This window comes from Schistocerca serialis, chromosome 1 (assembly GCF_023864345.2).
Source record: "Schistocerca serialis cubense isolate TAMUIC-IGC-003099 chromosome 1, iqSchSeri2.2, whole genome shotgun sequence".
In the NCBI taxonomy this organism is placed as follows: Eukaryota; Metazoa; Arthropoda; class Insecta; order Orthoptera; family Acrididae; genus Schistocerca; species Schistocerca serialis.
In genome coordinates, this window is record NC_064638.1 from 918,776,701 (window position 1) to 919,024,862 (window position 248,162).

The following is a 248,162-nucleotide window of genomic DNA, read 5'->3' on the forward strand; positions in this document are numbered from 1 at the left end:
TATGAATCTGAACCATTCAAGTGCCCCAGAAGTCAATAGAACAATTTTAAGATTAGTAGTTTTAAGGAATGTGTAGTGTTTATATGTGTTTTCAGATGATGTTTTTCTTGTACAGGACTGCAGGAGATTACCTGGAGAAAAATTGTATATATATGAATAATTTTGTGTTTTGTAAGGTTATGTGGTGCACCGGATTTGGAGAGCCATAAGCATTGGCTGAAATTTGAAGTGTATTTGTGTACTATTTGTTAGAAATAATTTGTATGTATTTATATGTAACAGTAACTTGTTTGATTCATTGCCATGGAAAAAAATTGAAGAAAAATTAATAGTAAATGTGCCACTTTGGTACTGTTTGTAGGAAAGTTAGTTCAGTTTTAACTAAAAAAAAGTATTTGTAAATAGAAATATTGGAAAGAAAATTTTGCATGATGACTTGGAAAAGTAGAGTTATTCAGTAAGAGTCATGAAAACTACTATTAAAATAATTTTGAGAGGGTTATTGTGTTAGGTTAAGACGTAGTATTTAAGGATGGAAACTGAGGCCAGCTGAATTTTTCAGGTGCGCTGGCGTAAGGTTGTAGTAGCACGAGACTCATATGGACCTCCAAAGCAGGGCCGAGTCGGACAATGAGAGCTAGCAGAAGTGAAAAGTGTAAGTGTTCAGAGGTGATGCTCACCAAAGCAATTATGTTGTTAGTGTGCATGTGATGTAAAAAGATTGTATTGTAGGTTTGTTTCTTTTTCAGCAACTTGAAAAAAAAACATATGAAGATTGTAACTTATTTATTTTAGTATTGATGATTTTCCATATATGTCTACAATTAACTGATTGCAGGTCATCAGCCCTAGATATTGATGAATGAAATATATACAGAACCAGAAATTACAAATAATAACGGTTAAAGTAAATCTTTAATAGAAAAACATTAAGAAACAAAAATTTGTTAAGAAATTAAAAATTTTAGTTCCTCAGGAGGTGTGTGGCATCGCAACTAGTGCGCGATCGCCCATTTGTCTATTAAAAGTTTTATTTCAGAATGTATGTGGGCTGCAATGTAAGCCGGTAGAGTATTATACGGTCAGTAACGGACGAGTTGTGTCCTGCAGACTGACGTCACGACCACCTGTTGCAGCTGTGCATGTGAAAGCAGTGGAGTAGCGCTGGCAGGCCACTTACATTATACAAAACCAAAAATATTAATAACTAATAAAGGAATAACCTGAGGAACGACATATTTGATGTACATCCTTCTGTTGTGAAAACAAACAATATGTCAAAGTCTGAGATCAAAAATAGTTGTATTTTGGAAGTTAGTAAAATTCCAAAAAAACGTAATTTTCCGAGAGTCAAGAATTTAAATAAATACAGTGATGTTATAGTTCACCTTCAGTGACTATGTACGATGATTGATAACACTTTCAGTGTTCGTATATAAATTTGGAAAGTTTTTAGTTTCAGAAAACCTCTGTAACTTTTCTATAATAATAATTTCAAGAATTCTAAATAAATATGTGTATTGTGTATTAGGGTGCGTGTGAATGAAGATGCGTGCATGAGAGTATGTGGGACGTTCGGCATTATTAAAAAATCATTCATGTAATTCTCTACAGGATCTGGCAAGTGTTCCAACTCTGTAACATGGGAACGAATCCACTAGTGGTTCCCCTACTAGTGAATGTCGGATGTCCAAGTATGTACGTTTATGTATAAGACAGCCAGAACATTTGCAACTACATAATAAATTTCCAGATGTAGAGCAAAGCTTATAGTTCATTTTGTTTTGTTTATTTAGTTAGAGAGTTTTGTGTTACTTAATTTGATGACGTCAATGTGCCTAGAGAAGTGGTTGGTGCTTGCTAGATTTTGGCGCGAGCCGCGCCCTAGAAGAGAGTTCTCATTGGTCGTAAGTGCTGACAGCCAATGAGAAGCGAGACGGTTGGCCGCCTAGCGAGGAGATATAGTTTGAGAGTGGGAGAGAGAGAGGGGAGTCGCGAACTAGCTTTGATTGGAGGCGGTTATGCTGGAGGTGACTTTTCGCATTATGTGTAAGATAAAGTCTTGGGATGACTTCCGCATTATGGTCCAGTGTTAATGGTATCTGGTAGTGACCAGAAACTGTTTATGAAAACTTTAGAGTGTTCTGATAATTCGTTCCGACGAAAATCGCGAGTGAACTTTGAATTAGATAGTGTGGCGGTAATTAGTATATTCTTACTGAGTATTTTATGGCGAGCATAAACTTTAACGAAAGACAACCACTGAATATCGCATGCAGAAGTAATTGGCCGATCATTGACTGTGTTACAAGTAATTGGTTTCGGAATTTCGGAAGGTAAAAGTTCTGGCTGTTTTAGGTATGGTGATAACTGTGAGCAGAAACGTTAGTAATTTTAGTAAATGTGGGCTGATGATCTTGCTTTACGGCAATAAAGATCTATTGAAGTTTTAAATTTGAACTTCATGTTTAAAGTACGAGTGACATCCCCTTTCCGAATCATTTCTTTAAACTACATAGACAATTTTCAGCAAATTTTACTTATAGCGGCCTCCGGCGTGTAGCTATGAGGTTACAGTTTCCTCAACACTGCGTTTCTGTGATCTCGTAAGTAGCTGCAGTCAGGAGTTTATGTGCGAAGATCTACCGCTGTAAAGAGGTAGGTGAACAAAAATTATAAAAGAAATTGCCTTGCAGCAGCAACGAATAATCTGTCGCAGTTGGTGCATCGCACGCATGCACGTAAAAATCCGTCGCTCCACCTATTTTCATCAACATCAAGCCACGGACTTCAGCCTGCTTCTGCTGGTGCAACATCTAAACCCATTCTTAATTTTTGTTTTCGATACATAATTCCTCTAACTGCAGTTGCAGCAATTTGTCTGCTAATGAATCATCACTTGCACACATTCTTTCTTTGGGAGCTAATTGAAATTCTTTATCAGATTGATGCCTGGATTCTAAAGCTTTATGATCACATTAGGTAAACCATTTTTTTACAAACTTCATCTAATTTATTTTCTCCTGGATCACCACATGCTAATCTTTCTTGTAGTTCAGTGAAAGGTCTGCAGAACGATTATCCTGATAGAAGCGTCTCTGGCAATTGTAAATTATTTAAAGCCCAATTTACTATTCCTTTACCATATTTTTCATTTTTCCAAAAGGAAACACTCCGTCTTCAGGCCACAAGTGGCCCGTCGGGACCATCTGACCGCCGTGACCTCCTGAGCTAAAGATTCGGATGGGAGGAGCATGTGGTGAGCATACGTCTCCCACAAGTAATAATGGGTTTCATTGACCAGAGCCACCACTATTCAGTCGAGTATCTCCTCAATTGGCATCACGAGACTGAGTATACCCCAAAACATGGCAACAGTGCATGGCACCCTGGATAGTCACCCATTCAAGTGGCAGCCACTCCCGACAGTGCTTAATTCCGTGATCTGACAGTAACCAGTGTATCCACTGCAGTAAGGCCATTGTTAATTTTCCAAAACGAAGGTGGTAAATTATTCTAAAATCCAATCAAACATGGAATTTCTTTGGAATTGTTAATAATAAAGCGCTAAATTTGTTTGTTAACTTCTGCATCATTCCAACTTTTTCATTAAGGTAATTTTCATTTCTAGCTAATACTTCACCATGAATTACTGTTAAACTATCAATTAAATCTCTCACATCTTCCATTCAAATATATTCAACTGGTTCTTCTGAAAATATTTTTCCTAAAACTTCACCTGTTTTTGCATCTGAATAATCTGAAGAATGTAATGATAATTGATATACACTTGGAAAACTGACATTAACATTTTCTTTTACCAGTTTAATGTAATTTTTACCTGTACTCGACTTTGTTTTATTTGCATTAGTTTAAGAATATAATGCTTCTGAATGGTACAATATATCCGCATAACTTGATAAATCAACAGAATCAAATTTTTCTCGCATATGATCCACAGTAATTTGCGTTTTAGTTGAGATTCATTAGACCATCTGTGCCTTTGTGTTCTTTTCCACCAATTTTTTTAATTTATCGCCATCTACAACAACTGTGAAACAGCCAACAAATTTAAATCTAACAACATGTTTTAACTCAAAAGTTGGATCTTCACTATTATTAATGTATTTTAACATTCTTTCACTAACATTTATTTTTGTAACATCTTCCTTTTAATTTTTTTTAACAACATCCTGGCAACTGCCAAAGAAACTTATAGACTGTGTCTACTTTATTTTTTTAACAGCACCTTTTTTTCTCTTCTTCATATTTTGCAATGCAGTTTGAATTTCTGATTCACTTATGTGTATAGTCATATTTAATAGGAATATCATGAGACTAATTTCGTACTTTTCTGATTGGTGAAAAATTTTCAAATCCTTCTAGATGAGGTTGTTGCTGATAATTAATCAATCGTTTTTCAACTTCTCCTTTTAATAGCTTTCAAAACATAATATCCTAATCCTTGTTTAAGTTTTTCAGTTTAATCGATAACTGGTTGACCTTTTTTATATTTTCATATTCTGTTCATGGTTGTCCATTCCAAAGTTTGAATTTTTCTTTCAATTCTTCAGCTTCCTTTCTACTTTGTTTAGCTTTTTTAACAACTTCTGCATTGTAAATTGCGAACGTTTATTGGAGATGAAAAGAATTAAATAAACGTTTTAAATGTTTATTATTAATGTGTATGTTTAACACTTTAAAGTAATTCTATATTTTATTTTTAAACTTACTTTATTCGGATTTCTAGTAGTATCTATCATAAAAAATCCAAACTGACCAGTCCAAAATTTACTATACACTTCTTTAAAATTGTCAAACTTTAAATCACTACCAACAAACACATGATAAATATGATTTAAATTTGTGTCATCTTGTCTGAAAATACTTAACAATTAAGATTATCTCTGACTAATTGTTTTGATATTTTTTAATAAATTTGGGCAAAATAAAAACAATCTATACCATTATGTCTTCCTCTAGTAAAATATTGTCTAACTGAATCTTGATTTTCAAGAATGAAGTCATCAAATATAACTGAATTATTTTGATATTGATCTGATGGAATAATTTCTTCATTTCTTCATTATTTTCAATAAAGGTAGCCTTAATTTTTTCACATCTTTGCATAAATTCTAGATATTTTGTTTGATCTAATCTTAATTTTAATCCAATTCAGCCATCCTGTGGCTAGAATATAATAGCCAATCAATGACATTGGCTTTCCACAACCACTTTGTCCTGTCGAATAGAATTTGGTAAAACTTTACCATGGAATTTTTTGATACCTATTCTGGAATTCTTATTTTTGGTTCCCAAACTATCATTTACTTAAAAAAATTTTTAATATCACATACATAGATTATTTCAGTTAAATGATAAATCATCTATTCTTAAAAGAAGATTAATCATTCGAATTAGAGAAACCTATAAAAATGTTTCACTAGTTGGTTTATATTCAACTTTCTTAACTCCAAATGTTATATTGAAAAATAATAAAGTTTACATCAGCAGAGAAACAATTGAAACTCCTATAGGTAATATACACTCCTGGAAATTGAAATAAGAACACCGTGAATTCGTTGTCCCAGGAAGGGGAAACTTTATTGACACATTCCTGGGGTCAGATACATCACATGATCACACTGACAGAACCACAGGCACATAGACACAGGCAACAGAGCATGCACAATGTCGGCACTAGTACAGTGTATATCCACCTTTCGCAGCAATGCAGGCTGCTATTCTCCCATGGAGACGATCGTAGAGATGCTGGATGTAGTCCTGTGGAACGGCTTGCCATGCCATTTCAACCTGGCGCCTCAGTTGGACCAGCGTTCGTGCTGGACGTGCAGACCGCGTGAGACGACGCTTCATCCAGTCCCAAACATGCTCAATGGGGGACAGATCCGGAGATCTTGCTGGCCAGGGTAGTTGACTTACACCTTCTAGAGCACGTTGGGTGGCACGGGATACATGCGGACGTGCATTGTCCTGTTGGAACAGCAAGTTCCCTTGCCGGTCTAGGAATGGTAGAACGATGGGTTCGATGACGGTTTGGATGTACCGTGCACTATTCAGTGTCCCCTCGACGATCACCAGTGGTGTACGGCCAGTGTAGGAGATCGCTCCCCACACCATGATGCCGGGTGTTGGCCCTGTGTGCCTCGGTCGTATGCAGTCCTGATTGTGGCGCTCACCTGCACGGCGCCAAACACGCATACGACCATCATTGGCACCAAGGCAGAAGCGACTCTCATCGCTGAAGACGACACGTCTCCATTCGTCCCTCCATTCACGCCTGTCGCGACACCACTGGAGGCGGGCTGCACGATGTTGGGGCGTCAGCGGAAGACGGCCTAACGGTGTGCGGGACCGTAGCCCAGTTTGATGGAGACGGTTGCGAATGGTCCTCGCCGATACCCCAGGAGCAACAGTGTCCCTAATTTGCTGGGAAGTGGCGGTGCGGTCCCCTACGGCACTGCGTAAGATCCTACGGTCTTGGCGTGTATCCGTGCGTCGCTGCGGTCCGGTCCCAGGTCGACAGGCACGTGCACCTTCCGCCGACCACTGGCGACAACATCGATGTACTGTGGAGACCTCACGCCCCACGTGTTGAGCAATTCGGCGGTACGTCCACCCGGCCTCCCGCATGCCTACTATACGCCCTCGCTCAAAGTCCGTCAACTGCACATACGGTTCACGTCCACGCTGTCGCGGCATGCTACCAGTGTTAAAGACTGCGATGGAGCTCCGCATGCCACGGCAAACTGGCTGACACTGACGGCGGCGGTGCACAAATGCTGCGCAGCTAGCGCCATTCGACGGCCAACACCGCGGTTCCTGGTGTGTCCGCTGTGCCGTGTGTGTGATCATTGCTTGTACAGCCCTGTCGCAGTGTCCGGAGCAAGTATGGTGGGTCTGACACACCGGTGTAAATGTGTTCTGTTTTCCATTTCCAGGAGTGTAGTTTGAAAAATTTAGAAAAATGTATTCAATCGAAAAAGCCAAATATTCATATTTAAACAGATAAAATTTTAAGTAGAGTTGTCATTGAAAGTGATTAAAATTATTTATGGATAAAGAAAATTGTGGTGGTCAAGTTTTAGGATTTAATAATCAAATTATTGAACCTAGTAAACAAACTGTTACTGAAAATGTTCCTAAAATTATTCCATAGGAATAAATTACTATAAATTTTAAATTAGGTGATGGAATATTTGTTAAATATACTGATCATTTTCATAGAGAAATTAATATTATTGCTTCATTTGAACCAAATGCTGAACTTTGGAGACCAATTATTTATGAACCACATTATTCTGTAGATATTACTATTTTTGATGCTATTCAAGATTTAAAAATTACTATATTTTCTGAAAATGAAAATCTCTTTGACTTTAATGGTGCTTGTGTAGCAGTTTTTTAAAAATTTCTTAATAAATTTTATCCTTAATAAATCATAACAAAATCTAGAGCTAACAGGTTTACTCATTTCATGAGACTGAGAAAACAAGAAGCAATTAAAATGCACCCAACAAGGATACAGAAATTGAAATACATATTGGAGATACACTCCCGGAAATGGAAAAAAGAACACATTGACACCGGTGTGTCAGACCCACCATACTTGCTCCGGACACTGCGAGAGGGCTGTACAAGCAATGATCACACGCACGGCACAGCGGACACACCAGGAACCGCGGTGTTGGCCGTCGAATGGCGCTAGCTGCGCAGCATTTGTGCACCGCCGCCGTCAGTGTCAGCCAGTTTGCCGTGGCATACGGAGCTCCATCGCAGTCTTTAACACTGGTAGCATGCCGCGACAGCGTGGACGTGAACCGTATGTGCAGTTGACAGACTTTGAGCGAGGGCGTATAGTAGGCATGCGGGAGGCCGGGTGGACGTACCGCCGAATTGCTCAACACGTGGGGCGTGAGGTCTCCACAGTACATCGATGTTGTCGCCAGTGGTCGGCGGAAGGTGCACGTGCCCGTCGACCTGGGACCGGACCGCAGCGACGCACGGATGCACGCCAAGACCGTAGGATCCTACGCAGTGCCGTAGGGGACCGCACCGCCACTTCCCAGCAAATTAGGGACACTGTTGCTCCCGGGGTATCGGCGAAGACCATTCGCAACCGTCTCCATGAAGATGGGCTACAGTCCCGCACACCGTTAGGCTGTCTTCCGCTCACGCCCCAACATCGTGCAGCCCGCCTCCAGTGGTGTCGCGACAGGCGTGAATGGAGGGACGAATGGAGACGTGTCGTCTTCAGCGATGAGAGTCGCTTCTGCCTTGGTGCCAATGATGGTCGTATGCGTGTTTGGCGCCGTGCAGGTGAGCGCCACAATCAGGACTGCATACGACTGAGGCACACAGGGCCAACACCCGGCATCATGGTGTGGGGAGCGATCTCCTACACTGGCCGTACACCACTGGTGATCGTCGAGGGGACACTAAATAGTGCACGGTACATCCAAACCGTCATCGAACCCATCGTTCTACCATTCCTAGACCGGCAAGGGAACTTGCTGTTCCAACAGGACAATGCACGTCCGCATGTATCCCGTGCCACCCAACGTGCTCTAGAAGGTGTAAGTCAACTACCCTGGCCAGCAAGATCTCCGGATCTGTCCCCCATTGAGCATGTTTGGGACTGGATGAAGCGTCGTCTCACGCGGTCTGCACGTCCAGCACGAACGCTGGTCCAACTGAGGCGCCAGGTGGAAATGGCATGGCAAGCCGTTCCACAGGACTACATCCAGCATCTCTACGATCGTCTCCATGGGAGAATAGCAGCCTGCATTGCTGCGAAAGGTGGATATACACTGTACTAGTGCTGACATTGTGCATGCTCTGTTGCCTGTGTCTATGTGCCTGTGGCTCTGTCAGTGTGATCATGTGATGTATCTGACCCCAGGAATGTGTCAATAAAGTTTCTCCTTCCTGGGACAATGAATTCACGGTGTTCTTATTTCAATTTCCAGGAGTATATGAATGTTGAGCTAAGGGAATGTACAAGACCATGTGTAATATTTACATAAAATATATTAACCTACTACATACAGATATGCACAGGTGTATACAGGAAGTGAACTACAGGACGTGTAAGATACCTTTAAGAATATGAACGATGGCCGCTAAGGTGAAAGCAGGATACAGAGATGAAAAGCATAAATATCTCACGCTCTAGAGAATTTTGTAGATACTTCTCTTTACAGGATAAAGGTAAGTGAAGCTGGTGATGTACTGGACGCAACAGGCGAATAACGGCTGCATACTGACGTAAAAGAACGACTGAATCAGGGGGCACTGAGCTACTACAAATTTAGTTTTAAGTTAGTTTTAAGCTTTTTCTTTTCAGCGATCAGTGCATCGACACAGCGTGAAAGAAGAAATGATAAATTTCGAGAGTGGCATGGTACTATACAAGTTTAATGAGCCCCACGCAATAGCAGTCCGGTAAGTGACATCGTAATGATATAGGTTTGATGCTACTGAACAGGGGGGGGATCATGTGATGTATCTGACCCCAGGAATGTGTCAATAAAGTTTCCCCTTCCTGGGACAATGAATTCACGGTGTTCTTATTTCAATTTCCAGGAGTGTAGATGGTTTCATCCGAATCATGCTCAATTGTACATGAACATTATAACTGTTATAGCTGATCCAGATGGGTCAGAATCAGATTATAAAACATATGAAGGAAAATACAATAAAAATTAATCGATAATTACATGGCATTACTATTTGATTTTGTGACCATAAAGAAAATAAATAATATTTTATCTTGAACGATACATCCTTTTAGCTCATAAACAGCTATGTTATACTTGATTTCATCTGTTAATGATAAAATAAGCTTGGTGAATTTTTAAAGATTATGAAGAAATTATGTGGGAAGGAGATTTAACAGTAATTTTTACTGGATCTACTAGTTCTGGAGATGCAATTCTTAGATAGCCTGGTTATGACGATGCTGGAATTGAAATTAATGATACACTTCACAAGGAAGGAAAAATTGTAACAGAATCGATTGAGATTCGTGTATAAATTGTTAAATATGAACCAAGTTAAGAGTTAGAACAACGAGAAAATATTCTGAAAAATCCGATAATTCCAATACTTATTATTATGAACTACAAACTGTAGAAGTTGCAGGATTGAGTGGGAAGATAAATTCCGAACTAGCTATCGCAAATTACTATAACTTAGTGGAATTTGATAGGCCTTATTTCGTATTTTTTACATTTCAAACAAATTGCAAATATAATCAATTACTTGACTCTTCATTATTCGACCAAGTTAATCTAGAGAATTTGTACTTGTAAGATGGAAGAAACGAAAATTTCCAGCAATAAATATGGAATAATAATCCTCCAAATAATTTTCTCAAAATATTCGATGCATTTCTCGATTTTAAACGAGTTACACTACTCAAATCAGACACTGACGTAACCTCACATAATTTCATAACGAACATCCAATCTATGTGATTAACATGACTCACAGACAGAATATTGTATCTTCATAGAAAACAAGTATGAAACTTTATATAACTTTTAATGAAAATATTCCTACAGATACTATAGCATATGTGATAATTTATGGTAAGAAAACTACAGAGTACAGAATACTTACAGAAAATTTTTACCAAAAATGAATAGAAAATTAGAAAAAATTAAAAAATCTTTAGAGATGCAAAATATTCACGGATGTACTGCTGGTCTACAATGTCCAATGGGCACAATTTTTTGGCGATCATACATGTCGCCATCATCAGGTGAACTGACGGACTGAGCTACTGTGAACGAGCCGGCACGGAGATCCGTACGCTCAGAGGGAGCTGAGTTCGGTCGCGGTTGCGGCCGATTTAATTACCCTCGGCCCGCGGCGTGCTCCCTCCGCTGTCCGCGCCCCGCGCCACGGTCGCGCGGTGGAACAGATTGCGATGGCGTCTGAGATGACGTCGGTGTGTTGGCTTTGTCCGCCGTGGTCGTCACAACTATACGTTTCCTCGATTTACTCTTGATTAACCCAATCGCTGGTTCCCAAGCCTTGCTAAGATTATAGCCACAGTCACGGTTTATGAGGTCGTCATTGGTGGGAATTTCGATTGCCTCTCTAACAACGCTGTCCCAGTATCTCGACGTCTGTACCAGAATCCTCGTGCGTTCATACTCCATAGCGTGATTTTCCGACAAACAATGTTCAGCGACCACCGACTTGCTCGGATACATCAATCGAGTGTGCCTCTGGTGTTCACGGCATCGTCTGACCAATATACGACTTGCCACATTGACAAGGAATCTGATACACGCCGGCCTTTCTCAAACCGAGGTCATCTTTGGCGCTCCCCACCAGTGCACGAGTTTTATTCGGAGGACAAAACACAGTTCCGACCCGGTGTTTCTTCAAAATGCGAGCGATTTTCCCTGAGAGTGCGCCTGTATATGGAATAAACGCAGTGTCCTACCTCCTCCCTCGTGGTTTCATCCATCTCCACAGGCTGTGCTGTAGAGGTTGGGCGGAGAGCACGTTGAATCTGCCACTCTGAGTACCCATTTTTTCGAAATACAATTCTCAGATGTTCCAATTCCTGGGGTAGACTCCCTGCGTCAGAGATAGTGCGCACTCTATGTACTAGAGTTTTAAGTACCCCATTCCTCTGTGAAGGGTGATGGCAGCTGTCTGCGTGCAAATACAGATCAGTGTGCATTGTCACCCGATACACCACATGACCTAGGGTGCCGTCAGCCCCTCTCTTGATCAAGACGTCAAGGAAAGGTAATTTACCCTCCGTTTCAGTCTCCATAGTGAATTTGATGTTGGGGTGTATGGAGTTTAGATGTGTAAGGAAGTCAAGGAGTTTATCCATACCATGTGGCCAGATGACGAACGTGTCGTCCATGTAACAGAAAAAGCAATTAGGTTTCCATTCGGATGACGACAGGGCTTCCTCCTCGAAGTTCTCCATGTACAAATTCGTTACCACCGGTGAGAGTGGGCTACCCATGGCGACTCCCTCCGTTTGTTCGTAGTATTCTCCAGTACAAAGAAAATACGTGGAAGTCAAGACATGCCTAAAAAGTTCAGTAGTCTTCACGTCAAACTATAATTATATTTTGATTAGCAAATACGCCAGGAGAAACTCAAGAATCTCTTTGGAGATTGTTTGCATTTCATTTTGAAGTACTTTCATAAGAAAATAAAAACATAAAAATTTGCTTTTTTGAGAATGAATTTTTATTTTTCCTATTATATTTTGTAATCTTGGAATGGACAATACCAAACAGCTATAGCGGCGTGGTGACTACTTAGAGAAAAAGAATATTAATGAATTTCATAATAATTAATTTCGAAAAGATGGATTTTGTTAGATTTGTAAAGAATGTGTATCAATACATCAGAAAATAAAAGTTACATGTAATTGTGGTAACACTGTAAATAAGTCTTACCTCTAAAAACATATCAGATACAACAGATCAAAAAAATCTTATTGCTGATAAAGAATAAAGAATTAGAATGGAATAGATTTCTTGTATTCACAATAATGCATTTTATTTATTTTCTTATGTTCACCTTTTATAAAATAATATTAAATTCTATTTGCTTATGTTCACCTTTTGTAAAACAATATTAAATTCTTTTTTCCTACATTCTCCTTTTATAAAAAATATTAAATTTTATTTTCTTAGTTTCACATTTTGTGTGAAAACTGATTATTTTTGAAAACTCTTGAACATGGTACAAAAATATTCATTTCTAAAGTTTTTCTATGTTATTTAATTCAAATTAATTGAGTTAGAAGTGATATTGATTTCACAAAGTGGAAGTTTTCATAGTGAATTTATTATTGCAGGGCAGATGAGTACACTTGCTGGAAATTCAAAGAATAATATAAAAAATTTTCATTAATAATGCACCTATTTAGAGACACTTCTTTAATCATACCTAAGATTTTCTTATTAAATTAAAAATGAGTTGATTATTAATTTTATTTTATATCTTCTTATTACAGAATTCAAAGAATAACAGACACTTTTTTACATTAACCATAATGCATTTAATTTATATTATTATGTTCACCTTCTATAAAACAATATTACATTTTAGTTTCTTATGTTCACCTTTTATAAAGAATTTATAAAATTCATTTTCTTATGTTCACCTTTTGTATGAAAAAACTAATTATTTGTAAAAATTGGTGAATGTGATGTTAAAAAAATATTCTTTGTATTAATTTTTTTTCGTGAGCTGGGCCTGAAGAGTTAATTATAGAATACCCATTTAGCAGAAAATGAAAAGTGAGCGAGAACCTACTACATGGGTCTACTGTCCAACATTGTAACCACATAACCATGACTTCTTAGTTATACAAATATGCTTGATGCTGCACATCGCAAGCTTGGACTGTTCATTGTTTCTATTTGGCTTCTTTCTTCATATTTCATGGCATCTTCCTGTTTTAATGCTTGATCTACAGCATGAGTTACTAACTATTGCCACCAAGAATAACTGATAGTATGATAGGAGATGAAAAGTTTGTGGGACAAACGTTTCATGGGACAATGGGGCCCCAAATATGACGTTGATTTTTCGTCGCTAGGTGGGGTCGCTTCAGAGATATGAAGGTCAACTTTTGATTCTTTAAATGGGGTGCTATAGTTTGATACTTATTTTCTGATAGTGGTTACCGAGATGAAACCAATGATGTGTAGCAGTAAGGTCTTTGAAGGTCAATGAACATCACAAAGATAGCACGAACGTCCATTTACAGAAGGTGTTCAAAGTGATAACAACTGGTATCAGTGCAGTGCTGCAATCTCCTTATCATGGATTGAGTGGTATTCCTTATCACTTCGGCACTTATCAAAGCACATGCTCTGACAGTTCTCTGTCGCAAATCTTCATCCAATCCAACGATTTGGGAATTGTCTCTGCAACTCATTACTAGCCATCAGAGAAAAATGTGCCGGACACCCATCGTGTTGATACAACATTCTGTTCCTTGTTTCTAAAGGTATTTCTTCCAATAACAGACCTAATGTTTCTTGCAGGAATGTGGTGTGCTTCCTACCATTAAGATTTCCTTCGATGAGATAGGGGCCTCTAATTCTGTCCTCCAGAATCCCACACCATACATTCACTGGCCATGGTTTTTGGTGTGCAACTTCCCACAGCCAACATGGATTTTCAGTTGCCCTATAATTCATGTTATACACATTAACAGTTCCATAGTTCGTGAATGTAGCCTCGTCAGTAAGTAATTCAATTTAGTAAGTGTGTCATACCTCTGAATCTAAAGTTGTGCCCATCAGCAGAATTCAATGTGACACATACAATCAGTGCCATTTAATTCTTGGTGGAGACTGATATGGTAAGGATGACATTTATGGTGATGCAGAACACGAATATATGGTATAAAATGCCATCAGCATTGAACATATTGAAAAGGAAGAAAGGGTAGACCAGAGAGTCTGTTAAGGACTTTGCCAGACTGATTGGGCAAATCTGGAACAGAGTGCAGAGGGGAAATAAATGAGCACTGGGCCGTGCACCAAGAATGCCACAGTGTGAGATCGGTCAGTGGGTGATGCTGTCAACTCCGTAAATTCAAATGTACTTTATCTACTGTCATATTTTCTGTAAGGCACAATTTTCTGAAAATTATGTGAATGAAATCGAGTATAAGCATAACAAGGTAATGCATAAAAATGATATATTTTCCATAGCAAAGTAAATAAATAAATTAAAAATAAATGTGCTTTTAATATTTTTATTTTCTAGCATTGTCCAGGTATGCATTTATTCCAATTCTATTCATCCATATTCTTCTCCCTTCACTCTGTCCTTTTGCTCCACATTCCTCTGTGTCCATGTGCTACTCTCCCCTGTCTCAGTCTATCTGCTCCTCCCCACTCTTTCTGTCCATCTGCTCCTCCTCCTTCTGTCCACCTGTTCCTTCTTCCTCTGTTAATCTCTTCCTCCCCCTCTGAGTCCCCTTTTCCAATCCCTCTGTCTTCTTCTCACCCCCTCTATCCACATCCTCCTCTGTCCATCTCCTCCACCTCCTCTCTCTGTCCCTCTCCTACTCTAGCTTTCCTCTGTCCATTTCCCCCTTCCCTCTCTCTATCCATCTCCTCCTCCCCCATATCTGTTTCCATTTACACCTTCCCATTTCCTGTCTGTCCGTGCCTGCAACACCCTCCCTATTCTCTCCATATTATTACCCCCAACCTCAACATGAGGTTGCTGATTCTCACCACCACAGTATTTCTTTCCAAATAGTAAGTGATATGTAAGCCAAGTTTGACTGAAACCGATCCATCTGTTTCAGAGGAGGTTTTTACCCAGTGTTTTGCCTGTATATGCGCATGTCACAAATATTCCACATATATTGAGCATATTTCACACAAATTTGTACACATCTTTCACGTATATCACTAGCAAATTTCGTCTTGCATTTTCGTTTTCATGCTGCTCAATGTGTATGACGTCACATCTCGTAAAATATGGGTAGTACAATGATATAATTTTGGAGGTACATTCAGTGAAACAGGTGGATACTGCCTGCGAAGTGTATCGCTAATACAGTTAGTAGCAAAGAGATAATAAATTTAAAACTCATGCATGATGCGGCAGTGTTCACATATATCAGTGTTTATGTTTCCTGAACTGTGTGTTGTACAATGATATAGCTTTGGAAGTTCATTCATTGGTATACGTGCATACTGTCTGCAAAATGTGTCACAAATGATGTTAATAAAAAAGAAGTAATAAAACTTCATGTCTGATGTGAGAGTTTTACTGCACAAACATTGAAGACATATTAAGCAATAAACTTTTTTCTTTTCCCCATTCTTTGGAGGTTGTCAGCGAGAAAAAGTTTTGTAAAGGGCTGCAATTGTGTGCAAAGTCAGCTGCAAGTCACTAAGTGCTCTCATTCTCAAGTAATTGATGAATAAATTCTGAGTTTTCACACGTTGTGAGATACATTGCTTTTTCACCCCATCTGTTTGATAGGTAGGTGGTTATTACCCCCATAGCTATTCTTTCTACACAGTAAGTGATACGTTTGGTTGAAATTGGTCCAGTAGCTTAGGAAGAGATGTGATGCAGCTTGCACACATACATTTTTACAAATGTGTGGGTTATATATCGCTCTGTAATGTGATATTCTAATTAAATACTCAACAAAATGTACCTAACTGTAGTGTACTTTTGTAATACACACCTACATGGTTTTACTCGTGTCTGTAACTCCTTTTCTAATGCCTATTTTTGATTTAAAGTGTTTAACTCAGAAAAATGAGTACTTACCTCTTTTACATTAGTCATAAACTGACAAGAATGCTGACAGGTCAGTTAAACTACTGATGCCGTCGAACCACTAAACATCCAAACAGAATCACTGACACAGCCCACACTATGCTGTGACAGCAATCGCTCGCCCCCCCCCCCTTCCATCCCCCTAGCCACTCAAGCTTGCCACTGTGCACCAGGAATATGGCCCTGCACAATCCGCCTAAAAAGTCCTTAATGACCTGAAACTAATAAAAATTCGCAATTTTATGTCTTTTACAGGCCATATCTCATGCGGATCACTGGTGGGAACCAATGGTCTAACAGGTCTCCCACCCTCAGACATTATCCGCTGTGAATCTTCCGCCTAACTAAAAAGAAGTAAAGAAAAAAGCAGAAATGTGTGGGTACTCACCACAAACTGTCTGACTCAAATCAAGGCGAAGCTGCATTAAACAGTCTTCAGCATCCAGACTAAATGACTGGTGTAACCAAGACCACAATATCAACCTGAAGAAATGAGAATTTTCATGTGACGCCATCCTGTGAAACATTCGGAGAAGAGCAAACCATGTATCATCTCCTCACCTGAAAGCTGTGGCCAGCTACATGCTCACTAAAAGAAATGGTGGCAACTACTCAAGAAGCCTGGAAGGTGGCTAAGTATTGGCCACAAAGCATTTAAAATGTGTGTACTTAAATACCACATGTTTGTAGAAAACTGATAATGCTTATAGTACCAGAATGAAATTATGTATGTATTATTTTAAATATGTGATGTATGTATTCTGACATTATAAAATAAATAAATATTATTTATTTACAACATCAGTTCACAGTTTGTTACGAGGCTAAGTGAAGTGGCATAGTGTTGCCATCACGTTTTTTTTAAAGAAAAACATCAACATTTGACTGTGTTGTCCAGTGTAAATAGATCTTGCGTTCTAAATTGAAAGATTCTGTGCTCAGGCAGATCCACCACGTTTATATGGGACAAATCTTCTGGAGGACGAAAACCGAATTTCGGAAACCGATTTTCACTCTCGCGTTTAAATGTTAAGGGCTGAAACGGATTTGCTAGCCCACTTAAATATGGCGCATGGAAAACAGCTATTAAGCCAGGGTCACACACGCATCTTATGTGGTGACACAGCTTGTGGCTTGTGGGACATCCTCCTCTTACACTACTTTTCCTCAAAAGTAGTTGTCGATACCAGTATTATTTTTCGAATTTTGGATGGGTCAGTATTATCTCAGCTGCTATTCTGAAAACTTTCGTATAATTTTATACACAGTATGTTATATTTCAAGCTAAAATTTATGAAAAGGAATTACTTTATAAAATATTTTAATATCGATGTCATAATCGATAAGTACGAGTTTTGAATGTACAGTTAACATTTTTTTTAGAAACATTTGAAATTAGAATTATTTGAACACGTAAAATTTCTATTACACAATCCTGCACCATTTACTATGTTTATTTCTAGATTGATTTATGAAATGATAATCGAAATTAATAATGTAATTTCTTAGACTTTCCTGGCAATTTTGTGACATCTCGTCGAATCGGGTGTACTGCCGGTGGTCTGCGTTTTCCTAACGCAATTTCTAGTCACAGGAAGCACCTAATGAAGACGTCGATGTAGGACGTCGATATATTGTGTTAGAAAAACGCAGACCACCAGCAGTACATCCGATTCAACGAGATGAAATTAATAATGTAAGGAAAAGTAGTAGGAATTGATTTTGTAAGAAAAATTGTATACCCTTTGGAATATTGTTGTTTTCACAGAGTGCGAGAGTCTTAAACTTGTCTCTGATGTGATCAGACGTATTTTTGTATAATTGGTGTGAACAATGTAATTTCGGCTTCGTTAATGTGAAAAATCCAAATCCTGTATGATATACTAAAACGTGAGAAAATCAGTGGCAAATATATTTCCGTAAAAAAAAAAATATTCTGCACCAACGATCTTCTAATTTATTCAGTTAAAACCAACCATGAGGACTTGATGTTAGATTTTCAGCATTAAGAATCAGGCCCCTAGGCAAGAAGAACTGGAGCCATCTCAATATGACAAGCTAAGTAAACGTGAAGGTTCATTGCAATCTTCGCTCCTCTCGAATCTTCGTAGAAGACTTTGCTTATTAATTACTTGGACTAAGCATTGTCTAATGTGGACAATCGATGGAAGAGGGAAGTAGGAGGGAGATTACAAATGGCAAACAAGCCAACAGTTGGCATGTAAAAAACATCGGCAGACGCGCAATTCTTCCAAGATTTTGGAATATGATTATATTCGTCGATAAAGGCATGTATGGCTACATGGTGAGAGACCCCCAGGATATCGTAAAATTAAGATTTATTAGGAAACAAAAAACTGAAACACCGATCGGTCATAAGCATTGGCAAAGACGTTAATTATGAATGTGCAGTAAGGCCCACTCAAATGAAAAAATATTCGTTCAATTTTATTGCTCAGTTTTTTGTTTTTACACACACACTCTAGTATGTAGAAGGACGATCAATATGTGCGATTTTAAATATGAATGTTACGAGTTTTATGTATCATATGTGTGCATGAATAATGGTATATTGAACAACAGTATCAAGTATTCTTTCTTTGTTGAAGTGAAGTGAAAATCATACAAGGAGGATTTTATAGATTATGACAAGCGCCGGTGTTCCCAGATTTCACTGCCTGGAATTACAATTCAAATGTAAGCGAAGTCCGATAGCCAAGAAAAATTCAAGTAAGCACATAACATTTCTAATAATGCAGTCATATTATATCCGGCAAAAACGTGTCTTCATATGAATATTCAATAATATTTAGTGATATTTATTTATTTTTCCTATTTTTATTATTACAACACAGGCTTTTCAAATAACAATTATTAGTTTAACAGCTGCCATATTACACTGTGGAACTATTTCCTGCGTATAATCCACAATTTATACGATGCTTGGTCTCACAAATTACGAGTTTATACGACTCGCTTTTTCGGTTAAATACATTAAGTTTCTTTATTCGTTCAAAAAGACTGTACGAAAGTGTACGTGCCGGCCATCGTTCACTGGAATCCAATGGTGTACAGCAGCAAATACACCACGATAACTGCGACAGAATGCTCGTGTTTCGAAACATTAATCTACTGCCACCAGGGAGCAGTGGTGGTAGGAAAGTGCGCAACGAAGTACTACCACAGGTTAGACTGTGGTACTACCAAGCTGAGCTTTTTCCCTACTAAAAGCTCTGAGTTTACACATGCAACTGCAATGCAATTGGAGTATTCCACTAGCTGTCGCGATACTTTTGTTGCTTGTGTGAACCCGGTTTTACAGTTTATGATTTAGTCAGCACAGTCGCTATTTCTCTTCAATCAGACGAGGTGTAAACAGCTTGAATCTAATATTTATATTTATCCTTCACTACACAAAAAGCCACTCCCTCCATATTACCCGAAACTTGAAGCGCATTTCCATAACCAATTTTGAAGTGTTAACATGACCGCTCAGAAACGGTAATGGAAAATCGGTTTACGAAATCCGCAGTTTGCAGCCGCACGTGATCGTTGCATGTTCACAAACAGCAGCCAATTAGGGAAGCAGCCGCTCCGTTATGATCCGCACTTTTTCACGCACAGTATTTGCGGGAGTCTCTGCGAAGCTAGAATGCTTTGATGAGCAGCGTTAAAAAAAATGGCTGTTCGTGTATACATCGCTAAAATTTGTATAGTTCAGTAGAATTTTATTGAACTAATGTCCGAAATGAGGCCATATTTGCAGGAATTCCACGTATCATTGAAAGAAAATTGAAAATGAGTCATTTATTTGAATATATGTTTGCATTTTTACAGCTGACTGTTACTTCCAACGGTTGAAGTTCGTTCGATAACTGACCTTATAGGATTAAAATCTTAGCAAACTTAATTTGCTCTTTACTTGAATTGTCCAGCAACTGATGTCGGAAATGCGTCTCCTTAATTCTCACAACACTGATCGTCCGTAGCGTGATACAGGGTTAGCTGTCATCTGTTGTATTACACAATAAAGTATTTGAGTCTTGCCTTACTAAGGTTTACAACAGATACAGTTGTTGTTTTATTTTGCAGTTTTTGCTCATATGGAACATAATCACAAGATATATTAAGGCAATGTGAAACATTAACTTAATGAGAAAAGTAGGTTTTACATACTCGCCGATTACACGATGGCCACAGTTCAACAGCCAACCACACAATTGGAATTCCACCAAGCCATGGCAGACTTCAGAACAATGTTTCCAGATATGGACGATGAAGTTATAGAGGTAAAAAGTTTAATTTGAATTTGTATATCATAAGAACTCTGTTAAAAATGCAGAAGCAGTTAGTACTATCAGTGGGGTACTAGTACTGATGTGTAACAAAAAAAGTATGTTATCGTCCCAGACTATGCTTCCTTCCCATTTATTTCACCGAAAACATTGTGAGTAAGACATAGTACATGCTGAATGAAAATTACAAGTTGGTGAATTGGAACAGAACCAAGAGAGGTAGAAATCGAAGATATATTTCTGATCTGATGATGGTTTTTATTGTATAACATAATATTGTCATTGACCTCCTGTCCAGTTAATGGCAGGGACAAGAATAAGAGCCAGGGGGAGACTGTAGATTAATACAGTACTGTGCAATAGAAGCAAAATAAGAATGAGGGGTGTGGTATCTTGATTTTTCATGAATTTCAGTCAACAAGCAGGTTTTTTAGGATCTTGTGTCGAAATGAAATTTAATTTTTAACTATGAGAGGCGTTCATAATATTTGTAAATATCACTAGCTTTTCTCATTTTACAAGAGCCTGCGACTTGCAGTTTACTCTTTAGGCATCTCGCTTTGGACCATAATAAATGCTGTTGTTGGTTTTTTTATTTTATTTAGGAAAGGAGTTACTGCAAAGATAGGTAGACTTTCTGAAACTTCATTAATTAGACCTTATGTTTTGAGATTAAAGAAAAAAAATCATTGCTGCTTTGTCAATGAAAGTCTTTTGAAGATGTTGGCTATTTTTAATGTGTGTTGAATCATGCAGGAAGTTAATGCTGTCACTCGTACAGAATAAAAGTAATTTTAATTTTTGTAGTTTGCCTGTAGAGAGCCAAGAGAACAGCAGATTATTTATTTGTGGTTAGTCTGGTACCAGATGCTTTGTTGTGTTGTTCAGTGGCTTTTTTCCCAATGATTGAGGTTAATGGCATAAAGGTTTTATTTGTTCTCCTTTTAATAAACAGTTGTGCTAAAAGCTGTTTCAATAGTGGTCAGCTTTGCATGAACTTAAATATGTTCTTATCCTTCTGCACACAGGCAGTCCTAAGGGCAAATCAAGGTGCTGTAGATGCAACCATTGACCAGCTTTTGGCAATGACAACTGACAATGAGAATGAGAAGTTGCGCAATGAAATTGAACAAAAGGAAACATTGGAAACTTCAAAAGGTGTTGGCACGACTGCTGAGGTTGCCATTATAACAAGTTCATCTCCTGCAAAGTAATGAAGTCAATCTTTTATGCTTTTTCAGTATAGAGTAGAAAATTTTGATATATTTTGAATTTGACCTAACTTTCTGGGGTCTAGTGTAGCAGGGGATACAACCCATCGGCTTTGAACAATGACGTCCCAAGTCGCCAGAGAGCAGTTTACCATTTTCGCTTTTGCTGTTATGTTTCAGTTTCGTTTTTTTACTGATTGCTTAATAAAGTAGATCTGTTTATTCTATCTCGTGAGATTTTTTTTTTAAAAAAGCCAAAAAACACTTATCAGCTACTGAAGGGAGCTACAACACTAAGAAGAATCGCTTCTCGTTGGGCGACTTGTGACGTCATTGTCCAAAGCCGACGGGTTGTATCCCCTGCTACACTAGTCCCACTTTCTGAGGTGTAAATACATAAACAGAAGAGTGAGTTGTATGTAATAGATATTAAGACACGAGTTGGTGCAATGTAACTAAAGGGGATGTGCTTCTTTTGGCCACACCTGGTCACGAAGCTAACAGGGCATTATCAAATTAATTTGATATGCAAATGGAAAGCATAGGTGGCGAAATAAAAGTGAATGGAAGAGGAACACTGTTGCCTTCTACATAACATCAAAATGATCTCGTTTCTACACACACTAGATTGTGTACAATGATGTGTTTATTGAAGCTTTAATAAATTTGGAAAGAAGTTACAAAAAGTTGAGATACCACCCATTGGCTTTGATCTGTGACAGTATCAACTTTGATCTGTGATGGCATTGAGAGGGTGGTCACCTCTATTTCAAGTGTATTCAACGAAGAAAGTGATACCAAGAACCCACAACTATTAGAACTAACTCTTATCAGAACCTAATGAGACCAAAATAATAACAACAACAACAACAGCACACTCCCTGATACTCACCACTGTAAACTACTAAATACAAACTTCACCTACCAACACAAACCACAAAATCATAAAAAACTAATTCAGCATGAATTTAGATACCCACATCTCAAAGAAAATTAGATACATAAAGAATCACACTACATTCCTTACTATGGAGACCAAAAATACAAAAAATGTACTTTCCCACAGCTGACAAATCTACTAAATTTCATTGTAAGATCTATACCTAGTACCATACAAAATACACACAAAAAAGGAAACAACTTGTAACCATTAACAACACAACAGCCCAACAATTTCAAAACTGAAAACAAATCAGAAGCCAATAATGAACAACATTCAAATAACTCACTGATAAGACAACAAAAACAAGTGCTCAAAACACTGAGTAACAGCACTAAATCCAGTGCTGCACTAACATCTCTCGTAAACAATTTAGAAACATGAGCATCGCACACTAGAGTGCACCACTGTTTACTCTGACATGCTCTCTGCAAAAACGATCCACTTTAAACAAGCCAAGCCTCAATGATGTCACACAGCACAACACAGTTACATCACAAACCAAAGCCGATGGACTGTATTCTAGCTTTTGGTTGACCTCTGAATCCTGTAAAATATATGTCTGCGTTGCATTATTTGAATTCTATATCTAATGATTTGTTCCATCGGCAAGTACCTTTCTCTGCGATCTCTCACAAACTTTTGGGTGGGGGGGGGGGGTGGGGGGGAGTGCTTGCCTAACCAATATTGGTTTCCTTCATTATTTTTATGGACATTGCCCATAAAAGGGACATACAGACACCAGTATCTCCTTAATAACTTAGTTACATGAACTTCTTTTCCAAAACATTGTGGGCATTGATGTGTTTGTGGAAGAAAAGGAGACATACTGTAGCAGAATGATTATTAACTCTCTCTCTCTCTCTCTCTTGTCTGATGATGGTAATCTGCTAAAAACAGTGTGATAGATAATTTTTGTGTAACTTGTATGGCTATCATAGCAGAATCTTATTGAAAGACTTCTCACACTCCAAAGAAATTCAGATCATATGTCTAAGCTGTCGGTATTACAAAAGTGTCCAGGCACTAATGGATGACACGGGAACTGAAACTGAGGGTAGCAAAACAAAAGCAGAAATGCTGAACTCATGTTTTCAAATTTTTCATTGTGAAGGAAGACCAAGGAATAGTGTTGCAGGTAAACTCCTACACTGCTGCAAAAATGAATCGTGTGTGATATTTCTGTCGATGGTATTGTCAAACAGCTGAAATTGCTAAAATTGTACAAGGCCCAATCTAATCTGTGACACATACTATATTACATTTGCTGTAGAGATAGCCCTTCTCTTAACCGTAGTATACAATATATCCCATGAACAGAAAAACTGTGCCTGGTAGTTGGAAGAAGAACAGATCACTCACTTTTACAAGCAGGACAGTAAATATCCACAAAACTACTGTCCAGTATCACTGACATACATCTGTTTTAGGATCTTCCATCAAAACGTACGCTGAGCTCAAACATAATGAGGTATCTAAACAGAATGACCTCCTCTATGTCCACCAGCGTGGATTTCAAAAATGTCAGTCCTGTTAAACCCGCTATGTGCTTTTATTCCTTTTTCTTCTTCTTTTTCCCCTTCCTATTAAATTCTCCTGTACTTTCAGATATCAGCATTCAGGGCATTTTTCTCACATGCATTTAAAACCATGGGTCAAAGCAGTGAGGTAGGTGCAATATTTCTTGACGTACAAAAAGTATTCGACTCGGTAAGACTACACCTATGCTTAATAATAAGAGTATGAACATGTTGGGTATCGAACAAAATTTGTGACTGGAGTGAGGATTTATTGTTGGGAAGGACACAGCATGATGTCTTGGATGGTGAAATATTGAAAGATTTGGAAGAAATTTTAAGTGTGCCCTAAGGATGTGTGTTGGGACCATTGTCGTTCATACCATAAATTAATGACGTGGTGGACAGCATTAAGTAAACTCTTTTTGCAGTCATTTCAAAGTGGTACAAAGGTTGGCAACTTGCTTTAAATGTTTAGAAACGTAAAATTATGCACTTCACAAAATGAAAAAAACATGATGTCCTATGCCTGTAGTGTGAATATATCACAATTGGAGTTGATCAACTCTTATAGATACTTGGGTGTGACAGTTTGTTGGGAAAAAATGGTCACATAGGCCCCATTGCGAGTAAAACAGGTGGTGAACTCGAAACACTGGCAGGACTGGAAAAATAAAATCAGGTGAGATTGTTGCTGTGTATCATTCAACCTGTTGTAGGCTGTTGCTCAAGTGTGTGGGATCCATACCAAATAGGACTTCACTAATGTATACAAAGAATGATAGCACTTATTGGTACAGGCTTATTTGGAGTGTGGGAGTTTGTAACCGAGATGCTGAAAAATGGTAGTCGCTTGTAGATTTAAAAGTATGCTACAACCATTTACATATTACTACTATAGAAAGTGCAAAGATGAGATTCAATTAATTACAGCATGTACAGAGACACTAAATCAATCATTCTTCCTGGGCTCCACACACAAATGGGATGGAAAGAGCCCTAATAAGTGGGACAATGGGAAGTACATTCTACCGTGCACTTCACTTATAAATTTAGATGCATATATAAATGTAGAGGCAAAACTGCTCCACACAGTTTTCAGGTTGGTTAGTTTGTTAAGTGCTCAATAGGTCATTGGAATCCTTCTTTCATCTAATTGATATGGAACGAGTCTGTTTACAGAATATGTATGCGTGATTAGTGTTAATCTACTATGCCTTAGTCCTACTGATGTGACTATACTTAAAAACACAATATTTTTGTTCTTACAGGCTACCAGTTTTTAAATATAAATTCGCCCATGGACCTGAAGACTTTGTCCAGGAGAATGATTTTATGTTAGATTTAAAAGTTGGTTTGCTACCTGTCAGACTTTTATGCTATTTGGTGAATGATCAAAAATTTTTGTTGCTGTGTATTGAACTCCTTTCTGAGCCAAACAGCTTTATTAAATGGTAATAAAGGGCATTGTGTTCTCTACTGTTGTAAGTATGGACATCACTATTCTTCTCAAATTGTCACGGATTATTTATGATGAATTTCACTAGGGAATATATGTATTCTAATGGTGCACTTAAAATGGTTAACTCTTTTAAGAGGTACCTACATGACGAGTGGATAAACACCACATATTATTGTTACTGCTGACATTTGTGTGGTCAGTATTTTCGAAGTGATAAGTTACCCCAAAAAATTATTCTGTAAGACATTATTGAGTAGAAATGAGCAAAATATCACGATGCTGATTCATTGGTTTTGGAGACTAGCAATTATACAAATAGCAAAAGTTGATGAACTCAGTTTTTTGAGAAGCACAGTAATGTGCAACTTCCATTTCAGTTTTTCGTCAGTATTTACGCCCAGAAATTTGGCACATTATACCACATTAACTTGTTGATGTGTGATATCATTGTTGGTATGACCATTTGTTGTACAGTACTGAAAATGGTGTGCTTTTTCAAAATCTAGGGCGTGAATCACTTAATAATTCTTTGAAAAACTCATTAACAATCTCTTCTGCTGCTTTTTCTCCAGTAGGATTTATTATAACATGCATATTGTCTGCAGAAAGTGCCAGTTTTGCCAATGTTATGTTGAAGGTCATTCACATATATAAAGAATGAGAGTGGACCTGGAATTGAACCCAGTGGGACTCCCTTTGTGATTTCTCCCCAGTCACTAAAATTTTCTATCATCTCAATGTAGTTTGAATTATTCATAACAACTTTTTGCATTCTATTTTTTAAGTATGATTCAAATCAGTTATGTGTAAAGTCATCGGTACAATAAACTTTAAGTTTTTCTAAGAAGGTAATGTGACCTATGCAGTTAATTGCCTTGGAAAGAATGCAGAAAAATACAGTGTGTGTGAATAGTATTCTCAGTTGAGCATCACTTCTGGAATCCAAACTGTGGTAAACTACATTAGTTGTTTCTACTAAAATGTGGGATAACTATTGAGTACATTATTCCAAAAATATTTTGGAAAAAGATGCCTGTAACAAAATTGGATGATAATTATGTAAGTCTTTCTCATCACCTTTCTTATAAAGAAGTTTGTGTTGTTGTTCTCTTCAGTCCAAAGACTGGTTTTTAATGAAGGTCTCCACAGTACTCAATCCTGTGCAAACCTCTTCATCTCCTAGTGACTACTGCACCCCAGAACTATTTGAACCTGCGTACTGTACTCATCTCTTGGTCTCCCTCTGCAGTTTTTATCCTCCCTCACCTCTCTCCAGTACTAAAATGACAATTTCTTGGTGTCTCAGACTGTGTCCTACCAAACAATCCCTTCTTTTAGTCAAGTTGTGCCACAGATTTATTTTTTCTCCACATGTATTCAGTACCCCTTCATTAGTTGCACAATATACTAATCTAAATTTTAGTATTCTTCTTTAGCACTGCATTTCAATCGCCTTATACTCTTCTTGTGAGAACTACTTACTGCCCACATTTTACTTCCTTATAAGGCTGCACTTGAGACAAATGCCTTCAGAAGAGAGTCGTGCACCGTTAATGACTGCATCACACAGCCGTAGCCTGGCATGGGCCTGTCGACACCAACATTGGACTGTTGATGACTGGAAACGTGTCACCTGGTTGGATGAGTCACGTTTCAAATTATATCGAACAGAGGGCCATGTATGGGTATGGAGACAACCTCATGAATCCATGGACCCTGCATGTCAGCAGGGGACTGTTCAAGCTGGTGAAGGCTCTGTAATGGTGTGGAGTGTTTGGAACTGAAATGATATGGGACCTGACACTGACAGGTGACATGTATGTAGGCATCCTGTCTGATCACCTGCATCCATTCATGTCCTTTGTGCATTCTGATGGACTTGGGCAATTCCAGCAGGACAAAGCGATACCCACACACCCAGAATTGCTTCAGAGTGACTCCAGGAACACTCTTCTGAGTTTAAACACTTCCACTAACCACCAAACTCCCCAGACATGAACACTATTGATCATATCTGGGATCACTTGCAACATGCTGTTGAGAAGAGATCTCCACCCTGTCGTACTGTTACGGATTTATGGACAGCCATGCAGAATTCGTGGTGTCAGTTCCCTCCAGCACTACTTCAGATATTAGTGGCGTTCATGCCACGTCGTGTTGTAGCTCTTCTGCATGCTCGTGGGGGCCCTGCACGATGTTAGGCAGATGTACCAGTTTCTTTGACTCTTCAGTGTATTACAAAGATTTAGTGTGAAGGATCTACATTAATAAATTTGTTCACTTCATAATTATTCCACTGACATATGGGTCATACATGACAAACAAAACTCATATTTGTATACTTGACAGTTGAGTCGGAACTTTTCAGAGACCTTTGTATAGTGTTGCAGCTTAGTATTTGCAAAGCAGACATCTGTGACTGTTAATACAACTTGCTGAAGTGGGTTTGTGTAAAGGTTTTATTCAGATTTTGTTAAAGAATTTCTTCGAGCAGTTTGCTGCTTCATTAAATAAAACGAAAAATAAGAACTTTGAGTGCTCTTGTCTGTAGCGAGTTTATGACTAACAGCTTGCACAGCCCTTCCTTGGCAAGACTTGCAGAAACACTGAGCTAGCAAGACACTGCTGGCAGCAGGTCTCTTTCATCCCAATAGTGGTTGATGAGCCTCATGACACAATGTTAAAGATAAGAACAGATGTTACTTATATGAAGTACAGCTACTTGCATGAAGTACAATATTCCGTTAGTCTAAAAATAAATATTTTGTCTCAGTATCGCAGCTTACATGTGAATTATGCAGCTAAGTCATAGAAATGAAAAGGGAAGGTGAAGTGAATTTAGCTAAACAATTTAAGATTACAGCTGTAAAAATGAATTCTGCTTGTCACTAGATACTCAAGACTTTGGAATATTGTAGCCATTGCTTGACAACACTGTTGTCATAACTGTGATTTGTGTCATAACAGTTATTTTTGGGCATGGGACTCATTTATCATGCTAAATTCACTTGACTGTGTTTGTCGCCTTTCAGGTTGTGAGATATCTACCTCAGCTATGATTGTGGCAGTGAGAGCGTGTTTTATTGTAGTAATGCCTTGTCTGCATAGTTGTAAAGTCTTCATTTTCTACAATGGTAGCTGATTTAGAAATTGGTTCCAGTTTTGCTGCGAAAACTGTACCTTACCACTTGCTTTCGCTGCTACTTTAATTGAGCTGACTGTTACAAGTTAAGTGATGAACCTTAGCATCCCGTGTTTCACGTCTCCTAGCAACCTTGCAGGGATAGCCATAGTCCTCTGCTTTGTAAATACTAAGTTGCATAACCAACAAAACAGAAAAAGTCTCTGAACAGATGTGAATCTACTATCAGTGACATGAAGCTAAATTTGGTTCATCACCTCAGTATCAAATTAGATGGGAAGAATTTTGGAAACAATAAACAAGCTTGTTAATAAGCATTACATATACATTTGGAGCTGAAAATGAATGAAAGTGCACAACTGCACATTTGCCAGGTTTTTTCTGTTTTGCTTCTACTTCAGCAGCCATATATTCATTTTTCATGTGAATCTACAGTTTGATTTGTTGCTGCATGGCATTGATGTGTTAAGTATATTATGTTTAATATGTACACATTTTTGTGGTATTACTGATACTTTAGTCATGTATGACTCAAGACTGAATGTAGATACAGTCTGTTTGAGGTCAACTGTGCATAGTATCTTACTCTTTCTTGGTGCTTTGGACAAAGCAGTTCATACATATTTTTAGTTTTGTTAAAATAAGCTTTAGCTACAAACTGAAAAGGGTATGTGTGCAGCTAATTAGTGTTTTTCAATGGTGTAATCATCTGTCAGTTTGAAGCATTTCCTTAGATCGATGTCTGGTACCGCAGCTCCACAGAGTGCTAGTTTGGAGCAGGCTGTGGATGGCAGTGAGGATGCTGTAAGCTGTGCGTGAAGTTCTTCGTATTACTAGTGCAGAAGAGACTTGGCAATATTGTTGATGATGTTTGGCACCTCATGATCGTTCACTCACTTACCGGATTGGTGCTGAGTGATCCTGCCAAATTCTGTACTAGGCTATTCTGTTTTCGTATCTAAATAGTCATGGCATTTATATGGCACCGAGATCATAAATTTAAATTTTCGATCCTAAAAAGGTCAGTTCCTTACTTAAGTTTCAACTGGTTTTGTATGTCATGAAACGTGTGCATTAACTGCCACCAGAGCAATGACAGAGAGGTAATGTTTGCTATGTGGTGCCATGTTCATCTTGTAAGTCAAGGGCAGTTGTTGGTTCAGACGTGTATCACTTCAGTTTTTTCTTTTTTACTCTGCAAATAGCCAGAACCGAATTCAGTAACAAAATACCAAGAAAACCTTTGAATTGCACCAATTAAATGATCAGCCTATTTTTACTTATTTTTCTTTTTAATTGTCAACCTTCTTCTGTACTGCAATAAACTTCATTCCGTATTAGTTTGTTATTGTTTGAGAATGGTATGTTAGATGTTTTGCCATGCAGAATACGCACATTTACTTCAGCATCTTGTTTTCAGGACAGTACAAGAAGACAAATAAGAAAAGATAACAACAGGAGGCTGGTGACGTAGGCAGAACTCTGCAACAATTACTGGTGATTTAACACCATGACAACACATAAATTCCCCTTGCAGTACATTACTCAACAATAGAATATATAGTGTGGAACGTTCCACAACTACAGATAACTGTAAATTTGTGAGCATAGCCGTGGTTTACCATTGACTCATCTGCTGGTTACAGTGTTACAGTTGCAATAGGAAGACTATGTTTCATAATTTTGTGCTACTGTTGTTAGAGTGAGTTCTGCTGATGTATAAATTATTGTTTCTTCTTGCTTTTATTCATGAGCTACATAGCTAAGTAAACTAACGTGAAAATTCTGGATAATCAAGAGCGTGTTTCACTTCTGACTTTCCAGTTCGAATATAGTACAATTTGTTAGCCTTTTGGCAACCTTGAGCATATACCTTGTGGGAGCAGGAATAGTAGTCTGCTTTTTGAATACCATGCAACAACACACAAGAAGTTGCTGGAAGATTCGGAGGAACCATCAGTGACATGGATTTGGGTTCTTTTCATCACCCAGGGACTAGACAAAAGGGAAACATTACGAAAGCAATGAACAGGCTAGTTGCTATGCATTATATGTATAAAAGTTGCTATTTGCGGGAATGGAACCCTTGTCTGCAAGTTACCAGTCCATGCTTTAGGCATCTCACCCATGGTAGTCACACAACAGAGGAGCAGGACTGCAATAAACACACAAATATTTTGCTATGGAACATTGATGGCTAAAAAACTTGATACCATTGATACCAACAGAGACACTAGCAAAGTATGACACCATATTTTTCACAGAAACCTTTTTTTTTTTTTTTTTTTACCAGAAGAATATACTAAAAAGGGTATTATGGATTTCATTCTTTATCACACCACACTCCAGACTGACCAGCAGGATTAATTTCAACCATCCTAAACTAGGATTAATAAAGGAAATAACAAGAGGTGAAAATACAATTATTGTTAAAACAAATCATGTCATATGATAGTCATATATGCTCAACCATAAATGATGGTAGAAAATGAAATCAAAAGAATAATAGATGGAGAAAAGAGGATAGAGTAACCAAACAGCAAAACAGAACTGGTCCTGGAAACACTAGGAGGAGAGGATGTAGTCTTCAATAACAAATCCAACCTGAAAATCTACATAGCACCCAATGGAACCAGTGCAGTAGACCTAATATTATTTGTAGGTGAAATCATAAAGGCAGTTAACCAGAAAGTAATCTAGACATCATCAGTAGTGCCAATAAGAAAACATATACCAGTCACAACAACTTTTGAATTTAATTGGCCATTACGAACAACGAAACCCAAGCCAAGCAGGATATTGGACAAATTAGACAGAGAGAAGTTAAAAGAAAGTCTAGCAAAAATAGAAAAGCAAGACATCTGATACACTTACACCAGGCAATGGAAGCCGTGGAACTATATGCAATGCCTGCAATCCTATCAAATAGAAATAAAAGATAGGAAATCACAACCGTGGTTCAACAACAAGTGTTGTGATAGATGGCAGAAACAGCTTTCAACACTACATTGACCCAAAACCACAACGCAGCAATATGACCTGTCACTGTAGCCCGCATCTCGTGGTCGTGCGGTAGCATTCTCGCTTCCCACGCCCGGGTTCCCGGGTTCGATTCCCAGCGGGGTCAGGGATTTTCTCTGCCTCGTGATGGCTGGGTGTTGTGTGCTGTCCTTAGGTTAGTTAGGTTTAAGTAGTTCTAATTCTAGGTGACTGATGACCATAGATGTTAAGTCCCATAGTGCTCAGAGCCATTTGAACCATTTTTTGTCACTGTATCTCAGGCAGAAACACTAATAAAGAAGAAGAAGCAGGAGGAGGAGGAGGTAGACCACATAGAAGAAGAGGCTAGGTGACGAGCAGAATACTGTCAGAGAGACCCATTCATAGCACTCAAAAAACGAAGACCACCAGCAAGAAAAGGGATCTCAGTGGCCACATGGCAAAATCTCTTTAAATCCATCCTAAACCTTCAACATAAGGAAGCAGCCTGTGGATAAAGTACAACGGAAAAAATAGAAAGTTACACCCCTACAACAAGACAAGAAATATACCAAGTGATAATAAAGGCAAAAAGACTTCAGATGGCACATAAACAGAACATCTCAAGAAATCCTATCACATGTGGAAGACTACTATGTGGAACTATGCAACAACTGCATGAGCACAGGAAAAATACCAGAATGATGCCCAAATACCAGAAAACCATAAAGGGAAGAAGCACCCTACATGCAGTGAACTGCTTAGGCCGGTATTACACTATCAAATTTCTTTGTCCAATATCTTTGTCAAAGATATTTGATGGTGTAATAGGGAACTTTGTCAAATGTCGTCCAATATTTGATCAAATCTAGGGCCTCACTGTAGATTTGATCAAAGAAGTTGCTTGTCTTCTGTTCACTGCAGTGTGACATGTTACCACATGGAGCGCTAGCATCGCTGCGTTCTGTCATCTGTAGTGTTTTTATAAACATTGCCGGTAAATACAATTGTTGTGTGCCGACAACTACAAAATTAATAGAGATGTATGAAGCTGATGAGGCGCTTTACAACGTGAGGCACCCTGAATACAAAACTAGATTACGAAGATTGGAGACCTGACCTAACCTAACCCTCTCCTGTAATGTGTTACAATGAGCCTGTCTTCTGCAGATGTAGCAGTTGTTAAGTGAATATTGTTCTTTGTGATATGAGGATACACTTCATTGATCATATACAGAAATGTATGCTCATCCATTCTTAAGTAATTGATGTACGACTTGACGTCCGCCACTATAAGCTCACGTAACAAGTTTTGTTGAATGCTTTTATTGTGTCGTCGTAAAACCCACGGCTTCACCCAGGTATGTTTCCTTTTTTCCCCCCGCTTCTCTTCCGCATGTGCACACAGTGCAATTGTGGTACATGCAACTGCTGTGGTTAATAACAAGTTGTTGTCAGCCATCTTGAACTTTGACAAAAAATATGATGACAGTGTAATACCCCTTCTAGCACTATGTCAAAGATCTTTGTCAAATATATTTGACGGAATATTTTATCACATCTTTGATCAAATCCTTGACAAAGAAATTTGATAGTGTAATACCGGCCTTAATAGAGCAAGTGCAAGACACACTAAAACATTCAGGGAAAAAATATAGCAAAGCCTTCATCAGAAAAACATTCATCCAAAAATTCAACCTGTTAATTGGTGCCACACACCAAATAATGAAAGTACTTTCAGATATTCTAATATACAATGATATCCAAATATCTGACGAAATCACCATATCCAAGAATTTAACACAAACAGAGTACTACTAGGAGACCCAATCAGTCTGTCACTGTTCAACATCACGGCAGCAGACACTTTGAAGCCCATCAGGGACCCCTTCAGGGAGCTCTCCGCTCTTTGGTGAGTTTGTGCTAGGCTACCACAGGGCCACAGCCGTTGTAGCATTTTTTCCCTTCCGTGTTGCATGTCTATCCTCTTGCTATTGTTTTTCCGCTCCCTTGGGGAACATGTCTAAGGTGTTCTTGGGAATGCCCTGCATTGTCTTTTGCTGACATAAGAACAGTCCCACCACTGTTTATCATTCCCTTTTCCTTTCTTCATTCACCTTCTCCTCTCCTTCCTCCGCTTTGGCATTTGGGGCTCCTCTTTTTCTTCTTCCTCCTTGTGCACTCCTGAAAGCCAGTCCACATGTCTGACACATAACAGGTGACTGGGTAATGCGTAGTTCCTAGCCTCGGGCCAACCGGTAGACTTCACACACACCCACTGGTACAGGTCAGGCCCAAGGTGGGGTGATTGCCTGAGCTGCTACCATACCAAATTGCTAATTGGTCCCTCTGTCAGGTGTTTGTGAGGTGTGGCCTGAGGTGCGAACAATCACCTAAGGTGGGTACGCCCCCTTATGAAGGGGGCTGCCAGTTGAAAGGAGTGCGCCATCGGAGACGCTGGCAATCATGGGGGATTCTCTCACAATGAGCCAATAATCTTCACAATCAACATCTACGAAATGTAAAATGAATTAGGCTAACGATTCAAAGATGCTTCCAGCTGCACCGTGGTGCCTCATGGTCTCATATACTGAAGATGATCAGTCCTTGACAACAGTAAATCCATTTATTCTTCAGGAAGGTGTTGTTGCACTTGCTGGCCCTGTGAAATCCCACTCTCATTTATGGAATGTCATTTTGCTTTTGAAGACTACTTCTGATTCTCAAGCACAACACTTGCTTGCTACTTCGCATCTCCATGGTTGTCCGGTTCATGTCAAGGCCCACTGAACCTTCCCATGGTGTTATTTACACTAGGCTCTTTGACGGTCTGACTGAGGTTGAAATCCAAACATACCTCTCTGTTCAGGGTGTCATTGCTATCCATCAGGTGATGAAAAAGATAGATGCCTCCTTAATGCCCATATGCACTCTGTCTCTAACCATTGATAGGATGGTGCTTCTGTCCAAGATCAACACAGGCAATGAAGTTATCACAGACCGACTGCATATTCTGAAACTGGGGGCGCTGCTACCAGTGTCATCGTTTCAACCACACTCAAATGTCTTGTCGACGTCTGGCCAAATGTGTAACATGTGGTAGGGATGCGCATGAGGGTGATTGTCTGCCTTCCCCGGGTCAGCTGCAATGGCGACCATGCCGCCGCCTCTCAAGATTGTCCCCTGTATCTTGATGAGTTGGCTGTCCACGAGATTTGGGTAAAGGAAAAAGTTCCTTACCCGGTCGCTCACAAGTTATTGGCTAGTCGCAAACCATGCATTCTACTGTCTGGCACTTATAGTAATGTTATTGCTACATCTCACTCTGTGAAGGATATATTCATCCAGATGTGTGACCTCAAATTCAGCTCTGAGGTTGTGAAATCACCCAGCATCATGATAGCATCGCCGTCACCTCGTCCAGCTGTACAACAAGCCATCAAACTCTTGGCTCATGGAGCAAAGGCACCAGCTACACAACTGGCACACCGGAAAGGACAGAAGGAATACTCCAGTGAAGACTCCCTGTGCCCCTCCAGCCAACCAACACCCAAGTCTTCCCCTGCTAACCAGAAAGGCTTGAAGGAGTCCACCAAAGACAAATGGTCTTCTCCTTCGCAGACTCGAAGAGCCTCTTCGACGGTGTCACCATGTGATACCTTCGGCCACCGAGCCTCCATGTCGCCAGTGCACGCCACCAACCGTTTTTCTGTGTTAGACTCTGCAGGCTGACAGCACAAGAAAGCCGATGCTTCTGTGGATCTCATGGAGCAGGATCCTCGTACCTCAGTACCCTGTAGCAGCGAGTCTTTGCAGACTGGCTCTCGGCAGCCACCGAGGTGACACCCCTTCATTTTTTCCTCAAATGTTTGTGGCCTTTGATCCAACAAAGGGGATTTATGGCTGCTTTTAACATTGGAGCATCCACTTGTACTCTGCCTTCAGGAAATGTCTTCACAACCGCTTTGAGCTTTTCCATTTCTTCCCATTCCATTTAGGCCTCCCCCCAAGATCAGCATTCCATCTCATGGGAGATTCATGCTGCTCATATGGGGTGATGTTCATAATCAACCTATTTCCATTTGGACCTATCCTGCACTGCCCAGCTTACCCTTCATCTTGAGGGGTCCGTTCTTTCTGACACCTACTCAAGTGACCATTTCCTGTATGCTATCCATTTGCTGACTCCTACCCCACCTGCATTCACACCCAAGTGGCAGCTTACTACAGCCCACTGGTGGGTTTACTCCTCCCTGGCGACCTGTGACAAACAAGATTTCTCCAGTTGGGATGACCAGGTGGAATATCTTACAAACATTATTCTTACCGCTGCAGAACATGCCATTCCTTACACTTCCTCTTTACCACGCCATGTCCCAGTCCCTTGCTGGACTGAGGCATTCCGCATTGCAATTCACGTGCGGAGACATACTCTCTGCATTTTTAACTGTCTTCTTACAATGGCAAACTGCATTCATTGTAAGCGGATGCATGCACTATGTTGTCGCATTCTTCGGGTCAGCAAAAAAGCTAGCTGTATCTCATTCACTAGCACTTTTAATAGTTCCACCCCCTCCTCCAACGGCTCTCTGAGACCAAGATCCATTGCCCAATTTTCGGCCTGACAGTAGCAGATGGTGTCATTGTGGACCCATTGCTATGTCCAACACCTTAGGCTACCATTTTGTGGAAATTTCCAGCTCTTCCCACTGTCACCCTGCCTTCCTCCATCGGAAATGAGCAGGGGAGGGTAGAGCGATACCGTTCTCGTCTCAGAATCGTGAGTGCTACAATGCTGCCTTTACTATGAGGGGGCTAGATCATGCTCTCTCTTCATACTGATCTTCTGCTCCAGGGCCAGACAATGTTCACATTCAGATGTTGCAGCACATTTCACTTGTGGGCAAGCACTTTCTGTTTAACACGTACAACCGCATCTGGACATATGCTGGCATGAAGACACTGTCGTACCCATACCTGTAAGGACAAACACCTTCCTTCTAACTACCACTCCATCTCTCACCAGCTGTGTTTGCAAGGTGCTGGAACGTATGATTCATGCCCGGCTGGTATGGTGCCATAAGTCTCGCAATTTACTAACCACTGCACAGTGTGGATTTCGAGCACGCCATTCTGCAGTTGACCATATCGTCATTTTGTCCACCTATGTCGTGAATGGTTTTCTTTGAAAATCACAACTGGTATCTTTCATACTCTCTACACATGGCACTTTTATGGCCGCCTGCCTCATTTCCTTGAGGAATTTTTAAAAGACTGAGTTTTCAAGGTCCATGTGGGTTTAGCCTTATTGGACACCTTTATCCAGGAAAACAGTGTGCCTGAGGGTTCTGTCCTGAGTGTTATCTTCTTTGCTATCACCATTAACCCTATAATGGCCTGTCTCCTGCTGGGCACCTCTGGCTCTTTTTTTTTTTGTTGATAATTTTGCCATCTATTGCAGTTCTTCATGGATCTGTCTCATTGGGTGTCTTTACTCATGGAGCATTGACAGTGGCCTTCATTTTTCCACTGAAAAAACAGTTTGTATGAATTTATGGTGGCGCAATTGGTTTCTCCCACCATTTTTACATTTTGAGCCTGTTGCTCTTCCGCTCTTTGAAACTGCGAAATTCCTGGGGCTCATGCTAGATAGGAAACACTCTTTGTCCTCCCACGTCTTATCTGGCAGCCCGCTGTACATTGTCCCTCAATGTCCTACGTGTCCTCAATGGTACTTCCTTGGGTGCAGATCGAACCACCCTCCTCCATTTGTACCAGTCTCTTTTCCATTCAAAACTGGACTACAGGTGCTTTGTTTATGCATCTGCACGTCCATCCCTCTTACACTGTCTCAATACTATCCACCATCATGGCATCCATTTGGCCACTGACGCCTTTTAGGCTAGCCCGTTTGAGAGTCTGTATGCAGAAGCTGCTGAACTACCACTCTCTTACTGCCATGACTTTCTGCTCAGCAGGTATGCTTGCCTTTTGTCTGCCATGCGTGTCCACACATCCTATGCCTCCTCTTCCGATGACTTCTTTGATTGTCAGTATGGTGTGCATCCCTCTTCTCTATTACCTCCTGGAGTTGGCTTTCGGCTTTTGCTCCAGCAGCTTAACTTCACACTACCTGCAACTTTCCTGGTTGATATGGACCCTTCAGCATCCTGGCTTTGTGCAGTGGCCCATGTTCACTGTGGCCTTCATTTGCTTCCTAGGTACACTGCCTCACTCTATCGCCTTCAGTTTCACGACCTTCACATGGAACTTTGTGATAGTACCTAGGTGTACACTGATGGTTCTTGGACTGCCTGTGGTGTTGGGCGTGCCTTTGTTATTGGCGCCGATGTGTTTTGGTATCGGCTTCAGGCACACTTCTCAGTATTTACAGCAGAGCTATTTGCCCTGTATCAGACCATGGAGTACATCTGGCGACACAGGCTTTTCAATTGTGTCCTTTGCTAAGACTCTCTCTGTCCCCTTCAAAGCCACTGTGTGCTGTACACTGCACATCCCTTAGTGCAATGGGTCCTGTCACTTGCTCACTCTTGATGGAGCCACTGTGATGTTTATGTGGGTTCCTGGTCATGTCGGTCTGCCTGGAAATGAGGCTGCTGACACTGCTGCCAAGGCTGCAGTCCTTGTACCTCAGCGCACTAGTTCTTATCTTCCCTCTGATGATCTCTGTGTAGCTGCCTGTCGGGAGGTATTGCCACTGGTCCCCTCCCTTCAGGGGAATAAACTCCAGATTATTAAGCCTTTCCCAGCGACTTGGACGACCTCCTGTCACCCCTCCCACCGCGAAGAGGTCATTTTAACTACGTTGGGTGTTGGGCACTGCCTTTTTAGCCATCACCATTTGTTAAGCGATGCTCCCCACCACTTTGTGCAAATTGTGCCCTGTCATTTCCTGATGGAAAGCCCATTTTTTAACCGTTTATTCTCCCGCTGGGGTTTGCCATGTGAGTTATCAGTGGTTTTAGTGAACTCTGTGCGGGCTGTTGACCACGTTTCACTTTTTATCCATCATAGCAATATGGCAAAGGCCATTTAATTTCTAGTTGTAGTCCTCTGTTTCTCAATGATGTATTTTTATAGATCTTTCTCCACGTCCCTGTTTTTAGCTGTCTTCTCTTACGTCAATTGTGATTGATGTTTAGTCATTTTTTAACTCCTCTCTTTCTTCGTGTTTGATAGTTTTGACATGACCCCTCACTGCTTTTGCTTCTTAAAACAAAACAAAACAAAGCCAAACCCCTAGGGAAAGCTCAATAGCATTCATACTTTATTCAAGGACATGGTAATAGGTTCAGGAAACAAAGAAGTGCTACTAAACAGACTTATGTCATGGGCTGTAGAAAATGAGCTACAGGTGATTTTCAGAAGAGGTGGTAAACTCTCATCAAAAGACAGGCTTGTCCATCAGTACAAACTAGTAGTAGTAGCAGTAGTAGTGGTGATGGTGGTGGTGGTCGTAGTAGTAGTAGTAGTAGTAGTAGTAGTACCACCAAAATATAAATATCTTGGAGTCACTCTGCAAACAGCAGCCTCATAAACTCTCAAAATGGCAATGACACTGTTTAAAATGGCTATAGCACCACAAATCATGGGCATTAGGAAGACAGTGTGTTCAAGATTGACTTATATCTTAATGCAAGAATCCTTCTTCATAGAAAACCTCAGAATGCAGATTCTCCTGCCCAATACCAAGGCCTGTGAAAGCACATGTAAAATACTCATAGAAAAACAGAATTCTGTCTGGGACAACTTCGACTTGACTGACACCGTAACAACAGAAGAGTGGAAACAGGAAAACTACAAACTCCAACACATGGTAACATGATATGCAATACAATGATTCCACCACAAGTTCTGCCCAAACAAGAGATTCCACCAGCTGAGTAAAGACTGCATTTGTGATCTGCGCAAGGAACGCTGTGAAAGATATCGTGCAAAAAACTACAGAAAAAGAACAACGTCAATAATATAACTAGGACTATAGCAATATAAGTCAGCCTTGTATTTGTATGTATTTGCACATTGGTTGCAGTTTCATTAATAACTGTTATATGTATAAATCTCAAGGTGAGACACATTGGTGCAGAATTGAACATTGCCCACATCTACAGTTTAATTTCTGTGTAATGAACATAATTTTCAGTTTGTTCTCTTCTGAATCCTCAAACAAAATGATTAATGTGTGGCATCAAATAATTAGTTAACTGTGTTTCTTTCTACTTCGGTCCCCACCACCATACTTTGCAATCTCATGGTAGTCGCGAAATTCTGTTAGTACGTGGCGCAAAACTGCTCGTAGACACAGTTGATTTTGGAGTGCAAAGTGTCTGACATTGTACTGTTTTGTGATTTGTGGTGCAGTGTTGATTTCCAATTACTTTTTATTCCATTGAAATAAACTGTCATTGCAAACTGTCAGTGTGAGTGTTTTATTTGTTTGTATTTTGGGGAAAACGTTATGATGATAGAAAATTGTATACCTCAATATTCTACATGCCATATGCTGCATGAGCAGAAACTGATATCACTAACTTTCCTGTCCCTGTGCTGAAATTATACCACACAGGCATGAACAGCCTCCTTCCACTCTGAAAGCTTCAAAAATGAGGAAGTCTTGATTAAATCTAATTGAATGCTGTAAATCCATAACACTTGACAGGTTTCATTAGAACACGTGAGGAGACAATGCTGCATAGAAATCACACACACTTGTCCCCCCTCAGAATCCTTATGATATAAGCACAACAAGCATTTCAATTCATAGCTGCCCCTAACGCAGCTAAGAAGTGACAAAATTGTTGAAAACATTTGGGAGTCCCATGAATAGTGCATTTCTTTCTGCATGTGGTCCTGAATTGTTCCACTAAATTTACTTGACATTCCCTTTCCACGCTTGGAACTTACACTACATAATACTCAAGTAAGATAAGACACCAAGACAGAATATTTAATATTTGGACTCCCAGGATGCCACACTTCATATAAGTAACACCTGTTCTTATCTTTAACATTGCGTCATGAGGCAGAGTAACCATTATTGCGATGAGAGACACCTGCTGCCTGCAGCATCTTACCTCAGTGATTCCACACGTGTTGTGCCAAACAAGGGCGGTGTGAGTTTCCAGTTCTAATTGCACTACAGACAAGTGATAAGTGCACTCATAGCTCTTAGTTTCAGTTCTATTTAATGAAGCAGCACATTTCTAGAAGAAATTCTTTGACAATATCTGAAGAAAACCTTTACATATGAAGTCTTCTCACAGGTTCGCCTCTGTAAGCTGTGTTTATGGTCATAGGTATCTGCTTTATGAATATCAAGCAGCAGCACTATACGGACATCTCTGAAAAGCTCCATCTCTACCATCTATGATAAAAATTTGAGCTTTGTTTGGCGCATAGAATCCATAAGTCAGGTAAATAGTTATGAAGTGAACTTACTGGCTAATGTAGTTCCACCATGCTAAATCTCTGTAACAGTAATTAGGCACCTCTCTAGATGTTTGCCGACACAGGCATTAGCAACTTCCTTCTACTCTGTGTAGCTTCAGAAATGGGCAGTTTTGTTGGTTTAAAAGTAACTGAATACCTTACATATCACTTTCAACCATTGTCAAGTTCTCCATGCGTCCATACAGAGACCTCAAAATGTGCAGTGTGCGTGCATTGCAGTGGAGCATGCAGTGCTGTGTATTCACATGGTTTATTGCATACATTTGCTTTAAGGGATCAAACAATGACAGAAAACTCATTGTACCACAGGTACTCACTGTGACTCGACAAAAAAACAAGAATTCTTGGGGAAAAAATAAGGAAAGAAATTTTAAAAAAATTGCATGAAGAATCTCTTCTTAAAGGAAAAGAAATGTGATACACAGCATTAATAACAACATTATTCTGATTGGGTCATAAACTGTATAATTAATTTTGAGCCTTACTCATGTCTTGCATATTAATATAGTACAATACATTTCACATGGAGTATTTGCGTCTGTGGTTATTGAGCATGACATGAAAATTGTAAATATTTCTTGCGGAACATCGCTGAATGACTTTAAAGCATTTTATACCATCCAGAGTGATGACCAAGCAACTGGCACTTTTGACAAAGGGCAAGGAAGTGCCTCGGCACTTTTGACAAAGGGTGAGGGACTGCAGCGCTGGAGCTACAGCTGCTACCAGTTTCCAGGTAATGGGTCCTGGAGAGCACAAGCAGACAATCTGCCTAGAAATCTGTCATAAAAATGTTCTCGGATGGAACTGTTATTACCAGTGTGTTGGAAAATGAAATTTGTTGAAACTGTGATACCATCACATCCATGACTTTAGTATGTGGATGAAAGTGTTATAAAATTTTTGGAGAAGATCACCAGACGTTGCATTCAGGTGACACATGGTTTACTGCGAGACCATGGGTGCAGACATCATGGAGTGACACAAATTGGAGACAAGACTTCCTCCAGAAAGTGCCACATTGTGCAGTGTTGCCAGATTATACAGGTAGCAGGGCTTTGAGTATTATCAGTGTGGCCATGTTACTTGTCCCATGTAGTGATAGTCACAGATTTAGACTCTGCAGCGGCCAGCCACCGGCCAGGTTTTATGTTGAAGAGTGTATGTAAGTGCCATCCCTGAAAACAAAGTAGTTGTAGTGAGATAAAAAATAAAGTAATAGCAGAAAGGGACATTCAAATAATTTTGATTAAGTGCTTGTGAAGTACATTTAGATTTTTATAAGCAATAACCTACATATAACTAAGGGTATAATCCACAAGAAGAATAACTACACTCTTCATTATGGAATCAATAATTTATGCCTATCATGACCCATAATTTAATGTAATTGGATAGATAAAAGAATATACTCACCAAGCAGTGACGGGAAAACACACACATAAGAAAGATTTTACTTATGCAAGCTTTCTGAACCAGTGGCTCCTTCCGGATGAGGGGTGAAGGAAAAGTACTTGAGGTTTAGGAAAAGGGCTAGGGCTTGGAAAAGTCATCCAGAACCCAAGGTCAGGGGAGACTTCCTAGACTGGATGAAAAGGTTCCTATCACAGAATATTTCAAGTGACTACTAAACTGATCTAGCACAAGAAGAGAACCCTTCTCCAATAAAGCACCTTATTTCTCTCCCACACTCTGTTAATCCATAATTTCAAACCTTTCTTGTCCATCTGACCCTTGTCCTTTACATGAACACCACTCCCTTGCAGTATTTTAGAAGACTTTGGCATTTTTTACACATGAACATGACCATTGGATTAAGTTTAGTACTGTCAGCATGACGTGAAAAGACAACAGTGTAGTGCATTGTTTCAGGTCTACTTTTTATAGCTACAGTTTTAGCACCTTTTGTGGCAACAGTTCTGTTACTCAGCACATCAGATGTCAGACGAGTTGCATCCATGTTTCCTATTTGCCTTAGTTTCACACTGGTTTTCTTTTGTTGTTGAACAGTAAAGTGGTGGAAAAATAATATTTTCTCTTCATAGTCTTGTGGCATTTTCTGAGATTTTTTGTTTTTGGTTCACATGCTAACTCCATGGTGCTTCATAAACCTGTAGCACCAACTAGTGCCACCCTTAAAGGCTGTTAAGTTCCACTTAGTGTTAGCTTAAAGTGTGTATTTGAATCATTTTTGTGTTAATTCCAGTGTCATTTTGACGATGTCCATGAATCCATTTCAGTACGTCATCTTTTAGTTTTGGCCATTTTGCATTCAGTCCTGTATTTGTACATGTAGTCTCCCTAATTTTTTTCAGTTCTTCTCTACCAGCACGCCAATTGTGAATGTTCTTTCCATTGGTGGACGGTTGAAATGTTGCTCAGCTGCTCTGTTTCTATGTTCTTCTGCATATGCTAATACTTTAGTTTATGGCCCACATCAAATGAATACCTTTTATTTTTTCCATTACAAAATTAGCTACAAACAAAGATTACTGTTACTGAAAACACAAATTGCTTTCAGTTCGAGTTCACTGGCACCATAAGACTGCAGTGACACATAGTAGACTAGATTGTGTTCTGGGTTTGTGATGGTGGGGCAAGAAGGAGACAGTGTTAGCAAGCTTGTGAATCCCTGCAATTCATGTTCGTCGCATCGGAGCACTATTGCTGCCATATGAATCGAGAGTTGCCAGATAGAGAGAAGTTACCAGCAGTATAGAACATGTGGCTATTCTTAATACTGGCAGGAAATTTAAATGAAACACTGGACATTTTTATATTAATTTCAAGCATAAGATGTACCTGAATTTTTGGGGCATTTTTTCGAAGAAAAAAGTTGTGTTTATAGTCTATTAAAAATGTGGTATGGTCCATGTTTTGCCCCTGTACAAGGTTGCACTTCAGACAGACTTTTAGAAAAGATTACCTAACACTTAAATTTATATTAGACTAGCTTACCCGACAGTGCTTCTCAATTGCTAAATATGAAAATTAGATATAGGTTCTTATCTCCTTCTCCCCCTCTCTCTGTCCATCTCTTTCTTGCCCTTCTCTTTGATCACCTACTCCTCCTTCCCCCTCTGTCCATCTCCTTCTTCCCTGCCTTCTCTGACCTTGAGCTATGGTTGTTATTATTGCATATGAAAGCTTGATTAGGATCCGAAGCCACTTAAAATGATTCAGTAAATAGGTTGGGATCTTTGGTATATGGGGCATGAGAGAGACTTCTCCAGCTGCGGGATCTATGGGGATAGTAACTTGAGTGACAATATTTCACATACATTTAATCTGTGTGAATGTGTAGATTATAAAGATTCGGACAATTCGGATTCAGTAGTAATATTTTAATCATAAAGCCATAAATAAAATTTTCCTATACTCTGTTAAAACCGACAGCAGGGAAGAAAACAAAACAGCACATCGTTGTGTTTACAATTTTTGTGTAACTTAAGTAAAAGAATACACACTACTTGACAGTTGCTAAGGAACAGAGACAGTGTTGGATAGGAACAATCACAGGCAATGATGGACGACATGGAACATAGTACATATGTAATAGAGGTGAAGTGGTATATTTGTTATGAAAAATTATATTCCCACATGGGAAAGGATAACATACATAAATAACATTTGCGTTTGGCACAGGTGAGATTCTCAACATAAAGATCGATAGTGAACTTTCAGTAAGTAAAGCACACTGGTACTAATACACATTTGGCACCTGTTTTTCATGTTGGCTACCAAACTGCAGAGGAGTGTTTTGGGGATATTATCCCACTCCTCTCTCAAGGCGTTTTTCAATTCTAGCACAGTTTGGGGATGGGTGTTCATTGAGAAATGCATCCTCCAAGAGCATCCCAGACATGATCTATAGGACGGGTGTCCTGCCCACGAGCTGTATGCGGCTCAAAAAGTGAGCATCTATCACGTGCTCAGTTAAAAAATCTGTTTATATAAAGTTATGATAAACTGAATATTTTCAATTTGAAACCTCCTTCATACAATACTGTTCTGTCATTGGTCCATGCCATTCTTAACATTGCTGCTCACACTATACTTGAACCACCAGAATCTCATTCTTATAACGGGCCAATCCACCTGTTATTATTTTGCAGCTAATTCAGCTGCAACCATGGAACAAGAGATTTAGGGATGAATAATGAAATTAATTTATGAGAAGACAAGGAAAGTCTGTGTTACTTCGGTACAGTTGTGTTTTGATCACTACACATTAGTAGAACTCTTATATTCTGACATGATTGTTGTAAGGAGTGTGACTAAAATATAACAAATAAAAAAATTAACGTTCTTGCCCCCCCCCCCCCTCACACACACACACACACACACACACACACACACACACACACACACACACACACACACACCGCCCTTCCACCAATTCAAATACACAACGCATCCAGCCCTCTACACTTTTGATAAATAGCATTTTAATTTGTTTTTGTACTTGTCTGTGTGAAAGACTGTAACAAATGACATCTTAATGGGAAGCTTGGGACTGGCATATTGTAACATATGTACAACAATATTTCGGTTGTTGTAATGCTGTATTGAGATGAAATTTCATTTCTTTGTTATCATGTCCTATCGACTGTGATGTGCTAGCTAATTTTCAAGCAGTAAACAATGTATACCAATGTTTTGGACTGTGTACGTGTTCAGTATGTGTTTATATTTCAACTAGAGACTAGTTTCGTTAAGACTTGACAGTGGTGCCATCTAGCACCTGTTATTGTACATTATGTAGGTCCTTTTTTGTTTTTTGTGTTTCTATACTACATTCATACACTCTAGTGACAGAATGGGCTGCCAAGCAAATGGAGGTGTGTTATGTTAGCAAGTTAGTAGTGTGTCAGTCATACGTGAAAGTACATTGTGTTTTGAGATTCTTTTTTCGGAACATAGTAAATTATGTTCTGCATTCCATATGGAAACTTGCTATGCTTGATACACTTACAGTGAGATTATTGTATGTATTTATCTCAGAGGAGGTTGTGCCATAACCATGATTAAATATACATACAGGGTGCACATAAAGTCCGGGAACACTTTCAATTATTTGTTGCACAAGAACTAAACATTGGACAGATGTAATACATAAAGCATTTTGAAGAGAAACTCTGAAAGTTTTTTTTTTTACAAACATTCAATATGCACACGGCAGACGCCAATAAGGTAATCGAATTCTTGCCATACTCGTCCCAGCGTGGCATCGTTGACTGTGGCAGTCGCTTCCCGTATTTCCTTCCGGAGCTCTGCTACATCATATGGTAGAGGCGGTACATACACCAGATCTTTAATGAGTCCTCACAGAAAAAAAGTCACACGGAGTGAGATCTGGTGATCGGGGAGGCAATTTCGTGAAACAGTTGTCCCCTTATGTAGCACGGCTGATCCATCAATGCAGCAGCTTCGTGTTCAGCCACCCACGAACTTCACGATGAAAATGGGGTGGAGCCCCATCACGCTAGAAGATGAATGGAGAGTCCAATTGCATTTGAGGCATCAGCCACTGCTGCAACATGTCCAAGTAGGAATATCCAATGACAATGCTCTCGGTGAAGAAGAATGACCCGTACAGTTCGTGATGTGGCAAGGCACAAAAAATGTTTACCTTTGGGGAAGCATGCTCAAATTCAGATCATTCGTGTGGATGCTTTGTACCCCTGATTTGACAGTTATGCTTGTTCACTTCCCCATAAGTGTCAAAAGTGGCTTCGTTGCTAAAAATTAAGTGATCAACAATGTCATCCCCATCCTCATTCAATTGTTGCAACTGCGAACAAAACTCAAAATGCTTGTCTTTGTTGTCGTCATTGAGCTTCTGCACTAGCTCCAATTTGAATGGTTTCATAGACAGCTTCTGCTGCAGGACTTTCCACACTGTCATTGTAGCCATTTTGAGTTCACAGGATGCATGATAAACTGATTTCTTTGGACTCATTAAGGATGTCTCTTGTATGTGCTCCACATTCACTTCACTCACACTGGGACGTCCGCTTCTCTTTGCCGAGCACAAGCAACCCGTCGTAATGAATTTTTTGTGCCAGTGGTACATGGCCTTCCTTGTTGGTGGCTTCCTACCATACTTGGTTCTAAACATCCGTTGAACAGCTGTAGCACACTTCTTTTGTCGAACTCCAACACACAGAAAGCTTGCTCCGCACCTGAACTCGCCATGTTTGCGACTAGTGCTGACTATCGGCAAATCACCAAACTACGCTGTGGTGGTATACATGAAACAAAAACTTTCAGGGTTTCTCTTCAAAATAACATATGTATATCTGTACAATGTTTGGTTCTTCTGCAATAAATAATTGAAAATGTTCCCGGACTTAACGTACACCCTGCATCTGCGTTTAATTTTCAGAATTGTGAATTTATATCATGATAAAAATTTGAGCTTTGTTTGGCGCATAGAATCCATAAGTCAGGGAAATAGTTATGAAGTGAACTTGCTGGCTAATGTAGTTCCACCATGCTAAATCTCTGTAACAGTAATTAGGCACCTCTCTAGATGTGCTACATCTGTTCAACGCATGTTTAGAACCAAGTATGGTAAGAAGCCACCAACAAGGAAGGCCATGTACCACTGGCACAAAAAATTCATTACGACGGGTTGTGTCACAGCAGGACACATTGTAAGAATTCTTGACAAATTTCACCATGGTGTAGTTTTTATCTGTTATACATTAGGACAAGGAATGAACATTTGGGCAAGCAGAGGCATAACTTGTATTGACTTGGTTGTGCCCGCATTGCCTCAGTTGCCTGGTCTCATTATTTCACGTAATTTTTGTGAGATGTATGGTTATTATTCCTATTATATAGTCTCCAACTGATGTTTTACATTTGAAAATGATGACGTAGTTCGTTGAAACCAGTAATGTAACCCTTTCTCTTTAAAGAAAAATTTTTATATGCTATGACTATGGCTTTACTATTATAGTCGCAAATAAACATTAGTAGAAGTTAAAAATCTTCATGTGAATTGCAGTTACTGCCAATGTTTGCTAACTAATAGGACCATAATTCTGTTACAACAGTTTTGGTATGATATCCTTTGCCACAAATCCATTGCTAAGATGATGATCATCTATATAATCGGCTTTCATGATGGCTCTTTACTTTTGTATGCAAATTCTACCATAGTAAATGATTAGTACTAGGAGATGAGCTTTAATTGAATTCATTTTTTTCATTTGACAGCCTACAGACTAGCTTCCTATAAGATTTAATCCTCATCAATTCAAGGAATTCCTCAGATATTTAGATGCTGAGTATGGAAATATCGTATACTGGCTCAGTCAATGCCAGGTGTTAAAAGTATTTTATAACATAATTAATGAAATCAAATTGTTCATGATATGAAAAGCAAAATCTGTGCAAGAACTTGACTGTGCCAGATGGGTGGCAGATTTAGTATTTTTGGTGGATTTAACTGCTCATTTAGGTGATGTAGACAGGCGTCTTCAAGATAGAAACCTTCTTATCAGTACAATAAATATGTTCCAAATGAAACTGAAATTATGGCATGTGCAAGTAAATAAAAGCATTTTTTTTTTCATTGCAACATGTTGGCCTAACATAAGCCTAAAAGCAGGATGAAATACACAGCTATACTTTTCAATTTGATGCAAAAATTTGAAAATCAATTTTAGGATTTTCGAAAAAGTAATTGAGATTCATGTATTAATGTGACATCTTTCACAAACCACATTAATATATTGACGCAGCTAAGACAGGTCAATCCAAAACATCCAGAATCAATTAATATATTGAGGTGTAGTTTTCACCAAGTTATAGCGGATAATATGGTGAATTTTCCTTACTTCACAAGTAATTTTTATTGTTTATAGTTGCTGAATTAAGACACTGGCTTCAAGTTTTTTAATGGGACTGTGTACTTTTTTCTGTGGCATTTGAAAGGAACTTCTAAGAGAACTCCAACCACATAATATATATGGGACTTGATCCTTGGTATCAAGATAAATGTTGCAAATCATTGTCCTGCTGTCAGGAGAACAAATTCCACAGATGTCTATTGTACCAAAAGTAAGCAAACATGTAACTCACTTACGGTTACAATATTTACCTGTGTGCTTGAAGTCCATCAGTTTGTCCTCAGCTGTTATAGCAATCAGATAACTTGCACATAAAGCTGTTGAGACATTCACAATGTATATGACAGTTGACTGTTCATGGTGAATGTCACCAGACTTACAGCAGCAGTGCAGTTGTATGCTGAAGAGCATTCAGAGCATGCCAAGCACTCATGATCTGTCTTTGCAAACATTATAAATAAAATGTTCTAGAAACAGTAATTGTGGGGAATAGAATACACCAAGGAAAATGAAGAGCAACCGAAGAAAGAAATGAAACTTAACAGTTTAACAGCAGTAATACACAATGCAAATGTCACTTAGAGGCATCTCGGAAGTATGAGAGGATCAACCAAACAAATGTTCTGCTATCAGTACAGTCAGTTGCATTTCATCATCTTCACATTTCGTTGCATCTATAGCTTCGTGGCAACAGCTTCCTAAATTGTTTACAGTTATCTGAATGTTCTCTGTGAAAGATGCAAAATAAGTTAGTGATGTGACATATTTATGCAGAATTTTGTTTGAGGAAGAAGAACTGATTACAAACCATGGGATGTCACCAGACTGAAATTTTCACTCTGCAGTAGTGTGCATTGATCTGAAACTTCTTAGCAGATTGAAACTGTGTGCTGGAACCTTCCCGCAAAAGGCAAAGGTTATGACTTCGAGTCTCGGTCTGGCTCATAGTTTCAATCTGCCAGGAAGTTTAATGGGATGTCAGTCTTTGCAATATGCATTAAATTTCAGTTGAAAATCCACACTGACTCGAAGAAGTGGATAATAACAACACTCTTGGTCTCTCAGTGTTGGGTGTGTGTTTTTCAAAACCTACATCATTCATCATTAGTCCATATTGTACAGATGGGAATCTAAATACACTGAAATATCTTCAGATATGCTGTTGCCACAGTTTTTCAAAGACTTCCCATTGGACAGAAAGCAGTCATTGTGGTACCAGCATGGTAAATGTCCCTCCTCTGCCACACATGTGATGACAGACCCTTGTAAGAGAACATTTGGAGAGCATCGGAACAGTTGTTCAGGAAGCACAAAATTGTCTCCACACTCATCAATTAATTCTCCACAGAAGTCTGTTTCACAATGTGCACGTGAAGTGGGGGTTAGCAGTACAAGTGTAAAAAGAATTCTGAAAGCTGCAACATGGAAAGTTTACATTCCATGATTACTGCATGTGATTAATGATGATGATCCTGATTGCTGAATGCAATTTTGCGAATTGTATCAGCGAATGGTAACTGATGTTGAACAATTTATGACTAAGGTAGTGTGGGGTGACGAGGCACAATTTAAACTTAATGGAACCGTGAATCAGCGTCACATTGTGAACTGGGCACCGGAAAACCCGCATGTTTATGTGGATAAAGTGCTCAATCTACTGGGGGTTCATGTGTGGTGTGGACTATCATCTATGGTCTTAGTAGGACTCTTTTTTTTCTTTGATGCTACTCTCACTGGAGAAGTGTATCTGGAAATGTTACGCACATCAATTTTGCCAGGTATACGTGTGCTTTATGCAGCTGATGAAGTGGTCTTCTAAGATCTAATACCTAAGGACTTTTACTTGTGGGGAACTGTGAAAGATAATGTCTATCAACATAAGCCATGCAGGCTGGAGGAACTTTGCCAGGAGATTACTGTGACATGTGCAGTGATCTCCACTGTAACATTGACTGACGTAGTTGCGGTGACCACTCGTTGTTCTATTATGTGTGTTACCGTCAACAGTGAAGAGTTTGAACATTTAAAGTAACCATATGCTAAACTGGAGGTTGTACATGTGTGACCAATTATTAAATGTAACATAAACACATAAGTAATAATTTTCATTCCTTAAAGTGTGTATACATTTTTCTGGCAGACTCTGTATTTATTCCTTTCAGATATTTTTGGGCTAGCCTGTCTTAGCTGCTTTATCCTGTATATTATATATACCAAAAGTCAGTGTTCAGCACTAAGAAATTTTGAGAAGTGGCATCCAACAGCAACTGCAAGTATGTGTTGCTTGAGTCGATGTGTGATAAATACTGACCCCCTTACAATAATGACGAAAACCTGGCTGGCCATGGAATTGTATGTCATGCGCAGCACGTGGTTTTGTATCCAACAATCATTTGGATTTACCACTTAGCACAGACATTGACATGTCAGAGGTATTAAGGCTATGAGCGGTAACTCCAGACTACCACCATAAGGGTAGCAACCACTGAGGTATGTGCATCACGGGGTGCCACCCTGTGGTGACTGCATGCTTGGAGCCTGTGGCCTGGGCTCCTGGTGCAGCTCATTCCTTGCTGTACTTTGCAGCTATTTGTATTGTCCCACCTGGCTTCTGAATCACCACCATAGGGCTGGCCCTGGGATTCAACAAAATAGGAGAAATGACTCTGAGGTCCTTGTCCTTGTCGCGTAAAAAAAGGGGATGGGGCAGGGGTACAAATTTCAGGTATTGTAGACTGCTTAAGGGAGATGTGTACCTCGAAATTTTCTGCCCCAACTAAAGTATTTTCAAACAGCTGGTCCATACAACTGCAGTAAACAGCCCAAATCTTGAAAAGGAAATGATTGAGTCACCAAATATGCTTTGTCAACCATCTGGAAGCCAAAAACAGAAAAGGCATCTAAGCATCTAACCTAAAAATATTTTGTGCCAACAGTGAACTAACCACAAATGTTGTTTGACACTCATATAGAACTCAGAGATGGAGACTTGCTCCCTCGAAGGAATACACTGTTTACTATAAGACAAAACTTGGTGTAGTGGCTGTTGCAAAACAAGGCTGCCAAAGATCCTGTTTGTATCTCAGTTAACTATGTTGACTGCTGCTCCACCTACCTGAAAAATGGCCGTCTATCCACAACCAACACTTCCAGCTAGTGTGTGAGGTATGAAAAGCTCAGGTATCCTCATCCACTAACAGGACTTTCATATACCCACCATCCTGTGGATAAATCTATGAGATTTAGGAATAGGCAAACTGAAATCTGCAGCTGAATCTCTAGTTCACGTTGAGGTCCTAAGTGAGTATTTTGCCTCACTGATATCTTTACTTCACCAAATCACAAGGACTCAAACCATCAATTGTTGATATAAATGAAAAATTTTCCTTCAGTCGGAAAACCCTAATGCAGTCAAGATGTCAGATGTATGAATTTGGTACAGTGCAAATTTTCATTTTTTTTTTGTCAATCCATTATTGTCCAAAATAACTGACTTTTTAACCATTCTCTAACCTTTATCCTTTTCCCAACAGCCTGCTAGCAGGGACACACAAATCCATTACCCAATAAGGAATCTGTGAAACAAAGTTCCAATTACAGGCTCATTTGTGTTCCGCCAACGTTATCCGAGGCTTTAGAGTCTACAATTCATGAACAGCTCACTAAAAAATAACATAATAAATAGTACAAAATTGACTGACAAATTGAAACAAGCTATGGAAAAACAACATAAATGGACTAAGAACTGAAACAAGCTATGGACAAACAACAGGTGACTATTGTGTGCGTTTTGGATTTCAGCAAAGTTTTTTACTCTTTCTACTTTGACATTTTTCTTGCAGAACTTAAAGTCAAAATTTTTCTTAAGATGCGATGCAATGGTTCCACTCACACCTGACATTTTGCCAATGGTGTGTAATGATTGAAACAAAAATATCACAGGGGAAGGATGTTGAATCAGGAATCCCAAAAGGACCAACATTGGACTCATTACTCTTCTCATTACATGCTAATGATATGTCAATTATTCTCTCCCACTGCAAATATCACCTACGCACTGATGATTTTCAATTAAATTTATTAGGTTGGTGTATTGGTTCACAGCTTCTTTTGTGTTGTGTGTTGGTATTGCAGTTGCTATGGGTTTAACTATCAATTATTTTTTATTTGTAATTCACTGTTGCTGTTTGAGTTTACATATTGTCATTTTGTCATTTGGAGATAGTGAGTGGAGCTGTGGATGCTAGGAAATGGAGTGTGAAGTGGAGAAATCAGAATATTTTCGACATGTTCTTGTGTCTGAGTTCAGTAGAGGGGTAACAATAGTGGAGGCAGGCATAAACATTTGCACCGTGCATGGGGATAATGCCATTGGACAGAGCATGGCAAAAAAAAGGTTTTCTTCTTTTAAGGATGATCATTTTGACATTAGTGAGTCTTCACATTCAGGAAGACCCTCGGGATTTGATGAGAATTATTTAAACACACTAATCCACAATTATCCACATCATTGAACTCGAGAACTAGTAAATGTGATGAACTGTGGTCATTTCACCATTGTGGGAATGATTCAAAAATCAGTTGTATGGGTACTGCAGGCTCTAAGCCAAAATCACAAAAATCAGTGGGTGGCCATAGGCACATCTCTGCTTATTTGTCATCAATTGGCTCATGAACAACACTGACCTTTCATTTACTCTTTTGTTACTGGCGACAAGAAATAGGGCCTTTATGCCAACATAAGGCAAATAAATAAATGATTGCACAAAAGATCATGTCATGCATCTGGTGGAACAGTGATAGTGTGCTGTATGACAAATTGCTTGTCTGAGGTGTAACCATCACTGCTAACATTTATTGTCAACAAGTGAGATATCTTGCAGATGCAGTTCGAGAATAATGACCAGGTACTCTGCGTAAAGTGATGTTATTCCAGAGTAATGCCTGTTCGCATTCTGCTAGACTGACAAAATGTACTGTATGAGAACTGGGATGGGAAGTCGTGCTGCATCCATTTTATTCATGTAATCTTGTACACTCAAGTTTTCACCTTTTCTCGTCTCTGTTGAACAATCTTCATCAACTTCCTTTCCAGATGAAAATGGGCTTTAAATGTGGCTCAATGAGTTTTTCACCTCAAAACCATGTTATTTCTACAGTTGTGGAATCGAAGATTTACTGCAGCATTGGCAAACAGCAATAAATAGCAAAAGAGAATGCATTAGTGGTGATTGAAGTCTTAGTTATGTGTATCTGCTGTGTCTATAAACTTACAGAAAAACACTGTACACTTGTGCACCAACCCATCAAGTGCAAGTCCAACAAATCTGTGCGCAGATGTTCAGCATCCAAAATGCAAGCAACTTAGTCACTCACAAAAAACTTATTTCCTCTTGGTTCAGAGACTGTTCCACCAATAATACTGAATGGCACAGAAATAACCTTTTCCTCTTCTGCAAAGAACTTAGGGATCATTCTGAACCATCAGTTAGACTGGACTGAATACAGAACTACAGTCTGTAGAAAGGAACTCTCATCACTTCATATGCTGTAGAAATATAAAAAAAGTATTTTCTTTCGAGCTTAAAAAGAAGCTTGTAGAGGCAATAATACTACATATACTTGACTATGATGATACTATTCTCGAAGGACTTTTGTAAAGAAACTCACTTGGACTGGAACTGGTGATGAATGCTTGTGTAAGATACATTGCAATGTATGCTTTTTGGACCATATCGCTCCTGCGATATGAACAGTTATCATGGCTACGTGCATGCTCATAAGGGTAGAGATTATCATATTGTTTGTTCTACGGTCTTCTCAATTAATACACTCCCTCTTATTTGTCTTCAACTAGCACACTACCGTCTGAACAGCATAGCAGAAATACTTGTTCTCAACAAAGTAAAATCCTCTCTGTATCATCACGTAATGCTGTGATGTTTTCCAAATCATTTTATGTATCAGAGCCTAGCCTTGGAACAACCTTCCTTAAAACATCAGAGAAATTAAATTCCTTCCAAACTTCAAAAGGCAGTTAATGGTCCACCTTCTATCACAGTATCCATCTCTTCTATATTCCATGCACCTCACTCTCGTTAGTTGCCCTCCACCACTATTTTTCTCTACCTCTTGGCAGTGAAGTTCTACATTTATATTGTGTTCTGTCATAATAGCAACTGCCACTGTCATTGTCATTTCAATCTTCTCTTTCTGTATTCTTTCTGACTTTAATAATACTAAACATGCCTTCTAATGTACTAATCTAATTATATAATTCTAAATGCCCATTATTATTATTATTATTATTATTATTATTATTATTATTATTATTATTACTACTACAAGGTGTACAACTTTGCTTCCGCCATTTTTTCCCCAACATTTGAGGCTTTAATGAAACAAATTGCTTACACATGTATCATTCAAAGTATTTTCCATCACTGGCCATTACAACTCTCATCTTTCGGGCAGTGTATGAATTGTTCATCTTTTGAAGCAATCCACAAATCAATCCAATTTGTGACTTCTTCATGAGATCAGAAGTGTTGGTCAGCCAGGCCATGTGCCATTAATCTAAACCGGTGATAGTCAGAGGGAGCAGTGTTTGAAGAATACAGCAGGTGGGATAGGACTTCTTATTTTAATGTTTCCAAGTACGTTTTGACCTCTTTTGCAATGTGGGGTCGAGTGTTGTCTTGCTGTAAACTCACTTTATCGTGCCTCTCACTGTATTGTGGCCATTTGTCTTTTAATGCTCTGCTCAAATGCATTAATTGCATTCGATAATGTGCACCTGTGATTGTTTCACTTGGTTTTAACACCTCATAGTACATGACGTCGAGCTGGTCCCTTCAAATGCAGAGCATGACCTTGGAACCATGAATATTTGGTTTGGTAATTGACGTGGAAGCATGGGTGGGATATCCGCACGATTTTTTGCATTTAGGGTTATTATAATGAACCCATTTTTCGTCCGCGGTCACAATGCGATGCAGAAATCCCTTCCGTTTTCGCCTCTGAAACAACTGGTCACAAACACACAAACGCGTTCAACATCTCTTGGTTTCAGCTCACATGGGACCCAAGTTGCTTCTTTCTGAATCATGCCCATAGCCTTGAGACATTTTGAAATGGCTTGCTGTGTCACTCTCACTAATCATGCCAATTCTTCTTGAGTTTGACGCGAGTCTTCACTCAGCAATATCTGCAATTCTGCATCTTTGAAAAAATTCTCTCTTCCATCAGTACGCCAGTCTACGACATTAAAATCACCACTCTTGGAGCATTGAAACCACTCACGACACATTCTTTCACTAATAGCCTCCTTACCATATGTACTTGAGAGCATACGATGAGACTCAGCTGCTGTTTTCTTCATATTGAAACAAAACAGTAACACCTCCCGCAAATGACGAGAATTAGGATCGTAAACTGACATTTTCAATCAAGAACAACTTTATGATGCAGACACAAATTGATTAATGTTTGAATTAGGTTATTTTGACCGAGGTCCAAACTAACTGCCTGACATCTGCAATCTGTTTCTTTCGACCTCTACTCACCATTGTCGCCACCTATCGGCAAATGGCAGAAGCAAAGTTGTACACCTTATATTATTATTATTATTATTATTATTATTATTATTATTATTATTATTATTATTTCTTTCTTTTCTCAGACGTTATGTCTGGTCAAAAATGAAAAGTGACGCGGACCTTGATCAAGCGTGACTTCCTTTTAACTGTACGGTATATGTTATATTGCATTTAGGAACTTTCGGGTAATTGAACATGTATCAATAATTACGGATTTCTGTAGTTGTATATATAAGTTTGGATGTAGCTGTATCGCGTTGATGTACTGGTGAATATTGTGCGGTATGACTCCTGTAGTTGATAGTATAATTGGTATAATGTCAACTTTATCCTGATGCCACATGCCCTTGACTTCCTCAGCCAGTTGGTTGTATTTTTCAATTTTTTCTCCTGTTTTCTTTTGTATATTTGTTGTATTGGGTATGGATATTTCAATTAGTTGTGTTAATTTCTTCTTTTTATTGGTGAGTATGATGTCAGGTTTGTTATGTGGTGTTGTTTTATCTGTTATAATGGTTCTGTTCCAGTATAATTTGTATTCATCGTTCTCCAGTACATTTTGTGGTGCATACTTGTATGTGGGAACATGTTGTTTTATAAGTTTATGTTGTAAGGCAAGCTGTTGATGTATTATTTTTGCTACATTGTCGTGTCTTCTGGGGTATTCTGTATTTGCTAGTATTGTACATCCGCTTGTGATGTGATCTACTGTTTCTATTTGTTGTTTTCAAAGTCTGCATTTATCTGTTGTGGTATTGGGATCTTTAATAATATGCTTGCTGTAATATCTGGTGTTTATTGTTTGATCCTGTATTGCAATCATAAATCCTTCCGTCTCACTGTATACATTGCCTTTTCTTAGCCATGTGTTGGATGCATCTTGATCGATGTGTGGCTGTGTTAGATGATACGGGTGCTTGCCATGTAGTGTTTTCTTTTTCCAATTTACTTTTTTCGTATCTGTTGATGTTATGTGATCTAAAGGGTTGTAGAAGTGGTTATGAAATTGCAATGGTGTAGCCGATGTATTTATATGAGTGATTGCGTTGTGTATTTTGCTAGTTTCTGCTCATTCTAGAAAGAATTTTCTTAAATTGTCTACCTGTCCATAATGTAGGTTTTTTATGTCGATAAATCCCCTTCCTCCTTCCTTTCTGCTTAATGTGAATCTTTCTGTTGCTGAATGTATGTGATGTATTCTATATTTGTGGCATTGTGATCGTGTAAGTGTATTGAGTGCTTCTAGTTCTGTGTTACTCCATTTCACTACTCCAAATGAATAGGTCAATATTGGTATAGCATAAGAATTTATAGCTTTTGTCTTGTTTCTTGCTGTCAATTCTGTTTTCAGTATTTTTGTTAGTCTTTGTCTATATTTTTCTTTTAGTTCTTCTTTAATATTTGTATTATCTATTCCTATTTTTTGTCTGTATCCTAGATATTTATAGGCATCTGTTTTTTCCATCGCTTCTATGCAGTCGCTGTGGTTATCCAATATGTAATCTTCTTGTTTTGTGTGTTTTCCCTTGACTATGCTATTTTTCTTACATTTATCTGTTCCAAAAGCCATATTTATATCATTGCTGAATACTTCTGTTATCTTTAGTAATTGGTTGAGTTGTTGATTTGTTGCTGCCAGTAGTTTTAGATCATCCATGTATAGCAAATGTGTGATGTTGTGTGGGTATGTTCCAGTAATATTGTATCCATAATTTGTATTATTTAGCATGTTGGATAGTGGGTTTAGAGCAAGGCAGAACCAGAAAGGACTTAATGAGTCTCCTTGGTATATTCCACGCTTAATCTGTATTGGCTGTGATGTGATATTATTTGAATTTGTTTGGATATTAAGTGTGGTTTTCCAATTTTTCATTACTATGTTTAGGAACTGTATCAGTTTAGGATCTACTTTGTATATTTCCAATATTTGTAGTAACCATGAGTGGGGTACACTATCAAAAGCTTTTTGGTAATCAATGTATGCGTAGTGTAGCGACCTTTTGTTTAGTTTTAGCTTGATATGTCACCTCTGCATCTATTATCAGTTGCTCTTTACATCCTCGTGCTCCTTTGCAACAGCCTTTTATTAGTGTCATTTCTTATTGTAAATGTTTTGTAAAGATCCTAATCTGGTCAGGCTAAAAAATCAGTAACGAAATAAACAATAAATAAATAAATTATTAAAAACCTAGCAGTATACAGTGGGCGATGCTTGTGAGCAGTTGGGGACAGTCTTTGAGTCCAGGGAAAACACTGGCATCTCCAGCGTCTGTCCTGCAGCTTCCCAACCATCTCAAACTGTTGCCAAAATTGCCTACTTTACACCGTACACCCCACAAGGCATCAGTGTGCGGGCAGTCCTGTCAAATATGTGCCAAATGACAATCAGGGTAGAACTGCTGGTATGCCCGTTGAGTAGAAACAGGTGTGGAAAGTGAATGGTGCCGAGAATTAGAAAAATGATGCAAGAGGAGATTATGACACTTTGAGTAGTACCCGCTGAGGCCAACATGACTGAAAGCAGGCAGAGCCATGACATCACTGTACACAAATCATGAGTGACATTTACATATGGTGGCTCATTGGAACGTGAGGCTGCCTGGCTCACCCCACGCGGCATCAGGGCTGTTTATTCAACATATGTAACTTTGTCATCTGCCAGTTTTCAGATAGAACATCCTCTGGTTGAAACTGGTGAACAGCATCGGGGGAAGTGGAGGGTTGGTGGGGAAACTTAACGGCAGGTGCTTTGGCCAGCAAGTAGTGTGTTGTGAGCACAGAACAATTTCACATTCTGTTTAAGCTGTTCCTACATCTGCTCTTGCTGCAACTTTTGTTGCTGCTCCTGGAGACACACTCCTGCCAGTGCAAAATGTTGTGCCCATGTTGGTTACAATTTAATTCTGAAAAATGAAAAGTGATGTACATGTAAGAATGTTCTACGTTGCCACTGTATCTCCACAGACATGACAACACTGTACAGCCATCACTGTCAGCACATATATAACTATACTAGCTGACAGTGACCCATCTACAAAGTCTGGAAGCAGAACCTTGGAAGAGGGAAATGAAACTCGATATGCCAGTCAATCTTTGTGGGAGTTAGAATCCAAGCACCGCATAGAGACGAGTGCAGAGAAAAACACAGTAGGATCAGCGCAAGTGACTTACAAACCAAATACATAGAAAACAGAGCACAGCACAAGGCCTAGGTGTGTTCTAAGGTAGTTGATGTCTGTGTAAGAACTGCCGAGCCAGGTCTATTGCCACAGGCAGGTAAATTCCTGGTTCAGGAGTCTGTCCATAGTACACTTCTTGCAGGGTCTCAGTGACAGCATTCTGCACTATTCTGCTATGCTACCCACACGACCTGATCCACATCCATATCAATGTCTGTCGACGGGTGTAAAAAAATAATTTTTTTTTTAACCTATCAATTTCTTGTCCTGGATTCTTGAGTGAATTTTGATTGCCAAGTCATGCAAGACTTTCAGGGGCTGCAGTAAGTGTGACATCTTGTCATGCATTTTCTTGCAATCACTTATCTACTTCAACAAACCTAATGTCTTTGTATTCCTTTACTCTTTCACTATTTACTGATATAAGTCTAGTATCAGTGTCTTCTTTCACTATTTTAAATCTAATATCCAGATCCTTTTTGATTTCTTAAAATGTAAATCTTCATGTTAGTTTTTCTGTTCAACAAAGAAAATCCTTTCTTTTGGCTATGTGTCTGCTCAATTTGACTAGTTTGCCCTCTGTATCCTCTTGCCCTTAAATCATTTTTATTTACTGGGCTTATTAAAATGTTTCATCCTTTAAAGGAGATATGATCCTCTTAACACTCTTTTCTCAATGCTAATGTTTTTCTGTCTTGTTATTTGTTGCTTGTCCCTCAAAACTTGGTTTCCATCCACCCACTGCGGATTTTTTCCTCTGGCAAATCTTTTTATGTCACTGCTGGGTCATTACACACCAATGGTTCCCATCTCATCATCTCCAACCAAATTAAATTTTGTACAGATATTCCCCACAGATTAAAAGTAAGCTGTGCAAAATTTCAGATGAAGATAAAAGAGAATTCTAGGTTTTAGGATTTCACTGGAGTGCTCCAATATCTGAGGCGAGCTCTGCAACTGTTTAGGCAAAATTTAACACAGAAAAAAATTGAAACTAGTAGTAATATAAATGAAACAATGGAAAATCCAATCTGCCCAAAGTGGGCGGTGAAAGTGGTCGCATGAGTGTGAGATGTGCCTGCTTGCGTGAATATGTGTGTGTGTGCATGTTTTCTTTCTTTTCTGAAGCAGAGCTCAGTGTGTAACAGTTTTTCCGTTATGACTGACTGCAACTCAGTGTATCATTTTTATGGTCAGTGGCAATGTATCCCTGTCATAAATGTTAGTAATGTAAGTAAGATATTTCTGTTAGGTCAGTCAACTATATTAATACCTGGGTGTTATAATTTGTAGGAATATGAAATGGAATGAACTCAGTTCTTGTTCATTATTATATTCTGCAGATCTCTTGATCAGGGATCTGTTCCCTGTAATTGGAAGAAATGTCACAATATAACAGATTCATATAATTACCTTTCTCTATTGTGCGTATTGTTGTTTATTGCGGACATTCACTATGTTGGTTTAAAACATGAAAATATCAACAACCAAGTCAAATGGAAGAGACCAGGTTGGAATTATGTGGCTAGAACAGCCAGAGATAGTGGTCGCATGTACGTGAGATATGCTATCTTGTGTAAATGTGTGTATGTGTTTTGTTTTCTTTTCTGAAGAAGACGTAGGCCGAAAACTCGATATACAACAGCTTTTTTTGTTGTGTCTGTCTGCAACTCAGCATATCTTTACAGTGAGTAACAATCCATACTGTTCGTAATACTGTCAAATGAAGAGACATAGTAAAATAGTGGACTCCTTATTGCAGCAAATGGTAAGAAAGAAAGAGAGAGAGAGAGAGAGAGAGAGAGAGAGAGAGAGAGAGGGGGGGGGGGGGGGGGGGCTCTATCTGTTGCAGAATTCTGCCATCCATGTTCAGACACAATGATCTAGTTTTAACATAGTGGGGTTCTTGATTTTCAGCAGGGATTCCAAAAACAACAATAGTGTCAAACACAGTCCATTCTATCTGCATGATATGCTAGAACCCATGGATAAAGGTTACTTGGCCAGTTCAGTGTCTTCACTTTTCAAATGTTTTTGATCATTGCTGCAGTGACATGTAAACATAGCACATTCTTGCGAGATATGTAAGAGGGTTGGAACTTTAATAGTGGCAACTATTTATTTACAGCTCTTACAAAATAGATACGTGTTTCAAAGTTTTACTCACCTTCAAAGTAGTCACCAACACTATGTATAACACGTTGCCAGTGGTGTGGAAGTCATAGTATACTCTTAGCAGTGCCAGTTGTGTTGACAGTCTGAGCAGCTCAGTCTATTGCCCGATGAATTTGTAGCAGTTATGAAGCATATGCCTTGAAGTGTTTCCTTCAGTTTAGAAATCGAGTTGAACTTACGAGGGCTTAAGTCAGGGGAGTGCAGTAGGTGGTATAGCACTTAGCAGCCCCATCAGTCAAACAAATCAGTAACAGCTTGCACTGTACATGCTTGAGCATTGTCCTGCAAAATGATGGCCAGGTCCTGCAGAAAGTGTTATCACTTCTGTCTCTATGCTGGTCGTAGGTTGTGTTCCAAAAATGAACAGCATAGAGACAGAAGTGATGACACTTTCTGCAGGACCTGACCATCATTTTGCAGGACAATCCTCAAGCACGTACAGTGTAAGCTTTTACTGATTTGTTTGACTGATGGGGCTGCTAAGTGCTATACCACCTACTGCACTCCCCTGCCTTAAGCCCTTGTAAGATCAACTCAGTTTCTAAACTGAAGGAAACACCTAACATTTGCTTCAGAACTGCTACAAATATGTTGGGCAAACTGTCAACACAACTGGCACTGTTAAGAGTATACTATGACTTCCACATCACTGTCAATGGGTTATACACAGTGCTGGCGACTACTTTGAAGGTCAGTAAAACTTTGAAACACGTATCTATTTTGTACAAGCTGTAAATAAATAGTTGCCACTATTGAAGTTCCAACCCTTGTAGTTACACCACAGTTGGACAGAACACATACATACTATTATTCTGGTGAGTCATACACAGACATAGCAGTAATTCTGGATACAATCCCGGAAATTGCTTACTGTGTTATATGTTACTGACCTCATGCGCAGTGTTTGTTGAAATCTCAGACTTTTTTCATAGATGATAGTTACTTAGGTGCCGAAATGTATCCAGTAAAAAATATAATAAAATTAAATCTTATCTAAATAAGAAGCTGATGCTAAGGCTTTCAGCTACATAAGCATATCGAGATGTAAATTTGTGCATTTCATGCCACGCAAAAATTAAAAAAAGAACTAGCAGATTTGAAGAAAATGCCTGGTATTTTGTCAAAATCTTAGAATATCAAAGAAAAATATTTTTAGTGCTGAACGTGTGACTCTCCTTAAAGCTCCTTCAAACATGCATGCTCACTTACAGAATATGGTGATAAAAATATCTTTCATGGAGGTTTAAAATTCACTAAGTCATCCTAGATTTCATGTGTGGGTGGAAAAGTGTGGAATTTTAATATTTGGGACAGTGATAAGTACTGATGTGAACAGTTCCATTGTTTGCTGGGTACACATCTATATGTAGAAAGAGTATTGAAATGGAGATATCGGGATCTTAATACAGATACCAACTTACAGCCTTAATTTACTGACTTTTGATAGTGAAAGTACTGCTGGTGGGCTATCATGGGCAATTTTAAGCTAATATCAGTACATATGTTTTTTTTAAATTATTTACATGTAGTCAGTAGTTTTCAGATAAGAGTTTGAAGAATGCTTAAATTGTAATTTTGTGTGATTGCATTCTATCTCCTTATTCATTGTCATTCCTTTTGGGAGTCAGTTAATTACTAAACAAAAGTTACATAACTAACTAGTATGATCCGGTGGCAGAAATGAGTTATGTACAAGAATTCCAGAAAATATGGAAACTTTGTGACAAATGCATACTTGAACATCAGTACAGAGGATAACCAAGCCCGCAGGTTGCGCCATTGTATTTGACCACATATGCCACTTGTGCCATTATACATTATAAGTGTCATTCATGGTTAAAACAGTGTTCTGTGTAGTTGTGAATGCATTATGTCAGAGCTCATTGAATTCAAACGTGGGCAAATTGTTCATGTTTGTATGGTGGATGCTTCTCTAAACAAGGCAGCCAGAGTGTTTTGATGTTCCAAGAAGCACAATATCGAATATTTATACCGCATGCAGGGAAAGTGGAAAAACATTGTCTGCGAAGTCACATTACAGTTGAAAGTGGCCATTGAGTGAGGTGACAGATGACCATTGAAGAGAATTGTGATGAAAAATAAAAGGACTACGCCTGCAAAAGTCACTGCAGAACTGAATGCCACCCTTGCGAGCTGTCAGAACCAAAACAACAAGCAGGGAGCTTTATAAGCTGGGAATTGCAGACTGAGTTGGAATTCCAAAACAACATATTAATGATCCAAATGGCTGTAACATGAAAATGTGCTGCCAAGGCCATAAAACCTGGAATGTGGAGCAATGGAAGAAAGCCATTTGGTAGGATGCTTCTTGTTTCACAGTTTCCAGCTTCTTGTAGAATTTGTGTCCCAAGCGTGAAACATGGTGTAGGTTCAGTGATGATTTGGGCAGCCATATCATGTTATTCTATCTGCACTGTGGTTACTCTGCAAGCTTACAGTACTGCGAAGGATTATGTCACCATTTTGGCTGATGAGATCCATCTGATGGTACTGTATTTGTTCCTCAGTGGCGATGCCTTATTCCAAGACAACAGGCCCCCTTTTCACACAGCTTGCATCGTCCATGACTGGTGTTGTGAGCAGGAAGATGAGTTGCTGCATCTCCTCAGGACACTAGTCACCAGATCTCAATATTATTGAGCCTTTGTGGTCTACTTTGGAGAGAAGGGTGCATGATCGCTATCCACCTCCATCATTTATACCTGAAATTGCCACAGTTTCACAGGGAGAATTGTTTAAGAGTCCCTTGAAAACCATACTGTGTCTGTACTTTGTATTTGTTCATCTTGAGACAACTGTAACCTGTTTTGAATGCCAATGGGTTTCCTACATTGTATTAGGCATGGTAATGTGTTGTGTTTTTGTTTTTCCATGCTTATATATTGCCCCTTTCATATAAACTGTTTTTTATGAGAAACTTCTCATTAAGGTTATGGTAGACCCAGTGATAAAGAGTTGTGGGAAATTGTTGCTGTTTGCTTCATAAATAAGTAAATACTGAACTGTCCTTCCAATTGCAGTTTTCTATTTTCATTGCTTCATTTTATTCACAGAGGCATACTGTTTTTTCTTGGAAATATTTTATGAAATGCATTATTTCATCAGTAGACATTTAGTACTTACAGTTGATATAAAAGAATTGTTGTCTGTTATCAGAAGCCCTCAGAGGCCAGCTTCTGGAGATGAAGTGCCATTGACATTGTCTACAACACCTCCACTACATTCACTCCGTGGTTGGGTACCACCACTTGTAGGACCATTGCCTGATGACTTTCTAAGGATAACACCAGCCACGACATGGGATAGTCACCATAAGAAACAGGTAATTAGCATTGTGTGCACTAGGATGTGCCTAAAATACACATATTTTTTTCTGATATACCAACAGTCTATCATCCACATCTTGTGTAAGTAATGATGCCCATTTGCTGTCAATCTCTAGAGAAGAGTGGAAGAAAGTCTGATGTTCAGGCACTTTCTTGTCTTTGGTGGAGGTAACTGCATCTATAAATGTGTGACATAATAATTAGTTGTTGCAGCTCTTCCTGTCAATGTGTATTTGCTATCTACATAATACTTATGGTTAAGTTGCACGACATATCTTCCAGTGGTAAACTTGACTATATAATATTTAGTAAATATCGGAGATGCTGAGTTGCACACACATCTGCAGACTCAGAGAGCTGTGAGTGTAGTTTCAGCTCTCTGAGACTGCAGACGTGTATGCAAGTTGCGTTTGCGTGAGTGTGTGTGTGTGTGTGTGTGTGTGTGTGTGTGTGTGTGTGTGTGTGTGTGTCTCCACGGCTGACAAAGGCCTTAATGGCCAAAAGCTATGAGTGTGTGAATCTTTCTATTGTGCCTATCGCGACTCAGCATATCCTCTATATGGTGAGTAGCAACTTTCCTTCTCTGTATTGTTATATTCCAACCTGGATTTTCCATTGTTTAATATTCAGTAAAAATTTTTGTTAAGCCAAGATCGCCAATTGTTATAAAATGTCCATGTTACCAGTTTTTGCTCGTTAAGTGCAATTGACAGTATAAGCAAATAACAGGCAGAGAAGGAAGTGAAGGACAGTATGATCACAGTTGCTGAGGAAACAGTTCAGGTTATGAGACCCAAGTAGCATGGATGGTGGAACCAAGAATGTGAAGAAACATTGTCATACTAGAAGGAAGTGTGGCAAGAATGCTATCCACAAAAAAGGAAAGATGGTTTTTAAAATTTAAAGAAGTGTGATTACAAGCAGCAGAATTGATGATAAACATTAAAGATGCATATGATAATGATCAGCTTGGTTAAATTCAAAATGATTGTCAGGGAAAAAATCAGAGATTTCTACCAAGTTTTGGGTATAACCTCTCAAAGTTTAATCCCCCCAATATCTGTTGTTGAAAAAATAATGGAAACCTAACATTATCCAACAAAGAAATCTGTGAAGTATTAGCTCAATATTTTGAGATTTTGTTCACTTGTTTATTTTGTTTTGTGGTGATGCCTCAGAACATGTCCTACCAACCGATCCCTTCTTCTAGTCAAGTTGTGCCACAAACTCCTCTTCTCCCCAATTCTATTCAATACCTCCTCATTAGTTATGTGATCTACCCATCTAATCTTCAGCATTCTTCTGTAGCACCACATTTCGAAAGCTTCTGTTCTCTTCTTGTCTAAACTATTTATTGTCCACGTTTCACTTCCATACATGGCTACACTCCATACAAATACTTCCAGAAAAGACTTCCTGACACTTAAATCTATACTCGATGTTAACAAATTTCTCTTCTTCAGAAATGCTTTCCTTGCCATTGCCAGTCTACCGGAAGGCGTAGGCAACAAAATGAGAGGACTTGCCCATTGACAAGCTTGAATGGGAGCAACTAGACAATTATCTTGCAATTCTTTAAATTCACTTTCTGCTTTGTCTCTTAAAGCAATAGTAAGAGCCTCTTTTTCAATTTGAGAATAATTGCACCAAGTTTGTGTTAACAACTTTGAGGCAAAAGTGATAGATCTGTCTTGTTCACCAACTCTGTGTGAATGTACAGCACTGATTCTGTAAGAAGCAGCATCGACTTGCAAAACTACCAGCTTGGCAGGGTCAAAATGCACTAGACATCTGTCTCTGAGCAAAGCATTTTTGAGTTTCTGAAATGCATACAACCTGTAGTTCAGACAAAATGGACATTTATGTGATGCAAGTAATGCACTGGAGCTGTAATCTGAGTGGCATTCAGTGTGAACTGAATGTAGTATGTCATCTTGCCTAATACTGACTGCTGTTTAGATGCATTACAAGGAACAGGCAGTCACTGATTGCAAGCAAAAGAGATTGGAAGGGGTGCACACCCCGACTGTTTATCACATGACTTAAGCACAATAGTACAGTTTGAAAAAAGTCACGCTTTTCGAGATGACACTTTAGTCTTGCTTCTGAAGACACTCAAAAAAAGAGTATGCAAATTGGCAATGTGTTCCTCTGGTGTACGATGCGAGACAACAATATCAGCAAGTTAGTTTGAACAAAATGGCACTTTTGCACTCAGCTGTCCCAAGTAATGTTGAAAAATAGCAGGTGTAGAAGCACGGCCAAAGGGCAAACACAAATACTTGAACAGTCCAGATTGTGTATTTACAACAAACACTTTCTGTGATTCTTCATCTAATGGAATCTGCAAGTAGGCATCATGCAAATCTAACTTAGGAAAGTAATGTCCTGAACCAAGCCTATCCATGAGTTCCTCAGCGTGAGGTAACGAATAAGTGTCAACTACTGTCTGTGGGTTGACTGTAGACTTGAAGTCAATAAAAATGCGAAAGTGACCAGAAGGCGTAGGCAACAAAATGAGAGGACTTGCCCATTGACTAGCTTTAATGGTAGCAATTAGACAATTATCTTGCAATTATTTCAATTCACTGTCTACTTTGTCTCTTAAAGCAATTGGAATGGGGTGTGCCCGGAAAAATGTAGGCTGTGAATTTCTCTCAATGTAATATGCGCTACAAAGCTGTTAGCTCTTCCCATTGCTTCTGAAAATAGTTCAGGAAATTCTCTAAGCAAGCTAACAACACTGTGTTTAGGGTCAAAAGCTGATACTGAAAGTACATTGTCTTGGATGGTAAGGCCAAACAAATCAAAGGCATCAAAACTGAATATTTTCTCACTGTCTCTTGATCTCAACACAATAAAATTCACCTTCCTAGTGTAAGATTTGTAAGTTGCAGGCAAACTACACTGTCCAAGCACTGGAAATTCCTGCCTGTTGTAAGCAGTGAGGAGCTTGCTAGATTTAGAAAGGCATGGTGAGCCTAACTGCTTGTACAGGGCATGATTAAGCAAGGTTACTGAGGCACCTTTGTTTAACTGAAAGTTCATACAATGGCCAGCAATTCATAAAGAGACAAATAGTTTGTTAGAACGTCATTGCACAGCACTAGGGCAAAAAGGAGGCACAACCTTAATCTTACTTTTGTCAGAACCTGTTGTAGGTTTGGAAAATACAACATTCACTGCATGTGCATGAGTCTGTTTTTTTTCTAGGGGTCGGCAAAACTGACGTTTTCGTGCCATTGCAAACAAACTGCTTGGATATGGCCTTTTTTTCTACATGTACAACATGTTGCATTACACGATGGACTATCCTCTCTTTTATGGTGAGCAAAGCATCTAGGGCAAGACTTGACAAAATGCACAGGTCTGTTTACCTGTCTACCTGGCTGTCCATGCGGTTGTGTATGTGCTAGGTGTTGTGGCTGCTTGGTGCGGTTGCGAGCAAGGGCTGACTCAACCCTACAAACTGGGGCCTGATCAAACCAATCGGCTGCTATAGCACCCAAATCATATTGCTCTATTATTTGCAGTACTTGAGGAAGTGATGGATCAGATTACTTTAGGTTCTGTTCCTGTATTCTACTATTGGGGACATTGAATGTTATTGCATCTCTAATCAATAAATCACTGGAAAAGTTGCCACAGCTACACTTAAATTTACACTTCCTAGTCATGCCTGTTAATGCTGTGTACAACTGATGGTACGTCTGTTCCGGATTTTTCTACAAGCGAAAAAACTGATATCTGGCTGCAGCTACTTGGAGTTGCTGGTATTGAGTTAATGCAGCGATTACTTCATCATAACTGAGTTCATCAGGAGATGCAGTAGGGACCCCATAGTTGAAAGAAAGTATTGTAGCTTTACCGTACCTTGAACTCAATGAAGTTCACAAAGTGTTTGGAAGTGTGTCAGGTATTCAAACCATTCTCTCTGGTGTCATTAAATTGCCAGAACAGCGGTATGCTGTCAGCCGCATTTATTGGGCTGGTTGGGTTGTCTGTCACGTGGCCTACACAGCTTCTGTAGCCAGGAGTTGTTGTACCGTTGTTAGTAGGGCAGCAATTTGTTGTAGCCCAAGTAATATGCCTATGACTTTCAGATTTCTGGAAATCTGCCCTTTAAACTTGTCATAGTTCAAATTTAATTACAATTGTTTCATGTTATCATATGTTTCTTTCATGCAAGGTGCATATCCAATTGGAAATGGAAAAAATTGCCATTATGCAGTAGCAGACACTTCAAACTTACTTTGGAGGAGTCGATAAATAACCTCCACTGATCACTTTTATAATTAATGCCCATAGCTATCAATAGTCCTGTGCATCACTACAAAAAACAAGTCCTTTTTCACTTTTGAAAAATGGAAGGAATGGCAAATTTACAGTCACATTTACTGCCTGATCATGATGATTCCACTGTTGTAATCTTGACACCAGCAGTTCAGCTTTACCTTTTGGCAATTCCGGATCCCACACTAGGACATTAAGTTCACACTTTGTTATTTTGTGAATCTCTGTACATTCACCATTACACACAAAATCAAGATCTTTCGAAGAACTGGTTTTTGAAGGTGATGGTGTAGTACTAGTTTCACTACTGTCCTCGTCACTGTCAAATCAAGTGGCCTCCATGAGGCATTGGTCACATGGCAGACGGTATGTTAGAATATGTCAGGGAAGACTTCTTAGAAACACCATTAACGTAGTTGTCATACAAAACTATGTCATTCATTGTCAACCATTGATGGTTCTTGACAGATCGTGGGTATAGCAAAGCCCATGGAAGATCTTTTATGTTCCAACCATGAATGGAGACTTGAGACACAAGATATGCGACATACATGAGGAGCCCAGGACCTGTCTCGGTCCCTTATTACAAGCCTAAGTACTGTCTTTTTGCCTTCCTAGTATGTGGGGTTATTGGCCTCCTTTGTGATTTCAGTGTAGCCTGTCTGCAGATGTAGCAAAAATTGTCAGCACTGTTGATGCATTTGCAAGGCATATTGAATCACAGGAATTACGATGACCACACACACTAACTACACTCTAGAATCCCCTTCCCCTTCCCCTCTGCCACCCCTTCCCCCTTCCCCTTCCCCTTCCCCTTCCCCTACAACTTCCTGCTACGAGCTCAGGCTAAAAATAGCTCCCAAATACAGCTATTGCTGCATGGAACTTCATTATTCTGTCTGTCATCAGTGGGATTTTGAAGCCTATATGGGAAGGGATTGACAGTGAATGCTCATAAGATATATTATAGTTAAATCCACCCTACTTTAACTTGGATGTGAGAGCTAATTCGAGTTTTTGATTGTCATTTTCGTTGCCAGTGTGGTTGATATAGTTAACGAACATTTATTTTATCTTAGTTATATTTTCGTTGTTGGCTAGTGTTATTAAATTATGCTCTGTGAAAGTTCTACAAGGTTGTTTCCAGAATGAATTTTCCACTCTGTAGTGGAGTGTGTGTGCTTATCTGAAACTTCCTGGAAGATTAAAACTATGTGCCAGTCCAGGACTCAATCACAGGACCTTTGCCGTTAATGGGCAAGTGCTCTTTCAGTTGAGTTACATGAGCAGGACTCATGACCTGTACTCATGACTTTACTTCCAACAGTAACTGATTTCCTACTTCCAAACCTCACAGAAGTTCTCCTGCGAAACTTGCAGGAAACTTAAAAGAAAGGATATTGTGGAGTTGTGGCTTATCCACAGCCTGGAGGATGCTCCTACAATGAATTTTTATCTGTGAGTGGAATGTGCGCTGATATGAAACTTGCTGGAAGATAATAACAGTGTGCCGAACTGGGACCCTGAATCCTGGACCTTTGCCTTTTGCAGGCAAGTACTCTACCATATGACCTACCCAAACATGACTCGCAACTCATTCTCTCAGCTTTACTTCTACCAGTATGTCATTTCCTACCTTCCAAACTTCATGGCAATTCTTCTGCTACTCCTTTAACTTTCATGCGAGAACTTCTCTGAAGTTTGGAAGGTAGGAGATGAGGTACTTGTGGAAGTAAAACTATGAGGAGGATGGGTTGAGAGTCACGCTCTGGTAGCTCAGTTGGTAGAGAGCACTTGCCCACAAAAGACAAAGGTCCTGGCCTCAAGTCCTGATCTGGCACACAGTTTTAATAAGCCACAAAGTTTCTGCTAGGTTGCTTTCCCTTCCGTTCCTTTTCCCCAGTCCATGTCCTCCTCCTACTACTTCTCCGTCTCTCTTCATTTTCTTACTGCTAAATTCCAGTCCACCATCAATTTTAGCCTCCTGTAACTGTCAGGATAATTTCCTTTACACCCTCATACATCCATTCAGTGTCTTTATCTTCAGAGATAGTAGGCATATACTCGTATACTAATATGGTGGACATAATGTTCATATGTAGCTTTGCTGCGATAATGTGTTTACTGTGTTTATAGGAGCTTACCCACCTTCATATTTTCTTATTCATTAATAGGCCTGCTTGTGCATTATCCCTGTTTCATATTGTATTTATAACCCTGTACTCACCTGACTACTAGTCTTATTCTTTCTGCCTCCACTTCACTAATTCCCTGTGTATCTAACATCAACCTACCTGTAATATGATTAACCTGATTTTTTGCGGTATTTCCTTCTCTCTCTGTCTCCTTGGTAGTACATGTGTACACAACACCTCAGTTTTGGTTTTACTTTTCCATACATTTATTATTCTATTTTTGAGATGATGAACAGTTTCTCAACTTCATAAGATTAATTGTGCTCAAATCAGGTTAGCACTCACTAACAAACAAGAGTCCAGTGGCAGAATTCATCAGATAAATTGTGATGTTATTGAAGCACAGTTTTTAGAAGCACTGTCCAAGAATCAGTAGTACCTCTAACAAGTCATTAAGCTGAAATGATAAACTGTGGCACGTAATTCAGTTCCTGTTTGCATTATAGCTGTCTGACAGTAACCCATCAGATAAAAGTGCTCTGTAACACTTCACTTAATTCAGCCCTCAGTGAAAGCCGCCATGCTCAACAATCTCGTGTTCCAGTGACATCTGTATTTTGGCAGCCAGGTTGCACATAGCTGTTACATGAGGGATTACTGGAAGCAGACTTGAAATAGGTATTGCTCATGTAGTTGCTCAATTGAGATTGATTTTTTGGGTGCTGTCCCACTATTTAAATACTGGCGTATGAACAGATTGTCGTTTTGGGAACTACACAATCATTTGAGAAACTGTTATGTTAGATTTTGCTATTCATGACGGTCTAAAAATATTGATAAAAATTTTGTTTGTGAAATATAAGCAAGCAGTAACTGCTTCCGAACTTTACTGTTGATTATCTCGTAAGTTAGTTAGTTCTGTGAACTATGTTACTGAAATGTTGGAATGTTAGTCTTTATAAGGAGTGGTATCATTAAGCCCATACATATGCATTAAGTCACATGATATTTGCTAAGTCGTACTATGGTAAAAGGTTCAGCTATCTGTATGTTTTGATTATGAACACTTCCATGAAAACTACATACATTAGCAGTATCAGCACATTAAATATAATAACCCGATCAGTGTATCTCAATGAAATTCAGTCTGCATAATGTTTTGAAATATATATGTATGTACCTCATGTAAATTATGTAAATATCTGTATCCAGATGGGATAAATATCAGGGAAAAGGGTTATCAAAAGTTGAAGCAATAACATACGGAGTAATTACAACTTGCTGTGTCTCATATCCATTTTCCTAAATACTGAATGAAGAGCTCTAATATTCCACACTCCAGCATACAGAACATCAGTTTGTTTTTCTTCATGAACCGTGGCTCAAGTTATAAAGAATAGTTGGCCATGCACTGGATATGTACCCAGGAGAATAGTTCATAATGGGAGGGACCATCCAGGGTATAAAGTCACTGTAAAGAAACTTCTAAAGAAACAGAGAGTAGTGCATAAAGGTGTAATACAAAGCTTAGGACTATAGATGGAGAGATGTTGAATGAAACATGTTTGGCTGTCAAGAGAGCAATGCATGAAGCCTTCAATGAATATCATATTGTCAAATGATCTTTTACAAAACCCAAAGAAATTCTGGGTGTATATAAAGGCTGTTAGTTGTACCAAAGTTAGTGTCCAGTCCCTAACAAAAGAGTCAGGAACTGAAATTGAGGGTAGTAAAGAAAAAGCTGAAATGCTTAACTCTGTTTTCAAATGTTCTTTTGCAAAGGTAGGGCTAGGAGTATTGCCCCAATTTAACCCTTGAACCACTGAAAAGATGAGTGAAATCAGTACTAGTGTTGATGGTGTTGAGGAACAGCTGAAATTGTTAAAACTGAACAAAGCTCCAGGGCCCGAAGGAATCCAAGTCAGATTCTATACTGAATTTGTGGCTTAGTTAGCGCTACATCTAACTATAATCTGTCGTAGATCCTTCAAACAAAAAAACCATGCCCAGTAGTTGGAAGAAAGCACAGATCGCACCTGTCCGCAAGAAGGGTGATAGAAGTGATCCACAAAACTACTGCCCAATATCCCTGATATTGATTAGTTGTAGAATCTTATAACATATTCTGAGCTGAAACCTAATGAGGTATCTTGAACACAATGACTTCATCCTTGTCGACCACCATGGTTTCTGAAAATATCAATCATGTGAAACCCAACTCTCACTTTTCTTACATGACGTACTGAAAGCTTTGGATCAGGGCAGGCAGGTAGATGCAGTATTTATTGATTTCCAAAAAGCATTTGATTCATTTCCACACCTACCCTTATTGTCGAAAGTTTGGTCACATGGGGCATCAAGTGAAATTTGTGACAGGATGGAGGACTGTTTGGTAGGGAGATTGCAGCATATTATCTTCTTGGGTGGAGAGTCATTGTCAGATGTAGAAGTAACTTCGAGTGTACCCCAGGGAAGAGTGCTGGGATCCTTGCTGTTTGTGTTGTATATTAATGAGCTTGTGGTCTATGATACAGTTATCTATGATGAAAATATGGTACTGTCTGAAAGAAGCTGCATAAATATAATGCCAGATCTTGATAAGATTTCAAAGTAGTGCAAAGATTGACAACTTGTTTTTAATGTTCAGAAATATAAAATTGTGCACTTCACAAAATGAAAAAAAGAAAAAAAAAAAAAGAAATAGTATCCTATGACTGTAATATCAATTAATCTCAATTGAAATTAACCAATTCATTCAAGTACCTGAGTGTTAACACTTTGTAGGGATATGGAATGGAATGATCACATAGGCTCAGTTGTGGTTAAAGCAAGTGGTAGACTTTGGTTTATTGGTAAAATACTGGGGAAGAGTGATCAGTTTACAAAGGAAACTGCTTAAAAATCACTCGTGTAACCCATTTTAGAATGTTGTTCAAGTGTGTGGCATCCATACCAGATGGGACTGATGGGGGATATTGAACATATACAGAGAAGGGCAGCACTAATAGTCACAGATCTGTTTGATTCATGGGAGAACATTACCGAGACGCTGAGGAAACTGAACTGGCAGACTCTTGAAGATAACTAATTAATATAAACATGGCAGTCAAAACAACTTAAAATTATAATTTGTATACAGAGATGTTACCTTAAAGCTACTTCCTGCATTAAATTGTATAAGCATTACAGAAGATGCTAAATTGTTACTTATTAAACAATTTCTAAGTTGCTAAAAGTTTACGTTGCAGAAATCAGTTTTTTCATTCAGCAAATTTGCTGCCTATTTAAATGTGTAAATAAATTTATGACTCCTCTTCTAATGTTTTGACGACTTAAAGTATGAGTGTGGGTCTGGGTTATACTGATTTATTTCCCCAAACCACATTCCAATTCTTTACGAGATGACTTACTAGGGGTCTGCAGCCACTCTTCTCTATTGGATAGCTGGCTGCTGGAAACTTTCTTGACTTCTTCTCCATCAGATAACACTAGGTACAGGAACGTTCAAGCCACTTTCTACTGGTGAAATAAGTAGTCGTACAAACTTTACGTTTCGTCGATCAATGATGTACTTGACTTTCAAGCGCAATATAAAGTCTCACTTTCAACATAATATGTAACTTCAGTAAGTCTCTTGTACAGTTCTATGTTAGAAACAAATTGTTTTATATTCGAAAGAAAGTCTGCTTAGACACCATGACTTTCAGAAAAAGAGACTGAAAAAACATCTTGCCTCTCACAAGGCTGAGTCAAGAGTCTACAAGAGTACTTTTTCAACTGTTCTTGTTTCACATAAAAATACTCAGTGACACAATAAGCACAGAGCTGCAGATTCCATGGTTCTTCCTTACACACTCACTAACACATCTATGGATTGTCTGACAGGTACTTGTCGGTGCTGTTCAACCGCTGCGTTTACTTTCTTCCTGCGACTGATTTTAAACCTGCACACACAAACATGTGACGTGCAGTAGGTAGGATTCTACCATCCCACACTCATGAACAGATTATCGTGTGTTCAAGATGGTAGAAGGCTGAGTGGTTCTAGAATTTACACAGAAATTCTCAAATCACTACACTCTGTAATGTAGTTTGTATGATACTGAGGGATTTATATATTTTTGACCTGTGTCCCACAAGTTTTTAGTCATGGATGATTTCTATTGAAGTGGTTAAAACTAAATGTATCACAGTGTTCCTGGAACTGTTTTTTGATTTTTTACAGTTATTTTTAAAATCTAGAGTATATAATATGCAAGTCACTTTTAACAGCAAATTTTGCGCCCTCCGCTCTCACCTTTGTTGTGTATTAGTTGTAATAGGTTATCATCAGTGTCTCATCCTGTGTGTGTGAATATTTGGTTCTCTGAATACATTTGCAGCTTCTTGGAAATGTTCCTATTCTAGGGTAAAACTGGTATATTTCATAATGTAGTTGCTGTCCATCATTTTATTGCTTTGCATGGAAGACTGAATTCGTAGTAATATTGTGCTGATGTATTCCAGCATCCACTGGTTTTTTCTGCTATTTTCATGTCCTTCAATTCTTGCTGGCGATGATGATCTGTTAATGGAATTATACATTAACTGTGCAGCATACTTGTAAATGATGTTGATTTTTGTATCTGATGATAATGTGATGTGCTGTGAAAGTCAATGTTGCTGTATGTTGCCTTTTTGTATAGGCCTATCTGACATTTGTGTGTCAGGTGTTTTCTTGTAATCCAGAGATGTAGAAGATCGATAAATTACTCTTCTTTATGTTTTGCTATAACTGAGATGTTTCTATGTAAATAGTTAAATGCCATAAAGGTTTAATTAATTTTATACTCATTTCCATAAAAAAGGATTAACATGCCACCCACACATTTTTTATAATATAACATTTCCTGAGCAACTATACTCTTTCTACTAAGAATTTATTTTCTAAGTAGTTAATAAAATCACCAATTTAGTATTGGAGGGCAGCGTGGAGGGTAAAAATCGTAGAGGGAGACCAAGAGATGAATAGACTAAGCAGATTCAGAAGGATGTATGTTGCAGTAGGTACTGGGAGATGAAGAAGCTTGCACAGGATAGACTAGCATGGAGAGCTGCATCAAACCAGTCTCAGGACTGAAGACAACAACAACAACAACAGCAACAACAACAATAAAATCATCTGCTAAAAAGCAAGAGATGTTGGAGCTCATGGTAAGGCAAGGCTAGCCATGCCTCCTTCCTCCTGGTGGACTGGAGATGTGTGTGCATGCGCAGGAATCGGGTGCTAAAGCTCTGTATAGGGAAAGTACAGCCAACTTGCCAGTGGCCACCATTTTGGGCCCACTGTGCCGCTGGTGATACATTGACTTCTGCAGCAAATTTAGTTGTGTATATTAAAGAAGTGCACTTGATTGTCTAATGCACTGCTAAAACTGATCAGTGGCTGCAAACGGAACTTGTCGAATATTTAACAACTAAAAATCTCATCAAATTTATGCTAAATGAGTCGAAAAGCATTTGTTGTGGCGAGTATGAAACACAGTTTTTCCCCTGTTATCCTTTATTAATAGCAAAAGCAGATTTTGCAGTTCTTGTTGGGGTATCAAGTATGAATACCTGTTTTCATAGTTAGCGTTAAATTGGTCCTATCCAATAGTCAGCAGGACAAAACGGAACCAATATTAGTTTGCAAGTGCAAGGAAAAGTCCATCGCTAATTTAAAGCTCTATATCAACTTACTAGCTTTTGACAATGTTGATTGGAATACTCTCTTTCAAATTCTGGAGGTGGCAGGGTAAAATACAGGGAGCGAAAGGCTATTTACAATTTGTACAGAAAGCGGATGGCAGTTATAAGAGTCGAGGGACATGAAAGGGAAGCAGTGGTTTGGAAGGGAGTGAAACAGGGTTGTAGCCTATCCCCGATGTTATTCAATCTGTATATTGAGCAAGCAGTAAAGGAAACAAAAGAAAAGTTCGGAGTAGGTATTAAAATCCATGGAGAAGAAATAAAAACTTTGAGGTTCGCCGATGACAATGTAATTCTGTCAGAGACAGCAAAGGACTTGGAGGAGCAGTTGAACGGAATGGACAGTGTCTTGTAAGGAGGGTATAAGATGAACATCAACAAAAGCAAAACAAGGATAATGGAATGTAGTCAAATTAAGTCAGGTGATGCTGAGGGAATTAGATTAGGAAATGAGACACTTAAAGTAGTAAAGGAGTTTTGCTATTTGGGGAGCAAAATAACTGATGATGGTCGAAGTAGAGAGTATATAAAATGTAGACTGGCAATGACAAGGAAAGCGTTTCTGAAGAAGAAAAATTTGTTATCATCGAGTATAGATTTAAATCTCAGGAAGTCATTTCTGAAAGTATTTGTATGGAGTGTAGCCATGTATAACATGGACGATAAATAGTTTGGACAAGAAGAGAATAGAAGCTTTTGAAATGTGGTACTACAGAAGAATGCTGAAGATTAGATGGGTAGATCACATAACCAATGACGAGGTATTGAATAGAATTGGGGAGAAGAGGAGCTTGTGGCACAACTTGACTAGAAGAAGGGATCGGTTGGTAGGACATGTTCTGAGGCATCGAGGGATCACCAATTTAGTATTGGAGGGCAGCGTGGATGGTAAAAATCGAAGAGGGAGACCAAGAGATGAATACACTAAGCAGATTCAGAAGGATGTAGGCTGCAGTAGGTACTGGGAGATGAAGAAGCTTGCACAGGATAGAGTAGCATGGAGAGCTGCATCAAACCAGTCTCAAGACTGAAGACCACAACAACAACAACAACAACAACAACTTACTTCTTATTCCTGCTACTTGGCACTACAAAAATTTGCTCAGTGCCTCTTTTATTATACGAAATAAAGCATTGGAATCAAATATATGTGCGCGATACCTTAGTAAATAGAATTGATAAACTTGTGTACATGATTACGCATGCATTATATTTTTGTCAGATTTATCCCATAAGATTTTGCCTGCAAATTGTTCTATGACATTAGGAGAATGATTACAAAAATACAAGAGAATACAATATTTTAAAAATGTGTATGAATAAAACTAGTCCTACAATCAAAAGTAGGCTGTAGGAAACAGTAACAACTGTATTCATATTAATGCAATGTAGATTAGTGGGCAGGTTGCAACAGTAATGATAGACTCCCGGTATCGTTAATGGTTAGTGAATGAAAGATCATAAGTTTGGTACTTGCCCAGTGCAACTTTTTTTTCTTTTTGCACATTAAATTTTGTAGAACAAAGTACAATTTATTATTGTGAGATCCTAAATATAAGTTTGAACCATATTGTACAGTTAATCAGGTCAAATTTTTACTAGTCATAGCAACTTTGTATGGTACCACTCACTACTTATCATTTTATGACAGTTCCACTAAAGCAGAGTTATTAAACACGGTTTTCCAAAACTCCTTCACCAAAGAAGATGAAGTAAATATTCCTGAATTACAATCAAGAACAACTGCCAAGATGAGAAACATAGAAGTAGATATCCTCAGAGTAATGAAGCAACTTAAACCACTTAATAAAGGCAAGGCCTATGGTCCAAATTGTATACCAGTCAGGTTCCTCTCAGAGTATGCTGGTAAAATAGCTCCATATTTAGCAATTATATAGAACCACTCACTCACAGAAAGATCCGTTCCTAAATACTGGAAAATTGCCTAAGTCACACCAATACTCAAAAAGGGAAGTAGGAGTAATCTGCTCTTTGCAGTAGGGTTTTGGGATTCAGAAAATATCATTCTTGTGAAACACAAATAGCTCTTTATACTCCTGAAGTAATAAGTACTATTGACAGGGGATGTCAAATTGATTCTATATTTTTATATTTCCAGAAGGCTTTCGACACCGTTCCTCACAAGCGTCTTCTAACCAAACTGCGTGCCTATGGAGTATTGCCTCAGTTGTGAAACTGGATTTGTGATTTGCTGTCAGAAAGGTCACAGTTCGTAGTAATAGATGGAAAGTCATCGAGTAAAACAGAAGTTAAATCCGGCATTCCCCAAGGAAGTGTTATAGGCTCTCTGTTGTTCCTGATCTGTATTAATAACATAGGAGACAATCTGAGTAGCTGTCGTAGATTGTTTGCATATGATGCTGTCATTTACCGTCTTGTAAAGTCATCAGATGATCAAAATGGCTTGGAAAATGATTTAGATAAGATATCTGTATGGTGCGAAAAGTGGTAATTGACCCTTAATAAGGAAAAGTGTGAAGTTATTCACATGAGTACTAAAAGAAATCAGCTAAATTTCGATTATACAATAAGTCATTCAAATCGGAAGACTGTAAATTCAAATAAATACTTAAGGACTACATTTACAAATAACCTAAATTGGAACAATCACATAGATAATATTGTGGGTAGAGCAAACCAAAGACTGTGATTCATTGGCAGAACACTTAGAAGGTGCAGCAGGTCTACTAAAGAGATTGCTTACACCACACTGGAGTGTTGCTGTGCGGTGTGGGAACCGCATCAGGTGGGACTGACGGATTACGTAGAAAAAGTACAAAGAAGGGCAACTTGTATTGTATTATCACGAAATAGGGGAGATAGTGCCACAGACATAATACGTGAATTGGAGTGGCAATCATTAAAACAAAGGCATTTTTCGTTGTGTGGGATCTTCTCATGAAATTTCAATCACCAGTTTTCTCCTCTGATTGCGAAAACATTCTGTTAGCACCCACCTACATAGGGAGAAATGATCATCATGATAAAATAAGAGAAATTGGGGCTCGCACAGAAAAATTTAAGTGCTCATTTTTCCCGCGTGCTGTTTGAGAGTGGAATGGAAGAGAGACAGCTTGAAGGTGGTTCATTGAACCCTCTGCCAGGCACTTTACTGTAAATAGCAGAGTAATCACGTAGATGTAGATGTAGATATGTGCTAACAGTGGCAGTTTTATCTCTAAGATCTCTATTTTGTAATTAAATTACCATTAAACCATCCTATTAGCTCTTCTGATTTTTTTTCCCTCCTGTTCGAATGGATCGGAAACTAAGTAACAGAATAACTCGTTTGTTTGTGGGGCCATCCTCCACAGCAAGCATATAAATACTTGTTTTGTAAATAAAACTGCCTTTCCCTGCTGCTAGTTACTTTATTTATCCCATATGCGTTTCGTCTTCTCCTGTTCTAAGGCATCATCAGTGGGATCTATAATGATACAGTTTTGTTAGTTTTAGGTTATTAAACAGTTCCCTTCACGATTTTTTTGTAAAAAAAAGTAATTACTTATGATTTGCTGATCTGCGTTTCCTCACATCTTGTCGGGAGGTCGTACTACTACTTTTATCACTGCCATATAATCACATCCTTGTGTTCTCACCTTCTCACTCTTTTTCTGTGGTGGGCTATTGTTCCTTTGTCACTTGATACAACTATTTTGTCGTACACTGTTTTTCACAATATAAATATTGCAACTCCATTACGTGTTTCATCTTCTTTGGTTTATTTACCTATTTGTTGCCAACCTAACGAAGTATGTATTCGAGACATACTGTGTGTGTGTTTTTGTGTGTGTGTGTGTGTGTGTGTGTGTGTGTGTGTGTGAGAGAGAGAGAGAGAGAGAGAGAGAGAGAGAGGGGGGGGGGGGGGAGGGGGGGGCAGGTGGGTGTACTAGCTGTTAGCGAGTGGTTGAAAACTGTGGTGACTGTTGATTTGACTTTTTGTTTCAATATTCGGTGGAGGGGTTCATGGATGAGTGAGTGTAAAGCTGCTGTGTTCTATTATTATTATATTGGACAGTATTATTGTAGTAATACTTTTTGCGAACATTATTCTATTATTTTATCTGTTAGTGTAAACAATGAATTGCTTGGCATGTGTACTTGGTCATTCAACAGGATTTTCCCCTCTGCTTTGGTTTTCTGTATGTGGTAATTTTCTTGTATGGTTAGGAGGTGTATTTTATTGTTGATTCTAATTATTTTCATGTCATCTTCTCTAGTGGTTGGTTTGTGGTCATTTTCTCTTAGGTGTTCTGCAAATGTGGAGTGGTTTGTCCCATATTTCCAGGCTCTCATGTGTTCTTTGTATCTGACATCAAATGTTCTCTTTTTTTTGCCCTATGTATATACTTTCACAAGTGTTACACTGTAGCTGATATATACCTGCTTTCTGGTATATATCTCTGTTTTTTGTCAGTTTTGGGGTGTATTTTTGTATAGAATTATCTGTTGTGTATGCTATGTTTATTCCCTGTCTTTTGAAAATGTTGGTGATTTTATGGGTGAGTTTGTGTTTGTATGTCATTGTGTACCATCTTGTGTTTTCTTTCATCTTTTTCTGACTATCCTGTGTTGTTGTTATGGGACTGTGTGTTTGGTTCTGTTGTGTTGTTGTCTGTGGTTTGGAGCTTTCTGCTTTTATTTTACTTATAATTTTGTAGTTTGGCTTTGTGACTGTGTTATTATTGTAACCATTATTTTGTGCTACCTGCATTATTATGTCCAGTTCTTTTTGGTAGCTTTCTTTGGTGAGTGGTACTGTGTTGAGTCTATGGAGAGTGTGTTGAAGTGCTGCTTGCTTTTGTGCTTGTGGGTGGTTCGAGGATTGGGGAATGATAATGTCTGTTGCTGTGGGTTTACGGTAAATTTCAAACATATGCTTATTGTTTTGTTTTTTGATTGTTATATCCATAAAGTTAATTTGGTTGTTCTGTTCTCTTTCAATTGTGAATTTTATGTTTTTATGTATCTTGTTGTTGTCAGTATGTAATTTTTCAATTTTTGTTTGTGGTTCATCTATTAAGCAAAGGATGTCATCCATATTCCTGAACCAATATAGCATGTTGTATTCTTTTGCTACTATTTTTGTGAAAATGATCTGTTCAATGTGGTTTACAAAAATATTTGCTAAGGCATCTGAAACTGGGGACCTCATTGGTAATCCATCTTCTTGTAAATAAAATTCATTATTGAATTGGAAGTAATTTTGTTCTGTTATGAGCTTTATTAGTGTGCATATTTCCTTTATCTGTTCTTCAGTGAGTTGACTATATGTTTTCAGGTTCTTATCTATAATTTCTATAGTTTTTGGTACTAGTATGTTGGAATCCATGTTTTCTATATCTAATGAGTGGAGTGTTGCTGAGTCTGGGATTTTTATATCTTTTATTTGTTGTATTAGCTGTGTAGTGTTTTTAATGGTTCTGTCTCCTTGTACTTTGAAATTTTCAGAAAGTAATTTTAAAATGTATCCTGCAAGCTTGTAAGTAGGGGATTTTCTGAAATGCAGTATTGGCCTCACAGGAAGATTCGGTTTGTGGATTTTTGGTTGGCTTCGGAGGACCCGTGCAGTGGGACTGATCTGTGTCAACTTTCTTTTGTCTGTGTTATCCAGTGTGATGTCAATGTATTTCAGAGCGTTTTTTACTTTTGTCTGGAATCTGTTTGTTTGGTCTGATTTTAATTTTGTAATACTATTTTGTGAGATGAATTCTTGTGTTTTTTCAGTGTATTGTTCTTTGTCTATCAGTACTAATGTGTTCCCTTTGTCTGCTTTTGAAATGATAACTTTTTCATTTTGAAGTTTTATCCTAAGTTTTCTGACTGCTGCAGATTCTGTGTTTTTGTTGTTTTTGTGTTGTTGTGTTTTTATACTGGTTATTATATTCTGGATTTCTTTTCTTACTAGTTCCCTAGTTAATCCAATGTTGAAACAGTTGTTTTCATTCCTATCTTCCTTTGTCAAAACACATTTGCAAAAAGTATTAATATAATAATACTGTCCAGTATAATAATAATAATGGTAATAATAATAATAGAACCCAACATCTTTACACTCACTCATCCATGAACCCCTCCACCGAATATTGAAACGAAAAGTCAGTTCAGCTGTCACCACAGTTTTCAACCACTCGCTAACAGCTAGTACACCCGGCTCCCCCCCCTCCCCCCCCCCCCCAAAAAAAGATTCGTCAGCTCTAACCCCCCCCCCCTCTCTCTGTCTCTCTCTCTCTCTCTCTCTCTCTCTCTCTCTCTCTCTCTCACACACACACACACACACACACACACACACACACACACACACACACACACACACACACACACGGTATAAACATCATAAATAGAAGTTATCTCGAACACATACTTCGTTAGGTTGGCAACAAATAGGTAAACATACCAAAGAAGATGAAACACATAATGGAGTCGCAATATTTACATTGTGAAAAACAGTGTATAACAAAATAGTTGTATTGAGTGACAAAAGAACAGTAGCCCACCACAAAAAAAAAAAAAAAAAAAAAAAAAAAAAAAAAAAAAAAAAAAAAAAAAAAAAAAAGAGTGAGAAGGTGAGAACACAAGGATGTGATTATATGGCAGTGATAAAAGTGGTAGTGCGACCTCCAGACCAGATGTGAGGAAAGGCAGATCAGCAAATCATAAGTAATTACTTTTTTTTTATAAAAAAATCGTGAAGGGAACTGTTTAATAATCTAAAACTAACAAAACTGTATGAATTTTCTGCTAATGTAATAACTCAATATTGGTAAGTTCTTAGTGGAATTAAAAAAATGGAAAGACTAAAGAAAACAATTGACATTTTATTTCAGATGTCGAGTAGTACAGAGGCTCATAAACGAGATTGAACTAATAATTAAGTTTTTGGAAAACATCATTCCTCTGTTTATCATCTCATGCCTTTGTATGAGGTCAAGCACATGGTCCAATTCCACCCACGTGCTGTTCCCATAACGTTTTATGTGACGTCATTAGTTTACATTGCAAATGATGTAAGTGGCCTGTTGCTAAATGTTTAATGTGGTTGTCTTAGTTACTAGGGTAATCTTTGATGTTTGTAAGGTTTGCTGTTTATTTCAAATATGTTGTTACGTACATGGGTGTGGTTTGGGTGGAACCTGGGATCATAGCTTAAACAACTGATAGATATACTAGTAGTGATTTTTCTATTTTTTATTTATACTGAGAGTGAAATATGTTGTTTATTTGACTGTTTTTGTAAGGAGACAAGTTTGTTGAGTGTGAAGGTTAGTAGGAATCTAAGTGCATAACTACATGGTAATAAGGGAAATGAGTAGTAATGTTACTGATAATTTTTGTTTATACAAATATTTTTGAACATAATGTCGTTGAGGCACTGGGTGTATGATATTGATTGCTCTTTTAGGGGTCGTGTTGTTGTTACTGGTGTCACTCTTGTGGTGGATGTTTGTTTTTCTGAAGTGGTTTGTAGTAATGATCTAGTTGAATTGGATTGAATCTTTGGTATTTATTGGTTATTTATTTGTTAGTGGTTCTGAAATATTAATTTTCATTTGTACTGCGACTCAGATTTTTTAAAAGTTTTTTTAAAGTTCTCTCCCATCTTCTTCTTCTTCTTTTCTTTGATCCTGGCTGAATTACATGATCGTTATCGACCTATGATTATGGCATATGAAAATAGTGGCACACACATCACTGGCAATTCTAGTAAATTATAACTACTGCAAGATGTCAAATTTGAAGGGACAAAAGGAAATTAAGAATCAGAATTATATTTAAACAAACAAGACTCATACAAAAAGCATTAATGCTACAAGTGCAACAGACTCAGTCGTATTGCTAAGTACTGTTGTAACAAAAGCAATAAAGGAAATGTAACCAGAAACCAACCAGAACACAAGAAAGCCTTTCTTGCAGCAGATTCTAAACAGTCTCACAAAAGCATGTGGTATTCAAATTCTTGGGCATCAATTTGCATCAATAATGATAGATGGAAGCTTCATAATACTCAGCCGTGTAATAGCTCAGTGATCAGTGTGAGAGGTGACGGCTCAGTAGCAAAGGCTTTGTAAGTAATATCTGACCATCTATAGTGGCGATAAAATAGTGGATGTAGATGCATGTGATGTCATCCACATACATGACTCTGGCATGAATTTGATCTTGGGTATTAAAATTGTACACAAAGGGTATAAAGTAACATTTAAAATGAGAAGTGGTTTCATGTATGATGCAGAATGTGACTAATTGCTGTAGCATAACTTAATAATGGCATTTGTTGCTTGAATGTGATTGATATGGAACAATGCTACTACACATGAGGCAGTGGATTTGTATGGCATCACAGTTTAAGACATACAAATCAAAAAAGTATGCCGAAGTTGGCAAAGGTTTCATTGAGATTAAATGACAACATGGTGGTAAAGGATCCCCTTAAGTTGTGCATCAAGAGAAAACAATCATGTCTTCCATTGAAAACTAGCAAACAGTTTTCTTAAAATATCTTGCACTTTGTTCATTCTGATTTATGTGGACCAATGGAGACATCGTCTATTGATGGATTGCGTTATTTTCTCACATTTATTGATGATTTATCAAGATACAAGTTCCTCTTTTTTGAAGAAAAAGTCTGGGGTCATGTAGATATTTAAAAACTTCGAAGTCATGGTGGATAAGCAGATAGCCGGAAGTATCAAGAAGCTGCAGTCTAACAGTGGAAATGAATATGCCAATGATGACCTACAAAGATTTCTGAATTCTGAAGATACCATCCACCAGCTTACAATAGTATACAGTCTGCAGCTGTTGTTGAGAGAGCTAATCAAACTTGGGTTGAAAAAGCTCATACCCTGATGTTTGATGCCAACTTACCAAAGGAGCACTGGACTGAAACTTTTTCTACAGCTGCATACCTATCAAATCATTCTGACTGAAGCTGTGTCTACAGCTGTATACCTATCAAATCATCCTCCTTCCTCCAAACATGGAGATAAAACACCACAGGAGAAAGCCTTCTTTATCACACTTGAGAGTTTTTTGCTGCAATGCAATGGTTAACATTCTGAAACCTAATCAAGAAGTGACAGAACTTGACATTCATGGGATACTGCTGGGCAACAAAAGGTTATTGATTCATCAGTAGCAAGACTTGTTTGATAACTGCCAGAAGGTATGTAAATTTTCCAGAGAGTGAGACTTTTCCAAGTTAAAAGATGGGAGAACCTAAGATAGCCAATATCTTAGGATTGGAACAAGAAGCATTTCTTCATGACATCAATACTTTACATACTGAAGAAGAAATTAAATCAGAAGACAGTGATAATGAAGCCTTTTATGGTTTTGACAATGATGCAATGGAGATGAGTAACTTGAGAATTAAAATATGGGTCCTATAGTTCTACAAGGGGTTGCACTTCGAAGGTCAAGCAGGGAACCAAAACCCAAGGAATGGTCTGACTTCCAAATGAAGACATTGATGCCAATGAGGTCTTGGAAGGGATAAATAAGAAAGAATGGAAAAAGGCAATGCAGAAAGAATTCTCATTTCTAGTTTGTAGTAATACATTTGAAAAGGTTTTGCTAACCAAATGACAAAAACCTCTCCAGATTAAGTAACAACTAAAGATAAAGCCTAGGACTAGCAGTACATCAGAAACATTTATTGTATGCCAAGTGGTAAAAGGGTGCTCTTAAGTGATAGGTGTCAGTTCTCAGGAAACCTTCACAGTGGTGGTCAAACATTGGTTAGCAATTAGATATCTCTTGTCTGTGGCAGATCGGCTTTGTTGATATCACCATTCCTTATCTCGATGGAGACAAATGAAAAAGTTTGTGTCATTCCACCAGAAAATTTTGGAGCTCCTGGAAAGGTATGGAGGTTGAAGAAAGCTGTTTATGGACTTAAACAAGTTGACGGGAACTGGAATCAAAAAATTGATGATATGTTAAAAAAACATAAATTGACCAGCTAAACCTCTGATCCCTGTATCTATTTTCATAGGATGGAGGACACCAAGCTAGTCATCCTAGCTTTATATGTGAATGCTATGTTGTTATTCTCAAGTGATAGAAGTGCTCTGAATTACATAAACATTCTTTGAAGGAGATTTTTTGAGATATAAGATTTAGGACAAGGGAGCCGGTGTTTAGATGTGAAAATTACACGAAATTGTGAAAAAGGAAAGATTTGGATCTGACAGGAATCCTATGGAAGAAAAGTTCTGGAGAAATTTGGAATGAGTGAAGCCAAGCCAATGTCATTATCACTTGAATTTGGGTTGGAATTTGAGGCAGTGGAATCAGCTGCCATCAGTGTACCTTATCAGGAGGCAATAGGAAGTCTTCTATATTTATCCCAAATCTACAGGCCTGACATGTGTTTTGCTCAGAATGTCCTTATCAGATGTAATCACTGTTTTAAAAAAAGGTCCATTGGTTGTCAGTTAAAAGATATTTAAAGGGAACCATGGGAAATAAGCCAGAACTTTTTGGAGGTGGCAGTAGAGAAGCAATGGCCTTCAGTGATGCAGATGGGGAAATAAAGTCAATTACAGATACTCTGCTACTGTTTTGTGCATAAAAATGCAAAATTCTTACTGTGGTCTTGTATAAAACAAAAAATTATTGCATCGCTTGTGAAGCTGGATATATTTCTTTGGCATCAACTGTGAAATTTACTGTGGTTTAGACAACATGTCTGAGGTAGATCCAAGTAGTGTCACAGAGTCACTTAAAGTATATTGTGACGATAAAGGAGCCCTTGAGTTGGGCAAGAATCTAGTGATAAATTCTAGATCCAAGCATATAGATATAAAATATCATCTTGTAAGGTAGGCATTACTAATATTGAACATCTGCCTTCTGGAGAAATGCTAGCTGATGCTTTTATGAAACCCCTAACCCCAAAGACATGAAACATGTGTAAGAAACTTGTGTTATGATGTAAGTGAACAAGTAACTGTACATTTGAACTTCATATTGTCAACTTAAGGGATCGTTTTAGGATATGCAAATAGATTTTGATAACTTTCTATTTACTACTTGTTACTGTTACACAGTGTCTTTCAAGAATTCATGTATGTGTAGTCATAGTAATGCACATACTGATTTTCATTTAATAAAATGTTATTTCACAAAGTTTTCATAATTAATTATATTAAAAATGCACAACAGATTGTGTAGTTCCCATTTGTCCTCACATCTTGTGACCTGAGGATTTAGTGAAATATATGAATTACGTTATATGGTTGCTGAATTACTAAAACAGTCAAAATCATTACGAGCTATACACAACCATAGTAAGAGTAAAACGACAATGACCACTGACTTGTCATTAACAGTGAAGATCTTACTTAAACAATTTGCTTAAATCATTCTAATTTCATATAATGATGTGGTAATATGATCAGCTACAAACATTACAGGCAACTACGTACATGCATTTTGTTATTATCACAAGTAATTATTTTTTATACAAATGAATGTCACTCACCATGTTACAAATATTAACAGTCTAGTTTTGCTGACTAATTTTGTGAAATTTCTTAGTTATTAGAGTTATGTTGTCCTGATGACTTTACACAGCCTTACTTGCCACCTTGCTTGTTTTGAGACACACAACATTTGATTACAGATGGAGCGGTAAGAATAAGTAAAAGAAACAAAGGCAAGAAGGAATCAAGTAACAAAACTGTACATGTTTGCTGTATAAAAATAGTAATCCTATATGTTTACATTTTAAACAGATGTTAGTGATTTATAAAAACAACTCACAGTAGGGCAATACCCTAACCCCTCCCCATTTTTCCACACACACACACACACACACACACACACACACACACAAATGAAGCATATGCCACAGCCTGTAATATCAACATTACAACTTATAACTTTGTTTCATTATAAAAAAGTCTTTTTAATATCAACAGGACACGTTCTTTTCACTGTTTCCTTTGCTACCCCATCCGTATTTGTGCTTGTAAAGAAATGTTTTATAGCTATTACATGAAACACAATTTCTTATCAGTAACATGATATTATTTAATTTTAACAAGAGGCACACAATTCTGTAATCATGGGCTATTACACAGAATCAAGAATGATTTGTTCAGTTATATATAAAATGAATTTATCAGTGTCCCCGTATGAGTGGTCCTCTGTTTGTGTGTCATGAGTCACTGTTGTTACCTAATTGAGCCAATCAACTCAGTGGGCTTTTGTGTGGGCTGCAGCCGTTAGGCAGTTCAGTACACTCCAAGAAGGCCACATGCACTGGACAGTTGCTTTTATTTGTGTTGTTCCTCTTCCATTCATATTTGGATGTTTTCTTGTATATGAATGATTTACATAAATAGAAAGAATTCACTTCACTTGTTCCACATTAAAAGAAAGTAGGATATTGGAACCAGTGTTTGTGCTAATACTTTATTTTTAGGTCACTGATACTGAGATAAGTTGTAGATAATGGAAACAATGCTGGTAAACTATAAAATTAACTTTTCTGATGTTAACTATCTTGCTTTTCTGGGTTGGAGTGTGACAGTTATGAAAAGTTACTTTCTGTAGCAGAAACGGAAGTTTTTTTATACTTTTTTCAGTTGATATTACACTTGCAGTATTTTATCATTGGGTAAAATATTAACTTATGGACATGGTTGCATTTAAACATTTTTCATGAACCTAACATTGTTGACTAGTTTTCTTAGTGACACCACTGGATATGTGCTCCATAACTTTACCAGTATCTGAAATTAATTTGCTCAACTGAACAGTGTCTGTAATAAAATAATTGAGGGCCAAATTATTTCCAAGACTTTCCACTCAAACACTCTACAGTCTTGGTTAGATCCAACAAAAGAAATTTCTAATGTGGCGTCAAATGATTTTGCGCCTGCAAGCTAAGTCACGCCGTTTATCAACTCGATGGAATGAATACAGAGCTCGCAGGAGGTACTTACTTCGTGAAAAACGGAGACGGAAAGCAGAAGAGGTATAACCATGTGAATGTAGATTTAATGACTGGTAACAATGTGGATTTGGTTTGTTGTCCATAAACTGATAGTACTAATCTACTATAACCTGTAATTAGAATTTTTAATCATGTATAGTTAAAAATTGACTTAAGAATGAAATCCTTTCCAGATATGTTTTTTTTTTTTTGTATATATTTTTCTTAGCTATACTTGTATCTTATGAGAGGCAATAATATGAATTTTGTACATTGAATTGAAGTAGTTCATTTTTTTTATATTAGCTGGTGGCTGTTTAGGGAAATATTTTTTGTTCTGCACAGGCAATGATGCTTAATCAGCAGATGTTACAGAAGAAATTTGCAGAAAACCAAAAAGTCCGTGGTGTTTTATGTGATGGTGCTGACCCTGAGTTAGATCGCTATCTTGAAGATGAGAGAATTGCTCTTTTCTTGCAAAATGAAGAGTTTATGGCAGAATTACGTTGGAACAAAGACTTTCTTTCTACATTAGAGAAGGGTAAGCCTCAAGTGTAACTTTTTAATGAGTCTTCTATTTGCTCAGAAACTGAAGCTGTAAATGCAAAATTGATGTTTGTGGCATAAGTGCTATGTGTGTTTCTTTAAAGTAACTTTTGTTAAGGCTTTTGATTGCAATGTCTTGGAGAACAATAATGTGTGGCCAGTATGTTGTTACATAATAGTAAATGAAACATAATTGAATACTGAAATTGTCCCAAGTTATATATGCCTTATGTTGTTTACATAACATCTTTTTGTATACACTCATTTAACATTCACTAGTTAGAAACTGTAGTTGGCATACTAAGCTCACAATCTATCCCACATAAACATATGACGTCTGAAGATAGATCCATCAGAATGGTGTAGAATAGGTAGGAGGATTGCTATTTATTTAAACACGAGAAAAGTTGAAGAATAATGTGACTAGACTTCTGATCTGGAGTATAATGCAGATCGGTGGAGTATGTGATTCTGAAAGTTACGTGTGCAGTATGGATTTATAGTGTAAATGATGTACACAGGTGGAGCTCAAGGGTTACCAATTATGGTAAACCCCGGGTATGATTTTGTCATGACCTGTAAGTATGACAGTGAAACATAATGGTTTTCAGAGGACAGGGTTCTTGGCTTAACGGTATAGATCACAAGGATTCCAAAACACACATTAGCAAGTGACTTTAGAAAAATTGCTGCACCTTTGCTGTGTTAGGTTTACTCATGGAGGTGGGACATACAGAGGGTCTTGAGGGGTTACTGGAACATTGAAATCAGTGAAGACAATATAATTTAGGATTCATCACTATTCATCAAATACAGAAGCAGCTGAACAATGAACAGGTGTGTAAAAAGAGGTTGAAAGTATAACAGTGAATAGAAACAAGCTAGACCCCTCATGGCACACATGAAATGAGTATAACATTGGTAAACATGATTATCTTTTTCAGAAAATTATTTGACAACATTCCTACCCTGAAGCTATGACTTTGTTCCCATTTTTTTGTTTATAAACAGAATATTTACAAAGTAAGTCCACAACTTTAAAAAATATTTATTGAATTCTTCTATCAGATTTTATAATTGTTTTTAATTTTTCAGTTAAACTTAATAAAAAAATTAAGTCTAATTGAGGTTTCACAATGAACATCTTATTCAGTATAATAGTATTAAAAGATATTTTCAGTCTCTGGATCTTATTTGCACATCATGTTGTTAATGAAAGACGACAACAATTGATGAAATTTTTTGTGGTTCTCCTTCGTACATTGGCAGTATGTGCTATTAAAAATGCATTGGTGTTACTATATCTCAATTAAAATTACTTTGTGATTGACATTTCAGTGATTCAAGTGATAGGGAGTGGGCATCAGCCAATCATAGCTGTTTCTTGGGCTCCACATGATCGGTGTGTTGCCTGTTTTGTGGGCACAAGCCTTGCCAGGTGAAATGGCCTGTAGGAGTTGGGAGAGAGTCAGGCGGGGAGGAAGGACCTTAAATGAGCACTAATTTTTGCATGTTTAGTTGCGCTAGTGTGAAAATGTTTTTACGCAAATAAGGCAAAACTGGATCTACTGCTGAAGTTAGTACTATTGTAAACATTTAGTTTCTGCACAAAACTATTAAAAATAACAATGTCAGATTCACAATCTTTATCAACCAATTATAAAAAGATTCAATTCTTTCACAACTTAGAGTCTCACATCATAGCTTGCCTTTAGTGGTCATAGTTATTATGATGTTTTGGAACCTACAGGAGTTAATTTGGAGAACTTACTGTGAAAAATTTGGCCCCATGATTTTTTACCTTCACTGGAATCTCAGTCATACATTACTGTAAGCCAAATGCAGCTACCATACTGAAATGGTTTTTAAGGGTGGAACGAAAGCTGTCTCTCACTATAAAGTGGAGTAAATCTAATTTACATATTCTTAGTATGCCACTGTGTGCCACAATCAAAGTTGTTTCCATACACTAAGCTGAATTCATTTGTGTTTTTTGTGTTTCTGTTTCATAAGTGGTTTACCAGATCATTCACAGCTGCAGTCTAAGTTGGCCGAACAGTTGCATTGTACTGTACACAGATAATTTATTACTTTGTGACTGAACTGTAAGTCTTTTACTGTTATTCACCAATAACTAGTGATTATGGTATTTTACACATTGCTGACCATACAGCAGCAGGGGCACTCATCACTGCCCTCCCTACTACCTACAAAGACATGGCAACAGACAGTAAGCAGATAACCCGTTTCTACTTGATGCATGTCCAACTATCGCATCACGTGAGCACGTGACATGTTGTGAACGAGTGTGCAATCCCGCTCCCCTCCACTGCCATCTGTTAATCACAAAGTAATTTTAAACAGAGAAATAGTGTTAATGTTAATAGTTACTTGGCATATCATATTTTGTTGTGCAGGTCTTAAATAGGTAAGCAACCATTATGTTGAGGGTGATTATTGTTACTGTGGAAGGCTTTGGTCAAACCTGTAATAATAAAGATAATCATCCTCAAATATTTTTAAAAAGCTGCCCTAATTATCACAGCTAATTCCAAATGTTAAAAAAAAAAATTATATTGTAGGCAATCTGCATTTAGTGGATTTTTTCATCTCTCATAAAGCAATTTGTAAAGTTTAATTTATGTACGTTTCTTGTCTCTCTTTGTGTTATGTCATCATGATGTTAAATCACAGCCTTCATTACAGAGTCAATTTCCCTCCACCCTATATTTTTGGCAGCTTTTCTATTAATCTCAGAGTAGTCCCAGTTTTTTTCTTTTTTATTTTATTTTATTTCTTTTTTAAAGAAGCAGCCTTGTCTCTGGTTCTGAAGGCTTCAGTTTGTTAAATTCTGGCCTCATTGTCTGCTCTGTCTGGAAGGAATTTCTTCTTTTTTTTTACATTCATTTAGTTGCATTATGCATAGGAGTGCATTTTATTTATAGACATGTGTTTATTTTTTATGGAATTAACAGTTCCATATGAGACCTACCATATAATAGTGCCAGTTAACGAAGTGAGTGGTTATTGTTCATTTTTATTACCCCTGTAGATTTTTCCCACGAAAGATGTCATGGTGATTTAAGGGCAGAGGAGGTAGGGGTATACTTTTATCAAATTGAGACAGTTTGCATTGGGAGGGGAGGATGGTGAGATCTTAAGGATCATCCATGAAATTGAAAACTATACACATCAGGGTTTGAAACAACTTGCACTAACCCCTGCAGTCTTTCCTATGTGAATGTGCACCACTCATACCATCAAAGTTACTACTTGCCACACTCAAGTAGTGGAAGCATTGTCAGACTGTTTTTTGTACCTGTCCCATGTTCGACTGCTTCTGTAGATGGTGAGCAATGATCTGTCCTCTTATATGTAATTGTCTCCATCTTGGATTTACCATTAATGCATGAAGAGAACATCAGGATATAATTGGAATGCACATTTAATATAGCATGATTGCCTAATATAAATTGACAGATTTAACTATCTTCTAATCGTTGGGCCCACAATTTGGCATAGCTAGCAGCATACGGCACATTATGCACAGTGTTTGCTTAAGTCAGTTTATAAAAAGTGTAGGGTGTAATGTAAATACAACTCAATAAAGTTGATAATGAGAACTGCAGGACAGTGTAATTAGAAACTATATTACGTTAATTAAAAAAAATTTACATCATAATTGAAGTATAATTCCCAAAACATGTAGTGGAAAGACAATTAAAAGTGACTTGTTACAGTTATTTGTGTATTTCAACTGATAGCCATAAAAACCTCATTTAGGCTTAACTTAAAATGCTTGCATTTCAGATAAATCCTTTCAGCTGGACAATAGTAAGAATTACTGCAAGAGCCACTGTACAGCCACTAGCCTTCAGTTGGTGACTATACTTTTGTGTTCATGTCCATAGATACTGAAGAGTGTGCTCCACATTAATGGTTTTCTCAAGGATGTCCATGTATCTGAGTTGATGTTTGTGTTTATAATAATATATTTCTTAGCTGTAAATACCTGCTTTGGTAGTAGTATTCACCCCTTCACTTCTAGTAAACATCTACTGCGTCCCATAACTGCATACCAAAGATAACAGAACTACTTTACTTAAGTAAATGTAGTGTCCTCATTCTTTATCTCCATTTTCCTTTAATGAATCTGTAACCAAGTGAGATCTAATGTTGGGTACCTCTTCACTAATGACTTTATTTATTTATTTCTCTTTCTTGGTTTATATGGTTTATTCGATGTGAACTAAGTCTCTCCCCCAAAAATTCATTAGACGCATTTTCTTAGGTACCTCAGCAGTTGCTTGTTACTTCATTTATGCAATGTGTACGTGGAGTCAACCCAAACAAATAGTGCTCCATGTTTCACCCGAAACACAGTGTTTACAGAAAGCATCAGGTTTTTTCCTGTTATAAAATGTTATTGTTTGTTTATAGCAGTTTTATGTACACATTTGATAGAACAATCTAATTAGACTAGTCTAGTATTTGATGTAAGAATATGTATTAACAGGTACAGGAATCTGAGCTTCTGGTCTGTCCCTTAAGACCTGGCCAACAACATGATATGGATCTCTAATTTCCATCCTTTTCTGTACCTTCCACTCATCTTCACAAAGCTATAAAACACTCTGAGCTCATTCTGTGTGTTACCCCTCGATTTTGTCTGACGTAGTTCAAATGGCTCTAGGCACTACGGGACTTAACATCTGAGGTCATCAGTTCCCTAGACTTAGAACTACTTAAACCTAACTAACCTAAGGACGTCACACACATCTGTGCCCGAGGCAGGATTCAAACCTGCAACCATAGCAGCAGTGCGGTTTTGGACTGAAGCGTCTAGAACCGCTCTGCTATAGCGGCTGGATCTGATGTAGTCCTTCAAGATTTATGTTGTTGTATCTTGTCTCATATTTTATTTCTTCCAACTTCCCCCATTTCCATTACGTATTTACAAAAAATTGGTCCACTGTAGGCAAAATAACAGAAAATTTAACCATTTTGCAATAGCAGGAGAGAAACTGGACCAGTGAGATACATCAGACAGAGAAAGTGAGTAATTGATATAGAAAATGCAGAATATTATCTCTTGCTTTCTATGTCCCATGTGTAAAGTTTATAAATTCAGTAGTTTCTGCTGAACCCAACCATGAAATTTAGGGAAATGCGTACTAACATTGTGTAATCGACTGTGAGAGTAACAAAATGACTGGCCTTACTGCATATAGAGTGCACAGTAATCAAAATAGTTTTAATATTCAGAAAATAGTGAAAGATATGGAGTCTTATATCAGAAAAAATGCCCAATAAATTTATGGAGTGTGAGTCTTGAATGAAAGAATTGAACTTTAATATTGAATATCTCTCTTCCCCCCCCTTCCCCCCTCCCCCCATCCACCCCACCCACCCCCCCTCTCTGTGTGTGTGTGTGTGTGTGTGTGTGTGTGTGTGTGTGTGTGTGTGAGTAGGAGGGGGGGGGGGGGGCGCACATGCAAACATGCATATTTGTCTCTCAAGAAACATTTGTGATTCCTTGACATTGGACATTTACGATTAAGTACAGTCAGAGTATCAGACTATAAAAGCCCTAAAGCTATGTTCCTGTGCATGAGTGTAGAGGTTCAACAGCAGTTTCCAACAATGGAAGGTGAGTGATGTTATTTAGTGCAGAGGTGCGGCACTTCGACACTTCGCAGAGGCAACCTCTGGCAGTGACGGCTGATTGGTAATTTCATAGTTCGAAATTGCATGTGTGGAGACATCAGTCTAGTGTAATTACGTTAATAGGAGGCAACCTTATCATGTAAATAACTAGGGGTCGGAAGCTTCTTACAAGGAAAATGCACGATATCGTTTCCATAAGAATTGAACAATGGAAAATCCTGGATGGAATGTAACAGTACCAAGAAAAGGATAGTTGCTTCTCACCATTTAGTGAGATGCTGAGTTGCAGATAGGCACAACAAAAAGACTGTCAGGAAGTAACTTTCAGCCAATAAGGCCTTTGTTGGAAGTAAACAACACACACACGCACATGCGCGCGCGCGCGCGCGCGCGCTCGCACACACACACACACACACACACACACACACACACACACAGCCTCTTACCCACAACCTACAACCTACCTTCCTATATAAAAGATACCAACCATTTCCTACACTGTCTCTCCACAGTTTTACCACATGGTGCTCTGCTCGTCACTGTTGATGCCACCTCCCTTTACACTAACAATCCTAATACCCATGGCTTTACCACTGTTGAACACTACCTTCCCCCACACCTAATGGATTCCAAACCAACTACCTCATTCCTAGTTACCATGACCAACTACATCCTCACCCACAATTACTTCTCCTTTGAAGACTTTCAGTACAAACAAATCCGGGGTACAACTATGGGTATCCATATGGCACCATCCTATATTCATGAGTGATCTAGAGAAATCTACATCTACATCTACATCCGTACTCCGCGAGCCACCTGACGGTGTGTGGCAGAGGGTACCTTGAGTAACTCTATCGGTTCTCCCTTCTATTCCAGTCTCGTATTGTTCGTGGAAAGAAAGATTGTTGCTATGCCTCTGTGTGGGCTCTAATCTCTCTGATTTTATCCTCATGGTCTCTTCATGAGATATACGTCGGAGGGAGCAATATATTGCTTGACTCCTCGGTGAAGACATGTTCTCGAAACTTCAAAAAAAGTCTGTACTGAGCTACTGAGTGTCTCTCCTGCAGAGTCTTCTGCTGGAGTTTATCTATCATCTCTGTAATGCTTTCGCAATTACTAAATGATCCTGTAATGAAGCGCACTGCTCTCCGTTGGATTTTCTCTATCACTTCTATCAACCCTATCTGGTACGGATCCTACATCGGTGAGCAGTATTCAAGCAGTGGGCGAACAAGTGTACTGTAACCTACTTCCTTTGTTTTTGGACTGCATTTCCTTAGGATTCTTCCAATGAATCTCAGTCTGGCATCTGCTTTACCTACAATTAATTTTATATGGTCATTCCATTTTAAATCATTCCTAATGCCTGTTGTTGTTGTTGTTGTGGTCTTCAGTCCTGAGACTGGTTTGATGCAGCTCTCCATGCTACTCTATCCTGTGCAAGCCTCTTCATCTCCAAGTATCTACTGCAACCTACATCCTTCTGAATCTGCTTAGTGTATTCATCTCTTGGTCTCCCCCTACAATTTTTACCCTCCACACTGCCCTCCAACACTAAACTGGTGATCCCTTGATGCCTCAGAACATGTCCTACCAACCGATCCCTTCTTCTAGTCAAGCTGTGCCACAAACTTCTCTTCTCCCCAATCCTATTCAACACTTCCTCATTAGTTATGTGATCTACCCATCTAATCTTCAGCATTCTTCTGTAGCACCACATTTCGAAAGATTCTATTCTCTTCTTGTCCAAAATACTTATCGTCCGTGTTTCACTTCCATACATGGCTACACTCCATACAACTACTTTCAGAATAGACTTCCTGATATTTAAATCTATACTCGATGTTAACAAATTTCTCTTCTTCAGAAATGCTTTCCTTGCCATTGCTAGTCTACATTTTATATCCTCTCTACTTCGACCATCATCAGTTATTTTGCTCCCCAAATAGCAAAACTCCTTTACTACTTTAAGTGACTCATTTCCTAATCTAATTCCCTCAGCATCACCTGACTTAATTCGACTACATTCCATTATCCTCGTTTTGCTTTTGTTGATGTTCATCTTATATCCTCCTTTCAAGACACTATCCATACCGTTCAGCTGCACTTCCAAGTCCTTTGCTGTCTCTGACAGAATTACAATGTCATCGGCGAACCTCAAAGTTTTTATTTTTTCTCCATGGATTTCAATACCTACTCCGAATTTTTCTTTTGTTTCCTTCACTGCTTGCTCAATATACAGATTGAATAACATCGGGGAGAGGCTAAAACCCTGTCTCACTCCATTCCCAACCACTGCTTCCCTTTCATGTCCCTCGACTCTTATAACTGCCATCTGGTTTCTGTACAAATTGTAAATAGCTTTTCGCTCCCTGTATTTTACCCCTGCCACCTTTAGAATTTGAAAGAGAGTATTCCAGTCAACATTGTCAAAAGCTTTCTCTAAGTCTACAAATGCTAGAAACGTAGGTTTGCCTTTCCTTAATCTAGCTTCTAAGATAAGTCATAGGGTCAGTATTGCCTCACGTGTTCCGATATTTCTACGGAATCCAAACTGATCTTCCCCGAGGTTGGCTTCTACTAGTTTTTCCATTTGTCTGTATAGAATTCACGTTAGTATTTTGCAGCCGTGACTTATTAAAGTGACAGTTCGGTAATTTTCACATCTGTCAACACCTGCTTTCTTTGGGATTGGAATTATTATATTCTTCTTGAAGTCTGAGGGTATTTCACCTGTCTCATACATCTTGCTCACCAGATGGTAGAGTTTTGTCAGGACTGGCTCTCCCAAGGCTGTCAGTAGTGCTAATGGAATGTTGTCTACTCCCGGGGCTTTGTTTCGACTCAGGTCTTTCAGTGCTCTGTCGAACTCTTCACGCAGTATCATATCTCCCATTTCATCTTCATCTACATCCTCTTCCATTTCCAAAAAATTGTCCTCAGGTACATTGCGCTTGTATAGACCCTCTATGTACTCCTTCCACCTTTCTGCTTTCCCTTCTTTGCTTAGAACTGGGTTTCCATCAGAGCTCTTGATATTCATACAAGTGGTTCTCTTTTCTCCAAAGGTCTCTTTAATTTCCCTGTAGGCAGTATCTATCTGACCCCTAGTGAGATAGGCCTCTACATCCTTACGTTTGTCCTCTAGCCATCCCTGCTTAGCCATTTTGTACTTCCTGTCGATCTCATTTTTGAGACGTTTGTATTCCTTTTTGCCTGCTTCATTTACTGCATTTTTATATGTTCTCCTTTCATCAATTAAATTCAATATTTCTTCTGTTACCCAAGGATTTCTACTAGCCCTCGTCTTTTTTCCTAATTGATCCTCTGCTGCCTTCACTACTTCATCTCTCAAAGCTACCCATTCTTCTTCTACTGTATGTCTTTCCCCCATTCTTGTCAATTGTTCTCTCAGCCCTCCCTGAAACTCTCTACAACCTCTGGTTCTATCAGTTTATCCAGGTTCCATCTCCTTAAATTCCCACCTTTTTGCAGTTTCTTCAGTTTTAATCTACAGTTCATAACCAATAGATTGTGGTCAGAGTCCACATCTGCCCCTGGAAATGTCTTACAATTTAAAACCTGATTCCTAAATCTCTGTCCTACTATTATATAATGTATCTGATACCTTTTAGTATCTCCGGGATTCTTCCATGTATACAACCGTCTTTTATGATTCTTGAAACAAGTGTTAGTTATGATTAAGTTGTGCTCTGCGCAAAATTCTATCAGGCGGCTTCCTCTTTTGTTTCTTAGCCCCAATCCATATTCACCTACTACGTTTCCTTCTCTCCCTTTTCCTACTGACAAATTCCAGTCACCCATGACTATTAAATTTTCGTCTCCCTCCACTATCTGAATAATTTCTTTTATTTCATCATACATTTCTTCAATTTCTTCGTCATCTGCAGAGCTAGTTGGCATATAAACTTGTACTACTGTGATAGGCGTGGGCTTCGTATCTATCTTGGCCACAATAATGCGTTCACTATGCTGTTTGTAGTAGCTTACCTGCATTCCTATTTTCCTATTCATTATTAAACCTTCTCCTGCATTACCCCTATTTGATTTTGTGTTTATAACCCTGTAGTCACCTGACCAGAAGTCTTGTTCCTCCTGCCACCAAACTTCACTAATTCCCAATATATCTAAATTTAACTTATCCATTTCCCTTTTTAAATTTCCTAACCTACCTGCCTGATTAAGGGATCTGACATTCCACGCTCCGATCCATAGAACGCCAGTTTTCTTTCTCCTGATAACGACATCCTCTTGAGTAGTCCCCACCCAGAGATCTGAATAGGGGACTATTTTACCTCCGGAATATTTTACCCAAGAGGACGCCATCATCATTTAACCATACAATACAGCTGCATGCCCTTGAGAAGAATTACGGTTGTAGTTTCTCCTTGCTTTCAGCCGTTCGCAGTATCAGCACAGCAAGGCCGTTTTGGTTAGTGTTGCAAGGCCAGATCAGTCAATCATCCAGACTGTTGCCCCTGCAACTACTGAAAAGGCTGCTGCCCCTCTTCAGGAACCACACGTTTGTCTGGCCTCTCAACAGATACCCCTCCGTTGTGGTAGCACCTACGGTACGGCTATCTGTATCGCTGAGGCACGCAAGCCTCCCCACGAACGGCAAGGTCCATGGTTCATGGGTGGGGGGGTTCTTCTAATGCCTACTCCCAGAAAATTTATGGAATTAACTGCTTCCGGTTGCTCAGGTGCTATATTGTAGCTAAATGATAAAGGATCTTTCTTTGTATGTATTCGCAGCACATTACACTTGTCTACATTGAGATTCAATTGCCATTCCGTGCACCATGTGTCAATTCGTTGCAGATCCTCCTGCATTTCAGTACAATTTTCCACTGTTACAAACTCTGGATGTACTACAGAATCATCCGCAAAAAGCCTCAGTGAACTTCCGATGTTATCCACAAGGTCATTTATATATATTGTGAATAGCTACAGTCCTACGACACTCTCTTGCGGCACACCTGAAATCACTCTTACTTCGGAAGACTTCTCTCCATTGCAAATGACATGCTGCGTTCTGTTATCTAGGAACTCTTCAATCCAATCACACAATTGGTCTGGTAGTCCACATCCTCTTACTGTGTTCATTTAAACGACTGTGGGGAACTGTGTCAAACACCTTGGGGAAGTCAAGAAACACGGCCTCTACCTGGGAACCCGTGTCTGTGGCCTTCTGAGTCTCGTGGACGAATAGTGCAAGCTGGGTTTTACACAATCATCTTTTCCGAAACCCTTGCTGATTCCTACAGAGTAGATTTCTAGTTTCCAGAAAAGTCATTATACTTAAACATAATACATGTTCCAAAATTCCACAACTGATCGACGTTAGAGATATAGGTCTATAGTTCTGCACATCTGTTTGTCATCCTTTCTTGAAAATGGGGATGACCTGTGCCCTTCTCCAATCTTTTGGAACACTACGCTCTTCTGGAGACCTACGGTACACCGCTGCAAGAAGGGGGCAAGTTCCTTCACATACTCTGTGTACAATCGATCTGGTATCCCATCAGGTCCAGCAGCCTTCCTCTTTTGAGCGATTTTAATGGTTTTTCTATCCCTCTGTCATCTATTTCGATATCTACCATTTTGTCATCTGTGCAACAATTTACAGAAGGCACTACAGTGCAGTCTTCCTTTGTGAAACAGCTTTAGTAAAAGACATTTAGTATTTCGGCACTTAGTCTGTCATCCTCTGTTTCAGTACCATTTTGGTCACAGAGTGTCTGGACATTTTGTTTTGATCCACCTACCACTTTGACATAAGACCAAAATTTCTTACGATTTTCTCCCAAGTCAGTACATAGAACTTTACTTTCAAATTCGTTGAACGCCTCTCACATAGCCCTCCTCGCACTACATTTCGCTTCATGTAATTTTTGTTTGTCTGCAAGGCTTTGGGTATGTTTATGTTTGCTGTGAAGTTCCCTTTGCTTCCGTAGTAGTTTTCTAACTCGGTTGTTGTACCAAGGTGGCTCTTTTACATATCTTACGATCTTGCTTGGCATGTACTCATCTAATGCATATCGTACAATGGTTTTGAACTTTGTCCACTGAACCTCAACACTATCTGTACTTGAGACAAAACCTTTGTGTTGAGCCGTCAAGTACTCTGAAATCCGCTTTTTGTCACTTTTGCTAAACAGAAAAATCTTCATACTTTTTTTACTATTTCTATTTATGGCTGAAATCACCGATGCTGTGTCACCAGAAGATCTAATATGTTATCACCACGAGTTATTTCTCTGTTTAACTGCCCAAGGTAGTTTTCAGATAACGCACATAAAAAAAATTTGTTGGAATCTTTGTCCCTGCCACTTGTTTGAGTCTCCTAGTCTATATACGGTAAATTAAAATCTCCACCCAAAACTGTAACATATTCGGGAAATCTAATCGAAATATTTTCCAAATTTTCCTTCAGGTGTTCTGCCGCAACAGCTGCTGAGCCAGAGGGCCTATAGAGATATCCAGTTACCATGTTTTAAACGTGATCTTCACCCAAATTATTTCACACTTCGGATCTCTGTCAATTTCCTTTGATAGTATTGCACTTTTTATCGCTGTAAAAAGCCCCCCTCTTCAATGACCAGCGTGTCTCTGCGGTATACATTCAAATCTGAGTTTAAAATTTCATTACTGTTTACATCTGGTTTCAGCCAACTTTTCGTTCCTAGTAGTATGTGGGCATTGTGACCGTTTATTAATGAGAGCAGTTCTGCGACCTTTCTATAGGGGCTTCTGCAGTTTACTACTACCATATTATTATTGTCATTCCCTGTTGCATTTTGCCTACTGCTACCTTGTCGTGTCTCAGGAGGCATCTTGTTGGGCCTAGAGAGGGAATTCTCTAACCTAAAAAACCCACATGTGCATGCCACATGTACTCCACTACCCTTGTAGCCGCTTCCTGCGTGTAGTGCATACCTGACCTATTCAGGGGGACCCTACATTTCTCCACCTGATAGCGAAGGTCAAGAAATTTGCACCCCGGATCTCCGCAGAATCGTCTGATCCTCTGATTTAAGCCTTCCATTCAGCTCCATACCAGAGGACCATGATCAGTTCTGGGAATGACACTACAAATAGCTCAGATTCCACCCCACAAGCGAGGCTTTATGCCTTCACCAACTCCGCCAACCGCCTGTATGAACTGAGGATGACCTCTGAACCCAGACGGCAGGAGTCTTTGGTGCCGACATGAGCAACAATTTGCAGTCGGGTGCACCCAGTGCTCTCTGTTGCTGCTGGCAGGGCCTCCTCCATATCTTGGATGAGAGCCCTGGCAAGCAGACATAGTGAACACTGGCCTTCTTCCCCAACCTTTCCGCTATTTCCCTAAGGGGCTCCATCACCCATCTAACATTGGAGCTCCCAATCACTAATAAACCCCTCCCCCCGTGTGCCTTGCTGAAGGAGCGGCCACATTTCCACTCGCAGGCAGAGCGGGTAATGCCACAATGCCAGCCTCCACATTGACCCTCCATCTCGTGCGATGTGCACGCCATTGAACATGCCACTCCCCTTGGGGAGAGGGTGGCCCAACCACACCTGGTACCTGAAAAGATGTCTCGACAGCAGCCACTACACTCTGAGGCAGCAGCTTGAAGATGGCTGACCGTGGCCATCAGCACACTCAGCTGTTCGCGAACAGTGGCCAGCTCCTCCTGCATCCATACACAGCAGTCACACATCCTATCCATCCTAAGAAATCAACAATTTACTGTAGAGAGTTAAGTAATCAACTTTTAAGTAGACTGCTAATTCACTAAAGGCAGCTGATAGCTGACTAAACTGTGGTTACTAGACACTTCTTGTTGGAAACAATGAAAATAAGCACTATCTGTCACTGGACTGTATTTGAAACAAACACGAAATCTATGGAACACTATTACTAGTACTCGAAAAGTAAAGCTTCCTAAAAGCAAAAACACATGGAAAAAGAAGTGACAAGTAAGAAAAAGACAGTTAGTTCTTAAATTTACGTAGCTTGCTGCACAGGAGATGTGAAGCAGATGGCAGTTATGACGACACTGGCAGTACTGGCACTACAGCTGACTAAACACCCAGAATTCCATGCCCCACCTGGTTAAGATTTGTTGATGACATCTTCATGATCTGGATTGAGGGTAAGAACGTCCTATCCATATTCCTTCAGAACCTCAACAACTTCTCCCCCCTTTGCTTTACCTGGTCTTACTCAGTCCAACAAGCCACCTTCCTCAATGTTGACCTCCACCTCAAAGATGGCTACATCAGTAACTCTGTCCATATCTAACCTATCAAACACCAGCAATACCTCCACTTAAACAGCTGCCACCCATTCCCTACCAAGAATTCCGTTCCATACAGCCCAGCCAACCGTGGCCGTCCATCTGTTGTAACAAGCAGTACCTCCTGAAATATATTAAGCGTCTCACTGAGGCCTTCACAGACCATGATTATCCTCCCAACCTTGTACAAAAACAGATCTACCATGCCTTATATCGCTAGTTACCCATCAACTCCCAAAGTCCCATTGTTAGGCCACAGAGGAGCAATCCCCTCATGAATCAGTACCACCCAGAATTTGAGCAACAGAATCGCATTCTCCGTTAGGGTTTTGATTACCTCTTGTCATGCCCTGATATGATAAATACCCTACCAACTTTCCTTCCCACCCATCCCACAGTGGTATTCCACTGCCCACCAAACCTTCACAGTATCCTTGTCCATCCCTACACAACCTCTGCTCCCAACCCCTTACCTCATGGCTCACATTCCTGTAATAGACCTTGATGAAAGACCAATCCCATACATCCTACCACAACAACCACCACCTACTCCAATCCATCCACAAGCATTACCTATCCTACCAAAGGCAGGGCAACCTGTCAGACCAGTCATGTGATATACAAGCTAAGCTGCAACCCCTGTGCTGCATTCTGCATGTGCATGGCAACAAACAAGCTCTCTGTCCGCATGAATGGCCATCAACAAACTGTGGCCAAGAAACAACTTTACCATCCCCTTGCTGAGCATGCTACCCGACACAACTTTCTTCATTTCAGTCACTGCTTCACAACCTGTGCCATCTGGATCCTTCCCACCAATATTAGGTTTTCTGAATTGCACAGGTGGGAATTCTCTCTGCAATATATCCTACATTCCTGTAATCTTACTGCCCTCAACCTTTGTAAGTCATTGTCCTTACCCATCTAGCCCCTCTCTGTTTCCATTCCAGCACTACACGACCCTTTATTCCACCAACACAACCTCAGTTTTTTTACTTCTCTTCCTTTCCACTACCCCCACCTCCTCCCGCCTTCCGTCTAACCAACCTTCCTAGTTGTCGTACCCTTCCTGCATCTCATCCCTGTGCACTCCCACCATAATCAGCTCTTTACTGTCCCTCACCCCCAACCTGCTATCCTTCCCCTTCCCTGCCCCAGCTTCCTCTTTACCTCTACCACCCGGATGCCTCTCTCATGGTGTGCTTCTACTAGCAGTCTGGCTTCAGCCGCTAGAAGTTGTGTGTCCTTAAAACTTGAAAGTTCTTACACCAAACTTACACTTAACTAACTTAAGAATCATTCCTCTCTGCCTGAGCTTATTAGCTACCTCTTTGATTGCACTGACATGCTCGTTTCAGGTGTTGCTTGTTATGAGTATGTCGTCAGCAGTGCTACACAATACTGGTAGCCTTTACTAGAGAATGAGAAAGCAGTATATTTCCTAGGTTTTGATTCTAATGGTATCTGGTGGAAACCTGAGGTCAAATCTAGGCATGAAAAAAATGTTGGCACCAGAAAACTTATTGAATAATTCTTCTGTTGACTTGTGATCAGCTTCTCTTTCCAAAAATTTGTTTAGATGATGGGAATCAAGCATGAGCCTGACCCCACAAACTCTTTTTCATTACGACAACCAAAGGGTTGTTGCATTGGGTAGTACTCCTTTCAGTAATCCTCTACTTTTGCAAAATCTTCAACTTTCTCTCCACAACCTGTCTTTTACAAAAATAGAAACTGAATATGGTTTTATAAATAAAGGCTGGTGCCCTTTAAGCTTTAACTTGCATGCATAGTCCTTAACTCTACCTGGTTTCTCACTAAATGTATCTTGATGGGATCACAGTACTTCTTCCAGTTCTGACTTCTCGTCTCCAGTAAGCTTGTCTGCTTCTTTTACCTTATCAGCAACAAGTTGATCAAAATCCTTATCAGTTGTATTATTACTTGACAAATCATCATCTATATAGCACCTTCTATCTCAGTGTCAAAACCATATATTTTATTAGTAGATGTGTCACCAGCTTTTAACCCTTTAACTGCTCTGGACATGTTAACGTGTGCACTTTTGTACCTGTCCCTGTGTGCTCTGAACGTGTTTATGCATGCCACCAGTCCTCCTACCTAGTACTCTGAAAGTGTCCATGCATAGAGTAGCAGGTAGAAGGACTGGTGGCATGCGTAAACATGTTCAGAGCACACAGGGGCAGGTACAAAGGCATGTGCGTTAACATGTCCAGAGCAGTTAAAGGGTTAAGTGTAACCTAGTATAACTAGAAAAATGTGTATTGGCATCAGAAAAATTTATGTGAACTTCGCCCGTTCAAATGTTACATTATTTTTCAATATCCAGTCCATGCCTAGTAGTAACTCCTCATTCAGGTCACTGACTACCAAGCATCCTTCCTCAAAAACTGCATTGTCAACATGAAATGTGATTAAAGCTTGCTTTTTACAACTTTGCTAAACTTACCTGTAGCACCTTTAATCCTAACTCCCGTTATACAGGAAATTCAATGTATTCAGAGCTCTGCTTAGGTCTATCATTGAACTTTTCAGAAATGATAGAAATTGCACTACCTGTGCCAATCAAACAATAATCTTTCCAATTGCCAACTGTGATTTCGATGTATGGACTACCACATAAATCGTGCTGTCTGTTCACATTAGTTTTTCCAAGCAAATCATCCTTTATGTCTTCGAAATATAAATCTTATTGCAAATGGTTCTCATTATCATTAGGCAGATGTATAGGGCAAAGTGGTATCAGTGTGCTTCTGTTATAAATAACTTCCAATGCTTGATTGAACATAACAATTGGACTTGAATAGCTGTACTCATTAGTGTTGCAAGTAAAATCTGGCTGAGAATGATCAATAAACTGAAATCTGACTCATCCTTACCAACATTTCTGAAATGTTTGATAATCCTCTTATTTACCTCACAATGCTGTGTTCTAATGTCCTGGCACTCACACAAAATATCACTAATGTCGATTGGCACAAGTTGACTCTTCTGAGCCTCAGCACTGGCCAAGTCATAATCAATTACTTCAACGTAAACCATACTGTCCAGCTCTCCTAAATTAAGTGTATCAGCTTGAACCACTAAATCATTAGTGCTGACGCCACCGACCTGAGTGTCGCACACTTCCACCACTACTGACTCAGGATACCCCCCCCCCCCCCCCCCCCCTCCTCATCACAGTTAGCCACATAAGTCGCCTGCTCAGGGTACATCAAAACACCAATACCAGAGTAATCACTATCAACATCTACATCTTCCACAGAACATTCCATTAAACAATTTTTCTAAAACACCTTCTTCAAGTTCATAACGATCAACAGCACATTTCTTACCACTATACACCTGTTTAATTATAACATCCCAAAACTTCCTTTCAAAATTAGTTACTTTAACAGGATAGTCACATACATTTTCATCATCACATTCCTCCTGATTTGAATTTGTTATTGGCTGGTCATGAAAATTATTTACCTCCCCCACCTGACAGGTACCAGGTAAGGGCATAAAAAGTTTTCCTGGTTCCTGTTACTAAGGTTTCTGTTTTGACTATTATAATTTCTATTCCTGTTATTATTGTTACTATTATCATAAGTATTATGGTTCCTCTTGTTACCATTCTGTTTTGCTGGTTGTGTTGAGATGACCCCTCATTGTAATTTTTGTTTCTGTTGTAATGTGAGTTATTAACCTTGTCCTATTCCTCAAAAGCTTTGTCAGGCTCATCAACGGGTTTAAAAAAATTCTCTAATGAATCATCAGAACTGCAAACGAGGCCCCTAATGACCACTCATTGGTAGATGTCTTTTTCAAGATGTCAATGAGAATAAGATCTCAAAAGATTTGTCCAGCTGATCAAGCTTACATAACTGTTTCTCATGAAATTCCCACATCAAGAGATTACCTGGTCTGTACCCACTACCATTCAAAACTGCTGTATTCGTGCACACCTGTTTACTTTCAGACCAGAAGTTATTCAAGACCATCTATTAGAATTCATTAAATGTTATTTTTGGCTTTGATTAGCCCATAAAAATGCTTCACCATCTAGGAAACATTTGGCTATTTTAATAATGAGGCAAGTTTGGGAGAAAACTATCTTTACATTGCCATAGGAAGACCACTGGGTGTATTTTAAAATACCCAGCAAAGTATTTAAGAGAGAAGTTATTACAAAATGGTCGAAACTTCCGCCAATTTGCGTATATGACATATTTGTTTCAACATCACTTAGTTGGATGTTAACCTGTTGTAAATTTTCAGATGAAGTCTCAGTTATATTGTTAACACTGATAGGATGTTACAAATTTGATCATTGTTTAATTTTAATTTCTGTTCGATGAATTCATTTTCCTGCTCTATATATTTGTGCACGATTTTGAATTCAGAGTTCCTTCTACCTAACTCTGTATGAATAACATCTTCAACGGTCTCTACATGCAACTGTACGTGATCAACCTTATCGTTTACTGTTTGAATTTCAAGGGCAATTGAGTCACCTAATTGACTAAGTTTAGGAAGGGAGTTTGCTACTTGTTCCTGTGTTGCCTGAATTTTTGTCCCCATTGTTTTAACAGTGTCATTTGGATGAATAAAACTCATTTTTAGGTCATTACTTTTTACTTGTAAGTTCATTCTTTAGACCATTGTTCTGACTTGTAAGCTCGTTGTGTTCCAGGAGTTGAGACTGACTTGTAAGTTGAGATAATCTTTATATTAAACCTGAGGCCTGTTCACTTGGAGAAAATTCTAAGGAATGTGACGCCTCAGATGGCTGTTGCAGGTTTAGCATTGACGATTGAGGATTTATATGAAATTTCTCCAGTTGCATCAAGATTTTCCATGCTTGCCATATTTGAAGATAATGTTAGGTACAAAACAAAAAAATAAATTTAGCTAACCAGATTATTGTCACATGCAAATTCACAATAATCCTGCCTATCAACAGTCACAGGCCAAAAGAAAATTGGAAAAATGATAGTCTGAGGAAAAGTAATTTAAAATTCAAAAATTATACTCACCTAAAATGTGGTCGAACGACGAGTTGCCACACCACACTCTCTGTCTCGTTCCAACTGTTGTCCAATAATTGATTGTCACATGTCACAATTAGACTCTGAAATGGAGTGCAAAAATTAGTACACAGTCTTACGTGTAAGGGGAGAAAATCATTTTAATTACCACTGACACTCAGTGAGAATAAAATATGCACTTTTTGTAGTTCTGTCTATAATTGGACAGTGGTAATAGTGAATTCTCAGTCATACCATTGGAGCAACTTAATTGTCTGGGTCTCCACCATTCGCAAGTATGAAGACGAGTGAAAACTCACAGTTAATAAAAAGTTCACATAATAACTTAGCTGCTCCATATGATGTGAGACTCAACTTTGATATCGCCGGGTGTGGTTGTTGCCTCAGGAAATCCCTGCATTTGACGTTGCTGATATACTAATTTTTAAATAAAACACGGAGTATATCACTTGTCTTGTGTTGTGACAGATTTGGATATACATTGATGATATTTACATATCTTGTCTGACAGCTTCCAAAAGTCTCACACATACAGCTTCCGAAAGGTAAGAATGCAGACTCACTGCCTCAAACTGTCTCTCATTTGCAAGCCTCTTCCATACTCTTACTACTACTCACGTGCCTCATGCCTTTTATACAGAGTGTCCCAGTTATCTTGACCACCATAAATAGCTGTCTGTCCAGATGCAAGTTACAAAATGTTTCAAGCATGTTTAGATGTCAGGGGAACATCATTCAGCATGATTGCCTTTGTTGCAGGTGCTTCTTCTTCTCTTTTTTTGCAAAGATATGAACAGCGGTATAACTTTTTTAAATGGCATCCTGTATTTTTTATTTGGTAATTCATTTCCTCTCCTAAAGACATATTCAAAAATGTATCACAGTGTACCATTCACTGAACCACAACATTATTAATTACATAACACAAGATTGATGTTGATGCTCCCAGTGGTTAGTGCAGGTACTGGTGGTAAAGGACCACATCCACGTGCTGATGTTGGCAGAGGACAAATGTAAACATAAGTAGACTGCACCCCCATTATTCCATCAACCATCGTCAGTTGAAGAGTTGTGTATGTACACCAACAAATGCTACTCATTTATGGGGAATGTAAGTTAGCAGAACAGTAATCGCAATACTGTTTTCTTATGTGCGAGTACATTTAGTAAAGTAGTTTAGTCCTTTTAAATACTGTTGTGTAGAGTAGGCATACAGTAAAGGCTGTCCTTCCTACAAACTGCATCGACATAACGTTTCTTTTATTGCAGTTGTTGAAGGTAGGCAGACTGCTACGCAGTCTGCGGAACTGTACAGAGAGCAATATCCTGACAAGAACCCACCTTCCCAATGGATGTTTTCTTGTCTTGTAGCGATGCTTCAGGAAACGGGAAGTTTCAACCCACGACAATTCAATCGTCATAGCATTTGCACAGACGAAGCTGCCGAAGTTACTATTCTTGGTTCTGTTGCTACGAACCCACATGTGAGCCCACGACAGATTGAACACAAGATTGGCATTCCTAAAACCAATGTACATAGTATTCTTACATGTCACTAGTTCCATCCTTACCGTGTACACCTACATCAAGAATTGCATTAGAATGATTTCCAGAATTGTGTACAGTTCTGTCAGTGAGCACAGCAGCAAATCCTCACCAACATGAACTTCCTTTTATATAAAACTGAACTTTTATATAAAACCGGAATACATTATTAAATGTAAGATTTACTAAATAACAAAAGTCATTAGATAGTTTTTTTTACTTACACCAAAAAATGGGCCATATAATGCCATGCATGTTCTGATAGGCAATTTGGAAGAGTTTACTTAATTTCATGTTCAATTTCAATGAATTTTACAGTACAATAATTTGAACTACATTTAGTAATTTATAAACAAATTGCTTTGAATAAGATATTTTTGTTGGTGTTTTGGATTTGCACTCACATAGAGCAATCATTTTAAACAATCATAATGAATAAATGACGTAGTTTTTCAGAAATAGGGAAGAAGCACATTTTCAAGAATATATGGTGCAACATGGCTCCATGGTTCATATCACAAAATTTCACAGCTGGATTAATAACAAACGGCTTACTCCCCTTAGTTGCTGATATAAATCTGGTAACATATTAATGTGAAATTTAATCTGAGATAGTAAACTCATTTGTACTAATTTTTAAATAGGAAGATTTCTACTGGAACATAGACATAACAATATAAAGTCCAGAAAGTTAAAAATTACGGCTCAATTGACCTCTTCAGAGAATGTTGACATGGGGAAGAAATTTCAGATTGGGATGTGAAGGTAGTCTCATTTCAAATCACCTCACATATTATGTGACATGCTTCCTGAATCACCCTGTATATAGGTGTCCAGTTATGGTCATTGCTTTTTGAATGTTCAGTCAGGTCCATAATCAGTTAAGAAGCCAGCAGGTATTTTATAGTGCCTTTAAAATTAGTTTCGACTTTTGACGTTTGGCTGACCGGAGGGGGATGTGGTGCCATTGCCCAGGTAACACGAATGGCAAGCTGGCTTTCCCTACCATGCTGCCTGCAGTTTTGCTGGTAAAGTGCCCCTGTTGCCATACCATGAACAAACAGTACCATGTCGTGTCACACATTAGATACATCAACATTTTTCAGCTCGGTAGTAAAGTCATATTTTCTGACTTTGAAGTGTTCTGTAGTCGTCGGGTATTATGAAAAAGTGTTTTGCATGCGCAGTACATTTGAATATATGATTTTCAATAAAAGTGTCGTCCAAGAACACATTCATTGGCTGGGAAGATAACATTTTGCTGCAAAACATCCCTTGGAATTCGACAACAGTAATGGGCGAAATGCCATACCACTCTGTTGTGATGCAAAAAGCTCCAACACTGCAGTGAAGGAATGTGGAAATTTTGCAAAGAAATGTTCCACAAGAGTAAGTTGAACCTAGCATGTATAGAGTGAAGTTAGTGGAACTTGTACTGCTATACAAGCCAAAACTTCACGCTACCTGGTCGACGAACAGGCCGACAATAAAGGGCATAATTAAATTACGCTTCCTCCACATTATGGTCCATTAAATCTGAGTGAGAATATATGGGCCTAGGTGAAAAGTAATGAGACAAAAAACAGCAAGAAGTTTATGCTTACTGCAGTTGAGATGTTCACAAAAGAAGCCACTGAAAATTTTGCATGAGAGGACCGATTTTGAGGCGTTAGCCATACCAGGAAGGTAGTTGAGGAGACACTGATTCATGAAGGACTGTAATGAGTTTTGAGGAATATGTAGCTTCTGTTTTTGCCATGTTAAAAACTGCAGCTTTTGTCAAAACACATTAGAGCTTAGAAAAATTCATCTCTGTAACATTCTAATGCAGTTAAAATGGCCACAGAATCGAGAGATAGTGTATTATTGAGTGTGATTCAGGTCAATAGTTGATGAAATAGCCCATTCTCAATACAAAAATAAACATGTAACGTCTTTATTTACATTGTTACAAAACCCACAGCAGTTCTCATTTCACTAGCTGTGATGGCACGCAATAATTACAGTATTTCATTGAAAAAAAATCTGTAATTACTTGAATACCATAGATATGGAACTTTCACGTATTTATCATATGGCAAAACACTCTCGTGTTGTGCGCTATCATTTGCCAAAATCTTGTTTCAATATCTCAGACCCTTTATGAAATACAAGGAATTCATGAATATTTTATTCCAGTTTTTTTCACTGACACACAGTTTTGTGATGGAGTGCTTTACATACATTCCATTTTCTCAAGATTGGAAACGGACAGTGATATCGCTCCAAGTTTACAGAATGATTCAATATATTATCTTAATTCAGTATGCAACAATATGTAACCTAACACACACCAAACACAAATTGATAGTGTCACCTATTTTTCACTGCAGACTAAGAATTTCTAGCGGTAGTAGCAGTAGTTACCTACTACTGAAATATCACAATAAATATGGCCATTAAGGAAATGATAGGTGTGATAGGTAAGCAGATTCAAAAGGATGTAGGTTGCAGTAGGTACTGGGAGATGAAAAAGCTTGCACAGGATAGAGTGGCATGGAGAGCTGCATCTAACCAGTCTCAGGACTGAAGACCACAACAACAACAACAGGTGTTTCATCATGAAGCTGACTAATTAAACTTTAAGATGTGCAAGAATGAGAGTGTATTACCGATTGGCTTCTTTAAAAAGCGTTTGAGGAAGATTGCAGCACGCTGTCAAGTGAGCTGCTGACGCACCTAGCACATGCTTCCCTCCACTCGCTCCATACAGAACTGTCAAAAATCACAACTTATTTTAAACACACTATAGAGCTCCCTCTTCTAGCCAGTCAAGTAAGCAATCTTTACACATGGGGCATTGGCAGGTACAGAGTGAGAGTGGGTATCTCTTATTTTCTAAATCAGGGACTCAGTTTCAAACTTCCCTCTCATAATTTAAAACTTTACGCTCAAACGCCATTGTACATGGGATTAAAAATTTACAGTAGATTAAATAACACAAATCTGTTAAATATGGAGTTTGACCCACTTAAAAGATTGTTATTTAATACACTAGTCAGAAAATGTTATTATTCAGTGCTGGCCGGTTTCGTATTTTGAAAAGGAAAGAAACAATAAAGTTTATATATTGTATAATAAATTGTTAACATATTGTATAAATTGTATTGCATGCTCCAAACTGACTGTAAGTGTTAAATATGTTCATGTATAAAAATTCAGAAATGCCTGCTGAAATAGGTTAATTATTATAACCTTATTTTCTAAAATAATTTGATGTGTCTCCAGTACAAAAATCTTTGTTTTGTGGCTGTACGTTATGAGGTGAATAAACTACATTCTACATTTCCTCTGTCTGATGTCTCATACTGGACAGTTTTTTTTTTTTTTTTTTTTTCGTCTGAAAATATCCTGCCATTTTATCTGCATTGGCTCAATTTTTTACTGTCTTGTGTACGTTTTGTTTTTGACTTGTTAGGAATTTGGGTTGATGATGACTTGACAGGCCCTCCTGTGCCAGATGTAGGATTTTTAAGCCAGTTTCAGTATTTCATTGTTGTTTTTAAATCTTTTTCCCTGCTTTCACACTGCTTGGATTATTCCTCAGAATCTTCTATGAAGTGGTTTCATTCTGTTGGATTTTCAATTTTATGCCATTAAAAAGATATACAATTTTCTTCTCGTTTATCAACAGTTTCTATCCTCAAGGACTAAAGGGGGCCATCCCACTGTTCAGTCATGCTGCGTCTAAGCACAGTTTATACTGGTCATTAATCAGTTACATTTTAGTTGACAGCCCTTGCCTACTTGTGCTGTTTTGATGCTACCAGTGCTGTGATAACAGTCAGCAAGGAGAGTCATTCACCTCATCCAACATTAAGATAGAGTATGAATAACAGATGTTAGAGCCATTGGCCCTGTAAACCATCCAGACAGGTGACCTTATGGTGTGTTGTCATTCAGATCCAGGTGAATCCTGATTTGTAATGAGAGATTACTCCTGCTACTCGTCCTCCTCCTCTTTCATTTTCATCCATACTTAGTAGATCAAATAAGGCAGTCAGGCCAAACATGACGATTTTATCCAGGAGCTGTAAGAACAGGATGCTTCAGAGAAAATTTAAAAGATTTAGTAAATAAATTTCCTTTTTAGTGTAGTAATAGGCGGAGACTTCAGTTTGTCAGCTATAGAGAAGGAGAGTCGAGCAGCTGAAACTGGTGCCGAGGACAAAGATTTATGTGTGATTGTTCTTAGCGTCTTTTCTGAAAATTATCTTGAGCAATTATAGTACTACAACCAAGAGAAACATTTTAGATTACCTTCAAACTAGTAGATTAAAAATTTTTGGAATCTGTTGAAATAGGATAGGGATATTGTTGATATTTGTGTTATGGGCATTAGGCTGCTGTTCAAGGCATATGTCAGTAATATTGCAAATCCCGGTCACGAGAGCCTGCATTCTATGATACAAATGGGATTGATGATCATACAATTGTTACAGCATTAACGGCAACAGGAGCTAGAATAATTTTAAAAAATAGTAGAAAAATATTTTTGCTCAGCAAATATAGCAAGAAATAGATTACATGTTCAAATAACTTACGGGTTTGCTGCCGGGTGACATCGTCGAACACCGCCGATATTTCGACAGGAGCACACCCTGCCATTCTCAAGGCACAAATGCAAGGAAGAAAAAATGTGCAAGCAAATTTAATACCTCGGTTCACAGAGGAGAAACAAGGAAGACACCACACACAGAACAAGTGTCAACACAACCAAAGATAACCATCAGAAATATCGATGGTTACTATTAATCAACAGGTGAGGTAGCACTAATTCTGTCCCTCTTATTTTTGATGAGAGACAGAGCTGGATTCCAAGCAGCATTTAAACAAAATCCACCATCTCTGTTAATAAGGTTGCTTGATAGTCTGATTTCAACAGCTTCCTTAATAACACTATCCCAATAGCTGGACGTGCAAGCCAGAATCTCCGTGTTGTTGTATTCCATAGGATGACCGGTGTCAAGGCAATGTTCTGCAATAGCGGATTTGCTCGGCGGTTATAAGTGTGTGTGACACTTATGTTCAATACACCGGTCTTCCACAGTCCTGATTGTCTGACCAATATATGACATACCACAACTGCAAGACCCCAGCCTTACGCAAACCAAGATCATCTTTTACAGACACCAACAGGGCCTTAATCGTAGAAGGTGGTCGGAAAACATATTTCACGTCACATTTCTGCAAAATGCGGCCAATCCTGGTGGAAATGCTTCCTGCGTAAGGCACAAAGACCGTAGACTTAGGTGCCACTTCGTTGCTATCATCACTCACCCATTGCACAGAAGGCTGATGGCGCAACGCATGTTTGACCTACCTCTCACTATAACCATTCTGATGAAAGGTGACTTCGAGATGTGCTAGCTCAGCTGCCAAACTTTCAGGGTCTGAGATAACATGGGACCTGTGAACCAAGGTGCGAAGTACTCCTTCACGCTGAGCTGTATGGTGACAACTATCAGCTCGCAGATACAAGTCAGTGTGGGTGGGCTTCCTATAAACAGAATGTCCCAACGTACCATCAGTCTTCCTTTTGACCAACACATCAAGGAAGGGAAGGCATCCATTCTTTTCCACCTCCATAGTGAACTGAATATTCGGGTGGATTGAATTAAGATGTTCCAAAACCGGTTTAAATTCTCACTACCATGAGGCCAAACAACAAAAGTATCATCTACATATCTGAAAAAACACGTAGGTTTCAAGGTCGCTGACTCCAATGCACATTCCTCAAAGTGCTCCATAAACAAATTGGCCACAATAGGTGACAACAGGCTTCACATTGCAACTCCATCAGTCTGTTCGTAGTACTGACCATTGAATAAAAAGTAAGTGGAAGTCAGCACATGTCGAAACAAATTTGTTAACTCGACACCAAACTTAACCTTAATTAGCTGCAACGAATCAGAGAGATGAACGCGAGTGAAAAGAGAAACCACATCATTTTTTCAGATATGTAGATCACACACACACACACACACACACACACACACACACACACACACACACACACACACACAAATGACTAAACTGTCTTGGCCAACTTGACTGAAGTGTTACTGCAGCTGCTCACCTACGCAGTTGACTAACCTTTACTCCTGTCATTATTTCTATCCCAGTAAGGATTTTCCTTTGTTATATTTAAATTATACTTTAGACAGCTGTGTGTCAAAGAGGACTGTCAGGGACAAGAAAGACTCACCATGTGTCAGTAACTGTGTTGAAATGATGTTATCAAAGTGAAGAGGGCTTTACATTGGTTTAACTGAAGTGGAAACATATCTGACTAACAAGAGCCAGAGAAAACTGAAATGAGTGTACAGAGAGCCATAGAAGAAGCATTTAATGAATTCAAGATTAAAATTCTGCTGATCAGGGTGACAAAAAAATCCCTAGAAATTTTAGCCTTAGATAAATTCAGTAAAAAGATTAATAATAACCCTTTCAGTCACTTTTTGATCATATTATTGCCAAAACGCAAGACAACCAACAGAAGGTTGAAATACTTTATTCAGTCTTCCAAAATTATTTCTCTGCAATAGATTGCAATACAGTTTCTCCTGTCAGTTAAACCATGACTGCAGAAGTAATAAATTAAGAGATAAATAATTGTTAAAACTGTTCAACAATAGGAAGGCAACAGCTCAGTGGAGAAATGAAGGTTCCAGGTAATTATGAAAAGACATAGGTCATTTCCATTTCCAAGATGGGTTATCAGATACATGAATATTAATAATTAGAGGCCTATATTCCTGATGATAATACATTGTAAAAGTATATAGCATCTTCTATGCTTACTTACTGTGACCTTTTTGGAGGATAAAATCGACATGGATTCCACCTAATGCTCAGCTCACTTTGTTCATCCATGGAATTCAGAGTGCTATCGACAATGACAATCAGGTTGATGCCATATTCAATGACTTCCAGAACACATTTGATTTAATTCTTCATCATTTAGTGAAAAAAAAAAAAAAAATGAGCTTACAGAGCTCTGAACCAAGTTTGTGAGTGGGTACAGGGCTTCTCAGCCAAGTGAATTCAACATGTCATTCTTAATTAGGCTAAAACATCAGTTGTAAAAGTTACTGTGAGTTTAGCACCAAGGGAGTCCTATAGGATGTTTACTTTTTGTGATTTATATAATTGCCTGGTGGATAGTGTTGAAAGTTGAATAAGATTGTCAATGTTGATATTCTTGTATATGGCAAAGTGAAGATAGGTGAAAACTGTATTGAAATTCAGGAAGGATTGACACTTGGGGGGCATGGATGGCAGATACAATATACTACTCATAAATAGGCAGAAAGATGCATTACAGTTACAGTACATTATTGGCAGTAATTCACTGAAGGCAGTAACAACAATAAAAGAGTTGCGAGTGATTGTCCTGAGTGATGTAAAATAGAATGACAAAATAAAATCATTTGTAAGAAAAGCAGATGTCAGCCTGAGAACTATTGGAAGAACATTAAGGAAATGGAATTAATCCACAAAAGAAATGGCTTACAAAACACTTGTTCCGCTGATTCTTAAGTATTGATAATCATTGGGAAATCTTACAAGCAAGGATTAATAGGGGAGATAGAGAAGATACAGTGGAGAGTAGTGTGTTTTGTCATTTAGTTAGTATAAAACCACTTTCTTTACAGAGACGCTTATTAAACCCCAAGGCAGGCACTACAAGAGAGGTGCTGTACATAATACTGTTTACTGTCAAAATTCGAAGAGTGTACATTCCAAGTAGAATCAGGCAGTATATTGCTTCCTCCTTCCTTTAAATTGCATTATGACCGCAAAAGGGAAACTGGTGAGTTCAGCACTCATATGGAACCTTAACAACTATCATTCCCCTATATATTTTCAGAAAGGAATAGGAAATATGTTACTAAAATTGCCCTCTGCCACAACCTGTTTGGTGACTTGCTGTGTGTGTGTGTGTGTGTGTGTGTGTGTGTGTGTGTGTGTGTGTGTGTGTGTGTGTGTTTTTAATTGCTACTGTTCTCCATCTATTCACTGGTTTAAAATCTACTGTAATCAGTGCCGACCCCCATCTTCAATGTTCAACATAATCCCAATTGCAATTTACCCAGAGTTGAGATTCTCATGATAAACCATTGAAACAGTGGCAAATTTAGCCAGATTTCTTTTGCATTCTTGTCCTATCAGATCTTGTGTTACAACTATGAGGGAATTTGTAATTGAGGAGGCTTTAAAAAAATTTCTTTTTTTTCTGCCTTTTGGTCCTTTCTCATGTTAGCTCTCAGTTTCATTTAATCTCTCATTAAGTAAACTTTGAGCAAATTGTTAAGTGATTATGTGCCTACCTATAATTTCACACTATTTCTAGTGGTTATCCAAGTTTTTTCTTTTAGAGATAACCAGAGCCTGGAAATTTAGGCATTATAAATCTTTAAAATATATATAGGCAAATGGACATTATTTTTGTAAATAGCTAAAATAGGCAAAAAAGTCAATATAAAAAATCTTACATTATGCCTATTTATTTACTAGATTTCACTATTCAGACAATCTTGCAATCAGTATATTTATATCAGCATATTCCTATATTTTTAAACTTACTTAAATCTTTAAAAAACAATGCTGATGGTACCTGAGAGAAAAAGCCTGTGCATAAAAATGTCTTTTTTAATGTGTTTTTAAAAATTTCCTGGAGTCATATTGAGTTTCAGGTAATATATTTTTCATCTGAGAAAATTGTCTCTCAATATCTACAGGGAAGCAAATCTAAAATGTTGAACTATTGTAGGGTCCATTTCTATTACAATAGAATTATCACCTTGTAGAATTTTTGAAATACTTCTCAGTTTGTCGAGAGCAGTATTTTTTGAAAATGCCATTTTATACTGTACCCTAATTAATGAACCCCATTTCCCTAATATATCCTACAGTCTTTGCACTGCATCTTGCTGAAATCCATGTTCACCATCTGGTTATGGTAGGCTGAGGGATGACATACCTGGTGCAATGTCTTTGAATGTGTGAATCCTTGAGAGCGCTTTCACAAATATCTTCTTAATATTGGAAATCAGTTTATTGTCATCTAGAAACAAGCTTCGTATCTCTTCAGACACCCTGTGAAAATCATGCAACACGGGTCACGTGAAGCATGTTTGGAAATAGTGCCTTCAAACTTGTCCCAGTCTTTTTCATTTAAGGGTAATCCACATCTACATCTATTTGATTACTTGCCAATCCACAGTAAAGTGCCTGACAGAGGGTTCAATGAACCATCATCAAGCTGTATCTCTACCATTCCACTCTCGAACAGCGTGTGGGAAAAATGAGCACTTAAATTTTTCTGTGCAAGCCCTGATTTCTCTTATTTTATCATGATGATCATTTCTCCCAATGTAGATGGGTGCCAACACAATGTTTTCGCAATCAGAGGAGAAAACCGGTGATGAAATTTTGTGAGAAGATCCCATTGCAACAAAAAACACCTTTGTTTTAATGATTGCCACTCCAGTTCACATACGAGGTGTGGCTAGAAAAAAACTGGACTAGTACTGGTGAAACAATAAAACGAATGCAATACGGCTGAAAGTCGCGTGGCCTGTCATGTGACTCTCGCTCCGCCTACTGCTCGAGTTTCATCTGCCTCCTGCACTCAGTCTGCCCGTGGCGTCTGTTTTAAGTAGTTGACGTTTTGCCTGTGCGTCGGAAAATGTTGAGTGTACAGAAAGAACAGCGTGTTAACATCAAATTTTGTTTCAAACTAGGAAAATCTGCAAGTGCAACGTTTGTAATGTTACAACAAGTGTACGGCGATGATTGTTTATCACGAACACAAGTGTTTGAGTGGTTTAAACAATTTAAAGATGGCCGCGAAGACACCAGTGATGACACTCGCTCTGGCAGACCATTGTCAGCAAAAACTGATGCAAACATTGAAAAAATCAGTAAACTTGTTCGACAAGATCGCCGTTTAACAATCAGAGCAGTGCCTGAGTTAACAGGAGTTGACAAGGAAAGTGTTAGGCAGATTCTTCATGAAAGTTTCAACATGAACAAAGTGTGTTCAAAAATGGTTCCAAAGTGTCTCACAATTGAACAGAAGGAACGTCGAAGAATGATTTGTTCTGGCATCCTGGAAAACATTGAAAGTGATCCCACCTTCTTACAAAATGTTATTACTTGCGATGAATCGTGGTTTTTTACTTACGATCCCAAAACTAAACGCCAATCGATGCATTGGAAAACTCCTGGTTCTCCACGACAAAAAAAAGCACGAATGTCAAAATCGAAATTCAAGGCAATGATGATTGTTTTTTTTGACATCAAAGGGATTGAGCACATTGATTGGGTACCAGAGGGACAAACAGTGAATCAGCATTACTACATTAGCGCCCTGGCTACCCTACGTGAGTGAGTACGGAGAAAACGGAACGATTTGTGGAGAAAAAAGTCATGGATCCTTCACCAAGACAATGCCCCAGCTCACAGTGCGTTGTCAGTGAAGACGTTTTTGGCAAAACACAACATTCCCATCTTAGATCATCCACCCTATTCACCTGATTTGGCCCCCTGTGACTTTTTTCTTTTCCCTAAAGTCAAGTCAGCTTTGAAAGGAACTAGATTTGAGACTGTTGAAGCAGTAAAAGAAAAAGCGACGGAAGTAATGTATGGACTTACCGAAAATGATCTGCAGCATTGCTATGAACAGTGGAAAATTCGTATGGAGCGGTGTAGAGACCGAGGAGGAGAGTACATTGAAGGAGATAACATGAAATTGTAAATAATTGTAAATAAATGTTTTTTCCAGCATCAGTCCAGTTTTTTTCTAGCCACACCTCGTATGATGTCTGTGGCACTATCTCCCCTATTTGCTATAATACAAAATGAGCTGCCCTTCTTTGTGCTATGGTTTTGTATTGAATTTCTTCGAGCCAGAGTAACTGCAATGAAATGGTAGATATCAGTGCGGTAGTTGAGTTATTAACTTTTTCCAGACACACTGTTGTATGCTGGAGTGCTTTTATTGATTCACCTTCTGATGGATCTAATGGTCAGACTATTACATTGGTAGTAAAACAATCCATAGGGTCAGTTGACTTATCAATTGAAATCTAGATCTTTTAATTTTTTACTTCATTCCTAATGATTTTCATTACTTCAGCATAACATTCATTGTAACATATTTGCAAACTTGACTGGCTGGATGTAAATTTGCCCACATACTTCTCCAGAAACTCTGTTAATATAGATTTCTGTAGTTTCCACAGAGGATTCCAACATCTGTAAAAGCTTTATATAACTCAAATGCAAATTGGGATTTTCAACTCGATGTTACAATTGTCATTGGAAGCAAAAAAAATCTTTTTCTCAGCACTCTTGGAAAGTGAATTGAGTAAATTTTTGTGTTAGGTTGTACTGATGTGTTAAGAAATATTTTTATTCATAGTCCACTGACTGCTCACGTATTTTGCATGAAAGTATTTTACTATTAGCAGAAAATATGTTAGCTCTGAAAGCATTAATGTAGTTTTGCAATTTACTGCATAAAGGAGCACTGAATTTTGTCTTGTTCATAACTGTTTTGCATGACAGTGTCACAGTGGAAACTGAAAGAAATATAAATTTAGAACAATAGTGAAACTCAAGCACTCACTGTTGTTTTTGGAGGTACAATCTGATAGGAAGCCAAGTAAACACAGGTGATAATTAAAGCCTTTACCTACTGTTGTTTCACCTCAACACTCATTGTTGTTTGTAATATTAAAGAAATAAATAACAATCAAAATGGTAAGAAAAGGCAGTTATTGTGACAGTTGGGCATTTATATTAAAAAACAAAGGGCTGGAATAGGCAAAATAAAACTGTGGCATTTCAATCACGAGGATGTAAATTGTACAGACTCACATCAAAACCAAAGGTAGATTTAACACATTTAAAAAGGCATTCTGACAAAAACATGATCTCTGTAGATAACACAAAAAACTGGATGTAATTTTACACCCCATGATTTTATGAAATACCTCTGAAATTCGTATGGAGCATAGATGCTTTAAATGTGCTAGTACTGTTCAAGACATGAAAAACTCAAACTTGTAAAACTTTAAATGCTTGTATTAAGAAATCTGCACCTCCACCTAACCTCTCGGACAACACAAGATAATCAGATTGTTATGTATAGTGTTATTTTAAATGTATGCACTCTCTCAGTTGTGAATGATTAGTGAAGTGTTTCAATCATACCACATTAATGAAAGCAGCAGCCATATTAAATACTTGCAGTCTTTGTCACTATTACACTTCTTCTTCACAAAGAACCATGTACAAGATGTCTTGAATAGAGAACATTTGTAATTTATTTTATTTTTGCAGTGACATTTCATCAAGGACTTGATCCCTTCCTCTAAGAATTATTCCGGACTGTGAAGTACTTTTCTATTCTAAGACATATTTTTGTGTTATATTGAAATGATTTGAATTATGGTCAGCTGTCTTGCACTGTTCTGCACTCAGTCAGATATACATTCAAACCAAACTTTGTTGAGAGCTGCTGAATTGATGTCTTGTAGCTGATGAGATCTTATAAAGACATTGGTGTAAAAATGATGGGTAGAGTGATTTCAGAGGAGTGGAATGTCTAGTTTGTAAACTGTGATTTATTCATTTCATAATGTACATTTTCAATTCACTAGGTTTGCATGCAGTAGACATGTCAGAAATGTAAGTACAGTTACAATAATTTTTACACTTGTAAATAATAATATAATACTAAAATTCCAGAAAAAGACAATGTCCTATTTATGGGAGGACTTCACTGTCTGGCTAGGAAAGGAGAAGAAATACAGAAAGAAATTTTGGATACTGATGGAATAATGCTAAGCACACAATATGATCCTGAAATCCACAGCCTTTAAAAAGCTACCTCAAAAACAGAGAATGCGGGTTTCACCAAACCAATACCTTGGTAAATTCCAACTCGATCACATGACAATCAAATTGAAGTTCCATACAGAAACACAAAAGGCAAAGTCCTCAGAGGAGCCAACTTAGATTCTGACCACTACTTTTCTAAAACAAAACTCAAAGTCATCCCCAAAAGGAAAAACAGAACCAACAACGCCAAAAAAAGAAAATATGATCCAAATAAGATAATAACTCCAAGTAGTTTCCCCTGAGAACTGAAGATATTCAAAACCAAAACTAGCAAGTAAAGCAGAACAATTAACTCCCATAACCAAAGCTGAAAAACTTGCCTGGTGAACAGAAGAATGTGACCAACTCCTTGAACTGAGAAGAAGAGTCTGGAAACAGCGAAAATCACAGAAAAATGGACATAACAGACAAAACTTCTTAAAAATAAGAAAATTAGTGAGCAAAAATATCAAAAGAATAGAAAAAGCCAAGAAGACCAACTCCTCTTTCAGATCAATTAAAACTTTATCAAAATCAACACAAGGAATTTTTGTAAGACCTTTAAATGAATAATAGCCAAATACAGCACACTGACCCTACAGCTCCAAGACAAAAACAGGAATATTCTGTCAACAACAGGTATAATTCCAAAATATTGATAGAGTATTTCAGAAACCTTCTCAACTGTGAAGAGCCCACAGAAAAATTGACTTTAAGGCCTCAGCAATAACCAGCCCTAACTCTGAGCCACTTTCCACCAAGGAACTACAGTCAGTCATTTCAAATCTCAAAAACTGTAAAGCCTTGGGAGAAAACCAAATCACAACTGAACCTTGGAAAAAATCAATAAAATGCCATAGACTCTCTCCAAAACATCTTTGAAGAAATCTGGATAAATGAAAGAATTCCAGATGAGTGGAAGATGGCTCTCATCCACCCACTTCATGAGAAAGGGTCCAATACAGATACCAACAACTACAGAGCAATCTTGCCCCTAGACATAACATTCAAGATACAGTATTCTTTAAAGTCCTACTAAACAGAGCAGAGCCCCAATTAGACCATCAACTTGGAGAATACCAAGTAGGTTTCAGAAAAGAAGATCCTTCCCAGAACAAATCCCTAACCCCAAAAACCTCATGACCTATCAAAAATGAAGAGCAAAATCATGTGTTATCCACTTTCATTGGCTTTAAGAAAGCGTACAACTCAATAGACTGGGAATCCCTCATATCCATACTAAAAGTATTAAATCTAGACAACAAAACCACGAACCTAATCAGAGAAACCCTTACTAACACATACTCCAATGTCAAATTCATGGGAGAACTCTCCAACCCATTTGAATTAGAAACTGGTGTACACCAAGGAGGTGGACTCTCTTCACTGCTATTTAACTGTGACCTAGAAAAATTAGTCAGAGAGTGGAATATGAAGATCCATAGTTGAATCTGACTAGGCACAAGAAACAAAGGCATCAAAGTCAATTGTCTAGAATTTGCAGATGATATAGCCCTTATAGCCAAGACCTAAAAGAAGCCAAAGAACAAACCCTTGAACTTTAAAAAAAAGGCCGAAAAAATAGGTTTCGAGATCTCCTTTGAAAAGACCAAGATAATTACAAACATAAAAAACCCACCAGAATGTTTTAAGGTGGGAGAAAGAGAGAGAGAGAGAGAGAGAGAGAGATCATCAAAGAATTCAAATATCTTGGAGACTGGATCAGTTGGGAGAGACACCAAATGATGCAGGACGCCTACAATGATGAATGCTTAAGCCATACTCGATACAAATGGTTCACACAGTTTAAAAATAGCAACCCTCATTCTGGATGCCTTTCGAAGTCTGCCAACGATGCTCATGTCAGGAATGTCAATGAAATTGTGTGTGCCAATCGAAGACTGAATGTCCAGGAGATTGTAGAAGAGTGTAACATTTCAGTTGGCTCATGTAATGAAATCCTGTGAGAAGGAAATGACCTGAAATGTGGCGAGACAATTCATGCCCTTGCATCAAGATAATGAACACACACATTCATCCCTCTTGATGCATGAGGATTTCACAAAAAACAAAATCACTGTGCTGTCTCATCCGCCAAATTTTTTAGACCTGACCCCTGCAAACGTTTTTTATTTCCAAAGTTGAAAACCATGTTGAAAGGATGAAGATTTGCAATGATAGATATGGTAAAAGATGCCCTAGCAAGGGGCATACCAAGAATGCTTCCAGAAGAGGAAACGGGAGTTGTGCATCAGTTGTGGAGAAGAGTATTTTAAGGAAACCATGCACAATAAGTAAAAGGTAAGCACAGAAAAATTTTGTGTCCAAAGTTCTGGAATTTTTTGAACAAATCTCACATACCAAAAAGTTCCTCTCAGGGAATGCAAAAATAAGACATTACAATAAAGTAACCAAACTGGAAGCCCTGTATGCAGCTGAAACATTGTCCATCACCAAGCATGGCTTAGTTGAAGGGCTGGAGCTCAAAGAAAGGAAGATACCAAGAAAAACCCTTGGCCCCATATTCAACAATAACAAAGTAGTTCACATAAAAAATGAAACCGTTTACTAAACTACTGAAAAATTCTCTTACACAATGAGGAAAAGTGTGTATATGTTGTATCCAGCTCACATTACCAGTTCATCCTCATGAATTCATCCATTGAGTAATAGCATTTTAGTATCAGTGCCTCATACATCATACATCTTTCGTTTCAGTGGGCCAAAGTTCATTGGCATTAACTTGTTCTCTGTTAATTTATTATAAATTTTCATTCCTGTGTATTGAAGTGTTGGGGAATACAAGTTGAGACTGTGGGTACGAAGCTCAATGTATTCTTTCTTTCTTGTGTCACGTGTTTGAACAAAATGGTTTCCCTCAAATAATTCCTGTTTGTATGCAAGTAGATGCTAGTCTTATGAATATGCGGAGATGGGAGAGCTAATGTTTGAGTTTTCTAACTAATAGAGTACAAGGTTCTTTATGAAATGCAGCGCACATATTCTGAACAATTGTTTTCTGTGCCTTTTAGAACCTGCACTATGTTAGCCTAGTTTCTCCTCCAGAAAATACCATATCTGATAATAGTTTCAAAGGAACTTGAATATTACACTACTTTTCGTGTGTCCATGTCAGTTGCAGTTGATAATATTTACAATGCAAATGCAGAGCGGCTCAGTATGTTAGCTAATTTATTGATGTGTGCTCCCACCCCAACTGCAGTTCTTATCAAATTTAATCTTAAAACTTTGACTGAAATGATTTCTTCTATATCTTGTTTGTTTGGAATAATCTTGCTCTACTCACATTTTGACAGTTTGAATTTCATCAGTTCGGTCTTAGATATGTTTGGATTCAACCCATTTAGCGGAAACCAAGTTTCTAAGGTGCTGAGGATATCGATCAGTGGTTCACACATATTGTTTCCTCATCCTCAGTTTCAACTAATGCAGAACAAACAGAACTGATGGGGACCTGATCTTTAATCATAAATCATTAACATACTCATGGAACAGAATATTTGAAGGATTTAAAGTTCAGGTACAAGGAATAAAGGCTTTGAAAGTTTGCTGATTACTTTGTAATTCTATCAGGGACAGCAAAGAATTTAGTAGAGTAGACAAATGGAATGGACAGTGTCTTGGAAAGAGAATATAAGATGAAGATGTTGCCAAGGTTGTTTTGACTACTGGAGAAGTTTCTCTGGGAAGCCCTTACACAGCCTTCATATGGTCCCGATCTCTCTCCATGCATTTGTCATACTTCTGTAGCTCCGAAGAAAGACATTTGTGGCCGGGAATTTGTTTCAGACAAAGAGGTGTTCGCCTGGGTACAATTATGGTTCTGTAGACAACTGCAAGCATTTTTCCATGAAAGTGTTGGCCGTTTTGTCTCACAATGGGACAAATGTATTAACATTGGTGATTATATTTGAAATAAGGAGCAATACTTACTTTTTCCCATCTGTCTTGTTTTCATTTGGCTGCCCTTTATACATTTACAATGAAATCATTGAAACACCTGGGTATTTGAGTTGGACTTGATAGTATTATTTCCTTGAGGGTTAATTTCCAAAATTTTTTGGTTACAGACTTTAACAGCTAATTCATATTTAATGAAAAACCAGACAACCTTACATTAATAGTTGAAAATTATCATGTTGTTTGCCTTGGTGCCTTGACAACTCTTTTTGAATGTAATTGTGTAAAGTATAACATGTTCAGTTAAATCAGTATTCGTATTACATTTCAGTTATCTTTGCAGCTGATTTTTCCTTACAGTGGAAATTTTTATGTCCTAGGTGATCCACTTTAATTTATTTGTCACTTAATTGCTTCAACTCTTGGTGGAAATCTTTCATTCAAGACATAGGTCACACCAATATTCAAGAAAGGTAGTAGGAGTAATCCATTAAATTACAGGACCATATCATAAACAGGATTTTGGAACATATGTTGTGGTCAAACATTATGAGTTACCTCGAAGAGAATAGTCTATTGATACACTGTCAATATGGATTTAGAAAACATCATTCTCGAGAAACACATCTAGCTCTTTACTCACACGAAATGTTGATTGCTATTGACAAAGGATTTCAGATTGATTCTGTATTTCTAGATTTTTTGGAAGGCTTTTGACACTGTAGCACACAAGCGGATTTTAGTGAAATTGTGTGCTATGGAATATTGTCTCAGTTATGTGACTGGATTCATGATATCCTGTCGGAGAGGTCACAGTTTGTATTAAGTGATGGAAAGTCATTGAGTAAAACAGAAGTGACATTCCCCAAGGTAGTTTTGTAGGCCTTCTGCTGTTCCTTGTCTATATAAACGGTTTAGGAAACAGTCTTAGCTGCCATCTTAGGTTGTTTGCAGATGATGCTGTTGTTTATTGTCTAGTACAGGCATCAGAAGAGCAAAACTAATTACAAAACAATTTAGAGAAGATATCTGTATTGTGCAATAATTGGCAATTGACCGTAAATAATGAAAAGTTTGAGGTCATCCACATAAGTGCTAAAAGGTTACATGATAAGTCAGTCAAATTAAAAGGCTGTAAATTCAACTAAATACCTAGGAATTACAATTACAAACAACTTAAATTGGAAAGAACACACAGAAAATGTTGTGGGAAGGAAAAGCGAAGACTCATTTTTATTGACAAAACACTTAGAAAATGTAACAGATCTACTGAAGAGACTGTCTACACTATGTTAGACCGTCCTCTTTTGGAGTACTGCTGCACAGACTGGAATCCTTATCAGATAGGATTAATGGAGTAAATCGAGAAAATTCAAAGGAGAGAATCATGTTTTGTGTTATCAGGAAATAGTGTAGAGTGTGTCACTGACATGATATAGGATTTGGGGTGGAAATAATTAAAACAAAGGAGTTTTTCGTTGTTGTGGAATCTTATCATGAAATTTTAATCACCAACTTTCCCCTCCAAATGCAAAAATATTTTATTGATGCTGACCTACGTAAGGAGAGATCATCATCTCCATAAAATAAGGGAAATCGGAGTTTGCAAGGAAAGATATAGGTGTTTGTTTTTTCCACACACTGTTCAAGATTGGAAAAATGGAGAACTATTGTGGAAGTGGTTCAGTGGATCCTCTGTCAGGCACTTAAGTGTGATTTGAAGAATATCCTTGTAGATATAGATGTAGATGTAGGCACAGATGATTAGATTAGATTAGATTAGATTAGATTAGATTAATACTAGTTCCATGGATCATGAATACGATATTTCGTAATGATGTGGAACGAGTCAAATTTTCCAATACATGACATAATTAGGTTAATTTAACAACATACTTAAGTTAATATAACAACTTTATTTTTTTTTTAATTTTTTTATTTTTTTAAATATTTTTTTCTTTTTTTTCCTTAATTTATATCTAGAAATTCCTCTATGGAGTAGAAGGAGTTGTCATTCAGAAATTCTTTTAATTTCTTCTTAAATACTTGTTGGTTATCTGTCAGACTTTTGATACTATTTGGTAAGTGATCAAAGACTTTAGTGCCAGTATAATTCACCCCTTTCTGTGCCAAAGTTAGATTTAATCTTGAATAGTGAAGATCATCCTTTCTCCTAGTATTGTAGTTATGCACACTGCTATTACTTTTGAATTGGGTTTGGTTGTTAATAACAAATTTCATAAGAGAATATATATACTGAGAAGCTACTGTGAATATCCCTAGATCCTTGAATAAATGTCTGCAGGATGATCTTGGGTGGACTCCAGCTATTATTCTGATTACACGCTTTTGTGCAATAAATACTTTATTCCTCAGTGATGAATTACCCCAAAATATGATGCCATATGAAAGCAATGAGTGAAAATAGGCGTAGTAAGCTAATTTACTAAGATGTTTATCACCAAAATTTGCAATGACCCTTATTGCATAAGTAGCTGAACTCAAACGTTTCAGCAGATCATCAATGTGTTTCTTCCAATTTAATCTCTCATCAATGGACACACCTAAAAATTTGGAATATTCTACCTTAGCTATATGCTTCTGATTAAGGTCTATATTTATTAATGGCGTCATACCATTCACTGTACGGAACTGTATGTACTGTGTCTTATCAAAATTCAGTGAGAGTCCGTTTACAAGGAACCACTTAGTAATTTTCTGAAAGACAGTATTGACAATTTCATCAGTTAATTCTTGTTTGTCAGGCGTGATTACTATACTTGTATCATCAGCAAAGAGAACTAACTTTGCCTCTTCATGAATATAGAATGGCAAGTCATTAATATATAATAAGAACAACAAAGGACCCAAGACTGACCCTTGTGGAACCCCATTCTTGATAGTTCCCCAGTTTGAGGAATGTGCTGATCTTTGCATGTTACGAGAACTACTTATTTCAACTTTCTGCACTCTTCCAGTTAGGTACGAATTAAACCATTTGTGCACTGTCCCACTCATGCCGCAATACTTGAGCTTGTCTAGCAGAATTTCATGATTTACACAATCAAAAGCCTTTGAGAGATCACAAAAAATCCCAATGGGTGGTGTTCGGTTATTCAGATCATTCAAAATTTGACTGGTGAAAGCATATATGGCATTTTCTGTTGAAAAACCTTTCTGGAAACCAAACTGACATTTTGTTAGTACTTCATTTTTACAGATATGTGAAGCTACTCTTGAATACATTACTTTCTCAAAAATTTTGGATAAAGCTGTTAGAAGGGAGATTGGACGGTAATTGTTGACATCAGATCTATCCCCCTTTTTATGCAAAGGTATAACAATAGCATATTTCAGTCTATCAGGGAAAATGCCCTGTTCCAGAGAGCTATTACACAGGTGGCTGAGAATCTTACTTATCTGTTGAGAACAAGCTTTTAGTATTTTGCTGGAAATGCCATCAATTCCATGTGAGTTTTTGCTTTTAAGCAAGTTTATTATTTTCCTAATTCCAGAGGGAGAAGTGGGTGAGATTTCAATTGTATCAAATTGCATAGGTATGTCCTCTTCCATTAACAGCCTAGCATCTTCTAATGAACACCTGGATCCTACTATATCCACAACATTTAGAAAATGATTATTAAAAATATTTTCAACTTCTGACTTTTTGTTCGTAAAGTTTTCATTCAATTTGATGGTAATACTGTCTTCCTCTGCTCTTGGTTGACCTGTTTCTCTTTTAATAATATTCCAAATTGTTTTAATTTTATTATCAGAGTTGCTGATTTCAGACATGATACACATACTCCTGGATTTTTTAATAACTTTTCTTAATATAACACAGTAGTTTTTATAATTTTTGATAGTTTCCGGGTCACTACTCTTTCTTGCTGTCAGATACATTTCCCTTTTCCGGTTACAAGATATTTTTATACCCTTAGTAAGCCATGGTTTGTTACAAGGTTTCTTACGAATATATTTAACTATTTTCTTGGGGAAGCAGTTTTCAAATGCATTTACAAAAATGTCATGAAATAAATTATATTTTAAATTGGCATCAGGTTCATGGTACACCTCATCCCAGTCTATCTGCTGTAGGCTTTCCCTGAAATTTGCAATTGTTAAATCGTTGACTGAACGTACTACTTTGGAGGACTGTTTAGTATTGATGAATGGAGCTATGTCATATATTGTAACTAGCTGTGCACCATGATCAGAAAGACCATTCTCAACAGGCTGAGCATATATCTGGTTAAACTTATCTTGGTCTATAAAGAAGTTATCTATCAGTGAGCTGCTATCCTTTACCACCCGAGTAGGAAAATCAATAACGGGTGTCAAATTGAAAGAACCGAGTAATACTTCAAGGTCATTTTTCCTATTACCCTCTTTCAGAGAATCTACATTGAAGTCCCCACAAATAATAATTCACTTCCCCCTGTCTGACAGATAGCACAACAAGGAGTCCAAATTTTTCAGAAATAGATGAAAATTTCCTGATGGGGACCTATATACAGTTACAATTATAAATGTGCCTTTATTTAATTTAAGCTCACAGGCACATGCTTCTATATGTTTCTCTACACAAAACTTTTTTGTTTCTATACTTTTTGCGCAATGATAACTTTTGACATATATGGCAACTCCTCCTTTCTCCATATTTTCTCTCATTACATGTGCAGAGAGCTTATATCCACTTACATTTACCTTATCCATATCAGTAACAATGTGATGCTCAGACAGGCATAGTGCATCTATTTCATTCTCAGCTTCTAAATCTTCTAAACAAACCAGAAGCTCATCTACTTTATTCTTTAAACTCCCAATATTTTGATGAAATATACTTACATTATTTTTAATTATACTTTTCTGAGAACCTTTCCTTATTCTAACATTTGCAGTACTCTCCTGTCTGAGTTTCTCATTGTGCTTAGGCCTAGTTCCTATACCAGTGGTCACACGGTGTTCAGAGAGGCAGATTATGTCAACTGGGTTGGGTGACTTTAATTCATCAATGCAGTTACCTAGGACTGAGATACAACTTGGTGGAGATAAAATTTCTGGTGATTGGTGAAAATTTATAATTGATAGCTGTGATTGGTGATCCAATGTACTAGAATTGTGCTGTTTAATTTCTTTCCTAAACTGAAGATTTGTTTCAATCCTGACCTCTCGTAGAACTTGACATCTTTCTGTCTTACCTATCCTAAAAAAGGTGCTGCTCCAACACCTGTAACCACTGGTATTTTACCATTCATGGCAGTGCCTCCCCCCCTTAAATTTCCTGCTATTACCCCAGCCAGTTTCCCCTTCCCTTTCCTGTTGAGATGTAGGCCGTGCCTGGTATAGTCCCACCTACTGAGATCATCCACAGGAACCACACCAATATGAGCCCCCGCACCTGACCCAAGCAGCCGTTCCAACTCCAAATTAACTCTCCTAACAGAAGAGTTCAAATGAGGCCGGTCATGGCGTCTCAGGACAGATACAAATTCAACATTGGTGTGTCTCGATGCCGACGCAATCTTTACCAGGTCACACTCTATACTGTACCCAGGATCTCTGTCGATGCTGTTCCCTGGCCCTCCCACAATAACCACGGTGTCTTCCCTGGTAAATCCTTTACAGAGTGAACCTAAATCCTCTGTCACCTGATCCAGACTAGCACTTGGTTTGAAAAAATTTGTGACCTGGTATTCTGGTCCTAATTCCTCCTGCAGAAGTTGGCCTACACCTCTGGCATGAGAACTGCCTAACAACAAAACTTTCTTCCTTTTCAATGACTTTCCTACATTCTTTTTCAATTTCCTATTGAAAGTTTGTTGTGTCCTGTCTACACCTACCTCTGCTTGAGGCTCATCAGTTTCTAACTGAAGCAACAGGTCAAACTTATTTTTGACATTCACCACAAAACTGTCAGACTTAGTTCTAGGCCTGTTCCTTCTGCTACCTGTTGCCACTTCCCACCTCTCTTTGCCCTTCTCCCTCCTTAACCTGTCCAGATCTTCCCTAGCCTGATCTAGCTCAGCCTGAAGGGCAGCAATTTTCCCCTCCTGTTCCACTATCTTCCTATCTCTGCTGCAAATCCTACATAACCACTGATGAGCCTGATCCACTTTCCCAACACCCACGCCACTGCAGTCCCCCCAGTGAAAAAAACTACTGCATCCATCACACCAAACCCCGGAACTAACAATTCTACGGCATGTCAGGCACTTCTCACTCATGGCAAAAATAATACTTTAGCTAGAATAAATCAGTTAAATTACCGAAAATCAAAAAACACGTTACAAGAATTAAGCCTATTCACGAATGTATATAAGCAAGTTTCTGATTTAAAATTCCGCTGTTTTTCTGAGATCTGTATTAAAACAATGAAGGTATACGCTATTTATTATATATTTCACTTGATGGAATGAAAAAAAGGACAATTAAACGAGATACTTTAACTTTGATTCTCCAAAAACGTTACGAGAATTAGGCCTATAAAACAAATGTATATAGGCAAGTTTCTGATATAAAGTTACGCTGTTTTTCTGAAATCTGTATAAAAACAATGAAGTTATACGCTATTTACGGTAGTTTACTTATTTGTTACCGAGAAACTAGTTAAATTACCGTGAAACAAGAAACAAACACGTTTACAAAATTTAAGCATAAGCGCGACTTCGCGAAGTTACGATCTTTTCGTGTTTTCTAAAAAAAATACGCAAAGAAAAGTCAAACCTTTAATGGCAAGACTAAACGATACACTAATGCACGTATTTAATTTGTTGTCGGCGTTAAACTAAATTATATTCCTGTCTAAATCACTTAACTTTCTGGAAATGGTTTCTGGCGTCACTTACTCGGCGGCCATCTTGGACTGTTCTGTAGAAAACTATTTAGATCTTTTCAGAATTGTGTTACTTGAGGGAAAGTGATCACAAGACCATTTTCTCTCCTTTTGCATATTACTAAACATGAAGAATTTCTTTGCCAAAATTCCTTCTCATAAGGACTTTCATACACCTCAAGTGTTTCTATCTGTGGCGGCTCAATGAGCAATAATCAATGATCCAAGGTGCCTAAATCTACTCAAAATTTACTCTCATCTTCTTATACATATTTAGTTAAAATATTGGAACTTCCTGGCAGATTAAAACTGTGTGTTGAACTCTGACTTTAACTTGGTACCTTTGTCTTCGCATGCAAGTGTTCTATGACTGAGCTGTCTAAGCATGACTCAGGACTCACCCACAAAGTTTTATTTCCACCAGTACTATATCTGAGGTAAAGGTTTCAGGGTGGATTGTGAGTTGTGCATGGATAGCTAAGTCAATAGAGCATTTGCCTGTGGAGTGCAAAGGTCCGAAGTTCAATTGCAGGTCTGGCTCACAGTTTTATCCACCAGCAAGTTTCAGTTCAGTGCACATTGTGCTGCTGAGTGAAAATTCATTCTGAAGTTAAAACATTGTTGGTACATGTTAATGACTGGCTGTTTTTTCATAGATTCAAAGAAATTCAATTTGAAACCACATGTCTTTACTAGTGAATCTTCAAGCATGATAGCTTCCACTTGTGATATCAGTGTTAAATGAAATAATGGTACAGCATTACTGACCGGGAGATCTCCCCTGGTGTTGTTTGGTAACTTGTGGATTGAGTAATGCACACACACACACACACACACACACACACACACACACACACACACACATTGTGTCGCCAAGCGAAGAAAATCTCGGACTTGGCCAGGAGTTGAGCCAAGGCCCCCATGATCAATAGGCAGCAACGCTAACTACTAGACCATTAGCAGCAAATGTATCAATGTTACAATTAGCAGCTATTACAATTTCTTTATTTTATTTCTACAAAGATCTTTTAGCATATTTTACAGCTTAGATAGGAAGAGTTCTGTTATTGATCTTCCTGGGTTTCTATATATTTTAATAATTCTAACATATGATGGCAAGTGCCTTATTTCTACATATCATTTGAAATTTCCAATTGTGTTTAAAATTTTAATTGTGTACACAGTAAACCAGTGCTCATTTGGACATCTAACTAATATTTGCACACTTTGACAGAATAATTACCAGTTTGTTTGTTTTAAAGCTTATGTTATTCGAAGCATCAGTATTTAACCCATTTTACAATGCTCTACTCTGACACACTAATTATAAACTTTGGCATATGTCTTTTTGGGTAATGGCATGCTTTGTCTTTCTTATTTCCACACATATTTTATCACTCCTATCACTACTTACCAGTTTCCCTTACTTTTTATAAACTGGGAAGTACTGTGAACATCATACTAAATATTTTTGCGTGTAACCTATTTAGATGTAAACCAACTTTTATGACACACATTGTATGTAGAAATTACTTGGGCTCAATAAATAGCAGTCCTTACTTATTGCATTGTTCTTTAATTTTGCCTTTTATTTATCTGTATATGTCTGTCACTGATTATTAGCCTTGAATTGTGTAGAGGGTTATTGCTGTTCGAATTACGTTCCTTGGATGGTTAATGATTTCCTCTTTGCTGCTGCCTCTAAGGGAACTTGTACCCTTGTGGGTATAAATACCTTTGGGATTCCTCTTATGCTTATCTTTTGCTCTTTCTCTTGAATTTAAAATACTGTTGAAATGTTTATTAATTGGTGCTTCCTATTTCCTGATTGAATGTCAATTTCGGATTTAGGAACAACTAAGTTTTAACAAGCAGTCACCTATAATGAATTATTTGCTTTGTCTTACTATGATGCTTCTTTTTCTGTAGCATGTGTTACTCTGGTCCACTTACATTTGTTTTGTGCCTTCGTATCTTCAGTTTCTTTTTCTTCCATAATGGTACCTGAATAGTTTCTGAATCAGACATTTGTATCACTCCATATTTGCTGGTTTACATTCAACTATCACTGAAGATTTTCTCAGGCACAATGATTTTCATGCTTCAATTCAATGTTTTCCTTCTTTAGCAACTACAGACCTGTACTCACAACATTAGTATCACTTTGAAGGACACGAATGATTTTGGCTTTAGAACTCAGACCGAGCGAGGTGGCGCAGTAGTTAGCACACTGGACTCGCATTCGGGAGGACGACGGTTCAATCCCGTCTCTGGCCATCCTGATTTAGGTTTTCCGTGATTTCCCTAAATCACTTCAGGCAAATGCCGGGATGGCTCCTTTGAAAGGGCACAGCCGATTTCCTTCCCCATCCTTCCCTCACCCGAGCTTGCGCTCCGTCTCTAATGACCTCGTTGTCGATGGGACGTTAAACACTAATCTCCTCCTCCTCCTCCTTTAGAACTCAATGTGGACTGTAGTTGCACATTTTCGTCACTTGTACAGCTGTGGCATGACTGTTGAATAACGTCATTTATACATTGTGAATTGTGGTTTGTGTGTCTTGTAACATACATAATCTAAATTATTTGCTTCAGGTACAGGAGACACATCAAATTGTGGTAAAATTTCACCACATATAAAGAACAGCTGATGTTAACAGACAGCATCATAATAATAATAATTCAGTTCTCTTATACATACATATAATAAAATGTAACACTTAATTACCTCTTGCTCAAGTGATCATTTCATCCTCTATGAATTCTTCTATTGAATAGTAGCATTTCTCCCACAAAATCTGCTGTAGCCTCATTTTTAAAATTTCTGGCTTCATATTAAATATGTTTTTGCACAGAAACATTTCAGATAAACTTTTGTGCAGTTTTTGTCGAACCCAAAATTGTACTTAACACACTGCATTCCTTTCACTACATGTTTTTTACACTTCCAACATGAAGAAACATTTAAATTCAACCATTTTTGGAGTGTCATGTCAGTACACAGTCCTACATGCACCATCCTGAAACTGGTCACTGTAGTGAGTTGGGATTAGCAGACAAATATAGAAAACGCAATGAAGAAGAGTTCCACATATTATCAACAGGTTTGTGAGTCTATTTGTGAGACAAACTATAGCCACAACTTACAAAATAAGCTGATAATATAATGTTATTGGATATAAAATAAACTGTTAGTTTATCATGATAAAGGTTGCTTCTAAAATTCCAAGAACCCTATTTCTGAGAGACATGATTATACATACGTTTCATATCATTAAAATGGTGGTAAAGTTGGAGATACTTGGTTTTATGTAAAATTGTTCTGACATTGCTGTAATGTATTCACATTCATTAGAGTATATGCATCATATGACAAGTTGTGTAGCCCAAATGTAAAATGTACAAAATATTAATGGAGAAGATGGTAGAATATTTTTGAAGTATTATTCCTCACCGTCATTGATGTTGCAATAGAAACCTTAATGTAAGCATAAGAATTACAAATTTTCTTTGTGCATTCATTTACCAAAGCTGTGTAAAGATAGGACTCTATTTCCCCTGTAATCATTTGTGTATATTTTTCTCTAAGTCTTAATTAAAGATGATGTTTGTGTTTTGGCTTGCGTATATCTATTTAATGTGCATGCTTTGCTTTTGTTCCAGACCAAGCAGATGAGAGCCCTCCTGAAGAAACACTTGCACCATATCCCTTAAAGCCATTGTCTGCTGCACATGATGAGGATGACATATTCAGAGAACGTCTGCGTAACATGGGAAAAAGTATGAAATGCAATTTATCATCATATATTGTAATGTTTGAGAAAACTTGTAGTCACTTCAGACAGGAAGAAAATCTTTGCAAAATAACTTTTTCAGTGTTATTTTATATCTCATAGTGAAATTCTTCAGACCATTTGTGATTGCCAACAATATTTTGGGAGTGTATCAACAGAGGAGGATTTAGCTATTACTCTCATCAGTTCTGTATTAGGGAATATTATGCTTTAAAGTAAGGAAAGGATGTATTTTGTCTCTGAATATCTTACTTAACTTGGACAAAAATCTCATGAGACTGCCAAAACTTTAGTTCTGGGAACCAATATCTTCTGATAGTTTTAAATTTTTCCCTTATATTTGTGAAATTGGAGGTTAGTATTGTGTAAAGGGAATATTTTTTCCTTTACAACTTTTATTTTATAGAAAAGCATGTGTTGGAAAGTCATGCTTCTGTATGATATTTCGATCTGACTGCTCAGATCACAAGCATGATACAGTTTTAGAAATGTGGTGAATGGTTTTCATGTTCCAAATATTTGTGTGTTGTTTAAATATTTATTTTTGATGTTGAAAGTTCTAGCAGAATGTAAATAATTTAGGAGTAAAGTAACAACTCGCAGAATAGAAGATAGTCCAGTCAGTGAAGGAAGATTGGAAGGGGGGATCATGTGGTTGCAAGTTTTTATATGGTAGTAGGAGGAAATGTCATGAATAACATACTAAAAATCCCCACTGCTGGGCTGTGAAGTGTGGGGCCTTGCAAAGGTTACTTTATTATATTTTTCTCGAATAGCTCAAAAACCACAGCTGCGTACTGTTAATTATGTGAGTTAAGAACACACACTAAATATATGTATCAGCTCTTAGTGCAATATAACCGTATTAAGATGTAAATTGTGTTCTGGTGGTGTAATAGGGTGGAGCAGGAGAGGGGGGGGGGGGGGGGGGGGGCTTGAAGTGTAAAGCATAAGGGGAGTTAGGTCACCAGATATTGTGATCATGCACTTCTCTCCTTCATAGATCTGCAAACTGAAGAGTGTGCAAGTGATTGCCCACTACCTCACGAAAAGCAACAACAGGGTATTTAACGAAGTTATACCGTCCTTCTGCTGTGTGCCTTATGAATAACAGGTGTGCATTACCCCGCCATGCTCAAGGGGTGTTTACTTTCCACAAAGTGCATTAACACTACATGTAACATAGATATGAACTACTGATAATACTAATTCAAGTAACGCATATGGACTGAAAGTACGTAAATCTCTACACAGTGTTCAATATGGTTGGAGGACAAATGAATTCTTAGTCATCGTGTATGGCAACTCACTTCTGGGGAAGGTAACTTCACTCACCACAAGTGCTGCTCACATTTCAGTAAGTTTTTGCACTTCTCTCACCGTAAATTGCATTACTGGTGGCCTGCAGATATCTCTTCCATTCTGGAATTTCTGGCACTTGTAGAGTAGACTACACAGAGTGGATCCAGTTACAAGATGTTCACAGTATATCTTTGAAGGTGGGTGTGAATACTTCTACTGGAATGTAACTGATCACATTCAAGTCTAGAACAGTAATCTGCTGTAAAATATCGTTTGTCTTATGTTGAAATGTCAGCAGTTCCAGAACATCTAGGCTATCTCCTTCTGCTGCAGAGAGAGATGATTTAAGCCTTAGGAGGCCTTTAGATGTTGGTAGAGCTGAAACTGGAATGATGCTCTTGATATGCCACATGCTGCCAAAAGTATTCTAGCCAGTGATGGTGGAGACAATGAAACCAACATTATCGAATACTTATTGACAACTTGTTACACTCTGGCTAGGCTGTTCTTTGGAAGATGATACTACCAGCTATTGAACTTTTTTAGTAATGGACATCTAACAACTACAAATAAGTTCTCATGTTGTTGTTGTGGACTTCAGTCCAAAGACTGGTTTAATGCAACTCTCCATGCTACTCTATCCTGTGCAAGCTTCTTCATCTCCCAGTACCTACTATAACCTACATCCTTCTGAATCTGCTTAGTGTATTTATCTCATGATCTCCCTCTACGATTTTTACCCTCCACGCTGCCATCCAATACTAAATTGGTTATCCCTTGATGCCTCAGAACATGTCCTACCAACCAATCCCTTCTTCTAGTCAAGTTGTGCCACAAATTTCTCTACTCCCCAATTCTTTTCAATACCAACTCATTAGTTATATGGTCTACCCATCTAATCTTCAGCATTTTTCTGTAGCACCACATTTCAAAAGCTTCTATTCTGTTCTTGTATAAACTATTTATTGTCCATGTTTCACTTCCATACATGGCTACACTCCACACAGATACTTTCAGAAATGACTTCCTGACATTTAAATATATACTCTCTTCTTCAGAAACTCTTTCCTTGCCATTGCCAGTCTACATTTTATATCCTCTCTACTTCGGCCATCATCAGTTATTTTGCTCCTCAAATAGCAAAACTCATTTACTACTGTAAGAGTCTCATTTCCTAATCCAATTCCCTCAGCATCACCCAATTTAATTTGGCTACATTCCATTATCCTCGTTTTGCTTTTGTTGGTGTTCATCTTATGTCCTCCTTTCAAGACACTGTCCATTCCATTCAACTGCTCGTCCAGATCCTCTGCTGTCTCTGACAGAATTAGTGTCATCGGCGAACCTCAAAGTTTTTATTTCTTCTCCATGGATTTTAATTCCTAAAGCTGTTTTTTATAATTGAGATTTTTCCCGTCTCGTGCAGTGTGGAAGCTATTAGTCCCACCCCAAGAAATCTTCCCATACAGCCTGGTCACCTGGGCTCAGCATATCAGCAGTGACAGGAGCTCCCTTCCTAGCATGCTGAGGGTCTCACAAAGCCCATCACAGACAGTCACCAGCCTCCAGACCCAGCCTGCAGACAGATTTCCTGTGCCATATCTCCACACAACGCCAATCCTCCCACCCCCCCCTCCCCCCCTCCAAGAACCAGCTATAAAGGAGCACCCTCTTTGTTCGACTAGAACAACTGAGCCACGTCCTTCATCAGGGCTTTGATCATCTGCTCCTGCCCTGAAATGACGGACATCCTGCCTCAAGATCCTTCCCACCACGTGTAAAGTGGTGTTCCATTGCCCATTCCACCTCCACAGTATCCAAGTCCATCCCTATGCAAGTCCCAATCCCAACCCCTTGCCAAAGGGATCATATTCCTGTGGAAGATCCAGGTGCTAGTCCTGCTCAATCCACCCACCCAGCAATTTCTGCTCCAGTCCTGTCACACGCTTATGCTACTCCATCAGAAGCCAGGCCCCTATGAAAGCAGCCGTGTCATATGCCAACTCTGCTGCAATCGGCATTGTCCATGTATTTATTTATAGCTGTGCTCCCACACTGATACCACACTGCACCTAGCCTTATGCTTAATGTATATGAAACTATCTCCTGCACTGTGTGTATTACAATGATATAGTTTTGTAGGTACATTCAGTGGCATATGTGGATATTGTTGGTGAATATTTTTCCTTTCATCATTTTGTAGGGGTTGTCAGAAAGAAAAAATTTCATAAATGTTTGAAATTATTTATAAAGTTCGTTGCAAATCACTGCTCCCATTCTCAAATAATACTCTTCTTTTATACCCCACCACCCTCCCTTCAATAGGTGAGTGTTTCTTACCTGCACAGTGACTGTCATCTGTCGATAAGATATGTGGGTACCAAACAATAAGGTATGCGTGTACCAAGTTTGGTTGAAATTGGTGTACTGGTTTAGGAGGAGGCGTGGAATTTACATACATACATTTTTAATAATATGTGTGGATGACAGCAAACCAGCTGTCCACCAGTATGAATGGCCACCACCAAATTGTGGTCAAGAGCAAAATAGACCACCCTATGGCACAACATGCAGCTGAACATAACATGCTTGATTTCAGTGGCTGCTTAACAACCAGGGCCACCTGGATCCTCCATTCCACCACCAGCTTTCTGGAACTGCACAGATGGGGATTACTCCTCATAACACATTTCCTGCTCCCAAAATTGTCCTGGCCTCAACCTACGGTAACGTACTGTTCCTGCAGACTCCATCCAACAGTTTCCACCCCTTCTGTCCTACCATCTCCTCCCAATTCCCATCCTCACCTTCATTGTGCACTACCCTCTGCTAATTCACTTACCAGACTTTTCCACTTCTCTGCTCCTCTCATTTCGACTCCCTCTCCTATCCCCTGCCCCTCTCCCATCTCCACAGCCTCCTGACACTGCAACCGGCAGTGTTGTCCCGCTAGCTCTAGCTGCTGCCTGCTCCACCCGGCAGTGCTGATTCCTCTTCCCCCACCCTGTACCCTGCTGTCACTTCCCCTTCCCCTTCCCCTTCCCCTTCCCCACCCCATACCCTGCTGACCCTTCCCCTTCCCCCTCCCCTTCTCCTTCCCCCTCCCCTTCCCCCTCCGGATTCTTGCTCCCATTTAGTGTTTTAGTTGCATTATGGCTGGAGATGCTGGAGATAGTGGTCATGTGTGTATGAGGTATGCATGCTTTTTGTGTGTGTGTGTGTGTGTGTGTGTGTGTGTGTGTGTGTGTGTTTATTTTCTGCAGATGGCTGTGGTCAACAGATTATGTAACAGTCTTTTTGTCGTGCCTGTCTGTGACTCAGAGTCATTTGTAATGTGAGTAGCAATTTACCCTTTTATAGTATTGCTGATAGTTCTAGAGAAAACATGAATAGAACTTTTTGTATAGGAAATTCATGTAGTTTAATTTTGTACTGGAAGACATTTTTGATAGAAACTCCCCTTTTTGAGTTATTCAAGAAAATCATAAAAAATGACTTGCACGGCCCCCTACTACCACGTTCACACCCAAATGTTGGGGATTTTTAGCGTATTATTTATGACAATCCATCCTACCAATGTAACATTATTTGTGACCATTTGATTTTTTTTCTCCTGTTTGTTCTTTTTTGGTCTTTGTTGACTGGGCTGTGAGATGTTGTTGAGTCATCGGCAGGCACATAAACAAGACTGAAAACTTAAATACACACACACACACACACACACACACACACACACACACACAACACACGCACACACACACACGCACACACATACACCTCTACAAGTACATTCTGCTTGCTGAATGCATGTTGCCAGGACTGCTGTTCTGCAAGTAGTCTGCAGGACTGTCTCCATTTATATATTCATCCATACTCTGTAAAACAACTGCAATGTGCATGCCAGAAGGCACTTTCCTCTGTACAAGTTACTAGGCACAGTTTGAGGCAGGTTGTAGTGTACTCTTATTCCATTTAAAATCTGTTCTTCAAACCTTCTTGGGATATTTTATGTCCGTATTAAAGTGTCTGCCAGTTCAGTATCTTCAGCATCTCTGTGACACACTCCCACAGATTGGACAAACCTGTGACAATTAGTGCCCTTCTCTGGATATGTTCATTATCCCCTTTCACTCCTAGTCAATATGGGTCCTACATACTAGAGCAGTATTCTAGGATGAGTCATGCAAGTGATTTGTAAGAAGTAGACAGCATTTCCCTAGTATTCTACCAACAAACCAATGTCTCCCACTTGCTTCATCTACAACTGGGCGTATTTGATAGTTCCGCTTCAAAGTGCTGCACACAGGTATTGGTATCAATTGACTGAATCCAGCAGTGACTTGTTGATATTGTCTACAAGGTTTTGCTGTTCCATGAGGTGCACAGTTTTACATTTTTGAACGTTTAAAGCCATTTACGAATCTTTGCATCACTTTGAAATCATATGACCTGACTGCATATTTGTGCAATTTTCTCAGACAGTACCTCAATATAAATAATTGCGTCATCTGTTAAACATTTAGGTTATTATTAATAATAGTCAACAAGGTCATTAATGTACAACATAGAAATCAAGGGTCCCAACATACTTTCCTGGAGTGCACCCAAAAGTACTTCATCTGTCGATGACTCCCCATCCAAAATAACGTGCTGTGTGCTTCCTATCAAAAATCCTCAATGCAGTCACAAATGTTGTTTGATATCCCATATGATCATACTTTACTAGCATAGATTTGGTACTGAGTCAAACGCTTTACAGAAATTGAGTTAGGCTATGGCTGTGTGGATGTCACATAGGAAGAGTGTGAGTTGGGTTCCACATGATCGATGTTTTCAGAATCCATGCTGATGCCAAGGATATTAGATGGTGGTTTTGTAGATCCCTTCTACTCTTCCTGTAGATGGGTGTGACCAGTGCTTTCTCTCATCTACTGGTCATTTTTTTCCCCAAAAGCTGGTGAAGTTTTTGATACCTTCATGTGTCTCTGCCATTGTTTCAATGCCTGTTCCATTTGGTGAGCTGTTACAGCTGTTACCTTTGCACTTATATTATTTAAGTGTTTGTTTGTTACTCATGCTACAAGATTCTTAAGATTGAAGCATCATAGGCAAGTGCTACATTATGTTGAGCCCCACCTTTCACAGCTTTGTTAGATTTTTATTCAAATGCTTAATTCCCCTGTTCCACATTGGATTGTACTCCTCATGCTATTTTATATTATTTTTGTCAATAAAAACATCGGTTGTAAAAAAATGGTGGCTCTAGAAGGCACCCTCAGAACTCAGAGAATTATCAGTCATGGAGAAGTGTGATGTGAAACTAATTACCCCAGGTGGTCAATCTGCTGAACATAAGTGTGCAAGCAGACATTTGGATTCTGGGGAATCTGCAAGATCACACAAAGATGAATTGGCACGTCTTGGAACCCCAGACGAAAGCAAACTACTTAGCAAACGTTAATGCAAATTCAATTTTGAAAGTGAGGGAACTTAAGACTCTAATGGTCACATTAAATGAACATACAATCATCATTATGGCTGTGCAAGAGACCAGGTGCTTGAATGAGGACAGCTTTGAATCAGGAGGATTCAGGATACTTAAAGGGGAAGACAGGGACACATTATGAAAAATGTTCCCCACCTTGGGACAGATTTCGTAATTGACAAGAAAGTATTAGGCTCCATTATAAGCTTTGAGCGTACCTCTGAAAAGCTATCCACACTCACGTTATGTCGACCAACAAAGTATGTACCATAATAAGTGTTCACACCCCTATAAACATTGAGAACAAAAAGAATAAGGAGAAGGTTGAATAATTCTGGGACAAACTAGATGGCACAATCCAAAAGATCCCTGAAAAACATAACGTCATCCTTCTAGGAGATTTTAATGCCCAAGTGGGGGGAGAGGCAAGGTTCAGAACACCCATCTGTAAGTGAGATCCAGGCAATACTAAATTATATGGAAAATTTCAAGGCACCAGGGGAAAATAAGATAACAGCCGAATTATGGAAGTAAACTAGCAAAAATGCAGTTGTCTTACTCCAGAAACTTTTTAAGGAGATATGGAAGAAAGGAATCATTCCAGAGGAATGGAAAATGGCCCTGATACACCCTCTTCACAAAAAGGTCCTAAATCTGATCCTAACAACTATAGAGGGATTTCCCTGGTGGTTGTGACCTACAAGATATTGTCCAGAGCTTTACTTGAAAGAGCAGAATCCTAGGTGGATTGCCAAATTGGGGAGTATCAGGCAGGGTTTAGGAAAGGGAGATCGTGCCCTGAACAGATCTTAAACCTGAGAAACATTTTAGCATATCAGAAGCAGAGGGCGAAGCTGTATATAGTGGCTTTTGAAGACTTCCAAAAAGCTTACAATTCTATAGACAGAGAGTTGTTGTTCAGTATTTTGGAGGAGTTTAGCTTGGACAGGAAAACTCTAAACATCATCAAAGAGATGCTCACAAATATGTACTCTATAGTCAGATTCATGGGTGAACTATAGAAACCTTTTGAGATTAGAACAGGGGTCCGACAATGCGATGGTCTCTTACCCCTGCTGTTTAACTGTGCACTCAAAAAAATTGTGAGGGAATGGAATGCAAGAATGAGAGGGAGAATAAGATTTGGAACAAAAAACAAAGTGTTTGGCATTTTATGATGACATGGCACTTCACGCAGAAACATGAGAGGAAGCTAATGAACACATTGTTGAGTTATAAGAGCGGGCAGGGAAGATAAGACTTATGATTTCTTATGAAAAAATGAAGATTATGATGAATATACTAGATACTCCTAAGAGAATTAAAGTAGGAGCTCAAAAAGTAGGGGTGGTTAGGAGTTTCAGGTACCTAGAGGAATGGATTGAATGGAACAGCCTTGAAGGGAAAGCAATGGAAGCAAGAAGGACCAAAATTAAACTAGCTTTCCAGAAAATCAGAAACACATAAAATAAGAAATCCCTCTCTTGGAACACCAAAGTAAGTCATTATAACACAGGAAAGAAAGAAGAGATCAGACAGAATGAAGAACTATTGGGAGGAAAAGAGAGCACAAGCATGTAAGTGATTGATCTGATGTATCCTAAAGATGATTGATCTGATGTATCCTAAAGATGGGTGATTTGAACTGAACAAAAAGAAAAAAAGAAAAAAGAAAAAAAAAAGTTCTTCCCGTATACATTCTTGTAATCCCATGTTTATCATTAACATGATCTGTCACCTATCTGTGCCCATGCGTGATAGATGTAGGCCTACTCCAAGATCCAGTTTGGTTAAAAGTGTTTTATACCCAGTGTACTTTCCATATCTTAAATATCTCCGCACGTTTATCAACTGATTTCCCAGTATTTTCAATTCATCCTTGTTAGGAACACAAATGTAATTACTATATTTTTTGTTGGAATTCAAGAGGGATTATTAAGTTTTGAAATGAATAGAGCGTTTATTTATTTATTTGTTTATTTACATATTTTACACCCACATTGGAGCACTTTATTCAATCCATATATATTTAAGTCTTAATACTAGTTGTAGATTTGGCTTTCCTCTTCTGCTCTCAAAACTTCTTCGTCCTTTCCAACCTGGCTACCCTTTTCACCGTCAGTTATGGTGTGTTTTTTGCATGTAAATGTCTGTAGTTCAAAATATCGTGACACTGTGTTCCAGGATCTTCTCTTCTCTGCCTTCAGTTTGTTGCATTGTCAAGCCTAACTCATCTAAATCTTCTTGAACTTCTTTAAACCAGTTGTTTTTGGTCTTACTTTTCCAAAAGTAGGTGAACAGTTGTTTCTGTAGCCTGGTTTCTGGTAGTTGGGAAATGTGGCAGAAAAAAGCAACCCTCCTTTTCCGCATTGTGTCAATTATTGATTCAGTTTCTTGGTATACAACTTCGTTAGGTAGTAGTCACCACTGTCCCTGTACTTGGTATTTTTGTTTATAATTGTTCTAAGGATTCTTCTGTCTGCCTTCTGTAGTTTGTCTGTGGTTGATTTGGTGTTCATCTTGAATTGTGTTTCACTAGCATAGGTTGTTTCAGGTTTAATGGCAGAGTGGTAGTGTCTGAGTTTTGCATTTATCGTGAGAGATTTCTTCTTGTATGTTGGCCGGGTGATGCATTGTGCTTGTTTCAGTTTAGTTGTTCTGCTTTCTATTGATATTTCCTTGTTTGAATTCCAACTTATAACCTCCCCAAGATATTTGAATGTATTTAAAATTTTAATTTGTTTGTTATCATTCAGTGTAATGGTTGGTGTTTCAGCCTTGAAGGATGGCAGCATTTCTATCTTTTCACATGAGATCCATAGTCCGACTTTTGCTGCTATTTTTTCGAGTTCTTCAATTTCATGTTTAGCCTCTTCCACAATATTTGTGAGCAGCGTTAGATCTTCAGCAAAGGCCAAGCTATTGAGTTTGATATTTCTGCCAATCTTGATGTTTGGTTGACATTTCTTATTCCATTCTCGCATGACTTTCTTCAGTGCGCAGTTAAATAGGAGTGGTGAGAGAACATCCTCCTATTGAAGTCCTGTCTGGATTTCAAATGATTCTGATAGTTCCTCTCTGAATCTAACTTTTGATTTAGTATTCTTAATGGTGAGTCCAATAAGATTAATGAGTTTCAGGTGCAATCCAAATTCCACGAGGATTTTAAGTAATGACTTATGATGAATACTGTCATATGCTTCCTTGAAGTCAACAAAAGTGGTGACCAACTTCTTGTTTCTCAATCTTTGATGTTTCATGACCCACTTAAGGCTGATAATTTGATCTGGACAGCTTCTTCCAGGACAAAATCCTCCTTGATATTCTCCAAGTTCTTGGTCAGTTGTTCCTGAATTCTTGTAAAGATAGTTCTAGACATGATCTTATGTGTGACATCAAGCAGCGAAATCCCCCGATAGTTGTTTGGATCCGATCTATCACCCTTTTTGTGGATTATAGCTGTACTCCACTCTTCTGACATTTTTTCAGAATTCCGCATGTCTACTATTTGCTTATGGAGATTCTAAAGTGTTTGTTTATTTGTGTTCTTCCACAGCTCTGCGACCTTTTATTTGTGTTCTTCCACAGCTCTGCTATCTGTAGCTTCTCACCTGTTGCTTTGTAGTTCTTGAGCCACCTAGTTACTTTGATCACTTCACTGAGATCTGGTGGTGTAATCTTCTCTGGATGTGTTTTGTTTCTTGGATGTGGTTTGAAAATAGGTATTCTTTTGGTTCCTCAGTATTTAGTAATTCTTTGAAGTGATCAGCTAGAATGTTGGCATTGTCTTGATTATTGTGCACTAGTTTCCCATTTTTATTCTTCATTATTAGTGTGGGTGGAGTATACTTCTGGCAATGGTTAGCTCTTCTCGAGATTTTTCAGTTTTCTTTCGCTGGTCATTCAGCCATGTTTTGTGCCTTTTCCGTATTGCTTTATCACATTCTTCATTCCATCAGGCATGTTTCTTTCTTCTTCTGACAGGAGCAATCTCTTCAGCAGTGTTTTTAAGTTTATCAATAATTGTTCCCAGTTCATCGCTTGGAACTGTTTTGGATCTCTCTGAATACAACACATTATTTATTAAATAGCTGGGGTCATATTATCTCCTCCTAGTGAATTTTGATGATGTACTTTTCTTTCCTGGGGTTAACTTAATTTTTATCTTTGAAATGTAATCATCTGAATCGATGTCCACCCCTTGAAGGACTTTGATGTTATAGATTTCCTTGTGGTACTTTTTATCCATTGCGACATCGTCTATTGGACACTTCCCCATTTTAACATTAGAGCATTTCCAGGTCATTAACTTGTGTGGTCTTCTATTAAATCTTGCAGTTTCGATAATAAGTCCTTGATCTATGCAGAGTACAATTATTCTTTGATCTCTCTTGTTTGTTGTTTATGAACTGGCCATTTACTGATAACAGTGTGATATTTTCTTTCTTTCCCTGTTTTTCCATTGAAATCTCCAAGCAAGATTGTAATATGGGTGTCAGGGATGTTTGATATCTGTTGGTCCAGTTCTTCCTAAAATATTTCCATTTCTTCCTTATCTTTCAAGTTTTTGTCATTTGTTGTGGCATGGACATTAATCAGTGTGTATACAGGGTGTACATAAAGTCTGGGAAAACTTTCAATTATTTATTGCACAAGAACCAAATGTTGTACAGATATCATACATAAGTCACTTTGAAGAGAAGCCCTGAAAGTTTTTTTCATGTATACCACCACAGTGTAGTTTGGTAATTTGCTGATAGTGAGCGCTAGTAGCGAACATGGGGAGTTCAGGTGCAGAGCCACAGAAGGGGACAGCTGTTTCATGAAATGGCCTCCCTGATCATCAGATCTCACTCCATGTGACTTTTCTATGGGGACACATTAAAGATCTGGTGTATGTACCACCTCTACCACGTGATGTAGCAGAGTTCTGGGAGAGAATATGAGAAGCAACTTGCACAGTTGACGATGCTGTGCTGGGACAGGTATAGCAAGAATTCGATTACCATATTGATGTCTGCCGGATAACTCATGGTTTGCATATTGAACGTTTGTAAAACAAACTTTCAGAGCTTCTCTTCAAAATGCAATATGTATGATATCTGTACAATGTTTAGTTCTTGTGCAATAAATAATTGAAAGTGTTCCCGGACTTTATGTACACCCTGTATTGTGTTTTGTACTTTGATTGTTAAGGTTCTTGGGAAGTTCGACAACGAGAAGTCTTCCACTGAGTCTAATATGCTATTATGAACCAGAAATCCCATTCCAAACTGCGGGACACTTTTTATTACTCTTTGCCTCGGAGGTCCTTTGTAGAGACGGTATCCCCCAGATTCAAATGGGTCCTGATCTACATTTTGAAGTTATTAGATTTTTGTGTTGATTCATTACATCTGTTAAGTGTTTCAGTTTACCAGTTTTCATTTTTGAATTGATACTTAATGTTGCAAAGAAAGAGAATTTTCCGGGTTTGTTGAATTTAAGTCACTGCCTGCCTTTTGTCTGTTGGGCTGGCAGGTGCTCCAACTCACCATAATCTTCTAAGTGACACTCCACCATATCCGAGTGGTATCTTTTCTTGGACCCACAATGCTGTGTATCCAAGACAGTGTCTTCTTTCGTTAGAAGACTCTCCTTGTTGGGTTGATTGTCTGATCAATAATCAGTGTTCTGACAATCGTCAGGATTTACGATTCCAGATGTGAAAAGTGATAAATGAAATATGATGGGATGATGAATGATATTGTGGAGTGTGTTTGGTCTACGAGAGCTATGTTATTTCACTCAAATCCGCCAGCAAGGCTGGTTAGGGTCCACCTATCCACAACCTGGGCCACACCAAGCAGAGTACCACCTCTACACCTCTCTGCCTGCTATGACAATGTAGTAGGTTTGTGGATGAATAGCGTGTATTAGAAATAATTTAATTTCTTTTTGTGTGTAAAAACAAAGAAACAAACTGCTATATTGAAAATTGCTCTCTCTCTCTCTCTTTCTTTCTCTTTCTGTGTGTGTGTGTGTGTGTGTGTGTGTGTGTGTGTGTGTGTGTGTGTGTGAGAGAGAGGGGGGGGGGGGGGTTGCGCATGCGTGTGTGGATGTGTGTCCATATGGTCTGCCTCACACAACAGTTTATTTTCAAATGAAGTTGTACTTTTTCTTATGCCAGAAGTGAAGTATCACATTCTTCATGACTTTCAAAAATTATGAAAAAGAAAATGAAGGTAATAACAATGGGTTCAAAAGGGTTATTGATCACTGTACTACCAATAAAAAAAAAAAACAAAAAAACCAAAAACACTATTGCACTGTGCCAAGGAGAATGATGCCAGCAGTGTATAAAAAACACCTTACTTACAATAAGCAGCAAGTAAGCAGTTTGTTTTGGAAAGTTTGGTAGAATGTAAATAATTCAAAAGCAAAGGTAACTAGCCACTGAATAGTAGCGGCATTGATCAGTCGGAGGGCACATTATAGAGACTAAAAACTTTGCTAGCTTTTGGATTAATTTTTTTTTAGCTGGATCTACAAAGAGAATTCTCTACACACAGGAAAGCAAAAACCGTAAACATGATACACCATCCTAGAAGTAATGACTTCCACTTCACAGGACAAATTGTTAACATTGTTTACATTTGAAATCACAGAAATACTTGCTAAAAAAACAGTAACACCACTACCACATACTTGTGGGTTATTCCGTGCCAAGTGATCTAGAGGTTCCTGCATGACCATCACGGATTTTGCTGATATATTGTGTGAACATTCGTACATGTTCCCAATGAAAATTTTGCTTTTGCCAATACAATACCTCCAGAGATAGTCATTTGTTTGAACCTATAGTGCAACTGTTGGGAATGCTACACATGCGCTCATATTTGGCTGGTATTCAGATCAAATTTAACACCTTATGTTATGTCCGACAGTTGTTTAGTACTTTGTGGGGAAGGTAATATCAAAAGTGTGAAGACTAGGAAGTGAAGTCGAGTCTAAACAACTCAAAAAAAAAAAAAAAAAATTAAAAAAAAAAGGGGATGTATTTTTGTCACGACTCATCATGACATATTTCAGCTTGAATCAAACTGGTTATAAACTTCAGAATTTAACTGTGCATTGTCAAGGCCCTGGAAATCATGGTAGTAAAACTGTTGCACAACAGTTGCAATTTACATTGTATAAAGTGCCTTCAAGTTTTACACCATTGTCACATTGTGTATGTTTTGGGAAAGTTCAATGTTATTGCTATGCTAGTTTAATTCCTGTTTAAAGTATAGCATTATTTGCAGCAAATAGTTTTCTTTTCATATTACTTTCCACAGAGAGTACTAAACAAGTGTAGAATGTAATAAAAGAAGTCAGATTTAATTTGAGTATTGGCACTCCACCTTGTTATGGTTTCTTTGCATGTACATCTATGTGATTACTCCACTATTCACAATAAAGTGCCTGGCAGAGGGTTCAATGAACCACCTTCAAGCTGTCTCTCTACCGTTCCACTCTCGAACGGCACGCAGGAAAAACAAGCACTTAAATTTTTCTGTGCGAGCTCTGATTTCTCTTATTTTATCGTGATGATCATTTCTCCTTATGTAGGTGGGTGCCAACAGAATGTTTTTGCAATCAGAGGAGAAAACTTGTGATTGAAATTTCATGATAAGATCCCGCCGAAATGAAAAATGCCTTTGTTTTAATGATTGCCACTCCAATTCACGTATCATGTCTGTGGCACTATATGCCCTACTTTGCGATAATACAAAACGAGCTGCCCTTCTTTGTACTTTTTCAATGTTATCTGTCAGTCCCATGTGTTGCGGATCCCATACCACACAGCAATACTCCAGAATAGGGTGGACAGGTGTGGTATATACAGTCTCTTTAGTAGACCTGTGCACCTTCTAAGTGTTCTGCCAGTGAATCGCAGTCTTTGGTTGCCTCTATTCACAACATTAGCTATGTGATCGTTCCCATTTATGGTAATTGTAATTGTAATCCCTAAGTATTTAGTTGAATTTACAGCCTTCAGATTTGTGTGACTTATCACGTACTCGAAATTTAGCGGATTTCTTTTAGTACTCATGTGAATAACTTCACACTTTTCTTTATTCACTTTCTTATCTAAATCATTTTTGCAATTCGTTTTGATCATCTGATGACTTTACAAGACTGTAAATGACAGCGTTATCTGCAAACAATCTGTGATAGCTACTGGGATTATCTCCTATGTCGTTAATATAGATCAGGAACAATAGAGGGCCTATAACACTTCCTTCAGGAGGGCCTTATATGCCAAGATTTCAAATCCAAATCTAGTTTTGTGGTGGTTTAGAACATGATCTTTCTAATGAAAATGTTTTAAAGGAGTTTGCAGGGTGCCCAGTTTCAGGTTTATCCTTCAGTTACTTCCAGAAATAAAAAGAACTTAAGTTAACTTCCTTTCTTCACTTTCTTCCTTTTTTTTCTTCAAGTTATCCATAGGGAAATTGCTCGAGAGAGGGTGCAAAAAGTAGTACAAAATGATGTAGTTTTGTTTCTTTCAAGAAAATATTGTCAGAGATATTATGTCTCATATTTGCTGAAAACACAGGGTTGCACATTCGATAGTTGGGCTAGGGGTCAAACAAATGACTGCATCTCTGGAAGTATTATATTGGTGGAAATAAAACTTTACCAATGTCGGTAGGGAACGTATGTGCGTTCACACAAAATTTCAGCAGAATTCGCCATAGTCATGCGAGAAATTTTTCTGAAATTATACCACTTGGCATGGAGTGCCCTTATTGCTTTATTCAGGATTGTAGTATTACTTTATTTATGATATTTCACTGATATATCACTCTTAAAAAATACTGAACCAGTATCATAAGAAAATTCTTGTACTTGTGGTAGTTAACAAACACAGCTATCAAACTGAAAGAACTTTCATGTCTGTAATCTGTTCACAAGTGGCTTATAATGGTGTATGAATATGATACTGAACAGTCCTCTGTGGAATGCAAAACTGTAAGGCGTAATTGTAAGCACTCATAATATAATTCAGGTAGAGTGAGCAGTCAACATGTTCATAAAGTAGTATAAAAATTTTGCTGAAGTTGTGAACAGTGCCCTTCTTCAGAGCTACCTAATAGAAAGCACACAAACACAGGTGTACAAACATGTGAATGGCTACACTGTCCAAGCCATGAAGCTTATTTGGTTGGGTGGTGTCAGTTATTTATTTTATTTATTTAAATCTTTTTGCCCGAAGCCAGCATAGTACTGACTTTTGCAAAATTTAAGAAATAATATTAGGACAATAATTACATTTACGAAATGTGTTGCATGCTACAGTTGTTGCATATTATATTTATTTTATACATTTATTACTTGGCTACTGGTTTACATCAGAAGCCAAGTCTTGGAATTCATTGAATGAGTATAAATATTTCTTAGTAACAAAAGATTTTAATTTTATGTTAAAATCAATCCTCTTATATGTTGTTAAATAGTTTGGGTATTTGTTAAGCAAAATGAAACCACTGCTGTATGGGCTTCTGTCTGTTGTTTTTAATTTTGTTGTTTCCTGAAAGTCGTCGTATTTTGTTTAAATGATATTAGATGATTGTAGAGATATTTTGCTCTGGTGTTGTGCTCCTGTACATCGTTGTATATGACAACTTCAGTCAGTTGACTCATACAAAATATGAGTAATTTAAATATGTATAAAGAACATGTTGTTAATTATTTGTGCCATGTAGACACCTCACAATATGACTCTCTGTTGTCTGTTCTGTGTACAAGTTTTACTGCTCATTTATGCAATAACAATATTCTTTTTAATTGGACGTCAGCTGCACAACCCCAGAATGCAACCCATAGTTCAGAAATGGAAAAATCATTTCATAGTGAACTATAATTAATGTTTGATTAGGAATTATCTTTGTGTGCTGTCTAGGGAGATATAAATTAGTAATTGTTTTTTTAATGTGATTTGCCCATGGCAGGCCTTCATCAACATATGAACTTAGAAATTTACAGCTGCCAAGAGGAGGAAGTAAGTAGGGAGGAAAAGGAAAGGGTTAAGAGAAGGGTGGCTGAGACTGGGGACTGGGAGGCAGGCAACAAGGGAAGCCTACCCTGGTGAAGGTGGGAGGAGGAGGAGGCGGTGATCAGTGAAATGGAAGAGTGATACAGATTGGGAGAGGAACATGAAGCAGAGGAAAGTAAGTGTAAATTGTAAATTGACAAGGCACAAAGTTTGACCCATGGGAACTGGGACAAGGATAGGAACAAATTTCAAACTGAGGCGAGTTGAATTGTGGGATCATAAATGTGTTGTAATTAGAGTCCCAATCATTGCAATAAAGAGAAACTGATGTTGGGGGGGAGGTGTTCTTGAAGGACGCAGGTTCTGACGTGGCCATTGATGCTGAGTGGGTTGTTCTCAGAAGCATGTTATACCACTGAGTAGTCAAATCTGCTCTTGTCCATGGGTTAGTGGTGTCCATCATTTGGATGGACATCTGGTTGTAGAGTATGCCCACGTGAAAGGCAATGCAGAAGTTTCAGCCTGTCTGGTACATAAAATCCCTGTTTTCACAAGTTTCCCTGCCTCTGTTAAGGTAGCACATACCTGTTACAGGAATGGAATAGGGTAGTTCTGGGTAGAGGCATGGGACAATAGTGGTCATGTCAACTTGTGTTTGAAAAGTTGTATGTTCGATCTGGGTGATACTAAATGGTGAGCAGGGAGAGACTGGGTTTTGCGACTGACCCTGAAAGTGAAAACTAAACAGTAGAAAATCTAGGATGGAGTGTAAGAATATTATGAAAGGACAGTCTTTTTGTTGTGGCTATCTGCAAATCAGCATGTCACTATGTGATGTGTAGCAACTATCCTTTCATAAAATGAAAACTAATTATTATAACACTCCTGCTACACCAAGAATATTTTTTTGTGTACATATGGGGTCTACTGAAAAAATAGTCCCCTTTGTTTTTTTACAAAAAGGCCTTCAAGAACTATCTGGTAGTTTGAGTAAAGAGTTTCAGCAGGCTTGTTGTAGAGACCAGTGTATCTCATAAAAAAACATTCCAGCTGTAATCTAAAGAGCTTGAAATTCTGCCATCGAAGTTCTGTTGCATAATTCCCTTAATTATAGTAAAGGTGTTGTAACTAGTAAGGGTCTTACAGATGTTGTGAGTAAGAGGCTGACGAAAAAATGGTAATGGAAGTGAGGAGTTTATTAATATTTATAAAAACTGACCTAGAAATAAGAATTATGTAAGATTCATAATTTAAAACCTGAGAAACGAGCAGGTAGGTATGCCAACCAAAGAGGTCTTTTAAGGACATTTTGGTACTATGTTGTGGTCCTCTCTGAGCCATTAAAACCGTGTGTTTAATCAGGTCATGAAGTTATGGAATTAAGAGTTGTTGGAAATGATGATCAGCAAGGTTCAGTTGGTGAAACTAAGTGTTAAGCTATGATTTGTGTGCTTATTATCTCTCTGGCTTGAAATTGATAAAATAACTTAATACATATCATTGTCTTTTGATATGTGGCCTTTTCTTATTTGGAAGGAACAACCATTTTTTTCCCTATGTGTTATACCTTTTCTGCACATCAGATTTTATCAGCATGTTTTATATTCTGTTAAGAGCACACCCGTAAATTGAAATGGGATAATGGATGCTGTTTTAGGTGCAAATGAGAAAAATATAATTAAAATTTAAAATGATAGTGTGAAAAGGGGCAGGAGGTGAAAACTGTGCATTTTGCGTCCGTATTCTCTTATTACATCATTGGAATTTAATTTGAATATCTTATCACTTCTAACTGCACTTGCCTCATTATTTTACTATGGGTGCCGAAGACAACAGTATTGAGTACACAAAATACTTTCATCAGTCACTTTTATTCCTTATTTCATTAAAGTGATGCCCTCTCGCATTCCGAGCACATTTTTGCAACTTTATTGTTAAGCTTTGTTCCAAGAGTGTCTAGTTACTTTGCTGAGTCACTGTGCCTTTTTTATTTATGTTCATAGTCCTTGACATCAACTGTTAAACATTAAGCAGGGCAATTAAATGAAGTCATTCTTTGAGTACTTTAATACAAAAGCCTAAAGTTATAAAAAACAGGATAAGGAGGAAATTGCCACTAAATTATCATTCAAATTGGTGTTGCAAAAGCAATCATTAGTAACTGGAAAAAAATTGCATTAGAATTGAGCTGTTTTGTTCTGCTCCAAATAAAATAACTCTGTGTCTTCGTATGAAAAACTGAACAAGGCTTTCTTCTTGTGGTTCACTCAAGAAAGACAGAAAGGAATTCCCATTTCTGGTCGTTTGGTAAAAGAAAAGGTGCTTCAACTGAACAAGCTTATGCAGGGTATATATGACCTGGAACAACCGGGAGATCCGGGAAAAACCCAGAAATTTTTTCATCTGGGAGAAAACCGGGATAAACCTGGGAATTTGTGGGTGGGCACCACTATCTAATATAGACCCGGTTCGGAAATATCGGATATCCAAGGCTGATCCACAGAGTAGTCTGAGTTGTAGTGGGGAGTCTCCACGTGACCTGTGTTTAGGTTTATTGATTTTGCTGTTTCCTCTGCATTTTTTCTCTCACTTTAAATGAAAACAAAACAGATTTCTGTGGCCGGGAGCTATCAAATGAATTAAAATATGTTCGCATAATTACAGAAGGCTAAAATATGTTATTAGTTTCAGGTTTTATTTCCACCTTTCTGACAGTCAAGCGTTAATCGTCTTGCAGAACAGTGAAGTTATTTTTGTTGGTTTGCTAAAGAAATTTGGCTTTTATTAATCGTTTCCGCTGGGGCAGTCAATTTATTTGAAATGAAGTGTTTAATTCCATACTATTGGCTAGTTTCAAATGTTTCCTGCATTTCAAAAGTGCATGTTTTCATCTTCTAGCATGTATGGCATTATCCATAATAAAGAACCAAACATGAGAGAATACAGTACCGGTACTCAAGAAAATTTGCATCCGAATCTGGACATACGAATGTGCACTTTAAGCCGAATTATGCATTTTAGTATGGTTCACGAAATTCCAATGCTCTTGGAGTAACCAGGTGGGGGTAAGGAGGAGGCTGGGACGGGGAGGGGGAGGGATAGCAGGGTAGGAATGGGGGACAGTACTGGAGCGTGCAGGGACAAGGTGGAGAGTAGGGCATGTAGGTGCAGTCAAGAGGTTAGATGGAGGACAGGGGGAGTTGGGGGTACCAGAAAGGAAGAGAAGCAAAAAGAATGAGGGTGTGTTGGTGGAATAGTGGGCTGTGTAGTGGTGGCATGGGAACAGAGAGGGGTTAGATGGGTAAGGACAATGACTTACAAAGGTTGAGGCCAGTAAGGTTACAGAAACATAGGATATATTGCAGGGAGAGTTCCCAACTGTGCAATTCAGAGAGCTTATGTTGGTGGGAAGGATCCAGATGGCACAGGCTGTGAAGCAGTGACTGAAATGAAGAAAGTTGTGTTGGGTGACGTGCTCAGCAAAGGGGTGGTCCAGCTGTTTCTTGGCCACAGTTTATCGATGGCCATTCGTGCAGACAGAAAGCTTATTGGTTGTCATGCACACTCAAAATGCAGCACAGGGGTTGCAGTTTAGCTTGTATATCACATGACAGGTTTGACAGGTAGCACTGCCTTTGATAGGATAGGTGATGCTTGTGAGTGGACTGGAGTAGGTGGTGGTGGTGGTGGTGGTGGTGGTGGTGGTGGTGGTGGTGGGAGGGACAGGTCTTGCATCTAGGTGTATTACTGGGATATGAGGCAAAGGGTTAGGAGCAGGGGTTGTGTAGGGGTGGACAAGGATATTGTGTAGGTTTGGTGGGCAGCAGAATGCCACTGTTTGTGTGTGCAGGTAGGGGGGGAGGGGGGAGGAGGATAGTGGGTAGGACATTTCTCATATCAGGACACGGCAAGAGGTAGTCAAAATTCTGGCAGAGAATGTATTTCAGTTGTTCCAGTCCTGTGAGAAACTGGTGTCTAAGGGAAGAATCCAGATCGTGCAAGTGGTGAAACTGATACCAAGGTCACGAGTGTCATGTTTGTAAAGCATGCTCTGTGACAGGATGTCTTAGGTTAGCGGTATATACCCACTGCATGCTCCCATTCATCCTAATTGATAACTGGGTGGTAGTCACGATTATATAAAAGGCCAAACAGTGTCCAAATAACAGCTGGTGTATGACGTGTCGTTTCACAGGTGGCTCTCCTTTTGATAGTATATATTTTGCCATTTACATGGCTGATAAAGGTGGTGGTAGGAGGGTGTGTTGGGAGAGTCCTGCAGTGGGGAAAGTCTCAGGGGTAGGAGCCATAGAGTAGGGAAATGGTGTAGCTGTTCTATGAGGTTCATTCAAATGAAACCTGGTCAATGCATTTACCTTTGCCTTTCATGTAAGGTGGCATCACGTAACTGTGGGAATGGTGGCACTATCTGTTGGTAGAGAGATTGACGCGAGCACACCGTTTGATCTTGCATAGTGTGCCAGTGTGGTTTCACGCCAAAGAGAAGGTGGCCGCCCAAGTTATCATCCACTACCAAACATGCAGGCGAGTAAGCTGGGACAACAAGGAGAGATTCAGTTTTTGGCGGCAGAGGGAGTTGGAGGCCATGAAATGAAATGTATCGACAGATGAAGGCTGTGTATGGTGAGTACAGTATTCGTCATTCATGTGTTGTGGAATGGCGCAAACAATTCCTTGAGAGGTGCGAGTCACTGGAAGACAAAGCTTGTCCTGGACGGGCTCATTGTGTCATCACACCAGAAGTGGTTGCGGAAGTGAATGCTTTAGGCCTGGACAATCGCAGATTCACTGTGGACGAGATCCATCACTTACTGGGTATTAGCATGGGCACCGCCCACACCATAATGCATCAACACTTGAACTTACGAAAAATTGTTTGCTGTGGTTTCCCCTCCAACTGACTGCCAAACAGCACAATACTTGAATGTTGCTGTCTTTGAGTCATCTATCATGAGGAGGAATACAGTTTACTGTTGCTTATTGTCATAGTTGACGAAACATGGTGTCACCACCTTAAACCAGAAAGTAAGTGTCAGAGCAAGCAGTGGACACATGCAACTTCACCACCTCCAAATAAATCAGAGGCTGTGCACACCAGTTCTGGTAAGGTCACTGCTTGTTGAGTTCCTGGAATAGGAAACCACCATCAATGCCCAGCATTATCAAGCCACTTTACAGAACTTAGATGAGCCATCAAGTCAAAATGCCGAGGCATTTTGTCCAGTGGTGTTCACCTCCTGCATGATAATGCCTGCCCACACATGGGCAATGCGGTAAAGTCGATATTGCAGCAGTTTCAGTGGGAAATGCTGGAACATCCACCGTATGGTCCTGACCTTTCACTGCGTGACTTTCGCGCACATCAATTCGCAAAGGATGACAAAGTGTGTATCTGGGTGGGAAATGCTGGAACATCCACCGTACGGTCCTGACCTTTCACTGTGTGACTTTCGCGCACATCAATTCGCAAAGGATGACAAAGTGTGCATCTGGGTCCAGGTCTGGATCCGACAGCATCCTACTAGCTTCTTCAAGAGTGGAATCAACCAGCTAGTGTTGACTGGCTAGTGTCGCAATGGGATAAATGTACCTACAGCTTTGATGACTATTTTTGAGTATGTGTGCTGTGTATATCTACATTTTTGAGTTAACAAAGTCGTTATCATCACTTTACACTAGTGGATGGGTTCCATTTGAAGCAAAATCTCAGATAGAATGGATCTCACTGAGCAATCCAGCTTATTGTAACCATAGATGAGTTGAAACTTCCTGGCAGATTAAAACTGTGTGCCAGATCGAGAGGTCCCAAGTTCTAGTCTCGATCTGGCACGCAGTTTTAATCTGCCAGGAAGTTTCATATCAGCACACACTCCGCTGTAGAGTAAAAATTTCATTCATAGAGGAGTTGTTTATGAACACTGAGCACAACATTAATGGAGACAGCTAGAGGCTGATTCCCCCCTCCCCTCCATTCTTAACCGAGTAATATTTCAAATCTAGATTTTTGGTGCCTTTTTTAGACTGATGTTACCAGGACAAACAAAAAAATTAAGCCATAAGTGTTATAATTTTATTCATAGCTATTAATAATGTAGTACCCTCAATAGCTCAGTAGACTTCCCCTGCGATATGCTCTATTTCTGATAATCTTTAGATTTTCTATTCATCTAATTTGGTGAATGCTGCTCATGAGCTGCAATTATGTTCAGAAGACTGTAGGAATCAACAGGAACACTGATTGTAATCCTCTCCTGAGGTGTGTGTGTGTGTGTGTGTGTGTGTGTGTGTGTGTGTGTGTGTGTGTGTGTTATGGGAGAGAGAGAGAGAGAGAGAGAGAGAGAGAGAGAGAGAGAGAGAGAGGTGGGGGGGGGGGGGGGGGGGAGAAAATTTTTATGTGTATCTTGTTTTTAATAATCAAGAATTGTTACTGGAGGACACTTTTCCTAAGATTCTGAGCTCCAAGTGTCTCAACTGTGCGTCCTGAATGCTGATAACTGCTGCTTCTTTAGTTGATCTTTTCTACATGATCTGTCCTCCATGAAGATATTGGAAAGACCTTAGTGCCAAAGCTTTGGAACCTTCGTGTATGAGTTCCTTAATGTATGACATGATTTTGAGTTTTGGTTGGTCTCACCAATTGATGTCTAACAAGCAACTCCCTGATCTCGGTGTAACAAACTTGAATGTATTAACAATAAGGCCTTGGAGAAAATATTCAACTCAATCACTAGAGAGGCCAAGGCTATATTCAAGTTTGAGGGAATGAACTAAATGTGTTAATTAATTAATTAATTTATTTATTTATTTACTTATTACATAATTGTTGCTCTATATTATGATTAGTCGTGGTTTGCTCATACAATATCATTTACCTAACAGATGGTGAATTACAGCACTATCTTATCACCATTTCATTATTTCTGCCATTTCTGTGTAGACAGACATATAAAATTTAATGCAAGATAGTATCACTTATACCCAGATTAATTACATTTAGGCTTCTCTCATTACTGCTCACACCATGACATTAGTTGAACATTTTGGGTAAATCAAATGCCACAGTATTGTAGCATGTACCAATTTTAATCTTAAATAAACATACTAATTAAATGAGTTTGTGTAATTAGCCATGGGTAAGTTCTGGACTGTTACATAGACAAGTGAATGCTGAGTAATTACTGTTTATAACTTTATTTCAGAAACATATTAAGTTTTCACTCTTCCTACACCATCTCATAATCACTGTATCTATTCCAGTAAACCATATAATAACAGCATTTTGAAACTCCACTATGTGACGCTACAGACAGTGCAGTAATAAGCTTTAACCATGATAGCTTCCCATGAACAGGCCACTAGGTGAACCATCTCTCAGGACATTCTCAGCAACATTTCGCCAAACCTTCTTGGAAGCCACAGTGTTAATTGCTGCACTACTATCTCCCCTAACAGCCAGTCAATCCCATGAATACCATTTTGGCCTCATCAGCTTGTTTCACTACTTGTGACATCATAATAAATGCAAACAGTTATTTAATTTCATCACAATAATGATGATGTTGATAGTTGTTAGATGTCCCTCCTTGGAATGTCTGCACATGTTTATGATGACTTTTGGTATGCTCTGGACTTTGCTTCAGGCTAGCTGTTCAGTTCATAAATTCTACCTCATTGACCCCAGGAACCACCTGTTTGTTCCACCAGTCACTGCATCATCACCAGTGTGAGTAATCAGAAACTATGTTCTACCTATGCTGAGTAGGATAGAAGGCTGTTGAGTTTCTCACTGTGCAACTATTTACAGTGAAGCATGGATTCTGAAGTTTCTACAGTTGTGTCAGCATCAGCTGCAGGTGCAACAGCAAGAACAACTGCAGTAACAGTAACAGCAAAACAATCTGTGGGATTCCAACAGCAACAGCAGGGATTGCTGGTACAGCTACTGCAAAACCAACAACAGTCTGCAGTTGCATCTTTGCCTCCCTCTTATCCCTTTGCTTGCTTCATTGAGGGAAACTAGAGTTGGAAAGCCTATACACATCATTTTGCTTTTCACTACAAGGCAAATAAAATAACTAAACCTGTATGTCATAATGCACTGTTACTGTCTTCTAGTAATAAGCTGTATGAAGTGGTTAAAAAACTGTCCCCTCTTTCAGACACCCAGTAGTTCAAGCTATTTTGATGCTTGTTGTTTGTTGACTATTATGGTCACTAAACCAATGTATTTGTAATTAGGCTGAAATAAAAAAACATTGTGCAACAAAAGCTAAACTGCACAAAGCATGCAAGCTTGCTTATTCGTGTAAACGGTCTAGCAAATTGTGATGATGTTATACAGTATTGATTTATATGCATCTGATTCAACCATGAGTTATCTGCTAAACACTGCCAAAGCTCATGCACTAACAGCATCAGTGCAAGCTGTATTTCACAATAATCAATACTTCTGGTGTCAACTTCCTGTGTTGTAGTAGTAGTAGTAGTAGTAATAGTAGTAGTAGCAGCAGCAGCAGCAGCAGCAGTAGTAGTAATCATCTTCATGTTCTGTGATCAACTGATAGCAACCAATAATCATCATCATCATCATCATCATCATCATCATCATCATCCAGTGTACTGAGTACCTGATTACCTGCTATTCTGTGAAGCAGGATTCAATAGTTAGAGCAGTTGTTAGTGGTCCACTGCGTTCATTGTTGGTAGATGCTCACGAACAGAAGCAGTTCGTTCACCATAGGTGTGTCCCAAAGTGAACAGAAGCTCGTACAATAGTTTTCTCCTTGTAGGTGTCGAAGAGTCGCAGAAAAGTTACTGCAAATAATTTGTATCCACATTGTTGCCCAAGGCATCAACATCATCACTGCCAATTCTGTGACACCACTTGTTTTACATGCACAAACCAGGGCATCTAGTAGGTGTCTACTTTTGTTGGTGAGTGATGACAGCAACAACCACCAGCATGCTGCACGCTATCTTACTGGTGTCAGTAGCAGAATGTGGTGAATTTGCAGAAGCTCATGCTGCAGCTGAAAATCAATAGAGCAATGGCAAACACCATCTGGACACAGGTGCAACCGTGTCTCTGATTAATGTGGACCTTTATTGGTGCATCAGTGCCCCACATCTGAGGTGACCTCTGTGCAGATTGGTGACATACAGTGGACAGTTGACCCTGTTGTGGGGTCAAATCATAATCCATGCTAACAAGGGAAATGTATGACATGGAATACTCAAAACCATATGAAAATGTGCTCAGCAAGAAAATCACTCATCCCATTCAGATGCATAACACAGCTGTTGGCTGCAAGTGCCACCTGACAGTGATTTCGAGTGAGGCTGTAAGGGCTGTACCCTATTGGATAAAGTTTTCTGATCAAAGATATTGTGTTCAAGATATCAGCAACAAAGACAAAAAAATATTGCCAAGCTCTTGATGTGTACTTCTTCATGCAATATAAGCTTTACCTGATGAGGAGTTTTGATTTTGTAAGACTACAACGTGAAAAATCACAAGCAAAGTTATACAATCATCACTCCATCATCAGATTTCACTCTGTGCCATATCATCAACTTTCTGCAATGTAATACAAGTGTGTGTTAAAGTATGCTTGGCACTAGGAAGATTCCAACATTGACATACCAATATCATCATTTGAAAACTTAATTAGTGGGGTGTTTGTATTGAACTTTTTGAATGCAGAAGTGGTATGGAATGTGAAAAAGTGGCTTTGGTCTGATGTGCATACTGTCCTGTTCCACTTTGCTATGACCATTTCATTTAAATCCCACACCTCTGCTTCAAAGGCTGAATGGCTGTGCAACACTAGCAGATCAGTAGAAAAAAATTGTTGTTTTTTTTTTTCAAATTTTGTGATTATTTTAAGCAGTGGGATATACAACAATGAGTCATGCCATTGAGATGGGTATGTTTTTGGATCTGTTATATTGGTATTTTGTTTCTTCATGTTACTAAAGTTCTTCTCTTAGATCTTGAGTAGGCAGTCATTCAAATGGCTTTCCTGGTAAGACACGCAGTTTTGCATGTGAATGGCTGATAGCACTGTTTTTAGGAATATGATTTATATACTAAGCACATTTTTGTGGGGTTCTTAGCATTTGAGGCCATGCACTTCCAATGTAAGTACAAAAATGTAGCTCAGCAACTAACTCTGTCAGTAGTAAGCTCTAAGGCGACAACTACCTTTTTGGCTTAGACGCTTAGGCAATTTTTAGTTTCGAAATTTAAGACTAAGTACACCTAGATTCAACTGAAGTTCTATTGCAATGTAAGCAGCCGTATGAACCTACATTAAGTTATGCAACAGAGTTCCAAGGCCACATGTCCTTAAAGCAGTCAGTAACACTTAAGTCTTGTAGAGCATGTCCAGTGCCTTTTGCCATGTGTGATCAGGTTAAAGCAGAACTAGACAGGCTGCAATATACAAGAGTAATATCTCCACTATTGTCTTGCTAGTAGGCTGTGGTGTTGTTAATAAGACAAATGGATCACCTGGAATTCGTGGTAATTTTAAGTCTACCATTAATACTCAAGCTAATGTAGATCAGTATCTCATTCCTAAATCACAGGAAGTGTTGGCTAACTTGGCTGAAGGTCATCATTTTCGTAAGATAGATCTCGCAGATGCTTATTTTCGATGAACAGACAAGACAGTTTTTAGTGATTAATACACAATTCGGCATGTGTCATTATAACATATTGCCATGGCATTGTGAGTCCTCCCCTAATATTTTGGAGATGCCTTGAGCAACTTGTCCAAAGTATGCCCACTTGTGTTGGTTATTTATGACTTGCCATTTACCAGGGCCATGCGGAAGCAGCACTTTCAAAATCTACAGATGTTGTTTGAATTGCTCCAAGCCGATGGTTTGTGTTGTCACCTTGACAAATGGAGTTTCTTTGAGACATGTGTAAGGCAGAGTTAATTATTATTCAAAATGCATTCCCAATGTAACATAGTTATCCTCCGTATTGAATCAACTTGGGGGGGCGGGATAATAATAATAATTCGTGTCGTCAGAGACATCTCACAGAAAGTGCCTTACCTCAGCCCCTTGTTTAGCAACCTTCATCTACATCTACATCTACATTTATACTCCGCAAGCCACCCAACGGTGTGTGGCGGAGGGCACTTTACATATCACTGTCATTACCTCCCTTTCCTGTTCCAGTCGCGTATGGTTCGCAGGAAGAATGACTGTCTGAAAGCCTCCGTGCGCGCTCTAATCTCTCTAATTTTGCATTCGTGATCTCCTCGGGAGGTATAAGTAGGGGGAAGCAATATATTTTATACCTCATCCAGAAACGCACCCTCTCGAAACCTGGCGAGCAAGCTACACTGTGATGCAGAGCGCCTCTCTTGCAGAGTCTGCCACTTGAGTTTGTTAAACATCTCCGTAACGCTATCACGGTTACCAAATAACCCTGTGACGAAACGCGTCGCTCTTCTTTGGATCTTCTCTATCTCCTCCGTCAACCCGATCTGGATCCCACACTGATGAGCAATACTCATGTATAGGTCGAACGAGTGTTTTGTAAGCCACCTCCTTTGTTGACGGGCTACATTTTCTAAGGACTCTCCCAATGAATCTCAACCTGGTACCCGCCTTACCAACAATTAATTTTATATGATCGTTCCACTTCAAATCGTTCCGCACGCATACTCCCAGATATTTTACAGAAGTAACTGCTACCAGTGTTTGTTCCGCTATCATATAATCATACAATAAAGGATCCTTCTTTCTATGTATTCGCAATACATTACATTTGTCTATGTTAAGGGTCAGTTGCCACTCCCTGCACCAAGTGCCTATCCGCTGCAGATCTTCCTGCATTTCGCTACAATTTTCTAATGTTGCAACTTCCCTGTATACTACAGCATCATCTGCGAAAAGCCGCATGGGACTTCCGACACTATCTACTAGGTCATTTATATATATTGTGAAAAGCAATGGTCCCATAACACTCCCCTGTGGCACGCCAGAGGTTACTTTAACGTCTGTAGACGTCTCTCCATTGATAACAACATGCTGTGTTCTGTTTGCTAAAAACTCTTCAATCCAGCCACACAGCTGGTCTGATATTCCGTAGGCTCTTACTTTGTTTATCAGGCGACAGTGCAGAACTGTATCAAACGCCTTCCGGAAGTCAAGAAAAATAGCATCTACCTGGGAGCCTGTATCTAATATTTTCTGGGTCTCATGAACAAATAAAGTGAGTTGGGTCTCACACGATCGCTGTTTCCGGTATCCATGTTGATTCCTACATAGTAGATTCTGGGTTTCCAAAAATGACATGATACTCGAGCAAAAAACATGTTCTAAAATTCTACAACAGATCGACGTCAGAGATATAGGTCTATAGTTTTGCGCATCTGCTCGACGACCCTTCTTGAAGACTGGGACTACCTGTGCTCTTTTCCAACCTTCAACTTGAGGAACTACTTAACACTTGGCACTATTGCATCAGCTTGTGGCATTGGTGCAGTGCTGACAGCACAGAACAGTGCATTGCATTTTCATCTTAAACATTAAATAGGTCACAACAAAATCACCCACAAATAGAGAACTTGCCCATATGTCTCTATGGTACTAAGTTTCACCTGATCACTTTTCACAAATCCCTCATTTCGCTATAGACACCAATTAGTGACACACTTGATGAATTCCCAATTATGACATGCAAAGTAGCAAGAGAAACATGCTGTGATCAGCTATTCCACAGGGTGCTGTCTGCTGTACAGTAGGGCTGGGCAGAGAATCTGCCTAATGGTGCAGACCCTGCTTGGTACGCAAATTTTTCAATATGACACTAGTTTGATGCAGTTGATGGAGTCTTATTGTCTGCCATGGACAAATCTGAATGCTAGGAACTTCTAGGCTGTGTTGACAGTCAATAAGGATTAGTGCAGTGTTTCAGCACTTTGCCATGCCTTGGCCACACCTAACAAAGTGTACTTATTGATTTTGCCAGACTATTCCGAAGAGAAATATAGTTCCTAGTGACTAAATCGCAAACTTTCCCTTGTGATTGGCCACAGCATGTATTAGTTTGAAGAAAGACATATTACACAAATTATTCAAAGTTTTTGCTGCTTTTGTATTGACATATTAATCCGTTGTATGTCCATCACAACAAGCTCATTTCAGCATTTTTGCCATTGTCAAGTGATCTGCAATGATGGTGCAGTTTTTTATAAAAATGTATGACAAAAGTTTGCTGGTTACATGCATAGCATACCATCGAATTATATGGCTTATGTATATGTTTAATAGTTACTTGTTTTACATCTCAGATGTTATGATGTATATTACATATTTCATCTTGGAGTGTCTTTATGATACTCTCTCATTGATATTGGTCATGTTTATAATAGTATTTATATAGTACTTATATATGTTAGACAGTGTTCTCCAATAATGCTTGCACACTAGGGCAAGAAAAGTCATAGGATAGTGATATTCACAGTCACACATGGTCTTAATATCGCATACACAAGGTATGAAAGGGCAGTGCAGTGGCGGAGCTGTCATTTGTACTCAGGTGATTCATGTGACAAGATTTCTGATGTGATTATGGGCACAGAACTGACAGACTTTGAATGTGGTATGGTAGTTGGAGCTAGTGTACGGGACATTCCATTTCAGAAATAATTAGCTGAATTCAGTATTCTGAGATCCACAGTGTGAATAGTGTGCAGAGAATGCCACATTTTAGGCATTACCTCTTACCACAGGTAATGCAGTGGCTGATGGCCTTCACTTAATAACTGAGAGCAGTGCATAGAGTTTGGGATGTACGACAAATGTATCCATTAGGACAGTGCGCTGAGTCTGTGGCAACAGGTGACTGATGTGAATGCCTTTGCTAATAGCACGATATAGCCTACGGTGCCTGTCCTAGGCTTGTGACAACATTGGTTGGACCCTAGATGATTGGAAAACTGTGGCCTAGTCAGATGAATCCTGGTTTCAATTGCTAAGAACTGATGGTAGTGTTCGAGTGTGGTGCAGAACCCATGACACCATATTTTCATGGAATAGGCTGGGTCCCCTGGTCCAACTGAACCAATCATTGACTGGAATTCGTAATTGGTTTGAAGAACGTTCTGGACAGTTTAAGCAAATGATTTGGCTACCCATATTGCCCGACAAGAATCCTATTGATCATTTACGGGACATAATTGAGAGATCATGAAGTTTTCTAGACTTTTTGTGCTTTAGTTATTTTTGTTCATTTAGAATTTCATTTGAATATGCAACTGTATGCATATAAATTTCCAGTTCCTCTAGAATGTTCATTGTATGTTCTTTGGATAACCTGTCTAGAATTTTTACTGCATTTTCTATTTTTCTGCTTTGTGTTTTTGGGTTGTAGTTGCATGTAAAATGTAAACTGATTGCTCTCACAGTCCCGGATGTGTTCTGTAAAACTTGTTCTGACAGTTCTCCCTGTTTGTTTCATGTGAAATGTGCTAATAGGCTAATGGGAGTACAACAACCATGTAGCAGATATGCACCACTACGTGAAATCACATCACTGTTCAAATTTTTGAATGTGTAAAAGACCTCACGTATATAGAGTTCACAGATGTCATAATAGAGCTGCTCAGCGAAGGCCTCAAATGTAATGTAGAGCCTCAACAGTATAATGTGGCTGTGTAACGCCTAATGGCTAGAACTAAGGTTGCAAAAGACATGGCTATATTGTCAGTACGAGGACAAAATGACCTCACAGTAAAAATAGCAAAACTTAAAGCAACAGAAATACAAAATAGAAAGGCCTCAATAGAAGTACATACAATGAATGTAACACTCAAAAATATAGATAATAAACTGATAATATGTAATGCAATAATAGTGAAAGCAGACAAGAATAATAATGCAATCATTATGAAAAATGAAAATTATCTAGAAAAGATACTAGATATCTTTAAATATAACAACATCACAACCATACAGGAGAACCCTAGTAGTGGATTTAATGAAAAACTTAAACAGTTTAAAAATATGCAGTCTTCGCAGGTCGAGAAAAGGAAACTGCTTTGATATAAATGCCAGAACCCTATCTGTATGTGCAAAGATAAAGAATCAATTCCAATCCATCCAGTAATAAACTGCATTGATAGCCCAACGTATTTTCTCAGCACCAAACTGAATACACTGATAACCAAATTACATACACAATAAAAAAATTACAATAAAAACTAAAGTGATAGAAATGTCAGAATAAGGTTCAAAGAAGGCACATGGGACTGTTAGAGCAATCAGTCTGCATTTTATTTACAGCTGTGAAATCAAAAATACAAAGCAGTAAAAATAGAAAATGCAGTAAAAATTCTTTATAGGGTACTGAAAGGACATATAATGAATATCCTGGAAGAAATGGAAATTTCCACCCACACAAATGTGTACACAAATGAAATTCTAAATGACCAAAAAGACCTAAAGTGTAAAAAAAATAAAGATAAATGATAAATTTTCAACATTTCACAACACTTAAAAGACAATAGGATATTAAACACGAATACCTTTGTACAAGGAACAAAAAAATTATAGTTATACTATATTTGTAATGTACTTATCACTGATTTCCTGTGAATAAAATTCATTATAAACATGTAAGTGTCACTAGAGAAAACCGTCAAACATATTTAAATACCATTATAAACATGACCAATAGCACTGAGAGATAATCAAAAAGATGCTCCGGGATGCACTATGTATTATACATCATAACATCTGAGATGTAAAACAAGTAACTATTAAACATAAACATAAGCCATATAATTCTGTGTTATGTTATAGATATAAGCAGTGCACTTTTATGGAGGAAAGTTCACAGATACTCGAGCTTCGTACCTAGGCCGTAGCTTGCTCCAGTGGAAGGTGCAGCCGCAGGCATGTCAAGTGGATCTGTCCAGTGATGCAGCACTGTCAGTAACAACATAGCCCTGCACTGGTATGGCAATTCTTTCTATTCTATGAAGCCTTCGATACACACCATTGATAGTAGAATGGTTGACCTCACCTTTGTTTACATTTTTTATTGGGATCATTTCCTGGATGGCATACACATGCTTCCGGCTAGCCATTCATCTTTTGAATTCAACCGCCATCGACCACAGGAATTGATGTTTGTTCCACGGGTCTCTGCATCACCAGCAGAGTGGGTAATCATGAACTGTGTTCTACCTATATTAGTTAGGTTATTAAAAAGTTATGATTTGTTAATAAATATGGAATACAAATAAGAGAAAAAAATATGTTGCTACCAACAAAATTCAAACCAACAACTTTGTGTGTTAGGTATGAGGACTAATGGTAGGAAGTGAATATTTAGTTTTTATTGACATCAACATCTTACAACAACAGTTAAGCTCATAGTGACTACCCAGTGTGACCCATCAGCCTCAATGTGTGATTCACAACAGTTCTTGATTTAAGTTGTTTGATGAGAAGGGTTCTTCAGTTTCTACTGAATTTTTGAACTGCGAGTTCGTGTCAATTATGTTGTTCTGTTACATTACCCTCTGGGAGTGTTTTTGAAGTTTGACCTAATGGGCAGAAGGTATTGAACAGTATTTTCGTTTCTATGGCAGGTAATAGAAAGACTAACAGACTGAGTTTTGGAGATAATGAAAGTAATAAAATGCATAAAAATGAAATAATTGACAGTCACCAGCCTAATTAGGGATAATACTTTGAAACATTAAGTTTGAAGAAAAATAAACATGGATTGCTGAAGTGACTTTCATTAATACTCCTTTTAAATAGTGCAATGGATACACACAACTAACAAACTATGCAGTGGTTAGCAGTAGATAGCTTTTAAACAAACCAGCAAACGTACAGAAGTAAATAATACTTCACTCATAGTAATAAAACTTACTATTGCAATCATTAATTGATTCAGTACTAATTCAGCATTAGGAACTCCTTAAAACACACTGGACTCAAATTGGGCATGGAAAGAGTTCTGATTTCAGCTAATATATACATACCACAAATGAAATTATTTAATCCTACACCTATCGTTATTATGCCTTTGTTATTAGCAATGTCGCAGATTTCTTTTAATAGCTACGAAAAATGCAATTATCTTTCAATTTGAGAATAGATTACTGTGGGAACCCGTAAACTGTTAATTTCTGTACATACAAACTCTGTAATTATTTCAGACACCAACTGCAATTTAATAACATTAAATTTTTAGCTCCACTTGCAATAGTTTATGTTTTAATGCTTTAACACAAGGTAGTCAAATAGTAAGGTCAACCAATTTCAGAAAATAGTTCATAATACTAATCAATGCAAGTTACTTTTCACCATAGTCCAATATATGTGCCTTTCTCACCACCTGTGAAGCAGGTAGTTTTGATAACAACATTCAAATATTTTAGCACTGAACTTTAGCATCTTTAGTGCAAAAACAAACCATTATATTTTCAGAACTAGGATGCTTGGTTATCTGTACGTTAAGGAAAGGACCCTGCATTGGTTTGTGATTAGGACAAAATTTAAGGTGCAAACACAGTTTTATGTCACTGGAATTATTATTTAAAAAAAAACACTCACGTCAATATTCTGGTCCATACTGTGATACATATCTGAATTCCTACAGTTGGTAGAGCAGTGGCGCAATAGTGGTGGCAAGCACGTGGCGGCTAAGTGGTCCCATACTCTTGGAGTTAATGCTCTTTATAAATTCTTCTTGGCGACGTATTTCCTTCATTTCAGACCGATTCCATGATAACAAGAGCACCCATACACCAGCCAAAATGACATCTGAGGCAATTTCAACATAAATTGTCTTCCAAATGCCTCACTTGGCACCTGTGTTGTTAACAGTACAGCATCTAGCCACTGACTGTGTAATGTGCTCTCTCTCTTGCTGCCCAGATTGACCGCCAGATCCATCTTTTCCCACGTGCCATGCCCCTTCTGTAGCAGAGCGGGTTCCCTACATCTTTTAAGTTACATAATACAATTTTCCTAAGTATGAACCAGTATTCAAATTACAAATTCTCTTTTATAAACAGACATAATTTACATAATTTCATTATTTTTAAACATCTTTTAAGTTTTTATATTACATATATTACACACATCAACTTTCCTTCCACAACTCAATGAACTTAATCAGTAAAGAACAACTACTTCATAGTTATGTACACATAATTGCATTGTATAAACTACTTACAATTGATACTGGTGTTACAAAGTGACTTCATGTAACTTCAGGGCTAACATGCCATTGTAGTGAGATCCTGTGATCACATGAGCTATGAGACAGGACCTCTCTTCCTATACAATAAAGGGGTATTGATGGTTCAGGTGTCCAGACATTGGTATTAAAAAGGAATGGTATGTTGTTGTGTTGAAACCACATCCTTTCACAGGCGACAGTTACAGTCTTCAAAAACTATAGTAGTGCATATGGAATGAACACCAGTTAAAATACATACTGTAAATGACCAGACAGTCCTATTCTTGTAGAATTCCAGCCCACAAGTTAGTAGAGAACCGTTATTGGCAGTCTGAGATGAGTGTGTTGATATTTTCACTGTTCCAGGAATGACTAATGTGACAGATGGAAACACCATCACAGTTGAAAAAAGCCTCAGCTGTGAACAATGTAAAAAAATAAGACATTTGGCCCACTGCACTGAACAGGATAATCCGTTGACAGAACTTTGTTCAAAATCATTTGGTCTCATTGATTGCACACATTGTTTATGATAGCACTGGAATTGCTGCATCTAAGTGTGCATTTTACACGCAAGCTAAATGCTTATTGAAGAAGATGAAGACGCTTCTCACACATGATCTGATACCATCTCCTGATTTTCTGTTGTGTGAAAATTTTTTTGGCCAGCCATGCATGGCTTAAACAACTTTGTTTCTTTTAAGTTTCCTTCAACACTGATACATTTCTTACAATTGGGATGATGTGTATTGCAAAAATCTTCAATCTCCGTTTGTTGAATTTTCTGGTCTCAACATCCAGCTGCACCGTACATTAAATGTCTCTACAGGTTCCTTTAACAATTAATGCACATTCTCTGATACCAAGTCAAGAACTATAAACAGTGATAAACTGCATCACTTACATCACAAATAACTGTGTTTTGTTTTTCAATTTAGTGACACCAATTTAGATTTGGCAGGTAGATTTTTGCTCATTCAAGACCTTATACTGCCTGAAATATTCATTGCTGACTATTGGTTCCTGTTTTCAAAATACTCAGGTTAGGATCCTATACCATCTGCATAATTTTAAGTGGATAATAAGGTGTGGAACACACACAAATTGTAAGAATTCAAAGGATGATTGTAGTATATATGACATCTGGATTGTGTTTGGTAGATAATGGGTAGGAAAAGGGAAAAGAAATCACATTATTGTTTGGCCAACTCTGGCATTACTCTGACCAATTTTGGCATTACTTTTTACCAATTTTGTGTTGCTATCTTGCCAATTTTTGTGTTATTGTATGATAGCTTCTTTTTCAAGTATGTTTCTTATTTTTTTCTTATTTATTTGTCAGTGTTATGTGGAAAATATACCTATCAATTATATTAAATTTACAAATGTTACACATCTCATTTATTTCAATTATTGAAAACAAAAACATTTGTTTTAAATATAGTAAATCTAATCAATTAAAGAACAGTTAACTCTCAGCAAAACACAGTTGAAAGTTTTTCAAAAATAGCATTTCCGTAACTTCCAATTGCTTCTGAGACATGCTTCCTATCCCTTCAAAATATCTACATTCCAGAGCCATACCATTCCAGGCTCTTTACCATGTCATTATTAATAGAGTGTATTGGTATGTGGTCTGACAATATGGGCACAAAATGTAATTACAGAACAACTTCCTTCGTTACTCTCAGCACAGAGAGTGACACAGAACTACTGAGAATTGACTTGATAATGTGCGCATAGCAACGTATATAGACACCAAAGGTAATTACACAGTGATTAAATTTGAATCTCACAGAGTCCATCATCTAGGGTTGAAACAAAGACCTAGAAGTGTGAACACAGATGTTCATGAATCTGTGACCTTAAGATTTGATAGTCTAGTTTGAAACAGCGACCCAGCAAATTAGTGTTTTCTTCACTTCTCCTAGCTACAGGGTGATTGTAATCAAACTTTTGCTACTTGAGCCAGTGTAGATGGAAAGCTGTTTACTGTTTCAGTATCCAACTTTATAAGAATGTTGTTCAGACTGTGCACTGCAGGATTTGCATTGTTAGTAGTGTTAGTGTCATAGCTAGCCATTAAGTGCTGGTAGTGGTGAGGAACTCTGACCTCAAGGACCAAGGACATGCAGCCTCAACAGCACAAGTTACTGTGATATGCCTTGCACACATGTGATCTCTTCTCTATGGGAGAGAGGTGCTTTGGACTCACCTGTTTTGATGCATGGCAGAGGTCCAATCTCATTGTTCGTGAGGTCACTCGGTTACTCCATAACACATTCAGAGAAACTGAATTACTGGCCAATCGTTCCGAACTGTGTGGCCACCAAGATCACCAGATTTGAATCTGCGTGATTTCTGGCTGAGGGGTTCTCAAGGATTGGGTTTATCAACAGATACTAGCACACATTTGAGGTTGAAGATGAACATAGAGATGGAGGTAGCCAACATAACATGGGCAGCAGTAGGGCAATCTCTGGTGCAGTTCCAAGCTGTCATCAGTGCAGCTGGTCTTTACATTGAGCAACATTTGTGATGTGGGACATAAATGTGGTATGCAATTAACAGATGTTACCCTTTCAAGTGGAAATTAAAATTTGTTTCTTTCAGTGCTTTTTTCATTATTTCTTTTCTGCATGTCCTTACAAAGTTTCATTGTCCTACCATCACTTGTTTTTCATGGGAGCCCTTTCAAGTAGCAAAATTTTAGGTTTAACCATCCAGTATTTCTCTCTTGATGTTTTTCTGGTTTCATCACCAAAAATTCTCTTTCTGACACTAGTGAATCCATCTTCAAACTTTTTAAACTTTCAATAGGGGAAAAGTTGTATCCTCATCACATTTCTCATCACTTTTGCACAACAAATCTTAATACCAAATGTAGCAGGTTTTGGTGAGCTCTTCAGTGCAATGCCTGAATCACAGGACATTAGTATAAATGTGTGAACAACCAGACATGACACTTAAGCTTTGCAAAACTGTAGAGCAAAATATCACCTCCTGGTTTCACTTCTATCAGCCATTCATCGTAATGGGCACAAAATACAACATAAACATATTTTAATGATACAAGAGTTGTTCAGGAAACTAAGGTATGATTCTTATAAAACGCAATTAACAAATGTTACCCTCTCGGGTGGAAATTAAATTTTTCAAAAAGCTATTTTTATTTAATTCTTTACAAGTATTTTCTATTTTTATATTATTTTTCATATTTGTTTAAACATATGTCATAATGTTCTAAAAACTTTCATATCCGTCAGTCATAGATGTGTACCACCAGTGAGGATAACCAGTCTTTCACTGCTTCTTTCACCTAGTCTTCTGTTGTGAAGTACTTACGAACGAGAAACTTCGTTAGGTAATGGAGCAAGTAAAAATCGCATGGCGCCAAATCTGAAGTCTGAACTGTACAATGGGTGGTCATTCTGTTTCTTCCCAAAAGATCTGATAAGATTTTTGATCCAGACGCCAGAAAGCCACGTCACTTATTCTGTATTGCGTGTCGAAGTTTAGTCCGAGTAGCACGTTAAGTGGCAGCATTTGTTGTTGTTCCTTGTTGCATAAACTTGATGAACAAGACTCCCAAAACACAGTTGCTGTAACCTTGTGTGTTGAAGTTGTGTGCTTGACTTGATTTTGACTTTTGATGTCGTGTGGCACTATCCCAGTGACTGATGTTTAGATTCTAGGGTTATATGGGAAACCCAAATCTCATCCCTGTGACAATTTTCTATAAAAATTGATCACTGTGCTTATGATATCAGTCCAAGAAATCAAGAGCACAAACCATTCTTTCCATTATGTGTATCTCAGTAAGCATCCTGCGGACCCAGTGTACATACAGTTTGTGAAATTGCTGCTTTTCAATATTGTGCTGAGTTTTTCTCCCACAGTCAGAAATCCCCAATGTAAAGTTGAAATTGTGAATCACTGCTCTTCACAAATCTTTTCGCCCATGGCTTTGACCAGCTCTTCTGAGATCACTGATAGTCAGCCTAATCGTGGTTCATCGTGCACTTTTTACTGTCCATCCTGAAAACTCTCATTCACTCATGCACTTTGCTGTCACTCATTGCATTAGGGCTATACTGCTCACTTACCTGTTGATAAATTTCTGTTGCTGCAACAATCCTTGCTGTTAAAAACTGAATCACCGACCATACATCAGAGTCAGTGGGCTATTTCATTGATTAAAAAATTTTGAACTGACACTGTCAGTGGCATGCTGTGACGGTACCAATGCAAATGATGTCATATGGCAAGCAAGGCATCCCAGGAGTTGGTGTGCTTGTGTGTTTCAGTGTCCGCATGACATTCAATTATCAATGCTGATTCAGACCTTATTTTTGAACAACCCTTGTTCTACAGGACACTGAGAATGTTTGTTCCAATATTTATCCAATATTATTTGTATTGTTTTTCGTGATGGAGTCTGTGGTGACAGTTTGAGCTTAAGTGTAGCTCCAGATCTGATTGAATGATACAAACAAACCTACATGCATCTTGTTGATTTACCAGCAAATGAAACAAGAAGCATTTGATGGTTTTTACAGTCCTGCTCATGCAGTAGAAAAATGTGAAGTTTATTAATCCAAGGCACTGAAAATCTTTAGAAAATGTGTGATTTTTGTTACAGTATGTTTTGCAAATGTATTGGCAAATGTGATGTAGGAAAATAATACTGTTAAAGGCTGATGTTGTATGTAGGCCATCAGTCCATTACACAAGAAATGAATAGTCATTTCAATGTTGTATGTGAACATCTACCTGGAGAAAGTAGTCAGGATCCCATTTCAACATTAAATAACAGCCAGTTATCATATGCAAACTTATCATTTCCCAAGCAATAGGTCCTGCAAAAACTGGTTGGAATGTAACAGAATAGGACTTAAACTGTCATGTGAACTGGTTGTATAGCTCAAATTCAACCTTATTTTCTGAAAAAAACAAGCTTGCTCATGAAGCATACTTACACATGTTTTCTGTGGGACTGTTTCTAAATCATTAATTGCTTCTATGATAATGTAATAAATTAGATTTAATGTAAACATGATTAGTCTTAAACTGTGAACATCATAGTAAATGCTTTTCTTTTGGTAATCTGTAAGAATAAAAATTATTAACACGCTTACAGAGTATCTAATAGCTGCAATTCAGTAGTTCACATGGATACGTAACTGATGATAAATCACACATCTTGCATCTCATGCATGCCCATTGCCTGCAATAGTTTCAGGGATGCCTAATGCTGCTTTGGTAATTGTACAGCAGCTCCGCAGTTTGAAGGGTGTGGACTGTGACCTTGTGGAGCGTTCTCAGATTGTGCCTCGCTTATAGTGTCTGCAAGTGAAGTTTGTTGAGCATCTCCATAAAACTCTTGTACACTATAAACAATGTCTTCATTGGATCATCTATCCCCCCCCCCCCCCCCCCCCTTCTCTCTCTCTCTCTCTCTCTCTCTCTCTCTCTCTCTCTCTCTCTCTCGTATTAATTCAACTTGGCAAGGGTCACAGACGATGAACAGTATTCAAGAATCAGTATTACAAGCCACTTCTTTCATGGATGAATTAGATTTTTTTAAGATTCTTCCCATGAATATCAGCCTTGCAGCTGCTTTTCCTACAATTTGTGTACTGTGTTCATTCCACTTTAGGTCACTTTGGGAACATTTGCTCACTGTGTTTTTGAGTTTTCTTTACACTGAAGTCATCTAGTAAATTTTGTGCAGTAGTTTTCAATTGATGTTTCTTATTGTTTCTAGTGAAATATTTCAGTAAAATTTTCATTCACTGTTTTAACTTCATAGAGTGTTCCAGTGCCTCTTGAATTTTTGGTTTTAGCTAATAAATTGTGTGAAGTTTTGTTGCTATTGGTATTAGTTGTTGTTTAGTAGTATTAATAAAAGTTGTTGCTTTCTTAGAAGGGAGAAAATTTCAAGACCACTATTGTTAGTTCTATAAATAGTTCTACTGGTGTAATGGAACTTAGGTAACATAGACGTTCAGTTTTTTTCAGAAACTGTAAAATTGTACTATGAGTGGGCTTTCTCATAGGTTTGTGAGCAGTGGGTTATGGTGTGGGATTTGTTCAAAGTATTTTCATTAAGGGGGGGGGGGGGGGGAGGGATGCAGTGGGGAAGTCAGTGGGCATTCTTGTGAGATCCTCTCTTGGGAATATAGAATATGTAATAGAAATAAGTTGATGGAGGAACAGGAGCATAAGATCTGTGCCCTTCAGGTGCAGTTACAATATGCAAAGGAGGAGCTAGATAGATTGAGGAGGGTGATGTGTGCTGGGAAACGGGAACTGGAAGTTTTCAGGAAGGCAGTTAGGAGTAGGAGGTATTCAGACAGTTTTGGCTTGTGTATGTGAAATAGATTTGATCAATTGTCAGAGTTGAGAGGAGAGGAGCCTCTTGTAGCTGTAGGTGCAGGAAACATGCAGCAGTCTTCAGCAGTTAGGAAGTTGCGAAGTCAGTTGCGAAGTCTAACAGAAAGGAGGAGGTTCTGCTGCTATGTATTTCGCACGGTAGAGGTGTGTGCCACCAGTTCCAGGAAGTGTTGGGGAGTGAGTACCAGGTCGCCAGCATTGTGAAGCCTAGTGCAGGGTTGACTCAGGTGACTGACAGAATAGGGGAGTTATGCAGGAATTTTATGAAAGAGGATCAGATAGTGATTGTGAGTGGAGGAGGGAGTAGTCTTCATAGGGATGGCAAATATGACGTAGGTCATGACACGGTAAAGATCGCTACTCAAACTGGTGACACTAACGTGCATTTTGTGCAACTGATTCAGCATCATGATGGCTTCATCTTCATGTGACTATTAGGCATGTTAACAAGTGGCTGGAAAGTCACAGATGGCTGAGGGCATGGGTCACATTGCAGTGGTGCCAGTTGAGTCTTTCAATAGATTGGGTTTCACTAGGCATGGCATGCACCTCAATAGGCATGGGAAGGGAAGGCTGGCAGAGCTTATAGGTGACATTGTAATGAGTGGTCGTGGGATCAGTCATGGAAAAATTCTCGTAGTAGTTGATGTTAGAGCTGCACCTTTTTTAGATTGAAGTCAGCTGATAGATACACCTGCTTAAAGGAAGTCCCTGTAACTAATGAATCACCTTCAGAGGAGATCAGGTATCCAAGTAGAGAAGGAATTAGCATATTTTATCAAAATATAAGAGGAATTAGAGATAAAGTTAGTGAACTGCTTATAGATGTTGACTTCGACATTATTGGTATTCGGAGCACCAGTTAAATAATTTGACAATTCAGAGGCTTGCTTTACCAGGATACAGATTATCTGGCTTTTTTTTTCAAGGCATTCCTTGCAGAGTGGGGGAGTGGCCATGTATGTAAAAAACAGTATTCCGTTTGAGTCCGTAGACGTATCACAGCGCTGCACTGAACAGATATTTGAATGTTGTTCAGCAGCAGTTCAATTTAGTGAAACTAAACTTCTAATTGTTGTTGTTTATAGGTCCCCTAACTCTGACTTCAGAGCATTTCTGCTCAAGCTGGAGAGGGTTCTTGGTTCACTTAATGAGGAGTACCATAAATTAGTCATATGTGGTGACTTCAGTATCAATGTTTTATATGATTGTGCAAGAAAAAGGATGTTGGTAGTGCTCCTAAACTCATATGATGTGATGCAGACTGTTTTTTTCAGCTAGGGCGTAGGGGAATAGCACAGCCATAGACACTATTTTTATTCATTCTCCATTAGTAGATGGACATTCTGTTAGTAAAAGGGTGAATGGCCTTTCTTACCATGATGCACAATTTTTAACACTAAAGACTTTTGGACTGAAATAAATGTCACATATAATTACAAACTATTTAGGAAAGCTAATCCAGTGGCAATAGGGAGTTGTTTTAAACATCTTCAAGGAACAAGAGTGGCAGGATGTTTATAGTGCTGACAACATAGATGACAAATATAATGATTTCCTTAACACATTCCTCATGCTCTTTGAGAGTTGCTTTCCATTAGAAAGTTCCAAGTAGGGTACTAGCAGTAAAAGGCAGCCTGGGTGACTGACCAGTGGGATAAGGATATCATGTAGAACAAAGTGGGAATTATATCACAATGTTAGAAGTTGTCACAATCAACTTACAGTAGCTCATTACAGAGATTATTGAAAGGTGCTTAAAATGTTATTAGGGAGGCAAAGAGTGTGTGGTATGTAAAAAGAATAGCTAATTCACAGGATAAAATTAAAATAATATGGTCAGTTGTGAAGGAAGCGTTGGTCAGCAGCACAAGGTCGATGGTATAAAGTCAGTTCGTAGTAAAAATATTTCTGTTACTGATAGGTTAGATACATGTACAGTATTTAACAATCATTGCTGGTGAGTTAAATAAAAACTTAATAACTACAGGAAATGATATAACTCTGTTGGAAAATGCCTTTCTGAGACTGATGTCAGAAATACTCCTTGTGATACTGGTAAGGGGGGGGGGGGGGATGGAGTCAATAATTAAATCACTGAAGACTAAGGACTCTCATGGATATGATGGAGTGCCTAGTAGAATATTAAAGTACTGTGCTACACATGTTAGCCCTGTACTTAGCTATATTTGTAATTTTTCCTTTAGGAGTGATCAGTTTCCTGAATGATTAAAGTACTCAGTAGTAAAGCTACTTTATAAAAAGGGAGAAAGAGGTAATGTAGACAATTTTAGACCTATTTTTACCCCATCACTGTTTGCTTAAGTTATTGAAAAGGCTGTGTATGCAAGGATAATTGATCATTTTATATCACATAATTTGCTATCAAATGTATGCTTCGGCTTTAGAAGTCGTTCAGCAACTGGAAATGCTATATTCTCTTTTCTCTGTGAGGCATTATATGGATTAAACAAAAGGTTTCGAACACTAGGCGTATTTTTTGATTTAACTAAGGCATTTGATTGTGTTGATCACAAAATATTGCTCCAGAAGTTGGACCATTACAGAATACAGGGAGTAGCTCACAACTGGTTCACCTCTTACTTTAACAACAGACAGCAAAAGGTCATTATTCACAATGTTGATAATGGCTGTGATGTGAAGTCTCAGTGGGGTACGGTCAAATGGTGCCCCCAGGGATCAGTGTTGGGGCTATTATTGTTCCTTTTTTATATAAAAGAGATACCATCTAGTATTACAGTAATTCTAAAATATTTCTGTTTGCTGATGGTAATAAAGGATGTTGTGTGCAACATTGGCTCTGTTTAAAATAGTACAGTTCATGACGTAAGGTCATGGCTTGTAGAAAATAAACTAATGCTAAATCACAGTAAGACTCAGTTTTTACAGTTTCTAACACACAATTCAACAAAACCCGACATTTTAATTTCATAGGATGGGTATATGGCTAGTAAAACTGAACAGTTAATATTTGTAGATGTTCGGATAGATAGTTAACTGTCGTGGAAAGCCCATGTTCAGAATTTTGTTTATAGACTTAATGCTGCCATTTTTACTATTTGTACGGTTTCTGAACTAGTCTTCTTTGTTTATTTTGATTCACTTATGTTGTATGGTATTATATTTTGTGGTAACTCTTCCCATTCTAAAAGGATATTTTTGACTCAGAAACGGGCAGTTCGGGCAATAAGTAGTGTAAGTTCGCAAACCTCTTGTCTAGCCCTGTTCACTAGTCTGGGTATTTTGGCATTGCCTTCTCAATATATATATATTCTTTACTTTCATTTCTTGTTTACAATACCAACTTATTCCCAAGAGAAGCAGGTTTCACTCAGTTAATACTATGCAGAAATCGAATCTGCATTTGGATTGCACTTCTTTTACTCTAGTGCAGAAAGGTGTGCAATATACTGCTGCATTCATTTTCAGTAATCTACCACAAGAATACAAAAATACTAGCAGTAATCCACACACTTTCAAATCAAAACTGGGGTGTTTCCTCATGGGTCACTCCTTCTATTCTGTTGAGAACTTCCTTGAAAAATTAAACTGTTTCTTATGTTGTATTGTTGATTGCGTTTACCTAAATGTATGGCTTGACTTTTTTTGGGTTCATAAATATTTTAGTTTATCTTTTATTACTTTTATGTCGTAATTTCATGTACTGAGACATTCCATGACCTTGGCAATTTGCTCCTCAATTTAGTCGTATGGAACTAGAAGTGTAAATAAAAATAAATAAACGAACTGCTACACACAGATATTTATGGTTGTTACTGATGACAGTGACCTTTTCTAATGGTGTAATTGAACAGTAATTGGGGCTCTTCACCTCTTTATGCCCAATGTGTTAAATTTATTTATGTGCAAGGTCACCTGTTAGTCCCTGCACCAGTTATTGATCTTTCACAGGTCTTCTATGATTTTGTTACTGTCTTCTGGCATTGCAACCTTTCTGTAGACAACAGCATCATCTGGGAGCAGATTCAAGTGATTTCCAACATTAACAACTTAATCACTCATGCATATTGTAAACAGTAATGACCTTATAACATTCAATTTCTGTACTATCAAAATAACCTTTATGTACGTCAGTTTCTTTCCAATAAGCATAACGTTTTGCGTTCTGTCTGATCATATGTCTTGAATCTAGCCACAAATTGTGTCAAATATCATCCTGTATTTTGTTCACAAAATGACAGTGTGGAACTGTTATGAATGCCTTCTGGTATTGTGAAATGTTACCAGGAAAAAGAGTGGTATATTTATTCTCAGGTAATGGTCCAGCCATCTTCAATTCTTTTAATGATTTCTCACTATTCTCAAATTATCCTATATTTGCGGGATAACGGTTTGAAATGAACTTGAAATCATCATCTTAATGACCTGCCAACAATACGTCAAGTGTATTTTGGTGTATGCTGGATTGTTTCTGCAGCAAAGAATAATGCCATTCTTTCATGATTTATATTCTCATGTTCTGTCATAGTTTCCCTTTCTCGTGATTTTATACAACACCACTTCAAGTTCTACAAAACCTGGATTGTTGTTCTATATTTTGGTTTGTGTGCTGTAGTTTCTTCTTCACAGCTATTAGTGTACAATAAGAATTTTTTTTAAACTGCACCAATATAGCCCACCCACATATGGTGGCTTATCTACAGTTACGAGTATTCCATTGTCCAATGTGCTGAAGGTCTCACAAAGGCCTTCACAGAATGGCAGTACCCACCCTTCCCTCCCTCCCCAAACTTAGTCCACTACCACATTTCCAGTGCCATATCCACAGACATCCCTAATCCTCCCACCACTCTCAAGAATCAATGACATAGGAGCATCCATTTCGTCACCCAGTATCACCCTGGACTGGAGTAACTGAATCATATCCATCACTCCTTCACCAGGTCATTAATTATCTATCATCTTGCCTGGAAGTGAGGGACATCCTACCGATGATCCTTCTCACCCCACCAAAAGTTGCATTCCATTGCCCACACAGCTCACACAGCATCCCTATGCTCTGCCAGCTCCTTGCTACAGGGCTTGTATCCTTCTGGAAGATCCTCGTTCAAGTCCTGCCCAATTCACCCATCTAGTACATCCTTCTCCAGTCCTGTCACAGACATATCCTGTACCACCAGAGGCAGGACCATCTGTGAAAGTAGCCATGTCATATACCAGCTTTCCTGCAATTTCCATACAACATTTGATGTGGGCATGACCATAAACCAGCTGACCACCAGACTGAATGGATACCGCCAAACTGTGGCCAAGAACAGAGTTGACGCCTAGTGCCACAACATGCTGCTGAACACAACATGCATGTGCATGAAATCAGTGCCTGCTTCACGACCCGGGCCATCTGTATCCTTCCCTCCAACACCATTTTTTTGTAAAATATTTAGATGAAAGTTGTCCTAGCAACACATCCTTCTGTCTCATAATCCTCTAGTCCATAATCTCTGCTAATTCACTGTTACCACACCCTCTACCCAATCCCTCCCCCCCTCCTCATGCATCATACCTCTTTTTCTCTCCATCCACCCCAGGCAACACAACCCCACCCTAGTCCATCTGCCAGACTGCAATCCTGTCACTTTGTATCCGTACATCGTGCCCCACCCCCACCCACACACACACACGGAGAGAGAGAGAGAGAGAGAGAGAGAGAAAGAGTACTCTAGCTCATCAAAGGATGTCTTCTAAAAGCTAATAAAGTTTTCACTCTTTTTTTGTGTGCCTGTTTATAACTCAATGCTTCTGCTACTTAGTGAGTTGTTGCATTTACTACTAAACGAATCACATGCAGAGACATTTATATACTACTGTTGCAGTGCCAAATTAAGTTTCTGATTGATCCTTTACTTCTTGTTAAATTGCAAGCTGAAAAAAGTAAGAGTTCAGATCAAATAATCTGACATTCCCATAAGGATTTGTGAGGGGTAAAGACAAGTTCTAGTAATGCCGTTCAGAGCTTGGTAATGGAGACCTCATATCTCCAGAAGTGGAATTCTTCTTAGTAAAAATTTTTGGTGAATTCTGGTTGCAATGTGAGGTAATGTTTATGTGTAAGTGACGATGCATTTGTTTTCTTGTTAATTCCTTTGGTAAAAGGTGGTTAAGGTTTGAAACTAAAGAAAAGGGTTCATTTTCACACAGGACAAGTGTAATTTGATCTACCACACAATATAAAATCACAGAACAAATACAAAATGTGTCTTTAGCAATAGTGCCGAAGACTATGAAAGTAAAGAAAGAACTGAGAACCAAGCTCTGACAATCCACACCCGACAACAATTTCTCATAAACCTTTACCATCCTAGAGATCACAGAAGCACTGAAAGAAATAAAATGGGTAAAGTGGCTGGTTTAGATGTTCTTATGGCACCTAGGACCTCGAGCTCTACTGTGGCTAACTCAGTTTTACAATGACATCCAACGATCGGAAACACTACCACCACTATTTAAACAAACCAAGATCGTCGCCATTCATAAGCCTGGCAAAGATGGAAAGCTCCCAGAGGACTATAGACCTATAGCTCTTCTAAGTGTATGCTACAAACTATTGGAGAGACTTATTCTCAACAGAATAAAACCCATTGCTGAGAATTTCATTCCTATTGAACAAGCCGGATTTAGACCCGGTCGGAGCTGCTGTGATCAAGTATTATCTCTTACCAAAGGACTTCAAAGGAAGAAAAAGACAGTCGCCGTGTTCATAGATCTATCGTCAGCATATGACACAGTGTGGAGGGAGGCAATGATTCTTAAATTCCAACGCATTATTCCTTGCAAGAAAATGGCTACCCTAATCAACAATATGCTTTCAAATAGATTTTTTGAAGTACACCTAGATGGAGAGATAAGCAAGAAATATAGGTTAAATGATGGCCTGCCCCAAGGATCCGTGCTAGCTCCATTACTTTTTAATATATATACATCAGACCTACCAGAGACATCTTCTAAGAAGTTTATCTATGCAGACCATATTGCTCTCACATATCAACATCAAGACTTCCACAATTCCGAAAGAATCATTGTGGAAGACCTTATTGAAATGGATGAATATTTCGAAACATGGAGGCTCAGACCTAATACTTATAAAATCCAAGTCTCCTGTTTCCACCTCATCAACAGACAGCCAAACTATGCACCGCACGTAGAGTTCAGAGGCCAGCTGCTTAACTACAATCCCCTCCCAAAGTATCTGGGAATTACATTGGTCCGATCTCTGACGTACAAGGAGCACTTATACAAATGCGCAGCAAAAATCGAAACCAGAAATAATGTCCTACACAAACTCACTGGAAGTAGCTGGGGAGCAAGCACCACAGTTCTCATAACATCTGCTCTTGCACTAGTATATTCGGTGGCTGAATACTGCGCTCCGGTCTGGCTAAAGAGCACTCATACAGCAACGGTGGACACCCAGCTAAACGACACCATGAGGCTCATCTCAGGCACTATTAAACCGACGCCCCACCAATGGCTCCCGGTACTGGCTAACATAGCCCCACCTCATCTAAGGCGAAGATCTGCACTGAAAAGGGAATGGCAAAAGTGCGCCAACAACCGTGACCTACCCTTACACGAAGACTGCAAGAATCCCAGCCACAGGCTCAAGTCCCGTAAGCCATCATGGAGATTAGGGCAACAGCTGATCGAGGACAATTATGATATCGACGAAGCCTGGCGTTGGGAATGGGATATGTCTAACCCTGATCACCTTAACTTAGTCTCGGACCCAACCGTACGGCCCAAGGGCTTCGGTCTTCCCAGAAAATCTTGGACAACTTTAAATCGTATCTGAACAGGCTATGGTAGATGTAATTACTGGAAGCACAAATGGGGACAGACTGACTCACCCAACTGCGACTGTGGGAATCCACAAACTCTACATCATATCGCAATGGACTGCCCTACGAGGAGATTCCCTGGCACAATGCAGGAGCTGCACCTCCTGGAGGGAGATGCTTCTGGCTGGCTGAAGGACTTGGACATACAACCATGAGTCTGGTCTACTCTTCTTCTTCTGAAAAACCTATTACTAGATATTATTACTATAATTTCTATGTATTTTTGTGTATTTTGTGTTTTACTTCCTTTTTTAGATCTAATAATTGTTTGTTGCCTGTAACATTGACCATTCATTGTTTTTATACGTTGTTTGTGTTAGTACTTACTTACTGCTGTATTCTATTAGCCATACAAAATATACACTAGAGATATCAATTCTGATTAATGTTTTCCAGTTTGAGTATATATAAAATTTTAAACTAAGTCTGCAACATAAATTCCAGTGCCTCCAGAAAAGATATGCGTATTCCAACAAAGTAACTGCTAAAATATTTTGCTCCCCAACTCTGAAATTTCTGCTAAATCTTATTTAGTACTTCACTGTTAGTGAGACCAATAGATTTAGTTTGCACTCCTCCTTGAATACTTACACTCCTACCACAAAAGTCAGTACTCATGACTGCAACATTTGTGTCCTTACATGTAGTTATACTTGACATTTCAGCATTCTTCATTCCTTCCATGTCCCCGCGCCCCTCCCCCCCCCCCCCCCCCCCCCCCCCGCCCCTTTTTGTTTACCCACAGACTAGTAACTCTATTCCTCTCACACTGCTACTATATAAAGCTGAGTTTCTTTGATTTATCATCTAGCATTTGACAAAAATTACAATGAGTCCTTCTTTAACATTTATTTCATTTTTTATATGTTTTAATTGTGCTGTAGTGTGTCATTCTACTCACTGTAATTATTACATGTTATTGACTCACTGTTTACTTTCTGACATGCGTTTTTGCTTTGGTGAGCAACTTTGACTTCCTTGATATTAATTAGCATTTACTGCCATTTCTTTTTAGATATAATTACTCTTGTCATATATATTGTTACAACATTTTTAGTAATTTTATAACTACTTTTATGTCTTTCAGACTATAAGTTAAGGTCACATTATTATTATCCACCTTCTTCATGACAGTGTAACTTGATGTTACATTATTTGGATACTTAAACACATTCATTTATAATTTTGACAAACAAGATAATTCATTTTAGACAAACTGTATCAAACTACTAATACATTGGAGAACTTAACTGGAGAAAGTCTTGGTATATATTGTTCTTGTAATTATAAATTTGTGTGGTTTGAGGACAGGTACGCATCAAGCTGCAAGTCTGGTAGATTATTGATATTCCCTAACCACTGATTTAATATTAGATTTTGACAGTATTGTGTGTGTGAAAAAAAATGCTGTATAGTTCTGATCTGATCTTAAACTGTAAGTCTGACAACTGACTTGAAGAGAGATAGTTGCCATGTCTGAGATATGCAATGACACATTACCTTCCATTGAAGAACTTTCAGAGCATTGTGAAGGTGTGATGGTAGGTGCAGAAATACATGTTACCATGTTTTCTTCAGTCATTGTGAAAAGGAGTGAGTGTTATTATTTTAATCTTCCTTATAAGTGAACTGCTGGCATTTTATTACCCTTCTTAAAGTTACCATTAACATTAGTGCTTTTGTTTTCAGTATAGGAGACATTATATATGATTAATACTGAAACATGACACTTATGTTGGTTCTAATGGCCTTACATAGTTCTCTTTACAGTATTTTTGTTTTACAGTGTCACGAAAGAAGTTTGCACAGTTGGCCAGAGTTTTTACTCGTCGTAAGAAACGAAGCTCTGCAAAGGCAATTCTTAGCCAAGGTCCTGCACCATCCAGAGATAATTTGCTTTTGAATGCTGAACCCCTCTTAGATGATGATGATGATGACATGGATGAGCATGTTGATAAAGAAGCACAGAGTGGTCATGTTTCACCACAAGTGCGAATAGAGCACCGAGAATAAGGTAACTAGAATACCTAAAATATTTGAGAAATTTATTAAAATTTTACAGAAGAACTTACAGTGTGTTTGTTTCTCAGGAAGAGTAACATTTATAGTTTGGGCTGTAATGTAACTTTTACACACTTCGCTACCTTCACAGATTAATTATAGGCAACTGCTGCTGGCATATACACACAGTTGTTATTATTATTGGTGTCTCTCAGTTCTTCAGTCGTTCATTTTTAGTTTGTGTTGCACCTTCTGTGCTCACTTATTTCTTATCAAGTTTTTTTTCTAATATTATTACCCATTCTTATGCCCATCCCAGCATCTATTAACTTGTAGGTCAGCATGAGGTTATTTCCCCACACTTCAGTGATAGTTTGCTTCCTGTTACTATTACCCATCCTTCCCACATAAGGATATTGGCTAGAATGACTGGAGCAACCTTCTAATGTGAGACTAATAGTGAAAAAATCCTCTCTACATCTAGCTGTTATTAATGAATCGGGATAAAGCTAATGTTAAGTGGAAGGTCATTCACATATATAAGGAACAGGAGTGGCCCAAAAAATTGAACCCTGTGGGACTCCCTTTGCGATTTCCCCCAAGTCACTAAAATTTTCTACCTTCCCAACATTGTCTGAATTGTTCAGTGTGACCTTTTGCATTCTGTTTTGCAAGTATGATTCAAACAAGCTGTGCGTAAAACCATCAGTTCCATAAGACTTGAGTTCTTCTAAGAGAGTATCATGATTTACACAATCAAACACTATGGAAATACCACAAAAAATATCAACTGGTAATATATTATCAATTAAGGCTTGTACTATTTGATGAGTGAATGTATAAATAGCATTTTCAATTGAGCAACCTGGAATGCAAACTGTGATATGCTAAGTAAATTGTTTTCACTTAATTGTGTGACTGCTCTTGAGAATATTACCTTTTCGAATGTTTTGGAAAACGGTGTCAGTAAGGAATTTGGATGATAATTATTTAAGTCTGTCCAGTCACCTTTCTTATGCAGTTTATTAATAACTGCATGTTTTAACCTGGATGAAAAAATTCCCTGTGTCAGTGACATACTGCATATGTCACCAAGGACATTACTTATTAAGTTGGAATAACTTTTAAGAATTCTGTTTGAAATTCCATCAACCCTACAAGAGCTCTTCTTTTTATATACTGACTGGCTGTCCTGCCTCCCGTTTGACAATGTCCTCCTTAAAATACTACAGTATTTTTTGTAGTATGCAAGTAATGCCTGATCTTCAGTCACTCTGGCCTTTACATAAATTTCACTCTTCTCTGAAGTGAGATTTTAATTCCCTTAATTATCCACAGCGTACTTGTTTTTTAATGGATTTTCTAGATAACCTTTTTATGTGAGCAGCTTTCAGATACTGACACAAATGATTATGGAATAAACTAAATTTGATATTAGCATCTCTTTCTACATATACCTCATCCCATACCACCCCTTTTAGCTTTGCATGAACCTGCCTCAGAGTTTTAAGATGTCGTATTGTTTATTTCCATTAAATGTGCTTCAGATAGTTCATTAGCAAGATGCACATAAATTGTTTCAGCCTGAGCACTGTCTATAAAAATTTATGAGTAAGTGTCCTACTAGTTTGCTGCACATGAGTTAGAAAGCTGACTACTGAAATTAGATTGAAACACCCAAATAATAATTCTATTTCATTTTTTCTGTCCACATCTTTTAAGAAATCTACATTGAAATCTCTACAAACTATTAACTGTTTCTTCTTGTCTGACAGGTAGCTCAATAATGCATCTAGGTTTCTCATAAATAGCTGAATGTTTTGTAGAGGGGATCTGTAGGCTGTTATAATTGTCAAAGATGTATTCTGCAGTAACAACTCACAAGCATATTTTTCTTGGTTTTGATCAACATAAAAACTACTTGTTTCAACATTTTTTTCTCTGTGTCCAACTGTTACATACATATGTTGCAACTCCTTCTTTTCCCATGTTGCGCTCCTCTGAAAATCTGGAAATTAGATTATTCAGCATTTAAAAACATTCTTGAACGTTTAAAACTACTTTTTTTAAGTGTACATTCTTACAAGTTATGGATTTAGGAGTGTTATCCACAATATTACACATTTTAGCGCATAGTATGATCTAATAAAAAGGAATTGTCACTCTTTACGATATCATTTTACTGATCTGTATTTTCTGCACATACTTCACATCACATCACAGAATGGGACAGAGACAGCCACTTTTCATAACTGTAACAATTTTGCTTTGTTGTCTTTGCATTTATAACAATGAGCGTATTTGCATTCTGGAACCCACTTACTTCTCAGTGGTGATCCCAGATAGCCATGCTACCAACTGATGAATGTTCCTCACAAGGAAACCTCCCCATCGCACCCCCGTGAGATTTAGTTAGAAGTTGGCACAGGGATAGACCTTGAAAAACTGAACACGGATCAATCGAGAAAACAGGAAGAAGTTGTGTGGAACTACGAAAAAAATAAGCAAAATATACAAACTGAGTAGGCCATGTGCAAGGTTGGCAACATCTAGGAGACTGTCAGCTTGCGAGCGCCATGGTCCCGTGGTTAGCGTGAGGCAACTGCGGAATGAGAGGTCTTTGGTTCAAATCTTCTCTCAAGTGAAAACTTTAATTTTTTATTTTCAGACAATTATTAAAGTTCAGGCACTCACACATAATCAACTTCGCTCTCCAAAATTCCAGGACATGTTTAGATTTGCTTGGACATATGCAGGATTTGACGGTCTACACACGGAAACATTTGAAAACGTAAAAAACATATGTTCTGACAGAACACAGGGAAAACTGTGCGACTGCGAAACTCATTTGTTCAGTTTATGTGACAACTCTTATGTTTTCATCACTTTTTTGGGAGTGATTATCACATCCACAAGAAAACCTAAATCGGGCAAGGTAGAAGAATCTTTTTACCCATTCGCCAAGTGTGCAAGTTCAGTGGGTCGACAACATATTCCTGTCATGTGACGCACATGCCGTCACCAGTGTTGTATAGAATATATCAGACGTGTTTTCCTGTGGAGGAATCGGTTGACCTATGACCTTGTGATCAAATGTTTTCGGTTCCTACTGGAGAGGCACGTCCTTTCGTCTACTAATTGCACGGTTTTGCGGTGCGGTCGCAAAACACAGACACTAAACTTTTTACAGTGAACAGAGACGTCAATGAATGAACGGACAGATAATAACTTTGCGAAAATAAAGAAAATAAAATTTTCACTAGAGGGCGGACGCGAACCAGGGACCTCTCGTTCCGCAGCCGTTTACTCTAACCACGGGACCACGGCGCTCCTGAGCTCAGATTGTCCTTGATGTTGCCAATCATGCACATGGACTACTCAGTTTGTATATTTTGCTTATTTTTTCATAGTTTCACACAACTTCTTCCTGTTTTCTCGATTGATCTGTGTTCAGTTTTTCAAGGACTATCCACTGCGTCAATTTATAACTAAATCTGAGGGGGGTGCGATGAGGAGGTTCCCTTGTCAGAAGAGTCTCCTTTTGAACCATGTGTACCATGTGTGCTTTTACCAATTCCAATCTCAGTTGCTTGAGTAATAGCCGCTTGAAATATCCAGTCCTTTGTTTGCTTTGTGTATTACAAATGCACTTATGCCAGCAAAGTTCAACATGGCATAAAATTTGTATAATGAAAAGCACCTTTGTTGCCTTCCAACATTATATTCTGAATACATGGCATCAACCACATCTGCTCCACTCTTTGTTGAATTACATAGCATAATAATCTTTGGCTTCTCATTAATCTAATTGTTTGTATGCAATGATGACACCAAGGTTACACACTTATCTCTTTGATATGTAGGACATCAATGTGAAATTGTCCCTAAATCTGAATATTTCTCTGTTTTTTGTGAGGCAAGAATTCCAAAGGAATTTGTCTTTTTTTGTGTGTGATGTTCCCCTGAGTGTAAGCTTATAATCTGTATAAAGTTTTCTAGCAAGATTTTAGCTTGTGAGATAATTATCAAGGGTAATTCCTTCCTGTTCACTTCACTGGCTCTGAAAATCTGAGCACAGCGTCCTTGGAAAAAACCTGCAGGTTATTGTCCCACATATACCTCTAAACTTTTTACATAGTATTTTTTTGAATTTGCAAAGTTAAATATTGTGATTTCATACTGTCCATGGAAGGAATGTGCACTTGGAAAGAACAGTGCCCCCAACAAAACAGGAAGATTTCATCCACTGTAAGGTATTCAGTTGTTGTTTAGCGCCTTCTGCAATTTTTTTTTTTTTTTTTCCAAATCTCTCTGTAAAATCCTTTTTATGTTCCCCTCTTGTGTGAATATTATCCAACGTATCACATCTCAAAAGAAAATGAAATCTTTGCAGTGACATACTTTGAGGAAAGATTTTTGTCTCTGTGCCACAAGTGACCCAGAATTCTTCCATATTCGTTTTGCCCCTACAAAGAATGTCATGAATGTACAAAAGACCTCAAAATGCTGTAAACTCCCTTTTTCCCAATTTTCTTGCAGATTTCAGCTTATTTTTCTAAAGAGGTATTACATGATCTGTGTAAGTATTTGTGCTCTGTAATATCAATTCAAGTAAGACAACCAAGTGACGTGGCGCAGCGGTTAGGACACTGGACTTGCATCCGGGAGGACAACGGTTCAATCCTACATCCGGCCATCCTAATTTAGGTTTTCTGTGATTTCCCTAAATCACTTCAGGCAAATGCTGGTATGGTTCCTTTGAAAGGGCGTGGCTCACTTCCTTCCCATCCTTCCATAATCAGATGAGACCAATGACCTCACTGGTTAGTCTCTTCCACTAAATCAACCGAGCTAAACCAAATTGAGCAAGTCATCATCAATGAATAGTTTCCAGGCCTTGACAATGGCATTATAATTTCTGGCTTTGCCACTGGCACCGTGCAAATGCTAAATTATATTGTGATATCTGGTATGGACGTTTTTGTTGGGAACTTTTTCAGCCATTTAGTTTGTCTGTGTCTCAACAAATAGTAAGGTGATGATTCACTGCAAGAGGGATCCCAACCAAATGCGCTAGTTGCTAGAGAATCTCGATTAGTGTTGGTGAGTGTACCCACATTTCTGACACTAATGACAGCATTGTTTTCACTGCCCAGTTGTTGGTCACTCACATCACTTTCTTTGTAATGATCACATCATCAGTATCACTTTCTAATAACGGTTTTTCAATTTCCTTCATACTTAGTGGACATTGACAAACCATTTTTGAACAGTTTCATAGCACACAGTCAGTATAACAAGAAAAGTGCAAAAGCAGAAAAAGCTTGTAACGGAAGCAGGATGTATAGGACCCGGGACAACCGGGAGAAACCTGGGAATTTTTTCATCCTGGAGAAAACCGGGGAATTTTTTAGAATTCCGGGAATTTTTCATTGTTTTAGTTTTCTGTTAAATTTTTGTAATTTTGGCTGGTAAGAACCGATACTCTAACAAAGGATGTTACTGTATCCTGCTACTGCAGAATAATACTTAATCAATAAAACATAAATGAGAGAAAAAAAATGAAAATAATTTAAATTGCAAAGGAAATGCGCCATACAAGACGATGACGACACACAGTGCTCATGCCAGCGTGTGCGAACAGCAATATGTGTCAAAGGCTTTAGGAAGACTGTGCAATGGTTCATAACAACAAGAAGGAGAGCTTCTGTAAAGTTTGGAAGGTAGGAGACGAGATACTGACAGAAGTAAAGCTGTGAGGACTAGGCGTGAGTCGTGCTTCGGTAGCTCAGATGGTAGAGCACTTGCCCGCGAAAGGCAAAGGTCCCGAGTTCGAGTCTCGGTCGGGTGCACAGTTTTAATCTGCCAGGAAGTTTCAAAAATGGAATGGATGACAAATTTTTCAGTAGTGACTTTTTAGTCCTGTTGTATGGTGGTAGCAAACAGTGTGGCTTGGATCATTGCATGAGACTGGGCAAGTCAGACACAAAAGGTGTGTGAACAAATATTAACTGATCTTTCAGCACCTTTTGTTGTTGTCAGATACATTAGAGACTGATCATAAAACAGTCTTGTAATGTGCTACTTTCAATACCTTTCAACAAAAACAATTATTGATAAATTTATTTAATTGGACAGATAAAAAAATCTGCTAACCAATTGGCGGCTGAACACACACATAAAAGACTGCTGTGATAGGCAAGCTTTCAGAGCCAGTGGCTCCTTCTTCAGGCAGAATGGTTGAAGAGGAAGGAAGCAGGGTGAAGGAAGAGGACTGGAGAGGTCTAGGAAAAGGTGTAGATACAGTCTTTCCTTCTCATCCTGCAGGGTGAGACTCCCCTGACTCTGTGTTCTGGGTGACTTTCCCAAAATCTGTTCTTTTTCCTAGACCTCTCCAGTCCTTTTCCTTCACCCTGCTTCCTTCTCCTTCAACCCTTCTGCCTGAAGAAAGAGCCACTGGCTCTGAAAGCTTGCCTATCACAACAGTCTTTTACGTGTGTGTTCTGTCACCGCTTGGTGAGTAGATTTTTCATCTATCCATTTCAATATATTTCTTATTACAGCCTGGTGGAGTTTCAGTTTCATTATGCTCACTTGTCCCACCTCATGTGCTGGCTTGTACACTATGGACTGTCTGTTACTGCCATGCAGCAACACTAGATTACTCTTAATTCTTCATGTTTTCATATACCTATTAATATATATTGTTAAACTGAAAGTCTCACTAGGCATATTTAGAATTGGTGTATTAATGTGCACATAAAATTTGAATGCTGTGTTGCTCTCCATGATTTTTATCATGCATCACTGAGAGGACTGTGGCCCAGAAAACCTCCACTGTTATACACAGACCTGAACAGCAATTCGCCGTGGTGGACAGTTTGGAACACCAATAATGTGACAATTCACTGATCCTCTTCTGACCTTATAGAATGACAATAAAAAGCTCTTGAAAGGATTGGGACATATATGGATTATGCCATTATGCCAGGACCTTCTGTACTAGTTGTGCAAATCCTCAGTGTGACCATGGTGCTCTGTGCCATGTAGTGGATCTACTGTGAGTGACTGCAATATTAGTGTGTACCCAGGACCAAAAACAATTCTATATGAACTGATGAAAGATGCTGCAATTTCCTGGCTAGATGGCAAAGACATTAATTTTTAAGGATTATGTGTTTACTGTCCATCTTCCTTAAAACTGTCAACTCTTTTAATGTAAATTTATTGTTTCACTTAATTGCCCTTTTTATTACTTACATTATTGTTAATTTAATGTTATTTTTATTGCTAGTCTTGAAGTCTACAATTACATGGCTACCCTGGAATTCACGCATAAGAGCCTGGCAGAGGGTTCTTTGAATCAACTTCAGACTATTTCTCTGCCATTCGACTCTCTTAACAGCACATACGAAAAATGAACACTTAAATTTTTCCTTATGAGCTCTGATATCTCTTATTTCATTGTGATCATCATTTCTCCATATGTAGGTTGGCATCAATAAAATATTTTCGCATTCAGAGAAGAAAGTTAGTCATTGAAATTTCATGACAAGATCTTGCCACAACAAAAAACATGCCTTATTTTAATAATTGCCACCCCAACTTGTGTATCATATCCATGAAACACACTGCTTATTTCGTGATAATACAAAATGAGCTGCCATTCTTTCGATTTTTTTGATATCCTCTGTCAATCCTACCTGCTACAGATCCAATACTGCACAACAATACTCTGGAAGAGGGCACCTAATCATAGCACAGGAAATCTATTTAGTAGACCTGTTGCATCTCCTGAGTGTTCTGCAAATAAAACAACAGTCTTTGGTTTGCCTTCCTCACAAAATAGTCTATGTGATTGTTCCAATCTGAGTTAATCGTAATTGTAATTCCTAGATATTTAATTGAATTGACAGCATGTGGATTTGTGTGATGGGTCATTCACTTTATTGTTCCTTTCTACTGGTTCGTACAGATTAGTTTTACTGGCCACTTTAAATTCCATTACGTTGCACATTGTTCTGCCCATTTTATTGCCTATTTTATATTTATTTTATAGCTTATACACACAAAACTTAAGATGATACTTTTCTCAGCTCCTCAGCTGGAGTAATGTAAAAGTTTAATGTACTGTGTACCATATATTACCATGTACCATATTTATGCCAAACAATAAATAAAACAGGTAAAACAATGGTACAGTGTCCATCCTTGGCACTCTAATGTACAGAAGGTGTCACACAATCAGTTATGTTTAAAATCGTTGTTGTTGTTGTTGTGGTCTTCAGTCCTGAGACTGGTTTGATGCAGCTCTCCATGCTACTCTATCCTGTGCAGGCTTCTTCATCTCCCAGTACCTACTGCAACCTACATCCTTCTGAATCTGCCTAGTGTATTCATCTCTTGGTCTCCCTCTACGATTTTTACCCTCCACGCTGCCCTCCAATGCTAAATTTGTGATCCCTTGATGCCTCAAAACATGTCCTACCAACCGATCCCTTCTTCTAGTCAAGTTGTGCCACAAACTTCTCTTCTTCCCAATCCTATTCAATACCTCCTCATTAGTTACGTGATCTACCCATCTAATCTTCGGCATTCTTCTGTAGCACCACATTTCGAAAGCTTCTATTCTCTTCTTGTCCAAACTAGTTATCGTCCATGTTTCACTTTCGTACATGGCTGTATCTCACACATTTATTTTTATATAAGAAGTGGTGCCTGGTATTTACTTTATATGCAGTTGAAATCACATGTTAGGTAAATTCACAATTTTTAAATGTAGATCTTGACATTTTATGTCAAATTTAAATGTGTTGTTCACCCATTATCTTTCACTGATTGTTTCAAAACTCCTGCATGTATCATGGAAATTGTGTTATTTTGAATTCTGAGTTCTACAAAAATGTATTTTGTATGACAATAGACCCTTTCATCAGTTGTAAACTACATATGTGCTTTCTGTAAATTTTGGCAGTAGTATCCTTATTGGACAGTCATCCCTTATATATTCAATGTACATCTACATGATAACAAGGTAATCAATGTGAGAATGCCAAGTAATTTAAGTGGGTCACTGGAAAATCCATTTGCTGTTAAGCAGGGTCTATTGTTATTCTGCATATCAAATTACATAAGGCATTAGCAGAAGACTACCTGTATAATGTTCAGAAATGATTTTTTTATATGAGATTTAACACAGCTTGTTGTCTCTGATAATTATACTATCCTGGTGAATGGTGTCAAATGGTTATGAAGAGTACTATACACTGCAGTACTGCTTAGTTTTAAATATATATCTTCTGATTTTTGGTGTCCAAACTTTAAATAAATACACATTTTAATTTAACCTTTAATCAATACATTTATTTTAGGTATATTGTCTGAATTGTTAATTTGAAGCAGGCTAATTGACATCCTTTTCTTTTTTTTTTTTTTTTTTTCCAGACTGATTCTGGAGCGAGAATTCACCTGTAAATGGAAAAGCCTTAGTTTTGTCTTGGCTTATGTCTACAATGCTTGCATCTTACTTAAATTATGTGATTTTCACTTCTGTATAGTATAAAGTGAATTTGTAAGTATGTGCCATTTTGTGTGTGTGCGTGTGTGCGTGTGTGTGTGTGTGTGTGTGTGTGTGTGTGTTTCCGAGAGAGAGAAAGCAGTTGTCAAGCTACAGTGAATTGCTGCCATTTCACTATGTCTTATATACATTTATCAGGGGCTCATATTAAGTAATCATTTCCACCATTTCTGTTATAAATTATCTCTTTATGAATATTTAATTGGTTTAGGTTGCTTTGAAGAGTACTGGGTTTATTGTATTAACAGAATTAGATCACCTGCTTAGAAATTGGACTTAAAATTTATCTTTGTTTATATGACACACATCTTTCTTGTTTAAATTAAATTTTTGTTTTGAGGAAAGAATTTGGAACAGCACCAAGAGACATGAAAGATACATGAAATATGCCACTTGCAGACTTGATTCTTGCAGCACAATTTTTCCTTCTTTGATACAGGCTAGTACAGGCAAGAAACTTTACCACTGGTAGAGTTATTAGGCATTTCTTCCATACTACCTATACTGACATGTTGCAGTTTATTGTCCACAGTGGTTACTTCATAATATTTTTGTTTGATATGCTTGCTGAAAAAGTTAACATTTAATGAGAATGGTAGAACTTTATAGCTTTGAGCACTGGAGCTAATGACAGGCTTGTACTCCTTTCAAACATTATTTGTAGGTTGTAAAAACTTCTGAGTACTTTGATAATGAAGTAAATGAAAAAGATTATGATTGTCTGTGAAAGTAATATATGTTTCTCAAGTTGTAAGTTAAAGACATTGTTAAGTGAAGTGACAGTACTGCAAAGTTTTGCAATCACTAAAAAGAGTTCATCATTGTTAATCACATACTAAAACAATTATTAGTAGTCCACTCAAGGTCAGACATATCATTAGGTTGCAAATTGAAGACCAGAAGGAGCAAAGGGGATGGGAGAGCCGGTGATACTTCATTGCATTTACTAAGATACTTGTAGATCAGCAGTTTCTTAACTATTTTTGTAGGCAAGAATTTATCCAATGGGGGGAGGGCAGCTGACACCCGCCCCCCCCCAAAAAAAGTCCTCACAAACCTAACTCTCATTCTGCCATCTCAGATAGACAGATGCAGCAATTCCCTACCACTTTGAAGAAAACTAAAACAGGTAGTGGATACTGACCAGTAGCAGATATACGCTTTGTCACTTGTCATTAAATCTGAAATCTGTTTCATAGTTCATCATGAAAATAACATGAATTAACAGCCCCTCCCCATCCACCTCCCTCCATCAACTCAGATCCTGGGTACACTCTTGTTTGTAGATACACAAAATGAATGGAGATATCATACAAAAAACCATATTACAAAGAAATTTCATTCCCTTAGCTGATTGCCTATCAACAACTGTGTTCTATACATCCACCTTGCCTTAATTTTCTCTGTTGTTGGCTCTGACAAGGGGAACATACCTACTCATTATCACTGATTTCGTCCAGTTGTGTGGTATACGCAGGGCATGGCCACAAATGAAAGTGGTGGAAATGCGAGTTCCAGCTGGCCAAGTTTTGGAAAAAATACCATTTGTGATGTGGGTGAGGAAAGGCATGAGCCATTTATGTTAGCCTAATTTCCAGGCAATGATCGGCACAGTGAAAAGAGTACAGAATGTTAATCGGAGGGTCGTGGGGATGAGTTCCAGTGCAGAAACTTTGTTATTTACAACATTTTCATTATATACACAACAAATAAACCAAATAATGCTCAGTATATTGTATTTATTAATAAATTGTCCATAAAAGGCTTGAGGAGACAAGGCAAAGGAAAATTTGAGATTACAAGCAAATTTCCTAGACAGGATTCCCCTGCATTCCACTAGTGCATCTCTGCAATGTTTGTCTTTTGTGTCAGGTAAGGAATTTGACCAGAAACCCTCAAACCTGCTCTTATCTCATTGAGAGAGAGAAAAATAAATTGCTTTCTGAGAAAACTGCATAAAAATTTATTCTGCTGTAAATCATGAGCTATCCTCACCAATATTTGGCTAAATGATGCACAACACATGGATTGGTGTGAATCTGTTCAATGAGAGAGAACTTTTTATGAATGCAAAAAAATTGTTTTTCTGTAGAAACTTTAAAACAACTATGTAGCATTTATAATATGTGCAGGGTGCTGAGAAAATAACTGCTTCCCCTGTTTTTATGATGAGTATCACCCCAACACAAGTAAATTATCAACTGTAAAATAATAAAAGTGTCTAATTTTATATGTGAAGTTCTTGTGTATGTCTAACAATCCCTCCCTGGAAATTGATTTGCAATCCCAAATTTTCCTTTAATTTTCGTGTATTTTGTGAAAAATATTAATAAGTACAATATATTGGGAATTATTTTTGTTTATGTTCTATGCACATAACAAAATTTTGGAAATAAAAATAAATGAAAAATTCCTGAATAGAGACTCAGCCCTGCAACTCTTAGATTCCCGTTCTGTACTCTTTGTGCTGGCTGAGAACTACGCTAATGTAAATGGCTCATGCATTGCCCGAACCATGACAAAAATACTTTTTTTTTGCTAAACACATGCCCATGTAGAGCTACCACTTCTGTCACTTTCATTTGAGCCCAAGCCCTCCGTATGTCCTAAACCTGGATGAAATCAGTGATAATGAGTAGGCACAGTCTCCTGCTTGAACTCATTAACTTCATGCAATGTTTATTACTTTCTTTGGTTAAAAATTGATTTTTGATCTAAATAAATGTGTATCACTATTTTTAGTCAGTTGGGGTATAATACTCATACAGTAAGTTGCTAGGAGCATACTTTTTATCTGTCACAACCTTTAAAAAAAAAATTTCTGAATCTGAGGGTGTAGTGTATTATTTTATTACATTCAGCCTATCCTAAGTCACATTATTAGTAATTATTTTGACAATTTTTATTCGTTTTTTTGTAGTTCATCCTTTGTAAGATATCTTAGAATCTCATTCAGTTGATAAAATGATCTGATAATGGTGTAGCTTGTTTTAAGGCAAGTGATATTTGAAAGCTGTGATGGACTTCAGTTTCACTTTTAAATTGAATTTGCTGTTTTCTGTATAAAAAAAGCAGACTCAAGATTCATATTTTGTTTTGCTCATCTTTGATTGTTACAAATTTGTGTCCTGATTTCAGTAGTGAAAATGTCATCTAGTGGTGTGCTGTTATATGATTCCAAGTTTGTTAAGTTCATGTGTGATAGATTTCTCTTGTCAGAAATAGATTTAATATTTTTTGAAGTATCACAAGTGCTTGAATAATCTAATCTAAACCAAACTATCATGTAATTATTAGTATTTCCCATCCTCAATACCGTAGTCTGTTCATGAGACCAAAAAGTTTTTGTGTTGCTCGGTGTTAAGATTTCTTGTATAGCTTCCTACTACTTCTGTATATTACACTTCCTTCATTCCAACAACTTATTATTTTATCTATGGTATAGTATTTTCATTTATTCTCTTTTTGATATACATCACATGGTATGTTTGTTATTTTTGTTTCTTTTGCTTGTACACTCTTAGTACATCTTAAGTTTGCCTAAGGAACACAATAATAACTGTTGTCTGTTGACTCTTATTTTCTCAGTATGTTTTTTCTCCTACAACAGGAACTCTTTTTAAATTGTTTTTTGTGTTTGTCTCTCATGACTAGTCTCTTGGCTGCAAGTAAGGTTCCTGATGATTTACTTGTTAAGTCATGCATATGAGTTTGAATAGTGCATTTTTTATTTTCTTTGCGGTCATATATTGTGGCATATTTGGAGTAGTATGATCTTTAAGAGAAGCAAATTCAAAGCTGCATGTGATGATAGGACATACAGATCTCTTCCATTAGTTTATTAATTAGGTTTAATGTTAAGAAAATACTCGGTTGTAGATGAATTAATTGTCTGTGATTCTAGGATAATTGATTTATTAAAATGGAAAAAAATAATGAAAATATTCCAGGCTGCTTGTTTGGTTGTGCACAGAGGGGCTGGGGCAAGGAGACAAAACGCAAAGCACATCAACCACATGCCAAAAGAGAAACACAGAATCTGAAGCCAGTAATACTTCTTCATCTTCATCTTCTTCTTCTTCTTCTTTTCCCCAGTGAAATACGTTTGGAACCTTTTCAGAATACCATTACAGTAACCAGATCTCTGTGTTTTACACTCTTTCATAATTTTTGTTGCTTCAATTAAATAATTGCTAGATGTTATATTCTCTATTAGTGTTTATTTCACCTAAAAATTAAATTTAAGCTCATCACAGATCTTGACATACATGATGCATTAATATTCATTTTTTACTGATTTCTCTCCTACTTCTTTGCCTATTACTTCTATATATGCATGAATGGTTGAGCTATCTCTATGAGAAATAATTAGTCCAAACTCTTCCTGCATTGAGTGAGCGGCGCAGTGGTTAGCACACTGGACTCACATTTGGGAGGACAACGGTTCAAACCAATGTCTGGCCATCCTGCTTTAGGCTTTCTGTTATTTCCCCAAATCACTCCAGGCAAATACCGGGATGGTCCCTTTGAAAGGGCGTGACCCATCCTTCCCTAATCCAATAGGACTGATGACCTCACTGTTTGGTCGCTTCCCCCAAATCAACTGGTCAACTCTTCCTGCTGCTGTTTTTCCATGCTGATTTACACTAACACCTATTTTCTTGAATAAGACAGAAACTATTTCATTGTATCTGATGTTGATTGCATTCATTCTGTATCATTAAAATTATTTCACTGAAATAACATTAATCAGTCACATTTGGAAACAATGTTCTGTTGGAAACATTTAGTTCAACAACCAAAGTGCGTTACTGTTTTATATTGGATGGTGATCCAAAAGCAACTTTAAAAGGGTGCTAGTTGAGATTATTGTAATTGTTATTTATAATTTTTATTGTTGTTACTTTTATTTGTATTTTCAACCTTTAAGAAGTTTGATTAGAATATTTTCCGTATTGTGTGTCTTACTGAAATTATTAAGACACATGTTGTGAAGTGGTTATCTAACAGTATTCGATTTTATTGGAGTTCATACAACTTGTACTGCAATCTGAAAGACACAAAATTCTTTGATAGATCTGATTACTTTAATTTTCTCAGAAGCATTAAGCAAAAGGTAGAAGCCTACTACTCAATGGCCTACTTGACGTCAGCTTGCTGTCAGTTTTTAATGAGTTTATGTGTAATTGTTTTCTAAGCATGTAATAGAAATGATAACTACACAACTCTTCAGCTTCATTTGTATATTGCTCTTACACTGGTACACTGTTTATTATGATTCTTACTTTGTGAGGGGAAGGTATAATGGCAACGAAGCATTTTTCTTGTTGCCAAAGAATCATAATATGTAGGAGTAACACTTCTTCACAAGTTGTGTAATGTGTTAGTCTTTGTTTAACTTCCAGAATTTTGATCTATTTTCTTTTATGTGATACAGTGAAAAAAGATGAAAAGTTATATCAATGTACAAAAGAAACTGTATTACAATACTTTGTTAATCATGGTTATGGTTTATGTAGTGCTGTTAAAGTGCTAGTAACTGCAGCTGTTTATTCATAATGATCCATTGTTGCTTGTTTGTTTTGTTATGAATTTCATAAATTATTTGGAATGTTAATTTCTTGCTAAAAGGATTTGTGAAATGATGTGGTTCATTCATTATTATGTGTAGTTATTTTAGATCAGAATACCACATATGATTCTTTTGAAGGTACTGTGATAGTGAAGCAAAAAAGTATAGTACAGAAATTGGTGACTAGGTATCAGAATAGATAATTAAGAGGCCTTCACTAATATATATGTATATAAATAGATTTAAACTGATCTTACGTGAATTTGAAATATTTTGTAAACATTTGATTTTTATAACAGTTATTTCATGTTGTGAGTTAAGACAGTGGTTGCTTGTGAGTGTTTTTGCTTTGCAAGGATCAAAAGAGAAGAAATTGAAAGCTGAGCTTTGTGCTTAATGTAAATGAATCTTATATGCTAGTCACTTCTGAGCTAGTCGCATCTCCTTTTTTATTGCTGCTTTTTATAAAAAGAACTTATAATGCATAGTGCTTACAGTTTCTTTATTCAGTATAAACAAACAATTGAAAATCTGTTTGTTGTTTCACTTTATTCAATACTGTAAAAAGTTAGAATAGCAGTTCATGTTGTACCAAAGATCTTAGCTGTTGTAGAGTACCTAATGTACTGTTTTATAAAATGTGACTGACAAATAATCTGTATTATACTGTACTAATTATCAGTTGCAGTCAGTCTGATATGAAAAGTACTCTGTTGTGATATTTTGAGCCATCCATTGTTTTGTATTGTTGATGGGTTGACAGTAACATAATATGTCCTAAATAGTTCTTTTTGAATACTTGTTGATATTAATTTACTTGCATTGAAATATTTCAGATTTGCAAGTGGATTATACAAGTTAGTTTTATTACAGAAAAATATACTTAAATTATGTTACTATTATTACAGACAATGTGAACTCTGTGCTAATGCCCCTATAAACAGGGAAGTAATATTGTATAATGGTTGTTTTTATTGCAGTTCCCTTAAACAAAATATCAGTCTTCTTCTTTCTTGTTTTATTTATTTATTTATTTTTGTGGGAATTAAGTGAATTCCAGCTCCATTCATTGTCATCCTTGCCCAAACAGATTACACTGGTTCAGTATTTGTAGTTCAGACACAAGAGAACAAGTGTGAGGTATAAAATATCTCACTGATACATTTACCATACAGCAGAGATGCTGAGTCACAGATAGGCACAACAAAAAGACTGTCACACTATAAGCTTTTGGACAGCACGGCCTTTGTCAAAAATAAATGACAGACAGACACACCCACCCACACATGACTACAACCTCTGGCAGCTGAAGGGTGTGAGTTCAGTTCAGTTTGTGTTTGTTTGTGTGTGTGTGTGTGTGTGTGTGTGTGTGTGTGTGTGTGTGTGTGTGTGTGTGTCTCTGTCGTCTATTTTCGAAAGTGGCCTTGTTGCCCGAAAGCTTATATTGTGACAGTCCTTTTGTTGTGCCTATCTGCAACCCAGCATCTCAGCTATATGGTGAGTAGCAACTTTCCTTTTCATAATATTGTTACATTCCATCCTGGATTTTCCATTGTTTGATTCATTGAGCTATTTGTTTACTAAGCCAAAATAACTGACTGATTTTGATGTAAATGCATTAGAGTGGTGCCAGAATGTTCTTTCTGTAAATTGCACAAAAATCCTTCAAAGTTTTGTACAGCAATTTGCATATTTTATGTTAATAACTGACTCAAGTATAAGTCTTTTTACAAAAGTTTTAATCATCAACGTTGATCAACCTCTTTACAGTGATAATTGTAGATTATGCTGATGCTGTTGTGGTAAACTAACTCCTCTGCACACACTTCATAATTACTCAGTTGCAAGGAACACTTATCTTCTGGAATGTAAGTTTCTTTCTGAATATACTAATTGCCAGTCCATTAAAATTTTCATATTTCAAACTACTTTCTTTTTTGTTTGTTCTGAAAACTTAGTTTCAGCCCTCTGTTTTTCCAGTTTATTAGTGGTGTTCACTATTGGTTTACTGATTAGAAAGTCCAATTTTTACTCATGCTGAAAAATACAGTAAATTCAGGTTAATTACAAATGTCTTTGCATATGAAAACATAATGACTCAGTACAATGTGACACATTCTGCAGTTTATAATATATTTGCTATTCTACTGAACTTATCAGTGTAACTCAGTTGCCCTCAGAATGGAATTCCCTCAGAATGGATTTCCTGATTACTCTATGATATTGCAGTTAAAAATTTTACTCTACTGTCACTACAACAGAAAAAACAGTAACCAGCAAATGTGCTTGTAGTATGTAGATGCTAGATTTAAATTCCAGTACAGCCATTTGTTGGTCTGTGTTGTTAGCATTGACAATTGCCTAGTAAATGCAGGGAAAGATTCCCCACCATGCCCATACTGATTTCATACCAAGGCTTTTCAGGTAAAATGATAAGTTTTAAAGAGAACTTAATGGAAATTTTGCTTGTCATTCCAGGGACCAGTACTTTTTGAACATTTGCAGCAAAGCTTCACTTTTTTATAATTGATTTGGAATAAACCCACAATAAAATTATATAAGTCCAAGGAAAGGTTTCAACAGCTTTATAGATCTGGGGATCAGAAAATTATTGACTGAACTTAATTTTTCATTGTCAGGTTCAGTTCCTTCTAGAGTAATAATATGTTCAAGAAATGTTATCATGTACGAACTTAGATTTTTGTAGATTTGCTGTGACTCCAGCCTCTTTAAATTTTTGTAGAACTTTGTCCAGTAATACAAGATGTTCTGATCAGATAGGTATACCATAACTGTCAGCAAGTCATCAAGAAACAAAGTTACTCTACATAATAACTCGGGTCCTAGTACTATGCAAAGAGTGGATGTGAATATGTGAGAGCTTACATTCAAGCTAAATGGCAATACAGTAAACTCGTAGCTTCTAGCAACAAAAACGAAAGCAGCAGTTAGCACAACTTTTTGGTAAGAGTTATCTGCCAGTATGAAGTTTTTAAAGTAAATACTAGACAGATACTTTACGCCGTAGAAGCTCTGAATTATTTCTTCCAAGTTTTCCTCTTGGGTTCTGACTGGAACTGATATTTTGTTTATGGGCCTTGCATCAGTCACTTGACATAAGCCACCACCTGGCTTGCAGACAGCAAGCGATGGACTGCAATGCGAAATTTTTTAGGGTACAAATATGCCCCATCATTTTTCTATTCTCTTTAATTCCTGCATATCATTTTGCCCAAGGAACAGAGTAGAAGCATGACAGTTGGTCTTGTGAGGGTTCCTACCTATTTTACATTCATATCCATGGATAATGAGGGAACAGTCTTCAAAGACTGTATCACAAAATGTTGGTACTGGTTGTAGTTCCATTCTTTGCATAGCATGGAGACAATCCAATTCATTAAATTTCTAGTTTATAGCACCCAATACATCCATGCTGTTACTGTTACCATCAACTGGATAGCATCAGTGAACTCTCCTACAACCTTATTTTAACTCCCTGGCAAAATTCCCTATGACCCACTATTGCACTAATGAAATCAATAGTAGCATCATGACAACCAATACTAACACACAATTTGCCAGCAGAAAGGTTGAAAATTGTGTTACTCTTGTTAAGAAAATTGATTCTTACAATACAGTTATTTCTTGTATGAGGAATGCAGGAGAAAACATAATTTCCCTAATTTGGTTTGTAACTGGACCTGGACTTATATGGGCTTAGATTTGAGGCTAACTGCTCCCACGATCTTACATCCATTCATAGGAGTGCAAGTTCTTCCTGTCATTGACAAATCCTCTCCAGTAGTCCAGACAAGAGAGCATTTAATTGTGCATCAGTGTCTAAGATTACCAAAACTGGTAACCTGTTAACTGTTGTCTTAATTGTAAACTGATCTTCAGGTTCCACGTCTTTAGTGCAATCAGTGTCCTCATGACAAAACTTGTCTCACGTGCCTACTCTGTCATCATAACTAATTACATTAATCACCTGTTGCATGCCCTTGTCATTCACAAATGCCGAGCCTGTGGGTCACTTGCTGGCCGCATCCAATTTTTTGAACTATGGTGGCTCAAGTTGGGGACAACTTTATTTACAGTCACTCCAGTTTCAGCCTTCTTGATCTGTGTTCACTGTTGTTGTTGTTGTTTCCTGAATTGTACCTATTTTCATGCTGGTACTGCCACACAATTTGCAAGATGATAGGAATGGTTGTTGTCACTCATGTTCTCTTGGTTTCAGTTGTTTTTGTTGCCTGTTGCCTTGTGGGTTGTAGCTATGCAAATGAGAAAATCCATTTGATCGGTGCTGTTCTTTGGGCCATCGACGATTTTCCCCTCACTCTGAGACTTCGTTGCAGTGGTTGTGTGACCAATTATAATTATGTAGTTACTGGAACAGTGTATTTTATCCTGCCCACGCATCATCATGTATCATGTAAATATTAACTAGTACAGGCATAAAAGTATAAAGATCTTTGTCTGGTATAGTTATTAGCTTTTGCCCTTACGTTGACAGGTAACTTTCCCTTCAGAATAGAAAGTGTATCCTGGTTTGTTATTGCCTTACCACAGTATTTAGTTTTATTAATATATTTTTTAAATTGCACTGAAGGCGCCCCCTGGCACTTATTTGCAGTGTTCTGGATTAAATGCAATCTAAGATAAGGGGGGGGGGGGGGGGGGGAGAGGAAAACACATGGACCACGAAATATTTATGCAAATTGTTCACAAATTATTACTATTCATATGGTTTCGACGCAAAATGCAACTGTAAACTTTAGGAGCCCGTGGACAAATGTGTGATGCTGCAGTGCAATTTCACCATGCAGCTGGCAAGAATAATAAACCGGGGACATGTCAGTACCAGGGTATAAAATATCTGTGAGTTTCATTCTCTGTGCTCAGCTGGATGGCAACTCTGCCTTGCAGACAGGCACCTGAACAGTGTAAGCAGATGTCAGCATTTTATAGAGGATGTGTAGTTAGGCTCAAAGAAGCCAGTTAGAGTAATGAATACAAGTGTGCCACTATTCAATGATATTGGTAGGAGTGGATAACCACAACCGAACACAGTCTCAAGAAGGAATTGATCAACCCAGAGAGATGACAGAATGTGGAGACTGAGCAGTCATCAGAGAGACACTCGGAGCTCCAGATCGTCATTGATGTGACATGCAGCTTTTGCTTCAGTAACTACAAGGACTATTAATAAATGGCTCACAGTAAGGGGGTTGAGTTCACATCACCCCTTGTGCCGACTGTGATGGACCTCTGTACGCCAACAAGCCTGTTTGTAGTTTTGTCATGGAATCTCATTGACTGGAGTAGAATTGTCTTCAGTGAAGAGACCTATTTCAAACTGAGCCCCCATGACGAGGGAAGACGTGTCTGGAGGTGTGCTAGACAGCGGTGGGATACAATCTGAATGTCACCCGCCATAAAGCCTGACAACCAGGAGTGGTGGTCTGGTGTGCCATTTGATTTCATAGCAGGATCCCTTTGGTTGTCATCTGCGGCACTGTTATAGCACAGCAATACATCAGTTATATTCTTTGTTGTATTTTGTTGCTGTTCATGGCAAGCCATTCTTGGTATACATTTTGGAAAGATAATGCCCATTCACACATGGCAAGGGTTTCTACTGCTTGTCTTCTTGCTTGCCAAATCCTACCATGGTCAGCAAGGTCCTTGGGTCTCTCCCAAATTGAGATCATTTGGAGCATTATGAGCCCAACCAGTTCAGGATTTTGATGATCTAGTGTGCCAATTGGACAAAATTTGGCAAGATATACCTCAGGACACCCAACAACCCTATTAATAAATCCCAAGCTGAATAACTGCATGCGTAAGGGCCAGGAGTGGACCAATATGTTGTTGACTTGCTCAATTTGTGAAGTGCTTTCACTTGAATAAATCATCCAGTTCTTTTGGAATTGAAATCACTTATTTGTCCATATATGTACATCAAATATACTGATTTCCACCCCATTCCAATAATTCCTTTGTGGTGCAGTATTATTACTATTTCCTTAAAGGATAGTTCTGTATGAAGGCTATATTGCACTCCTTGGAACTAGTATCTTGTGAGATACAATCTGTCAAAATCCTTGTATGTTTTGCCATTGTCCACAGTTTCTGTTAACCAGAGCACTGTGCCAGCATGCATGTAATCACTCACAACAAATTTTTTGTACTGTGCTCGATGAATGGGTGAATGAGGTAAAATTCCTTTGAATGACCAGTTATATACAACCAGGTACACATTATTTTTATCTGGTGTAATACACTGACGTCATATGATTTTTTTTCCATGGTTGTATTCACAATCAAGGGTGTTGCAACTTCTCTTAATAGTACTTTGGTGCTAGGGCTTAGTTGCATGCTGTTTCAAGCTTGTGGTACAAACATACCATTCAGTTTGGATACATTGTTAACATCACTATTTGCAGATGTGCTCTTAACAATATTTTCCATGTGACTTTCTAGGTCAGTTTGTCCTTTGGCATCAGTGTTAGGTAATTCAGTTTGTGCGTTACAGATTTATTCAATCAGAATTTTTGTTTTAGCTTGGTTTTAGGATATTTGTTTCATTTTAGTGAAATTAAATTTATACGGGTCAAAATAGTTGTCATAGCAACAGTTCAGGTTTCCCAAATTTACATTGATTGGATCTACAGGATTTATGTAGGGCTGATCTTGTTTGTCCATTTTCTTTATCAATGATATTACAAAAAATTCACAAAACAGAGGTATAAATTATTCTGTATTACAAGGTTAATCAATTAATATAATTGGATGGATAAAAAATCTACTAACCAAGCAATGGCAAAACACATATTAAAGGAGGTTATAATTAGGCAAGCTTTTGGAGCCTGTGGCAGACTTTCCTTCTCATCCTGTCTGGTGAGTCTCCCCTGACCTGCAGTTCTGGGTGAATTTCCTGAAATCTACCCCTTTTGCTAGACCTCTCCAGTCCTTTTCCTTCACCCCTCTTCCTTCCTCTTCAATCCTTCTGCCTGTAGAGGGAGCCACTGGTTCCGAAATCTTGCCTAATTACAACCATCTTTTATGTGTGTTTTTTGCCACTGCATGGAGAGTCAATTTTTTTATCTATCCAATTACACAATTTTGTTGATAATTGATTTATTTCAAGGTTAATAAATTGAAATTACCAAAGATAAATGTTTCCTAATATGATGATTCATGTTGAATGTTAAGTTTCTTCTGCCTGGTCCATTGAGGAATGAATGCAAAATTTTCATGCTTAACAAAATTTATTCACATTAATTGACATTGGAACTGCACACTCGTCACGTAAACAAAACACGGACGGACTTCACTGATCTCTTTGACTTCCAAAAGTAACTTCAAAACTGACTGACAAAACAACAACTCAACCACTAACTTGCAGCCTCACTGCATCGATTTACATAGAATTTTAACAATACCTTCCAAAATAAAGCATTATTAATTTTCTACAATTTTGATGTTACAATTAAAATTTACAAAATGTAAAGAAACTGATAAGAAAGTCATTCTGAACTTCAATAACAGTAATGTCTTTCATATTGTTTATGTAATGAATTACAGTTTGGATTTGGTTACTAACATGTAATGGTAGTACAGAGCTCGTGCTTTATCCGATTAAATACATAGAATGTACAAATGCTGCTTGGTAATTCCTCAATTAGCAATTATACAATTTATGGAATGTACCAACCCAATTATGTACAGCCTACCACAATCACTTTAACCTTTAGAATAATTTAGAACAACAATGTTGGGGATATGATTTCATCATTTCTGTATATTCCACAATACTAAGTTGAATATTCATCACAGCACCAGGTAAGTGGTCGAATTTGATTTCTTTTTCTGTCTTACTGACATAGAACTTAAGCCAAAATTTTGATCTGGGGTACCGGCTCATGGGATTGAATGCCTAGTAATTCAACTCTTACCTCTTAAATCAAATACAGATACTAAATTAGGGTTCCTAAGTGTGTTCATCATGTGATTTACTATCTTTTATGAAATTGGGAAAGACAAAATACGAACATAGTTAACCTCCCTCCACAGTTAAGACCAAACTACTTCACAATTTAAAGCATGAAATCACTACAAACGTAAATAATTTAATTTGCCTTGTTTTATACCAAATTTTGGCTTAGATGTGACCGGCAGAAACAATCCCACAGATCTGTTCCTGCATCTACATATAGATAGTATAGATGTAGATCTATTTTCTGCAAGCTCCATGAAGTGCATGACAGAGTATACGTCTCGTTGTGACAGTTATTAGGGTTTCTTCCCTTTCCATTCACCAATGGAGTGCAGGAAGAATGGTTGTTTGAATGCCTCTATTTGTGCTGTATTTATTCTAATCTTATCATCAGAACCTGTATGTGAGCCATACATAAGGGGTTGTAATATATTCCTAGAGGCATCATTTAAAGCTGTTTCTTGAAACTTCATTAGCAGACTTACTCGGGATAGTTTATGTTTGTCTTCAAGAGTCTTCCAATTCAGTTGCTTCAGTATCTCTGTGACAATCTCCCATGGATTAAACAAACCTATGGCCATTCTTGCTGCCCTTGTCTGTATATGTTAAATATCCTCCATTAGTCCTATATGGTATGGGTCCCACGCACTTGAGCAATATTATAGAACTGGTCACATGAGTGATTTGTAAGCAACCTCCTTTGTAGACTGATTGCACTTCCCCAGAATTCTACCTATTAACTGAAGTCTACCACCTGCCTTATCCACAGCTGAGCCTATGCGATCATTGCATTTCATATCCTTACAAAGTGTTGCACCCAGGTATTTGTATGAGTCTGCCAATTCCAACAGTGAATCATAGGACATTATGTTTATTTTAATTTTTTAGTTTTATAGGAAGTTGCCAGTCTCTGCACCCATCTGAAATCTTGTCTTATCAGATTGAATATTTATGCAGCTTCTTTTACACAGTACTTTATCAGACTGTAGTTTTGTGGATCATTTCTACAACCCTCCTGGTATTCGGGTGTCACCATTTCTTTTTTCCAAGAAGTGGGTACAGGTTTTTGTTCAAGGCATCTACAATAGATTATAGTTAAAAGAGGTCTATGTCAGCCACAAATTCAGTATAGAATCTGACAGATTCGATCAGGCCCTGTAGCTTTGTTCAGTTTTAATGATTTCAGCTGTTTCTCAACACCATTGACACTAATACTTATTTCATTCACCTTTTCAGTGGTTTGAGGATTAAATTGAGGCAATTTTTGTGGGTTCTCCTTTGTATAGGAACATTTGAAAACAGAGTTAATGCTTTGCTACCCTCAATTTCAGTTCCAGTCTCATTCACTAGGGACTGGACACTAACTTTGGTGCCACTAAATGCCTTTAATACAGCCAAAATTTCTTTGGGTTTTCTGAAATACCATTTGACAATATTCTGCTATGGTAGTAATTGAAGACTCCATGCATTGCTCTTTTGACAGCATCTGTCTATCTATAGCCATATGCTTTGTTTTCCATCTGTTATGCAGTAATAGATAGAAGCCAACCTCAGGGAAGATCAGGTTGGATTCCGTAGAAATGATGGAACATGTGAGGCAATACTAACCCTATGTCTTATCTTAGAAGATAGAAAAGGGAAAGGGAAAACTACATTTCTAGCATTTGTAGACTCGGAGAAAGCTTTTGACAATATTGACCGGAATACTCTCTTTCAAATTCTGAAGGTGGCAGGTGTCAAATACAGGGAGCGAAAGGCTATTTACAATTTGTACAGATACCAGATGACAGTTATAAAGAGCAAAGGGGCACGAAAGGGAAGTAGTGGTTGGGAAGGGAGTGAGGCAGGGTTTTAGCCTGTATATTGAGCAAGCAGTAAAAGAACAAAAGAAAAATGTGTAGTAGGGCTTAAAATCCATGGAGAAGAAATAAAAACTTTTAGGTTTGCTGATGACATTTTAATTCTGTCAGAGACAGCAAAGGACCTGGGAGAGCAGTTGAACAGAATGGACAGTGTCTTAGAAGGAGGATATAAGATGAACATCAACAAAAGCAAAACGAGTATAATGGAATGTAGTCGAATTAAGTCTGGTGATGCTGAGGGAATTAGGCTAGGAAATGAGACACTTAAAGTAGTAAATTAGTTTTGCTATTTGGGAAGCAAAATAACTGATGACTGTTGAAGTAGGGAAGATAAGAAAAGTAGACTGGCTATGGCAAGGAAAGTGTTTAATTATGCTTGCCATTCTCTGTTTGTTTTTCATCTCTCTCTCTCTCTCTCTCTCTCTCTCTCTCTCTCTCTCTCTCTCTCTCTCTGTGTGTGTGTGTCTGAAAACCTCACTATTTTGACTTTATTTCTAACAGAGGAGCAATCACTTCGTACAGTATGGAATCATTTAATACTACTCAGGAAAGACCACCTGCTTATACTATAAGTGTATATGATCCAAATGATTCAACAATTGTTTCTGAATGATTGCTAATATGAATCTGGTATTGCTTCCAAAGATGAAGTTGATCCTTCATATAGACCTATGATGAATCTGAAGAAAGTAGTGATGCATCAAGGGATGTAAATGATATAGGCTTACCAAAGATCGTCTGGTCTGGTAATACAGCACAGCCTGCAGATTCAAATAATGTAGCAAGTACATACCAACCAGCAAATACAAATAATATACAAAGCAGAACTTTACCTGAAAGTCCAAATAATGTAACAGGTCCAGCCCAGCTTGTAAACTTTTTGTCAGGTGCGATGGAGCTTAGTGGAGCAAAACGCCTCTTATGGAACAATTACACAAATGCCAAAAGATAGCTGGAATTACTTCATCACAAATAATATTGTAGTTGAAATAGTTCATTTCACTTATCTGGAAGGACAATGCTCACCATCTATAAAAAGCCAAACATGGCACAATGTCACAAATGAGGAAATCAATGCATTTTTTTGTAATTCTCCTATTAGCTGGCAGTTACAGAAGTTGGGGTGTTTCTACAACAGAATTATTTCAGAATGACACTATTTATGTAGCAGCTTTTTCCATAAACAGGTTTGGTGAAATAAAGACAGCCATAAGGTTCGACAACAGACACGCCCAACAAGCTAGGAGTCGAAGATGTTAAGATGACAAATTTCTGCAAAAACAAAGATTTCATCCAGGACAGAACTCCACAATAGATGGGCAGATAGTGTCTTTCATTCCATGCAAGCAGGAAATTATGGAATAAATATACTCTGGCTCTTCAATTTGGACATCATACACCATAGACGATCTAGTTACTCAGGAAAAAAAATCCCGATTGCCCTCATTAAGATAATTTTTCAGCTGATCTGTTGAAGACCCTGCCAAAGATGGGTATAGGAAGCTCATCTGATATCACAGTGAACAATTGCTTCACCAGTGCTCGCCTATTTCAAGATTTATTGAAAGATAAAATTACAACAGTCAGAATTTGGAGGTGAATTGACTATTGTGAGTTATGTACCAAAGAAGAATAAGAGTGGGGTGCTACTAAGTTCTGTGAGTCACAATGCCATAGTTAATGAGACACTCAAAAAGAAGAAACCACAAATGATTTTATTTTATGTTGTTGTTGTAGTCTTCAGTCCTGAGACTGGTTTGATGCTGCTCTGCATGCTACTCTATCCCGTGCAAGCTTCTTCATCTCCCAGTACCTACTGCAGCCTACATCCTTCTGAATCTGCTTAGTGTATTCATCTCTTGGTCTCCCTGTACGATTTTTACCCTCCACAATGCCCTCCAATGCTAAATTGGTGATCCCTTGATGCCTCAGAACATGTCCTTCCAACCAATCCCTTCTTGTAGTCAAGTTGTGCCACAAACTCCTCTTCTCCCCAATCCTACTCAATACCCCCTTATTAGTTATGTGATTTACACATCTAATCTTCAGCATTCTTCTGTAGCACCACATTTCGAAAGCTTCTATTCTCTTCTTGTCCAAACTAGTTATCGTCCATGTTTGACTTCCATACATGGCTACACTCCATACAAATACTTTCAGAAACGACTTCCTGACATTTAAATCTATACTCCATGTTAACAAATTTCTCTTCTTCAGAAACGCTTTCCTTGCCATTGCCAGTCTACATTTTATATCCTCTACTTCGACCATCATCAGTTATTTTGCTCCCCAAATAGCAAAATTCCTTTACTACTTTAAGTGTCCCATTTCCTAATCTAATACCCTCAGCATCACCCGACTTAATTTGACTACATTCCATTATACTCGTTTTGCTTTTGTTGATGTTCATCTTATATCCTCCTTTCAAGACACTGTCCATTCCGTTCAACTGCTCTTCCAGGTCCTTTGCTGTCTCTGACACAATTACAATGTCATTGGCGAACCTTAAAGTTTTTATTTCTTCTCCATGGATTTTAATACCAACTCCGAATTTTTCTTTTGTTTCCTTTACTGCTTGCTCAATATACAGATTGAATAACATCGGGGAAAGGCTACAACCCTGTCTCTCTCACTTCCCAACCACTGCTTCCCTTTCATGTCCCTCGACTTTTATAACTGCCATCTGGTTTCTGTGATTTTATTTTATAACAAAACAAAATTAGGTGTGGGATCACATTGGAAAATCACATAAAAGGGAGATTTTCTTGAAAGACTTGGCCCTAGAACTCATTCATCGACATATGGAGTCCAGAGGCAAAACTACATATTTGCAAAAAAGTGTCCTACAAGCATTGGCTGGATGTGGTGCCAAAAGGAGCCAGGAAATGGATTTCATCCACCAAAGAAAAATACCCAGAAGAAGATGCTTTTTGTGTCCATGTGAACTGAAAAGGAAAATTGCTCAGTATTGTTCAGAATGTGTGAACAGTGTATGCATTGAACACAGTGTGCTTGTTTGTGAAGATTGTTTCCAGTAATGTGTAGATAAATGTGACCAGCAGTCTAGTCTTTATTTGGATAAAACGCCATGTACATGCTACAGATGCGAAATTTAACTGACAGGAAGAAGATTCTGTGATATGCAAATGATTAGCTTTTCAAAGCATTCACACAAGGTTGGCACTGGTGGTGACATGTACAATGTGCTGACATGAGGAAAGTTTCCAACCGATTTCTCATACACAAACAGCAGTTGACCGGCATTGCCTAGTGAAACGTTGTTGTGATGCCTCATATAAAGAGGAGAAATGCATACCATCACGTTTCTGACTTTGATAAAGGTCAGATTGTAGCCTATCACGATTGCGGTTTATCGTATCGCGACATTGCTGCTTGCGTTGGTCGAGATCCAATGATTGTTAACAGAATATGGAATTGGTGGGTTCAGGAGGGTAATATGGAACTCCGTGCTGGATCCCAATGACCTCGTATCAGTAGCAGTCGAGATGACCGGCATCTTATCCGCATGGCTGTAACGGATCGTGCAGCCACGTCTTGATCCCTGAGTCAACAGTTACGGATGTTTGCCAGACAACAACCATCTGCATGAACAGTTCGACGACATTTGCAGCAGCATGGACTATCAGCTCGGAGACCATGGCTGCGGTTACCCTTGACACTGCATCACATACAGGAGCACCTGCAATGGTGTACTCAACAATGAACCTGGCTGCACGAATGGCAAAACGTCATTTTTTTGGATGAATCCAGGTTCTTTTTACAGCATCATGATGGTCGCATGCGTGTTTGGCGACATTGCGGTGAACGCACATTGGAAGCGTGTATTTGTCATCGCCATACTGGCGTATCACCCGGCGTGACGGTATGGGGTGTCATTGGTTACACGACTCGGTCACCTCTTGTTCGCATTGATGGCACTTTGAACAGTGGACATTATATTTCAGATGTGTTACAACCCATGGCTCTATCCTTCATTCGATCCCTGCAAAAGCCTGCATTTCAGTAGGATAATGCATGACCGCATGTTGCAGGTCCTGTACAGGACTTTCTGGATACAGAAAATGTTCGATTGCTGCCCTGGCCAGCACATTCTCCAGATCTCTCACCAACTGAAAACGTCTGGTCAATGGTGGCTGAGCAACTGGCTCATCACAATACGCCAATCACTACTCTTGATGAACTGTGGTATCGTGTTGAAGTTGCATGGGCATACACAAACAACAGTTGACCGGCATTGCCTAGTGAAACGTTGTTGTGATGCCTTATATAAAGAGGAGAAATGCATACCATCACCTTTCCGACTTTGATAAAGGTCGGATTGTAGCCTATCACGATTGCAGTTTATTGTATCGCGACATTGCTGCTCGCGTTGGTCGAGATCCAATGACTGTTAGCAGAATATGGAATCCGTGGGTTCAGGAGGGTACTACGGAACACCGTGCTGGATCCCAATGGCCTCGTATCAGTAGCAGTCGAGATGACAGGCATCTTATCTGCGTGGCTGTAACGGATCGTGCAGCCACGTCTTGATCCCTGAGATCTAATGGCATCAAATAGATCTGTCTTCTTTGAGGCTGTCCACATCGAAACCACTATCAGTGTTTGCCATCCAAGCTCTGTTTGACTCAATGCCCAGGTGTATCAAGGCCGTTATTACGGCCAGAGGTGGTTGTTCTGGGTACTGATTTCTCAGGATCTATGCACCCAAATTGCATGAAAATGTAATCACATGTCAGTTCTAGTATAATATATTTGTCCAATGAACACCCATTAATCATCTGCATTTCTTCTTTGTGGAGCAATTTTAATGGCCGGTAGTGTATATGAAAACTTTATGCAAATTGATTTGTATTGTACCCCATCAATGTGCAATCCCTAGGTTATACAAATGGCAATATAAGTTGTTATAAGCCAAAATAATAAAGTTAGTAAAGATTAAACTGAAACTTAATCCATTACAATTAATATCCAACCCTTTTCTTGAACATTTTCCTAATTTAAACTAACTACATATACATTTTATAAGGCTATATTGACCTGTTTATAAAAGTAAGTTTATTATCAAAACATAACATCTGCAAATTAATGATTTTTATAGAAATTTCTGAACAACCAAGGGTTAAACTCAAGCCATAGTTCCTCTACATGCTTTTGCCCTGTGTTGAAAGTTTCAAGCTCCTCACTGAGGTATGACGCTCCTGATTTTTATCAAGTTTACTGGTTTTTTTATCTAGTTGTCTGCTTGTTTTAGTTGTCATTTGTATTTTGGTAATCATTGTTGCCACAACCGCATCACAGTCACTGATAGCGGTTTCGATGTGGACAGCCTCAAAGAAGACAGGTCTATTTGATAGCATTAGATCTAGTATATTTTCATCGTGAGTGGGGTTCCTAACTGTCTGTTCTAGGTAGTTTTCAGAGAAGGCATTTAGTAATGTTTGACAGGCTGCCTTTATCACACCCAACACTAACAAAACTGTGATTTTCCCAGTTAACTTATGGGTGATTGAAGTCTTCACCAATGATTACAGTACCATTGTGGAACTTATGTACAAGTGAACTGAGGTTTTCTCTAAAGTTTTGGGTTAGATCAGGAGATGCGTCTGGTGGGCAGTTGGAGGATCCAATTATCATTTTATGCCCATCCTTGATATTGAGTCTTGCCCAAACAATCTGACATGCAGCTGAATTTCTATCTCGATGGATTCAAATTTCTTGTCTTGTGTGACAAACACAGCACCTCTATTTCCCATTTGCCTATTCTTTCAATATACACTTAAATTTTCCCCCAAAATCTCACTGCTATCAACTTCAGGTTTCAACCAGCTTTCTGTTCCTCGTATTAAGTGAGATTCACTACTTTTCAGGGATGCTTAGAACTCTGCCATTTTGTTGTGAATTCTGCAGCAGTTAACCATTAGGATTTTAATACTCTCACCTGTGACAGGCATTTCTTTTGATCTTACACTGATACTTATGGTTTTCCTACAATTGTAGTTATCTAGATTGGATAAAAGCCCTTGTTTGCACCCCACACACCATCAGCTACCAGAGTAGCAGCCTTTGATGCATAGTGCACACCTGACCCATTTATGTGAACCCTACAGTTCTCAACCCTATGGCACAAGTCGAAGAAGTCCAGCCTGTCTTGTGTCAGTTTACCATATAAATGCAAAAGAGGAGCAAGTGCAGCAGATTGCTGTTGCTTGTTGTGTATCTCTCCACAACTGAAAGCAGTTATTCAGTCAAGGCTTCAGGTGACAGAAATGGACAGCAGTTCACAACATGATCTTTTCACCAAGAGAGAGAAATCATTGTTTACTTGAAAGTAGCATATGAGAGTGGATATTTGTTTTTGAGAGTGACTGACAGGTGCCAGCAATGAATAATTGCTGATATTACGGCTTTTGCTAGTCTTCTGACATTGCAATATTCTTATAGGCAATAGCATCATCAACAAATAGCCTCATAGAGATAGTACACGAAATTAACACCTTTTATAAATATGCTTTTTAAGTTGCATTCTTGTCAGTCTGTCTAGTACAAATTTTGAAATTGATTTTAAAGTAACTTCCTGATGAGCTAGACACCTGAAAATTTAAACGTAACTCAGAACTGGATGACAGTGCAGTATTAATTCACTTTCTTGTCTGGCTGTTCCATTGTGGTGGGGGAGAGGGTGAGGATGAGTGTGGGTGTGAGTGTGAGAAAGGTTGGTAACATCCGAGATCTTGCCTATTCCACAGGACTACCGTGTTGTGCAGGTATTATCAGGATGTGTTGTAGGTGGTATGCATGCAGATGGGCATGGCTGAACAGAGGGAGAGGGGAACAAGAATTGGATAGATACAGGAGGAGGAGGAGGAGGAGGAGATGGAGATCTGAACAACACTAAGTGACATACAGCCATGAGTAAAAAGCTTTTGTGTGTGTGTGTGTGTGTGTGTGTGTGTGTGTGTGCGTGTGTGTGGGCGCGCGCGCATCTACGTATAATTCCCATTCAATTAAAATTTCTGTATCATTATATTTAGATTACTTTCATAGAATATATGCTAACTAACACATATCCAATTACCATTTTTATGGAAATTGCATCTGCAGCTCTTGGTCCCGTAGTAACGTTCTCACTTCCCAACCACAGGATCTCTTGGTTCGATTCCCGGTGGGGTCAGGGATTTTCATCTGCCCAGAGATGACTGGGTGTTGTTGTGTTGTCTTCATCATCATCATCATTCATCCCCATTATGGTTGGAGGAAGGCAATGGCAAACCACCTCCATTAGGACCTTCGTTTCCACTTCCCTGGATATTGCATGTGAGTTGAAGAGAAATACAATACCAGAATGCCTCTGTAGGGAGAAGGTTAACAACACATGTGTCTGTGTTTATTTACAAACTTTAGAGTATGAGCTTTACTATTAGTGGCTTATTATTGTCTTCTTTCATTCATTTCATTGTGTAGCGACCGATGGGAGTACATAGTGCATATTTTCTTGGTGGCTGTTAACAGTTCATTCAGCACAGCCAATTTGGTCACCAGTAGTGAGGAGATGACAATGTGTTCAGCTCATCTGCATATGTGCAAATAAAAGCTGACATAGCATTTGCAGTTAGAAATTGCAGAAATGTTATATGCATAACTGAATTTAAAAGTAGTTTACCAATATTATGGAATGGATAGTTGCTACTCACCATATAGCGGAGATGCTATACTGTCACAAAAAAAGCTAATGGCCAGTAAAGCCTTTGACAAAAATGGATGACACACACACACACACACACACACACACACACACACACACACACACACACATATATATGATCTGTGTCTCAGGCAACTGAAACCACAATACAAGCAGCAGCATGATGGGAGTGGCAACTGGGTGTGGGTAAGGAGGAGGCTGCGGTGGGGTGGGGGGGGGTGAATAATAGGGTAGGGGTGGCAGACGATGTACTGCAGCTTAGACGGATGGCTGGGGAGAAGTGGGGAGGGGAGGGGGACAGGGAGGTAGCATGCCCACATAGAATGCTCCTTAGCTTATAGACCACATGACTGGTTTCACAGGTAGCTCTGCCTTTTGGTGGGATAGGTGATGTTTGTGACTGGACTGTAGTAGTTGGTGGGGGAGAGAGTGTATGGGACAGGCCTTGCATCTAGGTCCATTACAGGGATGTAAGGATGGACAAGTATATTGTGTAGGTTCAGTGAATGGCGGAATACTACTATGGGAGGGGTGGGAAGGATAGTGGACAGGACATTTCAGGGTGTGACGAGAGGTAGTTGAAACACTGTCAGAGAATGTAATTCAGTTGCTCCAGTCCTGGGTGGTGCTGAGTTACGAGGGTAATGCTCCTCTGTTGCTGCAGGGTGGCATTTCGGGAGGTGTTAGGAGACTGAAAAGATAAGGCACGGAAGATTTGTTTTTGTACGAGGTTGGAGGATAATTACTGTCTGTGAAGGCCTCAGTGAGACCTTTGGCATATTTCAAGAGGAACCGCTCATCATTGCAGATGCATTGACCATGGGTGACTAGGCAGTATGTAAGGGACTTCTTGGTATGGAACGGATGTCAGCTGTTAACGTGGAGGTATTGCTCATGGTTAGTAGGTTTGATATGGATGGAGGTACTGATGTAGGCATATTTGAGGTGGAGGTCAACATCTAGGAAGATGGCTTGTAGTGTTGAGTAGGACCAGGTGTAGCAAATGGGGGAGAAGTTGTTGAGATTCTGGAGGAATGTGGGTATGTTGTCTCCATCCTCAATCCAGACTGCAAAGACGTCATCTGTGAATTTGAACCAGATGGGGCATGGAATTCTGGGTTTTTAGGAAGGTTTCCTCTAGATGGCACATGAATAGGTTGGCATAGGATGGTGCCATGCAGGTGCCCATAACCATACCCCAGATTTGTTTGTAGGTTATACCTTCAAAGGAGAAGTAATTGTAGGTGAGGATATAGTTGGTCAGAGCGACTAGGAAGGTGGTTGTTGGTTTGGAATCCGTCGGGTGTTGGGAAAGCTAGTGTTCAATAGCAGTAAAGTCATGGGCATTAGGGATGTTAGTGTAATGGGAGTTGGCATCAGTAGTGATGAGCAAGGCACCCTGTGGTAAAGGGACAAGAACTGTGGAGAGTCGATGGACGAAACGGTTGGTATCTGTGGTATAGGAGGGTAGGTTCCGGGTGATACGTTGATGGTGTTGGTCTACGAGAGCAGAGATTGTCTCAGTGGGGGCACAGTAACGGGACACAATAGGACGTCCTGGGGGGTTGGATTTATGGACTTTAGGAAGCACGTAGAAGGTAGGATTGCGGGGAGTGGTAGGGGTGAATAGAGAGATGGACTACAGGGAGAGGTTCTGGGATTGGCCTAAGGATTTGAGGAGTAACTGGAGATCCTGCTGAATTTCTGGAATGGGATCACTGCAGCAAGTGAGTCAAAAAATGAAACATTTCTATGGTGTTCTCAGTGTTATGAAAATTTTTGCTTTTCATGTTTTTACAATGCTATCACTGGCTTGTGTGAGAGAGATCTGTGGTATGGAATAATGAACACAGTCCAAGTAAAAGGTATTTGATGATTCATTTCTAGCTCAAAAATTTAATTTGTAATGGTTTTGTATCTCAATCAGTAAAAAAGGAACACTTAAAACATTACTTTGTTGCCTATCTGTCTGTCTGTCCATCTGACTACTCAAAATCTTTGTTTTTAGGTATGGGTAGAGGTATCAAGTTGAAATTTATGTCACATACTAAGATCAATGGTCCCTTGATGGTATAAGAAACATTAGCATCTTAGTCAATGCAGTCAAAAGGTGTGACCATTTATGTCACATATTTTGATACCTGCAAACTCACTCATTAAAATGTAGAGAGTTCTTCAGCTTGATGTAGAATCATTAAATTTGACGAGAAGTACAATTTTATAGTACAAGTAAAGGAAAAAATCAGAAAATTGTTAATTTTTAAATACATCACATGAAAAGAAATTCTATTTTTGTTTGTTATCAGACCTCAAACTTTAAATTAAAACATTCATGAAAGTCTTTGAATTCATGGAACCGATATCTTGCCAGTAACAGATTTGACAACAGGCAAAAACTGTTGAGATCCTCAGTTCCTGGAATGGATGAACTGTCCATTTTTTTAAAATTTAAACAATCTTTGTTTACAATCTTTTATAAAAGATCATAGTTAAGAATTTATATTTCCAATGAAAAGTGGAATTTTATGTGTGATATGACAGTAGAAGTAGGAAGACTTGCATATTCCATGAAAATTATAATTAGACATGTGTTAATTGGCATATATTTCTTGAATTTTATCTATAAATTATGTAGGTATTCTAATTGAACAAAATGTAATGATATAAACAAGACAACTAGCAATCCAGTATTTACCAGTACTGTGCACCACCCATTATATATTTTATAGTTCATGAGAATGTTCATAGAGCATTCACCCTTGTTTGAAAATTTTGCATTGGTTACATATCAAACCCAGGCTACCCATGCAACGATCAAGCAAGTCTATCACAGATCCATGTTGAAAAATTAGCCTGGCATTAGTAAACTAAAGTCACTTAGAAAACTTAAAAACCGATTTTCTTGAGAATTTTTGAAAGTTGCATTCTTTGGGTGATTGTATTTTAGTTCTGAACTTCACTAACCAAAATATAAAAAATTAAAAGAATCTGATTGCACTGTGATCTCCTTGTGAAACGGAGAAAATAATTTCCCCTAATCCAAAAGACTTCTAACTACATATGGATAACTCTGAAAATTTATGCTTGTGAATTTTTAATGGTTTGTGACAATACTTCTTCATTATTAAGCTTATTAGTATCGTTATAAGAATTAAAAATTAACAAATTCAGATTTTCAGGTCTAACTCTATGGTGTTAGAAGAAATTATTTTATACTTCTTTATTGGATTTAAAAAGAGGCATATTAAAATAGATTTTTATTTAAATAATTATTACCTTGTTTCAACTTCATTTTCAATATAAACAACTGAAAATTCATCATTCTTGTTGTAACAGCAGGTTTGCTGAGTCACTTGACTGAATTCCAAAGGATTAGAACACTCAGTTATTTGGGTTTGTTTCTTCAATGGCTCTATGAATAATGGACAGTGAGTTAAAGACTGGTACCTATAAATGGGTAGAAAGAAAGGAAGAAATAACTCATGGATGACCAGTATCTGAGAAGAAAAGTATACAATCCCAAAGCCCACCCTCCACTCTATGAACCTATCAGTAGCAGGGCTTGACTGACAAGGCAGAAGGTAGAGGTGTTCATGAATTCTAGAGAAATGTGACTGCTGGCCTTTCCTTCTGCAGGCCCTAAAAATGGTTCCGGGCTCCCTGACTATGGACCTTCATTTAGAACAAACAGTTCCTGTTGTCATGCAAAATAAGGGGAAGGCAACCAGTCACCTATAATGGATCAATGTGTGGAACACAGTAACATATCACAGGAAGCAGCATTCATGCTAGCTTTTGAGCACTACCTCTTTTCCTTGCAGTAGTATTCACATTTACACACACAACCATACAGACACCCAAACACACCCTCCCTTGGCCATAGCAAGACTAATTATTGATACTCAATTATTGAAAACATTAGCTTGAGCTGATGGAGGTAGGGAGGGCGTAGGGAAGGACATAGGGAGGGGAAAGTAGTAATGAGGTAGGTCTTTGGACAAAGGACTTCACAGCTGCACAACAAAGTGAAAAAATAATCTTGCTAGAGCCTTTACTGACAGACATTATACTATCCAGCTCATCCACAAACAAGTCTCCAATGCCCCTCTGACACCCGTAAACCTATTAACCAGTGACTGAGCAGCACTCCACTAATCACCCAAGCTCAACCACATTCTCCACCAGGGCTTCGTATACCTCTCATCGCACACTGAAGTGACAGATATCCTACCAAAAGTCCTACTCACATTCCTCTATCTACTGTTTTGCTATCCACTCAACCTTCCAGAATGGAGGACATTTATCACAGTGGGACAGGAGGATACTGTTTACAGGAAAATTAGAGAGACCTTTGGAGAAAAGAGAAGCAGCTGTATGAATATCAAGAGCCAGAGGGAAAACCAGTACTAAACTGAGAAAGGAAAGCTGGAACATGGATGAAATATAGAGGGGCTACACAAGGAAAATGAACTTGAAGGTAATGTTATAGGCAGGGAAGAGGAAGTAGATGGTGATGATGATATGGGAAAAATGATACTGCAAGAAAAACTTGACAGAGCATTTAAAGACATAAGCTGAAAAAAGTTCCCTGTAGAAGATAATATTTTGTCAGAAATGTTGAGATCCTTGGGAGAGCCTACTGTGACAAAGCTATTCCATGTCGTATGCAAGGTATATGAGTCATGTGAAATGCCATCAGACTTCAATAAGAATGCAATAATTCAAATTCAAAAGAAAGCATATGTTGAGAAATGTGAAGGTTACTGAAATATCATTTTATTAAGCCACACTTGCAAAATACCAACACACACAATTTACAGAAGGGTAGAAAAACTGGTAGAGACCAGCCTCTGGAAAGATCAGTTGGGTTCTTCAGAAATGAAGGAACACACAAAGAAATACTGATCCTTCAACTTATGTTAGAAAGATAGACTGAAGAAAGGCAAACTTGTGTTTACAGCTTTTGTAACATTAGAGAAAGCTTTTGTCAATGTTGAGACTGGACTACGCTCTTTGACATTCTGAAGGTAACAGGTATAAAACTGGGGAAATGAAAGGTTGTATACAAATTGTATAGAAATCAGATTACAGTTACAAGACTCAAAACAGTGGTTGAGAAGGGAGTGATACAGATACATAACCTATCCCTGACATGATTCAGTGAGTGAGCTAGGAATGGCTAGAGGTTAAATGTAAAGATTTAGAAACATATATCACATGAGGAAAGAGAGATGCCACCTACAGGAAAATTAAAGATGTCTTTGGAGAAAAAGAGAAGCAGGTATATATCAAGAGCTCAGATGGAAAATCAGTCCTAAGCAAAAAAGGGAAAGCTGAGAAGTGAAAGGAGTATAGAGATGGTTTATACAAGGGAGATGTATTTGAGGGAAATATTACAGAAATGGAAGAGGATGTAGCTGAAGATGAGAGGTGAGATATGATACTGTGAGAAGAATTTGACAGACCACTGAAAGATCTAAGCTGAAACGGGGCCCTGGGAGTCAACAACATTCTTTCAGAACTGATGGTAGCCTTGGGAGAGTCAGCCATAACAAAACTTTCCATCTGGTGTATAAGATATATGAGATAGGTGGAAGATCCTCAGACTTCGAGAAGAATATAATAATTCCAATTCCAAAGAAAGCAGGTGCTGACAGATGGAGTATTACTGAACTATTAGTTTAATAAATCATGGTTTGCAAAACTCTAACACAAATTCTGTACAGACAAATGGAAAGAAGTGGTACAAACTGACCTTAGGGAAGATTAGTTTGGATTACAGAGAAATGTAGGAACATGCAAGACAATACTGACCCTACGACTTCTCTTAGATGATAAGTTAAGGAAAGATAAACCTAGGTTTATAGCATTTGTTGACTTAGAGAAAGCTTTTGAAAATGTTGACTGGAATATTCCCTTTGAAATTTTGAAGGTGATATGAGTAAAATACAGGGAGAAAAAGGCTATTTACAACTTGTATAGAAACCAGACAGCATTGTGAGAGATGAGGAGCACAAAAGGGAAGCAATGGTTGAGAAGGGTGTGTGACATGTTTGTTGACTACTCCTGGTGTCATTCCATCTGTACATTGAGCAAAAAGTACATTGAGTAAAACGTAAAAAATTTGGAGAAGGAGTTAAAGTCAAGGAAGAAGAAATAAAAGCTTTGAGGTTTGCCAAAGGCATTATAATTCTGTCAGAGACAGCAAAGGGCTTGGGTGAGCATTTGAATGGAATGGGCAGTGTTTTGAAAAGCAGGATATAAGATGAAAATCGACAAAAGTAAAACATGGGTAATGGAACGTAGTCAAATTAAATCAAGTGATGCTGAGGGAATTAGATTAGTAAATGAGACACCAAAAGTGTCACAGATTGTGATATACAATGGGGCAGGTCATTAAGATCCACAATGAAAAAGAAGGGGGCCAAGGACAGAGCCCTGTGGAACACGTGCGCCAAATTTTACTAAGTGGAATGTCTATTTCTAATTGAGACTAACTGCCTTTCATTGTTCAGGGAGGTAGAAATTACTGCTAATGTCAATTTGTGTACACCATAGTATTCCCATTCTGTTAGTAATGTTTAAAAAGGAATGCAGCCAAATGATTGACTTTGATGAATAAAACAGGTGACACCATCTTCTTGTTTTTGAAAGCTGATATTGTCTGATCAACATTTCCAGAACAGCTGCATTGGTACTTTTACTTGATGGAAAACCATACTCATTGTTGCAAATGACGTTATGCTATTCAAGATAATTGCTTTATTGAATGTACATGACTGATTCAAAAAATTTTAGAGTATTGGTACAACAGAATCTGGTTTGTAGTTCTAGGGAGTTTTTTCCAACAATTTGAATACTGGTGTAGCTTTTGAGATTCTTAATGAATCTGGAAAATGTACTCTAAACACATGTTGAAAATGAAACTTAGCGGCTTACCTATCAAGTGAACTTTACTTGAATTTAAATTCTATGAGGATAGGATAGATGGTCAGATGTAACCTGGACCAAGGAATCACCCTGACATTTGCCTGAAATGATTTAGTAAAGTTACAGAAAACCTAAATCAGGATGGCTAGAAAGAGATACTCCATCCTCCCCAATATGAGGTCAGTGTCTGAACTGCACTGCTTTTATTGCACAATATTCTTTATTATACACAAAATTTGCTCTAGATAACTTACAGAATAAAACATAGTTTTTTCTCCATTGCTGCTCATGTTCAGGACACCTGCTGGTAACTTCTGTAGTATGTAATGAAAATGAAAAGTATTTAATATTCTTATGCACTATCTGACAACTCATAGTAATACATCAAATCAGTATACTTGTTTCAAAAAGTTACTTGAAGATGCAGGTTTGAATAATGCCAAAAGAAAATTAACAATCAACATCCCTGTTAATTGCAGTGTCAAGCAGACTCAAAAGTATAGTGCACACTATAATACTCTTACCAGTGGATCACTTTAAATCATGAAAAATGAAATCATTTTATGATTGTTTATCCCAGGTTCTGTTCTTAATAATAACATGATAGTTAGCTCACATTGTTCATGATTTATCATCATAAATATTAGACAAGTTTCTCAATAAGTTCTTCTTTACACAAGCAAGGGCAGAATAGCAACTAAATGGGTTTTCATAAATTCTCATAATTCAGTGAGCAAAAGAAGAAGCATGACAGAAATTCACATTACATGCACATATACATTTCGAATCTTATGTGACCAAGAACAGAGATTACCAGTATCGCAGATCATGAAAGTTTGTTCATGAGATATCACATTATGAAAACATGGGCAGGATTGCTATGTAAAAATGACTGCTGCCATTCTGGTTTCACACACTTCAACATTTTTTTCACAAGGGCCAAATTATTTTCATAGATTCATTTCATTTCTTTCCCTTTGCTTTAGGGTTAAAATGAGAAGGTATAGTTAGGAATACACCATGATTGTCATTACATCATATCCCACATCTATTCAATTGGAGACAGGTCCAGAGATCATGTTGGCCAGGGACATTGCTGCACATTTTGCATAGCACACTGAGTTTCACGGGTGGGCAAGCATTATCCTATTGGGACAACACAACACCTTACTGTTGCAACAACAGCAAAAGAATGGGTCTAACTACATTCTGCATGTAACACATGCTGGTTAGCACTGCACCCAGAAAGATCAAAGGTGAACAAGAGTTTTAGCTTATCACATCCCAGACGATAAGGCCTGGGGCAGGGCCAGTGTGTCTTGGATGCATACACTCTACAAGACCGTACTCATCAAGTTTACATCATACGTGCCTACAACCTTCATTTGTATGCAGGATTCATCACTGAAGACCATAGCACACCATTCCATCTTCAAGTGATGCCGTAAAGGCACAAGTCAAGCCATGCATGTCAGTCTTGCGGTGTGACTGGAAGATGGGCTAGAGGTGCGTGTACCCATAGACCCACTGCTAATAATCAGTTTGCAACAGTTTGGTTGACATGTCTGGGCTCACAAGCGCTCTTATCTGCGCTGTGGTAGCTGTAAAATCTGCTACTGCTGCACTCACAATGCGACGATTCTGGCGGGCGTCTGTGCTGTGTGAACATCCAGTGCCTCCTCTAAAAGTGTGAGAATGTTCAGCTGGCCACTGGTACCAGCATAATTGCACAACTGACGCAGCATGTCCAACTTGTGTGACAATTCTTTGAAAGAACTATCCTGTCACTTGAAGGCCCCCTTTCAAACTTGCTCAGCTGGCTGTAAAAGGCACAAGTGCACCTCTGTGGCATGATTGCCTGCTTGTTTCACACATTTGCACCACACCGAGTCTTCTGGCTTGAGCATTCCCTATTAAAGTTTAGACCCCAATGGCACTCTGATAGGTATTCCACTATACTGTATGATGGCAGACAGCATTGAAACCATTATCAGTATATTTATCTTCCCCCAGGTGGCATATACTGTCATCAGATCAAAATTGCCATTGTCTTTCCAGGTGCTCTAATGTTTTTTTCAGGCAGTGTATCTTTCACCCTGGATTAAAAGTTTCATAATGCTGCTCCATCATTTGATCTGAATATTATGGAAAACCACTGAAAATTGCAAGAGGAACCTTCAGCTTCATGAGACATTTGATCATTTTGCTTGATTTTTCTTTTGATAAATGGAACATGCAATAGAGATCTGTATACAGCACCCGTCTTGAATATTTCTGACTACTTTAGATGTGTCTATCGACTGGAGGATTTCACAGTCTTTTAATAATGATATGTTAACAACCATAACTCTTTTTGGTCCTTCATTTTGGATTTTTTAATGTGTAGCAGCATAAATAGTAGGTCACATCATTTGTATATGGGGTAAGTGGAGTGTCATCTTGAAACCATAGCCGAGGGTTTGATATGTTTGGTTCATCTATGATCCTTGGGGTGCTATCAGGTACAGCTCATGTGATTGCTATCCAGCATCAAATGGCAGCAACTCTGGAAACAGCTGTACAACAAATGTCAACAATATGCAACAGCAATAAATACAGTATGACAATTCAAAAAAAAAATTTTAACTCGACGCAGAAGTTCTTAACATTCTGAAAAACATTTTAACCTAACATAAACTGGAATCATGAGAGTCTGAGTAAAGCAGCCTGCAGTACAAATTATTTGACAATGGTAAGCAGAATTTTTTCTGATAGCTGAAGCAGTTCACTATCCATCATTTCATGACTCACACCAAATATTAGAGATAATGTCAGTTGAGCACTGTACATAAAACCAACAAGCCCATTCTCGCAGTGTCTTTGCAGTTACCCAGTCACAATAATAACAACTTATATATTGGTTTGTTGCATAAGTTCATAGCTTTTCCCATAAGTTTAATCAACACAACAGATACACATAACAGAGACTTTGATCATCAATAATACACACATCAAAAAAAAGTTTTTCATCACCCCAGTTCCCAGAAGTTCTGAAGATAGATGTTGACTGTGGATATTGTATCACAGAAACAGTCCCTTTGACTGTTCAGAGATGTCATTAACCCCAGCCACAGATGTAAACAACCATGCACGAGCAGCGCCTATTAGATGGAGGGAGTCTGACAGCCAATCAGTTCCAGTCATTCCACCAGGAAGGAGGTACACGGCTCGTGTTGTCTGTAGTTCAACCAGGCCTAGATGGTCAGTACGTGTTTTGATAGCGTCCACATTGTTACTTTGTGCCAGGAAGGGCTCTCAACAAGGGAAGTGTCCAGGCATCTGGGAGTGAACCAAAGTGATGTTGTTTGGACATGGAGGAGAAACAGAGAGACAGAAACTCTCGATGACATGCCTCGCTGAGGTCGCGCAAGAGCTATTACTGCAGTGGGTGACTGCTACCTATGGATTATGGCTCAGAGGAACCCTGACAGCAACACCACCATGTTGAGTAAGGCTTTTTGTGCAGCTACAGGACGTCGTGTTATGACTCAAACTGTGCACAATAGGCTGCATGGAGCGCAACTACACTCCCAACATCCATGGTGAGGTCCATCTTTGCAACCACGACACCTTACAGCATGGTACAGATGGGCCAAACAACATGCCAGATGGACCGCTCAGGATTGGCATTATGTTCTCTCCACCACTGAGTGTCACATATGCCTTCAACCAGACAATCATGTGAGGCATATTTGGAGGCAATCTGGTCAGGCTGAATGCCTTAGACACACTGTCCAGTGAGTGCAGCAAGGTGGAAGTTCCCTGCTGTTTTGAGATGGCATTATGTGGGCCCTGCATACGCTGCTGGTAGTCATGGAAGGTATCGTAACAGCTGTATGATATGTGAATGCCATTCTCCGACTGAGAGTGCAACCACATCGGCAGCATATTGTCAAGGCATTCATCTTCATGGACGACAACTTGATATGACCCACCAACAGTGCCTTGATGAACTTGTGGATAGTGTGCCACGATTAATACAGGCATGCATAAGTGCAAGAGGATGTGCCACTGGGTATCAGAGGTACTGGTGTGTACAGCAATCTGTACCAGCACCTCTGAAGGTCTCGCTGTTGGTGGTACAATATGCAATGTGTGGTTTTCATGTGCCATAAAAAGGGCAGAAATGATGCTTATGTTGATCTCTATTCCAATTTTGTGTACAGGTTCCAGAACTCACAGAACCGAGGTGATGAAAAATTTTTTTTGATGTGTATATTTTCTTTCACTATTTACAACATTCTGCCAATACAGGGTTAACTTTTCAATTTTGCAACTGTAGATATCACATGGTTTTGAGGCAAAGAACTCAGCGAGCCACATTAGGAGCACATTTTCATCCAGAAAGGAAGTTCCTTGAAGGTCGTTTGGTAGGGAACAGAAACGGTAAAAATCTGAAAGTGTAAGACCAGGTGAACAAGGTAGGTGTGAAATGACTCCCTAAACCAGCTCCTCTATAGTGTTTTTTGTCAGTCCAGCAGAATATTGGCAAGTGTTATCGAGGGGTTGTGTCACTTCACACAGTCTTCCCAGTTGTTGTTCTTGGAATGCATCTGTGAGACATCCCAGTTGTTGACAGTACAAGTCAGCAGTCATGGTTCAGGGAAGATATATGTAGTATTCCACAATGTCACTGTTATACCAGATGCATAACATTGTCTTTTGTGGATGCATGCAGATCTTCGTCTAGGGAGTTGCTGCTTTGTTTGGCCTCAACCATGCTTTTTTTTTCCTTATTTTATCATAAAGACACCATTTCTCATTACCAGGATAGGAATGGTCAGTACTGTTCGTGTGGCTTAGAGCATGTGGAATCTATACATTCAATATTTGAACCTTCCCATGTGGCCAAGACAGACACGAAGCCCATGCCTACTACAGTAGTACAAGTTTCTATGCCGACTAGCTCTGCAGATGATGAAGAAATTGATGAAATGTATGATGAGATAAAAGAAATTATTCAGGTAGTGAAGGGAGACAAAAATTTAATAGTCATGGGTGACTGGAATTCGAGAGTAGGAAAAGGGAGAGAAGGAAACATAGTAGGTGAATATGGATTGGGGGAGAGAAATGAAAGAGGAAGCCTTCTGGTAGAATTTTGCACAGAGCATAACTTAATCATAGCTAACACTTGGTTCAAGAATCATAAAAGAAGGTTGTAAACGTGGAAGAATCCTGGAGATACTAGAAGGTATCAGACAGATTATATAATGGTAAGACAGAGATTTAGGAACCTTGTTTTAAATTGTAAAACATTTCCAGGGGCAGATGTGGACTCTGACCACAATGTATTGGTTATGAACTGTAGATTAAAACTGAAGAAACTGCAAAAAGGTGGGAATTTAAGGAGATGGGACCTGGATAAACTGACTAAACCAGAGGTTGTACAGAGTCTCAGGGAGAGCATAAGGGAGCAATTGACAGGAATGGGGGAAAGAAATACAGAGGAAGAAGAATCGGCAGCTCTGAGGAATAAAGTAGTGAAGGCAGCAGAGGATCAAGTAGGAAAAAAGACGAGGGCTAGTAGAAATCCTTGGGTAACAGAAGACATATTGAATTTAATTGATGAAAGAAGAAAATATAAAAATGCGGTATATGAAGCAGGCAAAAAGGAATACGAACGTCTCAAAAATGAGATCGACAGGAAGTGCAAAATGGCTAAGCAGGGATGACTAGAGGACAAATTAAGGATGTAGAGGCTTATCTCACTAGGGGTAAGATAGATACTGCCTACAGGAAAATTAAAGAGACCTTTGGAGAAAAGAGAGCCACTTGTATGAAAATCAAGAGGTCAGATGGAAACCCAGTTCTAAGCAAAGAAGGGAAAGCAGAAAGGTGGAAGGAGTATATAGAGGGTCTATACAAGGGCGATGTACTTGAGGACAATATTATGGAAATGGAAGAGGATGTAGATGAAGATGAAATGGGAGATATGATGCTGCGTGAAGAGTTTGACAGAGCACTGAAAGACCTGAGTCGAAACAAGGCCCCGGGAGTAGACAACATTCCATTGGAACTACTGATGGCCTTGGGAGAGCCAGTCCTGACAAAACTCTACCATCTGGTGAGCAAGATGTATGAGACAGGTGAAATACCCTGAGACTTCAAGAAGAATATAATAATTCCCATCCCAAAGAAAGCAGGTGTTGACAGATGTGAAAATTACCAAACAATCAGTTTAACAAGCCACAGCTGCAAAATACTAACGCAAATTCTTTACAGACGAATGGAAAAACTGGTAGAAGCCGACCTCAGCGAGGATCAGTTTGGATTCCACAGAAATGTTGGAACATGTGAGGCAATACTGACCCTACGACTTATCTTAGAAAATAGATTAAGGAAAGGCAAACCTACATTTCTAGCATTTGTAGACTTAGAGAAAGCTTTTGACAATGTTGACTGGAATACTCTCTTTCAAATTCTAAAGGTGGCAGGGGTAAAATACAGGGAGCGATAGGCTATTTACAATTTGTACATAAACCAGAAGGCAGTTATAAGAGTCGAGGGGCATGAAAGGGAAGCAGTGGTTGGGAAGGGAGTGAGACAGGGTTGTAGCCTGTCCCTGATGTTATTCAATCTGTATATTGAGCAAGCAGAAAAGGAAACAAAAGAAAAATTCGGAGTACGTATAAAAGTCCGTGGAGAAGAAATAAAAATGTTGAGGTTTGCCAATGACATTGTAATTCTGTTAGAGACAGCAAAGGACTTGGAAGAGCAGTTGAACGGAATGGACAGTGTCTTGAAAGGAGGATATAAGATGAACATCAACAAAAACAAAACGAGTATAATGGAATGTAGTCAAATCAAGTCGGGTGATGCTGCGGGAATTAGATTAGGAAATGAACACTTAAAGTAGTTGATGAGTTCTGCTATTTGGGGAGCAAAATAACTGAGGATGGTCGAAGTAGAGAGGATATAAAATGTAGACTGGCAATGGCAAAGAAAGCGTTTCTGAAGAAGAGAAATTTTTTAACATCGAGTATAGATTTAAGTGTCAGGAAGTCGTTTCTGAAAGTATTTGTATGGAGTGTAGCCATATATGGAAGTGAAACATGGACAATAAATGGTTTGGACAAAAAGAGAATAGAAGCTTTCGAAATGTGGTGCTACAGAAGAATGCTGAAGATTAGATGGGTAGACCACATAACTAATGAGGAGGTGTTGAATAGAATTGGGGAGAAGAGAAGTTTGTGGCACAACTGGACAAGAAGAAGGGACCGTTTGGTAGGACATGTTCTGAGGCATCAAGGGATCACAAATTTAGCATTGGAGGGCAGTGTGGAGGGTAAAAATCATAGAGGGAGACCAAGAGATGAATACACTAAGCAGATTCAGAAGGATGTAGGTTGCAGTAAGTACCGGGAGATGAAGAAGCTTGCACAGGATAGAGTAGAATGCAGAGCTGCATCAAACCAGTCTCAGGACTGAAGACAACAACAACAACATGTATGTACAGCAGTTTACCGGCACAGTTTTCTATACTAGACTAACATTTTTCATGTTCGGATTAACTGAATGTATGGATTACCAGAGTTTGGATTAGCAGGACTGCTGTACATTATGCAACAAACAACACTTCACATGACTGTTCATATAAAAACTGTTTCTTCAAGTATTAAAACAAACATAAAAAAACAGGAATTTCTTTTACATTCAGAAAATATATATTATTCTACACACGAGTCCATCTTGTAAAAAAAATATATATAGGAATTTGAATATTGCTTACACATACAGCTTTCATTGCACATGGTTAGTCTGTACCTGTTTGTCACTGTATGACCATGAGGAAGCTATATTTTGTCTGCTTTAAATATTCATGCAGTTCGTTAAGAAATACAATACTTCTTCTTCTTGTGTTACAGCCTCTGTAGGACCATGGGTAGCCCCTTCGTGGACTGCATTTTCCTCTTCTTCTCCGAGAACCTCCTCATTCTTTCTCTTCTTCTCTCCCACTCTTCTTCTGAGCTCTTCAGTTTCCATTTCTCCTGTCGGCTCCACTGGTGACACTCTAATCTTTCCCTGTATTCTTCTCTGTCATTGATCTCTGGCATATTGGTCAGTGTATATTTGTTCCTCCAATTTTCCTTTCCTTCGACCTTGATCCCCAATTCCAACCAGTCCTTCTGAAGTTCAACAACCCACTTGGTTCCTGTCTTTCCCCTTGTCCTCCCTGTTGTTTCCCACACTCTCTTTGTCATTCTGTCCATACTCATCCTAACTACATGTCCAGCAAACCTTGCCCTTTTGAGTCTGTTTTCCCCGGATATTGTTCTGCCTATAAACATATTTGGCAGTACTCCTGATGATGCTGCAATATTCAATCAATGCAGTCCTTATGTATGTCATAGCCTGGAGTTTACATGTAATTTGTGTATCCAATTATGTTATACCAAATCTGAAACTTATCGACATCTATCAGTAGTCTCATAACAAAACAGTTTTTTCTGACGTAATTACACCTGACAACACAACATCACGAACAAGAATGTATAGAGTAAAATACTATAATGATTAAGTACATCTACACTTTTTCATTTTGCCCCTTTTACCCATTTCTGTGGACATAAGGTTTTAAATCTAAAATGTTACGAACACCTAATGGCTTCTTTGACTTAGGATAAACAAGATAATAGGCGTTAGTGTGCAGAGTTCCTTGCACTTCAAAGGGACCATTATAAATATATTTGAATTTAGAAATTTATTGGTTTATTTCACTAGATTTTTCGTGAGTTTTTGTGAGAACAAAGTCCCCAATTTCGAATTTGGTCACTTTAAGGCCCTTATCATGCCTTTTAGATATTGTTTCCGCATTTTCTTTCATTCTTTTTCTTACTACGTCGTTTTTCTCTCTCAGATCCAGTTCTACATAGGGTGGAAATTGTAAGTTTTCTTCAACTATACTTTTCCTCTTATGATTAAGTAGAATTTCCTTGGGTGTAAATCCCGTAGTTTCATGGTGTAGGGTATTCATTACAATTTCAAAGTCTGCAATACACCTGTCCCATGCCTTATGACGGTGGCAGCAGAAAGTTTGACACAATCTACCTAGCTCACTCATATAGCGCTCCACGATATGTTATTTACTGGTCAATCACCTATGTCTGAGGGCTTCTTCAGTTTTTTAGCATTTGGATTATTATTAACACCACACAGACAAATTAACTGGTCCATGCTCATATACATAGCTGGATGTATGAAATTAGTAAAGCAGTGGTGAAGTTTTGGTGGCAAGCAACATGGCGGGTAACTGTACTCACAGCTCTTGATGTTCAAATGCTCTATAAAATTTCCTCTTGGCATTGGCTTTTCAACATATTAGAGGCACTCCTTTTTGCCAAGAATACCAAATAATAGCCAGATCCACATCCGAGGCAAAAATTCTTTGCAGAGCAGCTTCCAATTGCCTCTCTTAGCACTGTTGAAGTATTCAGTGCTATGGCTAGCCACAGACTGCTTACCATTCGTACCAAGGAGCCGCCCAGTTTGACTGCCAAAACCACCTTTTACATTGCGCCATGCCGCTTCCATTGCGGAGAGACTTCCCTTTGTCTTTTATGTATTACAAATACAAGTGCCCTAAGCAAGAACCATCTTTCAGCAAACACTGTCTTTTTTATAATCATACACATATTATAATAATTTATACTTTTAACAATTCATTTTGATTTTTCCATATATAAATTATAAAACTGTAATTCCCTGTCACAAATCAAGGACTTTAACTAACAAAGAATATGCACTCCATAATTGCAGATACACAGTTACATAATATAAACCTGCTTCTGATCGATAACCGTGTTATGGACCGTAGACCACAACAGCATCAGGCTGTTTGTGTTGTTCGTGATCATACTGTTCATTGTATAAACACTACACCTGGCCCACCTGTCTCGTGTAGACCTCAACACCTCCCTTCTCACAAACTTAGAGTGCGAAGGCCACTGTGGACAAATTAATGCCCATCGGACAGTCCCTGGATGACTGCCATAAAGCTCATTTTAAAAAAAGGCAGATTGTAGAGCCTGTGTGGCCACTACTGGTGGATCACTGACTGATCTACTATGGACAGTTATCCAGTCCCTAACTTACAGGACTTTGCTCAAATGTTAGCGAGTGCCAAAGTATTGAGCATTATTGACTGTAAAGCAGCATACCCCCAGATTCCCGTAGTGGACGAGGACATATGGAAGACAGCAGCCACTACACTTTTCACACTCTCTGAGTTCTTGTATACGCCTTATGGATTAAGGAGGAGAAGGATATTAGTGTTTAACGTCCCGTCGACAACAAGGTCATTAGAGACGGAGCGCAAGCTCGGGTGAGGGAAGGATGGGGAAGGAAATCGGCCGTGCCCTTTCAAAGGAACCATCCCGGCATTTGCCTGAAGTGATTTAGGGAAATCACGGAAAACCTAAATCAGGATGGCCGGAGACGGGATTGAACCGTCGTCCTCCCGAATGCCTTATGGATTAAAAAATGCTGCTTAAACATGGCAACATTTTATTGACAATGTTTCTTTCAGTTCCTCATTTTGTTATACCTATATAGATGACTTCCTTATATTCTCATGGTCTGCAGGAAAGTATGAGACTCACTCACAACAAGCCCTGGACAGACTAGCTGCCCATGGGGTCATGATTAATGAAGACGAATGTTAGCTACAACAAGTCCATGTGACATTCATCAGTCACCGAGCAGCTGCCTGAGGCATCCTCTCAACACCAAAGAAGACTGACCATATAAGTTATTTCTTGTAAACTCTAGAAGAAAAGTCAGTATCATCAGCTGAAATATAACCAAATTCAGAAACGTCTGAAACATGGTATAAATAAATTTTAATAGCTTATTTTTCACAAAAACTGTACTTCCCAGAAGCAATTTTGCATCTGTAGAATTAAAGTTTCAAACTATTATATCACAACGCAGGAATAAGACACAAACTAAAAATCAGCATGGGTGAAAGTCACATGCCTGTAATACATGCTAAGTAAGTGCAAGGGCCGTACAGAAGCCAGTAATTATGAGCTGTGGTCATGAAACAGTGTGATGACTTTGTAATGCTATTGCAAATATAATACTGCCATTAATCTGCATATCTTAAAATTTTTTTTGTTCCATAATAATTTTGAAAATTAAGAAAATACTATAATGAGAGTAAGCTTTTGTTAAGTGTAGTTTATCTGTTTAAAATAAGCTCTTTGACGTAGGTGGAACAAATGTATTAAAACATATTTTGTAAATAATTATGTAATATTTCAAGTACAACTGTAATTAATTATGTCAATTTTGTTTGTATATGCTGTCATGCAATTGTAGATGGTTCATACTTAGGGTTTTTGTAAGCAGAAGTGTAAATTGAAAGGGTGTAGGGATCATAGGTAGAACAGAACTCTGTTCTGTGGTGGAATGGAAAAGGTGGTGTGGCGCGCAAGTGGCTTATACAGTCAGTAGCTGCCCTGCAAGTGGTGAACATGCATTACGTTGGTCAAACACTAGAGGCCCTGAATTTACCTGCAAGACTGGGTTGTTGGCCTCGGACGTGTTCTATATGATTGGCGCAGTATGGCAATAAATTAATAGCTCAGAAATTTGCAATTTTATTGTCGCCATCGAGAGGAAGACAGAGCTATGTACATCAAGAGCTGTACCTGCGCAATGTTACTATGCAGCACCACCTCATGCCGCCTTCGACACCAGTAACAGGCAAAGTACTTTATTTAGAAGTGTATCACTGTATGAACCATCCATCTTCAATCAGTGGAATATAAGTATTAAATGTACCTTTGTGTTTATCTGTAAGTTTCCTATTTCCTTTATCTCAGTAGGGTCCTTACCTAAATGAATTTATTCCGAGTATCCTGATGTTTATTGAAGCTTGAATAATAGTAAATTACTGGCTATAGTACTGTTTTGGTAGTAAATTCTGAAAATCATTATTAAATAGTAAAGTTTGCATGTATCAGTTTAAGGGCCACCACTTTGCGTGACCATGAGGATAAGTTTTCAATAGTATTTCTGAAAGTAAAGTAACATAATTGTTTAACTGCAACAATCTCAACAGTAATTGTTCATGTTGCTTCTCCATGTCAAAGAAAGCCAGAAAAATATTGGTGTTAGTAAAACATTAACAAATAACAGTCCTAAAGAAATCAAATTTAGTTGCGTTAAATAATAGTTTTGGTCATATGAATGATAGCTATAAGTTTAATATTTTTTTGTATCCTTGTTGAAACATATGTGTGTCTTCTTTAAATAATTACTGAAATATAGTGATAAATTCCATAAGTAACAGAAAGTGGGATTAATAGTACTTACTGCCAAGTGACCGTAGTAAGTGAAAGTAGTTATTTATTCAGTGTCGAAAACTGACTTCATCTTTTTGTGTAGACGCTGTGCCTGATTTGGGCTGGCAGCCGTTTTATTAAGCGAAACAGTTTATTGTTATAACAGGCTTTGTCTGATAAAAGGTTTCCAAAAGTAATTATTCTCACTGCTTTTCCCCCAAACTGTATGATTCGGAGAAAAATAGTTTGATATTTTACCAATGGGTTGAACACAGTTAAAATTGATGGTTTGGAGTGTTAGTGCTGTGTGATTTTGTGGTGGTGTTCCTGGTGCTACTTACTGCACAGTTCTGACATTCCGATTCGCGGATCTTCCATCTTTACAGTGGTAGAACTTAAACGTTCTGGTACCATATTGATGAGAACGCAAAAGTACCATTGCAACTTGACAGCAGTGTCATGAGCTAGGTTCATCAAATGAGACAAACATCTAGTGTAGGTTCATCAAATTATACAAACATATAGCGATGATGATTTTTTCCCCCCCCAAAAGATAATATATTTTGGTCAAATTGTTTGAGGCTAACAATTCTTCAATAAGTCTAAATATGGGCAGACTCTTTGCTCTAGTGCAATAACTTTATAAGAAGCACCACCAAGATAGATTTTGAGAACACACCCTATTTTAACACTATGCTTTGTTTTCAGTTACATGACATTATAAATGGATAGTGTGTTGTACTTTTCAAAAGGACTTTGTAGACTTGATAAGGTTTCGCTGTGAAGTTCTGTATTTTGGTGCAAGTGTATGAAAATATGAAATTGGGGCCCCTACAAATTCAAAGTAAAACTGAAAGCTTATTGTATTATACTGTTTGTATTGCTGTCAGCTGTCTGAGAAGTACCAACATTAATTGTTTATAGGCTAATATTCTTATGGTAAATAAATACCTTCTTTGCTAAACATCATTATTGCTGTGTAAATATAATACTAGTAATTGGCAAGGGGGGGGGGGGGGGGATGAGGAAACGGTACCTTTATCCAAGGTAACATCTTATCTGCTAGTTTCAGTAATTCACATTTTGCCTCTATAACCACAAATCATATATAGCAATGCAGGAAATTTATTGTCAATAAAGTCTACAGAGCTAGTTTCTAACAGCTGCTACACTTCATTGATTTATATGTTGATAATGTCTCCTTGATGATGACATCCATGAAACACAGTAAGTAAATGAATGAGTGGAAGCATGAAGTCCACAGTTTTAGCAGTAGTGGTTGCTTGAGAGCAGCAATCTGCAAGCCATTTACTGATGCTATGTCAACTTTCTGCCAATTACCAGAAGCAAACACATTTTCTGCATGAAATCAGTCATCTTTACTCTGCAACCCAATGTGAAGCTCATAGCAGAGGGCAAGACCCACTGTTACCAGTTATTAGAGCTTCTTTCCATTCCCTTCATGTAAGGAGCTCAGGAAGAATGATTGATTGAATGCCTCTGTGTGTGGAGTAATTATTCTAATCTTAGCCTCACGATCTCTGGGTGAGTGCCATGTAGGGGATTTTTAGTATATTCCTAGAGTAATTATTTAAAGCTGTTTCTTAAAACTTCATTAACAGATTTTCTCAGGATAGTACAGGGGTTGGAACTTTAGTAGTGACAACTATATATTGACTGCCTGAACAAAATAGATACATGTTTCAAAGTTTTACTGACCTTCAAAGTAGTCACCAGCATTGTGTATAACCTATTGCCATCGATGTGGAAGTAGTAGGATACTCTTAGCAGTCGGTGCCAGTTGTGTTGACAGTTCGAGCAGCATGGTCTATTGCCCGACCAAATTGTAGCAGCGAATGCCATGAACTGTTTCCTTCATTTTAGAAATTGAGTTGAACTTATGAAGGCTTATGTCAGGGGAGTGCAGTAGGTGGTATAGCACCTAGCAGCCCCATCAGTCAAACAAATCAATAACAGCTTGCACTGTACATGCCTGAGCATTGTCCTGGAAAATGATGGTAAGGTCCTGCAGAACATGTCACCACTTCTGTCTCTAAGCTGGTCGTAGGTTGTATTCCAAAAATGAACAGCATAGAGACAGAAGTGATGACACTTTCTGCAGGACCTTTACATGGAGGAATGGCATCTGTCAAAAAGTAAGTACTGTTGTTTTGTGGTAGTTTTAATGTGGATGGAAGTGTGTAGCTGACCTTCAGAGGGGATGAGATCAACATAAAGGAAAGTGGCTTGGTACCATATGAAATTTAATTGGAAGAAGATATTCAGAGATTCCATGAATTTTAACTGGTCAGTCTCATCTTGAATCCATATGGTAAAGATACAATGTACCTAGTCCAAACCAGCAGCTGAAGACTAATGGATCCCAGGAAAGCCCCCTCCAAGTGAACCATGAAAAGGTTGGCATAGGAATGAGCCATCTTGGTTCGCATGATCTTTTTCTACATCTGCCCCTCAAAGGTTAGTGGTAAGTATAACGTTGATTAAGGTGATTTGGAAGAATGTCATAGGTTTGGAAACAGAAGAGAGTTGACTCAAGAAATGTTCAACAGCAGACGCACCATGTACGTGGGGGATGTCATACACAGGGCAGTGGCATCAGTGGTCACAAGCAAGGTGTATGGTGACAGTGGGAGAGGCACAGATTTCAGATGATGTAGCCAAGTTCAAAAGCAGATTTCCTGAGCCATCAAATCCAATACTGGTACAGCTGTTCCCTCCACAAAAAGGCTTCAGAGCAGACCACTGGTGACACAGTATTTTCCTCATCTGGAAAGTATTAATCAGCTACTACAACAGGGCCATGACTTCCTAAAATCATGCCCTGAAATGAGATGCCCTGAAATGAGATCCATTCTGTCTGAAATCTTGCCCTCCCAATCTCCTCAATATTCTTGTCAGCACCTATGTTCCTTCTGCACCCATATCCCTACCCTATGGCTCCTACCCCTGTGACAGTCCCCACTGCAAGACTTGACCTATGCACCCTCCTTCCACCACCTATAGCAGCTCTGTAACTGGTAAAACATACTTGCATACTATCAAAGGGAGAGCCACCTGCAAAATGACACATGTCATATACCAGCAGATATGTAAACACTGTTCGTCATTTTACATCAGCATGACAACCATCAAACTATCAGTGAGGATGAATGGGCGTAGGCAAAGGGTATAAACTAGCAACATGCATTCTCATGTTGCAGAGCATGCCCTACACCATGGCAACTGTGATCACATGCACCACCTGGATTCTTCCCCAGACACCAGCTTCTCAGGACTCTGCAGGTGGGAACTAGCACTACAACAGTTTTTGGTCCTCACCACCCACCTGGCCTTAATTGATATTAATTTCCTCTGTTCTCAGCATTTCTTCACAGTAACCACTCTTTTCTTCACACCATTTTGGTTTTCTACATCTTTCATTGTCTTACCAATCTATTTCTTACCACCCCCCTCCCACCTCTGTTACACAAAATGCACTTAGCTTTTCACTCTTATTAACTCATGCATGGCGTTTTAGTAGTAATCTCTGTATTGCATATTACCCTGTCATCCACCTTTAAGATCTCAGGTTTTCAAGTATCATCTGATACAGTCCCCAACAATCACTCTTTCCTTCTCATCCCATGCAGTAAATTTCCCCTGACCTGCCCCTGACTTTCCAAAATCTACCCTTTTTCCTAAGGTGATCATATTTTCTAGACTCAAATTTGGGGCATTAACATATTCCCTAGGCCCAAATATGGGACACATTAAAAATTTTGCAAAATAGGCTACATTTTTCCTAAGGTGACCACATTTTTTAGACTCAAATTCGGGACATTAACATATTTCCTAGGCCCAAATGCGGGACACATTAAAAATTTTGCAAAATACGCTACATTTATTTATTTATTTATTTATTATATGAGAAGAAGGTTTCAATAAAATGTAATAAATACAAAATATCAGTTAAATTTGTTACAAAGAAAAGCACATTTACATTTTATTAATACCTTCTAAGATGAATGAGTGTGATGAGGGCAACTGTATTTATCAGTGCTGTGAATTTTCTTTATCAAGTCTGTATTTTTCAACAACATAAGAAAAAACTCGACACAAGTTTCATCGTAATCTATTCTACTTACTAACATTGCTTTCATGGTTTCTACAGCCAACTGTGTTTTGTCACTTGTCCATATATTGTTCATGTGGGAAAATACCCTTTCAGTAGCAGCATTAGTGCCAGGAAGGCAGAAAAGAAACTCCACTAGCTTGAGTACATTTGAGAATGGCACATGATTCTGGCTGAAATGAGAAATCATCTCAACCCATCTTTGACCAGGAACAGTGTTGTTAGCAGTCCATTCAATGATTTTCTCAGTGGTTACAAACTGTTTGACACTGAAATACTCATCATACATTACATTTTCTGCAAACTGAACATATGGCACAGTTTCGCTAACTAGAGAAGAAGTTCTTTCAATGTCATCCCATACAGGTATTTGATTCAAGGTAACCCAATTGTAGCAGTCCAAGTTCTGGAAACTTTTTTCAGTCCACTTTTTTACGTAGGATAGAGCAGTTTCATAGAAAAATAATACAGCACCATGAAACTCCTTACCTCTGCTGGAAGCAGACCTACCTCTGTTTCAAGAGTTTCAAGAACTGTTTTAACTCTTGAGGGAAGGAACTGGTCTTCAATTTTGGACTGCAACGTTGTTTTCAACTTACTAATACAATCAGCCACTTCAAATATAGTGACTAAATGTCCTTCAACTTTTTAAAATTTTGTCCAAACTATCAATCGCTGCATCTTGGCTCGGCTATTGGAGTAATGAATACATAGTGTAGTTTATATTAATAGCCATTAGATGTCAGTTGTCTTCCGTTTAGCTTGGTAACCATCATATGTTTAAAATGGCTACTCCGCAGCAGTAATCATTTTGTGTTCTCGAGTTTGTGAAGTGCAATTCTGTGATTACAGTGCAAAGATATTTCAGATTGAGGCACCAAACTGATACTCCAAATGGTTCGAACATTCGCAGATGGTATTGACAGTTTCTAGATAGAGGATGTGTATGTAAAGGAAAGAGTCCTGGCTGCCCTCATGCTCCTGAAGAAAATGTTGCACGAATTCAAACTGCTTTCCAACATAGCCCTTCAAAATCAACTCATAGTGCCAGTTGGGAATTACAACTGCCTACAACAACAGTTTGGTGTGTTTTGAGATGACCGTTGGTTATGAAGCCATACAAGTTACAGCTGTTTCAAGCTCTGCGTCCTGATAACAAACGCAAACATGTGGCATTTTGTAATGAGATTCTTGATGCTATTGACAATGATAACACTTCCGCACAATGCATCGTGTTCAAAGATGAAGTGACTTTCCATGTTAGTGGTCAGGTAAACAAACACAATGTTCTTATTTGGGGCCTACAGAACCCACATGCACCCACTGAACTTGTACGAGATTTGCCAAAAGTCAATGTTTTTTCTGGAATATCCCAATAATCTGTTTACAGCCCATTCTTCTTTGATGGAAACATGATTAATGCTCAGCAGTATCTCACTATGTTACAAAACAGGTTGT

The 248,162-nt window shown here is 38.4% G+C and overlaps 1 protein-coding gene across 2 annotated transcripts; it reads left to right on the top strand.

The window, feature by feature from the left end:
* Nucleotides 1-19,981: 19,981 nt before the first annotated feature.
* LOC126412337 (CUE domain-containing protein 1) lies at nucleotides 19,982-242,019 on the top strand. 2 transcript variants are annotated; one of them, XM_050081892.1, is made up of 8 exons: nucleotides 19,982-20,335; nucleotides 20,428-20,624; nucleotides 21,659-21,840; nucleotides 65,344-65,509; nucleotides 90,984-91,179; nucleotides 139,115-139,231; nucleotides 190,366-190,593; nucleotides 240,867-242,019. In XM_050081892.1, the coding sequence occupies exons 2-7, from the start codon at nucleotides 20,526-20,528 to the stop codon at nucleotides 190,590-190,592; spliced, it is 987 nt and encodes a 328-aa protein (XP_049937849.1). In that variant the 5' UTR covers nucleotides 19,982-20,335; nucleotides 20,428-20,525; the 3' UTR covers nucleotide 190,593; nucleotides 240,867-242,019. The 2 variants fall into 2 exon arrangements, with proteins under 2 accessions (XP_049937849.1, XP_049937840.1); XM_050081883.1 differs by lacking the exon at nucleotides 240,867-242,019 and adding an exon at nucleotides 200,025-200,200.
* Nucleotides 242,020-248,162: the final 6,143 nt, after the last annotated feature.

Coding starts and splice junctions, on each gene's coding strand:
- LOC126412337 (XM_050081892.1), top strand. CDS start 20,526: ATGGCCACAGTTCAACAGCCAACCACACAATTGGAATTCCACCAAGCC. Junction 65,510..90,983: donor ATAGTCACCATAAGAAACAG/GTAATTAGCATT, acceptor TGTTCTGCACAG/GCAATGATGCTTAATCAGCA. Junction 139,232..190,365: donor TCTGCGTAACATGGGAAAAA/GTATGAAATGCA, acceptor TTTGTTTTACAG/TGTCACGAAAGAAGTTTGCA.